A 270,796-nucleotide genomic window follows, 5' to 3' on the forward strand; every position below is an offset into this window, starting at 1 on the left:
TCTGACAGGCTTTTGAATGCCTCCCTCCTTGCTCCTAATGTAACCTACCAGGCAGCAAGGGTTTATGCCCCAAATAACCAGTGATACTGCAAGCAGCAGGAGCATGCTGTGTAGTCACTCCCACATTTTTGGGTCCTGAGGAGCTGCTTTTCAATTTTGTTTTGTTCGTATTTACCTTGTAGGAACAGCATTGTTGCAGAGAGCCATTCTGTTGAAGCAGAAGGTAGTCTGGTAGGAAAACTGAAGCAGGAAGCATTAGCTCCCTTCTTCTGGACTGAAAGGTGGGAGACTACAGGGTAGGGCTTGTGAAAGTCATATACTAAGTATAATGTGTATATATATATATATATATATATATATAAAATATATATATATGTAATAGATAATATAATATCCTCAGTGCAGTATGAGGCTTTGGGAGATGCCTGTACTGCTACTCATTCTCTGCCCCAGCCAGCAAATCTGAACTAGCTCCTGAAACAATTTAGCCCTGGATATTGCCTCCTGCAAGCACTGAATCAGTCTGGTTACTGAACCAGCCTAGTTATCCGGAGCCTGTGGTACATTAGCCATGCCACTTTGTTTCCAAGTTCTCTGCCATGTCTGATATAAGAGACTGTCCTCTGTGATAAAATCATTGAGGCTATAGATAGAGCTCTATCAGTAGGGCAGCAAGAAAATATCTCTGCTATAACCCCTGAGCACAGGGTCTTATATATAGGCTCTATCAGCAAAATCAAGAGCTCCTCAGATATTGATTTCAACCTAGTCCAGCTGAATAGGACTGACTATGGAAGTAGCCACATGAAAATGCCCCATGCTGGCATGGCTAAGCTAAGATGCCCATCCAAAAGGTGGTGCCTGGTCCAGACTGCAGCAGCACAGAGTAAAGTTATAGAGCTGGCTATCAAAACCAGTGAATTCCCTGGCTGCTTTGTCCTGAGAGGCAATTAATGAGTGGCAAGATCAAGATGGAGCTTCATTGTGTGTGGATTATTTATTTTCCTGTTCTCCCCAACTGAAATCTTTAATTTCCTCATTCCAGCCCTAACAATATACCTATTATAACACTCATGTGACTCCCCAGGCCTGTGTCCCCACCCCTTTCATGATCTCTTCTGCGCTTTCCTGGAAATTTGAAGCAGATGTAGCCACCTCAGACTAGTTTCTCTTCTGACACCTGCTGCTCCTCAGCCAGTAAAGATCACACAGTTGTGCCTAGTCACCTTCTAAGCACACCACCACACCCAGCACAATGCAGTAGACTCTTTTGCTTGCTGCACACAGATGCAAGCTGCTGCCCGTTTGGAGCTTTACTAGAACTAACATTAAGATAGCCTAGTTTATGTTTACCTACGGTTTTGATGCTGCCCCACTTAAATCTCCAGGTGCCCTCCTCACTCACTCCCATCTCAGTGATTTCATGTTGCTTCTGGTTTTGGTTCTGCTGTGATAATGATCCTCTCCTCTGGAAAATAAACTAGCAATTATATTCTCAAAAATGGAACCCATAGGGAATTAAGACTTTAAAAAAAGCGGTTCATCTATAAATCCTCTATGTCCTTTGCCTCACACACCTGTAAGGCCAGATCTCATAGCCAGATGCCTTGAAGGAACTATCCCTTCACAAAAAGCAGAGCAAAAGACATTGTCACTCTTTTTATTCAGTTGGGTTCCTTTCTCTGCTTGAAAGGATTTAAACCTTTCCAGGCAATATGAACTATCAGAAGATCTCAATTTAGCACAAATGAAGCTCTGGAATGGATGATGAAGCCTCTGTTTCAAGATGTAGCTTGATAAATTCAAGTTAAAGAGTTGGGTAATAAGATACCCTTGGCTTTACATTGGTAATTGTAATGAAGTATTCCAGGGCTTATCATCTGTAGGGCCTACAAAGAAGAATGTCTGGATTTATACTTTTTTTTCCTGCTTTTCATTCTTCCTTTTAAATAGAAAAGATTGCAAGCTAGAGGTGGATCCCTCTAGTGAAGCCCTGTAATCACTTCTAGTGATACTGAGAAGGGTGAGGTTTCTTCACTGTAGTCACTATCCCATTCTGCTACCTCTTTTTGTAATTCAGCATCAAGACAGCAACCATTTCTGTTGAGCAGATATGTGTCTCTTATCAAGAAGTTTACACTCCTCAGCAAATTTGGGGTCAGGAAAGAATTTCCTTCAAGTAAGACTCATGAGGAGGAGAGGGATTTTTGCTGTGTTTCTTTGAGAAAAAGAGAGGCTCTATCTTCCCCTGTAGCTTGAAAAATGATCCACTTCTTAGGATCTAGGGTATTTTTGCCTTACAAATCCCCTGTCAGTAAAGAATCCCAAAGTATTTGCAGCACATCTCCTGCTGTGGTACTCTGCATATTTATCAGTTGAAGTGATTGATCTTTCATGCTAAGGGACTTAATGTTGATGGTGTTTCATGGGAGGGAGGCCTGTGAGAACAACGTGGATATGTGTAAAAGTACCAAGCAAGATGAGAAAAAGAACAATACATGAAGAAATTGATACCAAGCAAACATATGACTTCAGAAATGTTTGAGAAAAGGGAAAAGAAAACAGCAAAAAATAGTGTTGGAAATAGGGGAAAGAAAGGGAGCTGAACGGAAAAGAGCAACAATAAATTAATTCAAAAGAAAACATAGAAAACTCTTTCATCCTTCCCAATAAACCGCACCTTGTTGTGATGAGAAGGCCTGTCTTGTCTAGTGGCACTGCAAGATGTGCTGACAAGTTGTATAACTCCTAGAAGATGAATCATGCCAGACAGTTTGAAGGATAGGAGGCAAACAGACTGAAGCTAGTCCATAAACTCTTAAAGCAATGACATCTTGCCTTTCCCTCCCTAGCAGTCATTTTCCCTTCCTTTCTTGCTCCTTGTTGTTCTTGTCCCATTCTATGTGGACCTCTCAACAGGCTCTTCAGCTGTCCTTCAGCATTGTCCAAGGCTGCTCTACTTCACTGACAGTCATTGTCTTGATCCACCACTTACCAGTGTTCTTCCATACAGTCCGGACCACTACTCTTCACCATCATCCCTATCCCCTTCTGCCACCTCTTGTTGTAATTCTGCACCACCACATCATTTCTGCTGAGCCAATGTTGCTATTTTTCTCTTACTTCTCACTCCCTCTCTCATATCATCCCATCACCGAGTGCCATAATACTGTTTTCCCGACTGCTATCTTCACCGCTGTTCACATCTTGCCCTCTGCCTCTTGTTCTCTTCCAGCCACTTCTTTTCTTCCTCCATTCTGCTCTACCAGTCTTTATCGTCTTGACCTGTTGCCCAGCATCGATGACCTGTACCAACATCTATCAAAACTATTTTCTTCCGTCTATCCAAAAGTGCCACACCTTTTGTTTTTTCATCTACATTGTCTGAATTTGCTCCTTAACACCTGCTGCCATCTTTACTAAATGGGCATGCTTAAGAAAAATGGGATGAACACCTTTCAAGTGGGATACAGAAAAGATTGTTCAGTGGTTCAGGGGAAGCCACTAAAAGCATCTTTTGAAAAAAATGAAAGTTGTCTACAAATAGAAAAAGTAGAGAATAATGTAAATGTTGGCAAGTTGCATGTAGACAGATAACACATCAGGTCAGAAAAGACTTCAAGGAACAGCTAGTAGAAAGAATCAAAAGTAACCATAAATCTTTCTTGAAACCTATCAGGAACCTGCTAGGTAGTATATAGGGCAAATCGATGATCAGGCTATAGAGGGAGCACATAGTGAAGATACGACAATTGCAGAAATCCTTGCCTTTCTGTTAAGAGTGGCAGAAGCCAGAGATCATCATGGTAGAACCCTTTCTTGTGCAGGATGAGATTCATCAATGAACATGTCTGACATTGAAGTGACTGTGGGAAAATCTGTTCAGCTCACTGACAAAATGAACAGTAACTAGTTGCTAGAAACAATGACTTTTGTCCAAGGGTTTTAAAGGAACTCAGGAATGAAATAGCTGAATTACTCTCGGTAGTGTGTTACTCATGCTTAAACCACCTTGGTACCTGAGGAGGGGAAGGTAGTGAATGAATTTTCAATGAGTTTACATGGGTTCAAAGGGAGAATGGACACCTTCATGGAAAAGAAATCTACTGAGGGTGACTAAACCACAGAAACCACATTCCGTCAGGAAGTCCCTGACCTGAAAATGTTTGAAGACTGAGAGAATATTAATGAAAAGTGTAACATGTTTGCCCTGTTCTTACTCTTCACCTTGACCTATCCCTGAGAGGAGGAGGCTAGAAGAAGAGAAATCAGGGAGAAGTCAGACGATTAGGGTGGCCAATGAGTTAGAAAGAGGAGAGGATGAAAGCCAAATGATTAAAAATATAAAAGCAGGAAATCAGGAAGGGTAACAGAACTTAGCATCTGCAACAGTACCCATGGCTTCCTGAAACGCTAGATGGCGAATGCTGCCAGTGACCCTCGGCACAGAGACATGACAGCACAGGGGAGGAGAAGTAGGCTATGAAATCACCAGAATCCACTTCCCCACAACCAGGCCTCATCCTCCTCCCGGAGCCGCAGGTGGCCAGTTTGACCTAGGATAGATGGAGGAGGAGGTCCTAGGACTTGCTGGGGCTTCATATGGTGAAGGTGAGGGGTAAGTCCAGCCAGAGCCCAAGCAGTTCTGGAGGATCTGGAGGAGGGCTTGCAGCCAGCACACCGCTCCTTGATGCTTATGTCCCCAGTGGGCTGTGAAAGCCATGCTCTCATATGCCAGTATAAGTGAAGTGTGTGCTGTAATCCATCTTCTGAAGGAGGAGGATGCATGCCTAGATAAATGTTGCCTGGTACTACTGGAGCCAGCTGTGACCTGCAGAGCTGTTAGCTCTTGGCATAAGACAGGGAGAGAGTTGTGGTCCAGGCATTTTGGCAGAGCTGCTGATGAAGGTGACAGCAGCAGTCACAGAGGAATGAGTATGTTAGCAGTGGAAGCATAGGTGCTGGTGGTGGCCCTCTCTTTTCTCCTGATTCAGAGGTTTTAGGGATGGAGTCTGAGAGAAGAAAGTCCTAATGTTGCAACCACTGCATCCTCCTGGGGACATGGGTAGGGCTGGTCCTGACTGCTCTGTTTGCTGCTAGAGAGCAAGAGCATCTTGTGTGCTCTGGTCTGTATGGCCCTGTGGGCCTTCACCCCTGTTTGATGTCACCTCTGACCACAGCTCTGACACACTCTCTAGGCTACCATGGACCTCACGAGAACTGCTAGCAACTACTGCTGGCCCCAGAGGCCAGCCTGAAGTCAGCTCTCCCCACTCCATGTGAGGTTTTTGAGCTTCTCAGTTAATCTTTCCTCTGGAAGGGACTTCTGTAATTTTTCAGTGTCTGCTCATCACTCATTGAAGGAGACACATATGAACCCACTGCTCTATGTGTTGGGAGAAGCTGTATTTTCAGCAGATGGAGAAGTATGTCTGGCAATAGGTAGGAACTGGGCTGACCTAACATGACACACCATACTGTGGCATGGAGGAGTGGAGTGGGAGTCTGCAGAAGAGTTTAATCTGGGATGCAAGTTAGGGAGTGGCTGTAAAAAAGATGAAGACTCTAGGAAAAAGCCCCAGTTTCTCTCCAGATAAAGAAGAAAGCACAATCCCTTTATTTATTTATTTAGGTTTGAACAGACTATTACGAGAGATTCATAAGCTGATATAGCTTAATATTGCTCCTGTCATTAATCTCTAGATAGAGTAGGCCAGAGGAAGTGAGTTTATCAAAAGACTGGGAAAAGGCTGGCAGTTACTGAGAAATGCAGCCCCACAGTGCTAGTGAATCTCTATCCTTGATTCGCATTTTACGCTCTTCACAAAAGTCTGGAGACAGTGTTCCTGCAGTCCAGTTCTTGGGAGGAAAAGTAGCCAACGCATAGCTGCTGCAAGATGATTTTCTCTAAGAAAAGAGCTCTCCAGCTATTGAAAAGCAATCCTTGATGTCTGTGGGCTTTCAAGATGATGCAGCCTTGTCTGTGTGGTTATTATTTCACTGTGTATGCATGTGAACTACCTGCTACTTACTGAGCAGGTCCAACAGTGGGCTGTAATGCCAAGCTCTTGAGATGGAGTTTGCTGCTTCAAATTTCTGATCTGGAAATAATGTATGGTAGGAGAGCATAAATGCTGTCCACCTCACCCCTAGAACACAGGTTGCAGTGATTTCTGGCAGTTCATTGATAACTGTTGGGGGGGGGAACGAGGGGGATATTTTGTATTGTTTCTATAGTCAGTGTGGAAAACTTTCTTGCTACACACTAGGCTTAAATGGCTTACTTTCCATCATTGTCTGGGGAAATATGAGAGAGGGTTTTAGCTTTGGATGACTCCTGTACATTAGGCCCTCTGTTAGGCCCACTAAAGGCCAAGGATGACTGGTGGAATTTGAAGCTTCTCAGCCTGAGCATGTGGTATCGAGGTGGCAACAAGTTTCATAAAGGTCAGCCTTCCTCTCTGTCAGGACATGTAATCTGGACTTTATTTGAAGACTTTGAGAGCTAGCCTACCATTTTCATTAAAAGGTAGCTAGAACAATCATCTTTGCTGTTGAATATATCACAATTTATTCTGAACATGCCTAAATTTAACCTGCAGCTGTTGAGTCTTGCTATGCTTTTCTTTAAAGGTTATGATGCCATTAGTATTCTGTATTTTCTGTGGTGTAATTAAGAGATACTAGATCAGTAAGGTCAGAGTAGTGTCTAACTCTTCCCCCATAGGGCATTTTCCTAGCTTCCTAATTGGTCCTGTCATTTAGCTCTGGACCACCTCCAAATTTTCAATGTCCATTCAGCTAGTCCATGAGTGCCTTCATTGATTCCTGCTCCAGGATAGCAAGCTCTGGGAGCAAGGCAGCAAGTATTCACTTTAAGAGCTGGAATTTAATCTGCCTGTCAACGCTGAGTTCCTTTGTGAGCTCCCTTTCCTGAGTCCCAGGTCTTAGGTTCCATTTCTCTTGAATGAAGGTCCTACGATCTCCCTTTCTTCACAGCGTTCTGCTCGCCTGTTCACCAGCCCCAGAGCCTTGCAACAGGCTTGCTTCCACGGAGTTGTGTGGGAAGTGCACAGACAGAAAACAACCATTCAAAACTAAAAATATTTATTTATTGGTAGCGCATCAAAAATGAAGAGGAAATGGTACAAGCAAAAAATGCTTCTGCTGGCAGTTACGCTCTGCCATTAGTCACTGTTAAATATTCTTTCAGGTCGGGCAACAAATAGCGATTTATGGCATTGAGCTAGCATGGTAGATCTCGCACCCTAGGAGATTCCATGGACATTACTGAGCATTCTTACTTTGTCTTAATATGCTCAGCTAAACATTTGACCCATGCTGATCTGAACGAGTCTCTCAACTTTAGCTACTGATCTTCTTGCCATTTGCAAATTGTGTCAACAATAATTTTTATAGTTATATTTCCTGATGCAAACATTGAATAGCACTGAGCTCCCTGTGAAAGAAGCACACACTTTCAGCAGTGACTGATGTTTCTTTCTGGACAATTATTTTTTGAGATTTGTGAGTTAGCCAATAATTATTCCATATAACACAAATCATGATGTTTATATACATTACTATTTTTTCCTGGAGAATGTCATGTTTACCTACAAATGTCTTGGTTTGTTAAATCTGCAATCAGTACTTTTATCAACCAAATTATTATTTTGTAAAAGAACGAGTTAGGTATCTTTCTCATATCCTTTAAAAAATAAAACCACATACTAAATTATTAATTTCATTTTCATTTTTGAAGTCTTTGTTAGCTGTCTTGCGGTAGACACTCTCTTGCCTATGAATATTATTATGGAACCATCTAAGTCACCTCTGTCATCTTGCTTATTCTCTGTGAACACTGGCACAATTTTAACACTTTTCCAGTATCTTGGGATTCCTCTCCTGGTCCAGGGTTTGTAAATATCTGATTCTAATGGACTCAATACCTCCTCAACCAAAACTTCTATGATGCTGAGGTGCTAATTTTCTTGGCCTATTGATCTGAAAATACTTAAGCTTAATAGATACTATTAGAAACCCTCCTAAGTTTATAAATAGACTAGAAAGCTGTTCACCACCCTCATGTAATCTGAATAAATAATTCTGCTTCTTTCTGTATACAAACAAATATCCTCTCTGTATCAAAAAATCTCTATCAGAAATCTCCTCTGTCAACAGTTTTACCTATATCCGGTAAGGGTCTAGGCCATCACTAGAATTGCTTGGTTCCCAATATACGTTGTAAAACTCCTTCCAAATGCCTTTAGTGCTAGCAGCAATCCAGTTTTTCCAGATATTTTGAACACTCCTTATCAGCTTGTACGCTTCATTACTTCTTATGTATGTTGTGTGCCATATAGCTTCTTTCCATCTATACCTTCCTTTTCTTTTTTTTTTTCTGTCGGTTATATACAAGATTTCTAAGTGCTACCTTCAAATTCCTGTCAGACAGATGAAGGTTAGATTTCTGCCTATTTCAGAACTGTAGAACCACAGATGTTCTTGTAAACTTCTATTAGCGAAATTTCTGTTAAATTTTGTTTTAACTTTCTGTTACAGTATTTTCATCATATTTTTGATTGCTTTGCTTGCAGTCAGTTTAACTTGTAATTTCCTCACTTTGGGGATTTACTCTTTTGAAGCATCAATTCTGCATACATATTTACGCATCCCTACAGACAGTTAAGACTCATACATACATACAAGAATATCTTCCTTAAAAACTTGCCTTCTAGACATTAATCAAACCTATATATAGCTATAGACATACACCTATATGCAACATGTGCATATATGTATGTTGAATTCCTATTTATAAAATGTGCATGTACTCATGTACAGTCATACAAATGCTCAACTATACACAGTGTGCTTTTTTCTGAAACTGGAATAGAAACATTTCTAGAAATGTATGCACGTTGCATCTAATGTGGCATCCGAGCAATGAGCTGAGGCTATCAGTGTTTGCTCTACCACGACGAAGACATGCTTTTCTGTGACTCCACGTCTCTGAAGCTGCTCAGCTCCTCCATGAAGGAGAGCCCTGCCCATACTGACCAATAACTCTGTTAATATTTGGGCAGAGCTGGCTCTCCTGAGTAGGATATATCAGGAAAAGGGAGACAAATGAGTGTAGGAAAGGGCTTCTTTTACTCTGAACCTCTTAGAAGTTCCTCAGCCTTTGGTTTAACTGAAAAGGGAGAAAAAAAGAGTAAAATTTAGGTAGTGGTATAAAACATTACCTGCATTTCACCAGAAATGATTGGGGAAAAGCACTCCAGCCCTGCAAAGAGGCACTCTAAGGAAATAAAGACTACTAGCTATGGGACGATCTGCTGCTTATTACCTTTCCAGCTGCGTCTTGCACAAGGGGAATAAAATCAGAGGACGAACTAGTGCTCTGAGATGCCCCAGTCCTTAGCTGAGCACTACTATGTAACTATCAGGAGGCAGAGGCAGGAGCTTACCCTGCACACCCTTTTCCCTTTCTCCTCCCCATCTTCTGCTCCCATGCCAGCCCTAGCAGTCACTGGCCTGTTCCCTCAGCCTCTTTAACCCACTGAAACACCCAAGAACTAACCAGTGTTTTGATGGCTTTAATTTCTGCCATTTTTGGTGAGCTGAAGTGGTTCATGGCACCTGCCAAGTGTTTGAGCCAGGAAAAGTAAGCAAGGGGAGCACACTGATGGGGATGAGGGGAGGGGAAGAAGAAGGGAGCTAGACCCCCTTGCTGTCACCAGTGCTGAGCTGATAATTCAGCTCACTGCATCTTGTGAGGAATGAAAGTCTCTTGTGAGCAGGTTTCCAGCCTATGCTCTCCCCGTTTCCCTCCAGGGCATCCTGAGATATTCTGACCTCCTCCACAGAAGAGGAAGACACCCCGTGTTCCCTCTCTCATACTAGAGAAGTGGCTCCATGTAACAGATTCCTACCTGTCCTTTTCATCCTGAGCACAATGAAGAGGACAACGACAAAAATTACAGTAGCAAGGATGCCTCCCACCAGCCCTTCCAATCTTGTTTTTTCTGTTGAGGAAAAGATCGCTGATGTTATGTTGATGCTTGAGCAGCTGGACAGCAAGCAAATTATCACAGTTAAACATGTTCCCCCAGGGACTAACCATGCACATGCTCTTGTCAGGTATACAAATGGGACATGAAACCTGAGCTAAGGCCATCAAGACACAGGGCCAGTTATACTGGCTAGACTGACGTGTTGTAACTCGTTAAACTGCAGTTAACTTGATTGCTTGTTCCTGTGGGGTCAGGAGGAGACAAGAGCAATCTCCCATCAGGAAAAAGAGTGAGAACCCCAAGAGCATAGCAGGTTCCATAGGGAAAAGCAGTTTTTTATGCTGCTGGGACTATAGTTTCCAAGTAGACCCATCCTCTAGTTGAACATCAGGTTCAGCTGGGTGCCTGAGCCCTTGAGGAGGTCCAGATGTTTTGATTCCCATCAGGGGTAGATGAGGTAGCAGGAGGTCAGGGCTTACCTGATGCCTTCAGATAGGCCCTAACAGAGATGGGCTCCTCCAGGGCCACATGTGAAACATGGCAGCTGTAGGTGGCTGGTGCCTGCACTGTAGCTGAACTGATGCTCAGGTAGGAGGTGATGCCGTAAGTGCCATCTTGGCTTCGCTGGTGGCTGGAGAAACGTGCGCTTGAGAGAGTGATTTCTGCTTCATCCTCAGCAGTCTTCTGAGTCCAGCTCACGGAGACATCCAGGGGGTAATAGCCAGCAATGTTGCAGGTCAGAGTAGTAGTGACATCTCTCTCAAATGACACATGTGCTGGAATCACACGAACTCTTGGGGGCTCTAGCGGAGATAAACAGGAAATTAGCTTGGTCAGAAACTATCAATAGGATACAAAAGTTCCTGTCCACAAGGGAAGGAAGATGAGTTGTCCCCAATGAATGTTGGGGGCAATGGGATAAGGGTGCAGTGTAATGTCAGCCCCTGGGGACCTAGATTCCTGTTGCCCCCAGGTTGCCTTCCTCACCAACCACCTGCAGCTGGATGATGTGCTGGATCTGGTGCAGTGGGGTGGACACCAAACAGATGTATGTGCCCTCATCTCCCACGCTCACTCCTTGCAGATGAAGTGATGCATTTCCATTCCCCAGCAACTGTGCCAAATCCACATGGACTTTTGGCTCTGCTATTGGTCCTGTGCTCCCTGCCTGGTACCGAAACAGGCTTCGCCCACTGCCTCGATGCTGCCTCTTCCACTCCAGAGAGGACAGCAGGGAGCTGGGAGCCAAGGCAAACTGGCAGTCAAGGATGACTAAGCCGCCAAGGCGGGTGCGCAGGGAAGTGTTGCATGACGACGATTGAAATTCAACTAGAAACAGAACGAAAGACATAGGCAAATAGAGTGTTAAACAGATATGGTTTTAAAGAGAGCACTCTCTGGCGGGAACTACTCACACTGAACTTCCTACTCAGAGAAGGCATGCTGCACAGTCCCCCAAGGCCATATGGCCTGAAGAGCAGGAGGAAACTATCCTAGTGGGGTTACCAGGGCAGAGAAACAGGTGGACACCAAGTACAGGGCATGGTCTTGAAGGACAAAATGCTTGCCACTCTCAGGAAATGGCCAGAGCACATGAACCTCTGAGAAGAGGGATGAGAGGGGCAAGATTATCCGTGAGGAAGGGCCTTTACAAAGGAACCTGCACAACAGAGCCCTTCCTTCCCTACGTGACTCCTCTCAGCAGCTCTAAGGTACTCGCAGGAGGGTAGGGAATGGGGCTCTTGGGGAGGTAGGCTCTCTTCCCCTTGTGTCCATCAGGGCATCTGGTCACCTGTGGTTAGCACTGTTCCCTTTTTGCTCACAGGAATCCTCAGCTTTGGGTGCAGTATTGCATCAGGCTTCTCCTGCGCGCTGCTGCAGTGGGGACCTCTGAGCAACAGGGCAATACTGATCCCGCTGGAGAGCCGCAGAGTTCCTATGAACCAGGAGGCAGGGCAGAGCCCCTTGCCATGCTGCTGGGAGTTGTATGGGGAGATCTCACAGTTCACCTCCTCCCTGTTACAGTCGGTGTGCAGCAGGGACTCCGCGTGTGGGATGGATACCAACAGGGCTGTGAAGATAGGAGAGAGAGATTTAACCATTTGAGTCCAAATGAGGAAAGCAGATGAAAGCTGATGAGACATACTTTGGAGACGCACCATGTGCTGCCACAGTCAGTCAGAGCCCTGCAATGTAATGTTAGGCTTACCAAATGAAGGCTTCGAAAGAACATCAGATGTTTGTCATGATTGTCTTACGACCCTCTGTCTGTTCATTGTGTTTTATCCTACCAGATTGTACAGAGTTCACTCTAGGCAAAGGAAGCTGCTAGGAAAAGAGAATATACAGAACAGATTTCTTTTAGCTAACTCAACAGAGTAACCTGTGCATATGAAATATCCACCAAAGACTAGCAATATTTATTCTTGTTAGAGATGAGTCCAGAAGCAAAGGAGATAATGAAGCTTCACTGTTAAGCAAAAGGAAAGGGTGGCAAGAAGGCAGGAGCAGCTGGATGGAGAGATCGTCTATACCTATGCCATTTGTCAAAACGTAAGCGTAGGCATAAGCATCCTGGTGACCTACATGTTTTCTATCCCTACTGCTGGAAACTAACTCAGTGTGGAGAGGACAAGCTGTATTTATGATGCCTGATAGCAGATTTGCTGCAGTGTGCTTGAACTCATCCATATCTCATCCATCCATACTGTGTGAAGGAGAGCTTGGACTCACGTTAATGCAGGAGGGAGGTGCCTCAACACAGTTTCCTAATGTCTTCCAAGAATTCCTTCCTTAAAATCTCAATTGCTGAGTTTAAGAAATTGTGTGTAAACTTTAGCTGCCACTCAAAAATTATTTTTCTGAACTCAGTTAAAGGAAAATCTTGAAGGTAGAACCCCGGTGATTGTAAATGGTCAAAACCCAGGAGGCAGGTCTCTTACCTCAGCTATCCAACTCACCTGAAGCTTCAAAAACAATGCGAGGAGAGGAGCCAGCATTTTCCTGTGGCACTACGTAATCAGTCGCCTCACCCAAGCTCCCATCATCTCTGACACTGACATTCCTCAGCACAAGGAGAGCAAGGTCCTTGGAGAGCGAGCCACCAAAGGCACCTGGCGAGCCCTTTGGATCGTCTCCCACGTAGAGGCAGTCCAGGACTATATCCACTGTTTGAAATGGAGGTGCTGCAGTGGGATCTTTTGTTGACACTTGAGGGAGGGGAATGAACCACTTTCAAGGTCTGCATGTGCACATATGCACAAATCCCACTACATCCTTGTAAGAAAGAAATTAATCCTACCCTTTCTCTAGGATGGAGAACAAGGATAAATAAGCACGAGGCCGTGGGCTGGCTGCTTCTTTAGGGTTCCTCTTTTGATCCTGACCAAAGCAGCCCCTCTGTTTCTCTAGTATTGTACCTCTGACAACAGAGGGAAGCAGCTGTTCAGGAGTTTTTACTTGGAGACCTCCATTTAAGGACTAGGGTTAGGGGATGTAAGCATGGGATCAGCCCTTTGCCACTGCTGTTGGAGCCTGCTCCAGTTTCCCAGAAGGTCCATCTTGCCACACTCCCTTAACTCACCTGCATCCAGACCAAGCAGGCCACAGAAGAAGAGGAGCTTCTGAATCATCCTGTCCTTGGGGGAAAGGGGTTTCCAGATGGTCTCCAAGCCCAGAAGACCATACAGGAATCAAACCTTGCCCTAGACTGCTGACAGGCTCCTGCTTTTGATTTCACTTTCACTCTGGCGACACAGCAGCAGGAAAAAAAAAAAAGTTAACTCTTCCTTTACCAAACATCTGAGTCTGAGGGCTTAATGAAGTCTTGAGACAGCAGAAGAGTGGAGTGCTATCGACTGGCATCGAGGGGCATCCCCAGACCTGCAGGTGTTTTTTTTCACTGAGTCCTTCTTTAAAAGTCTGTGTCATGGCAGCCTCTTCCCAGTGTCCTCCTACATGCTGCCTCTTTCCTTCTGCACTCACTGAGCCCCTTGCAAAGCCAGTGACTTCTCTGTGCGTGAGCCTTTCTGCAGACTTGTGCTTCCTGAGAGACTTTGGGGTAGAAGTTGGTTTGTCGGAATTTTTTTGGTTGATCCCTCTCTAACCGAAGGAAACACTTGAAAAGTGGTTTGATCTGAGGCACTATGACACAGCACTGAGAGCCTGGCAGGATGCTGTCCTGGTGCCAGAAACAAGGCAAGCTTGCGCTTAGTGGGAAAAAACATCATGGAAAGAAATCAAGCTGCTGCACAGGCATAACGGGAATGGATGAGTTCTGATGGTATTTTAAATACTGCCTTTTTCTGCCTCTCTGCGTTACAGTGAGAGAAAATGGTTGCTTGTCTTCCTCTGTGTTCTGTTCCTCTCTGCACAGTCTTTCTAGCCCTGGCAGTGACGCAGCTTACTCTTGCCATGGGCTGCTATCATCACGTACACATTCAAGCAAGTCTCGATGCAGATTTACTCCTTGCATCTCAGTCCCATCCTCACTCACCACTTCAGTCCCACCACTTCAGTCCCACTTGGAACAGAGTCATGAGGAACATTAATTCTTCCTACTCCTCGAGGATTCCTGAATTTAGTCTCGGCTTTTCTGCTCTTGGCAGCTGCACACCTCTTCCAGACTGGCTTGCTGTAGATAGACAGGCATATACAGACAATACCGACAACAGGCAGGCGAGCCCACAGCGAAGCTCAGACAAAGTACGCTTGTCATTTTTCCCGTGTTGCGAGTCAAGTTACTGTGACAGTCTGCTGGAAGTGACGCCCCCTCCTGCCTCTTCTGCGTTGTATTTCTGCTTTAGGAATCAAAGGAGCCTCTTTGTTTTATGACCCATGGGGTTTCTGCGCTCTGCCTGTCTGGCTCTGGGAGCGGACGGCCTCCTCGAGTACAGCTAAGATGGGCTGAGAGAAGAGCCCATCCTGTGCCATTGCCCCACAAGCTGGGGCTGCTCTGGAGAGTTCCTGGAAAGCCATCGGGGCAGAGCGCAGGCATTGCCGCTGCACCTGCGCTCGGGGCGAAGGCTGCAGCTCTCCCTGCTGGGGCAAGGCTCCTTTCCCTAACGTGTTTCTCTAGCTGCTCCCGTGGGACCAGGACTGCACTCGGAGCCTACGGGAGCAGATTGGGCCATTAGCTTTTTAAGCACAGAAGTTGAGGGAAGTCTGCAGCTGGTGCTGCAGCTGTGAAATGAATTGTGGCTTACTGCTTTCAGGGAGGTTCAAACATAATAGTAATGCTAGAATTTGCCTTTCAGAGCAATAAACTGCTCTAGACTGTTCTCTGTAATCAAATCCTTCCAGATGTTTGGTAAAGCTGAGACTCCCTTCTGTTCTCTGGAGCTGCAGTCCTACGCCTGCTGGATCAGCCTGGCTAAAGGAAACAGAACTGGTAACAAGTTTTGCAATACATTAAACTGGCTCATAAATACAATTTTACTGTATAGGTATCCTGTCAATGTTGCTGCTGCAGCTGCTGGAAGAGAGTTGTGTTATAGGTGTGCCTGGTTTTGTATGCAGGGAGCTGAAAGCCCGTAAAATATGTACCTGGCAGAAGATAAAGAGGGCAGGAGCCTGGACAGCTAGCAGAGAGAGGTACTGATGGAGAAGCATCAGGCAGCCAATACTAACAGCTAAAGGGCTATCTAGTTCAGCTAAGAAAAGCAGAGGAGGTCAGGGAGTACTAACAGAGATGTCTCTATCCTATAGGGTATCTCAGGCGATATTGTGGAATCAGAGAAGTGGTGGTGGGAAGGGAGCTCTGGAGGTCTCCAGGCCAATATCCTGCTAGATCAGGTCGGCATAAGTTTGTCCAGCCAAGTCTGGAAACTCTCCAGGGATGGAGACTCTACCATCTTTCTGAGTATACCTGTTCCAGTGCTGCACTACTATCCTGCTGATAAAAAAAAGTTTTTCCTAAAGTCCAGCCTGACCTTTCCAAGCTGCAACTTGTTGTCATTGCCCCCTTTTTATTGTCTGGCACTACTGAGAAGAGTTTGGCTCCACTATCTTTGTTGTATCTACAACCCTTCAGATAGTTGTAGGATAGAACTAGAAACAACTACTATGGGGTGTAAATTAGTTATCATACAAGTGGCAGAAATATGGTGGCATACCAGTCATGCTTGGTACTAAAATATTCTTCAGTTCAGGACTGGTAGAAATGAAGCTAAAGACAGTGAGTTAGCATCAGATTAATGATGTAACAGGTTATTTACATAAAACTCGGGAAGAAAGTTCGGGAGATAAATCCCACAAGAAACTATGCTACCATGCGAAACTAATTTCAGATTTATGAACTGAAGACTAAACTCTGATAATCATAATTGTCTACATTTTTCAGTGTAACAAATGACAAATTCCTTTACAAGACAGTCATTGAACCAACAAAAGATTACTTAGTTGTAAATAGCAATTAAGTCATAGAGCAGCTGGTCATCAAAAATAAATCAGGACTGTGTGATCATAGTTTGCTTATATATAAATTAAGCAGGAACCTTAATAAAAGTAGGTCTGTACATGAAAGGTTTTTTCAAAAGGAAAAGGCATCAAGGATTTAGGAGAACTCATTAACTTAGACTACAGAGGTTGAGGGTCTGAATGTGAAAGAAGCCCAGAACTTCTGTCAGAGCTACACAGCAGTTTTGGAATTTGCATCCCAAGTAAAGAAGCAAAAATCACTCTGTAACTACCTGGATAAACAGCCAGACTCACTGTGTTATTAAAAATAAGTGAAGAATAAGAAAGGAGACAGATTGGCAAAGAAAACTCTTTTCTTTACATATTTGCAGATATTATGTGACATGTCAATCTGGAGAAGAAACTTTCAAAAGTAGAGAAAGTTTTTCAGCAATATAAGCAAATAACTGAACCAGGAAGGAGAAGATGACTATGCAGAGAGAAAAAATAATTATAACTGATACACAGCCTTATTCTACACCCAGGAAAATCAAACTGAAGAGTGGAGCAGAGGAAAGGAGAGTAATGAATATGAGGGTACAAGCATTACTTGATTTGAAAGTAAAGCAAATATTGTGATGAAATAAAGAAAATAAGCTAAGACAAGTATTTTATTGGATTTTTTAACTATAATAATTTTTATTCCTAAGAAAGCAACAAAGAGTTACAAACCTTTACAAAATAGCATTGTTCGGATAAACTTTATTTATGCTCACTCAGTTTTGGGAGTTGAGAGGCCTGGCAAATAATTTCTTCCTTCAGTCTAGACTTATGGTATGTTTTGCTGTGTGGCCTACCCTTTTGCCCCTGAAGAAATACAACCTCTCCCATGTTACTGTGTAACACTGAATGGGAATTCCTCAAAGAGAAGCATTTTCCTAGAATATCAGTTGTTGGCAGTGAATGATGAGTATGCAGGAACATCAAAATTGGTGACTTTTCATGGTTTTACAGTGGACTCTCAGCTCTGGTCTTTCAACAACACACTAGCTGAACAGCCTACTTCAGAGCAGAGGTCACACTACATGACGAGTCATGATAAAGATTATAATACAGAACAGAATCTGCAATTCAGTGAGTTCACAAGGCTCGTGCAAATATCTTACTATGTCAGTAAAAGTCAAAATAAATAAACTCTCCATTCTCCTTCTTATGCTCTTCATATGTCTCTGCTCCACTAAGTATGTTTCTGCTCTGCTATCCCATCCTTCTAGTTTCTGTTGAATTGAATTATTTCCTCTGGACACATTTCCAGTCCCATCCTCTTTCACATCCCACTTCCCTTCATGCATTCGCACTTTTACCTTTTTCCACTTGCCTCTCACCATGTTATCTTTACTCTGTCAGGTCACCTCTATCCAAACCATTTACCTTTCCTGTTTCCAGTCTTACCACTCTCTTGTCCTCGGTCTTTTCTGTCCTGCTCTGACCTCTTTGATTTCCATGAGGCCATCATTCCAGTTCCCATTCTTCCAGCAAGAAGAAAAACTGCAAAATTTGTCAGTCCTTAGAGTGTGCAGAATATTGTTCTTGTCCTTCACAAGATGTGGGCAGCACTAATGGGATCCAAGCCATGAAGGTCTGAAGTGTGAGATGTGGACAGAGAACAACCTCTGTGCTCTGGTGGATTGGATCCACTTTCCCATTTCAGGTTCCTTCCCAGCAAAACAGCTGTTTTAAAAAGTAACAATTGCAATGTTTCTTCTGATTCAGTCCCTCAAGCTGACATTCAGGAAATATTTTGGGTCCTAATGCCTATTTAGATGGCTAACATTCTAATGGGAAAGTTTCCTTATTTTCTTTGATTTTCCATTGGTCAAGTTACAAGCCTAAACAAAGAGGCTGAAGATTTGCTAAATCCAAGCCCACACCTCCCTAGCCTCTTTAGCTCCTGCTAATGAGTAGCACCATCAACATTGGGCTAGCCTGGCATACCTACACTGATTAGTTAAACCGTGTCTGATACCATCCACAATTCTCCTCTAGTGTTAAATGAGAGATAAAGTAAGAAACTTCTACTAGCTGGTAGGTACTCACTATTCTGAGTGGGACCTCCACTTTGCTGTACCATCTTCCCTCCTCCAGGGTGGGATTAACCAGACTAATCTAAAGGTCACTGTGGATTATTAGCTTCTACTGCATAAAACTGTAGCATAGGCTGTAAATAAATCTTGTTGACTCAACCAAATTTATAATTTATAGAAGTATGCATATATATTTACCTGGGTGAATTTGCTTCTTTCTCTCTCAGTGAATTGGGAGCCTGTATATCTCCAGTGTATTTTATAGTAGTATCCAAGAGGAAAGCATTGAAGTCTACTCCCCTAGATGTTGCATCTTAACCCAAATTGGTCCCTAGATGTAGTGGCTGAGACATTCCTCTCTCTAACCTACACTTATAATGGTAATACTTGCCAAAGCTGCAGCCTCTCTGCAGTCTGACTTTGGCACCTCACTCCCAGGGAAGAAGCAAGTTCACAGGTTATAAGGCTGCTACATAAGTCAGAAGATCTCTAGAGAAAGGAAGATACAAGAAGAAAATCCCCTGAAGCTGATAGAAGTAGGCCTGAACCAGGACAGCAACAATGTCAGTGACACTGATACTAAAGGTAAAACGAGCCCAATTCACCCCTAAAATAAACCAGTTTCAGTGGACCTATGCCAGTTTACAGCAGTTAACTGATTGATCAAGAGACAGTTCATAGACTGAATTTACTTTCTAATGGTCTCTTATACCTGCCTTGAATACTGACTCACTCTATGTATAAGGCTCTTTTTTTTTTCTCCTAAAATTGTCCATAATTTTAAGTGCCTCCATTTTTAAGTACCCAGCTGAGATACTGGCACCTTATTTTTGCACACGCGTTTGCAGCCGATCAGGCTCTTTCATGAAAGACATAATCATGTAAAGGCCAATCTAGAAAATTTATGTTGTCTCACAGATGTCAACTTTCCTATATAAATCACAGAGTGGTAGTATTGGACAACCTACTTCATAGTGGATTTTCTGAGTACAGCTGAGTTGTTGTAAGCATCTTTATAGGATAGTAAGTTTGTTTTTGCACAGTAATTAAACCACAGGACGAAGGAAAGAACACCGAGCTTTAACTGCAGCCTCAGCCAGCTCAGATTCCTTGTGTCATTTTGCCTTATTTTTCTACACGTAAAACTATGTTGCTACTTGTCTTGTTTTCCACAAGATTCACAGTTTTACTCTCATGTGTACAGAATTATGAGACTTCCCAGGAAGAATCTCTAGAGAAAGGCAACAGGATGCCATGAATAAAAAAACCCCAGTAATTGCTAGTAGTTCTGGTCATAATCCTGGGACTAATTTGTACCCCAACAAATCAAAGGATATTTTCCTGAGGGCATGTATCTGGAGAAGAAAAATATTCTTACACGGTAGAATCTCACAGGGACCATTTAAGCTGCAAGTATAGATGAGGACAAACAGTACTCAGGATTGTTTCTGGCACCATGCAATTCATGCCATGGTTACCATGGGCTTGATTCAGGTTCATCAGCGACCATGAGTGATGGCCCTTATCAGTAAGAGGTAGTTTTCCCTTTTGTAACCTGCTCATCCTAGATCTACATCAAAACGGAGAGCTGCAAGTGCAGCATGTCTCAGTATACCTGAGTCAGGTTTAATCCAGCTGGCCCATGTATCGAGAGCAGCAGCACCGGCACCTACTCTGCCATGTGAGCACCTGGCTCAGGCCACCACAGATCCATGAGTGCTTGCACCTCATGCCTGTGAAGTGAAAGCCAGGTCACAGGTATTGAGCTCATGCTTATGAGCTTACAAAAGAAAGTGATTGTATACAAAGTCTGCAAGCTGTTGAATCACTCTAAAGCCATTTCGGAGGAATCCCACCTACAATGAGAACTATGGTATTTCTAACTAGTATGTCTGAAATCAGTCTAAATACTGGAATGAGCCATCCACTGTTCATAGCATTCCTGATTTCTCTCAAATTAACATATTTCAACTTAATTTACTTATTAAAAAATCAACCAAATCTTAAGTACTTTTCTGCTTTGTTAGAAAGATCTTTATACTCTATTTGATATCTTCCATGTTTCATGATTTTTTCAATTTTTCCCCTTTTTAATTGTAGTAAACATTATCCATACTATTACTGAATGGGTTGCTGAATGTTTTTTTCTTTTACGGAAAAAAAATCTTGCTGTGATAAATTGTTCATTGCAAAACTGATTAGGCAAAACATTCTGAAAGTGACTTGAGATAATTTTTGATGGCTTTAGTGGATATTTAAATGAAACATTTAGAGACAACTATTGATTGAAAAATATAAAAAAATCAACAGACTCTCTAAAACTGTTTGCAGCATTGCTATTTCTAAGAATGAGTGAGTTTGCTTTGGTTGGGTTTTAATGTTCCCATGAGCTCAACTTCAGGCATGCACTCAAATCCTGTCCCAAATAGGCATGTCTGCCTGAATCAGGGCCCTAAAGGATGGTTTGTGGTTGTGCAGTGCATTCCTGGCTCCTCACTGGAATTCTAATTTATTCACTTTATTTTTTGGGTCTCCTTTCCCTTTATCCACATCTCAGAGTACCTTAGTAATTCCTACGCCTGTCAGGCTGGAGAGCACCTGTCTGTGTGCCCAGAACTAGTCAAGCTGTACCTACATTAACATACCTACATTAACTGTTCTTTTTTCTCTCAGGGACATGGTGTAGGAGCAATGACCTACCTTCAAGGTTGCTACTTTCAGACAATATCCTTATTACTTTCTCCAGGTTTCTCAATTAAGCAAAGAACAGAAAAAGAAATAGAAAGCACATGACATCCGTGAGCAGTGTGCCAGAACTCTATGGATGACGTTTTAACAATTAAATTAATGCAAGAAAAAGATGCAGGATGTTCCAGATATAGCTGGAGGGAAGCCAATTTTGTATTTCCGAATGAGAGTTAGAAACAACAATCTTTACAACCAGATTTCCAAATCTTCTTTCAAACGACCTTGAAAGGACCATGGCGAAAGGGATGCAGGTTGTTTAGAATCTGTGCTTGAAAGTAGAGACCAAGGTCTTTTGAATCTTATCTCGACGTTCACACATGCTCGTCAGCAACACAGGGTCCTTCTTGTGCTCCACGTCGTAGAAAGGACAGTTCTTCAGGTGTTCAGACATGCTCATGGCATCATTGAACTGCCATTTGTTAACTGTGGAGAACAGGCTGCTGAACTGCCAGATCTAGTATGTGGGGAAGGGAGGGAGAACACTGGAATGTTAGCAAAGTGTAACCGGGTTTTAAAATACTCGCTCGGCTTATAGTGAATGTACGCGATGTGTACTGGATAGACTAGTGAAATTCTGATCATGCAGGGCTAGTATAACATATAAAAATGTGGTCTGTATTGGTATATACCTCATGCTTGCTGTTTTTTTCTGCTTTTGTTATCAACTGCTATTTTTAATAGGAAAGCATCCTTCTACAGTTTTTGGTGCTAATCCAGTGCTGTACATTAGGAAATCCAGGACACCTGACCACTACATCACACATGTACTGTGTGAAAAAAATGGAGATTAGATGCATCCAAGGCAGTTATAAAGCAAAGTAAATAGAGCATGGTTGTATAATCTTGCTCTCTCTCTCTTTCTCTCTCTCAAAAAAAAAAAAAAAAAAGGAAAAAAAAAGACTGAATAAAGAATAAAGATCTCCTTATAGTTGAAAACATATATTAGTAACTTGAAAGTACCCACCCCATAACAAGCCTAGAAAATTCAAAGGCTAAGATTTTTCCTAGAAGAAATCCAATCTTGCAAAAAAAAGGAATGGTGCAGTTAAAATATGCAATCTTTGTTTGCAGTGATAATATGTATTTGTGATAAGACTGTGCTTAAATCACTTTAATATTTGCCGTATCCCACTAGATCAATTTATTTTTTAAAGTCATATTGGATTTCTTTTCCCTACAAATGTACTTTCTTGTAGAAGAAGGACAGTAGGTGGGTGTGTTACAGGTCAGAATTACCTGCACCTGTCCTAGTTCTAGGTAATCGTAGCTGTTATACACAAGAATCAAGAAGTTCAGTTTAATTACAAATGGAATTTTCAAGAAGAGTCTGTGCATCGGAAACCGATTCATGTGGGGTCAAAACAGACAGCTAACATGAAAGGGTTGGATATTCTTTAAAGGGAAGACTGCTGGTTTGAAATTATGCTACTAACTGGAGGTAACTGCTATTTGATTGCTCAACTGGAATTTCTTCCTTCTATTGAAGGAAGCCACATCCTGCAGTAAATGATTTCAATGTATATTTTCTGTTTTGGATTTGGCAATTCAACTTGCAGCCATTGGTTCTTGTTACACTAGATTTAGAACTTGCCACACTTTGTATTTTCTCTTAATAGTGAATACTTTTCATGAATTGCTAGGTTTCCATTTGGAAATATCAGTAAGTGGAGATCTTTAGCTGTCTGTTTGAAAGCCAGATCATTAGATCATTTTTGCAAGTCTTCTTTGGACCTCTTTAAATTATTTGTCCCTAGGTCTGTTTCTCGTGGGCTTGATCATGCAAAAGTCTCTGATATTCCCTCTCCTGTTTTATGTAAGAGCAACTGCAAGGCTATCAGCCAGCAAAAAACTGCAGCAACTGTTGTTTCAACTAGGATTTAAACTAAGTTGTGTTCACATACTTCATTCAGACTACCCAGACAGCCAATAGGGAAAATAATTTTCCATTACAAACAGCGGGAGGCAAATTTCAGATCACCAGCTTAGCAAGAAAGGGCTTCTTATCTCGATGCTTCTCTTTAAGGTGCTCATATCCCAAGAAACCAGACTTTTATGACAACCTTGTGAACTACTAATCATGAAGCTACTAACCATGAAAACGCTAGGAGGCTGTTGTGAATACTGAGCTCCTTTCACATTTACATCTCCTTGTTCTTTACACTTTTAAGTGTTCTGAAGCATGCTTTAGTTTCAAGATGCCCTAGACCCACTTGTAAAGAGGAAAAAAGAAAAGGACAAACCCCAAGTTCTTTAAGAACCTGTGTGTAACCTTTAAGGATCAGGAATTCTCAATTCATAGTGCCTATGCGAACTAGTTACCCAAAGCAAACCTGAGTGGCAACTTTCAGCTGATCAGTAGGTGCTCATTTACACCTTCCTACCTTTGCTAGATTTACTGTGCTTTACATCCTTGCAACCTCCCCATTCTCTGCTGCAGTTTACAACCTCCTGATCCTTCCCTATGTCTGTGTGCTTACATGCAGCGTCACTTGCTATGCATGTGTTTTTCCTGGAGAGAACCCATGGCTATCCTTTTCCCAATATCAATCACTTGCCTCTCTGCGAGCTTTCCATGAAGTACCTCCGTGGGAATATCTTTTTTTCTCCCAGACCAGTAGGACCATTCCTCTCTCTTGAAGAAGAGTGGCACAGACGTTCCTCATCAGCACTGACACCTGCGATAGCTGAGATAAGCTGAAGCTGTCCAGGAATCCAGCAATGTACTTGAGCACTTCTACTGGCAGGCTACTCAGCGAGTCTTTATTTCTCCCTCGATTAGTGACCGTGGAGTTGCACTTTCCTGATTCAACAAGGAGGGTGTCAACCTCTGGTTTAATAGCAAATGTCTTGAGAGGCTGGCTGTATATAACCTTGGCCTTATATCCAGCGGGGCGGAAGTGGTTTTGAACGTAAGTGCATCCCAAGTAGGCCAGCGGACAGCGATGCTGGAACCATCCATCCAGACATGATTGGATATCAGCATGCACATTCTTGAAATGTGATGGGAACTCATCCCTTCTGAAGAAGTGACTGCACATGAATGTGAAAGCTGAACTGCTTTTGTTGTGTCTCCTTGTAACACATTCTGTGTAGAGCTCCACATGGAGTTCTGGTGGGCTTTTTTCATCTACAATATCTGCTAGAACAGCATTGGAGGAGAAGGGTTCCACCTCGAAGTTGTATGTCTGAGTTGCAAAATCCACAAAAAGTCCATCAATACCCCTTGTTTCAGAGATCTCATGTCCTTTCAGTTCTTTTTCCAGTGCACACAACAAAGTAGTTTTAATTATATTTGCTTTAGGTAGTTCTTCTAGGCTTATTCCCAATTCTGAGGTATCCACCAACTTGTCTGCGGTTGGCATCTTGTGTCCCAGGGCATCTCCCAGTCGTGCTCTTTTGCCACAATAGCTAACTGGCACTTTGAAGGTGTAAACTGTCTTTACCTCCTGAGCTTCTAAGTTCCCATACACAAAGTCTTTTTCTTTGGGAGTGCAAGCAGCTAGCTGGCCAAAGCGAATGAGCATTCCCCCATGATGTACCAGATACATATTGTAATCAGCTACACCAACTTCTTTCTTCAATCTCTCCAGGACTCCTTCTTGCCAGGGAGCCAGTCCTGTCATTTCTGTATTTGGTGCTACCTGTTCAGTCTTTTGGTGTTTCGCTTCTTCTGCATCAGGTATTTTCTTTGCCTTCTCTGTGGAGGTATCAGTGCAAGTGGCTGATGCTATTTTCTTGGAAGCCTCCTCTGTCTTTTTCCCTGCACTGACTGCTGAGCCTGTTACCTTGCAAGCCAAGAGCTCTTTGCTGAAAATGTTCTCCCAGGTTTTGTAACCCCCTAGATCCATTCCTTCTTTGTCCTTTGCCAGTTCTTCCCGCTCACGTTGGCTGAGGTCAGATGATTGGTGATCACCTTCTAGAGAACCACTGGTTAATCCTCCCACAGCACCTTCTTCCTCCCCTGTGGCTTCATCCATTAGTTCTTCCACTTCATACTTTTCTCTCCATTCTGGAAACAATTCAGCCATTTTCAAAGTCCTGAAAAGTATTTTCTGGTCTCTGAGGGCCAAGGCCGTGTCAAGACAGTCTTCATTCAAGGTTTCCTTCATAATATTCTGATGGAGGGTTGTGTCTGAATCCACATTTGGCCAGCGATTCCACTCCATTGAGCAGCAGACAACACTGGCTGGACAGACTTGAAGGTGCTTTGCCAGCTTAAAGCGGGCCATGGAGAAAGGACAGCCATATGCTGAGTTGAGGCAAGAGACCTGCTCTAAAGGACAGAGCAATTGGTGCTCCTCCTCCTTGCACATGTGAAAGGTTGCCCCGCAGCGAAGGTGGCAGCTGATCACCATGCAGGAGACGGAGGGCTCAATCGGTGCACGGCAGTGCCGGCTGAAACATCTCTCACAGTGTTTGTGCTGCCCTGGGGGAGGCTTCTGAGTCCGGTGCTGCATGTAGCAAAGACAAGAAGAAAAGCATTACTATCTGGAGGAGCAAGAATGGTGGTCAGATTGCCTGGGTTTGATTTCCACGTGGTGGGTTCACATAGAGGGAATAAGGCTGTCGGTAAAGGACTTCTGGTTACTTTTCAGCAGTGATCCCTATGCTACAAAATAGCCTGATAGCAGTGGGATTATAAGTAGGGTCTTAGAGGTCTTCAGTTGTTAGCACAGCAGAGGCAGCAAAGTGAGAGAATGAGCTGATTTCTGTCCCTGTATTTGCACTGATGCACTCTATTCCAAACTGCTGAAATCAAAGCTGCAAAAGAAATTATGTGAGGGCACAGAAAAGTTCCCCATTTCCTCAATATTATTTGAGTAGGAAAGATGACATTTTTTTCCTCCTCCCTTGAAAAATTAGCTGGTCATTTGACCTACAAGTGTCATCATGCCCCGACCCTCATATTAACATGAACGCTTCACAAATGAACCTTCCTTTCTTCTACAGTAGCAAAGACTGAGAGTGAGGGATGTTGTCAAGATCACATTTCCCAGTGTGCTAAACAGCCTGGGTTAAGGCTGATTTGCTTGTTCTTCTTTGCTCTACTTCCCTGATTTACCTGTATATTCCTAAATGATGCCTCATGCCATGGAACAGAGACTACCGGGGACTTTCCTTCTGGCTGGTTTCTCTGTTATATCCACTTGTAGGAGCCAAAATCCTGAATGAGGTAATGCCTTAGTTTACATTTTGGGGAGAAGCTCCAGAGTGCAGTGGAGGCCTATATCAAGGTTGTACTCACCCAGTTAAATCCATTTCCACTTTTTTTTTTTTTTTTTTTTTTTTTTTTTAACAAATTCCTATTTGGTGACCACCTTCCTCCCTCTTGCTGTCTCCACTGAATGTTAAGTAGGTATGAAAGAAGGGAAGAGGGCAAGTATGGCTTATGCCATGCTCTGTTCAGCACCAGTGTGCAGCAAGAACAGAACAGGAGCGACAAATATCTAACCTCAGCAGAGCTTTCCCCTTCCTGTGACAGTACAGGAGAGGTCAGCTCTGAGCATGCTTTTTACAGGATGCCTCTTTGAGAAAGAATCTTCCCCCGCCTTATTTTTTAACCTAGATCATTCCTTTTATGTATTTTAGAGTATGATTCCACAAACAGGTCATCACCACTCTGTTTTTTGATTCATTCTAGGTGCTTCTGAAAAGTCAGTGTGAAACACTATCTGAAACAGAGTAGGTGATTGTGACTTGATCATATTTTTAATCCAGTTTTTGAAGATGTTGTCTTCAAGTGATACCACAGAGGGTCAGAAAATAGGGAAACAGGTCCTAGGCAACAAGAATGGAAATAAACAATACCAGCCTAGTCTCTGTTTCCTAAATTCAGCTGCCATCAGGCAGCTCCATTAATTTAATGCTTTGCAACTGACAGACTGGATTAACAGAAGTTGAGGATGCCAAGAGGAATGTTTCAGAAATTTCAACTAGCTTTATCATGTAAACAGGCTACATGTTCTCTTAAGGAAGACTGCATTTCAGTTCTCACAATTCTGTATTTCTGTGGTTTCAAAATATATACAAATTTTTCCATTTTTCTCTTCAAAAAACTGTAATATAAAAAGGACATATGATGTTCCTAATGTCCAACAACAAAACTGCTGAAGTACAAGAGTGATGTATGAAGTTCCTCTTATAAAATGTTATCACTAGCAGATTACTAGCTTTGTGTGAGAATGAAACACTTACCTACTTTGGTTTCATTACTGTATTTTTACTTCGTTTCCAGGATGCCAATTACATGACTTAAATCAGCTAATTATAAAACTTGTTTTCAAAAGTTCTCAATGCCCCTTTGCTCATAATATCTCTACCCTTGCAATATTTTCAGGCAACAGATGTTACCCCTTCTTAAAAATGGGAAAACTGAAGCATGGAGATCAATGGCAAGTAAATGGAGATGGTGAGTAACATAGACACATCTTCCTTTGAAGTAAAAATGTAAGAACATAAGGAATGACATTCTGGGTCAAACCAATGGTCCACATACCCAAGCAACCTGTCTCCAACAATGAACCTAAGAGATGCTGGGGCATTTTGTAGTCCTTTCCCCTTGTACACTCCCAGCATGCACAAGAGATGGATTAGAGAATTAGAGGCTGCCCAGTCCTTCTGCTGCTTCCTTGGAGCACCAACTGACACCACTAACTTGGTCCCCAAAATAGCTGCTGCATATGGAAGACTCCATACTTTTGATTCTCTGCTCATTGCTATAAAGGCCAGGATGCTTTGCAGCCTGGTTCAGTTTGGTGCAAATCTTTGTGGGAGGGAGAACATTAATGATAAGCATGAACTGTAGTTGTGTTCCCCAAAAACAGGACCCAGGACTTTTTATTTGTTCTTTTTTTTCCCTGTCATTTCTTGTAAGAAACAGGACTGGGGGAACTTTTCCTCAGTCAAAATGTCAAGAGGATTCTTGACAAGTCTACCACCACACCTTCTGTGTGGTAGGACCTACCATAGCTGCACTGGACTCTTGTTTGGCTCTGGGAAAAAATACATGCTATTAGTAAAATAATTTAGATTTTGCTTTTTCCAAGGTCAAAGAAAATGCAGTGGCAGCATTTACCTAGATGTAAGTGCTTTTGAAACCCCAGGCATAAGTGACCTAACCCTGAGGAGAGCTATACTGCAGAGGAAGCAGGCTCAGGATCCAGGAGAAGAAATGCTATGTGATGGCCCTTCCCTTCTCTTTCTTGAAGGTACTATTTCAACAGCTCATCTTTCACACTTTCACATCCAGGCCATGGAAGTCAGGAACAATGCAGGAGAAGGAAAGATGCCTGGGAAAAGCACTGCATGTTGGTTCCTGCAGTCATGAAAGACTACCTTTATGTTTGAATTTGATGTGTATTGATTGCTCAACACATCTTCATTTCATCTGTTGCAACTGCCCATGCTGACCAATACCTATTCATACCTCTTACTTAATCAGCCACATCCTCGCCCCATCTTGCATAGTAAAGGAATAAGTCCTTTCCTTTGTGATCCCTTTACTCAGAGCTTGGGTACCTTGGCCTTTCTTTGCACACATGGGATAAGCTCAAGAGAGCAATGCAGAAAAGTAATATTTCATAACTATCTATTATAGTATTCCCTGCCTTTTTCTGGTTTCTGCACTGAGTTCTGCACAGAGGTGACACCATGATGCTGGCCAGGATGGCCCCAGCCAGATCCAACCCCTAAATACATACTCTTTAGGATGCTATCTGTCCCTCTTTAGACTGTTTAGTTACATCTACTTCTGTGCAGCTCAAAGAAGCAAGAGACACAGATGGATACATTTCTCTTTGGCAGCATCCCTGCTACTCTCATTCTTGTAGCATTCTTCTGCAAATATAATTTCTAAAAATAGTCCCAGCTATGACTTGCATAAGGTCAGAAGAAGGCTGAGTACATTACACTACAATAAAAACATGAATGTATGAACAATACTTTCCACTGCAAAACTAACTCATAGAGAGAAATAATTGATAAATAAAAATATATCCTAAGGCATAGGCCTTATGGTTCTCTGCAGCCACAGAAATGGTTGCTTGCAAAGTTTCAGAGCCTGCTTTCATATATACGCTGTTGTATGCTGGAACTAATCACATCGGAATCACTTGTATAAAAAGAAAATACGGGTTCTTTTCCTTATGAGAAGTGACCATACCAGAGCATTTAGAACCAGAATCAGTCTTCACAATTATTTGGATTTTCCATTTTTAGTTTAGTTTACCTCTTCTCTAAGTTGTAAATGCTGTTCTGTCAGACAAATGATTTCTATCCCTCTCTCCTTACTATTAAATCTCCTAAACTAGAGGACAACAAGAAAGGAGAAAGAATTTTTCTGGTATATATCATTCTCTACTAGGTATTTTGAATGCTTCTCATATTCTGACATGCTGGTAATCAGGAGCTCTGTATTTTAACTGATGATTTAGTTAGCTCTGTATTTTAGTTGATGATATTATTGTCAATGCACAAGTTACAATCAACTTTCAACACACTAACAGTTTACAAATTCTTGCCTCATTAAGTCTGATACATAAAATTCAGAGGCTGATGAGACACATAGGTCAGGTAATGAAACATTTTTACATACTCCTATTTCCCTGCAACTTAATATCTCCTAAGAGGTGGGTTAAAAAAAGGCAAAATAGAAATGCTTATTTGAATCATGTTCAAGCTACTATGGAATGAAAGGATGTACATTACAGTCCACATTCTGTCCACTTTGGTAAATCTTCATTTTTAGACTGCAATGACAGCAATTCAAGTAAGGTTTAAAAATACACAGCTGCTATTCTAACTGCAAATATGTCTGTGTTTGGAGCAGATGTGTTCAGTGACAATAATTTATGGTTTATGAATTAAATATATTTTACTTTTCAGTAAATATATATTTAATTCAGTTGTAGTCAATGAGCCAAAACAATACAAGTGTTTTCCTCTATGTTATTTGCTATATATAGAGGACTGATACATTATCTTTTTAAAGATAATATATCATATCTGAGTTCTTCTTACAGAATCAAGGGATCACTCCCATTTTAAGGAACCATCAAAAAGTATCAAAAGAAACCTCTGATAATTAGTTTACGGAGTGCCTCTGAGACGTGACTGCAAAAGAACATAAAACGATTTTTGAAGACTTACAATGACATAAGCAACTTGTAAAAATCTCAGTAAAGTTTGGAGCTAAGAATTTTAAAGTTATATATGATGTTACAACAGAAAAAATATCTTAAAGGAATGTGAGTATTTTGAGGTGTACAGGACATAGCAGGAATTCGCTATTTCTTTTAATCGTTATTACCCATTATGTGGCCTTAATCTTATTTTCAGCATAACACTTAAAACTTGAAGTGAATACACAGTTACTAATTTCCTTACAGGCTTTTTGAATATATTTACTATCTTAGAAACTGAGTGGTTCACAAGCCATAATAAATTCATCTTTGCTGTACTAGAGATATACTAGAGGTAAAAAGATATTATTACTCCTATCTGACAGCTGGAGCATTAAAGCATAGAAAGATTAAAATAAATATAATTAAATATAGTATTTTAGATAAAAAAATATCTGCCAAGCACAGAGATACTTAGGATCTGATATTTCACTTGAAGTTGTATGTCTTCAGCACAAAACCACTGGCAGAGACGGGATAGGAACACACTCACTAGAGTAGCATTGATATCTCTTTAAACTAGAAACCTTCTCTTTTTGTGCCATGCATCATACCGCATTTGGACATGATTCTGGAGACACGAAGTTTTCTGAAGTCCTGTTGTTTGTTACAATTAATTGAAAATAAAAAAGCAAATCCAAGGATGCCATCGTTTGGCATCATAGTGACCTCTAATTGAGCCCAAGCCCTGCAGCAGGGACAGCTATAGCTTGACTTTGCCTTAGGAGCAGCAGGTCACTGTCCTCTGTGTTACACCTGCTCTGCAATCACCACTCAGACTGATCTCATGTACGTGTTGCTAGCCTAGCTTTAAATGAGTCATGCAGTGAGAATGGTGCAACTCAGGGCAAGTAGAAAGGGAGTGTAAAAAGTATAGGTGAAATGTTCACCTGGAATGCCAGTGAACTGCTACTGAGTGCACGCAAGTCATGGTTTCTCAGGGATACAGAATTTGCACAAGTCAGTATGGGTTCTGCAGTGGCACTTCAACTGCAGGACAACCCTTCTGGTGAACTTCAAATACCTGGAATAAGATACGGAGAGTGTAAAGGTTTTCAGTGAGACAACTGTCCTGTCAGGTAAGCCCAAACATAGACAGAGATGAGGCTGGGAACAGTCAGGGAGCCATTCTCTGTATTTTCTAGCTGTGCATCAGCTGACTGAAGCTGGGCTGTTCTGTGGCAGTAACCATTGGTTCAGAATTACCAAAAGGGCTGGAATTGCTTTACATTGAAAAGATATGTTCTAAAATGGCAGAGATGGTGTGAGTCCATAGCACAGGGCATCAGTCAGGCAGAGGCTTCAGTCCCTGCTCCCTACTTTTTTTGCAGAGCATTGCTCAAGTTCTTACAACAGTACATCAGATCTTCAGTTCCCTAAATCTGGCAAGCAGGATTGTGGAGCTGAAGAGAAGCTAGGGCACACACAGCCTCCTGCCCCTACAAGCCTGTGTTGCACACAGGCATTTCAGCGGCATGGGAGCTTGCTTTTGCAATATCTATCCAGCGAGATGCACTAGTGCTCTTATGGGAGGAGGAGGGGAGAGTTGAGGATAACAAGGTAACGTGGGGCACTGCTGGAATATACTCCGGGCAGCATGCCGCAGGCATCAATGACGTTTCCTGCTCCTCCCTAGCTGGAACAATTTAGTCATAGGTCATCTTAGACAAAGGCAAAAAAAAAAAAAAAAAAAAAAAAAAAAAAAAATCCATGTGCTGAAGCGATCCCCTGGGCTTGCAGTACGCTGCTGGGCAGCACAGTACAGCCTCATAGCATAGCAGGAGGATCTTGTGCTGGGCATGCTGGGGAGTCATGTGGAAGCCAGGCAGCAAAGGGAGAAGGGAGGCTGTGACACACGGCTGCTCTGCAGCTCTCAGTGCATATGAAGGGTCCCTGTGCTGTCCTTGGTGGAGACATACATTATTAAGCAAACTCTTACCTTGCACCAATAACTGACAAATGGGCTTAGTGCTGGTTTGAGTTCAGTAAGCACTTTAAAATAACAGATTTGAGTTTAGTTGCAGTTGGAGAAAAAAAAAATAGTCCAAACTGTTTTTTTTCCTTTGGGCTCAGGTTCTATTTTACTCTCTGGTAGCAATATCATTAACATACTTCTTTGAAAACTTTTCGAGATAATCAAGTGACTGGTTTTAATTAAACCAAACCAAACCAAACAAACATACAAAAAATCAGCCCAAGGCAGATGCCCAGCACAGAGAATTTCAGAGCTAATGTTTAACTCATAAAAAGAAGAGAGAAAAGACTCCTAAATAAAAACTGCTCAGCAGCCATAACTCTAAATGGTACAGTAGTACCCATAACATTTCTAATTCTTACTCCATCATCTTTTTATTCAATATGGACAAAAAATGTGCAGTTTCCATATGAATATATTAAAACTCATTGGATTTTAAGTCTTAGCATTTTTGCCACAAGGTTGTTCCTGCTTCCTCTCTGACCCTTACTCTATCTTCTTGTGATACCTCCTTCTTTTACTTTTTTTCCCATTTCTTGGAAATTACAGGAACTGAATTATTGATTTATTGTCTGTCCTAACACTGAGGTTCCCATTTTAGTCAACATCTTAGGGTTGCAAACCAAGGCTAGTCCACTGAATAAATAATGGACTTTTTTTCTTTTTTTTTTTTTAGAGTAACATGTTGCAGAAGTTACCAGGTGCCTCTGTTTTAGGGTGCCACTTAAGACATCTTCTATTTGATTATTCTACCTCATCCTAACCACTAAGATTATTTTGAAGGCATGTCTTGATTTTCATAGCTTGACAGAATAACCATTGCATAAGCTTTGATCAATAAACACTGCATTACACTTACAAAACCTTACCTTAATCATAGAGTCCCTGTGTTTGCACCAAACACTTGTTCACTTGGTTTTGCTCAGCTGAGTTGAAGTGAGATGGATAAGGGATAACTGGAAGCAGAGAAAGAGGACAGAATGGGAGGGCACAGAGCAAGCCCAAGTACAAACATCAAGTAGTTTTGGATGTTAAAAATAAAACTAGTGCATGTGACCATGTAGGTCAACTTACAGAGCAGCCTCCTCCACTGTATTTATTAACACTGTAACTACTGGAGTGATACTTAGCAGAGAAAATGGAGAGAAAGAAGTAACCGTGTCCTCTGTCCTGGGTACTTAGAGGAGCAGATCACAACATATTCCAGAGCTCTACAGGTGTCCTGCCACTCTCCTAAGAAGATTCAGTTCCCAGTCCTTTACAGCTTGACCTTTTTTTTGTGCCCATATCAGTTTATGATTTCTGCTATTCCAATTGTCACTATGTCCCATAGCCCTGTTGTAATGAACTGCAGCAACAGATGCAAACGGTGATGAAGTGTGTCTGATCCACAGCAGACTGGGGGCTGGGAGATGGGTACTGTGGGGAGAAAGACAGACAAAATGACCCAGAATTGGCCTGGCAGTGTCCCAGCCCTCACTGAGGGGTCTCTGTAACTCAAGCCACTGCATGCACACCAGAAGGGTCCAGCCAGCAAATGGGAGAAACTCCTTAGAGGTGCAGTTCGCAGTGCCTCCCTCCCCAGCCAAACTTGGCAGTAACTGCAAAGATAAGTAACCTTATTTAAAGGTCAACATGAGTCTATCAAAGAATTTCAGATACATATATGGCAAATGCACATATACAGGTACTCTGTAATTATCAGTGACATTCAGGTAGTGCCTGAGATGGTCTCTGGCATCACACACAGTGCGTGTCCTTTGCCTTGGCAGCCTGATCTCTGTGAGGGCACACAGGAAAGGCCACTACTTCTAACTAGCCTGGGGCACTGCTCATGCCCCTTCCAGCATTGCTGCTTGTTCGAGACCTTCTTGGACAGCGCAGCAGTTAAGCACCCTTTGTTTTCTTCCTTCTGGGGTGTGGACATGTTGCTGCCTCTCCCTAGTGGTTGTCTAACCTGCGCTTGTCGGCAAAGACACCTCTGGCAACCCTGCTGTGGTATGTGACTGGCTTTCTTCAGTTTGGAAACACACAGCACCTTTTTGCTGCTGTGGTGGCAACTCAGAGATCCTAACTCACACCAAACTTTTTGTTTTGCTTTATCTTCTCCTTTCCCTATCTGCAAGTCCCCAGTGACTCTGACGGTTTCAAACAGTTCAGGCAACTGTGTTTTCATTTTTAGGTTGAACAAAATGTCAGCAGGTGACAACCAAGAGTTGCTGGTGCCAGCTGTAATTTAGTAGTGCTAAATATGGTAAACAGTCTGGTTCCATGGCCTTTTTAAGAAAGTGCTGTATTATTATGATACCATTTTCTATCACCTCATTGCACTGGGGAAAACAGGGGCAGCAGTAATATATCTAAACCTGTATTTCTCCCAATCACATTATCACTGATCTGTTCACCCTTTCACCTCGTCTTCTCAAACCCCAGTTCAGGTTTATTCTTCAACCTTGACTCCCTCTTTAATGTTGTCATTATATTTTTGGACTGTGTTTAAATACATATCATTTGCATGCTTTCTTGTATATGAACCACAAGTACTTCTCAAAAACACGTTCTCTTGGTTGAGGAGTAAACTCCCTCCAGCTGAATTAACTGGAATTACTACAAGTATTTAGTGCTTCAGAACCAGCTGTTGTCAGAAATGAAGCTACCTTCTATCTCAATTTTGCTGGCACCTGAGGTCAGCCTGCTTTTAGATCTTTATGTTCCCAGGAAGTTTGAACTCTGGGGGCACTTTTTACTGCTTCCGTGTATTGCTTGGTAATGACTCTGAGCTGGAGTGCCTGCCATGTATCTGGCTCATCTGCCTGCCCAACCTCATGCAACACAAGCCCTTGAGTTTTACAAGACTCCAGGTGAGGGCGGTACCGCCAAGAGACATCATTTGTGGTGGTGTTTTAAGACACTGTATCACAAGACCCGCAGAATTAACATAGCTCACCATACCTGAAAACGAACACGAGATGGAGAAAGAGGGAGCGGAAGAGCCAAGGTGACACGGAGCAGGAATTCATCCCTTTCCCTGCAATACATCCTTGTGTTGGCTCGGCTGCATCTGGAACTATGCTCTCAGCAAAAGCAGGAGGACTTGCAGATCTCTGCTGCCACTGTTACCTGTGCTGGCTTGATTTTCGCTAATGAATGCCAGTCAACACTGCCTGCTGCTGTACGGCCATATTTACTGGTAGGATGCAAGAAATGGGAAAACCTTGGAAGAAACATGTAACTGCTGTTAATTTTGTGATGTAGATGCTTTGAGAGAAAGCTGTTGCCAGTCTGCTTTATTCTCTTAACTCATGTCAGTCCTGTGGTTAGAATTACTGTACTATATAGAAGTCCTGTATTTTATATACACGTGTATATATATATATATAATATATACATACTCTCTGTATATATAGAACATATACTATGCTTGACTAGCAGTTACTGTGGCATTTTGCACTAGCTCTGAGACCATTAACCACTGCTATACTCATTACTGCCACTCTGTTGCATTACTACTGAACATTTTGTCCAGGAAGCTACGCAATGTCTTCACTTTTCACGTGTGAAAGCTAATGAGTTTGTGCGAGGCTGCAGAGAGCCCTGAAAACCTTTTCCCTTTTACACCCTCCTATGGCTGCCTTTTACGCAGTGCCCCTACACCAGCTCCGATTTGAAGCAGGTTAAACTCCGTTAACCCAGACAGGTCAGCGCCGCCCTTTCGTGTCACACTGCCGTGACAGTTAGGCGGGAGGGCTCCCCGCACCCGCCGGGCGACCGGCCCCAAACCGAGCGGCGGCGGCGCCGCCCCCCCCCCCCCCCCCCCCCCCCAATCGCCCCGTCGCAGTTCCCGGCATGCCCCGCTCGCACGCTGCGGGCATCTCGGCGGGAGTGGCGTGCCCTATCTGCGGCTGCGCCAGAGGCGTAAACGCGCGCTGCATGCCGGGAGCTGTAGTCTTCCCGGAGCGGCGCGGCCTGCCGGCCTCGGTCGCCGTGCTTGGCCTGAGGGGGGCGCCATTGCCGCGCTAGGGATTGCCCCCGTCTCCTAGGGGCGCCGGAAAGGCTCTCTGTCCCAGAGGGCGCTGCGGCAAGGCAGGAAGTGACGTGATTGCTGGCGCATGCGCACCGGCCTCCAGAGCCAGCTCGGGCAGGCAGGCAGGTAGGGAGGGAGCGGCGCTCGCGCGCCTTGGACCCGAGAGGAGACAGTGCGGGGCCGCGCCAGGCTGGGCCGCGCCGCCGGCAGGAGGTATGAGGGGAGCGGCCGCCGCCGCCTGGTGCGCCGAGGCGGGAGGGAGGGCGCCGGGCGCGGGCGGATAACGGATAGCGCCAGCCGGGCGGCGAACGGGGCCCGGCCAGGCGCGCGGCAGGAAGGATGGGGCCCGCGCGGGCGGCCGGGGGCGGGGCCGGCCGCGGCGTGGGCGCCCGGCGCGCGCCTGCAGCAGGCGGTGGCGGGAGCGGCACGGCGGGAAGGGGCTGCCCCGCGCCCGGCCGCCCCCCCGCCCCGGGCCGCTCGTCGGGTAGGCCGTGGGCGGGCCGCGGCCGGGGAGGGGCTGCTGCTGGCCCGGGAGCCGCGGCGGGGCGCGTGGGTCTGCGGGCTTGCCCCGGCGGCGCGCGGGGCAGCGCGGGAAGCTCGCTCCGCGGCTTTCGAGGTACTCGAGAGGGCTGTGAAAAGTTAGAACTCCATGTAGTGCGGATGGTCTTCCCCAGGCTTGATAATTGTTGCGAGGCATATGAAATTTTCCTTTTGCGGGCAAGGGTCATAAGGAGTGTATAGGAAAGAAATGAAACTTTCTCGTGTATTTCCTAAACTTGTCCGTTTTATTTTCACTTGTGATCTCAGTCCGTCTCATAAGAGCTATTGCTTCTTGCAAACATAATCTCACAAGTTATTCCAGGCTTATTACAATATTGTCTTTCTTTGTCTATCTGTGGTGAAAAGTTTGGGCCTTATCTAGAAATGTGGTGACTGTTTCCCATTGCTATGTCTCTAGAGATCTTATAACCTGCAAAAATCCACCCCATTCATAATCTTTCAAATTTGTATTCCTCATGCAAGAATACAAGCAATGATGATTTTAAACTTTGCCTCTTGAGGGCGTTTATTGAAAGCTGAAACTCAAAGCTGAAAAGGTAAGTAAGTCCTGAACTGTGAAAATCTTGGGCTGCTGTTTCTGCTGAATACCCAAATGATGCTGAGTGATTGTATTTCCTAGTCTTGTTACCCTTTTTTTATTCAAACTACCATTTCTTTGGAATTTTTTTTTGTTTCCTAGCATATCTTCAGCTCTGACTGTTTAATGTTAGTGAAAGACTTATGAAGTCTGTGTATATATGTGTGGGCTGTCTAGAGGTGAGATTGCAACTTCATCCCTAGAAGCTAGCTGTTTTAAAGCTATTATGTGTATACCTGAACAGTATAGTGAGTAATAGTTTGGATCAAACTTATCTTAGGTGTATCTTTACATATGGATTTATGTTGCCCTCCCTGCTACATTTTCACATATGAACTAGCGATTCAAAGCAAGTTTGTGACTGTGCAAACTAAAGTTGTGCCTGTTAATTGCACTTTTGACATATCCATAGGCACTGGGAAAAAATGAAGAGGAGATTAAGGTATGAGATGATATGTAAGTTAGAGGCCCTTCTCACAATGGGATCCCATCTCATAATTTTAACAGATGCAGTGGTGCTTCACTTCAAAGAGAACACAGTGGTTATTGGGGCCTAGGGAATATGATTTTTTTTTCCTTTGAGACTTTTGATTTATTGGACAGTGTTTTATTGCATCAGGTCTCTAATTGCAACACTATACGAGGATGTTTCCTTTTGCCGTCAGGGTACCACGCATCAGGTTTTTCCAATGTTGCGCTCTCTGTGTGCATATATTCAGACCTGACTTGCTTATGTGGTCATGTACATTTAGTTCAGTGCTAATTGCTTGAAGAAGTCCCAGTTCATTCTAGTTTGAAAGGTGGAAGGTGGCAGTGGTCCATTTCAGCAGCACTGCCCAAAGACACTGTTAAAACAAGAAATATAGTGATTTCTGATACTGTAGCAGTTTATGAAGGTTCTTTATCAGAACTTTTAAGCATAAATGTATATTTAACCAGATTGTTTAATAGTTGCATTACAACTTCAGTGTTCCAGTGCAGTGCTTTTTTATTTCTTCCTCATTGTTGAATTAACTAAAGTGAACAGAATCCTGTGTTTTATTTTAAACTGTCCTTCTGTATCTAGCAAGCTTTTCTGTTTTGATATCTTTTGTTTTGTTGGTTGCTTTCTTCATGAGAATCTGGCATTTTTCTGTAGTGTTTTACAAGTCTTAGAGGGGCAAAGGAGAGCTTAAATAATATCCTTAAGAACAGAGAAGGAAAGCATATCTCTAAAGGCAACACTGGTGAGTTGGAAAATACAACTTTGTGTTTAATGGAGCCAGAATGCGCCATCCAGAAAAATTGAGATAGTCTATGTGAAAAAGGATAGGATGTAGGAATTAAAAATAGGTGATATAAACTGGGAGTAGGAGTTCTAATTCAAGCTAGAAATGTGAGAAAATGAGTAGCAGCAAATTGGTAAATTTAAGGGTTTTGATTAAATACTTCAGAAAGCAAAAGAGTAGAGGAGTTGGGAAGCTAATAGGCTATGAGCAAGTGACTGTAACAATTAAGAAAAATAAGACATTAAAAGACATTCAACTGATGGAATGTGCGAGGTTGAAATGTCTAAACAGAGTTTTGGAATGAGGTAATGAGCTATGAGCTAGCAAGACCAGACCACTTTTGTTTTCAGCTTCCAAGCTTGTTTTCTGAACTGAAATGAAAAATGAAAAATGAAAGCATCTAACCTGATACTAAGGGATTAAAGGATATCAGAAGTCCTTGTTTAAAAAATAATAATGAAGAAAATCGATGTAAATTTCAGAGATAAGTGGCAGTGATATCATGGCAAGTCTTCAGTTTTTCTGCTCTGAAGAAAAAAAATAACTGTCTATTACTTTGTTGACAGACTTAAAAAGCTGTATTGTATTTACAAGAATGAATGTGGATTTTTCAGGATACAAAATGCTAGCAGTAGGATTGTAGGCCTATAGAAACATCAGTGTTAGAAGTTGTTTTAAGAGGGTAGAGAAACTCTGGAAAAACAGCAAAGGTAAGTTTAAACAGAACGTAGAGTGAAAACTTCTGCTGAATAAACAGCTGTCATCAATTTTCATAACAAGAGGACTGGGTACTGCTTAATATGCAGTCTCATTAATGTTCTGAACTTCATTGAACACTGTGTAGGTATAATAATTCATTATGAGAAAAATGCAGCAGAAGTGGAGGTAGTCTAAGGCAGGTGATGAACACTAAGTTTCCTTTTACCAGAATTGATTAAAAAAGCATGCTAGTAGTAGGAAGGTTTGTGAAAAAGTGGTGGAAAGCAATAGTGGATTGGATATAACATGTTCACTTCTGTTTGTTCAGTCATGTAATACAGGAATAAATGAAATTTATTGTGATTTTAAAGTGAATGCTTTTTAAAAACATAACCAATGCTCAGTGTTATGAGGTGGCAAAAGCTAAAAGCATTAGAACTGAAAGAAATAGGATTGCAATTCTGGGTGTGTATATATAGACAAAAATATACTGAGTTTTAAGGGTATGCTCTAAGAGTGAAGATTTAGCTAGTCACCAACTGCTGTAAGTTTCCTTATAGTCATGTCATTCTGCAACAATTGTTTTCCCTTTTCTTATTTTTGTTTGGTAGTTTAGGCCACTTGTCAGGTTCAGCAGGCATATTCATATATTGTCTGAGAACCTAACCAGAGTTTGACACACGAAACATCTTTTTTTTTCTCTGAATGAATGATTTGCTGATTTTAGAGTTAGAGCATCCTGTAATTAAACATCCTGATCTCCAAACAAGGCATTGTAAGCCTAGAAAATCCAGTGCTAAGATTACCCTTGAAAGGAAATGTGCCCGTTCATATATGAAGCTGTTATTTTGGCAGGCAAGTCACGTAAGCCATTTGATGATAATTCTGTGATGATGATTAAATTGTTGTGATTAAATTGCTGTGATTTCTGTTGGTCTAAGGCAGGATGAAACAGTCTTAAAAGATGTGAGAATCCTTTTGTAACTTCCACATGATCACCTGTTTAGCTGCCTAGCTGTGCTTGGCTTACCTTTCCTCTCTAATGTGAAAAAAGCAGAAAGGCAAAGTTGTCTTTGTGAATGCGCCGTTTGTTGGATTTGAGGGCTGTCAGAATAGCAGCAAGGTTAGGCTTAAATGGGACAAGGAAAGAAGAGAGAGAGAGTCATGCAGCTTTAGAACTCTCCTTATGGTTTTCGGTTTGATGCTTGGTGCAGCTGATACATCAATATTATGCAGTTTTCAGTTGTTGATGTCTTAAGGTAGTATGCATTCAGTAGAATTTTGACTTACTGTTATTTTGTGCTTTTATTATTGTTCCCCAGTTACCTGGAAGCGTTTTTGGCATACTCTGTATCTTCATGTTGACTTGTTCCAACAAGTAAATTCATTGAATGCAAATTTGTCATCGAGGAGGGTGAGAGATGCATTTGGTTTCGGTATCTACCGGCATTTACAATCCTGAATAAAAGCTGCTTGAAACTACAAAATTAACTTCATTATTAAATTAAATTAGTTTATTTTAACCTAATTTATGTTAAAAAGTGAAGGGTATCTTATTTTAATTACATGAAATGCCTGAAGATTCTCCATTGTTCTCTTGCAAAAAAAGTTTTAGGTCATGTTAGGATATTAGAAATGTTAGAATGACTCTCTCGTGACAGCTGAGGACTATCCAGTGATGCAGATGACCATTTTTCAAATGCTCCACTTCTTAAATATGACCTTACAGAAAATATGTTGTGGGTCAACTAGTTTTGTAAGTCTGTGGAGGACATACTGCAATCTTAATCAAAACCAAAATAAATCTCTGTTTTAAAATAAAAATAAATTACATTTTAGTTTGATGCACAGGAATAATCACTTCCGTTATTTCATGCAAATGAGCATGTTAATATGAAGGTACTTTTTGTGTGTTAATATAATAGTATGTAGTTCAAAATTTTAATTGCCCTATCACTAGCTACTTTGTTTTATAACTTGTGAGATCTTTTTTGCTTTCAGAGTGATTATGGAGTTATAGAACTCATTTTTTTTTTTCTGCATTTGAACAGACTGTTTTGACTATGAGCATGGTAAAGGAATTTTGTGTTTGTGACTCAAATCAGACAGGGTCAGTTAATAAGTTGTCTTTGAGGCTTGGTAATTTTCTGCCCTTTTGTTCAAACTAACTTTCTGGAGTTTTGAAAGCGGTATCTGCTGCCTCGTTCAGTGAAAAAGGTCCATTAAAAATGGAACTCAAAAGATCTCAGAGATAACTTGGTGATGGTAAATACAGTAGGATACTAGATATACTGTGCTTAATCTTTTATTGAATCTTTTTTCTTTATTAAAACTATTTTTTAAAGATTAACTTAGGTGACCAATTATGTGGCTGTTAGGGCACTTAAAGAATACTACAGGCAGACATGCCATAAATTTTAAGGCAATACCACATGTCAAGTAATTCCTTTTCTGTTGTTTGTTTTTTTTTTTTTGCTGCATGCATGATTATGCTTCTTTGATTATTTTTGTTTGTTTTTGTGTGTTTCTTGGTGTGTTGAGGGCAGTTCAAGGACCTGGCAAGATGGTTTTGGCCTGATTTTAGGCATGTCTCATAAGAAACTATACTTTGTGAGCAGAGCATCTTTCTGAATATTACCTGGAAATGTACTGAACTGATTCCTCAGGATTAATCAGATAACAATTTTGTGAAAATACTTTTTTTAATACCAAATTTTCTGCAATGTAATACTCTTCTCCCCCTTTCTGTGGAAGAACAGATCGCTGGTTGAGGAGCCATCCCTACAGAGCTGAATTGGTTAGAACTGACAGCAAGTTTCCTTAGCGTTGTTCAATTAATGTACTCGGCTTCCATTTTTCCTTTTCTTTGTTTGTGTCTGAGCATGTTTGTTATATTAGAAAAAATGATTGACAGTGAGCTTTCTAATTCATTTGTATTTTCAAGTCTCGTGCAAAAAATTGTATGTCTTTTAAGAGCTTGTTTTAGTTTTCTCCTGTTTTAAATTGCCCTCAATTTGGGCAAGCTGCAGTCCAACTTGCCAAATGCCCAAAGAAGCAGAGCGCACTGAATTTGAAGTATTTAACCTGCCTTGGTATTTCAAAGGTTCATAAATCTACCAGAACAGAAACAATTATGAACTAATACCTCCTTCTGGGCATGGAGAGGAGAATAAATAAAAAGTGCTTCTAGAGAAAAGTAGACTTGAAAGATAGGCAGATGAGCTTTTTTTTCTTTCTTTCCCCCTTTTTTTTTGAAAGACTGCTAAGAGGCTCAACACTCTTTCAAGGCTATATATTCTATACATTTAGCTAATAAGATTAGGTTAAGTTTGAAGTCCCATTAATCCTCTTGGATAACAGAAGGTGATTCTTCTGCTTCTTCTCCATCATTCTTCTGTTACACTCTCCTTATGGCAAACAATGTTATTGTTACTCTACGTAAACTGAAGTCTGTCATTTTTTTGTAGTGAATAGCACTAATGTCTGCCCCTGCAGCTTCCCAAAGCCACAGGAAATGGAATTAACATCATTATTCTTTTTCTTTTTTAGTGCTAGGTTTTGGAATAACATCAGGAAAACTTACTTTTGCAGGTATTTTATGAATACTGCTATTGTTAGAATTCTACAGTGCCTGTGAGACATGTTCCCCAATTCCATTTTAAAGGTAGAGAAAGTTGAGCTGAAGTGCTAGAAATTGGCCATATGCTACTTGAGCAATAGCTTTTGGTAACTTAGGTAAGCATTCTTTCCTCTAGATACCACAAGCTGTGCAAGAGTCTGAAGACTTTGGAAAAGAACAAATACCACCAGTGTCCCTCAAATAATGAGTGTTTCTACTGATGAGCACTCCTGATGAATTCTTATTGAACTCCCATTGACCTCAAGTATCCATTGTACTTTATCAAATATTTTGCAAAAGAAGCAGATTCAGTGTCACCAAAATGTTTATCTTTTGAGTCAGTTTTTCAGTCAACAGGAGGTGACAATGAAGAGATTGATCAGTCTGCTGATTTTATGCATTTTCTTTTTACTCAGATTACATTGTAAAAAGTGTAGAGACTTGTAGATGGTTTTTGGTCTCTCTGGGATGATGGAAGATACCCTTGGAAATTTTCCAGGGAACTAGTATTAATCCCTAGATGATACTTTTATCAGTGTACAACATGTATTATTCATGGTGTTATTATCAGGACCTTTAGTTGTTTGTCACTTCCAAGAAAGCTGAGAGTCTGTTGCCGCAAAGTCTAAATTCTTCTGTTAGCATCCTGAACCCATTGCTTTAGATGAGTTACAAATGACCAAGTGCTGCTTTCAGAGTACAATTTAAATTGGGATAGGTTTTTTAGTCTCTAGGAGCATCAGAAGATGACATATCCTGTTTCCAGAGGCCAGTGAATTGGTAGAACATCTGTCTAGGCTGTGCTGTAGGTTTTGACGTGATGTTAAAGACCATGATTGTAAGGAAACTTTAATTCTGCAAAGAGTCTAAAGGCCTAAGACAGAGCCAAGCTGTAAATAAAGATCTCTGGAGGTAAAGATTTTGTAGCAGTTAGGCAGCTTTGTAGCAAGGGTTCAAGCATTTCTTCGCTTGAATAATTCGTGCTTCTTTTCACACTTTTTTGAGTTCTATGCTAATAGTGTCATTTCCAATACAGATTGTTCTTTCAGGATTGACAGTGCCTGTTCTGGTTCTTCGTCCTCTGTTTAGTTTTTCGTCCTCTGTTTAGTGACTACCTGAAGGGGGGGGGGGGAGAGAGAGAGAGAGAGAGAGAGAGAGAGAGAGAGAGAGAGAGAGAGAGAGAGAGAGAGAGAGAGAGAGAGAGAGAGAGAGGTTTGACAGTAAAATAGAGCTCACAGCTGGGCCTCCTTTGAACAACTGTTATTTAGGAAATGTAGACTGGTAGTATCTTGGGACATGGATCTTCAAGATAACTTCTTTTGTTAAGCAACCTCTAATGTTTCTCTTCAACACTCTTGTCTGCCTTTTCTCTTCCAGTTTATTTGAATTGGAAGGAAGAATTACTTGTACAGCTTTTCTGAAATACATTTTTTTCTCTTATTTCCACTCTTAATGCCGTAGAAAAGTTCATCTCTAACTATTTTTGATATCAGCAGTATGTTTGGTAATCTTATCTTCAGTCATTCCTTAGGATTGTATATACTGTTTTGTAATTCTTGATTTGTGAGGCCTGTATTTTTACGTCTGAATGTGCAGAATAAGCAAGAGTATTAGTCACATGCTATTTCTTAAAAAAAGAAAAAAAAAAGTCCTTAAGGTTAGTAGTAGTGATATCTGATTTAAGAAGGCAAAGAGTTCATTTTTATCCTAATTTAGATGGTTGCTTGGACAAGATAGGTCATCACTGTAAGTGACTGTTTCACACTGTCTCTGAAATTTTTGACTTGATCAGCAGAAAAAATGCATGCTGACCACTTCAGATGTGCAGTACTTTTCTGTTTTTCCTAGAAATCTGAGCTTAGATCGTTTCCAGTTTTGGATAGGGGACCTGTTTTGAACACCTAAAAATCTTAAGATCATAATTTCTTTAGTGAATGTAGTCAGTCAAGAGTGGATGCTGGTTTTTAGTTTAATACTTTTTTTTTTTTTTTTTTCAGGACTACTAGATTGAGGGGGTGAAAATGTCATAAGAGATTTGAGTGGTGCTGCATTAAAATCCCAATAATACACTATGGAAACTCCTCATCAGTTTACCAGAGATTTTCAACTGTAGAAGGGAGTGTCCAAAAACATGGAAAATACTATACTATCTTTAGGAAAAAAAGAACGGTAGAGCATTTCCATGACAACCACCACAGACTTTCACCAGAAGTAGCTTTAATTTTGATAGTGTGGAAAAGATATAGGGCTTGGTATTTGCTTTGAAAAAATTACTATGGGTGAATTCAAAGCAATTGTTACCAATTAAGCTACAGTAAAACTGCTTATTGTAAGTGGATGGGGCAGTCTGAAGTTGTTATGCCCCTTTGATTTGGTCTAGGGGAAAGACTACACCCTGAAAAGTGGAAAGACAGACTTATAGAAAACAATTATGGATGAACAAATCAACTAACACAGGATTGTTTTAATCTCAATGATAAAGAAATAATTTGTTGTCACACTGAATAGCTGTAGTGATGTTGTCAGTAGATAGATAACAGATAGTAGAAAGATATAGTAGGTAGTTATCAGTGAGCTAGATAAAATCCTGGATGTGGTCATAAAATTCCTTATCAGTAGTCAGAGAAACAGTAAAAGGATGGTGCTATTTTAGATTTGATTTTAGGAGGCACGGAGGATATTATAAAAGCTCCTTTTAGAAAATAACTTTGGATTATGCAGTTCAGAAAGGAAGATATATAAAGTGGATATGTGTTGGAGTTGTGTTTATTTACTTCCTGTGAGAGACTATTTATGAATTAAGTTCTTGATGTCGTTATTAGTGGAATTCTTTAATTTCTTGAATATTGAAGGAAGCTTAAGTTTTCCAACTTTAATGAAGAAACCTCTCCAGTCATCTGGTGGTAGGAATTTGTAGGAAGGCTTTACTCCCACTATCTCAAGAGGTTTTTTTGTGTACAGACTGCTCAGCAAATAGAGAGGGTTAGTCAGCAGAGTGAGCTGTCTTGAAAGTCAGAAATAAGCATGGCAAAAGTTGCAACTAAAGCTTGTAAAGGATCTAACACCAAATAAAGATAATTTTTTAAGTTATAAAAATAGAGAATGAGAAAGTGTGGAACAATTATGGAGAGGGGTTGAGGTAATGTTACAGAATCCAAATAAAAATTAATAAATACTGTGCTTATATTTTCAATGGAGGTGGTGATATGAAACACAGCAGGAGGGGATTAATAGAGCTAGAAGGGGAAAATAAAAGTTATTACCTTAAAGACAAATAAATTGGAAAGAAACTAATACACTTTAGTTGTGAGATGGGGGAAGCTGGATAAATGAGTGCAGTAATGAAAAATATACTAGGGGAACTTGCTGCTGATGAAATTGCATGGTATCACTGACAATTGAAAATGTTGGAACACCATGCTGGAAGGGTCACAGAACAGAAATGAGATGAAATTCAATAATAAAGAATGTAGATGTTCACTGTCAAAAGTTTCCTTTAAGCTGAAAAATTTCAGGGATTGAAAACACAGATTTAAAATGATCATAGGAGCTGTCAAAGTTCTGAACTCCTAAACAAAGACAAAGGGTATCCTGTGAGTTTGAGAAGAGATGTTTCAGGTAAAAATGAAGAATTTTTAATAATGTCACCTAAGACCTTGAGATCTTATCTGAAGTATTTATTTCTGTGATTGTTTATGTTCGGGGTAGATTGAACAGAAGCAAAGAAGAGCTGCTAGTGCGATCAAAAGCAAGGAAAGCATATTTAGTAAGAAAAGACTAGAAAAACTTGACTAGGCAAAATGAAAGAAGAGAGAAGGAAAAAACTTCTGATGAGGATCTTGGAGGGAAATAACTCAGGAGTTGGGGAAGAGGGCTGTTTCAAGGACTTTTCTGGCAAAAGAGCAAATAGATAAATATTGCTACCAAATAAATTTAGACAAGAAGTTTTAAGTTCCTCAGCGAATGTCATATCACTTGTTAGTGTGGTTATGTGAGCTCATTGCTGAGGTGACATGACTGAGAAAAGCAAGAGTGTGAGCTGTAAAATTCATGTTTGCTTATAGTGCAGGAACATGGATGATGGCAGATACCAAGAATTCCTTAAAAATATTAAGCTAATATCTTATATTTGAACAGTTGACAAAGTGACTGCCATTTAATAGCAGTTGTATAAAAGTGTCAAGCAACCTGATATACTTCATTTGCCTGATTTAAAGAAAGCTTATGAAAAAACATTTTCCTGTTAGACATACACTTTTAACTCATAGTTATCCATGTGGTGTTTGAGTTCATTTTTGTAATGCTTAAATATACTCAGTATTTATTTCAGAATATTTTAGTGATAAAAGAAATTCTAAAAGCAGTCTGAGTGTTTATTTTCTGGAGCTGCTTTTTTACAGATAAAATCCAGAGCTTCTCCAAACATTTATTCCTTTTAGTATACAGGTAATAATCATTTATAAAACTAAAACGGGAAGAAAGTGTAATTTCCAAGTGTGTTGCAAGAAACGTGAAAATTTAAAGCTCAGACACCTAAATACATGAAGAAAGTAGTTTTTAGGTTGTTAAGAATTTATGTTGGAAACTTCCAGAGTTTCCAGAGGATCTTCCTGTATAACTTGTATTTGAAAAATAAGCTGTTTAGGAAGAGCATTTTGAGCATAATTAGGTTGCTAAATTAGTTATCTGTGTTCACATTTTTGTGCTGCATTCAGTGCAATGTGTGACTGATTGGCCTTGAATATAGTAGTTTTGTAACCCTTAACAGTTTTAAATCATGGCCAAGTTTTAACTTAGTGAAGCCTGAAATGTGTCTTCTGTGAAAGCAGAGTCTAATCATCAGAATTTTTATATGTGGCTGTCAGGTATCAGCAACTTAAAAAGAGACTCTCAGGAGAAGCACATTTCAGTATCCTATTTTTTTAATCTCTTAAAACTCTTTGTGCTAATTCAAAGAAGAGCTCAGAGTAGACTTGATTACATTTGATATGATTTGAGATGAAAATCTTAGCTGCTTAGAGTCTGTATACATTTGTGTTGCTCCATTTTTAAAGTATGAAGGTGCACAGGGGATCATTTATCACCTGGTGTTTCTATGCTTACGGAGTTTGTAGGTCGCATATTTGATACAAGAAGATGTTTGAAAGAAGCTTTTGAAAACTATATAGGGTAGTTTTATATGTAGTGTAGTCTCCTAAATTTCGTGTTATAGAGCTGCAGACCTTAGCAGTATATTAAAAAATCTCCATCTATATGAAGAAGCGTGGCAATAGTGAGCCATTATAGAATTCTATTCTCAACCTTTTTTTGGAATTGAAGGGAGATGTAAGGACAGAAGCAGTGGTGGAGGGAGCACTAAAGGTAGAGACCTGATCTGCAGCTCATTATAGGGAGTAAGCTAAAATGAACTAAAGACTAAAAGTGAACTAAAATGAGCTAAGACTACTTCACTTCTGAGTTAACACAGGAGAGTTTCATTAGTTTGTTTTATTTCCCATGTGGAAAAGTATTAAGATTTATTAGTGTAGCTTTCTTATTAGCCGAGGCTGTATCCTCTATCATATACATCTCAGTTCTTTCTTAAAAAGTTTATCGCCTATTTGTGCCTTGCAGTCTCAAAGAATGTAATACAAGTTTGGAGTTCTGACATGAAAAACTGGCTCTCTGAAGTGCCAGTTCAACTCTGAAGTTCTGCTATACCTTCTAAGTTGCTAGAACATGATAGGATATAGAGGGCCAGTGACTGGAGGTGCGTGTCTGCCAGGGACTAAAGGATGCAAACAGAACATAAAATGATGTGTTGCTTAGTAATTGTATTTTGACATGCTCTTTTTAATTGCCTTGTAAAGGAATCATGACGACCTCAGGAAAAGAGAACTTTCGCCTGAAGAGCTACAAGAACAAATCTCTAAACCCTGACGAAATGCGTCGCAGGCGAGAGGAAGAGGGTCTTCAGCTGCGGAAGCAAAAGAGAGAGGAACAGGTACTGTACTACAGCAGTGGTAACTGTAACTAGTCCTGAAATGGTTTTCATTTTGCAAAAATATGTCCCTAGCTATTTTTTCTCTCTCCAAAGCCCTTCTTTCTTGTTGCTGCCCTGCCAAATTCATGCACAGTCAAAAACAGAAGTTACTTGCAGTATTTACTGCCTCTTCTGCATGTGGTACAGAACTTACGTGAGTACTTCTTACTCACTCAAGTGTAAGATCAGCTGGAGCAGCTTGGCAGTGAAGGCAATTTGAACTAAATTGGGTAACCTTACAGTGAAGGTGACTGAGGAATTCCTGTTGCATTTTGCTAGCTGAGTTGTGGTGGCACTAATCTCTTTTTAGAGAGTAGTAAGCTAAGGTGAAATGGCAGGAAACATTGCAGCTAGAATAGGAGGAGGAGAAGGTTTGACCATGTTGTTACAGGTTGTAGGAAAGATTTCCTTGAGGGAAGAAATAGATTGTTGTCCTGATGATTACCAGTTTTCTTTCTTGGACTTCTAGTTCATTTATGAATTTATAGTTCATGCTCTGTCCGTACCTATAAGGCTGATACCTTGAGCAGTGGATTTAGTATGTGTTGTACAGCATGATGATTGAGAAAAACACTTGGAAACAAAAGCTTGCCTTGCTGTTCATGTCTTGCTAGTAGTTAATACTTCAGATTGCGAAGTGACAAGTGCCAGAATTAAATGAAGAAACAGCATCAGTGACAAGAGGTGATGAAAACCATCTTCTGATTAAAAAGAAGTAGCTCTGAGGAGTATTTGTTCTTGTGTTCATTGGAAAGTTTAAGGGTTTGTTCAAATCCTGGTAAAGTTATAATGAGGCCTTTTTCACCCATGCTCTAGTTTCTGGATTTTGAACAAAGATAGAGTTTTGGGTTTAGAATGGTAGGTTAAATCTTCAATCTGTTCTGATATCCATTTTACAGTGTCAATACTAGATGCTGTCAAGGAAAGGTTGTAATCTGTGAGAGTTCTGAAAGTGGATTACAGTATTTCTTGTTGATTTTGATCAGGAACAGCAGGCAGCATTTTCAGGTTACTGATACTGCAGAACAACATCACTGATGTTATCTGTAAAGCTGCTATTAAATTATTTAAAACGATGGGTCTTTTTTAAAAAAATTTGTCTTGTCTTTGTCTCTGACCTCCCCAGGACCTGATTACTGCGAGCTGACTAAACAAAGTAGGTAATAGTACTTCCTTTTCTTAAGGAAAATTGTTAATCCTATACAGACTGACAGTGGAATAGAAATGAAGCTGTAAGCAAAGTGTTTCCTCTTACTCTTTTACCACTGCAGCTGTTTCAGACTGAACGTGCTTGCAGGTAGTTCTCTTTTATATATTTGACACACAGGTCATGGGGGTAGCCAATGATTGTCTCAGTGGTTGACTCAGAGTGGTTTACTGCCATCAAGAATGCCAGGTTTGTCATTACAGCTGCTAGTTAGAGCCTTGTTTTAGATAATCATGTAAAGAAATTTTACTCTTTGACTGACTTGTTTTTATTTGCATTTGCAGTTTCATGTTCTGTTTCTTTAACTTTCATATATGCTTCATTTTGTTGTCTTAATTTGTTTATGCAGTTTGAGCCTCTGCAAGGGAAGGCTTTCAGCCTTTTATTGAAGTGTGCTTAAACTTCCCCATTAAAAAAAAAAAAAAAGAAAAACACACCAAAAAAACCAGAAAGCAACCTCAAGCCTTCATATTTTCACGAAAGCCAAGATTTATAGGTTTTCAGGTTAGGATTATGACCAAGTACAATGTTTATGCAATTTGAGTGGGTACATCAAAAAGGGGCCTCCTAGTAACAGGAGGTCTGTCTCCATCTTGTCCGTCCCCTGTAGTGGTGCAAATATGACAAGACTCAGTGCTGGAGCTTTGTTCTCTGAACTTGTCAGAGAACAGTTTGAGCAGTGCCCTTAAACCCACCTTATCATTTTTAATGTCTCTTCCAGTGAGAGAGCTGGTTTAAAGGGGGAGAGTAGTAGCTGTGGCTTTTCTAGGTCTCCCTGTGACATATCAAACTGGCCACCTTCATTGCTTGGTCAGCAACCAAATTCCCATCATCCCAATATCATTTCCACAGCCCAGTCCCAAGAGATCACCCTCTAAAGCCCTCTATTCCCTACAGTAGCTCAGTTACTGCAGTCACAGCAACTATTCCATGGAAATCTATTATACACAGCAATTGTTCAGGTCTTTGAATTGCAGCATCCTCTCCTAGTATTTGGGAGAAGGACAAAAAAAGCAATCCTCTAGAAGGTGGAAGTAGCACGTAGATGGAGGAGGACAGCAAAGAAAAGGGAATATCAATGACGATTTTCCGGAAATGTTGGGAACCAGTATTCTATTGTTTTGTTCATTGACTTGATTTATGAGTCCAAAGGAGACCCAGTGCCAGCATACTTGTTTTCCTATATGTCATTTTTATTGCAGTCTAATATGACATGATTGTGTACATATTAGCTGTCAGTTTGGCACTGCTTTTAATAAATATTTTTTCTCTCTCTAGTTGTTTAAACGCCGGAATGTTGCAACAGCGGAGGAAGAAGCAGAGGAGGAAGTGATGTCAGATGGTGGCTTCCATGAGGCACAGATGAACAATATGGAGATGACCTCTGTAAGTGTTGAGAAAGTAATATAGGGTTTGTTGAAACTGAACACACCTATCATGCAGTGGCTTAAGAAGAATGACATTCCAGAAGGATGTGGAAAATAGATGACGTTCAGAGAGCTTATGGACAGCTCTTAAATGTCTGTATCAGCAATAGTGACCTGAAATGGATTACATGAGAGAAATGTTAGGAACAGAGTTAGTGGTTGTTCAGTGTGCATACTTTAAAGAAAATTAAGTTAAAATATCATTGTAACAATCACCCTGATTACTGCTTGCTTCTGATGTTGACTGTCCTAGGTAATTTTATCAACTGTTGCCCAGAGCTGGTTGCCTTTTTTTTTTTTTTTTTTTTATCTGAAACTCAAAGCGCTTGAAACATAAAAATGCAGTGTATGCAAAGTGTTTTTGCGATTTACAAAGTGAAAAGGGAAACTTCTCTTAGGAAACTTTCAAATGGAACTAGGGTATTAGAAACATTACAGCATAGCTAGATCTGCATAGCTGTCTGCATGTGTCCTTGAACTCCATTCCAGCCTGGAATTTCACCCTACAGAAAAGCTTTATCTTAGTAGAAATCAGGCTTTTCTGCTTTTTCCCATTTCTTTACCACAGTCTTCTCCCTGGAAAGAAGAATAGCAGAGAGTTAAGCTGCAAGAGAGGACCCGGTCCTCACCAAGTCCTAAAGACTGTCTGTTAATTTTCACTCTTGCATCTATATTCAGAATATCCAAATGATGTTTTAACAGAAATGAGACTGGTTTTAGTTTTATCTGTTGATGGTTAGAACAGCCTTGAAAATTACTGAGAGATAGAAATGCTTATAAGCAATATGGCAGATCCCTAATGGAACATACTGTTTTACTCTTCAGACTAGGCTTTGACCATCACACAAGCTGGTATTTATGACTTGTCTGAAAGAGACGATGGTAAAAAGCAAGGAAGGGAGCCTATGTAATTGGCATAGGTACTACCATTATGCAAACTACTGTTTTAAATACTATTAGGGTCCTAACAGTTAGAACTGAAAGATTTAAGAAGTATTACATTTTTTGGTTCCCTACTAGCTGCAAACTGCCTCCTGTGACAAAATCTAGACTCTTTTTGTTCTATCATTGGGATCTCAAATACGGACTAAGATTAAGTGTTTTCACTGCTGCCATCTAACACTCTTGGATTTGAATCAGAAAATCATGTAATGAAATAAAAATATCCAACTATCCCTGTGCTTCTCTCTCCATGGAATTACATGTGTGATGAACAAAATATCATGTTTTAGCTGGTATGAGAAAGGTCACTGATTTATCTTAGCCATATTGGTGGAAGTGCCATCAATATTCTGCAATAATTTAATACTCTGATATTTTTGATTGTGATATCTGTCGTGAGGTTTATCAACCTTCTAAAAATGAGAGAGAGTTCATGTACATTTTGGTTTAAGAGAATAACTCAAAATGTATATATTGCAAAAATGTAAATAATAGCATAATCAGAAATGTTCCTGCATAACAACAAGAATTGCTATTTCAATTAACCTTTTGCTAAAACTGATGTTTATATAGTTTTGGGGGAGGGGAGAGGGAAAAAGAGGTTTTTTTATACATATATATACCTGTGAGATTCTGAAGAGCAATTGTTAATTTTTGTGGCTAGCTTAAATAAAACTTGAATTTTGACTTCTAGAGAAGGAAGGCACCACTTAATAATGCATTCTGCTTATATGCATTCTCTTTATGATAACTGTTTTATGGTGATCATTATTGTCCAGACTGATTCTTATTTAGGTTTTTATTCAACAAGAGGTAAACTTCTCCATTAATCCAAGATTTTCTTGTCCCCCTCCCCTTCTCTCTGTTTTTCTGTCTTGCCAACACAAATCCTAGAGTGCTGTCATCACCTCTGATATGATTGAGATGATTTTCTCCAATAGTCCAGAACAGCAGCTTTCAGCCACCCAGAAATTTCGCAAGCTACTCTCTAAAGGTAAGTGCTGAAACTACTTGGAGAAAAATGTAGAAGGGACCCTGGCTTATTCTTTGACTTTAATGGAAATAAAGATCAAATCTCATGCAGAAATTGCTGGATGAAGTTCTCTTTCTCAGTTCTGTAAAATATTGGCTAAGTGTATGTTAATAGCCTCTTCTGGTCTGGAAAACTATGAAATTAAACGATGTGGATGTGATCTCTACTTTGGAATGCAAGTTTGAGTGTTGTAGGAAATGTTTCTATGGCTCAAATATACTGCTTTCAGCTCTGCACTTGTGTGCCAGAGTGACTCTGCAGAAGCAATGCTTTGAAATTGGTTTCCTCGATTACTGAGTGTGTTAGTGTTTTGAATCATGTCATCTTGTTAACCCAAAATTCAAGATGGAGTATTCTTTTGATGATGGATATGTATCCATTGCCTTTTAGTATAGCTAAAGCAGTATTGCAGTAAAAGAACATATTTTCAAAACAGAGAAATCAGCACATTCTTGGATATTTTTGTGGTACAGTAATTTGGAAATTCCCTGCAAAGAAATTAACGCATCTAACTTTGTGTTTTATTTTAAATAGAACCAAATCCTCCAATAGATGAAGTCATAAGTACACCAGGGGTTGTGGCCAGATTTGTGGAGTTCCTCAAACGAAAAGAAAACTGTACACTACAGGTATACAAATATAAATCTGTATATCTTTTTGTATTATGAAGAAATTTGGTGATGCAAATTAGGTAGAAAATATTAGTAGTTTGGTAAACTAGTTGTCCTCCTTCTGTTTTTTTCTAGGAATAACAAAGCTATTTTATTTTCAGGCTTTCTAGAAATTCCATTTCTAGGTCTCTGATGGGAGCTATAGAGAGCGAATGCTGAGGTTTTTTTGTGCGATGGCTAGGATGGAGTCTCTAAACTGACTTTCTCATTTAACAAACAGTTTGAAATGTGGGCCTCAAAAGATGAAAGATGTTAAACTGCACTATTTGTCTTTTTTTTTTTTTTTTTTTTTTACTAGTTGAAGACCGTTTTAAGTCTAGAATTCTGACAGATTAAAAATTTAAAGTCTAAAAAGTTTAGGACTGCAACTTAGATAGCATCTATAATGATAAAGGTAGAAACCATGAAGCTTTTTTGCTTTCATCTGAAAAGTTTCATTGTGTATGCTACAACAATGGTTAATTTGTTTTGGTTTTGACTTACTTCATGGAACTTTTTCTAACTATTGTTTTTTCTGGTCAGTATTCTTTTTTTCTCTGCTAGTAGAAAATACTGATTTGAAATAAAACTGATCTTGCAATAAAAAAAAGAACAACAGCTGGATAACTATTTTAGTACAATATGTAGGTCAGAATTAATGCTCTGTGAAAATGCATAAGGCAAAGAGTTTGTTAGTGACTTGTGAATTCCAGACTTTGGTGGTTGGAGGCAATTTTTTTTTTTTTTTTTTTTTGGTATAGTAGAGAAAAATATCATTTATAGGAATTAGTTTTCAATTTGACACCGTCGGAATTCCAAAGATCTGTAAGCTATTACTGAGGAACCAGCAGAGTGTAACTAGGAAGAACATGTATCAGATTTAAGTGTCTTTTTTTTTCATTTGCAATTCCACTGGAAAGTTAAGCAATCTGTTTATCAGAAAAGTTGAATTCCTTTATTATTCATAGAGCCTCCAGCATGGAAGCCTTAAGACAGAAAGACAAAGGGCAACAATGAAACTGATAATGTTTGAAGGATATAATGACATCTTCAGTTTTAAAAAAAAGAACTTTATATACAGTCATAAGTTGAATCAAATTATCATGGCTCTACTGGTATTTGCTATATTGATTTTTATGTGAAAAGAGCAAATAGTCTAAGATGAAATTTATAAGCTTGTCCTAAATAGTTTGTAAGGAAGCAGTGGAGATTTTTTTTTCCTTTTTTTTAAAAACAAGGGGGTACATTGTTCTTGATAGTCCATTCCAGCTTGTTAATTTTCTTTACAAGGGTATCTTGTGCTTGTTAGTACATTAAAACTGGTTGACTTTCATCTTGCTAAATATGTGTCCCTGATTGGCAGTTCAGGGTCTGCAGGTAAAATTTTTTGCTATGATCAGAGCCGGGAAGCTTCTCTTAGCCTCACCTAAACATTTTTGGGGGTAGGGAGGTCCTTGTTTCCAAGAGTGTTCGTTAGCACGAGCACACAGACTTTGGGCCTTCCATTCTAGGAATTCCTGTCTCTACTTTGGTTGCAGAAGGAAGGGATTTTCAACAAATACTGGAGACGCCAAAGACTTTTCTCTCTGCATGCTGCAACTATTTGTATGATGAATTGAATGTGGAAACTCTTCTGTGTTAGTGACGATGAAACTTTGTGTGACTTTATGCTCCAGATTTCTTTTGTATTGTCAGTGGAAGATGTAGTAGAAACTGGACTTTTATCTAACCAACTTTTCTGTAACTTTTTCCTTCTGAAATGTTAAATGGTGCTCACATAAGAGCATCGTCTGATTTTTTTTTTTTTTTTCCTGTAAATCTAGTTAGACTTACTAGTTAGACATTGGAAAGAGCTCAGTTTAATGGAAATTCTTAAGCAAAAAGGTAGAGAAGTCTCACGATTAGCTCATACCAGAACTGATTTCATAAAGATTGAAATAAAGTGCGGATTTGAACAAGGAGTAAGTAACCGGGCTACTTGGTCTTAATTTTGATTAATCTATGTATCTATGGTGTTTTTTTCCTCCAGTACGGGGATATGACAGGAGAGAGTTTCTGTGTTCTGAATAGTTCACTGTGCTGGCGCCCATTAGGAAACTAAAAGGTTTCTAGAACTAAAGGGCAAGTTCTAAAATACAAGAAAGACACCTCTGTGGTTGGAGGATGGCTAGTAAACCTATTACAGTGTATCAGAATACTAAATTCAGAAAAAGTAAAATTACAGGAAAGTATCATAGAATCATAGAATTGATAAGGTTGGAAGGGACCTCTGGAGATCATCTAGTCCAGCCTCCCTGCTCAAGCAGGGTCACCTAGAGCATGTTAGACAGCATCGTGTCCAGGTGGGCTTTGAATATCTCCAGAGAAGGAGACCCCACAACCTCTCTGGGCAGCCTGTTCCAGTGCTCTGTCACTCTCACAGTGAAGAAATTCCCCCTCATGTTCAGGCGGAACTTCCTGTGGTTCAGTTTTTGCCCATTGCCTCTTGTTGTGTCACTTGGGACAACTGAAAAGAGTCCGACCCATCCTCTCGACACCCTCCCTTCAGGTACTTATACACATTGATAAGATCCCCTCTCAATCTTCTCCAGGCTAAAGAGGCCCAGGTCTCGCAGCCGTTCCTCATAGGGCAGATGCTCCAGCCCTCTGATCATACTCACAGCCCTATGCTGGACTCTCTCCAGTAGCTCCATGTCTCTCGTGTACTGGGGAGCCCAGAACTGGACACAGTACTTGAGATGAGGCCTCACCAGGGCTGAGTAGAGGGGCAGGATCACCTCCATTGACCTGCTGGCAACACTCTTCCGAATGCAGCCCAGGATACTGTTGGTCTTCGTGGCCACAAGGGCACATTGCTGGCTTATGGTCAACTTATCATCCACCAGCACTCCCAGGTCCTTCTCTGCAGAGCTGCTCTCCAGCAGGTCAGCCCCCAGCCTGTACTGGTGCACAGGGTTATTTTTCCCTAGGTGCAGGACTCCGCACTTGTTGAACCTCATGAGGTTTCTCTCCACCCAGCTCTCCAGCCTGTCCAGATCTCTCTGAATGGCAGCACAGCCCTCAGCTGTATCAGCCATTCCTCCCAGCTTGGTATCATCAGCAGACCTGCTGAGAAGGCACTCTGTCTCTTCATCCAGGTCATTGATAAAGAAATTGAACAGGATGGGACCCAGCACTGACTCCTGGAGGATTCCACGGCACTGCTGACAACCCTCTGAGCTCTGCCTTTCAGTCAGTTCTCAGTCCACCTCCCTGTCCACTCACCTAACCCACACTTTCTGAGCTTATGTAGGAGGCTGTTACAGTGTTGAAAGCCTTGCTGAAGTCAAGGTACACAGTGTCCACTGCTCTCCCCTTATCTAACCAGCCCGTCATTCCATCACAGAAGGCTATCAGATTGGTTAAGCATGATTTCCCCTTTGTAAATCCTTGCTGACTACTCCTGATCACCTTCTTTTCCTCCCTATGTCTGGAGATGACATCCAGAATGAGCTGTTCCGTCACCTTTCCAGGGATGGAGGTGAGGCTGAGAGGCCTCTAGTTGCCTGGGTCCTCCTTCTTGCCCTTCTTGAAGACTGGAGTGACACTGGCTTTCTTCCAGTCCTCAGGCACCTCTCCAGTTCTCCATGACCTTTCAAAGATGATGGAGAGCGACCTGGCAACAACATCTGCCAGCTCCCTCAGTACTTGTTGGTGTATCCCATCAGGGCCCATGGATTTGTGGATGTCAGGTTTGTCCAGAAGATCTCTAACCTGATCCTGCTCGACCAAGGGAAAGTCATCTTTTCTGCAGACTTTCTCCTTTGTCTCCAGGCTCTGGTATTTCTGAGGGCTGCCCTTTAGTAGTGAAGACTGAAGCAAAGAAGGCATTCAGTAATTCTATGTTGCCTTTGAATTTTTTGCTTCTAGTTCATTAAAGATAAGTTTTGCGATTTGATATTGTGTGTTTTTGCTTAATTGCAGCCTGTGCTTTGTTCTGTATTAAAACAATGCATTTGGAATCCTTTATTCCAATCACATCCTGCTACAAGATTTTTTTAGTTGTATCATGTGGGCAGAATTAGTTTCATTTAAAATTGAAGTCTTAATCATTAATAGTACTTAAATACATGCATTGCAAGCCTACCCTTAATTGTTCAGCTTTTCTTTTAGGCCTGTAGGATTCTGTGCATCTTCTTAATGGGGGTTGTTTTTATCATCAAGTCCTAAATATAATCCCTTGCTGCTCCTCAGATTAGCAGCTAGTCTTGGAAAGTATGTCAGTTTTTCACTGGAATGCTGCTGGCTTGATATTACTTTATTAAAAACCATTAGTAATGTCAAAAGCTAATCAGCTTAAGCAGTTGCCTGTTTTTATTGCTTGTTGATTTTCATTTACCTTTAGCAGTCTCTTCTTGTTCTCTAGCTTCTGGATGTTTGCTTCTTATATTTGTTAGTGTAAGGTAACAATTTTTGGACTGAGAAGCAGGCAGAAATCTACCAAGATGGGGAATTCTGTATCAGATAGTGTTAATTTGTAGTTCAGCGTAAGTTGTTAATACTTACATCTCAAATTGTTTAAAAAAAAAACAAAACAAAACATAAAAGCAGTTAAAAGATGAAAGTGTTAAGTCAGGATCTCAGTGTAGCTTAAACAGTCTTGAATAAAAACATGATACCTGAATAAATCGTGGCAGCAATTCTAATCAGCAGAGTTAGAGAGGAATACTTTGCTGCAGTTGCAGGGTTCTACCAGACTGGGATCATAAAGCTTTTGGGGGAAATCTTCATTTTCATTCTTTTTTTTTTCAAATGGCACGTATTTATTTATTTATTTATTTATTTTTATATCAGTCAGGTTTTATCAGGCAACCTTGATACTCTCGCTTGGTTCTCAATCCATCTTCAGGAGTATCATTGCTTACTTAGTGTATGCAGGTATCAAAAGTCTTGGGGAAGGACTTTTTTTTTTTTTTTTTGTGTGTGTGTGTGTAGCCAATGAAGAAAGGCAGTGGAATATATGAGAAGTAATAAAATTGCACATCAAAAAAAAAAAAAAAGATTTGGAAAAAAACATAGCACATCTGATTGTATTCCTATAGGATATTGTGCAGATTTTGATTTCGTATAATATTGATAATTGTATATTTCTCACTCAGTTTTCAAATTTGCCTGAGATTATTAGGTATATCATGCTTCCCCTCCACCAATTCTTTCTGATTTTAAGACATTTAGTTTTCCCTCAAGTTTAGTATGGCACAGAATGTTTCCAATAAACTTTCTTCTGTATTTTCTTTTCCAGTTTGAAGCTGCTTGGGTGCTGACAAACATTGCCTCGGGAAATTCCCTTCAGACTCGAATAGTGATCCAAGCAGGAGCTGTCCCCATCTTCATAGAGCTGCTCAGTTCAGAGTTTGAAGATGTACAGGAGCAGGTAAAGATTAAGAATAGTGTTGGTTTTGGTCCTTTACAGAAAGGCACAAGATCTTTCTATAAGATAGTCCTATGCCTTTAGAAGTAATGTAGTGTTTGACAGTTTTGCACAACAATTGTTTCCTACCTAGTGTGTGTTAAGATGTCTGAGCAAGTATTGCAATGTTGATTTTATTTTTTCTGGAAATGATCTATTTAACTGTTGCTAGTGGAGTAATGTATTCCAGTCTGTAAAGAGTTAATATTGTTTTGCTTAATGAGGAATTCAAAAAGGCTTGTTGAAAATAAGACTTTAGAAAATGAAAATTCTTATGTGTTTCTCCTGAAGATGAAGTATGAATGTGTTATACTTTGCTGTCTAAAATTAGAGGAAAGGAGGCAGAAGTGTAATCAAGTTTTCTAGTTTTCTATATGTCTGCAGGATGTTGCACGAAGAAACATTTTGAAACGTGATGGCTAAAATGAATAAAGATCTGATCTTTGCCTGTAAATGCCGCTTCGGTACCTTCCTTACGAATTAGATTAAGACGTGAAGAGAGAATAATGCAAATCACAAACCAAGCATTTGACTCAGTAGTTTCTGCGTGAGGTACCTAAGTTGTGTTTGTTCTAGATAGAAAGGTGTCTAATCTTGCTTTGAGGACTTCAGGTGATGAAATACTGATCACACAGATTTTCAGTAATTCGTAATCGTAACTTGAAAATAATGTACCTTCACTGTTCAAATCTGAGTAGTTAGTTTTAGGTTTTGGGCATTGGTTGTATCTACTCAGTTAGGAAACTCTGTCTTTTCCTATAGGTATTTATAGTTTGTGTTCTAAGTTTCTCCAGCTCCAGTGAAATTAAGCTCTAAATTCTCATTATAAAGGTATTTCTTATCTTCTTTTTTGGTGAGTGTTTTCATAGCATTGCTCTGTTTTTTGTTATTTTTTATGGTGTTGAAGTCATAAGCACTGGATATTCCAGTAACATCTCTTAGACATGCTGTTTGCAGAGGTAATACCTCATTTTCGTTTCTACTTGATACTTCCCTACATAAATATCCAAGATGTGTATGAGGACTCTTTGCCACAGAAGCAAGCTGTGAGCTCAGGTTAAGCTGGTTGTCCAATATGATCCATTGTTCTTTTCAGACGCACAATCTTCCAGGATTCAGTTCTTCATCCTGTAAGTGTGACCTCTATTCTCTTTTCTTAGATGCATTCTTTGCATTTGGCTGTATTGAAATGCATGAACAGAAGCGTCCAGCTCTTAAGCAGTTTGGATCGCTTTGTATAATTTGCCTTTCTCTCTTATAGCTGGCTCAAGAAGTGCCACCTGTACTTAAGATTGCCTGACATTTTCCACAGGAAAGACACTTTTTTTTTCCAGTTGCTTATAGCTTTCTAGTTGCTCAGTTTTTTGAATCATTCAATTTTCAGAGGCCTGTCTCAGGCTGAATTATTTTGGAAAGGGCTTTTTAAGAGAAACTGAATTCAGATGCTTCAGAAAATTATGTAAAAGGAAATAAGTATTTTTCTCTGTACTTCAGAAGATGATATTGAAGGGAAAGTATTTTATCTTCTTCTAGCCTTGTTTGAGGAAACTATTCTTTTGTTGTAGAAACTAGAAATTTGATATGGAGCTTGCCAGAATGGTAGGCAGATGCCATCTTCTGCCTGTGTGAAAATCCATCCAAACTTAGCTATATCATATAAAAAAACGCTTTTTGGTGTTTATGCTTTTGGAGGTTTGAAATTGGTGGCATTACTTTACAAAATTCAATCATTGCTTGCAAAATGTTGTTCTGTAGAATTATTGGGGCATTGAGTGTGGTAAGAGATACTTCTTTTTTTGCTCTCAATGATCTGTGCAAGGGCTAACTTGTTTTTCTCTTAGGCTGTTAATATTCCTGCTGATGTTCAGACAGCGTGTGGGAAGAGCCAGCCTGATTTAGAATGATTTGTGCAGCTTAAGATGTGTATGAATTAACAGAAGAGCTTAGGGGCCACAGTTAAGTAGTTTATCTCTGTCCCTCCTCCTCTGTCTCCTAATAAACTGCTGACATGTTAAAGTTTAGATTGTAGGCAGGCTGAGTGGGTTGTAAACACCGGAAGATATTTTCCTACGCAGTTCAGGTGCTGAATCAGTGATCTCTGTTATTAATAAGTCTGTAACAGCAACAAATTCTTGAAGTGGTGCTTAAGAAGTAAGATGTACAATTGCAAAGTATTATACACACCTTTACATGCATGGTTTCTGTGCTGCAGGTTACAGCCTTGCTTACAGCTGCAGGTCAACTTGAAGGAAGTTCTGTTTTTTCTTATTTTCTTCTTCCTGACAGCTTTAAAAAACTCAAACCCTTCACCTTAAGATCTACTGCAAGAAAATGAAAAATGCAAAAGGTTTTGGCTCTCATGTTTCTGCACTACAAGGTAGAATTGAGTACACAATGATACAATATTTTTGCAGAAGAGCCTTGTCTCATTCAATACTTGTACAGATTGTTGCTGTAGTAACAAATCAGTGGGTAGTAAAAGAGGCTTTCATTTGTGGTGCTGTGACCTTGTTTGTTGAAGTTGGAAGGTGGTATAGTGAGTGAAGGAGAAAAAGGAAGAGATTCTTACAATTAAGATAATTGCAGGTTTCTGAGATAACCAAATCTACCACTTAGTGTCTGATGCTGAGCATTTTGCTTATACCAGGTTTCGGTAAGTGGATGCTACTCTGTGGGTTTTTTTGAATGCTCGGTGTGAAATATTTGTGTTTCATTTTGTAGTTGTGAGCAACTCAGCACTTCTGCAAGTGACTTCAGCAGTTAATCTATGTTTTGAGAAGATCAGCTTCTGGGCATCTCAAGCTGTAGTGCCTAAACTGGATGATATTTGGCCATATTAGCCATAATTTTCTTCACTTGGTTTTCCCTCTCTAAAATGATGGGTCTTCATTTTCTCTCAGAATAGTACTGTGAAGATTATTACTTGCAAGTAACTCTTGCTACATTTATGACATAGGAAGTTAGGAAAAATACAGGGAAGAAACCCTATTTGTTAAGGGTAAATAGGCTTTAAGCTTTTCCTAGAACAGTATAGTGAAGGATGAAGAGAAAAAGAAATACTGAAGGCTGTATTTAATAAACCATTCTGTGTGCTAAGTGAGATAGTAATTTTTTGGAACTGTTAATATCATTTTGAATATGCATCATAGAATAAATTGAAGAATTTTCATGATTTTTATTTTGGTTATTTTTATTTTGATTATCATGTTGACTCATCACTATTCGCTATTTTTGTCTTCTACGGATCTTTACCACCATCGAGTTTCTTTCATTTCAGACTTTTCATAGCAGTAGCTCTGGAACAGAAACTAGTTTATCTTATCTGATCATGATTCTCTACTGAACAGTCCTTTTCTTGTTTGTTTTGTTTTCCAAATTCATAAGTGAGTTCTAATCTAATGTATTGCACTGTTTTTTTCTGTATATGCTAATTTGAATGTTGTGTGATATTAAGTAAGCTGTTTGATAAAAGTCAGAGAGATGGAATCTTTATAACTACCTTTATTAAACCACACATGTTAATGAAATTATATCTTGTTTCTTTTTACAAGAGCTGCTTTCCATTAAGCTATGCAAGCTGACATCCAATTGCTCTACCATCCTTTAATTCTTCTATTTCATTCTTTGCATTGTGTATCACTCTTTCTGTGACAAAGAAACTGAGTTAGGACAGTCCCTCACCTGTTTTTTTTACTTTTTGGAAGAAAAGACTATATCTGGAGATCTAGAAATGCTAAACTTAAATGATTTCTATTAAAGGAACCCATCAAAACCCTTTGAAAAATGTTTACAATTGATGTAGCTTCAGCAATGTCTCCTGCAGTTCTACCCTGAGTGCCCTTTAAAACCCACATGTCAGCTCAGGTTCCCTTAACAGAGATGGTATTTCCTTCAAAAGCCAGGTAAGGTTTTTGCCTCCAAACCAAGGACAGCCATTTGTCAATGCACTCTGCAGCTGAAGGACAGCCGGTGGCAGGAAGATCCTCAGCTGCCCTGTCCTCCTTTGTGGAGGTTTGCATTTCCACTTGCCTATTAGTTTTCCTTCAGTATGTTTCCACTTGATGCTAGCTGTATTGGTGTGCCTTTTGGTAACTGTTCTTTGTCTGTCACAGAGGTGGCTTCTGAATCTGGTATCTTAGGTTCTCTTTGATGGTCTGTGCTGACTAGGCCTTAGTCATTAAAATCAGGAAAAAACAGTTGAGGCACAAGTTGAGGATGCTTTATCAGAGTGAATGAAATGCAGGTAAAGAGAAAGTCTCATCACTCCATCCACTGAAAGAAAAGTTATTTTCTGTTTTGGGGCATAGTTGAAATAATCTCCTAAGAATCTGAATGTCTGTTTTCCCCATTATGCAAGCTAATTTTCATAGTCTTCACTGCAACATTAGATCCATTTCCCAGGTTAACAACCAGAGGTGAAAAAAAAATTGATTTGCATTTCATAATGTTTCTTCTCCACTGAGAGGCACAGACGTTTTGTACTATTAGTGGTTGGTTTAGCACTTGGTTTAAATATCACAAGACCTGTCGAAATATATATGGCATATATGTGTATTTTCTCACAATAATATGAAAAACAATTTGGAAAGCTTCAACAATCCCTAATCCTGCATTTGGCAATAAATGCACATCTATAGAGATGTACAGAAAAGTATGATGTCAATTGACAAGGCAGCATTTGCATTTTCGGCTTACGTGCAACTTTGCTACCTAAGATCTTTGATTAAAAATGCAGAGTACAATTCTTAAAATCTTATGCTCTTTTCATCTTAAGGTATGAATGTGGATATTGGAAATCCAGCAGAAGTAGTGATGTTGAATTCTTTATTAATTTCATAAAATACCTTTTGAAACTTACTGAAATTAAATATCCCTTTACTTCTAAAAACTGTTAGAAAAGAAGATAAAAATATTTGGGATGTTTAAAATTGTGTCAAAATGTCTGTTATGGCAAGTGAACCACTGGCATCTTGAAGATTGACCAGAAGAAAACAGTGGAAATTTTTGAACATTTTTCAGACAAGAAAACTAAAAACACATGTCACTGTTTACATGTCCTCTGTGGGAAGGATGAGGAAGCATTATGTTTGCAGCAGTGTCTAATGAGAAGAATTTAAATCAGTTGTGTTCTGTGTTTATTGAAAGAACTGAGATAATTCTTCAAGGAAAAATATTTTCCTCGTTGAACTAAAGTCTGTGTATTTTTACTAAAGATATTTTAGTTTCTTTGCAGCTTGTAAAGAATTTCTTGCAAGGTTCTCTGTTATCAGACCCTGTGATGTCAAACAGTTCAGCCAGACTGCTGCTTTTTTTTTGCCCTTTATTTTGTAGGTCACGGAAGAGATGCTATTTGATTTCTCTGGTCAGACTTTCTGATGTGAGGTGTGCTGTTGCAAAACCACTTTGCCTTTCAGAGTCAGAAAAGATGCTTGGATTAAGTGATTATCGGTGTTGTCAACCCTAACAATAGGAATTACTATAAAGGCAGAAAGAAATGAAGTCCGCAGTTCAGTGAAACAGAGACTCCAGGAGTGCCCTAATATGCCCAAGGGTGTCCAAATAGCAAGACTGTATCTTTGTACAAAGTTACCAGCACATCCAAAAAAAAGGAAATTATTGCAAATTGACTCCTCTTGCCCTCTAAACATTTATGCTTAGATCCACAAGTTGATACAGAACCAACTGAGGTCTTGCATTTGTGGTCAGGAGTCTGTGAAGCTGACAGACCCAGCATAATACTTTTATTTCAGACAAACTGTTGTCAACTATTTTAAAATGTAAAACTTGAAATAAAAAAAGTTGTATTATTCGAGATCAGTTTATGCGGGGACACTCCAGAAGAATATATGCCTGGAGAAGAATAGGAGTATGAAGCAAACTTCTACACCTCCAGAATAGTCTTCTAGTATCTAACAACTTGCCATTTGAGGACTTCCAATATTTGTGTGTGTGTGTGTGTATGGAGAGAGAGAGCATGAAAGCAAGCGCTAGCACTCTCGCACACACTAGCTCTAGCTGACATCTGTTCACATTTTGTTGTCTGATCTTGCAGCTATATTAGTTTTACAGAGGAATTTTTTTAATAATATTTTGAAGAAATACTTATGCAGTTATGCATTTTGTTGAAAATACAGTCCTCACAATGAATAGCTGAAAAATACAGGAGATGATAATTCTGGCTATTGGAATTGTTTTAACTGAAGAGAAATTTGGGGAAGGCATTCTGCTTTTGTCCATGATAAACAGGATTGCTTTTATCCTGAAGCCACATGCAATATTGCAAGTATTTCCAGTGGTTGTGTAGACTGATATAAGAAGTGTGTGTGTATGTACATATACATACATATGTGAGTGTGTGTATGTGTGTATATATATATATATATATATATATATATATATATAGTCTATACAGATATAGTTTTTGTTTGGTATGACACACTGACCTTTGCAAATGTAGAATAAATAGCATGTGTGAGTTCCATACACTTCTTTATGTGAAAAAAAAATCTGTAAATCACATGAAGTTCATAAAACTGACTTTTATACTTACTATAGATGAATTCTTTTTCAGTTATAGCTCTGATGCTAGTGAACAACAATATTAAAAAGACCATTTGACACATGCATAAATCAAAACCAATGAATTCTTTTGTTCTTATTTTACAAGAGATGGATTTCATGCTTCTTTAACTGTCTTCTGGTATTTTAGATCTTATTTCTCAAAGTGAGGAGTTACTGTAACACGAGTGCCTGAGGGAGGAAATATGTGTCCTTGTATTTTGTCATGCGCAGGTCTCATAGTCAACACTGGTTCTGTCTTGCATTGTGTTCTCTTAAAGCATATATGCCGGTGCCTACTTGAGCTCTTCAAGTTTGAATGTTGATTTACCTTACATTTAGATTTAATTTTCAACTTTCTTGATGAAACTACTGTCAGCATTCCTAATATGACTGAATTATAAACAATGCATGTTTCTATGTTTTCTTAGGAAATACTAATATGGAGTGTTATACACAAATTTTTGGGGGTGAATATGAGCTTGCTTGACCTGTGCTCTGAACCATCTGGACTTGAACCAGCTCTGAACCCGATGGTGTGTAGCCGGAGGAGATAAGCTGGTCTCTCATACTGCAGGCAAAGCAAGGTTTTGTCTTCCTGCAGGAATCTTTACAAACACCTCCATTTTTGGTACTCATTTTAGTTCTGTGTAAATATTCCTGAACAGTGTAGTGAGCTTGACTGTGTATATATAACTCTCAACCAGAATATGTTCCCCTTTTGTACGTTGCCCAGGACCTAACGGGGAGAGTAGAGTGTATCCTACTCTAATACATGTATTAAACTGGATGCATTGTAAGAATAAAAGCAATCACTCTTGTGTTTTTCATTGCAGGCAGTATGGGCTCTTGGCAACATTGCTGGAGACAGCACTATGTGCAGAGACTATGTATTGGACTGTAATATCCTGCCCCCTTTATTGCAGTAAGTCTGTTTTAGTAGGTTCTTCAACATTTTGCTCAAATGTCTGTTAAGACTGAATATAAAAAGCTACAGCTAACATAAGACTATTGAAAACTCAGTGTATACAATATGCAGTGAGATTAGGTATATAATTTTGGCTGCAATTTGTAAACTGATGAAAGTTGGTGCTTGTAAGTTAATTTGACTTGTGCAGTTTGTTTCCCTTGAAAGACGATGACTATTTTTACTGTGGTCCAAGCAGACTTTATATGGGGCCCTCTGAGCTACTTTTTGGAGCTAAAATGTAGAAATAGCTAAATCAGACCCATTTTAGTCTACGTGATGGGTGAATGTCTGAGCCTTTCATAGAATTGTGGAATATTTGAGATTGGGAGGGGCCTCTGGAGGTCATCTAATCCAACCCTCTATTTAAAGCACATGAGATCAGATTAGGTTGCTGAAGTACTTATCCAGTCAAATTTGAAATGTTCAAGGGCAGAGATTTCATAACTGTTCTGGGCAAGCTATTCCAATATTTGACTATTGCACAGTGAAAAAGAAAATTCTGATACCTGATCAGAATTTCTTGTGTTTTAACTTGTGTCAGTGGCCTCTTATCCTGTAACTGCACACCTTTGAGAAGTGTCTGGGTTCATTTTTTTCTGTATCTTCCTGTTAAAGTGTTGTTGACAACTATTAAATCTCTCATCTTACGTAGCCTATTTTTAAGGCTGAAGAAATCTAGGTTTAACCTCTCCTTGTTTGTCACTTGCTCCAGCCCCCTAACTGTCTTTATGGTCTTCTGCTGGACCTACTCATTATTACTGCTGAAACGGTGACACCACCTCACATAATCGTGTCCAAGCTAGTATTATTATTCAGTCACTGTCCTTTGCAAACTCCTTTTGCAGTGGTGAAGTTCTCCACTGCTCACCTAACACCATTGCTACAGTGAGGGAGGGGTCCGAGAAAAATAAACTTCGGACTTGTTACAGTTGTGGAAAAAAGAGATCCTGCCTTACTGCATTCCTCTTTGGCCAAAGAATGCTGCAGCTTGTCATTTCTAAGCTTTCAGGAACATGCGTCATTTAGAGGCTTCAGCCTGTGTTTGACTTAATTAACTAGAATAGAAATCTTTGCATAGATATCTTTGTCAGTGCTAGCATTGATTTTTGGATACAGTGGTATCTAGACTATAATTGTAGTGAGATAAGTGATAGTCTTTATTTGAAAGCCCTAGTCCTGGTTATATGTGTTCTTTGTTTTGTAAAGGAAAAGTTTTGTTCTCTTTCCCTAATAAATTTGTATACAAAAGTATAAGGTTGAGTGATGCTGACAGACTGAGACTTTGATACAAAAGATGACTGTTCAGTGAAAAGAGTATTCTCCAAAACTGCTTGCATCATTTCAAGAACATCCTTTCATTTATAGTGATTTTTGTCACAATTCCTGTGCCTTTGAACTGTTAATCTGCCATGTCAGTGTCTGAGCAATTAAATGCACACTCGTTTGGAGTATGACAATTACTGTTCTAATCAGAGTGCTAGTGTGTATCTAGCCTAAATGTTAGTATCCAGCCACTGAGGATGATTTTCCTTGGAATTTGTTTTTACCGAAAAACTTCTAGCGTATTTTCACCTGATGTCAATTAAAACATGAGCCTGAGTTTAGTTTGATGATTCATGCAGTTGATAAATGACCCCTCCAGAGAGCCTTGCTTTAAGTTATAAAGCAAAGGTCCTTTGTTTTGGTTTTAGACTGCTTTCAAAACAGAATCGTCTCACTATGACCCGAAATGCTGTATGGGCTCTATCCAACCTCTGCAGAGGGAAGAATCCTCCTCCAGATTTTGCCAAGGTAAGACATGTTTGAAAGGCAATGCACTGGGGTGATGGTGATATCCAAATAAGCAGTAAGAGGGGAGTAATGAAGCTCAAACTAAACAGTAGATATATTTCACTTTTCAGAATTTATCTCTGAGCCAATATAATGGCATTTTACAAATTAAGTTTGTGAATATATTTAGTCCTTTGGGCAGACATTTACAACCACTGCTTTGAGAGTCTGATATTGCCTCCTAGCTATTTGCTATTATTCCTGTACTGGAGATGCCCTTCCCATAGGAGAACAAAACTGTAATTTTGTTGCTTTAATGCAAAGTATGGCACATCTTAGCTGTTGCCAGATGTTGTACTGTAGAAGCTGAAGAATTCCTGTATGTGCTCTTCTGCTGACTTGCTCCTCTGTACCTGTGTAGCTACAGCCCTGCACATAAGTGCTACCTAAGTGAAATTTTCTGAGTATTCCAGCCTGAGTTGCCAGTGCATTGCCCTATATTGTCATATGCAGAATTAATTGATACATCAGTAGATCTTGTGACTCTTTTAATTGCACAGTGTATACATCTCTTTTTAATGTCTCGCAGGTTTCACCTTGTCTTAGTGTGCTTTCCTGGCTGCTCTTTGTCAATGATACAGATGTATTAGCTGATGCCTGCTGGGCTTTGTCCTATTTGTCTGATGGCCCCAATGATAAAATCCAGGCTGTGATTGATGCAGGAGTGTGCAGAAGACTTGTGGAATTGCTGATGTAAGAAACTCATACTAAGCAAATGTATTATTCACTCTTTTCCTTAAAGTCAAGGTTCCTACAACAGAAAGCTTAGGTAAATTTAACCTGAAATTTAATAATTTCTAAAAAGCAAGATTTGAGTTTTTTAATTTTACCCATCTCTAAGCTTCTCTTTGTCATGAGTAAGAGAAACAACGTAACTTCTCTTGTACTAATTTTGTTCTTTAAGAGGTTTTCCCCGCTATGTCTAATAGCTATATTTTTGTAAAAATGGAAAAAAAAAATATACTGAAATTTTCCCTGCCCTATTAAGGCCCGTGTCATAATTATTACGTTATAATTACCTACTAATGAAATTTCCAAATTATATCAAAGATACAAATTTAACAAATAGTAAAATTTATTAGAATTGACATCAGGGACATTGAATACAAATAATTTCCTAAACCTCTATTGTAGAGGACTATTTCAGTGCAAACCTGCATTGGTCAATAAAATCTGATATTAGATTAACAAATAGAATGTATTAACTAAGGTATCTTTTTATGAAGAATTATTTTCATTTCATTAAAAAAATATCTTTTTTCACCCTTCTTAAAGGTATGTTTATTCCAATGCTGGTGTTCATGATGATGATGGGGGGATGCATATGATGACAGATGATGATTAAACTGTTATATGGGGACATGGTTAAGGTAAACACAGCACTGATGTCTGTGTTCCTCTCGCTCACTGCCCGTGTATTTGCATTTTACGCAGTTTTGTCTGTTTCATACTTAAAGCTGATTATTTTTTTTCTCCCAAAGATGCTTCTACTGTCTTATCAGTAATAGATGCTAAGTAAATTTGAAAAATTGGATTATAAGTTAATATTTGTAGTATTGTAGTTGTGTATGTTGAAGCATTTTTAAGTGCAAACTTATATTTCTAAGAGGTAAATGTTCAGCTGAAACTTTAGTTTTAGTGAAGCTTACTGAAGGGTTTTTTTTTTTTTTTTTTTTGTTATGCTCTCCCAGAAACATTCTTTCTGAAATGAGGTATTTAATGACAGATTGACAGTTTGTTTTAACTGTCATATTAGCCTTATATATATAAAATCTATACCAAGGAACATATGTTAGCCACCTTGCGTTTAAATACCCTGCATTGTGGAAGGAATTCTTCAAGCTTAGAGTGCTGAGAAGTAGAAACTCATTTGAAATTTAGGAGAATCTTGATGGATTTGATATTTTCTATTGGAAAAAGCTCTTAATGTCAAACAATATACCCTAAGAATACAATGCAAGATTTTGGATTGCTGTTGAGGTCCCAAGTCAACAAAGTGGTTTTAAATACTTAATTCTTGTAGAAGAGGGCACTTTTTAAAGTACTTGTTGATTATTAAAATGAGGTACTCTAAATCTTTTCTAATCCCATATTTCAGTTTTTTCTTGCTGATGAACAATATCTAAGGTCCCAAATATTCAAAAGCCTTAGAAAGTTACCATTAGCATAAAATTAAAGGATGTTTTGTGTCTGATTGTCAGAGTTGAGTCAGATTTAGCAGGGAGATTTTTCCCTGGCTAATGTTCCCTCTCTGAGGAGGTAAAGATGGAGATGCTTTAGGATGGTTAACATTAAATTTTTGTTTGATAATTTTAGGCACAGCGACTACAAAGTTGTATCTCCTGCCTTACGAGCTGTCGGGAACATTGTAACAGGAGATGATATCCAGACCCAGGTATAGATTTGCTGGTATTGTACTACTGATTATCTTTCTCTTAATTGTGGTAACTTACAGACAAGCATCTCCATTTGTTCCTTTTGGAGCTTTAAAGATTGATGACACTCGTTGCCTCAAAAAATAGGGTGATTTTCTTAGTTTTCCTCTTCAGTCCTAAACTGCTGCAGCCCTGTCTGGGGTTCTTGCATAGCTATGCAGTACCCTTCAAGCGTTTTTTTTTTTTTTTTTTTTTTGTTTTCTTTTTTTTTGTTTTCTTTAATGCAAGTCTGCCTGTTAAGCTGAGTTTTATGTTGAATGATGTGTCATATTAGAGCCATTGAAGGCCTATCACCTTTCATGCTGTTGGCAGTCTATGATGAAAGTGCCAAAAAGAATATCTGGTCAGATTTGGATGTCATGTAGCAGAGTATGGGCATGTGCTTGGAGGAGCATCAGGAAGAAGCAATGGCTCCCACTTGTTTGGAATTCAACTGGGAAGTAGGAACCTGATGCCTCATTTTCCTAACATTAGATTGTCATCTGCTGCTTGGTAGGCTTGATAATGAAACTGGAGACAATGATGAGTTAGCAGCAGCAAGACACTGTTTAGCTATCTTACCACTAGTGTACTAGATTTTGCGTAATTTTGTGACTTATGTTTGTTTTATAGCTGACTTGTGTGAGCTTGCTTGTATTTTCTCACTGTTTTTTGTTTCACAAATCAGTCATAAGAATGATTTAGATGTGCATTTTGTGGTTTCATAGTTTCATTAAAGATAGAGCTGCGCAAGCTCACTAAATCATGTGTATTGCAGGTCATTAAATACTACATAAATCTTAGATTTCAGTTCAACAAATTATTTTGACTTTTCTGCTGCACGTAATTTTTAAAGCGTATTGTGCCATTAGCATTCCTAAAATTTTAGAGAACTTGCTAAATAAGATAGTTTGTCTGCAAGGCTATCAGGCTATGCCATATGCTAAAGAGGGATGAGGCAGAATGCATATTTAAAAATATCCTTAGATCTGGGAGGGAGCAGGAAGGACCCAACTTTAAGTCAGTCTGAGCATGGAAGCAAGATACAAGCCAAGTGCCTGAAAAGTGTTCTGCACAGCTTTAGAATGCAAACCTGCCTTTGCTTAATATCTCATATTCAACTATTGACAGCTAATGTTTGAAGATGGCCAGAAATGTAGACAGGATGTTTGAAGGGAAAAAGAAATCTATCCCCAATGCACAACTGATTAAAAAAGCCCGTATCACATATATATATATATATGTGTGTGTGTGTGTGTGTGTATATTTTTGTAATTCTAACTTGGAGCAAAAAGTTCTTAGAGCTATGTGGAGAGCCAAGGAGGAGGAGAGAGCTAAGCAAGGAGATTCAGTCTACAAATTCCAAAACTATTGGTTTTTAAGCGCTTCATATTTTTGATTTACTTGTAGGAATTTGCAACTTAATTTAAATTTTGTTATTTATTATTCAGTCATTGAATCTTGCTATTCCATTTCAGAGAGGTCAAAAAGCCCTTCATTGTCAAACATTACAGAATCAAGCATTCTGTTTGGTTACATATTTTGGGCTGTGTTCTTTTGTATTTTCAGGGCACTTAAAATTTGATTTTGCAAATGCAGGTTTTCCCACAACATTTCTGCTGTTCTGTTCTGTCATTGGGTGCAACACTGGCAGCAATCTGCCCTCCATGCCAGCTGATGTAGGAAGCAGAAGTATTTAGAGCTTCTAGGTATACCAAAATATGGAAGACAATACAGGAAAATCTTCCCAACTTATTTTTGTGTGATTGTAGTGGACCTAGCATCCTGTTCTGTTCAGGTGACACTTAAAATACAGTGAAGGCATAAGCCCTGACCTACTTGCTCAATTATTTTGCTCACTAACTTTCCTGTATAAAAAAGGCATGTATTTCTTAGTTCTTGCACTGTGGATCTCTTATTGTTTTTTGTTATTTATTGTTCATTTTTATTTGCTTATTTTTTAATTTTTAGGGTTCATCTGTTGGGAGATGCTTTAATTATTGGCAACACTGTTCCTTATTCCAGGTGATTTACTATTCTGAATTTAGTCTAAGATTGTTTTTCCTATGTACACAGGTAATTCTGAATTGTTCAGCCCTGCAGAGTTTACTGCACTTGCTAAGCAGCCCAAAAGAATCTATCAAAAAGGAAGCGTGCTGGACAATATCTAATATAACAGCTGGGAACAGAGCCCAGATCCAGGTAACCTTTTCAACTATGATCAATAATCTTTGTCTTGCAGGCTAGAAGAAACACACATCCGGTGACACACTGTTTTTTGTTTATGAAAGGCATGCTTGTGTGTATACACAATCACAAAAATACATACTTTTAAGCAGAAATATATTATAGGCCCTGTGCATGTTGAGGATGTTTCAATGGCCCAGTCATCTGTCAAATGCAAGTTAGATCTATTTAAGGTTATAAATATCTGCAGATTATGAGGAGGAAGAGACAGTCATGCCAGAGAATGACAAAATGAGGCTGATAAATATTCAAGATTCCCATCAAGACAGTTGAATTAAAGATTCTTCATCTAGATTAAATTTAAATTTTTCTAAAGATATATTTTTTAATGCTCTTCTCCCTCACTGGATATAGGGACTACTTTCAGAGCTTGAAGAACCAGGATGAAAGTCTAATGGGAGGCATCTATTTTTTGATGAATATGAATCAATAGTAGAAGTACTAGACATTAGAAATATTCTTCTCACTCATTAGTAACCAGGCAGAAACAATACATGCTCACACAGAAAGTAAGCTAAGTCCCTAATACATTGGCAAAGATGGCCAAGGAGTACTTCTTTCTTCTGTATCCTTTTCCTTTGAAGCCAGTCTGATATCTGCTAGTCCTCACCTGTTGGCTGTGGATTATTTGCTCTGTATGGTGAGAATTCACATGAAATGGTTAACTGTCTTCCACTAAGAGATAAGTGATAGGATTACATCTCTTCTTGCAGATAGCTTGTAGGAGATTGTATAAAAAAAAAAAGGAAAAAGAAAAAACACTTTTTCTGAGGAAAATGTTTATTACATGCTTTGCAGGTGGTATTTACAGTCTTTCAGTTATACTTTCTCCCTTATGAAGAACGTTTAGCTGCTGAAAGGACAGCATAATGTCTTAATACTTCTAGTGAGATCTCTGTCCACATCTCAAAGACTGGGAAATTAAATGAAATCTTTTGAGGAAGATAACTCAGTCTTTGATAAGCTTCCTGGAGTTAAACATGAATGTTCAACTGGTTTCAGAGATGAACATGTTAGAAAGTGAATAGACAAGAAGACAAAAACTTATAAAGGTGGAAAACTGTGTAGGTCTTTCTCATCTGATGTAAGGATGTGATTATGATGAAAGTGGAACTGAGGCCAAAGAAACCTTCGTTAGTACTCCTAACGAAGTTAGGAGTTATATTTGCTCCATCTTTCGCTAAAGATCTTAGTGAAGATCATACCGGCAGAAGTCATGTTTTTGTCAGACACAGAAGGATGTGATCACTTATCCTAACCTGAGTACAGGTCTGAGAATTTTGGTTCTGATTTTATTGTGATTTGTTAGATCTCTCGAATAGCTGAATGTACAAGAAAAAGTCCTATATAAAATCAGCCAGTGTTATCCCTGTTTTAACCTGTACCAGCAAGTGTGATTGCTGTACAATCAGCAGTGTAAGACAGTATGTAGAGTAGCCATGACCACTTGTAGTAAGGTAAAAATATTTGTCTTTACTTGTCTTGCAGTGAAAATCTTTTGGCTTCCTTATCCTTACAGTTACTACCTTAGAAACTGCTGCTCCCCCGAGCTTCTATTTAGAAGCCATTTGCTGCTTTTCTTGGGAAGCATAAGAGAGTAGTTTCTGGGGAACAGTCTGCTCCAATCCGTGTTTTAATTTTATGTTTCTCCAAGTCTGAGAGAGACTTTAGGAGATGCAATCATGTAGGAATGTTGCAGCCTCAGAAAAAGAAATGCTTGAGAAAATCAGGAGGATATTCCTAGAAATCATTCCATTAGGTGATAAATATCTGAAGAAGCAATAGAAAGTGAAATTCGTGATTAGTACAGCTTTTCAAAATGTCAGTTTCTCTGTTTTCATATTCTTGAATTACTGAAGATATAATTGTGAGGGATCCTAGAGATAATTTAGATTCTAATACACCTAGAAACTATTTCAACAGAATATTCCCTTTTGTGACTTGAACATAAGTATTCATTGTACCATGTCATCCTATTCATTGTACCATGCCATCATATTCAAGTGAAGGAATAAGTGCCTATCCTTGCTTACACAATATTTTTAGCCTTTAAAATTGAGGCTTTAAGTGGATCATCTAACTACAGCCTTGATAAGCCTATGTTTTCTAAATTATTGTCCCATTTTTATTTGAAAACGAGGGAATAAAGTAGCCTCTCCTTTGACAAATGTTAGCAAAACTTGTCTAATCTTGCTAAATAAAATTGTTAGGTATAAGTGGGCATATGATTTTTTAGCAGTTTTTAAAGGTTTCAGAGTGTCTTACCACCAGTTTTAGATCAACCTTTTTTTTGTACTGAGAACAGATTTGAACTGCTTTATGACTTGGAAAGGAGGAGGTACAAGGCAGAGAGATGAGCATGAATGCTGTGAGCCATTGATATCACACCTTAACTGTAGCAGGTGATCCTTTAGAGTTGTGGTGGCTGTCTGGGCAGAAGATTTCTTTTTCTGGGTTTGTGCATCAGGAAAAAAGATAGTGTCAACGAAATTGAAAAAATACATTTAGAATTAGAGTTGAGTGTAAACCAGCTGCCTTAGGATATGTCACAGACAAGGTTGGAAGCCTGTTGATGAATGTTTACATTCAAGTCTGGGAAAAAATGTGAGAAGAAGCTTTTTTTAAAGTGAAAACTGTAGAAGTTCCTCACCTGAGAACCACTGATACCTAATTCAGAGTAATGAGCTGTATTTGGACTCCTTGCTATGCGTGTGTAGTTATAGTGAAACATTAACTATCCTAAGTGTATACCCAGTTCAATTTAAACTGACAGCTATAAACCTGAGGGGATTTTTTGCTGCCCCCCCCCCCCACCCCCCTTTAAACACCTCTGATCCTGAGCAGGAGATAGATATCTTGGTAATTATGACATTTTGCAAATCATGTCCATCATGAAGCTTAGATTTTTGAACTACAGAGGGAGACCTGTTAGGGGAAAGTTGAGAAGTAAAGGACATTCAAGAGATTGGAAATCTTGAGGACACTGCTTCTTGGAAGTAGAAATCGACAATTACAGATGTAATTGCAATGATTATATGCTGAAGGGAAAGTTGCATCACAGATGTAAAATTCCAGAGAGGCTCTAAGTCTTTAGTCTCTAGTCACAGCCTGGAGATTTTTGTTATGTGAAGTACAAGGTGTGATGAATCCTCCTTTCAGCTCCAGAGCTGCTAGGTCTACTTTTCACATAAAATTGCTTCTCTGAGGTGTTCCTTCAGCTAGCTCCTAATTAATGTCAAAATCATTGCAAATATTTGAGCTGAAAACAGTTTAAAATTTTCTGAAGTTGGAAAATGCTTCTTGAAGATGATCATAAGCCAAAATGGAGAATAAAAGCTTGGTCTGTTTTCTGTAGCTGTGAGAGAGAATTCACATCTCTGAAGAATATCTGGCTTATTTGAGTTCATAGATGAACCCATCTCATTCATGGGTATTTTTTTTTCCTTTTCTCAATGAATTTCAAATAAATCCTTACATATTGTAATGAATTAAAATATTGTCTTGAGACTTGGTCTTTCTTACAGAAAGAATTCTAAAATACTAGATTCAGCTCTAAATTAAATCATTTTCCCCCGCTTTCTTCCCCAGTCCCTCCAAATTACTTGGTAGTAATTCTACCCTTCTAGAGGGTACAGACTGTAGCCAGATCCATTCCAGTAACAGTGTTAATCAGATTTTGAACATACACAATCCTTAGCCAGGAATCAGACTAGAATATTTTCAGCCCATGATATTTTTTTCCTGAAAGTTGAATAACTTCATTGCATAGTAAACCACATTATTGCAAGTTACCAGCAGATTTAACTGGTGAGCCATTACTGCAGAATAGTCAGCATTTTAGAAACCTATGGAAACTTTTGGTAGTGCTCAAGCTGTAATCTAGCTATCACTTCTGCATGCCAAGTTAAAAATTAAGTATTTTGGTAAATCTAATAGGTATTTTACCTGAGCTATATTAACAGACAGAACTATATTTAGTGTTGTTTAAGATTGCATTGGGTTATACTCTCTCCGCCCACCCACTATAAAGTATAGAAATACAAAGTTAGAGGGAAGGACTTCTATATTCATTTCCACTTTTTGCCGACGGTGCTGTTTGGTAGCACACTTCAAAGGCTTTCACTGCCATTTCTAAAAGATAAGACAGCAGCATATCACCATTAAAATTGCATTCAAACACAATCAAATGAACTCTTTCAAGTATTAAAGCAATATAAATTGACATGCATGAAATGTGTGAAAATAAGTGCTGAAATTTCTTTGAGATAATATTGAAGTACAGGAGATTATTAGTTCCCCCCACCCCCGACCAAAGGTGGAAGTGAAAGCCTTTTAGTGTGTGATCTCAACAGAACTAGGCAACAGAAAAGTGTGGTGGAATACGGCAGTCTTTCCCCTCTTTATTTCTGTGCTTTTAAGGGTTGGGTTGGATGTGTATCTCCTGATGCAGTCATGATTGTCACTAAGTATAGTTTTTGTTTGTTAATTTCCTAGTTTGTATACAGCTTTGCTGTACTTCAGTGGATAGCTTCCCCAGTCAGGGAGAAGGGGAACTCCATCTTCCTGGGAATCAGAAGGAGAACTGCACAACTGAAGCTAAATCCTGACTGCCGACCCTTCTGAAGGGTATGAAAGGCTATCACATGCCTCAGATAATGTTCTGTGTCTGACTTTGCAAACTGTTGAAAAGTTAAAAAAGGCAGTACACCAGGTACTGTCTTCCCTATCTGACAGTGAAGAAATCACAGGAGTTTGCTGCTTTCGATAGGTTAAGAAACCTACTGCTTATTTTTTTGGTATACCTTACATTTTCACAAACACATCTGGAAACCTGAGTACAGCCAGACACAGTAGCAACATGATCTGTGCCCTGTTTTTCCTCCTTTAATTTCTTATCCTTGCTGAAATAGGACATGGGCAAGTGTAGAAAATGCTATGCTGCTTATCACTGAAACCTCTCGAATGAAATGCTTTTTTAGTAGCTTGAGGTAAAGATACAAACTATGAATTTTCAGAGCCTCTTTTCAACAGGCCATGGTAAGGTTAGGAAGCTGGAAAAGGAGTGTCAAGATGCATGCACTGAGCTGTAGTATACGTAAGCAAACTGCATATCAAATCATTGAAATATAAAATGCATTTGGTTCGTGCCATAGTTTATATCAGTGATCTAAAATCTTCATGTGCTGTTTGTGGCAACAGAACTTTAAAATAAAAATCTAAAATTTAAGCATGTGTTTACATGCAAAATCTGTTTTCAGGTTTCTGCATTTGGTGGATCCCATACATCGTACCATATTGAGGGCAGCAGAGCTTTAATTCCTTTATCTTATATGAAAACCTTTACCAAGAATCTGTATGAACTGAAATTTCAGACCTGAAGGAGAAAAATGTAGTAGTAGGGCTATGCTAATAGCTGTCAGCTAGGATGATGACTGTAATCTTGACTTGCTAAAGGCAATGAGAAAGCTTGTGAGAGCAGAAAGACACAATGAGGCTGTAAATCTTCAGTAGTTTTCACATATATATGATGAATAGTATGTAGACACATGATGCTGAGACTTAATTTTTACATGTACAGTCACTGTGAGTGACTTTGTGGAAACACTAGTCAAGGAAATTGAAGGAGAAGCAGCAAATTAACTTAGTAGGGGACAGCACATAATACTGATTTAAGATGTCATTGCAAGGCCACTCTCAATCCTCTCTGAAAGGTCATGGTGATCAGGAGATTCCTCCCTGCACCTAGGGAGGAATAACCCCATGCATCACTACAGGTTGGGGGCTGACCTGCTGGAAAGCAGCTCTGCAGAGAAGGGCTTGGAGGTCCTGGTGGACAGCAAGTTGACCATGAACCAGTAATGTGCCCTTGTGGCCACGAAGGCCAACGGTATCTTGGGCTGCATTCGGAAGAGTGTTGCCAGCAGGTCAAGGGAGGTGATCCTGCTCCTCTACTCAGCCCTGGTGAGGCCTCATCTTGAGTACTGTGTCCAGTTCTGGGCTCCCCAGTACGAGAGAGACATGGAACTACTGGAGAGAGTCCAGCATAGGGCTGTGAGGATGATCAGAGGACTGGAGCACCTGCCCTCTGAGGAACAGCTGCGAGAGCTGGGCCTCTTCAGCCTGGGGAAGAGAAGTCTGAGAGGTGATCTTGTCAGTGTATATAAATATTTTAAGGGAGGGTGTCAAGAGGATGGGGCCAGACCTTCTTCAGTTGTGCCCAGCAAGAGGATGAGAAGCAGTGGGCACAAACTAAAGCGCAGGAAGTTCCACCTGAATATAATGAAGAACTTCACTGTGAGAGTGACAGAGCACTGGAAGAGGTTGTCCAGAGAAGTTGTGGAGTCTCTGTTCTTGGAGCCAGTCAGAAAACAACTAGACAGTGTCCTGGGCAATGTTGACCCTGCTGGGTGACCCTGCTTAAACAGGGGAATTGGACTAGATGATCTCCAGAGGTCCCTTCCAACCTCAGCCATTATGTAATAATTACTGAAGAGCTGTTCCCTAATATTGACTATAATCTATTTACATTTAGCATCATTGCAGATGTAATAAACTTCAGAAAATTCACTTTTATTTAGCTCCATTTTCAAAATCAAATACTGTAAAATGAAGACGCTTAATAAAAAAGATACAATGTTTCCAAGATGTAGACAACCCTCTTGCAGAGTCAAAGCAAACGAATGTTTTCTATTAAAAAAAAATAAAAAAAGAGAGAGAAGTCCACAAAAAAGCTTTCATTTGTAAACAGTAATGTTGGCTAGGTAAAATAGCCTCCAAAAACTTGGAGTTATGTCCAAATCAAAAAAACAGGTAGCAGCATAAAATGTGGCAAACAGTATAAAAATATAGTAAGAAGAATTCAGGGTTTTTGGGAAACAACCTATGGAAAATACAGAAATCTTTTCTCAAACTCATTTTAAGACTTTGGAACCCTTCTAAAGCATCTGAGGCTCACCTTGTAAAAAGAGGGTTCCAACAAGAAATGCTAAATAGTATTCCTTGTCCCAGTGCTCACAGGGTAGGAGACTGGAAAACTTCCATTCCACTACTCTTCTTACAAAAGATGGGTAGGATGATTTATCTTAACTTGAAGTGTCAGACAGAAGAAATTTTAGAACAAATGAACAGAACAGTAACAAACTTGAATGGTGTTCATCCAGGATTTCTAAAGGCTCTTACATCCAGAATAGCAGAACTCTGATACGCCCCCATTTTTTATATCGGAGAATAGAAGGTAGCAGTTGTGATGGTAACATTTCCAGAGGGTTTCGGGGGATGCAGAAAGTCGTTACTGATGTGATAAAATCTGATAGGAAAAAAGTTAGTAGAGACAGATTAATAGACAAGTTACGAAAGTCTGCACAGCTTTTCTGGAGGAAAATCATACTTCACAGATGTTCTTGAGTACTTTGAAAGGCTACTGAGCATCTTAGCAAAGGAAATCCTGTACATACAGGCTATATGAATTTCCAGGAAGTTTTCATCAAAAAAAGGAAGTGTGTTGTAGTGAGAAGTGGAATAGAAAGAGAAGTCCTCTTGCAAATAAATGATGAAGATATCTGAAACATATAGTGGGAATAAAAGATCAGTTTCCCAATTGTGGGGAGAACCACACAGGAGTCCTTCACATATTAATAATATAGGGGAGGAAAAGGGCTGAATCTTTTGTTGGGGGAGAGCAGGACAAAGTTTGCTGATGATTTTAAGGTATTCAGCATTGAAAAATGAGGGACAGATTTGCTGAAGGACTATGTGAGATTCCAAGCATTATAGTTCAAGGTGGAATTCAATTCAGACAAATGTGAAAGGATGGAGTTCGGGGAGAAATTTCAGGGAAGAAATAACTTCATGTATTAACAGACATGCTGTGGATTAGCTGTTACGTAGTAAAGAGATTTAGGTATTACAAGTATTTTGAATATGTTGGCTTAGCGCCTCCTAGCAGCCTAAAAACAACTTTAAGTATTAGAAATCAACAGGAATGTGATGAAAGACAAAAAAGAAATCCTCATTCTAGTTCTAGTATAAATCTCCCATTGGGTATGTAATGGAAATTACTGATGGGTATGCAGACTCATTGTAAGAGGATATAGTAGGAGCTGGTGGTAAGGAGAACCACAAAATACAGGCTAGAATCAAGAGTGGCATTGGGAAGGTGAGCAAGACATGACTATTCTTTGTTTTTGAGCAAGATTTCAAATGAAGAGGTATCAAAGAAGTGAATAGATGCTGTATTTAGAACGGCAAACAGGTGTCTTTTCATATGAGTGCAGTAAAACCAGATACTCAAAGAGGAAAAAAAAAGTTGAGCTGAAGAGAGTTTACACTCTGATGGGAGTTACACGTGAAGAGAATTTATGTTCTTTCCTATGTGTCTGTTATTGGTCACTGTTGTAAGCAGTGTGTATGTTTTGTTCTTACAAGGAAACACAACAGTAATTTAGATTGAAAAGTGCTACAAATGGTGTGCTTTTTAGAAATATTTCTTTAAATTTTTGTTACCCAATTGGACTACTGTTACCAGACACCATTAAGAATTTGAGTCACCTTCTGAAGACATTGATAAGTAAAAACATTGCCATACATCAGCTGCTCGGAGAGAATGTGTAAACATCTTTTACTTTATGGCAAGTATCAGGCAATTGACCACTTTTTTCAGGAAGGAACAGGAAAAGAGGAACATGTAGATAGTTAATACAGAATAGGAACAGAGGAACATGTAGATTGTTGACAAAGAGTAGGTGAGATTTGCAGTAGTTTGTACATCAATCCCTAGTTAACAACTTGAATTTAATTTTTGTCATTTCTGTTTTACTTTTATAGCATATTTTTAAAGCTGTTGAACTGAAATCCCTGTACTGTTTCCATTTTGTGTGAAAACTGTGCTAATTTTGAATGTTTTTTGTATTTACTTTCGTCTTCTACACACTTCCACAAGACAAGACACACAATGTAGTAATACTGACAAGCTCATTTGAGTTGTCAAATACTCACTTTCTAAATCCTCAGAAGTTCTAAGCCTCTATTCCTACCACAGTTTTTTAGGATTTCATTCTGCCTGAGGTTTGCTCTTCCATTAAAAAACAAAACAAACAAACAAAAAAAAAAAACCCAGAAGTACAAACTCTAGCTTAATAGCTTACTGTTTTGGTGCTTAGAAGAAAGTTAACTATGAAGGAAGATGTGTCCTGTACCTATGTTAACCGTTGTTTACAATTAAAATATCAGAGAGTTAGGAATCATTATGCATTCTAGTTTGCTTTCAAGAATAACTACTGTGAGTAAGGCTGTATCACAGGATATTTAAAATAATAGGTGATGCTAACACTTTTTCTATACTAACACTTTATTTCTGCCCTAGTGAAGCTTAATTGGACTTTTGAAATCTAGCGAAGCATATTTAGGGTCATTGCAAACTATTTTGTGATCCAGATAATGTTTATTCTATAAACCTAAGCTCTGTGAATTTCAGCTGTTAACAGACTGCCAGTTGAAAAACTTGCTGTGCTACAGAGGGACAGTTAAGTAGAATGGTAGAATCATAGAATCAGTAAGGTTGGAAGGGACCTCTGGAGATCATCTAGTCCAACCTCCCTGCTCAAGCAGGGTCACCTAGAGCATGTTAGACAGGGTTGCATCCTGGCGGGCCATGAATATCTCCAGAGAAGGAGACTCCACAACTTCTCTGGGCAACCTGGTCCAATGCTCTGTCACTATCACAGTGAAGAAATTCCCCCTCACGTTTAGGTGGAACTTCCTGTGGTTCAATTTCTGCCCATTGCCTCTTGTTGTGTCACTTGGGACAACTGAAAAGAGTTTGTCCCTGTCCCCTTGACACCCTCCCCTCAGGTACTTATAGGCCTTGACAGGATCCCTCCTCAGTCTTCTCTTCTCCAGGCTAAAGAGGCCCAGGTCTCCTAGCTGTTCCTCATAGGGCAGATGCTCCAGCCCTCTGGTAATCCTCATGGCCATACACTGGACTCTCTCCAGTAGCTCCATGTCTCTGTACTGGGGAGCCCAGAACTGGACACAGTACTTGAGATGAGGCCTCAGCAGAGCTGAGTAGAGGAGCAGGATCACCTCCCTTGACCTGCTGGCAACAGTCTTCTGAATGCAGCCCAGGATACCGTTGGCCTTCGTGGCCACAAGGGCACATTACTGGCTCATGGTCAACTTGTCATCCACCAGCACTCCCAAGTCCTTCTCTGCAGAGCTGCTCTCCAAAAGGCTTTTCAGCCCCCAGCTTGTACTGGTGCCGAGGGTTATTTTTCCCTAGGTGCAGGACTCCGCACTTGCACTTGTTGAACCTCATGAGGTTTCTCTCCACCCAGCTCTCCAGCCTGTCCAGATCTCTCTGAATGGCAGCACAGCCCTCAGCTGTATCAGCCATTCCTCCCAGCTTGGTATCATCAGCAGACCTGCTGAGGAGGCACTCTGTCCCCTCATCCAGGTCATTGATGAAGAAGTTGAACAGGATGGGACCCAGTCCTGAGCCCAGGGGGACACCACTAGCCACAGGTCTCCAACTAGACTTCATGCCACTGATGACAACCCTCTGAGCTCTGCCTTTCAGTCAGTTCTCAGTCCACCTCCCTGGCCACTCACCTAACCCACACTTCCTGAGCTTGTCTAGGAGGATGTTATAGGAGACAGTGTTGAAAGCCTTGCTGAAGTCAAGGTGTACAACGTCCATGCTGACTACTCCTGATCGCCTTCTTTTCCTTGATATGCTTGGAGATGACATCCAGAATGAGCTGTTCCATCACCTTTCCAGGGATGGAGGTGAGGCTGAGAGGCCTCTAGTTGCCTGGGTCCTCCTCCTTGCCTTTTCTGAAGACTGGAGTGATACTGGCTTTCTTCTAGTCCTCAGGCACCTCTTCAGTTCTCCATGACTTTACAGAGATGATGGAGAGCGACCTGGCAACAACATCTGCCAGCTCCCTCAGTACTTGTTGGTGTATCCCATCAGGGCCCATGGATTTGTGGATGTCAGATTTGCCTGAAAGATCTCTAACCTGGTCCTGCTCGACCAAGGGAAAGTCATCTTTTCTGCAGACTTTCTCCTTTGTCTCCAGGCTCTGGTATTTCTGAGGGCTGCCCTTAGCAGTGAAGACTGAAGCAAAGAAGGCATTCAGTAATTCTGCCTTCTCTGTATCCATTGTCACCGGGGCCCCTGCCCCCTTCAGCAGCAGGCCCACATTTTCCCTAGTTCTCCTCTTGCTACTGATGTATTTGAAGAAGCCCTTCGTCTTGTCCTTAACGTCTCTTGCCAGATTCAGTTCCAACTGGGCCTTAGCCTTCCCTGCTGCATCTCTACGTACTCTGACTGCATTCCTATAATTCTCCCAGGTGGTCTGTCCCCTCTTCCACATTCTGTGTACTTTCTTTTTCTGTCTGAGTTTGGCCAGGAGCTCATTGCTCATCCGTGCAGGTCTCCTGCTGCCTTTGCTGGACTTCTTACTCATAGGGATACACCACTCTTAAGCTTGGAGGAAGTGATGTTTGAATATTAGCTAGCTCTCCTGGACCCCCCTTCCTTCTATGGCCTTAACCCATGGGATTCCTCTGAGTAGGTCCTTGAAGAGGCCAAAGTCCGCTCTCCTGAAGTGCAGGGTTGCGATCCTACTTACTGCCCTGCTTCCTTCATGCAGGATCCTCAACTCCACCATCTCATGGTCACTGCAACCAAGGCTGCCCCCAACCTTCACATCTCTAACCAGTTCTTCTCTGTTGGTTAGGACAAGGTCCAGCAGGACACTCTTCCTCGTAGGCTCCTCCACCGCTTGTGACAAGAAGTTACCATCAATGCATTGCAGGAGCCTCCTGGACTGCTTGTGCCTTGCTGTGTAATCCTTCCAGCAAATATCAGGGTGGTTGAAGTCTCCCATGAGAACCAGGGCCTGTGATTGTGAGGCTACTTCCAGCTGTCTATAGAAGGCCTCATCAACTTCCTGGTCAGGTGGCCTGTAGTAGACACCCACAACAGTGTCCCCCGTGTTGGCCTGCCCTTTGATCTCGACCCATAAGCTCTCGACTGCCTCCTCCCGCACCCCTAGGCAGAGCTCGTCCAGTTGCTCTCTCACATAAAGAGCAACTCCACCACCTCCCCTTCCTGGCCTGTCTTTCCTAAAAAGCACATAGCCATCCATGACACCGTTCCAGTCATGCGAGCTGTCCCACCATGTCTCTGTAATTGCAATGAGATCATGGCCCTGTGACTGCAGACAGATCTCCAGCTCCTCCTGTTGTTCTCCATGCTGCGTGCATTGGTGTACAGGCGTTTCAGAGAGGCAGTCATGCCTGCAGGTTTCCCGGGAAGGGTGCAGGGAGGCCCCCATAGCCATGTCCCAAATGCACATCCCCAGCTGCATGCACCTGTTGGAGGCCCCCCAACCCAAGTTGTGTTTTATTGATTACCTTCTCTCTGTGACTCTCCCCTTCCCCATTCCTACCTAGTTTAAAGCCGTCTTTAGCAGGCTGGCCAACCTGTTGGCAAAGGCACGTGCCCCACTTAGTGAGGTGAATCCCATCTCTCCCCACCAGTTGCTGATCTTCAAACAATGTCCCATGGTCAGAGAAACCAAAACCTTGTAACTGGGACTCATGCTACAGTGAGATGGCGACAACACTTACATGCGTGTCTAGCAGTGAGAAACATTATAGTGATTGATAATCTGCTTCTCTCTTGAGCCTCGAGTGAAGTGCTTATGAGAGGCTGTAGCTCATCTTGGTGTTTTAACCTGTTCTGTTTGGGTAAAGATAGCTGACTTCATTGCAGAGCAGAAAGTGAGCAAGGTGCCTATTAACCTTTTATATAGTAGCTCAGAAATTAGAGTACTCATCTAAGAGATGGGGGACCTGGATTCATTTCCCTCTGAAAGGGTTCAAATGCATATTTCTGCACTGTCAGAAGAGTGCTTTTGCCCACTAGATTGTGCTTTGAAGCGAAGGATTCAAAATTGATTGAATCAGAAGAAAAATAAGAGCTTTTGTGATTCTCCCCTTCACTGCCCTCTTGTTGCTAGTTGCCTTTGTTCTGGGACTCTGCCAGTATTTAAAGGCTTAAATTTAAATGTTTAAGTAACTTTTTTTTTTCTTTTGACATTAAGAAAAGGCTCAAAGTGTGTAACTGCCTATCAGCTAAGATGTGCTCACTTAGTTGTGTGCTGTCATGTCACATAGCTTGACATTGGTAACTATGAAAATAGACATTTTTTAAATAAGGCACTTTCTAAGGAAAGAAGTCTCCTGTAAAATTTTCTTTTGTCAGGAGGGATTTAAGAAGCAATAAGGAGATCTTTGGTTTACTTTTTTTTTTTGGTAGAATAGTAAAATGCTAATGTCCTGACATATCCTGTCATCTTCACATTCTTTGAATCTCTAGCTCTCTCTGTAGATAATATTTCAGAATGTGTGCTGTATTTTTATATTTATAAAAATGAAGTTTTTTTCTGGTAAAATATAAATCAGGAGAAAAAAAATGCATTCTTTGTCCTGAAAAAATATGTATTTTTAAACTAAGTGGCTCCTATTTACAACCTACCATTTAAAGCATTCACATTCAAAAATTTTTTGCTAAATGTTCTTTACAAAGTGTGAATCTAATGTAACATAGGGTGATGGAGGTGTAATTGAAAGGACAAAGCTGCAAATCAGGATTTCTGTAACTGTCAATGATGCATCTTTTATAACCTGAAAAAAAAATAAATTAAAATTTCAAAATATCCAGCAAAGACAAAGGGTGGTCTCTGATACTTGCCTTCAAAACAGGCTACCCTACACTATAGAAGTGTTGGCATGATGGTTAACATAACCATGAGATATGTTCCTGAAAGAGCTGTGAAACCATAATGTAGTTCTTTCTTTTTTTTTTTTATTCCACCATTACTGTTTGTTTAAACTACTGTCCTTTGGGGACATGGAGAATGATGGCAGGATTGTACAGGCTACAGTTTCCAGAGCCTTGAACACTGTAGAGAATGGAAAAAAAATTCATGTAGAATCTTCTCACTCTAAATGGACTTCTTTTCTCCTCAGTCTAACACAAATATAAAACATTTTAATGTTAGAAAACAGCAAATGTATAAAAATATTTTTCTTAACCAATTCTAATTCCTTTTGGGTTGTGTTTTATGATAGTTGACAAGATGGAACAGTGTTTTTACTTCAGGGCCTCAGATGATTGCCATATCAGAAGTGCAGATCCTGTGGTAAAAGAGACAATGTTCCATGGGACTACTGACCTGAGTAGAGTAGATTGACTGTAGCTTTATGCTGTATTAAATCTGATTGATTGAAAGGGATTGTATCTCTTTGGCTTTCTTTGAATTTGTCTTTTCTAGTTCTGTAATGACATATATTTATAAAATGGTAGTTTAAAAATGAAATCCTAAGCTTTTGCTGCTTTGAATGAGGTTTATGCAGATGCTTCAGATCCTCATCATATACGCATAACTAAAATTGTTTCGTTAGTCTCTTACTGCAAAAGGTTCTTTTCCAGAGGAGGTTACTAGAAACTTTGAACTGCTGACTTAAATACTGATTTGATTGATACCAGATTGATAGGCTAAGCAGTTAACAGTGTTACTAAACTATCTTGCTTTGTCTTTTTCACCAGGAAAGAGTATATTCATCCTTGCTTGTTAGGAGGAGCTTTTTAGTTCTTACAATGTGTTCTTTCTTCGCTCTGTTGTCTTACCTAATGGAAGTAGAATGATGCAGAGCTTTATGGGGCTTTCTTCTCTGTTTAAGGGACGCTACTGACTTACTGGTTTAATGACCTAATAGTAGATTGATTTATGATCTGGAAGTCAAGGGAAGTATGGCGTTCTTTGTTATTAAGGTATAATTAAGTAACACATTAAGTATGGTAGTCACTTCAGCTTGATTTTGAGTTGCTTTTGGGATCAGCACAGACCTCAGTGATAATAAGGGTTTACAATGTAAAGCTGAAATTTGGTGGTTTTTTTTGACCCTTGAGAAGTAATGTTTCATTGTTTCATGTATTGCGATGAACATGGACATTAAGTAGCTCAGGACAAGGAAGTTATTTCTCATTTTTATTATAACCTGTGTCATTTCTTTTTGCAGACCGTCATAGACGCCCATATCTTCCCAGCTCTTATAAATATTTTGCAAACAGCTGAGTTTCGGACAAGGAAAGAAGCTGCATGGGCAATCACAAATGCAACATCTGGAGGCTCTGCTGAACAGATCAAGTATGAAATAGTGCAAATCTTTCTGTGCAATTGAGTGAATTAGTATTTGTGCAAGGTGTCATACTAATAACCTAGAAGCTGATAAAGAACAATAACCTGGAGGTTAGAATTGGTACAGTCTTGACAGGACCTATGCACAAATCTGTATGCTTCCAATATTTGTCTCTACAGAGATCCTGTCTTTGGACTGAGTTATGAATGAGCCATTCATTCCTGTATGGAGAAATCACCTAAAAATTTCAATTATGATGCTTTTTCTTTAATTGAACCCTTTCTTTTAAAGACCTACATGAAACTTTTTGACTCATTTCTTAGTGGTCATTGTAGAATATAACAAAGTTCATTTGCAACCTAGAGAGAAATATCTTGAAGACCTATTCCCAAGCCCCTGAGACAAGAGTATCATGTACTGTTTTTCCTATTTATTTTGTACCAGTATACATGCTCATATACAATTTCTTGTTATAGAACAAAATAATTATAACTCTCTCATATAGAGATAGATATGAAATATCTTTAAGATATATTATAGCAGAATTGACTAGATACAAACGGATGTTCGTAATTTTTCCCATCAGGTTTATATTTCATCTGATTGTTTTGGTTCTTAGTCCAACTGCTTAAATGGCTACACCAAATATGATATTACAGACTGGGTTCTTGTGGTGTTTTTCAGGTATTTAGTAGAACTGGGGTGCATCAAACCACTCTGTGACCTCCTTACAGTAATGGACTCAAAGATTGTGCAAGTAGCACTGAATGGCCTGGAAAATATCCTGAGGCTTGGAGAGCAGGAATCCAAACGCAGTGGCACTGGCATTAATCCTTACTGTGCTCTTATTGAAGAAGCATATGGTATGATCAAAACATCTGTGGAGTGTAGTAGTTAAAGCAATGATCATAAACCCATTAGCGGTTCAGAAACCAGATTCTATTAATTTTCTCATCACTAATGAACTGTTTTTAGACAAAAGTCCACTTACCAACGTGCTCCATCTTTTACATGATCCTTCTGTGCATGTCTATTGGACACAGTATATATAGATCTTTTCTCTCTGTCTTTTTGCCCTGATGGTGATTTGAAGTGTCATTCAACCTCAGTATCTTCCCTCTACAGCAGATAAAATTCAGGTGCTCTGCTCTGTCACTCAGGTTTCAAGCCTTTCCCTTCCCTCTCTGCGGACCAGTAGAATTTTGACAGCATACAGCAACTTCCTGGTTTGCTCATTTTATTTAGTCTTTGCTGTGCTGAGGTTGTAGGATGTGCTGGCGTCAATCCATCCTAATTCTGAAATATTGCTGCTCTTACGGTTTGTATCCTCATAAGTGGGCCTGAGGCCTTCTCAATTTACTCTGGCCATTTTCTGTTTTGTGTGGCTGGCTTCACCTCAGCTGTTTTTCTCAGCAGAACTAAGTATTACTGAGGAAAACATAATCTTGTTGTACCATGACAGAAACGATAGACTGTCCAGAAGTCTGAAGGTGGATAGCTTGTAAATTCCTAGTGTTAGAGATTTACTACAGCAGCTAAGACTTGAATTTCATTATAGCATCGTTGCTGGGTATCAAAGATAGTTCAGCTAATTGTAGTATTTTAATCTCTTTCTGACTACAAGGCTTGAGTTGACCACCTACTTAATGTCTGCACAAAAACAGTTTGCTGGAGCTTAGCTGTGCTTTATATATACATTATATATTAAGTAGCAGCACCTCCATCCTTGTAAGTTTTTGAGACTTGCTGGACAAAGTCACAGTTGGCCTAATCTAGTGTTGGTAGTAGTTCCATGCTGTGCTGGAGGTTGGACTAAATAATTACCAGAAGTCTCTTCCAGCTTGAATTTCTGTGATTCTGTGCTAATGGCCTTTTGCAAACAAAAGTACTGTGAAAATGCCTTCAGTAGACATGGTCCTAGAAGGGTGTTCAGAGAAGTCTCTGAGGCCTTGTTATCTACACCTCCAGGACTGTCCTTGATTTGATTTAACTGAGTAGGAGAGAAGAGGCATACAAAATACGAAATACATTGTACAGTTACAGGGCAACTATGTAGTGCAATCTGTTTTTTCTTGGGTATGGAGAGCATGAGTGGTGGAAGGGTCTCTACAGTGAGTTTTTTTTCTGAAAGTGGGAGAGAATTGTTATGAAACTTGATGTTCACAGCAAACTGAAAATGGATATGGTCATCTGCTTTCACTGAGCTGTAATTCTTATGTGCTTCTTTTCTCTGCAGGCCTGGACAAGATTGAATTCCTACAGAGCCATGAGAATCAAGAGATTTATCAGAAAGCCTTTGATCTGATTGAGCACTACTTTGGGACAGAAGATGAAGACAGCAGCATTGCCCCACAGGTGGATCTTAGCCAGCAGCAGTACATCTTCCAGCAGTGTGAGGCTCCCATGGAAGGCTTCCAGCTCTGAGGTGTCCTTATGCTGAGTGCTACTCTACTTAGCCAATCCTGTTGTCGAGCCACAAGCCACCCGTGGAGTGATTCTCTCGATGTTTTCCATAACCCTGTTTGCGCTCATTCGCTTGCCTTGTGCACATGCTCTTACATACATCTGGAAAACCTTTGGCTCTCCGTGGCAGGATGTCCTCTCCTTGGCAAGGGGTCACCAGAATCACCCTTCTTCTCTAGATTCTGAAACCTCTCCACTGTCGTCTTTGTGGAGCTGAGGCACCTTTCTATACTTTGAGATATTCCCCACTCCTATTGCAGGAAAATAATCTCTCTTCTGCTAGCCCCCACATTCCTGGTATCCAAGATGAGGCTACCTTTCTCATGCATTTGCTGCAGTGTGTGCCTGCAGTCCAGGAAGACATTCAGACTTTCTGAGAATCTAGCTTAATTCATTTCCCATACTCTTCCCTGGTTGCCTCTCTGGATGGCAGTGTGAGGTGTATTAAATCTTGAAATGCAATGTATCTACTTTGCTGTATGTGCCAGCCTGGGTTATTGGCATATAGAACATGTTACAAATAATGGAGTAAGTTCTCTATCCCCTGCAACAACGGGCTACAATGGACATGTTTTCCGGTTCTTAAGAATACTGAACACATCTGGCCCTATCCCTTCCTAAAACTGAGCTCCCAAGCTGGACTGCAGACCACTGTGGAGATTTGTATACCTTCACAGTTTCTCCTTTCCACCAACAAAAAAGAACCTGTGAATATGTCACTCTTACCACATCCCCAGAAATGACTTTCCAAACCAGCTTCTAGAATGGAGAAACTACCCCTGTTTCTGCTTTCCAACTCAGCGTGACCCAACGGGGCCTGCAGCCCTTTTTGACTTCATGCACCTGAGTCTGTCTTTGGTAATGTAGTTATGGCTGAAAATTTCCTGTCTGCCTCTTTACATTTTTATGCAGCTTGACTCGAACAGATTTCTCTTCTGAAAAAATACCTTCTGAATACAAAATCCTAATTTGCAAAACTTAGCACAAGGAGTGTTAGCCCTCCTTTTCATTTTCAAGGGATAGAGCTTCCTCTCCAGCTCACCTAATGAAATAGAATCCTCTTGATCAAATCCCATATTTAAACAACTACAATGACACTACATTCAAAGGATGATAATATTCCACCCAGATCTGCCTGGCCCTTTCATTTCATTTTCCTTTTGCTGTTTACGGGACTTCAGGTGAATTAGCATGGAACGCGTGGTTCCTACAGGTGACATCTGTATGGCATCGCTGACTGCATGACAGCTGTATGTGCAGCTGTAGACTGCCCTTCTGCTAGCAGCATGTTCTTGGCTCTGCAGCCTGCTTGGATCACAGATGTCTGATGCAAAGGCCAGCCACTCCTCACTGATTTCAGCTGATATTGGCAACATACTCTTCACACAACAAGGCAGATGCCACCTGATTGAAAGTGACGGTTTCGTTTCTGTAAATGCAATTGATTCTCCAGGCCGTCTGCTCCTCCCTGCATTGGGCTATGTTCTTTCAAGCCATTTTGGACGTTTGGACCACACATTTGTCCAGTATAAACATTTCAAAATTGCCACTGACTACTGCAGTGTCATGTACCTGTGGTAAGTGTTGTTGGCAGAACTGTCTGCAGGATCCTCCTTATGACTCCTTTTAGTGACAAGCCACTGCAAAAGCAAAACCAACTCATTGGATACAGAATAATAATAAAAAATAGATAAAACACCTGTGAAACTGCTGAAAAAAGCTAGGCAAAGGCCTGAACATCAGCTCTGTGTGATCATTATTTAAATATAGTCTTCAGTTCTGTCTGTGCTTCAGGATGGAGACTTTGAGCTGTGTGGCCACTGCAGAAGCCACCTGCTGCCTCCCTAGCTAATACTGTTGGCCTCCACCTTCCCTCCCCCGGTTATTTTCTCTAGTGCTGCTTTGTGCTGAAGGAACATTTAGTTTACTGCACTTGATCTGTAAATGGACTTCAATTCTTTGTAATTTTAGGGGGTTAAATTTGGTGGTTAATTTAAAAACAAAAAACCCTCAATGTTGCCTTTACATCACATATAAATAACTGTGTTTCTCTTTCTTGAAGGGTGATAGAAGCACTGATGAGTAGCAAAATCTTGTTTTAGCTTTTGGATTTTTTTGTGCTGGATTTTTTTACGTGTAAATTTCCAATAACATGTCATTTCTATAAGATTTGTTTAAAATCATGTACCTCTTATTGGATGGTATAAAAATGCTACATATTTTGTAAACAAATCTGAGCAAAGTGTGTGTGTATATATTCTGTATATTCATATATGTATATTCTGTGTATATATACACTTGTGTGTATATATACATATATATACACACACACGTATATATATACACACATGCACATGTGTGTATTTATATACATATCTATATATCTATATATCTATATATATATATATAAGTGTTTTCTCTTCCAGGCTAGTGAAAACAATGTGGTGCATTGGCGTTCCCCCTTTGCCCTCCCCCCAAGAAAATAATGACAATTGCCTCTAAATGAGTAAATTAAAAAAGAGTCCATTTAAGCTGAATGGTGTGCCTTCCTGTGTAAGGATCCTGGCCCGTTGTTTGTTACTTTTGCAGTGGATATGTGAATTCAGATCAGATAAGTATAAATCTTTAAACTTGGTATGTGTGTTTGAAGTGACAGGCTTGGTTGACACACGTAATAATGTTGTTGTCATATATACTTAGACTGTGTAAGGCATTTGACTGGTACTGCATAACATTTTGACTGAAAACTAAAACAATACAAAAATTAACATGGCACACATTAAATGGATTAAAAATGTGGCTAACTCATAGGTCTCAATTTAATTTTAAATGGTCTTCCTTGAGTGTATTTCTGGCAGGATCTTCTAGCAACCAGTTCTTCTCCTTGTTTTATTTAGAATTATTAAGGACTTGAAAAGAAGCACAATCCACTTCTAACAAGTTCCAGGTTAAATGAATATAGGAGGAAGATCAGACTTGTGAAGAGTCAAAGGAAAAGCTCATGGATACAGACTGTAATTATTTGATAAACCAAGAGCAAGCAAACTACTTGAATTTTAATAGAGCTAAATGTATAGTGCAAGGTTACCCATCTAATAAAAAACATTCAGGCCACAGATAAAGGTCTCTATTTTAGATGAAAAGTATCTCTGAAAAAGATTTGGAGTGGATATCAGCATGCTAAAAATTTGGAAATAGCAATGATTATTAAAAGTTCAGAAGATATATTCCATTTGGATGAGAAATAAGGCACTTTTTACCCTTAAGAGTAACTAATGGTTAGCCTGACATTAGAATAACAAGTGTTATTCTACCAGAAGTGTTATTCCACTGTGTTAGAAATACTAAACCCAGTATTCTCTGTTTTCTTAAAGGGCATACTGCTGTTCGAACAAGATTTAACTCAGGGAGTGCTTTCATGAAGGTCACACTGTGTTTTAAATGATCTTTTCTTGTTCTGTATGCAAGTAGGAAGTAGCATAGTCTAATGTTTAGAGGATAGCAGGGAGCTGTTGGAGTTCTTGGTTTTTCTTAGCTCTGCCATGCAGTGCGTAGTTCCAGAAAAGTGATCGTATGTATTTTCTGCTTCCCTTATTTTGGCAATTGAAGTTAATAATTAATTTGTTTTTATCTGCTTTTGGAAATCCTAGCTGAGCACCTTCCAAAAGGACCATGAACTTATAAGGTGAAAAGATTCATAAGAACAAAGAATTTCTGAGTTTTTTTGCAGCATCAGTAATGAGCTGGAACTACTGCATTCATCTTTTTAACAAAAGATGCAGGGCTGCTTGGTGGTGTTGTCTAGCAATGCTGTCCAGACCGATAGTGCCTTTCAGGTGTTGTATATTTGTTGGAGCAGCAACCAGGAGCTCCTTCCTTTTATTGGTAAAGCTCTCAGTGGAACATGGCAGGCAGGCGCGCTCCCTTCAGTTCAGGATGTTGCACGAGGTGGTGGGGCAGAAGATTATTGAAAGCTTAGTCACTCAGCCAGGATCAGTTTTCAGGGCACCTGGGAAGATACCACCCATACAAACAGAATCATTTGAGGCAACTGCTGCCTAGAAACCTCAGCCAGTGTTCAGCCTAAATTCCTGTGCTGGTTCCTTGATCCCAACCAAATACAGCTGTTTGATGTCTCTTCCCTAAGGGAGAGGAGAGAGTTATTGACCCAAGAAAATACCAAGTGCTTTTGAACCTGCTTTTCTGTATTGAGACAGTATTGAGACTGTTGAAGAACCAAATCCTATCTTCTAGTCCTAAATGTGATGGTGCTGGTGATGCAACTCTGTGCTTCCTCGATGATTTTCAGAATATCTTTCTTGAGTCTGGGAAGTGTGCAACTCTGCCAGCTTCAAGTAATATCCCATGTCTTCCACTGAGGTTTACTTCCTTCTCAAATAGGCACAACACATCATTCCCTTCCATGCCAGTTTTAGCCATGAGATACGAAGGTCTTCCTTCAAATACCTGAGACTTAGCAGGAAAATAAACAGGACCTCTCTGCATACTACTATGGCTATGTCCATAGGGCTCACACATGCTCTACTGAGGCAGTGTGATTAATGTTGTTGGTTTTGTCATTGCATTGGGAGGCATTGGTTGCCTTTTGAATAGATATAACAATAAGGCATATGATATAGGTTAATGATTTTACTTTTGAGAAAAAATATTACCCTGAATTGTGCTGCCGACCTCTCAAAGGGGAGAAGGTGAAATACTGTTCTAAGGACTTAGTATGTTCCTCTTAATTAGTCAGTTAAGATGGTGTAGGCTAAAGCCAGGAGCCAGTTAGGTTATACATAGTGTATTAAGAAGTTTTCCAGTCCACTAGAGTGGATGCTTAGGCCGGAAGTCTGTGCTCTGTTTTTTAAATATTGCCAAGTGTTTTCTTGGGAGCCATCAGGCTAGAAACGAAGTGACTTATTTCCTTGTCCCTCTGAGAAAGATTTACTTCATTTTTCTAGTACTTAAATACTTTCAAAGAAAATAGTGCAATGGTTGAGAGAGAGCTGGAGACTGCACACAGCCCAGGCTCAGGCTTTTGTATGAGACTCTGGCGCTAATGTGGAAGCAGAAAGAAAATGCAAGTATGTGCAGTGATGCACAGGTTTTATGGTAGATCCTGAAATGGTGGAGATATCAGACTGATAGAATGAAAGGATATATGGCTACACAGAGCTTGTAGAAAACCATTGGAGCCTTGAGTTCAATTTTTAGGTAAACAGGGCAGAGTGTTTAGGTTTGTAAGTAAAATGAAAAACTGGTGACTGATGCTGCTCTGAGCTGTTGCTTTCTAAGTGATAGACATTTTTATTTGAAGTGCTTTACTAGCTGGATGAGTGCAAACAGTTTTATGTTGATAACTAGATGAGATGCATGGCAATTCTGTTCAGAGTGCACTCAGGTGCTTATTGAAAGGGGAATGCTTTTGAGAGATGGATAGTTTTAAGCTTTGCCATCAGCAAGCCTAAATTTAATCCATACAAGTTTCTCTGAAATACTGTCTACAGTTCATGTTCTCCTTTTTAGTCTTGTTTCAAACATACACAAACACATGCATACACTCTGGGAAGATTTTTTTTGATTCCCACATCTGAGTTTACTAGTGTGGCATAGAAACAGAGCTGTCATGATAGATCCCTTTACTTATCTGCAGTGGAATTAAGCATGATTTGCCCTCAATGCTAACTGAGTGGACAAGTCTATGGGAGCCTATTTGGTTTCAGCGACAGCATACTTAGGATGATGACCTTAGGGAGAATCTGGTAACAGGTCTCGGAGACACCTGAAGGTTACTAACTTCTGTGGTGGAATGACTGCACAGGTTGGTTGATTGGTTACATCTCATCAATATGAGTGGTACTCAGAATTGTAATCAATAAAAAAGATGGACTGTAGCAGTTACATTCTGTCTCTAGAGGAAAGGACAAGGTAATACAGAAGTCCGTGCTGGATATCTCATTGCTTCTCTTTTCCAATTATAAAGATAAGCAAGATGTACCCTGCATTTTTGTAGCGCTTTTATTTTTTTAAGAAATATTGCTAACCTTTAGTGGTACTAATGGTTCAAACCGTATTTGTCTCCCAGTATCAGAAAGTTCACAAACTGCATCTGTTCAAACATATGTCTCCTCTATTTCTAGAGTCCCTAGTGACCTGTTAGCAGGCAGTCCTGGGAAATTACATGCTTTCGAACAGTCCTGATGATAGTCCCAATTTACATTTCCTTCCAAGGGAGCTGAAGGGAAGAGGAAAAACACTAGTCTCCAGTTGAAGGCTGTTCAGTATGAACAGTACACAACTATTCTGGGATGAATGCCAGAAATAGGACTGTTGGGAGTAGCTCTATACAGGTGTCTGTGGCTCTTGTGTTTCTAGATTTGAGGCACAAGGTAAAATAAATGATCCTTCTCTTAAGTGGGCTAATGTCATGAAATCAAAGATGGGGACTTGAACGGAATAAATGCAAATAAATTTTAGAAAAAAGCTCAGTAGCAGAAACTGGAAATGCTTGAATCACTTTCTCACACACTTGTGCTCTAGAGAGCTAGCCAGTCTGATGGCACAGTATATACTCTATTCCCTTAGCTTGAATTTTTTTCTCATCTCACTATAGACTCTGGTGTAAAAACTGATAGGCTGTCATTTGCAACACGTTGAGTCTCTGGAATACCACTTCACTGTCACGCTCCTCTTTTTATCAAAAAGCAGCAGTTCTTCCTAAAAAACAGTCTTTCACTTAAACATAGCCAGAACATATTGGACCCGAAAACAATCAAGCAGGCTTCCTAATGACTTCACATTCTGTTGATATTAATGGAGGCACACAATTATTCTTCACTCAAGGGTTACCTAACATTGTTCTCTTACCCAAAGAGGAACATATGGAATATTCTAAGCAGGCTGTAATAATACAGGGTGCATACAGCCCCTTTCTTCCTGAAGGGACCCAAAGAAGTCAATTACCTAAATCATAAGTCAGTGATAGTAGATGCCTGTCCAGTCAAAGTTTTTTTCACTTTTACATGTATGGATGTCTAAATGGAAACCAAATTCACTGTTTCTTTAGTGTCCTAGTTATCATAAGTGGTAAGTAAGACTTCATAAAGGAGACTGGTACCAAGAGCACAAGTATGGCTCTCAGTCTTTTAAGCTACTTCGTCTTGTGCATAGCACATGTGGGAAACAACTGTTTTGTCTGTCCAGTTTGTTCACTTGTCCTGTTCCTCTAACCTTGAGCAAGAGAATTTGGAGGAAATGGGAGGCTGTCAGGAAGAAAACAGATGTTTCTGTTTTAATGAATACATGATCTTGTAATCATTACTTTCTTGAACACAAGTACAGAACTAACGTACGGGAAAAATACAACTATATCCTCCTCCTAGTGCTGAAAAGGACATTGTTTCTTCCACAGTCCTTGGTGTCTTTCTTTCCTCCTCTAGGGTTTAGCAGATGTACTCTGAGCAGCCTCCTCTCTCCATTGAGCTTTCTTCTCCATGTTTATGCTTGTAAGAGATTCATGCCTTTTCACAGCCTACAACACAATGACAAAGAAAGAGCAGAAAGAGTTACCTAAAAGACCACAAGGATGAAACTTGAAACAATAGTTTACAAAATATCTGCCCTAACTTACTAAGACACAGTTCTGTTAACTTTAATGCTAGGAAGAGAAAGGGTTAAAATAAATAAATAAATAAACAAACCCCAGAAAGTATCTTGGCTCTATTCCCAGAGAAGTAGTGAGTTTGAGTAAGCCTTTCTGTTAATGGCACTAGCAGATGTATTCTGTGTTTCTGGTCAATATTTAATCTCTGGTCTTCAGAAGTCAGAGATACTGGAAACACATCAAAAATTATGTGTACTGGATTCCAGCTGCTGTGAAAACAAAGATCCCAAAGCAGCTGTGCCTCTAATCTCTCTTTCTACTGTTTGCTTTCATACCACTCAAACCTAAGAGGAAAATGTTCTGGGAATTGCCAGAGGTTGATCTCTCTGCTAAAACCAGGGAAAAAGCTGTCAACCATTTTGTTTCTGAATGCTGCATCCTTTTCACTTTGATAAGGGGAATGCTAACAAGCAGAAATTTCACACTTCAGTAGTTTACAATGCTGGGAATGAGACTCGGTAACAAATTTTAATATAATTTATCTAGCACATTTAGTCTATAAAAACAAGATCTGAACATTGTCATCAGAGGAGTAGCTTGACAGAGGCAGCATATGAATAAGGTTCTGCCCATGTAGATGCTTTAAGCTAGCGTTTTCTGCTTCCAGTTATCCTTAGAAGGATTGTGTTTCTGTTACCCTCATACATTTTTTTCAAAAGCAACATGACAGTAAGCTGCATAAATTATTTTCATGTTCCTTCACTTGGAGACTAAAGCTGATGAGAGCTTTTGGCTTGGCTTAAGTACACAAAAAAGCATCCCTAATTTCTGTACAAAAATACTAGGAAGTTAGTTTTTTAACAAAGTTGGTGAAAAACGTAAAATTAAAGCACGACTTACCTTTGCTGTGGTTCAACCTTAGACTTTATGTTTTCTTCATACAATGCAAATAAAACCACAGGCCTAGTCCTGCCACATGCAGAGCTTCTTGGATTTCTGTTCAAATTCTATGCAAGTGAAGGATGCTCACCACCAATAGGACTTGGAGTTTTTCCGTAAAGTAGATGGCTTTTTGATTTAATGAGGAACAACAGTTTGAGAAAAGTTGTTCCATCCAAACTACAGGAAGACAGTATTTTTTAATGCAATTGAAGGGCACAATTATTATGGACTGTTTCCCTATGATTTAAAAAGACAGAGGATTCTCAGTCTGTGTGTGGAGAAAAATGCCTATTTGCTATTTCCATTATATTAATTCTATGAATGTTGCAGTATGTGCATAAAAAGGCATTTGTAATAGGTCCATACAATTCATTGTATTGACCCTATTCACCTAAAGATCATTTACTGCCTACCAGATACACAGAACAGGAGGGTCTCTTTCCTTTCAAACTCTGGAAGCCTATCAACAAAATTAAGTAATTAAGTCTGTGCAGGATAAAACTAAGTATTATATGACAGAAAGGACTACTTTTCTTTTTTAAAGGAAGCATATGCAGTCTAAGAATGATACTACCCTTTTCTGACTTGAGAATTAATCAGTGAGACTCAGGATTGAAGTCTTCTGAGACTAGAAGGACTCACTTTAATTTTTGCTCAGTGATAATAATGAAAAAATTCACCAATATTAACTGCTAATCCAAAGGAGGAGCTGAGGAATTTGTGAAGATCCATTTCCACTTACAAGCCCAATTTCTGTACTTACCTGCTTCCCTCTAATCACCATGATTATGCAGCCCAGTATTGTCAAGGCAATCATTACATAGCTGAACTTCACACGCAGTGTAGTCTTTGCTGCTCTGATTGTTTCAATCCTCAAAGAAAAAAGGAAAGAAAAAATCATTATCAAAGACCCAAACGAACTGTTGGCTAGTCATTTGATTTCTCTGATGGCATGCCATCTGTAATCTTGTGTAATAACAGTCCTTGGCTCTTTTCACTAAAATTAAATTTACAAAAATGGGAAAGTCTGATCCTCAGCTTCCTTGGGAGATACTTAAAATCATAAAAAGTTCCTGTTGGAAACTTTAGTTGTCAGAGTATTACCTTTCTAGGTCATTTAAATACTGCAGCCTTCTTTATTTACCTTGCAGTCAAATTACTTTTATTATTTATTTTATGTTCACTGGGGAGGACTACAAAGAGAAGGATATTCTTACTAATACGGTATTTTTCTTACTACTAGCTCCCTTCTGTACTCACCTCCACCTTCTGACATCTGTGAAGACAATGAGTACCCCATCCACGTTTGGACCGCAGTATATTTTAACATATTCTAAAACATGTATAGTCTCTCAACAGCAGAAGCATAGTAAAAAGTATTTGTCACCAGGAATAAAATACATAACGTTGAACAGTTGGAGTGTCTTGGGCAAAAGGAGGCATTATCCTAGATTAGCTGTTTTTTCCCCCTAAAGTTCAAAATGGTATAATTTCTCATGCAATCTATTTTCTTTTTTTCAGCAAGAAGGCTTCCCCTCCTACCAGATTCAATAATGCTATTAATAGATTTAGTATTTAATTTAATATTGGCTGCCCAGTGTAACACTACTAGAAATCTCAGTAGGACTTGGAAAAAGATTAATGGTTACTACTTCCCTTCTGCTAAACAGAACAATAGCCTTAAGGTAATCTGTTTTTCTAACATACTGAAGAGGCCTGGAGCATTGTCAGCTTTCCAGTACTACCTCTAGACAAAATACTCCTTTAAATCTTTCTCATCTTTCAGTGCATTTATCTAGACACACCAGCAGTTATATCTGTCCTTACTATCAGTCATTAAAGCCTTCTAGCTAAATATGGAGATGAGCTAAAAGTATCAACAGGTCATTTAGGTTGGGCTAAACTCTGAAGATCATTCTACCCAAATTATTTTGCAAGTATAGCAAATTTATAGCCAGTGTTAGAGATAGCACTGCAAGAAAGGTCAATTAAGTATAACATTTTCAGATGCTTTTTGCAACAACTAGAGACCTGTATTTGGTATATCTAACTCTCCTTGAAGAATTTGGAGCAGTGATTCCCTTCTCAAGGAAATTTAATATTCTCCCTGGTTAAACTTTGCATATTATAAAATTACAGATGACTGGAAAAAGCAGCAGTATCATACGAAGAAAGGATAAATGCATTGAACTAGGTAATTAGATGGCAAAGCTAACATGGCTAGTAGATTTAATAGAACCGAGAAACTACCACTGTATGCAAACACCAGTGAATATGGAATCTTCAGTCACATTTTGACCCCTGAACTTGGGAAAAAAAAAAAAAAAAAAAAAAAAAAAAAAAAGAGGATACTGAAGGATTCATGGGAACATCTTGGGTGCAAACTGAAATTAAGCTGAAATGCACAGAGGTAGCATTTAAAAAACTTTATTAGTTTGAGTACCTTGGACATGTTTGAATATACACAACAAAACAGCAGTTATCTGATCATCATTTGCTTTTTAGTTTAATTCAATAGAGTGATTAAAATAAACATTTTCTTCAATAAATAAGTTACTTCTGACCACTAAAACTTACAAGATTACTGAGTTATATCGCATCCCCTTATACTCTGCTCATATTAAATTTAGAATAGGAAAACACATTCTCAATCAGCTTCTCAACTTGGATGAACTAATTGCTTAAAAAAAACAATAAAAATAGGAAGGAGGGGAGAAAAATTCTCTGCACTTGCAAAAATTTAGTTTTTATCAGAAGCTGGTTTATCCTTCCAATAAACCATGATTTTAGATGCACAGCTAATGACTTCCCTCAGTCTGATAAGTCTATTTTTAAAAAAAAACATTCATGACAAATACCTTGCACACAAAAATATGCAAACTGACATAATTTTAATAGGTTTTAATAATTTAGGCCTTTACGTATTTCAAATGCAATTAAGAAAAATGATTTAAAATAAAATGGGGTAATTCCTTTTTAACAGTTTTTAATCCATTACGATATATTTTAGAAAAATGTAAAATACACAGATGAATCTTCAATTCCTAACAATGCATCTAGACAAATAAAGTATTTTTAGAGGGCAGCTACACAATTTGTTTACCTTAATAGCACAAGGTAAACTGACTATACTTTGTTTGTTTAATTTAAAAAATATACTTTAAATGTATATATAATCTTTTAAAACATTGAAAATAATATTTTCAAATATAACTATTCTACCATTAGGATGTTTTTTAAACTAATACTTGCTTTTTTGTTAAGATTGATATTAATTTTAGAATATGTAGGCAGGTAGACTAGAACAGCCAGTTATATTTCCCACACCTCATACAGGGCACAGCATTGACATTGGGACTCCACTAGCAACAGAAAATTTTGAAAATGTTTTATTTTCATTAGGGAGCCTTTCAGCTACTTACTAGGAGCCCCTAGCCTGCCAGATATTCATTAATAAGTATTTTAAATGATACTGTTTCAGTTATTCTTTAATTACGTCATGAAAGTTCTGTAAAATAATAGATTTTAACATAGTAAGAAAAACACTAGAAGACATAATGTTTGCATAAAGCTTTTTTGATGGAAAGCAAAATAAAAAGTAATTGATTTGTGATGTTTCTGTACTGAAACAACTGACAAATGTCTTCTCTTCTGAAAAACTGAAAGGAATATATCTCCACAGTTGAGGAAATCTGGGCGATTCTTATCTACAAGATGCTACAGCAAGCACAATAGTATAAGATTTTAACTCTATCAGTCCTCAGTTCTGTGTATTTTTCAGCTGTGAAAACCCACTCCCTTAAAAAAAACTGTTCCAGAGTTGCATTCAAGTAACTCATTCCTGCGTAGACAATGTCTCCTTTATAGCTTCAAAACTGGCACTTACGAGACAGTCTCTGGTATATCCTCGGCTTTTTTGAAATGGCCTGCCCACAGCAAAAACCTTTTCTCCCAGTCTGTAGGCTTGTGTCCAGGTACCCTTAAAGTAGATCTGCCTATTTACAAACAAAAAGTTGGTTAGGGAACAAAAACAAAAAACAAACAAACAAAAAAGTATGGAATAATCAGTTTTGAGAATCTGCAAGTGGGTATTAAACTGAGGGCATGTAAGAGAAGACAAATCTTACCCAAGACCTGTATATCTGCAATATTAAATCTATAGAACCTAGCCCAGTAACTAAGCTTCCTAAACTGCTGTGATTTTGCTATTTTCCTATTCAATTTAAATTAGGTTAAAATACCAAATGGAACTGCTAGAAAAACAAAAATCCCATATGCTACACCAGAACATTGCAGAATTTAAATTTACTATATGCTGTAGGATTTTTTTTTCTTATCTGCAGGTAAAAGCAACCAGATGCCAGTAGACAAAAATTAAACCCTTAATTTTCACCTCAATCTTTCAACCTCCATATTCAAATTATAAAAATGGAAGATTTCTATACATAACATACTGTTAAAATATAGTAAACAGTGTGAGAATCATAAAGTTTTGGCTTTCCTTTTTTTTAAAAAAAAACCAACAATCAGACAAACAAACAAACAAACAAACAAACAAAAAAACAATGCAATGCATCCTGCATAGATCTGTGCAGGTTAGTAGATTAATACATGATCTGGAAAGTGGGATGGATATCTAATTTGCTGACAACAGTAAATTATTCAGAAACACAGAAGAGGGCTGAATGGGAAGAGCTGCAAAAGTGCATAACACTGAGTGAATAACAGAGCCAGTGAAATCCCACATATATAAATATAAAGCAACATACACAAGAAAAACAACTCTAATTTACATGCAAAAAGACAGTCTCTAACCATTATTGTTGGGGATTAGTCCTTGGGGATTTGCAGAGTGTTTCAACAAAACATTCAATGTCAAAAAGGCAAACAGTGTTCTAGCAATTATTAGGAAATGAGGATAGACCAACACAAAAGCATCGTTATGCCATTGTATAAAACCATGACACCAGCATTTTGAAGAGCCCGTGAAATACTGATGCCTCCTCTCAAAAACTGAGATTGTGGAACTAACACAGGTACAGAGAAAGTTGAAAGATGATCAGAGGTATGGAATGCCTTCTGTATAAGAAAATTCAGCAGACTAAGCCCCCTTCAGCCTGGAAAAGCAGTAATTGAAGCCCCCTTCAGCACAACAGAGGGCTGCTGAATCATAAGTGGCATGGGGAGGGTGGACTATAGTAATAAATTGCTCCTGTATTAGAAGGAATATTGAATAAAGGACTGAAGATAGCAAATACCAAGTTCAAAAATCAAACACAAGACTGTAGCAGTTTTCTCACAGCACAGTTCAGCTGAGAAACTCATTTTTACAGAGTATGTATGCTAGAAAACATACAGCTTCAGGAAACTGAGCAAATTTACGATAGAAAAACGCAGTGAGGGCCATTAAACACAAAGATGCCCCCTTGTTGAAGACTAGAACTTCACTAGTGGCTGGGACAGGAGTCTAAGAAAGAAACACTACACATTTGCCCTGTTTCTGTATTTTTCCTTAGATACTTTGCCATTGCCCACTGTTTCAATTGGCCTTTGCAAAAACATAAGGGCCTTCCTTTACTGGCCCCTGCTGGAGAACCAACACTGTTAAAGAGACCTTTAGTCTCACCCAGTACAGCTCTATCATGTTTTTTATACTGATATATATATATATATATAAATGCTTCACATCCATATGCTCCTTTTATCTACTATCGATGGGCCAAGAAGGTAACCTGTTATACAGGAAGTCTGATCAGAGCATTGTAGCTGTCCCATCTATAGTGGTGAAACGTTTCACAGCCTCAAGTATATCTGAGCTTTCCTTAAATATGAACTAAGCCAGTGATTCAGACTGTCTTCTGCAGGACATGATCAATTTTGCATATAGCTGGAGCTGCTTCTACTGTGAAAAACTGCAGAAATACTTTAGCAAGTACTATGTTCTTAAACATCAGTATTTTACATTAGTGCTAAAAAGCTGGTTCTACAGTGCAGCTGAAGAGCCCCAATGTAAGGCTGCACATTTGACAAGACTAATGACTTACTAGAAAGTGAAATCTATGTTATTGTTACAAGAAGAAAATTTTACTATAGGCTTTGTTGAAAAGTAAAATCTTATTGTTAATTTTAATGTTCAATTTTTCAGTCTAAATCAAAGATTAAAATTCCTTCTCACAAAATCAGAGACATTAACATACATCTCAGGCAAATTCCCAGCCCGATGATCAGAACCTGCATACCTAAATATTTCACAAAGTTTTCATCATTGGTCCACTTCTTTTAAAGCATTAGCACTTTTTTTGAGATATAACATACAACATTTCAGAAACACTGAAATGCTCAAGCACTCCTCGATAAACACAGCCCGATCTTTATCAAAAGCTCTTACTTCGTGGCTGAAGCTGACTCTCTTCCTGGGGCTTGCTGGAAAGCCTTCTCTGTATCTTCAGATCCCTTCCTCTAGCCATCTGCAGAATTGAGGGAACATTTCTTCCCAGCACTTTAACAGCCCGGTCTGGAAGGGAAAGCAGAGGTAGCAAAGGGGCCAACAACTCAAAATACAACAGCGAGAACACTTGCTTTGAAATTAAGGTTTATTTTTTTATCTTTTACAAGAGAAAAACAGTAGTAAAAACAGTACGCTCAAAACTAATACTATGCAAGAAACAACAGATTTAGCTTGTAACAGATTTCAACAGAGAAACTTGAGCTCGATTCTATAAGGCATCACTTGATCTTGCCTATTAACCTTACGCAGAAAAAAATGGCCATGCAAAATTACAGCCTGCAGGCGATTTCTAAAACACAGTACACACTACAGCTTCAAGGAACTTATCTGTTTACATGCTTCACATGTACTTCGGGCAGCGCTATTTCGAGGACCGTACCCCAGCATTTCACCAACGTCCTAACGCTCAGCCGCGGCTGTGGCAGAGCGCTAGCAAAAAAGAGAAAAAAAAAAAGAAAAAAAAAGAAAGAAAAAAAAAGGCAGCTCTGGGGAAAGGCACCCCCTAGGAGGGAAGCTCTAACGCATTCTTTAACCTAACGGAATAATGGAGAGGGGAAAAAAAATCCTGAAAAAATATCCCGACGGTCTCCTCGCCGAAACGCTACCGGCAAGCCCGGCGGAGGGCGGCAACCCGACCACCGCGGCAAGGCCCCGCGGCGCCCCCCGGGGACCGCCGCCCGCCCTCGCCTCGCGGGTCACTCACCGGCGCGGCCCCACATGGCGGCGCCGCCGCCGCCCACAGCCGCCGCCGCGACCGAGCCCGAGCGCCCCAATGTCACTGCTCGGCCCCTCCCCGCGGGGGGGAAGGGGGCGGTGGGGGGGGCGGAGCGCTGCACTCCCCCCCTCCCCAAACCACGTGCCGACCCCGGCCTCCCCGCCCCGCCCTTCCCCGTGGCGTCATCTCGCTCCCGCCCCCCCCTCGTTTTGATTGGCCGCCGCCGCGGTCCTCGGCCTTTCCAATATGGCGGCGCCCAGCAGAGCCGCGAGCTGTGAGGACTTCGCCGAGTTCCAGGTAACCCGCTCGTGGCGGGCGGAGGGAGCCGCCCCCGCCCCCCCCCCTCCCCACCCGCCTCCCTGCGTGGTGGTGGGGGGCGGCCCCGCGCGCGCGCGCGCGCCCGCGCATTCCTTCGCAGCCGGCCGCGGGGGCGCGCGCGCCCGGAGCGGGGGGCGAGGTCACCCTCCTGCCCAGCTGCGGGCGGGAAATGGCGGGGGCCGCTCGCGTCGCCCTAGTTCTAGCGGCGGGGGCGGCCCGGCGCGGCGGCGCCTCCGGAAGCAGCTGAAACGAGCTCGCGGCCGTTGGGGTGTGTAGGCTGCTCTGGGAGAAACGCGAGTCCAGCGTGTTCCGAAAATACTTCCCTCCCTCCCCCCCCATCTTGAAGCCCGCGAGGCGCTTGCTTCTCTCCAGACGCGCTCTTTGAGACCCTCGTCGTCTTCCGAGAGTTAAAAAGAGCACTTTTCTTTCCTTCTTTTTTTTCTTTTTTTCCCCCTCAGCTACAGGTATTTAGTAGGTATTTGTCAAGCCACGAATGAGCATGCCTGAGCTACCGTTTAGAAAGTACGTTATTTAAATGGAGACAGATGGACAGCAAGGCCTCATTTGTCCAGCACACATAATTATGTAGCACAAGGAACTCTGTCCATGAAAGTAGCAACTCGTGTGCATCTAGGCCACACCTCTCTTCATATTTTGTGTTGCTTAAAAAGTGTATCTTCAGCAGTATGAACAAGATGTACATAGACTGAGGCTGTGGTTGCTGTTTTGGGGTTTTTTTTTTTTTTTGGGGGGTGATAAAGTGTTTAAAATACATTGTTTTTATTATGAATTTGCTATTTTGTTGTGGTCTCTGGTTTCCTTCATTCCTTTCTGTAAGCATTAGTGCTGTTGGAGCTCTGGAAACAAACTGTGTGGAAAATTCTGCCCTGGCTGTCTTTTGAGAAGCCATTTGGTTGTATTTCTGAGGAAATAAATGAGACCATGGCCCCATTACTTGGGGCAGCAGGGAGAAGGGGAAGGTTTCAGGAAGGTTTTAGTTCTTCAAATGTACCTCATCTCTTTCTCTCTCTCTCTCTCTCTCGCTTTTGCTACTAAGGCAACTAATTAGATTGCAGCAAATACTCTCTGCATGTGGAGACTGTGGTTGGCCTGGGGGTTTTTGCTGTTTCCAAGTGATTACCTTTACTTTACTTTCTACTTTTTATTAAAAGACTTAATCATGCAATTTTTTTCCCAATAGCCAATTCTCAGAGATATAAGCAAGGATTTTTTTTAATACAGGAGTTGCTCAGGGTGATGAGGACGATCGATGACAGAATCGTCCATGAATTAAACACTACAATTCCAACAGCTTCCTTTGTAGGGAAAATTGATGCCAGCCAGACATGTAAAGAGCTCTACCAGTCTGTAAGTGTCTGTTCCTTTAACTTCCACTCATTCCCTTACATTTTGTTAAATGTGGTGTCCACTACAGCAAGGCATCTACTACTTCTTAAGAAGCAACTGGCTTGATATACCATGCTTTATGGATCCATAACTGGCATGCTTGGCTTTTCTATGTAGCTAAACCATGTGCATGTAAAAGCTACTTCACTGTAAAGCCATGTGGAGTATGCATTTGTTCTGCAATACTGATCCTTCGAGATGTACTTCAGTTTCAGTGGATGGTGTTAGCCCAGCCCATTGCTTTAAATTAAATAGCTAGCACACATCTGCATTGCTTTCAAAGCCTCCTGTTCATGCGTATCTCTGGCTTTTATTTCATACCAGCAGATCAACTTGGTAGCTATCACTCTAAGCAGCATTGCTTCTCAGCATATGGATTATAGGGAGTCAAATGGAGATCTGCAGACAAAGTGGTACCTTGATTTCAGGAAGTCTTGCCTCTTAAACTTGCAATGCGAAGGTTTTCATACTGTTGAATCATTGAACTAGGTGCTGTGATTTTTTTTCTCTCCCAATCAGCTGATGGAAGCTCACACCAGCAGAGAGAGAATCATCAAAAGCTGCATTGCTCAGACTTCCAGTGCAGTGAAAGCCCTTAGAGAAGAGAGGGAAAAGGCCCAGGATGATATAGCATTATTAAAGCAACTCAGGAAAGAGCAGACAAAGGTGAGTGGTAGAGTTTGACAAAGATCACTTGGGGAGGAAGAAGAGAGTATCTTTCCCAAAGGAAAGATCTACATTATGGAGAGAACTTGAAGTGGGTCCTACACAAATGCAGTAGAAAAGCATGCATGTTTCACTACAGTGGACTCTAGTCTTCACTGATTAACACCACTTAGCATACAATTTAACTGAGGCTTGTTTATTCCCTTCAAAACACCTGATGGTTGCTCTTGCCTTTTTATCTGTATGAAAGCTAGAGTCTTGGCAAACTGCAGATATGAGTGCCAAGATACAAACGCTAGAAAATAATGCAATATGTGCTTTATGTGCGTCTCTTGTGCCACACTGGTACCCAGCCTTAAAGTTGTGCCTTTTTGTTATCACCTTGAAAAGCATCTTTATCACTCAGTGTGTTGATCAGAATCCTTGTCATCTAGGATGCGCTGCTGGGCAACCTGAAATTCTGCTTAACCTTTATTTTTTTTGTTTTTGTTGCTCAGTATTTCTTGGATTTTTTGTTTTTGAGTGCATTGTGATGGTGTGAATGTTTCTTGGGTTGCATAAGGAACTTTAGCATGTGCACTCCTCTCAGTGTCTGGTCTCTAGAATTGAAGGCTGTAGAGTGAATGGAAAGTGTACTTTGTCAGAGGTGAACAGTATAGCTACAAGATGGGGGTATCAGAAATGGAGAAAGGAACCCCTCTGGAGTTTCTGGCTCCTTTCCTGAGCCAGTTTTTTAGGGGGAATGATACTGCACATATAGCTCTAACAGGAGGTTAGCAGGGATGTGAACTGTTGTATTGGTTTTGTTAGGCATTCTCTTTCAAACATGCTTCATCTGTGTGGCTTGTTTTCTCTTTGCATTTCTCAGTTTTTCCACCCCATGTGTTTGAAGCACACACTGAGTAAGATTATTTGCTTGTTGCTCTTTTGCATACACTGGCTAGGTTTGCCTGCTGTATTCAGCAGTTTAATGAGCCTTCCTCAGTTAAGGACCGTCTCAACCAGGACTTCTAAATTCATGTCTTTGAGTTTTCAATATAACAGCTGTTCTTGTAATAACTAGACATCGCACTATCATAGGTACAGCTTTCTCTGCTGTAGTATTGCAGTAGTTTAAAAGATAGGTGAATGGTCCTGAAACTTTTTTTTTTTGTGCTGCTGAACTTCCTCAAAACCCACCTGTACTTCCAAGAGTAGCCTGTTGTTGACTCTGTATCCAGGAGCAGTTGAGTGCTGATGCAGTTGTAGTTGAAGAGCTTCCTGAGGAGATGATCTGAGCTCAAGGGTTCACAAGGGTTCAAGGAACAACATCTGATTTTTTTCCAGGCCATTAAGGGAGGGAATTGGTCAACAAGTGTTCTTTAGAGACATGCTCTGTTGTGAACTCAGATTTAAAGAACCAGGCCACGCGTGAGTGGTTTTGTCCTTAGTGTCACTTACCAAACTTCTAACCAGCATCCATATCAGTCTGGAAAACCAGAATGGAAGCCTAGCATTTTCTACAATTTTTGTTTGTAGAGCTGATTCTTTGAATCTTTTGAGTTATGGAGCCCCAAACCTATCATTAAAACTTTTGGAGGGCCACAACCATAATGCTTAATAATGAGTGGCAATTTAAAATGCTAAAGCAATCCATGTTTTGGGAATACTCCAGAAATCCTTTGGGCAAATGATCTCTAACCTGCATTTGGACAGTTATGAGTTATGGGTTTTGTTGTTGGTGGGGTTTTTTTTGTTTTTTTTTTTTCCTTGCATGCAGTTAGGCTTTTCAAATGTGTATTTTTTGGTTGCAAAGCAGATCTGCTTTGTCTCGTTATTTATACTTCTTTTATCCTGCTGATGAATGGAATTGTAGGAATTTATCCAAAGCAATATCTTCTGGATCATTGATTAAACAATAGTTGAAGTTCTGTGGGGCTAGAAGCCAATTTTTGTAGTCTGCTTACTGGAAAATATCATTTAATGCCATTTTGTTTTTTAAAAATAAAATATCTAACCAAATAAATTCTGTAAATCCAAAACAGAACATAATCATTAATAATTTTATCAAGCAAATTAAGGCTTGTTAAAATGTCAATACATGGCTTTGTTTTTTAAAAGGCCTGTATATCAGGCATGCATGTTTAAGAAAAAGACTAAAATATTAGTTTTACTTAGGCCTGGTATCAAAGGCAGTTAATATGACAATCCAGACAACTGTAAACTAGTTTGTGTCTTCTAGACCTGTGAATCTTTCCTATGACTAAAACTTGGTATTAATTTCTAGAGAAGTCCTTGAGTGCTAGCTATACAAATCCTCTTTACTTGTGTTAATTATTTTGGGAAAGCATGAGAAGAATGATGGTGATTGTCTGTGTTTTGGATTTTTCTGTTTTTACATCCGTACGTAGTCAAACTAGAAAAATTAATATCTTTAAAAAGTCATTTGGTGAGGCAAAGAAAATTCCCATGCCTGTCATGGTGACCTTGTTGGAGCAGAATAGTTTATGAAGGCAGTGGTCTGCAGATGTGCCCTTACATTCTTTATTTTAGGCAGAAAGCCTTATGCTGCAAGTGAAGAAGCTGCCTGACCTACTACTGGAAATTGCAGTAGTTTTGCCTGCCTTTCTCCATCTAGTAACCAAGTCCCAAGGGAATTTTTCCATCAAGAGCTCCACTATCTTTTCAGCCTGTGAAAATCAAACAAATTCTTTTTTAAGTAAGCAGCTTTTAAAGCAAGAAAAAGCTTACTTTGAAATGCTAAGGATCTTCTGAGAGGTTATTTTGTTGAGACTAATCTTGGTCAACTGGCCACCTTGTTAATGCTGGGTTGTTATTTCATGGTTTGGAGTCTTATTGAGTAGGTGAAAGTTCATCCAACGACTCTTGGCTATGTGTGTCTGGATGTCCTGCTTGGAAGGGTTTTGATGGGATTGCTCAGTGGGTTTGCACCTGTTCACCAACTCCGTGATTGGAATGAAGTGTTCAAAATAGAGCTAATCTAATCTTTAATCTGTGGTATTAAAGATTCAACAAAAAAAAAAAAAGCCTAAACATAGGCATAAATACCAAATAGGTTCTCAAATCCTTTTCTGCTGCCTCAGAACCTCATGGCGGTGTCAAATTAGCTCAGATCTGAAAACATTGCATATGCCCCTTGGAGTTTGTAATACATGCTCAGCAAAAAGAGACTCCCCTGTCTCTCCTGGGGGTGCTCAGGAATTGCTTCTTTTGTCTTTTGCTAGAGCTCTTGCATCTATGTAAACCTGATTTGTGCTACTGTGATTGCATTCTGTCCTGACTGGTTCAGACAGCACTGCACAGGCGATCTGTTTATGCAGACCCTCTGTTAGCCAGTGCACAGATTAGACAGTGAAGAAAGTAGAGGGAATCTTTTAATGAGCCTAGTCCTAAATCCAGAATCTGAGCACTGTGTGTTCAATTCTGGATTTGCTACCAGCTTTCTACCTGACTTTGATAATGTATTTGTGGAAGAATGAGAACTTGAGGCTGCAGAGCTAGCCCTACGACTGTCATTCTCTGTGCTGAGTGTTTGAATGATGCAGTTATTTTTTTGTCTGCAAAGCCATTAGGGTTAATCAGTTCATTGTTAGCAAATCTAAATGGGCAATATTAATGAAGAACAAAGCATTAATAATCAGTAGCTGCTTCTGCTGGAAGACTTACATTGCAAGTCTCCCTTCCCCATACCGCTTCCAGACTTCTTCAGTCTGCCGTAAGTGTTGGCTGACTGGAAGGACCACACTTTCAGGTGATTACACGTTATGCCCTTCATTCTGCCCCATCTGGTACTGGGTACTGGGGTTATGGTCAAGAAAGTTGCAATGGTAGTGAATATTGGAGGCTGCAGGGAGGCTCCTCTGACTATAACAGATTTCTTTATTTGCTCTTTTCTCCAGTTGAAATTGATGCAGTCGGAACTGAATGTTGAAGAAGTGGTAAACGACAGAAGCTGGAAGGTACTCAGCAGTCATTTTAAAGTGATGATTGTTCTGTCCTATTGGTTTGAACAAGCAGCCCTGCGTTGAAGGTGTGAGACTGATGCCTTATGAGGCGAGTGAATTAGAAATAAGTGAGGGCAGTTTTGGGGGGGAAATGCTTCAGGTCTGTCATCTCTGCTCTGGTACAAAGATCAAAGTTTTCCAGTTGCACTGCACAAGAAGGAAAAATGACTGATTTAGGGAGGAGGAAGGACTCTGCCTTTCTCAGTGGCTAAGGAGGGATAGTGTAGTGGTTATCACATCTGCTTTACATGCTGATGGTCTTGAGTTCAAACCCCAGTGTAACCAGCACCAGGAAATCTTTGGGAGGTTGGACTAGATGATCTCTGGAGGTCCCTTCCAACCTTACCGATTCTATGTCTGTGACCTCAGATTTCTCCAAGGTGGTCTGTATGTTAAGCTTTCCTGAGCCTCTTTCATTGTCAGAGGGATGAGTCTTTTAAATACAGTTGTATTTGGTACTGATCACCCTTCTGAGCAGAGGCCAGAGTAGAGTGGGGCGATAGAGGTTGGACCTTTTTCTAACAGGGATTCTACAGACCCGGACTGGTGTTCCCTGGTGGGAAGTGGAGTTTTGCTGTTGCTCTCCTGTGTCAGTGGAGATGTCAGATCAATCTGTGAATTGATGGCTTCAGACAGTCCTGTTATAAAGTGGGTGTAATCCTGAAATTAGATTCTTAAGTGGCTATGTTGTGTCACTGCAACATTTCACTCCTATCATCCTCCTATCACCTGGTCTGGTGTAGCTGTTCAGAGCTTTTAATACTGGATAAATAACCTTTTTTCCCTCATTAAATGTGAAAGAGATTTTTGCAAATAGCTAATCCTGTCTGCAGTTCCTTTCTTGATCTCTACTTCAGGATTTTAGTCCCCTAGATCCCATCAGTGTAAATGTAATACAACTTTATATCTTGTATATTCTTGGAGGTCTGGTCACTACAATGCAGCTCAATGCTGCATGAATAAATGACGGTTTACACAGTTTCTCAGGTATGTTTTGCAGTCAATACTGGCTCTATATTGTATTAAAAAGCTAACCGTGCCATTAAGCTTAATTAATTCAAAGTCAACTTGGATGTGACTTTGCAACACTGCAACCTCAACAGCCTGCTGTAAGCCATCAGTAGTGAATATTTTGTGGTAAGTCTGGTATCAGGTTTATTTATTAAAAATCAAATAAACAAGAGAAGCACAACCCTTCCAGCGCTCAGTGCATGCATGAACACGCATGCACGAACACTCCCTACCACATATACCCCAAAATGCTATCTCCGTTCTAAAGGTACTGGCACAGAGCTCTTCTGGCAGCAAACTTAGCATTGATGCCAGTGGTTTCCTGTAGCTGCATTAAACTTTTGCTGGTGAAGAAGTGTTGGTTTCTTGGGTTCTTTTCCTTTCCTGAAGCTGGCAAACATTTGGTTTATAAATAGGGAGGTATGCACATGAACAGGAATGTTTTGGCCTGCTGCAAGCTGGTGTTTATAGACAAGGGCTTGAAGACCTAGTACTTCTGGGTTTTATTTCCATCTCTGCTATTGCCTTCCTCTGTATGTAAGCATATTATCTGTGAAAATGTTATTTCCCTTAAGGAATTAGACCCTGTCGTAGTTGTGCACTGCAGCAATGCAGATTATTACATGGAAATGCTTATTGGTTTGCATGTGAGGATCTTGACTGTCTTCTAGTGTTACAGGCTTTTGGTTGGCAAGTATGCTTGTATATTTAGATTAACCTTAACAAACCCAAAGCTATTTGGAAAAATCTGATTGGAAGAAAAAGAAATTATTTTAAAATATTTAACCTGGGTAGCTGTAAGCATGGTGGATGCTGCTTTATAGAAATGCATGTGGTTGAAGAAGTGACTTTCAAAACAAGATATTCAAAGTATTCTCTCTGTGCTGCCTCTACTCTGGAGTTTGTCACAAGAATGTTTTATATTAATACATAAAGTCAGCAAAATCAAACTTAGGCCTAGCAACATGATTTTTAAGGTGTTTCAGACACTGTTTTTCCTGTCCAAAAAACCCCAAGAATAACACTTCACAGGTAAGCTCGGAATTAATCAGCTTGAGTGACACATTCAGATCTGTCAGTGTTAGTATCATCCACTGATGATACTAAAAGGAGGAGGCAGTGTTAGTAAGATTGCGGTATTGATCTTCCTTCCAGAATCTGAAGAGTCTGTTAAAAGACTCTTTAAAACTTTGTGTGATAGCAAGCCCAAAGCTTCTTGGGAGACTGTTTTTGTATGTTCTTTGATCTGAGAGAGCCAGACTGTTTTAGAATATTTTCAGTATCCTTTTAAGACATAAATGCTTCTAAAATATCTTTGACAAGCCATGGACAAAAGTGATGCAATTGCTAAGTAATTTTGAATGGTTCTAAATGGGGACCCTTTATGGCCTCAAATTTCTAGACCTTCCTTTTATCACCTTTTTTTTTTTAATCTCAGGTCTTACACGCTCTTAACTCTTCCAGGGGTGTCTGTTTTATGTGTGTACATAACAGGGCAGTGTTGTGCAAACACTTACATCAGAACTACATTTTTTTGCAATATGGAGCAGTTGCAATATATGTCTGTCTCTTAAATTTAAAAATAAGTTGAAAATTATTATTAAAAAAGTTCTGAAGAATCAACTTTAAGAGTATTGTAGGCTGCAAACTTCACTTTTGTTGAAGCTGCTGTAGGTTTTGAGCTTTGAATAAGGAGATGAACTTTAGAAGTTTAGAATTCTAGGAAGATATCTTTTAAGATAATGTATTTATGTAAAGTGAAGCATAATATCCACAAAGTACAAGACCAGTCGCTTTGTGTGTTTAAATGTATGAGAGAGCTCCTGTAATTTGGTGTCTTGGAAAGCAAAGGCATTTGGATCTGAAAAGCGTCTGGATACCTTGGCAAAACATGCTCTTGCAGGAGTGCTAATGATGGAATTTGTAACACTGTCAGTGCTTCATCTTGGTGGTAGGTGGTGCTCGCGTCACTTGTTAGGACGTGTGCTGGGCACTCTTTGGAGCCAAAACAGTATCTTAAATCATTTGCAAAGAGCACCTGTAACTTTGGTGTGAGGCTATGCTTTGTACTTTTGATTCAGACTGCTTTACTTGAAATAAGGTAAACAATCTTCTTGTTGAGGCCTACAGATCAAGCTAAATGAAAATAGTTTTCAGTCGCTAGTTCTGTGTGCTAAATTTTACCCACAGAAGATGTGAAATGTGAGGCAAGAGCAGCATGCCCTTTGCATAGGAAAGCTGGCAACATCAGCATCAGCAGTCAAATAATTAATATGAACATGGCTTCCAAGAGCATTTGCACCTCCTCTTAGCTCTCATAACAATGTGAAATGAATTTCTCAGGCAGAGAAGAAAACTGTTCAGATTTGAATGCCTGAGTGAACTTAATGTAACTGTCAGGATCCTGCTGCTGATAATTTTCCTGCATCTTAAAAAATGCTTCAGTATCTTTGATAAAGACAAATCACCAGGTTTATAAGCCTGCCTTATCTGAGGGAGAACACTTTAGCACTATGCAGTCTCCTAGCACCAGGCAAGTTTGGATTCACTAAAGCCTGGAGAGGTGAATGGAGACAGAAACCTTGTTGTGTACCAAAGTATGTTGGTAGAGCAGGGGTGGACAGCCTGAGATGGGGGCTGTGTGAAGAGATAATAGCTAGTTCTATCTGTGAAGTTCTGGTCATCTGCCAGATAAGGACTGATTCACTTTTGTTCTTCTATTTTGGTGTCTCAGGTATTTAATGAACGTTGCCGAATTCACTACAAGCCTCCAAAGAGCCAATGATGTGAGGTGTTTTCTGGCAAAGTGGTCCATAATCATGAACACAAAACTGGAAAGAGACGTTGGGTGAGCTGTATTGGAACTCTCCAGAACCCAGTAGAACCCAGTCTTGTTTTGTTTTGGACCTACTTAGCTGAAATCACAAGGTTTAAATGATTCTCCTGTAATTAAGAGAAAACAACTCATCTTTTGTACAAAATATGTGAACAAATGAGTTTTATAGTATTAAAATAATTTTCAAATGGAATGTGAAACTGGCATCTTTCTTGACCTTCTCAAGCTTGGCAGTCCTAAAGGGGAAGAAACGATGGAAACTGTCCCCTCTTGCTCAGGGCTAACATTCTCCCTAAACTGTTGCTTGTTGGGATTTAAAGTAATCAGTGAACATGGTATGTTTTGGCTGGGGGTTTAAATGACTAAAATTTAGAAGGAAATAGAAGTTGCAGAATGATATGAAAGCATAAGCTCAGCACCGATGAAGGTAAGAAGTTACCACTATTATTTTGGACTAGTCAATGCCAGCAATATTGTTTCAAAGTTGTAAGCAGATACAAATTTGCTATTGTTCCCTCAAGGCTTACAGCAGCATTTGTTGAATACTGTCCTTTGGTGTATGCTACCAATTTCTAGATGTTCTCTATTTAAAGAACATGGTAAGGATTAAAGATGCTTTGGACGTGAAAATATATATTTGAACAGCATTCAGGAATGAGAGAGTTAACTGTCTGATGTCCACATTTTGTCTCTTCTGAATCTCTAAAATCAATTCTATGGGTGAATTGCATCTGAGCTGAGAAAGCAGCTGCACACCTGATATTGCTGAAGCTGGTAATACTGTTGAATTTAGAAAGTGTTAAATATAACACCCCTGCAGTAATACAGCAGAGGAAGTGTCATTTAGAACTGGATAAGTAAGAGGAAAGCCAAACTGCTGTAATTATCTTTTATTATTTACTAATTTTAACTTACTGACAATTGAATAACTAGTGAGGACAAGGTCTGCTTGGTTGGCAGTTGGTTTATTTTCTTAAGTCTTTAAGAACATTTGAACTTGAGCAAAGCCTTAAAAATACAGGCTCCATCTTGCTAACACTTTAGAATTCAGTTACAATTCAGTTACACCACTAAAATGGCTATGACTTTCACATCTTTAAATGCTTTGCATGTATGAGAGATGGGAAGTAACTGGAGGAATTTACCTGTCTCACTGTCAAGCTGGCAAAGATCTATGTAAGGTCATCTGTTTTATACCGGTTGTCCAGTAGAGGCTCTTGGGCTCCTTGGTGACTTTTATTTTTAGATGGCAGGGGTACCTGCAGTGTCATTTAGTCTCACTTTCCTTCTTCGAGAAGGAGACAGAAATATATTTAATTCTTTGAGGATGTAAATCCTAGTGTTCAAACTCCATTGGGCTTTTCAAGGTACTGCACTGCAATTACCCTCAGCAGAACTTTACTCCAGTTAGAGCTCTCTTGTATCATTCTTGAAGTACCTCATCTGTTTTTTTTTTCTGGTAAGACACAGCAGAAACAGCTGTTCCTCAGCTGTTAAATTCTTACTATTGTTTATCTGTAATTTTTAAAGCAAAGTAGAAGTCAATCACTGCTCAGAACTGTGGGCTTTTTGATTTGCCAAGAACTGAACTTCCACAATAAGTAGTCTGCTAAGCAGCTGTCAGAATAGTCAGTTTTGATTTCAAAGTTGATATTCTAGTACTGGCCTCTAAAATATATATATTATTTTTATTTTTTTTTTAATCTTTGTTCTTTCAGCAATCTAGATCTACAGTCTTGGAGAAGAATTCTCCTTTTGAGCAAGTTTGATGATATAAACTTGTAACAGCATGTATAGGGTTGGCATCAATACTCCTGACATAACTAAGCTGGTGCTGTATTTTTGTAGAAACTTGAGATTGTAATGAGAATTAATTACTGTCCTCCTTTATCTATCCAGATGTTTGCTCAGCTGTTGTGGGAAAACTTCTTCACATAAGCAGATGCTGTGAAGTGACCTGTGAAATGGACATGATGTCAGATTTTTTTTTTTATAGTAGCTCCAAAGTGTTGCTAGCTCAGCATTAGTTGGGAGAAATCAATGAAAAGATACTAGCAGTATTTTCCTGTTGAATGTAAAGCCGAACAAGTAGATCTATACAAGCCTTTATATGGAAAAACTTCTGACACCATAGGAAGACTTCTAAGGCCCAAACATCCCTTCTTCACGTTGTATACAGAGGGTTGTACTAAGAAGTTGAATTACTCTGTTTTGTTTGCTCTGAGCACAGAGGGATATCTCTTACAGTATATGGCAAATGACATGGATGAGCTGCTATTTGAATCTCTTGCCTTTGAACTTATTGGAACATTAAGGTGAGTAGCTGAAACTTCATACCATGCTTTGGGGAAAAGGGAGGGAGGAGAAGGCTTTACTCTTTCTTTTCTTCTTTTTCTTTTCTTTTTCTTTTTCTTTTTTTTTTTTTTTTTTTGAGTATTTAGGATTTGTTTGAGAAGTGGGATGCTTTGTGATGGTATGTAAGTGGCTGTGCGCTATACTAAATAAATGTAGATAAAATGTTCTCTTGTGTGCAGTGACCCCTGTCCATTCTAGGATCATGTCCAGTTAGGATTGAATCCTTCTTCAACTTTATTATTCCTATCATCATCAAAGTAGCCAGAAGATAACTGGACTGCTTAATGTCATGTGTATCAAATAATGGACCCTGCAAATAGCAAGATTTCATCTCTTTTTCTGGCTCTAACTTTACTACTTCAAATTAAGGCACTTTAACAGCTTGCACAGCTGATGTCCCTGCCCAGAGTCTAGATTCCCTGCAGCTGGCTTGTTCCTGTGCTGTGGTGGAAAGCTATCTCAAAACATATGCTCAGTTTTCTTTTGTGAAAAGGGAAGAGGCATTTTTTCTGTCACTCAGTGCTCTCTTCTGCAGTCTTTAGGCACTCAAGACTGATGAAATAGCTAGTCTTTTTACAGAAATCTTTTAAGGCTAGAATTTGGTTGTCTTGGAGCAGACTAAGGGCAAGAGGCTCTTGACTGGTACTGTAAACTTGGCATAAGCTAGAACTTACCATGATTTTTGCACTAAGTTAACACTAGGTTTTAATGCTAGGTGAAACACGTGGTGCTCTCTGCTGCTGAATTTCAGGTTTCTGTCTATCTCCCTAGCTGACATACAATGTCAGAAAGCTCTTGAAATCTGGGTAGATATTGGGATAGAAGCCCTTGTTTGCAGACCAGCATGTTGAAAGATGGGGTTAGTGTTACTGTGACGATGTTTAGATCTTCAGTTGTAGATGAGCGGGCTGCTCACCTTTAGTAGCTCTTAGAATTTGGTGCAGACCATGTGTTATTTTTCATCCAGTCATGATCACGTCTTGTCATTGCAAAAGCAGAAGACTGACTTGTTGCCTCAGGGTTTTGTTACATGTAGAGCTTTGGCTTGTGACTAGAAACTACATGCACACTTAGTGCAAAAATGACCCTGATTTGGGGAAATTGGTTCAAATGGTGCCAATGCTTTTGGAATCTCTAAGATTGGTAGTAAGCATGCACACTAAGGTCCAAATTCCCAATGAGACATGTATGTAGATCACGATACTCATAAATTCAGAGTCTTATTTCACAGAAATACAATACAGAAATGTACAAGCATATATATGTTGTTACAGGATTCCGTATAAATAGTTGCTGATAATACAGGATTTCTTAGGCAGTTTTCTAAATGCTGTTTTATTACAGCTGAAACTTAGTGGAGAGTAGTTTTAAGTTAGGATTTCATTTATACACTAAATATCTACATGTATCTGGCATCTTCTTGTTTACTAACTGTCATTGTGAGACTTCAACTAATTGACGTCTTCCCTATCCCATGCCACTGACCATCTTTGATAGCAGGTCTGTGAGATGTTAGCATTTCAGTGATTTCATGACTTGTGTGTGCAAGGGAGTACTACATTCCAATCTTAGAAGTGTCACTGGGTTTTGAGACAACCATTAGGACTCCTGTAGAAAGCAAACAATGATTTGCATGGGAAAACTTTAGTTTTCAAGTTACTAACACTTAATGTTGATCTGCATTTCCCTTCTGGACTATTTTGTGCATTCTGAAAACAGAGTTCTCAGACTCTGAAGCAAAAAACGACAAATCCAGAAATGCAGAGTAGATGTCTTCCAAACAACATTAGTATCTTCCCTCTTAGAGTCTTCTTGAGATTGTAATTTTTACCCCTCCTAACCTTTGTGCTCAGCAAACTTCTTAGTAATCAGCAGCAAGAATTCACCAAAGGCTAGTGCTACCCTGGACACCTTTTCAACATCTCTTCCCTGAGGAGTTAGTGTGATCTGCATCCCAGTAAGTTTATTTGTTTGCTTGCTTTTTAAAAAAAGGCCCGTTTCAGCACTGGTGCTGTCTTGTTGGGCATATTTTGTGGCTTTTGTCCCTTAGTAAGGTGAGCTGGCTCTTCCAGTTGGTTAGGTCTTCTGTCCTGCTGCGTGAAGATGCATGGTAGGAGCATGGGGGAAGATGATCAGCACTGGTGTGATTCAGCAGTGGTGTGTGCATAAGGAGGAGGTTGACCTCATCTGTGTGAGTTGTCATTTACTCCATGAGCTAGGCTATGAAGGAATACTCATCCATATTGGAAAATTCAGTGAAAATGGCAGACTTCCAGCTTTAACATGCTCCCCTCAGTTGCTAAAACTGGGGATATTTTTCACTTTGTTCAGCAAAAATGTTCTATCATGACAACTGATTTTCTTCAGATGCTTTTCATCCACTCACATGACACTTTTGCCCAAGTTTGGGGAAAATCTGCAGCATTCTTATCAGCAACATGCTACATATTATCTCGATCTATATCCTTTTAAATGCAGTGTCCCATCAGCCCTAATTTCCCAAGCCCTTTGTACCAAGAACAGACCTTGAGGTTAGTTATGAAATATTCTTTTTCAATCTGCTGCATCGCTCCTCTTGTATGAGGAGAGTCCCTCAGTTCGTTTGTGCTACTGATACACGGGTAAGTCTGTGCTGCACAATCACTGTTGCTGAGGGTGTGACCGCGCTTGCTTATGGCCAGTTCTCTAATGTTGATCACAGAAGTGCCCATTGCCAGTGCTCTGCACATGTTTTCATTTCACTCCTTCATGTGTGTCCACCCCCAAGGACCAAAAATTGTTTGGTCTATTGCTACTCCTCTGATCCTTGCTCTGAAACAATATTCAGCCCCTTTACTGGAGAGGGGAATGGCAGGACTACAAAAGGGAAAGAAGTTTTTCTTCTGTCCTGAAGCACCAGCTTTTCCTTATTAGCCAGGGCTGCTAACAGTTGCAAGCCTTTCTGCAGTAGGCAGCATATGTTTGAGCTGTGTATGTTCATATATGGTCATGCATATGACTGTCGTGTCTGTGACTGCTTATGCAGAATGCACACACGCTTCCTACATGTTACATATTTTAGCAGTGTGTAACTTTTAAGTACCTTGAAATTAGAACAGCTGCTTGGTGCCCTCAACTACTTCAGTGAGGGGGACAGGAAAACAGAACTTTCTCTTCTAGCAAATTTGCACTCACTTTTCACAAAGAATGGAAATAATATTCCATATCCAATCATTAACATGGTTATCTGAATGCAGCCATATGTTTGATAGGAAAGGAACAGAATAAACTTATCTGCAATACTTACCTGAACCTAGGATAGGAATTTTCTCCCTCCTGGTTCTGGGGTTTGCCTAAAACAGGCAATGGTAGCAGTGGAACTGATCAGTGCTTTGACACCTTTCAAGTTGGGTAGAGGGAAGTGAAGTAACTGAAAAAGTAAAAAGCAATGTTCTGCTGACTCCTGCTTTGAAGGATATTGAGCAAATACATTTTCAAATTGAATAGGAGATACACAAAAGAAATTACCACATACTTTTATCCAATCTCGAATGGTGTTGGGTAATGCTGGGTGTAGCTTTGATCCTGTTCCTAAGTACACAGACTAGTCATCTATGCATGGATAGTGAGTCAAGATGTTCTAGTTTCAGCCTGAACCAACTGTCTTAGATGTGAGTGGCTAGAGATTGTTGTCATTTGCTTTTCTTATTGACATGAAGCTTCTATACATACCATAAGATTTTAAAGTGTGGAGCTTTCTTCATTCACTGTTAATATCCATACTTTACATTGTTCTTTTTTCCTGTTTTCCCCATTTTCTATTCTTCTCCAGTAATGGTAGGCTCTGTAAGTTACAAGTCACGTGATTTCACGGCACATGCGTATGTATATATACTGGAGATGCCTGGTGACTCTGCTCAGACTACTCTGAACTTCCCTCCTCAGAACTGCCTGCCACTTTGGAGAGATTTTCTGCCACCATGATGACTGGGGGCTTATCTGACACTGAGCCTGCTACCCCAGAAGTCCAGGATATTGTTCACCAGGTGAGTTGCAACCTATCTGAAGATGAAGAACAGTTTCTGCGTGCAGGGGGACAAGTCTTGAACCTGTGCAAAGGTTGGGAGATTAGGTAATGACTCTGATTCAGTGTTTAAACTGAGAAGCTAGTGGTGAAAATGGGAGTCTCCTTGATTGCCAGTATTTCATTAGCATTTGAGGTAGGAACTGTGTCAGGAACACAGAGATAAACCATTTCTCTCTCTTGTCCTTGTCCATAACCAGCCATCGTACTGGCTACCTTCAGTACATTTGCATGTAGTTCAAACACCAGCTCCACCATGCCAGCAGTGGGGTCACTTGTTTGCAGTTAAGGACAATGCATTTGAAGGGAGGGGGTTATACATGATAAAATTAATTCTGCGCTGGAGGACCTGATTAGGGTAAAGCACATGGTAGAAACAGACGCTTGCAGGACGTGGCTGTGGATAACTGGCATGTTCCTTGGTGGCGTGTGGTATTTTTGAGCATCACAGCTGTGATGCAGGGGCTGCTGGTGCAGCAGGGAAGGGTGAGCTGAGCACAAGCAGGCAGGGTGAGTGCAGCTGTCATTGTGGTCAGTGGGGCTGTTGTGAAAGCAGCTTTGCAGACTGCGTGTGCAGATCCTATAACATCCTGCAATGCAGCACTTGTTAAATAGTACAAAATGCATCTTGAGGAGTGGGAGGGGCACAGTGTGACATGGGAAATCTCCTTTTGCCTCCCTTGCCTGTTGCTCCCTCCTCCCCACCCCACCCCTGCTGTTCCCTTCATCCTCCCGACTCTGAAAGATGAGTTCTTCCTTCTTTGTCAACCACACAAAGTGTAGCTAATCTTCCCCAGGAGGAAACAAAAATAGGAACTAGCAGGGCTGAAGGTGTTAGTCTATGTTGCTGCACATGCCTGCGTGTACAGGGCTCCCAGCTCCCTCCTTTGTGGAGGGACTCCCTACTGTTGTGGGCTAGATGTGCACCACTGCTGCTCCACATTTTCTATGGGCTTGCAGGCTAGGACCAGGCAATGATGAAGTTGGGCTAAGGTTGAGCTGGACTGGGTGTGTGAAGAGGCAGAACCACCAGGAGATTTTGTAAACAGGCTGCATGGGGATTTGGGCTGTGAAATGGAAGGTACTGGGTCTTTAGGAAGAGGGAGGGAGGTTTGATCAGACAGCAGGCAAGGCATTGGAGGGTGCTGATGTCTGTGCTAGGAAGTGGGATGTGAGGGGAAGGGAGAACAGGTAGTGTTACATGACAAGGATTTTTGGAGGTCATTGAAGGTTGCGAGGAGTCTGGGGTGGCCCGAGTAAGGTGTGCATACATGAGGCAGGGCTGGAGTATGCCTAAAGGGATGGTGGTGAAGAACTAGTCAGAGATGGGATAGCTTACTGCAGAACTGAAGGGGAAAGGATCATCTAAAAATGATTGGGGGACACCAATTGAATTGTTCAAGAGCAGCATCACTGTTCATCCTACACTGACATGTGACTGATGGAGCAGCACTTGCAGGGATCAGAAATTCCCTTTTACCTATGGGGAAGAAACCATGAAGTGACCAAATGAGGCAAGGGCTTGCCACACCTTTGTGCATTTACAATTCTGATTGTCCTTTCTCTTTCTTACATATGAGGAAATGTCTCCTGACAGCTAGAGGCGATGAAATTTTACTGAGTCCATAAAACACTTTCATAGCACCTTTCAAGGAGGTGTTTAAAATGTAGCTTGCCAGATAATGAACTGTGTTTTTCAATGCTGTGCTGTGTGTGATACTGACAAAAGATGCTACAGCAGTGAGGTGTATCGGAGATTAAACTCTGGTGCTTAGCTGTCAGTGAGCAAAGAGGCACTTAATGTTCATGTTGGGCTGTGCGTATGCTCACAAAATAGAGGGCAAAATACGGAATTTTAAGTGTGGAGTTGTGAATGTTGAGTCCAGAAGAGGACCGCGCTACTGAGAACAGAAGAGCATCATAAATAACTTCAGGAAGATGAAAACAAATTATTCTTTGCTCTTTATTTGAAGAACTCTGTGCTCCCTCCATCCCCCCCCCCCCTTTGCAGGTTCTTTTCTTTTGAAAGCTCAGACTCCACAGAGGCTTTGCTCATGCAGTTCTTTAAGGAAAACATTCCTGTGGAAAAAAAAACCTTATGGTGGGGCAATCCCTCTAGGCTTCTGGCCAGATAAGTGTTACACTTCAGGATTTAGCAATTCTGTAGGATTTTATGATCCACTAAGGGGGGGGGGGGGGGAGGGGGGCAATTCATGTGACTTGACAAAAGTTGTGAAGAGCATTTGCAAACCCTGGGATGCCCAAGGTCTATCTGCTCCTGGGATTATGGAATCATTTACTTGTACCTTTGCCTTATTTCTAGTTTAATCCTCAGTGAGCTGTGGAATATGTTATTTATTCAGTCCCCTTGTATTACAGCTGTTGTCTATAAGCTCAGGAATGTAAGGAGCTTTTGGATATGATCTGAGGAATGTTATATTTTCTATTTGATTAAGAAGCTTTCTGTATGCTTGATCTTTATTGACTTGGTCAATAAATAACAAGTGGTCAGAGGTTGGGAGAGAATGTAAGTCAGGAGAGAGATAGAAATGACTTTGTGTTCTGAGACAGGAATACTGAGCTTCCAAAGATGCCACAATTAACTTGCATGTGGTTCATTTACATTTCTAGAAACCTACAGACCTTGCCAGCTGGAAGACCGTTGAAAGTTGGAGCTTTCTTGTTTGCTAGAGTTAGTAGCTCTGAGCTGAAAGTATAGCTGGCTGTTCCTGGGATAGGAGCCATGTGGAACCTGCTTCATTAGTGTAGAAGAAGAGCAAAAGGCTCTTCGCAATTACTTTAGTAAATGAATAGAGTGAGATTATGAAAAGCCTCAAGATGCTGAGTTGAAGGTACTGGAAAATTACTGACTTCTGAGAAATTGTTGATCTGCATGTTGCTTTCTGGGACCTGGCTAGTATGAAGCAATGTCAGGGGAGTGATGGCAAATGGGAGGCAGATAGTCTGGGAAGAAGACCAATTACTTCTGTGTTCTCCTATGAAACCTCTTCATGACAGGAAGTGCTGATATGCTGCCGAACCCCTCCTAGGGCCTGCTGAGCAGGCTGCTGAATAGTAATGCCCTCATCTGCCCAATTTCTGGTATGCATCTGACCTGCATCAGGTCATTAGTGTGTGTGTGTGTCATGTAAAGGAGGGGCTGATACCCAGCTTGCAAGAGTTTGTTCATGCTTTCTGGGTGCTGCAGAGAAGTTTTCTGGTTATACTTGTTGTAGTCACATTTCTACTGGGAGTTTGGGTCATCAGATACAAGCTTCTGTAGTACAACATTCACTGGTGCATAAATCCTGATGCCTTAGACACCTGGCTAGACTTCCACCTGTGCTCACAGCTGTCCCACTCCCCCTTACCATTGCAGTCTCGTATTCGTAGGAATATTTGATCTCCAAGAAGCCAAGGCCACTGCTATTGCCGATGAACCTAAACTTCACCTACATTTGTGTGTTTCCGCAGAAATTTTTACGTTTTTTTGATAAGTGTGTAAAGAGTCTGTGAATATCTGAACTGTACATATTCTAACATTTACAGAGCTTAAGCTTGGTGCTGTGCATAAATAAATCTCCTGGAGTTGTCAGTGTAAGTACTGTCAGCACAGAATATTGTTTCTTCTTGAACTGCATTAGATGCAGCTGCTATGTAGTGAAGGACTGATGATGTTTATGCAGTTCTGGGGTTGACTTTGGCTCACACTTTAGAAGTCCAACATCTAGGAGATAGAAATACCTAATCCAATCCTGGACCACTGTAACTGTTACAGTTCATGTTATGCAATTCTAGATGTTTAATGGCATGTTTAGCTTAAATTACAGCTTTAGCTGCAAGGCTTCAACCAGGGCTAGAATAACTTTCAGGAACAACCGGATCAGTATGTTGCCTCAGTACTCTCAAAGAACCCAGTTTAATATTCTTTTTCTTACAGAACTTGCAATAACAAATCAAGTACAGCCTTGAGGCTGTGAAACACAGCAGGGGCCTGCAGCTGCCCGAACTGACTGGCATGGCTCAGGTGTTCCAGGCTTGGGGTGTCTTCCATTACTGCATAAGTGTGCTTGGCACAGGGCATACCTGCAGGTAGTGTAGTTTGGTACCTGGTGCCTTTGACAAAAAATTAAAAGGGCATTAGACAGTGGTTTCCGTATACTGAGCAGGAGAGAGATTTTTCTGAAAGTTGTCCAGCTAAACTATTAGGAAGCCTAATTCTGACAGGATTTTAAAAGGAGGCTGGAGGCAATGCTTGAAATGGGCTGGAGATTTTGGTGTAAATTGAATTGTTTTGATTCTGCTGGATTTATTTTATTAAGGGTATGTATTTATTTTAGGAAGCTGAAAATTAAGAGTGGCAGCTGTGAAAGGAAAGCCTTAAAACCAACCTTCTAACCCTTTTCCCCCTTTCTTTTCACAGGTGAAGCCACAATTTGAAAGCATGGTAAACGAAAAATATGGCATCTTTAAAGCCATAGAATATAGGAGTCAGGTGGTTGCTGGAGTAAACTACTTCATTAAGGTCTGTACACATTATAAGAGGGAGTTATTTCTAATTAAACAATGTATGTAACTTTTGTATTGGCTTATACCAAGAAATACAAGCAGGTGTACTAGCAAACCCTCTCATGTAACTAGAGTTAGGGACTATATCCAGATGGCTGTAAAACTTCTCTGTCGCTGCTATGGGGCGAGAATAGAAATACTTAAAAACCTGCTCTGAGCTTTTTGAGATGTGAATGATGACCTTTTCAGGATCATCTTTCTTGAAAGACTGTTGACTGCCTTATTGGCTTGAATCATCTGAACCAGCCTTAACTCTGCTCTCCACTGCAAAAGGGAGGCAGTGGAAGACCTACTACTTTGTCATGAAAGGAACCATCATGTTTTTTATGATTAATTAGAAGTCAGCCTGAGGATCTAATGGATGGAGAGTTAATCTTTTGAATCTCATTTAGGCATTCCACACATACTACTGACCAGTTTTGCATACAAATCTGTGTTTGACCTCTTCATTCTGTATCATCTGCCTTATAGGTGCAGTTTACCTACTAGTTATTCCTGTATTTGTAGAGCTGCTTTTCCATTATGTGGAGAAGTGGTTAATACTCATTTGAGGCCCTCTGATGGCACTGTGTGTCTTCTGCCTGAAAACTTTATCCATGGATTTGAGCAGTTTTCTGAGAGAAGCAACACCTAAGAGTTTGCTTGGGCATATTTTACAACCAGAATGTAAGATTAGGAGACACTGCTTGCTGGCAGGCTGCCTTTCCTTAAGTAGAGTAAATGTTGCGTGTGACTGCTGTATCACAACCGAAGAGTTTTACAGACATCCACCTGGTACAACGTGCTCCCTTGACAAGGGCCTCTATCTTGCTAATGCAGAAATTGGCAGGTAGGGTTTGGTGAGCGGTGATTCTGCAGAGTGCTGTTGTTCTGCACTGCTCATGCTTCCTTGATTGCAGGAAGTACAAACATTGCCAAACCTTCTTTCCTGGGCCCTTCCTTCAAATAACTTTCAACAGTTATTTCTGCCTTCTGTGAGCCTCAGGGAATTTTACTGACAGGCTACCTATTTTATGGCCAGTCTGGGTCTCAGTGGCATGAATGATTTTCATCCTTGCCCTGAACCTGTGACATGTGTCTTCATGTTGGAACTGAGTCACTAACAGTAACAATTTACCTAAAGGCTATGGCAGAGGCAGAAGTCACACCCAATGCCATTTGCTGCTGACCTAGGCAATTACATGTGCACAATACTCGTTCTCCTGCTATTCATGCTAAGCTGAACTACTCAGAAATGATGATTGACGTGATACCTAACTTAGAAGAAAACTATTTTCAGTCTTGATAACTGATCGTTCCTTTCTCAGTCACACAAGTGACAGGAAACAATTCCAGCACTAGTTTACCAGTATCACATTTCCTTTCTCCCACCACAAAACTTCATTTTTAGCATCAACTGTCACGAAATTCATTCTTTTATACTTTGGAATTTTCCAGATCAGTAGTATTTCACTAACAAACTTATACTTGTGATGCAGTCCAGACCAAGGCAAACGTAGTGCCATGCTGTAGCCATCAGAAAGCACGGTTCCCAAATTTTCTTTTAATACTACATACTACTTACCTCTCACAGGGGGAGTTTAGTGCCTATTAGCTTGGCTCTATATGTAGGAAATACTTGCTGCAATGTTGTACCCTGTGTAATAACTTTCTGGAGGGGAAGGTGAGTTTAATATTTAGAGTACTTCAGCTGCTCATGCTCATACCCCTCTACAGGCAACAAAAATTGTGTCAAGTTGTCCAGGCACCAACACGTTTTCAGTAATACTGAAGAATACTCATGCTAACTATCAAGTTGTCATTGCTTCTCTAGAGTTGTTCTTAGGACCATTTGCTTGTTTTGGATATGTCTTCTGTACCCTGTAGGAGTTGATACTGTCTCTGCATCTTGTCCCACTTCTGAGTCATCAGGATTTGCTCATTGTCTTTTGTCTCTTGCTGTGAATATCCTGAGAAGTTGCATGCTGATGTGCTGTGATCTTGATGACCTTAATCAGGATGCCAGCAACACCTTTCTCCTAGTGTGTGTGTTCTGGTGCTTCCACATCTAGGTAGTCCTATTCATTTTCCTTTCATGTTAGTCTTAAGGTTTCTACACAGTTTTCTACAGATATAGACAGTTTTTGTCACTAGACCTTGTTTAAGAGTTGATGAAGTAAAAATGGAGACATGCTTATGCCTAGGTGCCTGAGCTATATTTCTCCAAGTAAAAAGCATGCTTTTGTTTGAACATGCTTTACCCATGATCTTTGTTATCCCCGTTGTTTTGTTTTTTTAGGTCCAGGTTTCTGATTCCATGTATGTCCACCTGAGGGTGTTTGAGAGCCTTCCTCATGAGAACCAAGGTCCCAAACTTGTCAGTTATCAGACTGGCAAAACCAGAGATGATCCTCTGACCTACTTCTGAGAAACAGTGGGGTGTGCTTCCTCACTTCTGCGAGTCATGTGAGAATTTGGCTTCTGTCAGTAAATGCATGCAAATAAAGAGTTTTGAAAGCTATTTGTTCCGTGTATTGCATGTCACATGCTATCTGGCTAAGGTGTGGATGGGGTATAAGGTGCCAAATAAAAGAGTCAAAGCTACTTTTGCTACCTGAGGTGCTCCAGCTGTAAGGTGGAGTACCCCGTTTTCAGTTTCTCTTGCCAAAATGCTGCCATGCATGCTTTGCAGACCAAACTTGGGCCTACTGTGGAGTGTTTTAGGCCTAAGACAGTCTGTAGACCTTAGCACAGGACTGAGATGTCTTGGGGTTGCTGTAAGTGCACTAAACAAGCTACTGGCCACTCTTCATAAGCATGTGAGATGCCTTATTGCTGGAGAGGGGAACTAAGAAGCCAAAACTTAGGGGCACCCCAAATACGACTTCACTAGTGTAGCTACTTGAGGCAGCAGCAGGAGAAGAGCCTGCAGCTTCAGCAGAAAAAGCTGCATTCCAATGTTGAGCCCCTGGAGCGGGAAGCAAACATCCAGGCTAGAGAGTGTTTTATTGGAGCTTTTTTTTTTTTTTTTTTTTTTCCCTGTAGCATCATAGCATCAGCTGTCTGTTGAGAGCAGTCTTCAACTGAGCTCTGAGTTGAGGAAGGTAGAAGGCAAGCACAAATCACAACAAAAACATTTTCCTTTTACCTGAAAAGCTGCTAAGGACCTCTGAATTACTTACAGTACAGTCCAAACCAAGGAAATAGGGCTCAGGTTTAAGACACTAAACGTTGAAAGGATTTCACACCATGCCTTGCTTGTATTCGTTTTTTGCTGCTATACTGAATGGTGGGAATGGCTGTGTCACAGGCATATGATGCCAGAATGCTAGAATGATGCCACTTTGCATAAAGTCGTCAGGATGTGGAGGCGGCCTGTGGCCTCCCATGACTTTGGGAGTAGTCCACTCCTGAAGACTAATGGTTTCCACAAGAGCTGAAACCTGCAGCCCACTGTAAAGAAAAAAAAAAAAAAAAAAAAAAAAAAGCCAAAACACTCTTTGAGGTACTGCAGACTTTGCAACATCAGCACTAACTTAAATCCATTCATCACCAAACAGCAGCTAAAGCTAGTGTGCAGCCTTTGAACCATGAAATGACTTCAGTGTCAGGAATTCCTAGCATCAAGAAATACCTCCCTTGTCATTGTGATTTTTTTTTTTTAACTTAGCAAAACAAGACGTACATAAGCCTGACATCAATCTTTTTCTTTTGTTCTGTATTTGAGGAAGGGTGGTTTGTGCTGATGTGTGCAAAAGCACATACGCAGAGCAAATAGTTTGAGCTCCCCTACGCCCCTTAATAATCAGGTTGGAGGCAGAATATGCTCCTTCTAAGCTAGGCTGGTTACATATTCCCAGGGTGTAAATCTCCACCTCCTCCATGACCGTGACCATGACCACCACCACCCTCCTCCACCCCCCCCCTGCCAATCAATAACATATGCATAAATTTGCCCCACTTGCAGTAAGGTGCTTGTAGGCTGTTTCTCCTCAGTGTTCAGCATACGTGGAAAAAAAATACAAGGCAAAGGTCAAATTTTTTTTTTTTTTTTTTTTGAAAAAAAAATCTGATCAAGCATAAACAGTAATGCTTATACAGCAGCACAGACTAATGGTTGTGTGTGGAAGGGCCTGCTGGGGAGCATGTAGTCCAATTCCCCTCCTCCCCGCCCAGTGCAATGCAGGGGCAAACAGCGTGCGAGGCACCATGCCCAGATTTGACCGTTGCCATGGATGGAGCCTCCACACTGTCTCTGAGCAACCTGTCCCAGTGTTTGCTCATTATCAGCAGTGGTCTTGGTTATTTAATGCCCTGATGTGTAAGTGGACGTTATTATATTTCAATTTGTGTCTATCTCCTCCTTGTCTTTCACTGAACACCACTTGATTCTTCCTCCTCCCTCCCCCTCAATCAAGACTTTATGTACGATGCTAAAATTTCACCCTCCAACCCAGCCTTCCTCAAGGCTGAGCAATCACCATGCTTTCAGCCTCTCATGTCAGATGTGCCAATCCCTTCACCATTGCCATGGCCCTTGGCACGTGTGTCCACATCGCTCCTGTACTGCAGAGCCCGGAACTGGACGCAGCACTCCCGCTGCAGCCTCACCAGGGCTGAGTAGAGGGGAAGGCTCACTGTCCTTGACTTGCTGGCAATGCTCACCCTAACGCAGGAAGGATACTATTGGCCTTCTCTGCCACAAAGGTGCATTGCTTACCCGTGTGCAGATGGCTGCCCAGCAGGACTACTACATCCTTTTCTATAAACTCATGTATGTCCAGTTTGTCTACATGCTCCCTAACCTCATTCTACTCTGCCAAGTCTTCCTTTTTCCAGACCTTTCCACAGGACTTAGGGACCTTGGATTGCAGAAGGAGGTCTTACCACTAAATACTAAGGCAAAGAAAGCACTGAGTACCCTGGCCCATTCCACATCCTTTTGTCACCATGCCCCCCCACCCCACTTAGCAGAGGGCCCACATGTTCCGTAATCTTCCCTTTGCTGCTGATATACCTGTAGAAGCCCGTCTTGTTGCCCTTCATGTCCCTCACCACATTCAAAGGAAGAATTTCTAATTAGAACATAAATATAAATGTAAACATAAAGAGAAATATAAAGGTATCTGGAATGTGAAACAGGCTCATGGAAAAAGTAAGACAATAACCAGTACTGAAAAGCAGCACATGAAACTGTGACACACCAATCAAAACACAGTCTAAACTCAAGAGAACTGTTTATTAGTATTTAGGCAAATGCTTTGCCTAGTTTAAATCTTTTTCCAGGACTTTTCCTTAGGAATCAAAAAATAAACAAATTTTTTTCAACACATACACCCTCTATTGGACATCATATCCTACTCTTGCCACAAAATAAACATGATAACCAAGGGAATATTTGTTTCAAGACTACAATCCTTCTCTTTTTTATGCTTTCAAAATTTGCTTATGCTCAAGTCTGTCCTTAGGTCCTTGCCAATACAACACATGATACAATTTAAATCTACACACATATTCACTGTTCCAAAATACCACAGAGAAGCCAAGTTTTCCTCTTGCTCCTTGCTGTAGATACATGAATGACAATGAGATGCCTCTTGCAATGTACAGACCAGGGAAGTTTACAGACTTAACTCAAGCACAGTATTTTAGTCAAGTTGCACTGAAGTCAGTGCAGCTTCTTCAGGTTTGCATTAGTGTAAGTGAAAGGAGAGCTACGTTCCTCATTTAGATACTGCACACCAGGGAAAATGCATACAAGAAACAGCCTTTCCAGAACTAAGTTTACAAAGAGACGTATTATTGTTCCCACTTGCACAAGAGTCAACATTTTGCAGCCTACAGAAAATGCATATAAGTGGCCATTAGGAAAATGCACAAGATAAGCTTGCTAGAAATACGTCAGTTCATCATGCTTAGTCTTGCTGCTCTGGTAACTGTGAAGGCTCAGTGGCTTATTCTCATGAGGAAGGCTTTTGAATACCCGCAGGTGCACAAACTCATCATTGCCAACATGGACCTGAAAGGTAAGAAAATCAGTGAGCTCTGTGGAATCCTGGCAGCTTTCAGCAGGAGGTATGATTCAGATTGGTGTGTTTTGAGGATGGGGAAGCAGGAAGGCAGTAAGAAAAATCATCATCTCAGAAGATGTGGTCTTGATTTGAAGCAGATTATAAGTCATGGCTTTGCGGAAATATCACTTAATTCTTCTATGCTTGTTAATCCTCCCTATAGCTGAGATAGGGAATGTACAGCTAGGGAATCAGAGTTGCAAAGAGATGATTAATATAGTCAACACTTACAAAATGTCTAATCTTATCTGGCACAATAACCACTCAAGTGCTTTGATCACAGTTGCTTGTTCTTTTGTGTAGCATGACCACAGGCAGAGTCAGAGAGGGTTCGATGCATCACTACCTTTACACACCTGGATTTCACTTAATACAATTAGTGCTGAACATCATGGAATGATGTTCCCCCAAACCAAGTTTCACAAAATACTTAAGAGTAAAAATTATTATAGAAATAGAGGAGTATTCTTAACTACCTCCATTTAATGCAGGTAGGGAGACAGGTGATGGGGGATGTTGCACACATTTTTTCTTATTAAGATGAAATCACAAGCATTCTTGTGTAGGTAAGTAGTTAAAGAAAAAAAAACATAATATCATACTTGTAAAAAATAAGATCCCACCCCCCACCACCCTGTACCTTGATGAAGTAATTTGTTCCAGCAACCACCTGGGTTTTAAACTCCACTGCAGTGAAAACATCAAAGGTTTTCCCTTCTTTTTCTTCTAGCTGAGGCTTCACCTTAAGAAAACAAAAGGTTATTTAAGACTGGTGCAAGATTCAAGTATTTAAGACTTAAGGCTCACAATGCCAGTGCCATAGTACCATTGAGGTGACTGCTGCTGAGTTTCCAGAGACAGAGTTCCTGCTTTTCAAAGAGCAAAACGGATAATGTGAAGACTTATATTAAAGCAAGGCCAGAAATCTATACAAGCAGTGAAGCCAAGACAGCAGAGTGATTCAATCATCACAGACTGAAATTAAGCCTCTAACAGAGAACTATCTGGGTACTCCAGAAGATTTATTTTGACAAATGATTTCTTCTTTCCGTGTCTCAGCTTCCCTTTCTGTCCTGTGCATTTACCAGCAAATGTAAAGTGGTTTGACACCTATACAAACAAGACTTTAGTTTTTTTGAAGAGGAGTTTATAATGTATACACAATATTCATCCTGACAAAAAAATGGCTTTCTTCAGCATAGCCTTCTTTTTCAAATGCAGAACAAGTTATTACAGAAGTAGCATCGCAGAATAAGCACTCAAAATCAAGGTTTAAAAGCAAAGTGCACAGGTCTGAGCTTTTATAACACTGATTTGACAGTTCTTCCAGCACGTGATACTGTAATGTGTAGCGTTTTGAAACTGCAAATATTTTCCAAATAATAACTGAACTATAAAGCCTTCTGAGTTATCATTCCTAGTTCCAGAGTGTAACATCAGTGTTCACAAGTCAAAGTAACTTGCCCAATACTCCAGACAGAGACATGTAGTCTTAAGAGTTCTAGCTTTTCTTTCTTGTACTTGACTCTCTAGAACATCATGGCTCTACTGTAAAATTATTGGTCAGCAGAAGATTTCAGGTGTCGTTTACAAAGGCAGTAAGAATCAGTTTCAGGGTCCTTGCTGCAAGCTCAGTGCTACCCAGAAGGCCTTCCCTCCTGCAGTACAACCTAATGCAACTCCCAGTACAAGAGGAAGAACAATGAGCAGATTTTCTCTTTCCAGCTATATTGTGTTATTTTCCTTTCCTCATAAATTCAAGGGGAATTTATATGTTTCCCATCCTGCCTGAATGCTTCTTTGGGGGAAAACAAGTGCCAGTTAATCACTCCTCTGGCATCCCAGGAAAAACTGAAGTAGGAACAGAAACAATCATTTCAACAGGATCTGTTCTCATGCTTTTCCCTGCCCAGTACTGAGATGGTGCAGGCATTGGCCATCCATCCTGGCCCTGGTAGCCAGGACCATACCATACACCCTCTCTTAGAAGTCAGAACTCTATGCTTCTTCCAGATCAGGAGCAGTACTTCAGAAGTAAGAAAATGATGTTTTAATGCTTTCCTCCATAAGATTCATGCTATACAAAAATCCACATGAACCCAATACCTTTCCAAGGAAGGGTGCAGTCACACAAATCACAGCAATTCAGTCCTTCCTTCCTCCACTGGGACTCAGAGGAGGGAGAAGATGTGCTCCATGCCTATCACTAGAGCTACTATCACAAATTTTAAGAAGGGGGTAGGGGGAACAATAGGTATACCACTGGCCCTTTGCTGTCCCCCACTCTCTTAGCAATCCTAGATGCTGCACAAAGTTAGTTTTTTAGGCCTGAAGAGCAGCCTGGCTCAGCACATTTTCTATTTCCATCAGAAAGCTGACCACTGGGCCCCATGACTGTAGGCAGCTGAGAGTCACATGGCAATGACTTGTCACAGTGTGTGACAGAAGGGCATCCTTGGTCCGGGTGGAGAGGGAGAACGCAGAGAGAAACGCTCATGGAAAGAACTGCTATCAACCCACTTTGCTAGCCAACGATTTAGTGCTAGATCGGGGTGCTCGGGTTCAGCACACTGAACCTGAGCCAGCAGTGTGCCCTGGTAATAACAACATACCAGGCTACCTCAGCACAAGTGCAACCAGAAGACAGAGACAAGCAATTGCTGCCCTTTACTTGGCTCTTGTTAAGCATGTCAGGAATAATATGTCCAATTTCCCCTCCTCAGCCAGGAGAAGAGAAAGCTTGTGGGAAAGCCTCCCAGTAATGCCAGGTTACTGAGAAGACAGAATCAGGCTCTTTACAAAGAGCCATGGCAGAAGTATGAGACACAATGGTCATAAATTGAAATTGGATATAAGGAAAAGCTTTTTTTCCACAAGGACACGTTGTTCAGGAGGTTGTGCAGTCTCCATCATTGGAGGCTTTCAAGAGCCAGCTGCGTAAAGGCCCAAGCAGCCTGGTCTGCTCTCAGAGCTGATTCTGCTTTGAGCAGAAGGAAAGGTCTCTCTGTACCTGAAGAATTTGTGATTCAATTACAGGACTGAAAATTACCTGGTCCTGAAGGCTTTGTGGTGTCCTGCATGCTCACTCTCAGAGCAGTGACTAAAAGACAAGGGGTTAAAATTCATCCTGAGTAACTTCCAAATGCTGAACAGGCCTGGGCTGCAATCACTGCCTTGGAGAGACAGCTCCTAAGGGACTCTCACGCTAAAAACACTGTCGAAGAGAAACCTGTCTTGCTGTTTCCCATGTTTTACCTGCTCTTGGTAAGCAGCACTACCTGCCAGGGCTACAAGTCCGACCAATGTTTGGCATTACAAGAACCCTTGGAAACAATACAATGGAGGTAAGAACTGGAAAACAAGAGCAGGAAACGTATTTGTGGTGATCAAACTTCACAGGTTCTAACAAATGAAAAGATTTGATTTTAAGCAAACAAAATAATTTAAGAACTCTTATCCTGATTTAACAAAAAGAATGTTTTCGTCATAGTCTGTATTCAGCTGAGCATATTATTCCACGGGCTTTGAGTTTTTAGGTCTACGTATATTTCATCAAACAAAATAATTTAAACTAGCAGTCCAAATAAACTGGACAAACTTTGAAGTATCTAGCTTTAAATGAAAATGCCAGATTTTTGGTAAATTCCATCACTTCTGAATTGAACAGATATGGTTTAGCTTTTACTCTCATCTTGTGTTTGGATTACTGAAGCACTGCAGCCTGCCACAAAACAGAAATTCAAGTTTTTAAATAAATCTACTTTTCAGCCCATGTGCTATGTTAACTGCATATGAGTATCATCTTTAACATAACATTAAGGCCTTTTCAGAGTAGAACAATAATTGTAAATCCCTCAGCAAATCTTGATACTATACTCAATACTGCACTTAATACTGCAAGCTCAGCCCGGTGCCTAAGAGATACACATCTTTTATGCAACATCATCAGATTCTACAAACTAAACTTTAATTTCAGTGACTGTGCAGTCCCACTGCCCTTGGGTGTTTCGTATGTGCTTGTAGAAATTGCTGCTGTTTAGCAAACAAATCTGGACAATGATAAAGAGCAAGACGCTATGATTCGCCCTTAATCTTTCTTGATTGGTGTGACACATCCTAACTGATGCAAGCGAAAAGCAGGAGGCACTTTGGAGCTATTACATGTGACTGACCTGAGACTGTATGGTTTGAAAGAAGGACTTATTTGTACATAGTCACTATTAGAGGAAAAGCATGTGTTCCATTTGCATGGACAGTAATTTAAAATGCTATAACTAGCATCACTATTTGGAACTGCCAGTTGTTAGAGCTCAATTCTGCTTTGTGGCTCAACAGAGAGACTTTCTTGCTTGTTTCCCCTCCAAAAGTAGTTACAAAGTTTACACTTCATAAGAGGAAGCTCCTTTTTTCCAGCTCCTGTTTCCTTCTGGAAAACAAAACAGATCTTTTAGAGTTCAAACTTTTCACATTAGAAAGCGTACTGATCACCTTGTGCTAATATTACTGGTAGGTACTACATCATTTGCACAAACAGTAACAGAGCTGTAGAGTGCCTCAGTGACGCCTAAGCACTTAATAGGGCTCTCCAAATACCTCTTAAAATCTTCAACTTGCTTTCTCTGAAGTCGACAAAATTTCAACAAAGACCAAGCAAGCACAGGGATGGGTTCCAAGCTGTTAAGAATTGCTCAATACATTTCTGTAGTTTCTCAGCTTTCCTGCTCTTAAATGAAGGAGGCGGAGGGGAGCTTCTCTTGGAGCATTGGCTAAACATCTAGACCCCTGAACGTCCTTCCCACAGAGACGCAGCCCCAAAGCAGTGAATTTAAACCTACGACTACTGACTCTTTGTTTACATATAGGAACAAAGCCTGAAAGGCAAAGAAAATGTGTGCTTGGAAAATACTGTGTAGGACTGTGGGCACACCGTGTTTGGTGGGAAGTGCAAACTTAAAGCATTAATGGGAGACGGGCAAGTGGACTACAGCAGTGGAGGGGCGTCCCCACAGACGGGAGCTGAGGGGAGGAGAGCTCCCCTATTTGCCTTCGTGAACTTCAAGGCAGGCTCACTCTCTCATCAGCGTCCAGGCGCTGGCAAAGGATAATATCCACAGAGTTTAAGGTAACTGCAACACCCCTGGGGCAGATACTCCGCAACGTATCCTCACCGCAGGTCCTGGCTCTGCGTTGCTACGCCATTTTCGACCGAACGTGTAGGTGACACACAGAGCAGTGGCATCACCCTCCCCCCCCCCCCCAAAAAAAAAAAAAAAAAAAAAAGTCATGAGTTTGTGATCACCTCATGCAAAGTTCAGCACCTAGGAATAAAATAAAATAATAATAAAAAAAAACAACAACAACAAAAAAAACGCGGCTGGGCTTCCCCGGCGAGGACGGGCCAGCCGCTCCGCCTGCCGCGGTCCTGCTCCGCGACGCCGCGCTGCCAGCAGCGAGCCATCAGCCAGAAGCTCTCAGTAAGCTAAGCACTGATCAAACGTGTTGCCTGGCCGGCCAAAAGAGATCAGACCGAGCAGGAAAGAGCCGGCCGAGCCCCGGCACCCAGTCCGGAGCGCTGCATTCACGCTCAAAGAAAGGTCTTGCGAAACCAGACAGGCCTCGGGGAAGAGGGAAGAGCTACCGACGGCGCAGCCGGCACGAAAAACCCGCGAGAGCCGCTACGCTCGCTCGCTTCTATCTTTTCTAAGCGAAAAGGGCTGGGGGAGAGGGGCGCTGCCGCACGGAGGGCGACCCCCACCCCCGGCAGCGAGGCAGCCTCTGACCGAGCCCCGCCGCCATGGCGCCGCCGCCGCCCACCCCCGCCCGCCGCGGCGCAGGGCGGCTTCGCGCCCCGAGGTGCCCCCGGCGCCGGCCTTGCCCCCGCCGCGGCTCCCCCTCACCTCGTCCGCGATTTGCTGCGTCTCGCTGGTGGCCGCCCGCGTCGCCGAGGGGGCCCCGCACAACATGGCGGCCGCCGCTCTGCCCGGCCCCGTGGCGGCTCCGCGCGGAGCGGCCGCAGCCCCAGCCCTGGGGGACGGGCCGCGCTCGGCCCCTTCTCGGCTACGCGCCCAGGAAGAGGCGGTAACACGGGGAAAATGACAGGGCAGCAGGGTGGTCCTGTCTCTTTCTTTCTTTCTTTCTTTCTTTCTTTCTTTCTTTTTCTTTCTTTCTTTCAGTACTCCCTCATACAGGAGAGTGGGGCAGGTTTTCTCCAGGCTTTGCAGAAAACTTCCCCTCCCATGAAACGCTGCGGTCTGCTAGCCAAAGGAGGAGAAAAAGCCAAAACCAAAGAGTTACAGGTTAAAAAAAGCTGCCTGCGAGACGAGCTACATAAAAGCTACATTCAGTCCTCGGCAAATGCTGGTGACATATTCCTAGACAGTCCCAGGCAGGAGCAGCTACGGGCAACGCTGTTTGGAATTGCAGCTTCTTTCATCAGCACGTTACTTTTTCCAGCCTTCATCACCCGTAGCCCGTGTTTGCTCTAGCAGCATGGAAAGTTTCACTCGCTGAGACTCTCTCTGTGTCGTTTTATCGTTCCACCTTCCAGCTTGATTTTGCTGTTCCTCAGGCAACCAAAGACTAGGATGAATTAGGCAACACCTGCTCCTAATGAGAAGCTCCCCGGCAAGAGTTTATTCTGCGTGTCCAGCTCTCTAATTAAATGTTTACTTCTCCCTGATTTGAATACCTGGATCCTTTGAGAAAAAAAAAAAAAAAAGAAAGAAAAAAAAAGAAAAAAGGAAAAAAAAAAAAAAGAAGCCTTTCTCAACATCCTTTGGCTATTTTAGTAAATTTAACAGGAACGTTTTTCAGCAGTGGGTATTGCACAATGAATGGAGGAAGTTTGGTTGCAAATCACCTTTATAAAAAGAGCATCCTCTTTTTCTGAGCTTCCCTTGTATTTAGTTGTGCTCCACTAAAATTAGTTGCACGCAGTGGGTCACCATAATTTGTAGCTTGAAGCTTGCAGCGCTGGCTAAATGTGCTGTAGAAATGGATGGGGGTTCATCTGCAAACTGAGCGTGGGCTGATTTGTCACTAGAAAATTATGGGAGCTGTCAAAGCCTCATCATGCATGGAGACAATTTATATACATACGTATATATGTACATGCACACACACACACACAAAGAATTAAAAACACCCAAACATTAGTGAATCAATGCATAGGTGGTGAGTATTGTACTCCCGCCAGCCTGTGAACAGTGCTGAGCTTTGAAAATAAGGCAGCCACTGGTGACTTTCTGGTTTTCATGTTCTGTGTATTTGTGCATAGGCTTCAGTTTATAATCCTGTGCCTTCCTCATTTACTTAATTTGGAACATCTTTGCTTTCAGTGTTGTCAGCTTCAGAGATGACTCTGGTGTCGGGTTTGGCCTATAGCATTGATTCACAATTGATAAAGATAAAACTATTTGGCTACTGAATTTTTGAAGAGTCTTTGGGCCATAAACAACTATATATTTCCGCCACCTAGTGGCTATCTCCATGTACTCGTTTAAACTCAAGAAACTCTGAGTCTAAAACTATGTTTTCTAAATTAAGGATGTAGGCCACGCTGAGCAACCTGATTTTTCAGGAGCAGTGAGCAACTCTCATTGGGTTCAGTGGTGGAATTCGATTTTCACAAGTGTGGCCACAAGATTTGTGTTTTCAAGTTTTTTTTTTTTTTTTTTTTTTTTTTAACTTGCTGTGCAACAGTTTAAATCAAATACTGTAATTTGCAGGCCATACAGTTGAAGTTGAACTGGTTCATGCAGTTATATGCAGTAATTAAAATTTTAGCCCATTGCAAGGTGAATGTAACAAATGAACACAAGGGTTAAAGGAAATTGTGTTAATATCATGCTCCTAGAGGTTCTGAACTTCCATTGTACTCTCCTAAGCCACAGCTCCACTTCCTTATCAGCAACAATTGGACGTAGCAAAACAAAATTTTTATGCAGTAATGTCACCTGTAAGTTTTATTTGCCTGCCCTGGCAAAAGAAGAACCAAGCAAAAACCGAGAATTGTGGTAGTCTCCCCAAGGCATTCATCAGGTCATTTGGATTCTGCTCACACTAAGTTGCAGGCCTGTATACCTTTCTGCATTGGTCTAGGCTAAGTTCATCTTTGATGAGAGGTGGAACTGGAATCTTGCCAGCTGCTTGTTCTTCCACAAAGGATCTGGGAAGAGGGAAATAAATGCTGCAGCATAACCCACCCTCTTCTGCCAAGAATTCTTGGGGCACTCTTTGTGTCATCAAGCCACAAAAAAATCTGTTCTAATGACTTGCTTCCAACTTTTCCAGTGTGGATGAAGAAGAACCAGGCATACCTTGCAAAACTAGGAGCACTTATGTCTGATCTTGGGGGAGTAGGGCAAGTACCAAGAGGAATGAAGTTCTCCCATGCTGTCTTCTGAAGTCCTTACTCTTTAAGTATAGTGGACACTTCTTGCACTAGGTGCCCTCTCTTTGAGATGGGCCAGGAGGGAAATACTTACTATAGGCATCTCCAGTAAAACTCCTAGACATTTGCTGCCCTGTAGGAGCTAAAACATACGTAATTTACTCATTTATTAGGGTGCATGTTTCAGAGCCCAGGCCTGTATGTCTTCCTCATCCAGTCATCCACTCTTAAAATATTAATCTTTTCCTACAGTCATATTATCATTTTTGGGGGGATATTTCTGCATCTCTTAACTTGTCCATTTCCTCTGTTTCATTTGCTTTGTTTCAAGCCCATCAATATTGTCATGACTAGTGCAATACTATGTGTAGGTATGAGGCAGATTAATATGGCAAAGCACAACACTGACTATGGTGTGAAAGGTTTAGCCATGTATGCCACGTGGAATATTACAACAGTAACACGTCATTAAGCGTACAACTACTAGTGACATAATCAATCATGGATACATCTCATTGTGCTCTCACAACGTTCTCCTGAGGGATATGACAAACTGTTCTTCCCCTCCACCAAAGCAGTCAGGCTGGAGGTGAAGCTACCTCAGCTGGAAGAAACCAGTAGGAACCTAGTAACTTGGTCTAATATAACGGAGTCTATGAAGAGCATTGTCTAGTATTTCCTGCTGCTCCTGTTTGTGGGCAGAAAGGAGAGATTGAGACATTACTAAATATAAATAGCAGGGTGCTCTGTCACATTAAATACTCTACATGTTCACACCCTTGTCTGTACACAGCATGCAGGATGTTGGGGCTTTTTTATTTTCCCCATGACCATGTGTTCCCCAAGTGAAACTGTATCTTGCTTTTGCAGAACAGGGAGTCCTGATGAACATGGTTACAGATCACATATACTGGATAAAGAGGGACTATTATACATAGTGGGAAAAAGGAGTATTGTACATAAGTGTAAAAGCAGAGTATAATGGAATTGCCTAATTGCCTCCCACAGTCAGCTGAGTTGCAGTCTGGCCAGAAAAGATTACAGAGGCAAGGCAGCATGTAGAGTTCTGCTTAAACCCCACCAGAAGCCATCTTCACTTGTCCTTCCAAGATGTCCTGATTTCAATAAAGCAAATGCAATTTCAGTTCAAGGGTCCCCAGACACAGGCTTTGGACAGTCCTTCCTCTGGAGGCGTGTGTGGTACCCTACCCGTGCTAACAATAGACCATGGTGGGGCTGTGTCACAGATGTGTATCTTTGTTGTTTTTCCCAATCAGAAGCAAGAGGTGAGCAAGTTCCTCTTGGGGACTGGTGTGGTTTTTGTGGTCATCTTTCGTTAGGAATGTACTGTGTTCTCTGTGACAGAGCCACCTCCAGTGCCTATGAAGTTTCGAGAGTTAGCTGATGGCAAGGAAGGCTCCTCCTCAGGGCCTGGTACCTCTTCTTTTGTGTCTCCCACCATTGACTCCTGTGAGCTGGACTCTGGGCTGGAAGCTGCCTGAAAGCTGGGCTCTGCACTGAGGGACTCACTGTTCTGCAGGGGGAGCAGGGCCCGGTGTCGCATCAGGCTGTCATCGCTGTTTTGCGCCTCCAGGGAGTTCCTGTGCTTGGTGGTCCTGTTGGCCACGGCATTCTTCTGTGGCTCCTCAAAGCTCAGTGACAGGGTGACCGTGCCGCTCCCAAAGCTGACCTTTTGCTTACACCCACGCTGCTGCTGGCACTGCCGCTCTGCAGAGGCTGGTAAAGGGAAAGGGTCTTCATGGTTGCTCTTGCTGCTGATGGAAGAGGAAGGAGTGGAGCCGGTAGAGCCCCCGAGGCTGTTGGAGCGCTTGCGTGACACATTACTCCGTCTTAGTGTGGCTCTGGCAGCCACCTTGAAAGCATGGGCAGCTGTACTGCAGCGCACCTCCTCAATTGTGTTGCGTGAGGGCTTGAAGAGGATGATGTAGACTTTGTTGAAAAAGATGCAGGCCAGGAGCCCAAAGCTGGCAGCCAGTATCGCAATCACCTCCACAGCAGAGACAAACTTGCCGTATGTACTGGCATAAGCAGGGATGAAGGAGATCCAGACAATGAAGAAGATCAGCATGCTGAAGGTGATGAACTTGGCCTCATTGAAGTTCTCAGGCAGCTTTCGAGACTTGAAGGCAAAGAAAAAGCAGATGGCTGCCAGGAGGCAGGTGTAGCCAATGAGAAAGCCAAGCGCCATCAGGGAGCCTTCATGGCAGGTGATGAAGATAATCTCATCCTCCAGGTCATGGTTTCGGTAACTGGATGGGGGTGCTGTGTACAGCCAAATCACACAGATGACAATCTGCACAAATGTGCACAAGAAGACCAAGAGGAACTGGAGATTGAGCCCCCACCACTTACGGTGGAGGCTTGTGGGGATCTTTGCCTCAAAGACGAGCAGGACACGGTTGGTTTTCACCAGGATGCAGGAGATGCAGAGAACAAAGCTGATGCCAAAGGCTGGCTGCCGCAGACGGCAAGTCCAGTCCTGGGGTTCGCCAATGAAGAACAATGAGCTGGAGAAGCAGCACAGCAAGGAGAAGAGGAGGAGATAGGACAGCTCACGGTTTGTGGCCTTGACAATAGGAGTATTGCGAAATTTGGTGAAAACTCCCAGGACAAAAGAAGTCAGAAAAATTCCCAGCACAGCGAAGAGTGTCAGAGCAATTCCAAAAGGCTCTGTCCAGGAGAGGAACTCTATCTGCTTGGGGATGCAGGATGTATGGTTCTCATTGGACCAGTAATCCTCAGGGCATTTGTCACAAGCACTTGCATCTGAAAAGTAAGTGACAGGGAGAGAGAAGGTTTGTTACAATGAGAGTTTGAAATGGGTAATGAGACAAATGGGGGCTACACACTGGCCTTCATCTTAAATACAGAGAGTGTTTGCTTCTGGTGCTTGCAGGTTCCCAGTATCAGATTTAGGAGCGTTTCATAGAATCATAGAATCGAAAAGGTTGGAAGGGACCTCTGGAGATCATCTAGTCCAACCTCCCTGCTCAAGCAGGGTCACCTAGAGCATGTTAGACGGGGTTGCATCCAGGCAGGTCTTGAATATCTCCAGAGAAGGAGACTCTACAACCTCTCTGGGCAACCTCTTCCAGTGCTCTGTCACTATCACAGTGAAGAAATTCCCCCTCACGTTCAGGTGGAACTTCCTGTGGTTCAGTTTTTGCCCATTTCCTCTTGTCCTGTCACATGGGACAACTGAAAAGAGTTTGTCCCAGTCCCCTTGACACCCTCCCCTCAGGTACTTATACACATTGATAAGATCCCCTCTCAGTCTTCTCTTCCCCAGGCTATAAACAGGCCCAGGTCTCCTAGCTGTTCCTCATAGGGCAGATGCTCCAGCCCTCATCCTCACAGCCATATGCTGGCCTCTTTCCAGTAGCTCCATGTCTCTCTTGTACTGGGGAGCCCAGAACTGGACACAGTACTCAAGATGAGGCCTCACCAGGGCTGAGTAGAGCGGCAGGATCACCTCCATTGACCTGCTGGCAACAGTCTTCCTAATGCATCCCAGGATACCATTGGCCTTCCTGGCCACAAGGACACATTGCTGGCTCATGGTCAACTTGTCATCCACCAGCACTCCCAAGTCCTTCTCTGCAGAGCTGTTCTCCAGAAGGTCAGCCCCTAGCTGGTACTGCTGCCTAGGGTTATTCTTCCCTAGGTGCAGGACTCTGCACTTGCGCTTGTTAAACCTCATGAGGTTCCTCTCTGCCCAGCTCTCCCGCCTGTCCAGGTCCCTGCCCTCAGGTGTGTCAGCCACTCCTCCCAGCTTGGTATCATCCGCAAACTTGCTGAGGAGACACTCTGTCCCCTCATCCAGGTCATTGATGAAGAAGTTGAACAGGACAGGACCCAGTCCTGAGCCCTGGGGGATGCCATTAGCCACAGTTTCACTGTGAAACAACCACTTTCCCATGGGCTATATAGCAAAACACAAAAGACTTTTGATGCCAACTTAAAAAAAGGCCTTCCCCTGCACTCTGGCTTTTTGGATCAATTTCTTGGCAAAACTTGGCATGTTTGGTTACTATCAGCTGTTACACAAGCTGTGTCCCTTTCTGTTTCTTGTTCCTTCATTTTTATCATCTACTACTCTCTGTCTTCATGCCTCTTACACTTCATTATCATTTGAAACATTCTGCTTGTCTATTATAGGGAAAATTTAAAGTGTGCTTGCATCCTTAAGTGCTTTGGGAGCCTATTTCATACTCCAAAGACTTCTAAGATTCATATCTTACAAGTGTTTAAATTGTTCTTCCCTGGAAAGCAGGTGCACCTACCATACTCTCATTTCACTTAGGAACATCAGGGGAAGATGTGTCTTAACAATACTAGTCTTCCCACACCCAGCAAAGCCTACCACCTTGCAGAGGGAAATTTGATGCTTCCATCTCTTTCCCCTACAGGAAACTGGTTAGGGCCTATTGGGCTGGAAACATCTGTCTCCATTGCCTGCCATGATCAAAAGGTGAGAACCTGCATCTACTGCACTCCTTCTCCAGCCCAAATTGGCCTTGTGCTCCAGTGGTGAGGGTCATGGCTCTCCCTTGATGGTGGTGGAAAGAGGTTGAGAGCAGTGTTTATTGGAAGGTTTCTGGCTAATGAAGGCAGAGTATCACAAGCTCTCATTCTGGAGAGGTGTTTGGAAGGAGCAGCTACTATCAGATATGCTGCTGTTCTTCCAGTGACTGGTGGTCTCACTATTTATGTCAAAAACTCGCACTAGATGTCAAAATGCAGTCAGCAGCTCCTATCACCACTTGTCATTAATGCATTTAATTTACTTTCAGTCAGTCAGTCATTTTTATTTTTCTTGAGCCTTTCACCTAGAATGCTATTGCAAACTGCACGAAAGTTAGCAGAGCTAACTGCACATACCAGGAAATACAACCACCTTCATCACAGAAGAGGCCAGCTATTTAGCATTGCATCCTAAAAAAATGCTTTCACTGTTGTCTCAAGCTGACTAGAGACCATGCTGCCACTGAAGCAGGTAATCCAGATCTCCTTCCTCCTCTGAGGCTGCCCCACCTTTGTGTCAGCACTTCAGCACTAGTGCTCATGCAACTTCTTGTTTCAGCTGGAAGCTAACCTGCCAAAAAAAAGTTTGTTTTTCAGGGAGACCAGAGCCCTGATCCAACTCATTCTATGGTCAACAGGTACTAGCACTGGTACTGGACAAAAGATGGGAACAGCTGGGAGAGGGTAGGACAGACTGTCAGAGAGAGACAATCTGTCTCCTTTTATAGCATCGCAGTCACAGCTTGATGAAGACTGCAGAATGTAGTGCCCCAGACCCTCCCACCCCAACTTTCACCAGCACATCAGTCCCAGCTCCCCAAATCTTGTGAAAAACACCAAAAGACCCCTCTTACAAATGACCAGAATTGGTGCTAATTAAAAAAAATGCTACCCCCACGCATCCTGTAGTACTATATATTTATGTTAAAAAATTATAATTCCTATCTGATAGGATGAAAATCAGATCCTCCCAGAGAGGAACAACTGGGAAATCTTGCATCCAGCTTACTGAAGTTTTCACCTCAAGCAAGGTCTGCAGCATGTGCTGGGATCAGTACTGCTAGTGAGGGAGTGAGGCCTGCTTTCTGCAAGGATTTACTTGCCTTTCTTAACTTGGAGATGCCTGACACTAAGGAAGTGCTAATGGTGTTGGAAATTCAGAATTTTTATCTGTCTCTAAAACTGAGGTTACTTCTTCCCTCCACTGTAGAACCTGAGTGGCTCAATCCGAGTTCTCACTGATACCAACAAAAAAGATGTCTATGGGTATTTGATATGATCCAGAGATTCTGGTTGCTTCTAGTGTCTGTGTCCAACAGAAGCTGTGGTTGATAATCCTGTAAAGGGAAATACTCCTCTCTGCTTGTGAATCCAGGGATGGGATAGACTTTATTTTTTTAATAAAGTATGAAATAAAACCCTGACAACATGAGGAAAAGATAGAGGCAGACAGATAACTACAGAGTTTAGGATCAGGGTAGGGATCTCCTTCCTCCACATTTTTGAAGTGACAAAAGCTACAGTGCAATTGAATTTTCTTGTGGCTGCATGAGAGGCTTCCTACATGCACATCTTTTTTCAATTTCTTAACCTTTTCCTAATGCAGAGCAGGAGTGGCAAGCAGGCTTTGCAGATGACAAGACCTGAGGACGATGGGACCCAAATCTTACATGTTTTTCAGAGAAAGTCCTCCAGGCTGTGAAGCTCCGTATCAGAGCAGGGCACAACAAAAGGGGTCATTTATGCTGTCCCTGCCTCTCCTGTGCCTGATCTTTGGAGGAGTGGGGCACCTATTTGTTTGGACTGTGATTTTGGCAACCTTGGCCAAATTAGTAACTCCATTAATATGGAGTTTGTAAAAGACTCCCAAAGAAAGGATCTAGCCCACTTTCGTGCAGGTATCCCTGTGGGCTGTTCTGTGGGACTCCAACTCAGCACTGCAAGGAAGCAACCTTAGCACAATTGTGGGTGATGCCCGTGAGAGGCCTCACACACTCCTCTGCAAACGCCAGAGAGGGTCTATGGGTATTACCTGTTTCATCACTGTACTCCCCGTCCGGGCAGTCCACACACTCGAAGCAGCAGGTGGGCTCTCCCTCAATAATGCCCTTCCTGGTGCCTGGGAGACAGTCCCTGCTGCAGTTAGAGAAAGGCACCTGCAAGAAGAGAGCCCAAGGATGGTTAGTGGTGACAGTGGCTCATCCGGAGCCTTCCTACAGGAGAACTTTGTGCTTACTTCAGCAGTGTTATTGCTTGATTGACATGCTAGACTGACAACGTCAGAGATTCACCTCTTCTTTCTACAGAAAAGACATATCTTGCACTTTAGTCTTCCCCCACTACAGTGATATTCTCCATATATTTGTTGGAAGGATCGCATCAAGAGATGGTAGGGGAGATCAGCAGATCTCTGTAATCTCTACTGTATTATGGGCACTAGGAACTGACTTGTAACCCCTGATACACATGCTATAAAACAGTCGTCATCTGATTTAAAGAAAAGAGCAGTCTCTAATGGCAGGAATTCAAATCAGTCTTGGAGATGAAGGGCTGTGACTACTGACTCTCAGTTCATTCTCTCTCCTATATATTGCATATTAGCTGGTAATGATTTATGGAGATTAAAACAGGTCTTTAAAGCCCACTCCAAGCATGTTCTCCTGAAGACCCTCTCAAATCCAGAAGCAACAAGGTGAATTAACTAAACAAGAAGACCTTTTCCTGGTTTTAGAATTCTGAACATCTAAAAGTGCAAATCAGCACCTATATGCAGATACAGAAAAAGCAGTGTACATCCACATCAGGTATGCCTTAGGTTTTCCATGTTTAAATTCATAGAAGGAATCTGTAAAGCTCCCATCTAACTGCTTATGTTCCTAAGTTTTCATCAGAAATGTTACTTAGACTTCCAGATTTCTGCTACTGCAAATGACTGCATGTGTTGGCTACTGGTTGTGCATTTATGCTATGTGTTATCTCACCTGGGCATGCTCATGTCCTGGCAGTGAGTGGTCCAGCAGGCATGCTTAGTGCATGCCTACACACACTGACAAGAAATTCAGTGCAACAGGTGGAAGTCAGGGTCTCTTACACAAAAACACAACTTAAGCTTAAGCTCACCTTTTCCCAAATAAATTAAGACACTGATACAGAACATGAATTTCCCATCTCAGAGGAGTTAAACCCACACTTCTCAGTGCTAGCAAAGTACCCTGATCCATAAATGGCTAAGGGCTGCTCTAGTTGGAAGCCTCCATTCACCTTATTAAAGGTTTCCCACTATGCAGAAAGGAAACATACCCTCCTTCCATCTCCTCCTTCTCATCCTTCACAGAAGGGTCTGAACCCTTTTATTTCCTCACTTGTTCCGTCAGCTTTCCCAAGTGCTACTAATCTGCTAATTTCTAGGAAGCTCCTGTATGGATGCAGTGAGTCCAGGGTATGATTTGGAGGTTGTTTGTGTCTAGGCACTGACCTTAGACACAAGGTAAGCAAGCCCACAGTTAAAGCTAGTGGCAACACTTACATGGAGATGCCCATCTCATGACTCATGTATTTGCCTGCAGCTGAGTGCAGTCACTGTTGCCTATCACTCTGAAGTGTACCTGCAGCATAGTTTGTGAACACTAGTTCTAAGCTGTTAAACAGTACTGATTAATTAATTAGAGGCATATCCAGGGCAAATCCCTGTGAGCTCCCCACTTGAAGCACTCTTTGCAGTAAACCATTAATAACTACTCCTTGGGACAGCAAGTTGAACGTCCATAGAGGAGTTCATCAGTCTAGATCACCTTTCCCTACACTGCCACTGAAGGGGGCTGAATCAAAGGCCTCACCAAAGTAATGCACTGCTTTCCATTTATTGACTAAGGTGATTATTCTGCCAAGGAGAAAAATTAAGTTGGTTTGACGTGATTTGCTCTTAACAAATTCGTTTTGGCTCTTTCTTATCAGTTTATTAGCCTCTAAGTGATTATAAACTGCTTTATAATTTTTTATTGCATCTTTTTGGTAACTGAAGCTAGCCTCAATTGTTTGTAATTCCTTTGGCTCTCCAATGTCTCCTTTTACTCCTTTCAAAAATAGGTATTATGATTACCCTCTGTCATCCTTTGAGACATCACCCATTCTCCACAGTTGTTGAAGATAACTTGCTACTACTTTTGAGATTGCTTTGGCTGACTCCCTAAGTATTCCTTGGGAAATTTCATCAAGTTCTGCCAAAATGAATATATCTATCCTACCTACTCTTTAACTTGTTCTTTTGCAAGTCTGGCCAATGCTACAGTTCCCTTGTTAAAATTAACTACATTTAATCTGTTCTGATGAAGACTGAGGCACAGAAGGCTTCAGTGAGTAGAGTACTGGCTACTCGCTGCGAACAGGGTCTTTTATCTGGAAGAAATTCAAAGTTTGTAAACTGAGAAAAAGCTACAGTAGACATAGAGATCACAGTCCCTTTAAACATTTAAGCCATGTTTATAATAGTTAAGGACAGAGAACAAAGATAAATATTTGTTCTGTCAGAGGAATTTAGACCGAGAGAATGTAATTACTCTGTTAAAATGAAAAGAAGGAAGCTAACATCCTAACTCTTGGAAGAGGTGTCAAGAAAATTTGTAATGATCAGAAGGGTTTAGAGTATCACGTGCTTTTAAGTCTGCTTGTAGTTTAGGCTCACAGTTTTCAACTGGGGTTAGAAAGGCCTGAGCTCAGTATTCCTGCTGCAGTGTTCTCTGTCTGCCCCATGCCTCCTCCAGAGAGCTTTGAATTTAATACATAACTGAAGCTGGTAAATCTGGAGTCAAATGAGGGTTAACTGATGGTATAAACACGTTGGGCAAATGTAGCCACTGTAGCAACAGTTACCTGAGCTGTCAATGAAAGTGAATAATCACTTCAGGTAAATTGCTGTGTTTACTTATCAGGTACTAATTTAACATGTCTAAGCATTGCAGCAGAGCCTGGCAGTGACCCTGCTAAGCTAACACTCTGTGTCACCCTCTAAGCCGCAAGCCTGCTCAGTAGCCCATCTGGGAGCCGTGACTTTTATCTAGGATGGAGGGGGCTGCTACTGTCGATTACAACAGCTCACCTGGCTCCTGCCCAGAGCTCTCTGCACTGCATTCCCATCACATGGGGAAGACACAGCCTTGGACACCAGTGAAGATATGGTTATGCTGAAAAGACATCGGCAAGTAGGTGGAGCAAGACTTATGTCTAACTAAAGTCAGTGGCTACATCAGGTACTTTTGAGACTGAACAGGTCTCTTCCAGTAGATTAAAAAAAAGATACTGGTGCAACTCACAGTTTGAACAGGAGATCCAAGCTAACACAAGTAGATTAACAAGCTTTATTCTGTTCAGCTTGCCAGGCAAGGGTGTGCAGAAGGTTGTGGGACTCGGAGAGTAAAGCCTACACAAAACAGCTGTGAATTTAACTAGGAGAAGGAAGAAATGCTTCTTGATACAAAGGTATTGGGAGTGGAAGAGGTGGCCATTTTCAGCAATAAAACTACCACACTCAGGAAAACCTGACTGTCAGCAACCATCTTAAACAATGAAATTCTCATCCCTGTGGAAACAGCATTACAAAATTCTAAGTTAACTACTTGGGCCAGAAAAAAAAGCATTACTTAAAACATCAATATCCATAACAACTCCATGGCTGTCATACTAGAAGGGAGGAGAAGCAACCCATTATTTCCATAAGTGGGTAATGAGGATGTGAAGGAGTAGGGCAGAAAATGTTTACACGCCAATACGAATGGGCCTTCTAATGAGACATGGAACCAAAATGTGCGGAGTATGCAGAGTTATTTCAGCTTTCAGAAGGTTGGGAAACATTGTGGTAAGGAGATAAGAACTTACCTCCTTAGAGAATCCACTCCACAGGATTTTGTTTTCATTGATAAAGAGCCTTTCCCCTTTCTTGGCATAAACATTGTAGTGCCCAACCTCCTCAAAGACAACCGAGCCATCCTCCGGAGAGAGATGCCAATTGATTATTGAGTAATTTCCTACCAGGTCCCCAAACTCATCAAAATCCACTTGTTCCCCCATGTTATTGGTGAAATTTAAGTGACGCAGATGCTTCAGAACCTGCAAAGAGAAATAGAGACACTATGAATGCCTGCGTGTCACAGCCCTAACACAGCACAGATTGCCAAGTGGACGAAACCCAAACCAGTCACTTTACTGCAGTCCTTAATCTCTTAAAAATCACTTAATCACAGCAGTATCAGGCTTTCTCTCAAAGAGACCACAACGTTGGGGATAGCACAAGGCATTATGGCAACCAGGGTAGATGGCACCCATCTGTAACACTCTGCTTACCCGGTGCTGCCCATGTCAGCCTTTTAGCATTCCTCTCCAGGCCCTTCCAGCCACCTCTGTAAGCCTGTAGCTCTCTTTTCGTGGGCAGAGAAGTGGCAGTAGCCACTGAAATGTTTTAGTCATCCAGGCATTCCCCTCACCCTGCCCTTGCAAGCACTCTGGGTATGCTCTCAATTGCCACAGTTCATCTTTGAATGACCACTCAGAAACAGAAATGCTTGAGAAATAATTCAACCTTGACTTTTGATTTAAAAACCCCAAGGCCAGCGTGCTTGTGTAAGAAACAGCTAATCAAACTTGTTCACCATGTGGCAGGCCTGGAGAGTTCACAGCACTTTTGTTGTCTCCTGGCCCTGATCACAGAGTTTCAGATAATCATGTTCTGTCTGTCACCACACGTCAACTCCCGTAATTTTCACCTCATGTCTTAAACTATTGTACTCTGTGGACAAGAGCAATTAATTCCAGGAACGCTACAGTTGCAAAATTAATGATCCATCTGGCCTGATAGGTAGGTGAAAGAAACAGTGGCATGTAAAAAAGCCTATACTAGGAGTTGTGATACAATTCATCCATATTGCAGGTATTTTTCTAATCTTCATAAGTTAGTTGCTCATTTATGCAATTATCAGATTTTTTTTTTTCACATCTAGTGTTCTCAGACAGTTTTCTATGCAAGTTCATGCAAGAAAAGCAGAGGTGATGCTGAAGGCCCCTCAGCTGGCAGCCATCCCTATGGCACAGTGTCATAGTTGCTGCTGCAGTTCTAGTGCCTCTGGCAGCTTATAATTCTCTTCCTCTCTCCGTTACATGCAGGTTTCCAAACATACAATCCTAAATGACAAAATATGAGAAAAATAAAATGAAATCATTTTGTATGGGCAGGCAAAACCCTTCTCATCCCATAGACATGGAACAGACAAAATTATTTGGCTGAAGTCTTTTCACCTGAAAGTGCAGAGAGAGGAACAGAATCATTTCATTAATTCCTGTCAGTTTTGCTAAATTGTTCCATTTTCTCTGTTTACCTTTGAGACTCTCCTATCTCAAGCTGACATCCCCAGAGCTGCAGGGAGGCCCTCCTCTTGTCTCACTGCCTGTATTAATCCCAGCCTGTGAGAATCTGGAAAAATCAGTGTAGGACCAAACAGGACATGGCTGGTGATACCATTAATTTCTGTGTGATGCTGATAGAATACTTCCAAATATTACCATGCTATTCAGTGTTTGAAGAATAGGTCAGATAGTGAAGGCAGGATTTTTTTCTCTCATTCTCATCCTCATTAGCCCCCCTCTCTAGACCAGCTGCCCTGTAAGTTGTGCAGCTGAGATGATCTCAGTGAAGGCCTGACCCTGTCCCCAGAAGACCTCACTCTCTGATGGACACTGCAAAAAAAGGTGAGGCTGAGGGCTCTTGGGACTCTCCCTTCCTCTTCTTCTTCCTCCTCTCACTCTCCAGTGGCCAAGCACACTCTCTTCTTTACCATCCCTCAGTGACTAACCTCTGCTGATGCTGCAATTAGTGCTCTGATGTGGCACTTTGCTCTTCACTCCAGCTCAATATCTCACTCTCATACAGTACTGCAACACTCCACTAAACAGCTGCTGTGCTCTCTGCTAGGCCTGACTGGATTTCAGTGCAAGGTTGAATATTATTTGTATAGACAGGAGGTGGAGACCTTGCACTGTTTTTGATTAAAGTTATTCCACACTGGTGAGCTAATGTCTTTAATGGGCAGGTAAATATTCATAAGAAAGCACTGATCTGCACTGAATGTTGTCTCTTCCCAGGCATAGAGTAGCAACTTCAGCTACACAACCCTACTCAGGGAGCAGGAGAGCCCAGGTGTTTCAGTTCTTGCAAGAAAGATGCATGTCCTACCTAGAATCCCAGCCAGAGGGACAACAGGAATGACAGAAATAACAAAACCCTGTGTTCTCTTCCCAGCAAATACTAAACTTGGTCTTGAGATCGAAATTTGGGTGACAGCTTGTGAAACAGTAACTGAACTGCTAGGAGATGTTGCTATTTCAGACTGTCATAAAATCCCAGGATGATATCTATGTATCACATAAGGGTTACTTTCTACAGGATGAAAGTAAGGTTTAAGCGGCCAAGGCATATTTAAGTACTGAAATCTAAAAGAGCAAGTTGCAGACACTACACTTTCCTTGAATAACTCCAGCACTCTTTTATAGGCACCTATCAATGATTAACTAAAGCCTTTGCAGTTAAAAATGTGTCACTGTGTTTTGTAACTAAAGATAGAAACATAAACACCCAGGACTCAATCCACAAAGACTTAAAAGACCCTGCTTCAGCAAGGGCAAGGAGCGTGTGTCAGGGGTGTACATGGCATACCCTAAGCCAGGAGTTTAAGAAAGAAGTGGTGGCCACATGACTTGAATACATTAGGTCAATACATCATCAGAAGTTAGTAGAAGCCAATAGGGAGAGCATTCCATACACTACTATCTTCAGATTTTTTTTTCTATAATTATTCCTTCTTTTTTTCTGTCACAGACTACACATTAAATTAGAATGCTTTTAAATTAAAACTTATTAAAAATTGTTATCAGAAAGGACTTGTAAACTCCCCTTTAGTTCACCCTGCCATTATTCCTGTAAAGATCATTCCAAGCCACTTAGTATATCATACTTTATCCAGGGTAGATATTCTGGCTACTGTGGTCTCCACTCCTATGGAAGGAACATAAGATTATAATACAACACATCATATACACCTGTATCAGATCAGACCAGTGACCCATCTCCCCAGGACCCCATTTCTGACTGTGGCCAACAGCAAATGCCTAGGAAAGAGAAGTGGACGTGATACTTCCCCAGGAAACTCTCACTCATTTTGCAGCTCAGTGAATTCCTGTGCCAAAGGTCTTTGCACTCGATAACCCTCAGTATATTTTTCTTCCATGACGTTGCACATTTGTGTTCTGCACCTGTGCAAACCTTTCACAGCCACAGCTACCTAAAGGAAGGAGATCTGCATTTTATGAGAAAAGCACCTCCTCTTGCCTGTTAGAATAGGGCATCTGCTAATGTCTTTTAATGCCCTTCGTGTTTATGTTGGAGGAAGAAACAAAGAATTGTCATTTCCTAGTCACCTTTTCCATGCCTCTCAGGATTTTATAAACCTCTATCAGATCTCTCTTCAGTCATCTCTTTCCCAAGCTCATGAGTGCTATACTTCAAAAAAAGTTACGCTGACTCCTTCTCAATATATTCCATTTATCCTTGTGTCTCTTCATTTAGTTCTTTACTATGGTTTCTAATAATGGGCCCAGTCAGGCTTTTGTAGTACCCTTGATCTCCCCAGAGTGCTTTTTAAAAAATGATGGCATGTCTGCCACTTTCCAGGTCTCAGGGCCCAAGGCAGTTTTGAACAGGGGTTGAGCACCATAGTCAGCACTTCAGCTACTACATCCATAAATTTTGGCAGAGCTCTTGGTGAACTAGCACTCCTGCCAACCAGTAATAATAGTCATAAAAAAGTTCATTTTGCTTCTGTGTTCCCTAGTGTCTTCCACAGTTACTTCAGTTTCAGACAGATCCTCTGACAAGTCTCTCATAAGTAGTGTTTTAGCTCAGGACCCTTCTCAAGTTCTTCCACAGTGAGCACACTTTTTTTTCTGCTTTATCTCTTCTTTTATAGCGATTATCTATGGCTCATCAGACTGACAGGCATCATACTCCTGAAGTGTTTAAAAAAGAATTTATGAGCTTTCACCCCATTTACAACCTCTTCCTCAAACAATTTTTTGGCCTGCCTTATTTTACTTTCACATTTAGCTTGCCAGAGTTTATGATCCTTTCAATTTTACTCACTGACCAGGACATAGCCCAGCTTTTTGAAGAATGCTATCTTGCTTCTAATAGACACCCCTTACCCTGCTGTTTAGCATTGCCAGTTCCTTATGGCCTTTCTCCACTTTTTCTTAATATCCAGTATGTGCTTACTTTGTGCTTAGAGTATTGGGGCCTGTGGTAGTTAAAAAAACAATTTAAATTGTAAATGCTGACAGGCAGCAGATAAATTTGTGTGTATCTAAGTGTCCAAAATTGAACTTTTGTACTCTCCAGCACAAGCTCGCTAGCTTGCTGCAACCAATATTGGCTAGTTGTAAATTCTGATAACAGCTGAACTAAACAAAAGTAATATTTGGCAAGGGATGTTAAGGACAAGAGGAAGGGCTTCTTCAAATACATCAACAGCAAGAGGAGGACTAGGGAAAATGTGGGCCCACTACTGAATGGGGCGGGGGCCCCGGTGACAAGGGATGCGGAGAAGGCAGAATTACTGAATGCCTTCTTTGCTTCAGTATTCACTGCTAAGGGCAGCCCCCATGAATCCTGGAACTGGGACGTGAGGGAGAAAGTCTGGAGAAGGGAAGACTTTCCTTTGGTTGAGGAGGATTGAGTTAAAGACCTTCTGGGCAGGCTAGACATCCACAAATCCATGGGCCCAGATGGGTACTGAAGGAGCTGGCGGATGTTGTTGCCAGGCCGCTCTCCATGATCTTGGAAAAGTCATGGAGAAGTGGAGAGGTGCCTGAGGACTGGAAGAAAGCCAATGTCACTCCAGTCTTCAAAAAGGGCAAAAAGGAGGACTCAGGAAACTATAGACTGGTCAGCCTCACCTCCATCCCTGGAAAGGTGATGGGACAGCGCATTCTGGATGTCATCTCCAAGCATATCGAGGAAAAGAAGGTGATCAGGAGTAGCCAGCCTGGATTCACCAAGGGGAAATCCTGCTTAACCAACCTGATAGCCTTCTAGGATGGAACGACTGGCTGGGTAGATGGTGGGAGAACAGTGGACGTTGTGTACCTTGACTTCAGCAAGGCTTTCAACACTATATCTCCTATAACATCCTCCTAGATAAGCTCAGAAAGTGCAGAATAGAGGAGTGAACAGTGAGGTGGACTGAGAACTGGCTGAAAGGCAGAGCTCAGGGGGCTGTCATCAGTGGCATGGAGTCTAGTTGGAGGCCTGTGGCTAGTGGCATCCCCCAGGGGTCAGGACTGGATCCCATCCTGTTCAACCTCTTCATCAATGACCTGGATGAAGAGACAGAGTGCCTCCTCAGCAAGTTTGCGGATGATACCAAGCTGGAAGGAGTGGCTGACACACCTGAGGGCTGTGCTGCCATTCAGAGAGACCTGGACAGGCTGAAGAGCTGGGTGGAGAGGAACCTCATGAGGTTCAACAAGCGCAAGTGCGGAGTCCTGCACCTAGGGAGAAATAACCCTAGGCACCAGTACAATCTGGGGGCTGACCTTCTGGAGAACAACTCTGCAGAGAAGGACTTGGGAGTGCTGGTGGGTGACAAGTTGACCATGAGCCAGCAATGTGCCCTTGTGGCCACGAAGGCCAATAGTATCTTGGGATGCATTAGGAAGAGTGTTGCCAGCAGGTCAATGGAGGTGAAAAGAGTTCAGTTCAAGATTCAAGAATAGCTGTACAAAAGCTGAGACCAACTTGAGAACATTCACGGTTGTTGTGCTTAGATAATGCCTGAATGACACCCTTGTAAAGTTAGATAAATGAACAGCACTACTGAAGGCTAAATGTATATGACAAATGCAAATTACCAGATAATACAAGTAATAATTTAAGATATTCACATCTTTACTGGAAGCTAAATTAATAGCAATGACTCAAGAAAAAGGCCTGTTCATTATTCCAGGCAGCTTTTGAAAAAAACCTGCCTATTATACTGTCGAAAAAGCAACAAAATATTAGGATATTAAAGCGAGAAAGAAACTGACACTGAAAATATGATACCAATATATACATCACTAGTACATTTTCCCCAGGAAAAATGAGTTTAGTTCTAGTCATTTGATAAAAAAAAAAAAAAAAAAAAAATCAAAGGAAAAATAAGAGGGTCCAGAGGTGCTGGTGACAGCTTTTAGCCAGCCAGCTTGACTTTCATTTGAAGAGAAATGAAAAAATGTGGGATTATTTAGTTCAAGGAAGGAGATAGAAATAGTTTATGAAACACATAGTGATTTGTAGGAAATGGTGACTTACTTACATTCTCACAGAAGCAGGGAACCCGTGAAACTGACTGACTTCATTCAGAAGGAATGAAAGGCTTTTTTACAAGATCCACGTTTATGTGATGGGACTCACTGCTGCAAGACATCACCGACTCACAAAGATTAGTGAGGTCCAGAGACACACAGGACATCAAGCTGCCAGGCTTAGGTGTGTGGCTTAGCATGATTTGAACTGATAACTAGTTTGGCTTAGCTTTGCTTCCGTTACGGATACAAGATCCCTAAACAGCTGAGATGCATCCCTCCTCCCCTTCCACTGCCCAGTGCCCTCTGCCCAAGGGGGGGCAGCAGTGGTGCTGACACAGGCACATATGCACGTTTCATTTTTAATTTTTGTGAGAGAGAAGCAGGTCCTCTGACAGAAACCTGCAGAAATAGGGAGAGGAATGCAACACAGGTGGACTGTGTCATAAACACTTCACTTGCTGTTTGACGGAAGTTACTTGGTGTTTCCTTTGCTCATCCCATGTTGTGAATGCTCATTCTGCTTGGAAAAAAATGGAGCTAAGAGTCTCTTATGACAAAGACTGTTTTGGTTGCCTGTACCTGGGCTCAGTGGCTTGTCTTGCCTAGCTTTTGTAACCAGCAATCAAGGGACATTGCTCAGATGATTCAAAGCAGCAACAGCTTTGGCCCTTTCTTGACACTGAGGGGTAACAATAAGTAGCAAATTAGAAGCGGCTAAAGAGACAGGAGTGAGTCTCTAGACCAAAAATATCAAAGGCATGCATTTTCAAAATGAGACATCTGACATAAAACAAGGCCACTCTAATGTAGGGTCAAACTTACTGAGGTACTATATTTGCAAGGCTGGCCAGAAAGAACTCAAAAACACAAGCCTACAGGATTTCACAATACTGACTGCGTAAGTCAAGCAACTGAGATTTTTTAGAAAATCCCATTGCGTGTTTGCTAGTGTTTGCAGATGCCTGAATGCCATTGCAAAATTCACACTAAAATGCTTCAAAAAGACCTGTCTGCTGAGTCACAGAGGTTCCCAAAGGAATCAAGAAATGGTCTTACAGTAATTTGGCATTGCATGGCTGGATTTCCAAATTGTTTTAACTACCAGTTAGGAGGCCACAAGACACAGTGAGGATGGGACCAAGATGGGCCTCAAAAACTCATGCTGGCCATGCGCAGAACTTCTGCCCAGCTTGTTGCTCTCCACTATGCATTTGTGTGATTGATTTTTCCTTTCTAAGTGTATTTGTCCATTGGATGCTAGTCTTGAGTTCATACTACTTCATGCAAAGCTAATAGTTAACAGCACATCACTGAAGCATAAGATTTTGCTAATTTTGACATCACTGGAGAATATAACAAGAAAAATTTTCAGACTTGATTGGGTCCATATGGTACAAGAGGAAGCGAGTGGACTGGCAACACTTGGCATTATATTTCAATTCTAGAATGATTTTCTAGAATCAAAGGTTACATAGGAAAATGACATGTGAAATTCAGTTAATTGAAATTAAGTGCAAATGTGGTATTTGGAATGACAGCATACCTCCCACCCAGATCCCTGGATACTAATACAGAACGACTTCTTCAAATAAATCATTAGGAAGAGGAAGACTGGGGAAAACATGGACCTGCTGCCAAATTGGATGGGGACCTGGTGACAAAGGATCTAGAGAAGGCAGAGTTACTGAATGCCTTCTTTGCTTCAGTATTCACTGCTAAGACTGGCCCTCTGGAATCCCAGAGCCTGGAGACGAGAGGGAAAGTCTGCAGAAAGGAAGACTTTCCCTTGCTTGAGGAGGATTGAGTTAGAGATCTTTTAGGCAAACTTGACATCCACAAATTCATGGGCCCTGATGGGATGCACCAACAAGTACTGAGGGAGCTGGCAGATGTTATTACAGGCCCCTCTCCATCATCTTTGAAAGGTCATGGAGAACTGGAGAGGTGACTGAGGACTGGAAGAAAGCCAATGTCACTCCAGTCTTCAAAAGGGGCAAGAAGGAGGACTCAGGAAACCAGAGGCCTCTCAGCCTCACCTCCATCCCTGGAAAGGTGACGGAACAGCTCATTCTGGATGTCATCTCCAGACATACGGAGGAAAAGAAGATGATCAGGAGTAGCTAGCCTGGATTCACCAAGGGGAAATCCTGCTTAACCAACCTGATAGCCTTCTAGGATGGAACGACTGGCTGGGTAGATGGTGGGAGAACAGTGGACGTTGTGTACCTTGACTTCAGCAAGGCTTTCAACACTATATCTCCTATAACATCCTCCTAGATAAGCTCAGAAAATGCAGAATAGAGGAGTGAACAGTGAGGTGGACTGAGAACTGGCTGAAAGGCAGAACTCAGAGGGCTGTCATCAGTGGCGCAGAATGCAGTCGGAGGCCTGTGGCTAGTGGCATCCCCCAGGGGTCAGGACTGGATCCCATCCTGTTCAACCTCTTCATCAATGACCTGGATGAAGAGACAGAGTGCCTCCTCAGCAAGTTTGCGGATGATACCAAGCTGGAAGGAGTGGCTGACACACCTGAGGGCTGTGCTGCCATTCAGAGAGACCTGGACAGGCTGGAGAGCTGGGTGGAGAGGAACCTCATGAGGTTCAACAAGCGCAAGTGCGGAGTCCTGCACCTAGGGAGAAATAACCCTAGGCACCAGTACAATCTGGGGGCTGACCTTCTGGAGAACAGCTCTGCAGAGAAGGACTTGGGAGTGCTGGTAGATGACAAGTTGACCATGAGCCCGTAATGTGCCCTTGTGGCCAAGAAGGCCAATGGTATCCTGGGATGCATTAGGAAGACTGTTGCCAGCAGGTCAATGGAGGTGATCCTGCCGCTCTACTCAGCCCTGGTGAGGCCTCATCTTGAGTACTGTGTCCAGTTCTGGGCTCCCCAGTACAAGAGAGACATAGAACTACTGGAGAGTCCAGCATAGGGCTACAAAGATGATTAGAGGATAAGAGGACTGGAGCATCTGCCCTATGAGGAACGGCTGTGAGAGCTGGGCCTCTTTAGCCTGGGGAAGAGAAGACTGAGGGGGGATTTTATCAATGTGTATAAATATCTTAATGGAAGATGTCAAGAGGATGGAGCCAGACTCTTTGCAGTGATGCCAAACAACAGGACAAGAGGCAATGGGCACCAACTGAAACACAGGCAAAGTGACTTCACTGTGAGAGTGACTGAACACTGGAACAGGTTGTACTGAGAGGTTGTGGAGTCTCCTTCTCTGGAGATATTCAAAACTTGCCTGGATGTAACCCTGTCTAACATGCTCTAGGTGACCCTGCTTGAGCAGGGAGATTGGACTAGATGGTCTCCAGAAGACCCTTCCAACCTCAACCATTCTGTGATTCTGTGATTCCTAATAATCAGGAAAAAAATCCTGGTTGGTAAGAGAATGCCTAGACCTAGAATATAATGCTACACAAAATCAGGCAAGCTTCCTACTAGTCTCTGCCCCAGCAATGTACAAATGTAGCCCAGTGATGATGGAGGTCTTGATGCCCGACAGAACAGAGCCAATTCACTGAGAAGGTAGAGGAAAGGACTGAACAACTGTACCTAATCTGCATGCATGATAAGCCCAGGGTAATTTCAGACATTGTGGCTGTGCTCATTAAAATTAAAGATCATTAATAAAGGAGTAAGGAAATATTGCTATCCTTATCATGCAGATAAAGCTCAAGAGCACTATATTAACTATGTCACTCTCTAAAAGCACAAATCCAACACACATCATTCAAACAAGGCTGCAGAACACAGGTATTATATTAACCGAAAATAGGATCTAAAAAAAACCAGGCTGTATTTTGAGAAATTCCTTAAACATTAGAATGAGAAAGTGTCACGTGAAGTTATGTCAGACCCTCATGACTTACATAAGGCTCTAAGAGGCAGCTAAAGGAGATGGTGTAGGAGCCAGAATGCTAAATGTATTATATATATTTGCTCTTACTACCAGAAGAAAATGGGACATTCTTATCCCAGGGGTATTTTTTTTGGAAGCCATTGTATCACATAAATGGAGGTAGAAGGTTCTTAAAAGGGGATCAGAGAACAGCTTGAGCAATTTAAATTGGCTCTAAAGGACTGACAGAACCAGATAGTTCATCACAGTGCTCTGCTAGCAATAAAAGGAGCGCTAATGCAGCTGGTTTACAACATATGCATGAAAATGCCACTGGTCTCAAATGACTGAGTCAATACATTAGCTAATATTATTCCACAGCAATCACAATCCACCTCTCTGCTACACATCTAAATGTAGTGGACAACCAACATCACATTTAAAGCTTTCCTCTGTACCAATCCATACGGAGCATTAAATGCAGCCCATTTGCAGGTGCCTTTATTTCTGCTCCGTGTGCCCTTCTGGAGGTCACCAATTCAGCCTCTGATAGGCTGGCCACAACGGCTGCCAAGGGAAGATGCCATCATAAATGGCAGAGGGATGTCCTCTGTAATGAAAGGCTGGTTAGCCTGACATCAAAAAACAATGGGAAAAGAAGAGTTTTGAGTTGAGGATCAATTAGAATAAAATTATAGGACAGAAACATAATTATGGACAGTGTGGCTTTGAGGAATATAGATCTTTGTTAAACATGAGTTTGGTTGCCAAGCAAATCCCTTTAGAAGTGAAATACCTAAGCTTTACATCTAATGCAAAGCTTTAGATGGATCAAGAATTGCCTGTCAGATGTCCAAAAGCAGATATCGACAGAGACAAATAATCAGTTATGAGTAGTTAATAAGGAATTCCTCCAGTCTCGGGAAACAACTCAGCATTATCTAATATGTTCATCAATACTCTGGCAGCAAAAATAAAGTGCTGCTGGGAAAATCTGCAGAAAAAGCATAGATTAATGTAATGGTAAATAATAAGAAAGACAAAGCATTCCCCCAGGTTCTCTCTCACATCTGTGTTTAACATAGTGAAATTCAAAGTTATTTATCAAGGAATAGGAAACTCCATCCACAGCTACAGAATGAGTACCACATCCTGCAAAGTATTGCTGAAAACATAATATGATCTTTCCATTACATGTTGTGGCAAGAAAGGCTAATGTAACTTGTGCATATATAAACAGGATAGTAATAAGTATATGTAAAGGAGGGATTTTTTTTCAATGTCTGGCTGTGCTGAGGCTGTCAAAGCAATATTGAATATATGCCAAAAAGAAGGATGAGTAGACAGACAAGATGCAGAAATAAAGCAAAAAAATATACCTTATGATTAAAACCACTGTTTTGAAATTATCAAGATAAGACCCAGAAATAATTTGACCAATATGTATAAATACTTTCTTAAGAAAAATGATGAATACTTAATCTAGACTTCTAAATCTAATAGAGCAAGGACAGATAACGACCAATGGAACTTAAAGACAAGTAAGTTCACATTAGACACAACCTGTGACAGGAAGTATGGCTAACCATGGACCATATTAATAAAGAAAAAAGTCTACTAGTCCGTATGTCTTTGGGGAAAACAAATCTTGTTAAATTCAAGTTTGATCAGCAGACACATCCCATTGGAAGCGAAGTAACTAGGCTTTACATCTAACATAAAGCATCTATTAGATGGATCAAGGTTACTTTTCTGAATGTGGTGTAAATCTACATGGTTTGTTACACAAAGGAGATTAAACTGCACGATCACTTGGAAAGTGAGCCTTTTTAACATTTTTGAGGTTATTGTTAAGGTTTTGTGGAGAGAGATGGTCTCTGGACAAAAGAAGGCAGCCATATGGACACAGGGAGAGCATGTTGTCAGTGCTATCACACTCTATTTTGTACTGTATTATGTTTACTCCCATCTTTACCTAGAGGCATGAGATGAAAGAACCATCACGGCCACCTAGGCTAAACTTTATGTCACAGTTGCTTTGTTTTGCATTTTTAACAAATACAATTTGAAGAAATCCATCGAGTATAATGGCCCAGGGAACTGTGCTTACTAATGGTGAAGAATCTATTAGCAGAAATCCTGACTGGGTGAATGATGTTTTATTGCTTTTAGGATATCATTATACTGCACAATGATTGTTATGTCAAAGTATCTAAAGGCCTAGAGTAGGCTTATTTTTATTAATTTGTCTAAATTTAATATTGAATAGTATATATTGAATTGTCCATTTATTAAAACTAATAGTAGAGCCTATTGTTACCCTACAAGCTCAATGTTTTCAAGTAGCATAATTCTCATAGAATATCTTGCATAATCAGAATTTGATTCAAATGTCTTTTCCACGGTGTAGGGGGCAATATTTTCCCATGTGCATTTTCTACTGGTGATGTTACAGGCTTGACTCACTCTCTACCAAGTCCAGTTAAGCGTTTCCTCTTTTGGTAGGAGATGCAGCCAAATAATACTCTACTAATTGTCTGCTTAATTGAAGAGCAACACAAAAACTGTTCTCAGCTGACAACAAATCATTATTTCTAGACTGATGAATCAGAAAACATCTGGTTTTGCTCTTGCGAGGAAATAGCTGCATTTGCTGTACTTACCCCAAAATTTGTGTGTGGCACAAATTGCCTACCTCTCATTTTAGTCTCAAATTAATTACTGTTTGCCCTAACCAGCCATTTCCCCCACAAAAGCACACTGATGAAATGGCTTGCTTTTTGTTCATAACAAATATATCTCCAGTTTATTTGTAATGCAGATTTGGTGAGGTTTTGCAATTACTTGATATTCAGCAGCTGATTGTATATCATGGCAGTTCTTCCTGAATGACTGAGTCTCATACAAGTCTCAGTTAATACCTGTTCTCTATTGCTTCATTTTCCATATCACAAAGCAGCTGTATTCAATACACTATTTTAATTGTCCAGACAGCCTATATAGTTCAACTGATACAAAACTGATTAGATAAGCCCTCAGGCTCAAAGGTCTGAGGAGATACATGTTACCTAAGGAATTGTTCACTTCTTGAAAGCCTTGCAGAATCCATTTCCAGCCATACAGACATACCTAAATGCAAAGCTGGAGAAGGCCCCAATCCATTTTCAGAATATTTACTTCTTCATAGTGGGTATCACCAGCACAGAGGAAGGAACTGTTGGCTGGATGGTGCACACCCCTGTAATAAAAGACTTTAGCTGTTGCTAGGTGCCGCCGATTTGTGCTTTATTTTTATTTTTTTTTCCTTGTGGAAGAGCATACAGTAATTTTTTACTAAGTCTACAGTCAATCAGATTTATAGGCATAGAAGAATTTACACGACTGCCTCCTTAACTTGCTAATCATTTGGACAATGAATATTTTAGCATGCATAGCATGTTTTGCCTTGGTACCTAGAAGAGAACTGCCTAAGGTTTGCAGCCTGCAGCATAACCAAGATTGAAGATCACTTGGGAGTCTAAACTAAGGATATTTTACACCACAACCTTCTGATGGCACATCTTTGCCTCCTCATATACACAGGAAACAATCTTCTCCCTTTAATTGCAGTGCTTTTACTGTGAGACAGAAGGAGAGGCTCATAAGCTGCTTGTTGGCAATCAGCAAGAAGACAAATGAATGGTCTCAAATGCAGAGTGGGCTATGTCTAAGGTAAAAAGTGTTTTCCTGTTCTCACACAGAAAGAATATGAAGTAATAAATATCTTCTTTGAAGGACTGACTAGGATCCCTTGCTTGTTTTCCTTCTGTGTTTTTTTTTCTTTTTCTTTTTTAAGTGTGTGAGAGGAGAGAGAAGCATCATGGAGGCTCCTGTTAATGCCCCAAAGGGTTATAAATCTTTGCTCAGAGAAGAATTTAAAAAAGAGCAGATGGATGGAGAGCTTGCTGTTAAAAGCAGTGGTGGGAATAGCTGTGTGAATCGAGACCAAGAAAATCAAGGAACTTGAAGGCCAAGGGAAAGAAGACATGGGAAATCTTATCAATGAAGATGTTAAGAAAACAATGCTACAGCAGCATACTATTTGAGCTGTTTCTGAGAGAGATAAAGGGGTAGGGAATTCTAACAAGACATGTTTGAAGATCTATGCACTATGATTTCTCAAAGAAACATCTGTTCAGGAGTCCAGAGCCACGTTCCACCTCTTGCCATATTGTTCCTCTGCTCAATTCTACAGCTTATGGGACAGCCTGCACTTGGGGGAAGCCAATCCATGAACAAGAGCAACACACAGCATTAGCTCCACTCAGTACAATCTCCTGAGAAAATCACAGCTGACTAAGGAAAGAGAAAGAGTATCTGGTAATTAGAAGTGATGGAGCTCTTTATAAGGACTCTTTCTGTTGTACCATTTGTAGCCTTGCACTTTAATGCTTAGTGTTTAGTGCCTTTTCCAAATACGATGGAAATTGCTTATACATTTTGGTTTGAATTGCCTTGCACCTCTTTACCAGAACGAAATACTACAGAAAGAAGTATTTCATCTGATCTTGATGAATGCTGTGCAGGATTCAACATACCTAATGACACATGTAGAGAATACTATCTGGCCTTTACAGACATCCTGCACAGCTCAGTGTGCACCTGGACTATCTTCTGCCTTGCAGTAGGGTAATTTCATAAAACATTACTGCAGCTAGCATATACATTCTTCAGAATATGTACAGCACAGACATCTTACTTAAACAAGTAGCTAAAAATAATTAGAGAAGAAAGACTATCTGACATTTTAGCTTAGGAGGCATGTAAAAATCCTACCCGCCCTATGGTGAAACACAGAGCTTTCTCAAACTGTAGATGGTAAATTCATAATAGCTGTATTGCACCCAATTTAACAAACTCACAGTAATTCTATGCTAGGCTTCGTACTATCCAGGTCAGATGAAATGATCACTGTGATTTGTATAAACAAACCTGTAAATACACCCCCCAACAAATTATACAAAATAATTCTCCCCAAAAGGTTTATATTCTGAGTAAAAAATAATAACAGCTATCAGACAATGAATAAATAACTACTCATAAGAGTTAATGGGCTAATGCCATTGAAAGGCAACAAAATTAAATGATACATAATTAAATTGTAGAATACATCATTTACCCTCACAAGCTACCGATCTCAGTGGCACAGGCTGCCCTGGACAGGAGTTTAGGCTAATGGAGCCATGAGTTCATAGGGAATGCCTTATCTGTCCAACACACCACCTGGTTCTTGATTTCAGACACTGTTAGCAGCTGCTGCCTTCACCCTCCAGTGTAGAGGCTTCCTAAAACCTTCCTCATGCTCTCAGATCACTTTATAATAAGAAAGCCTTGAAATGACTTTGTTAAACAGGAGCAGGTGCTGACCACTGGCAGAAGTACCACTGGCAATGAGTCTGATTTGAATAGAAAGATTTTCTTTAAACTTAGATTCTGGTTGTTCAGAAAACCACTCTCTAGAGAAGCTAGAGGATGCATGTTTGCAAGATGAACTCATTACCCTAGCGGCTGATGAAAGCTGCCTGAGGGTAATGAGGTGCAATGCCTGATTTGAAGTAGATGTGCACACAAATCTGACATTTACCTGTTATTCATGTGTGTGATTTTGAAATGAAGTGAAAAACTGCACAAATATCAAATAAGCTTGATCGCCGCCACCACCACATAATAGTGGTCATTTCAAGTATACCCTGCTACCTTTATAACACCCACTGTTCCTATGCACTCATGTTATCCCCTACATACTCTTTCTTGATGTCACTACCCTACTTTAGGGCAAGTATGCATACCTAAACACCTGGATCAATGTTCTTAAGATTTTGATATAGTCATCCTTCAGCACCAGGCAAGCAGCACAGAAATAAAAGGACCTTCTTCCCTATTACAGAATCCTCAAAAAATACCGTGCTTTTTTACTGTGCTATGGTATGAATATCCTGCTCTTTTTACTTTCCAAGTCGACAAGGCATGAGGGAATGAATCAAAAATATATTTACTCTGGAACAATTTTATTGACACAGTCAAAGCTAAAGCTGTCTATGACTTTTCCACTTCTGCCAGTATACTCCTCAAAAGCAGAATAGGATTGAAAAACAGAAACCTCAGAGAGAGAAAGCAGTTGCAGAATTCCTCTAAACCAGAGTCAAATTCTGCACCCATCAACTCAGAGTAAAGTGATTTCAGTGATCTTGAATGAGGTACCTAGAGATAAAGGATACACGTTTCCCATAAACGCAAAGATGAAACCTCTTAGTTTGAACTCATTGATGTTTATTCATTGACTGAGACTAGACGAGAACCAAACTGCAGTTCCCACATATGAGTGTTGACCTAACATTCATAAATTTTGTGACATAGATAGCCTTTATTTTGGTTTGACTAGCCAGAATAGAGGACATTACATATTCAGATAGTGATGTGATCCTCATTATTTTCAAGAGTGTTGTTCTGATTTCAGGTGTGTTTGGAGCCAAGTTTTCACTGATGGACAGAGCTGAGAAAATATAATTTGATACATATTTGGCAAAAAAATTATTTATTAGCAGTACAACAAAATTATGGGTTATAGAGTACACCTAAAGAATCAGAAAACAGAATGCCAGGAATACTATCCATATGGTAGTGAGCAGAATACATCTACTGAATTGGTAAATGTGACTGAGTCATTACTACTGTTTTACAAGTTCACAAGTATCATTATTTGCCGAGGAATCACAAATTATTTTTCTTCATTATTCAACCTGCTTTAGTTCAAAACCCTATATAAGCTTAAAACTGTGGAAAAGAATATGGCCTGTAAGGAAAATTGGTGTGGGACTGCAAAATCTGTAGACATTGCCAAAGAAAATGAACTCTAAAAACTGTTTTCCTTGTTTATGTGCTCTCTCCAGGCCCTCTTGTTTATGAAAAGGCTCAATACATGATCAAGTTACCATGCGTCAGCCAGGCTGAGGTAATTGTCTGTGTGCGCACTTTTGCTCTGTAGCAAATACAAGGAAATTTAACATAGTTTAAACCCCTTTCACCACAGGCAAACCTAACACATATTACCTTACATTCACTGCACATTGGAGCGTGCACCTAGCTCACATGCAGCTAAGTCACAGGAGCTTGACTGTGTGTCTGAGACCCAAGAGTACCAAAGGCGCTCCTTTCCCAGAAGAGCTCCTGGAGAGCTTGCCATTTCTCTATAGACATATTGCACAGACACACCATAATACTAATGAAAGACTTACCTGCCATGCTTCGACCTTCTTAATATCTGCACATGATCCATTTGTGAAGAGTCCTTTCCCAGGGGTACAGGTGTATATATCCTGCAACGCATGGGCAATAGAGTATACTGCCAAGTACACATTATAGGATATCCGCAAGTGCGTGTAGTCCATGTATGGGGTCTCCACACTGGTGATATTCTCATCCCCTGTGCATGGAGGACGGAAGGCAGCTGTACCGTTTCCAGCTCCCAGGCTTTCTTCATGGCCCTTGTGGAAGGAAGCTGAGGCTGGGGAATTTTTAGACCCATCGGGGAGATAGCAGTTAAATGTCTCCTCCCAAAACTCCTTGGCAAATCCATTGTTGGTAGACTTCTTGGGATGCACCTTCTGCAGAAACTCACGAAAGCCGGGGATCTGTCCGGCCTTCAGTGCAAACCCAATGGTGCTACCGATGACATGGAAGAATTCTGGCATGGCTATCAGGGATGAACTGGCCCAAGCCTCGCTCGCTAGCCAGATCTTGCCAGTGATGTTTCGCCTGACTATCTCTTTGATGAGGGGTTCCAAGTCTGGGCCACTGGAGAAGACAACAATCACTCTTGCAGTGGAGTTCTGGATGACCTCCACTACCTGCTGGATCTCCTCTTCATCCGAGTACTGCGAGATGAGCTCACTGAAATCAATGCAGATGTCTCTCTCCTCTGCCTCCTCACGAAACTTTTCAATCCCTGGCCGGCCGTAGTCATCATCAGCTGCAATCGTTCCCACCCAGTTCCAGCGAAAGTACTCAATGATGTCTGCCATTGCAGTGGCCTGATGCTCGTCATTTGGGATTGTGCGGAGGAAGGATTTGAACTGGTTCTTGTTGCTCAAAAGACGACTAGATGAGGCATAGCTGACCTGTGAGTGCACAGGGTAAAAGCAACACAGACCATGAAGTGGACTGATTGGGAATAAATTGCCTACATCTATCTAGCATCACTGTCAACCTGTGTAACCGCAGATATGGTGAAGGGAGAGCTGGGCACCACACTCTGTCAGCAGCATCCTGTTAGCCTTTGATTACATGTGATCTACTCTGAGAGTCTGTATGTTCTCGTAGCTGTGAATATCTTACAGAGGTGCAGATAACTGAGCAGCTGCTCAGACCCGAGAGGCTGGAGCAAGCACATGTGCACCTCTTCAGTCAAGGATATGAGGAAGTGACACAGATAATAACTTGGAGGATTGGCAAAGAGGTGTGTCACAGGTTACCTAAGCATGTGAATCTCTGTGCTTCCTGTCAAATCCAGAAACAAGAACATATCTTTCAGATAAATTAAGATTGTGCATATAATTCAGGAAAAATGCAAACTTCTGTCCTGAGCTGGACACAAGACAGAAGCCTTGAACTGTCCGTCCAGGACTACTGTGGAGAGTATTATCTGTCTCTTCTTGCCTGTCATCTCCCTCCCCATCCTTAAGCAAGATCCATCAGGAACCATATGCTATACCCCTGCTGGCCTCAGTAAGAGGAATGTGATCTACATCAGTGGCCTTGACCCTGGGAAGTGTTAAGGTAATAGTGGACAGTATTACCTTAGCACTATTTCCTGATTCCTGACCAGAATCAGCAAAGAAGTCAGTAGGCATTCCACATGCCATGAACTACTCTCTTACAGTTAAAGTGTTTTTTTTCTCCTTTTCTAAAGCTACCAAGAAATGTATTATTTTTCCTAATCAGAACAAGTGCCATATGCTCTCAGGATATTCCAGAAGTAAGAAGAAAACAGTAAAATCCATAACAGAATACTTGAGATCTGAAGAAGTTCTAAAACTCAGGTATCTTTGCCTTTTGAGACTGGTATCTGAAGTCTTTGAACTTTCTCTCTCACTTTGAAAAGATTTCTAAGCAGTTCATTTTGCACAGAGTGCAAATCTACACAAAACGTTATCTCTTCCTTAAACTCTGCAATTTAACGCTTAAGACTTGAGCTTTTCTGCTAGAGGGATGAAAAAAGGAGCTCTTCTAATGCAGTTCCAAGTACCACAGGAGCAAGTCTCTCCTTCGCACAGCTACAGCCTCCCCTAGACAGGCTCCTGGCCAGTGCTGCCCTCATCCCCTACCACCTACACTCCTGCACATGGTATAAGGGACCTGACACCCAAATTTCCTTTTTGTGTATCTTAGGCATACAAGAGCCAGGCCTGCATACACCAAGGGAGCGTCACTTTAGTGCAGGTTACAGCAGCTTCCCCATTTTGATCTTAGCAGTATCCATTCCTTTTGGAGCTTCAGAAGCTGTCCTAGCATACTTTTTAATGGTGCAAAAGCCTATTTTTAATGATTTTCCTCCTTCTTAACTACTTGGAATTTTATATGATACACTGAGATAAGATATTGAAAAATAGAAATAGAACAGAAGTCATAACGTTTTCATTTTCTATGTCAATGAAATGAGAAATGAGCCTTACATTAATTATAAAATATATCTCCAACTTATACTGAAATGTAGGGTCTATTAAGCATGGATTTTTGCTAATGGCCTTGCTATAAGCAAGAGATAATGCATATTCTAATGCTACCCAACAACTGCCATTTTAAAAGCCTGCTCTCAGCTGTCAAACTTTAACCATCTGGCTAAAAATTTGTTCCATGTTGAGAACTGAACCTCCTGACATTTATCTGTTTCTGTAGCCACCAAATAAAAAAAAATTCCTTGTAACATAAACATCACTCCCTTTTCAAAGGAAAATTTTGAGAGCTGCAACAGTCTACTATTTTCCATTCAACTCGCCAGCCTTTCTGAGCAGCCCCTGTTCACCTGATAGTGTGATGTGCAGACTAACAGGATGCCTTAAAATGCCATCACAGGGCTTATTACATCTCCACCTTCCAAAGCTACCATGGGCAATGCTTAGATAGTATATATTTGTCACAGCTCAAGCCATTCTTCCCTTGAACTGAGACTGAATGTTCACCTCTTCAGATTTCTTATATGAGCAAGAGAGTCAGATTGCATTAAATAGATGAGAAATATTATTCCTTATCAGGCAAGAATCATTCCCTCTTCATTTATGGAACTGGAGCTGTAGTTGAAATAAAGACATATACTCTCAGGATAGACAGTGTGATAGAATATCGTCACAAGGCCTCTTATAAGCTCTGGCAATTGTATTCATTTTAGAAGAGGAACTGGAAATATTAGACTATATGAGACAATGTGTAAGTGGATAAGGCCAAGCACTTTCCCAATATGTAAACCTGAAGGCAAGAGCAGTAACATTAAGCTGTAAAGTGCCAGCCTCATACTCAGTTTAGGGCCTCAGCAGAGCAAGTCTATCAAATGAAAGGATGGGACTGTGGATGTCTGCACCAGCCTCAGTGGAGTCAGCAGGCAGCAAGAAGGATATTGAGACACAGGAGCTGGCACAAATGCCCTGCCACACAAATAACAACAGGACAGGGAGAGGCATATCCACGTTCTCTCATAAACATTATTTTGGAGGCCCCAGGGCAAAAGGAAGGCAAGTCAGCTTGAAGCACCTGATCAGCAGAAGCGATAACTTCACAGATCACCTACTTGAATAAATCAAAGATACTGAAGGGTGTAAGAGTGGCTGGCAAAGGCTGAGCTCTGCTGTACTGAGCTCTGTGGGAGGGAGGCATGACTAAACAGTAACCCACAGTGAAGGCACATCAGCACTAACCTGTCATTACTGATAACGGCCAATGACTTACCTAAATTACCAGCATATCCAAACTAAACCACTCCAGAGATTACCTTCCCCCTAGACTAGATTGTTGTTGGCTGGATGTTGCTACTTGGCTGCCTGGTAACCTTTGTGTTTGGGGATTAAAAATTTCTAGCAAGACAGATATTTATACCGTAAGAACCACCCCAGCTCCCACCTCCCCACACATACGCACAATTTTTATTGTTCCTCTCCTTGAGAGTCTCCTTGAGAGTCTATTTTAAGTCGCAAAGACTAAACAAGTCCTGGAGGCTGAACTCCCCTCAAGCCCTTCTGTTGCGCAGACAGGACACATTGGCAGAGAGTATAGAGAACTTGGAACTGCCACTGCATTTGCCAAATACATATCTGGCGAATGTGAGACTTAAGTCTTGTATTTCCCACCAGCAAGTATTCAGTTTGATTTGACTCACTAAGTCTAGAGGGAAATAAACTGTATTCTGTCATGTAAACTGTCATTTCACTTTAAAAGGCAGTGCTCCACATTGCTGTGTTGCACCTAAATCCATTAGTATAGTTAGGGCCTCTGCATATCTAAACTTCCTTTTGTTTGAAACAGAGATGGATCATGTAAGGCAGCAGCCCATCTCCCTATCACAGGTCTGTAAATGTACTTAAAGATCCCCTCCGAAGAGCAATATTCTCCCCTGTACTGCATGCCTGGCTAGTGCTGCAGAGCAGAGAGGCAAGCCTCTTTGTAAGCTAAACAAGACAAGCAAATGCATACCTGAGGTATGTAGAAGAGTCCGAGCAGATTGGCCACAGCAGTAGAGATCCCGGAGCCAGTTGCACCCACGACTGCTATGGTGGAAGGGATATGCTCAGAGCAGTTGCAGAACTCATCCAGGTTCAAGGAGTCTATCTTGTTCTGGGCCACAAAACTCAGGGTCGCCTCTAGGGCTTTAGAGACTGTATTGCAAGTGTCAAATATCCTGTATCCCAAGGTCATGTTGGGAAGGAGAGTTGGACTGCTGTTTATTTCTTCTATGGCAAAGATCATAGCCTGTAGCCAGCGGAAGCCTCGGAAATTATACCTGGACGTGAGAAACAAATAATAGGGAGTGAGAAGATGCCAAGCAGAGGAGAGGAGACCAGAACTGTGACAAAGAGAAAACAAAAGATTCCAGATACAAAAGGCAAAGTCAACTTATATTACTCAGATCAGTCTTGTATCCTAGTGAATTCAGAAAGGTTTCTTTTTTCTTCAGTGGTTACAGAAGAGTCATGCATATGCTGCAGGGTTTTGTTCTGGTTTTCAACTCTTCAGGTTTGGGAGCTCAGTTCAGTGGTTGTGGGAATGAGGTGAATTTTTCTAAGCAAGTCCCCTAAAGTCTGGGAAAGTTGAGAGAGATCACACCTGGAGAGGTGGTTTTGGCCTGTCCCTTCTAGTCAGGACGTTAAATCTGAATCTTTCTGAGCAAAGGCTTTAACACAAAACTATCCCTACCGGATTTCCATCTATGCTCCTCTGACATGTTTCTGAATGCAGATGGCAGTGTCTGCTAAGCCCTGTGCTCATCTGGATGCTGTCATGGACTTGGTTCAGGGATATGCATGTGTAGATTGCTAGAAGCGTTAGGCAGGTGATGTGAGTTGAGACACTCCGCACTGGCTGCCTCTGGATATGCAGGTGGCTGCTAGCCCCGTTCAGGAAAATTTGAGCATCTGTAACACCTCACATATCTCATACTGGGGAAAAGGGCACAGTCAACCTGGTTATTCCACAGAATAGATAAATACTGTAAAGTCAAATCCTAGTATAACTTGTTAACTGGATACTTTGGTACTTCAGTGTTTTCATCAAATAATAACTCCACTCTTTATTATAGTGCTGTCATTCATTTGTTTTAGACAAGAGCTCAGAAGCTGTGGCTAGAGCTAACCCAGGGTTAGGGAGCAGTGTCAGGAATGGGCTACAGCACCTGGGGATCTGTGTTTAGAGCATCACATACTCTAAAAGAACTGTTGATCAAAGTTGTTGAGGTGATCAAAGAAGCTGATATAGAGGTGAGTGACTATTAATCCAAGGGAGAGAGAAGTTTTTTTATGGAAAGCAGCAGAAAGTAGCTTTGCCATGTGGCATTCCTAAGTTTTACTTACTGTGTTTTCTCCTGTAAAGCTGCAAAAGCAACAAGCTGTGCGCCTGTGAAGCTGCCACGTTCTGGGATAATTCAGCCGGAATAGCAGAATCTTTCACTGCCCTTCCTTATGATGCATTACTTGTCAGGAGAGCAGTGAGTCTGCAGAGTTTTGAGTTGAGCCATGAAAACAGGAAGCTGCCAAAGCTGTTATGCTCAAGATTTGTTGGAAAAACTGATGGGACCCAGAACTGTGGAACAGCAGGTAATCTAAGAATAGATTCATTATAAAATGGTAAATTTTAAGTTTCAGATGAGTGCCATTTTGAAATGTTTTGAGACACATTTCAATTAACAAGGTGAAGGTTTTTTAAGATAAGCTATATTCAGTCATGAACTTTCAATCTCTGAGATATATGACCCAAACATTTTTTAATTACTCGATAAAATGAACTGTTTCCAAAATTGATATTAGCTACATCTGTCTTATTCAACATTGAATGAACATAACCACATTACTTCCATTCTAGGAATTTTATCTGGCTTATCAGGGATCAGAAGTTCTAAAAGTATCACATGTAAGGTTTACCTTTAACTGTTAAAAGCATCATTTATTCAACTTCAGTTCACCTCTTCCAGAGATCTTTGGCCAGCTTCCAAAAGAGGTTCTGCTCTGAGGTTGCACCTCAAAGAACAGACAACATGGTTTTGTTACAAAGCTCTTCAGCAGCTTTAAGTCACAAGTTTGGGCCAATATAAAACCTTATTTATAATTTATGACCAAACGGACAGCGAGTCTCTTTAAGGTCACTCTCTAGAACATGGATATCCTCTAGAATATGAGATTGTGCATTACATTGAGAAGTAATTTGGTCATTAACATATATTTTTTTTTTTAGTTCCAAACCATTGAGGAGTGAGATGCAATGGAAGAGCTCTGAAATAAAAATGCAAGTCTTAGAGGGAATGAGGCAGTGAATGTTCTGTACAGAAAAAAAAATGTATTGGGTCAACTAGGCTGCCTCACACGGTCAGTAATGCACTCCAGGAAGATCAGAAGGGCAACAAGGAAGGGTTTTCTGATAATTCTTTTTAAAGCTAAATGTATTCACAGATATTTTGAGTTAAAATGAAAACAGAATTTGAAGCAAGGAGCTATGTTCAGGCTCCCAGTGTAAAGGAGAAAAACATTAACAGATTTTATATATTTCAAGGGGAGATTGCTGAAAAGCTAGGAGGTTCAAAGGTACCATTATTCAACTGTGAAAAGCCTCATACATTCCAGTCTATATAAACAAAGAATTACGCCAGCTCACATTAAATTACACATATGGCATATGACACAGAAGTTAGATTGCGTTTTATGGCTGTTTGACAGCAGTTTAATTTAGATTTTAAAAATTCAGCAAGATTTCATGTGGTATCTTCAGAATCAGTCAAACTGGACTATCTTCCCCTTGCTTTCAAAGAACTGCGTTTGCCACTTAATTCAGCAGGTGCAGGGTAAGGCCTATGATACATAACTGCTTTTATTTTCCTTTATGGCGTATGTTATTCATGAACTTTTATTTACAGCATTTGGTCTACCTGCTGAAGTTCGGATTGTTTTTATTTTGGAAGGGAAAGGAGGGCAGAAGATGTTGTTTGGGAGCTAGACTCCAAAATGTCTTTGAAATGCTTTTGACAATTTACCTCCAGCTCAACAAGTATGGACCAGGGATATGCAATTTTCCTCAATCACACCTCTGCTGGTATCAGCACCAGCAGTTCACCAGAAGACAATCAGGTGGGTTAGAGACAAATGCACCTGGCTCTACCTTCTCTAATATTGTGATCCTTGACAGAAGTTCAAACAGATCTTGTTTTGATTAACTGATGCAGTGTTATATCTGATACCATATCAGTGTTAACACTGACATAGTCAGGTAAAGGGAGTTCTGCTAAGCTGGTTTAATTGAGGGAAGATTAATAATTCCTTCGAACCTTGTGAGTGGGACTTGTGTGGGTATGACTCCAGCAAAGGGCTGCAGATAGATTTCTCTTGGCTTGGTGTTTGAAACTGACAGCATGTTGACCTCGTGCTGCTGCTGTCGCTGATGGGACTGTAATGTTCTATCAGCCATGCACAAGTTTCACTGGGAATTTCTATGAAGAAACAGCAACATCCAAAGGATTTAGTAATGGAAGAAAACTTGTCGTTAGACTTCCAGTGTCCAGTGTCTTTAAATAGTCACTGAAAATACGCGAAAAAAGCAGCTTCCAAAAGTTATTTTCTGACAGATTATTTTTACAGCTTCATTGGTAGGATCTTGTATTTTAAAATTTCTAAGATGTGCTGCTATGAAAAGTGTCCTGTAAGCTCTAAATGAGAGTTTAATGTAAATAAATCAGTGCCCAAAGGTGTAGGTAGGAATTTCAATTCACACTTGTTCTTTAACTGCTTCCCCTCTATCACATCCATTCTCCCACCTCTCCCTCAGGCCTGGAAAATGCAATTCATTCCACTTGAGCTTCTTTCTAGTCCCAGGCAGGAGCAAAAATAGGGAATGAGAAATTAGAAATGACTCTTCCACAAGTTCTCATCTGAATCGTCCAATCCCCAGGGGATGGATGATCTTTGCAGCCCAGTTTGCTGCCTAGTAAACTCACAAGATCTCACTGATTCAAAGAGGTTTCTTTCCAGTTGGTCTAATTGTGTCCATCTGAGGATGTTCAGGAAGGCTAAAATGTCTCAATTAAATGGGATAAAGTAAGGATTTATAAATTAAGGAACATAAAGTCACTTATCCAGTTTGAGGTCCCCAGAGCTCCATGACCTGTGAAAAATGGCACTAGCAATGAGACTGCTGGGCTGATGCTTGAGTACAACCACACACGGGCTGCATGGCCCATGGGATTATGAAATCTGAGATGTGTGTGTGTTTGGAAACTTGTTTCACCCCCAGTCCCTTTTCCTTTCCCTGTGAGGCCAGCACCAGCACCTCCAGCCTCCCTCGCCACATCACCACCGCACAGCTTTGGCCAGACTGTCACTTACAGCATGGGCTGGGTTAGGAAACATGCTGCTCCTGACCCTACTCAGGCTGGTTCTCTAAGTTTTTCCATCTGAAAGATGCAGCCAAAGCCACTAGCTGTGTGAGGGACTGTCAGAAAGCCCCAAGGGCTGCAGAGCCTACTCATTCTGCAAGAAACCCTGAAGAGAAACCTGAAATTCTGAAATATTATTTGCTTGCTTGTTTATTTGGTCTGCTTTGAATAGCTCATACCATCCAGCAGGGAAATGCGAATCTGTTAGTCTTCATAGAGGAACAATTCAGAGCTTTGTGTTGCATACTGACCTTCATTTATCAAAACTTGCAAGCCACCAAACTAAAACCAATAGAATTTGAGGGAAAATAAGGACAAGGTAATGTAAAAGCTCTAAACACATCTTTCACTTACTGTCCTATGGCTGATACATACTTTAGCTCAAAAATGGTGACAAAGACTGCTTACATCCCAGATCACACCAGTATTCTTTTCTTTCTCTTGTGGCTGTATTTACATCCCAATTTCTTTGTCTTCTCTAAATTTCCAATACATTAATAATGTATAATTACTACGAGCACTTACTAGCGCTGCTATTATTAAGACATGCAAAGGTGAGAACTTGGGTCAGTTGTAGGATTCCCTCAGTCAGAAGGGTACAGAGAGCTGCTTATCATTCTCAAAAGTTTAGGAGTAGAATTAGAATTCTTTCATCTCTCAGATAGACATACTGACTCGGTGAGCTAAAATGTCCTGGAGCTGTGCTCTGTGAAACTGTGCACTGTCATGTGAAGATGATGTTTTACCACATAATTTGAAAGCTCTGTGCCACAATGTAGAATCTTGACTGGACTGCTAAGCAGAATTCAGGGAATATGCATACAAATTATGATATAGTGACATTATATTGGCAACACTGTATCTCAACACACTAGGAATACATTCTCATTGCAAACATTATTCATTAGAGTAAGAAAGAGCCACGGGTATTGCCCATCTGTGCTATACTACTACTACTACTACTACTACTACTACTACTACTACTACTAAAATAATGAATCTACCTGGAATTGAAAAAGGACAGAGAAATTAAGTTATGAATAAGCCTCTACGGGTGCTGGCAGAGAAAAGGGGGTCATGGATATTGTGCTGTGCTTAGTCTCTGTCTCCATCATATATATCAGATTTGTGACAGCAAATGTTATTCGGAAAGTTGCTGTCACAGTACCTCAGGAATACAAACACAGAAGATGTGTTTGTATCAAATATAAGACACTTGGTTGCTTAGGAAATAAACTGTATAAATATTTCTAAAACATAGGAAACAAAATTTCTGTCACTTTCTATATTCCTATCTTACATTTGAGATGGCAAAATCAGGACCAAGTTTTCACTTTGGACTCTTCAATTCAGTGTTTAAAGTGTGAAGACACATTTCCAGTAGAACCAGTACAAAAAGAACTCTAAAGAAATTGCTAATGTTCTTTTTTCCTTTCCCTGCTGAGTATAAAGTTTTCCAATAACCATGTATGAGATACACACAATAGATTTAGGTCAGTATGCATGCTGAATGGAGGAGAAAGATTAAGTACCACAAGAATGTAAAGAGTGTGCAAATTGAAAGAGCGGAGGGACAACTATCCTTTGCATTTTGAGAAGCCCTGTTTAAAAGCATAGGGATGGAACTGGCAACAGCTAAATGTCTAGAAAATGCCCTAACAGCACACTGAAGTCAACAACATTGAGTTGAACAGTCCTCAACAGAAAGGGAAGCCATACTTCTTATATTACTTGACACTGAGCTGCAGAAGTGACAAGGGCATTCCATCCCTAGAGTTTCAGTGGGACCCACAGGTCTTTGTTTGGGCTCAAATCCAGGAGCCTTTCATACCATTTGATTACTTGTTGCTATTCCTGCCCAATGGAGGAGAGGATGAGGAAAGAGAGAGGTGCTCACATACTCCCAAACAACCCTGGATCTAATTTTTCTGTATGATACAAGACAACTCTAATATAGAGTTAAAAACTGTACTCAGCCGTCTAAGAAGTGGGCAGATACACAACTGATTAGCCACAGCCTTAGAAAGATACAGCAACACTGGAGAAAGCTCAGAGTAGGGCAACAAGGTATAGAACAGATTTTGCCCCAGGACCAAGCAAGTAGGTTAGGACTCATCAAGCAGGAGGAAGGAATAACTGAAAGGGATACAGCAGAGACTGGTCACATCTCGAACAGCAAGGACAATATGAACAGTGAAGGCTTGTTTGCTTTCATAGGAGCAAGAGAAGCTCCAAGTGAAGTTAGTCACAGTGGGTTCAAAGCAAACAAGATGTGTGTGACCAAAAGGGGAACTGTGTTCTGCTGAAGGCTGTGGATGCCAAAAGCTTACAAGGGTTCAACAAGGGATCAGATTAATTCATAGAGGAGAAATCTGTTGCAGAATAAATAATACTAAAGATGTCATCCCTCATTTAGCAATCCCTGAGCTGCAAACTGGTAGGCACTAGCAGCTTTTGTGAAAGTATTGCCACATGCTTTCCCTGCTTTACTGTTAGCCAGGCATTTGCTTTTGGACTCTTGGAAATAGGATATTAAGCTAGAGAACTTTTGGCTTGACCAGGTATGGCTATTCTTATGTTCCCTTAGTGGATTTCTCATCCTACAAAAGTTTTTGACACTACAAGATTGGAAGGTCTCTTCTTTGGAAAGAAACTGAAACTATATTTTTTTTTGCAGAAAATATGATTAGACAATTCCAGGCTAGACAACTGCCAAGAAATGAGGAAACTCAATTAACACTGGCTAAAGTGTCTTAGCTTATGACTTGGTGAACATTTCGGGCTCTTATAGTCAGCATGCTTAACCTGCTGACTACTGAGAATTCAAAACCTGCCCAGAGAATTCAAAACTAAAGGGATCACCCTTGTCTAATGAGACCTCTGAGTAAGTCAGACAACAGAACTTTTCTGAATTACATCCTGCTTGAAATAGAGAATCTCTGTCAAGAAAAATGCCTGCTCTCAATTTAAAATGTTCCAATAACAAGGAATTCACCACAGCTCATAAACTGTCCCATAGATAAACTATCTTCATTATTAAAATCTGATGACCAGATTCAAGAAGTCTTTCTAACCCAACCTCTTCTGAATTGAATCTTTCCTGGAATTGACATTTTCTGGTGAATACATATGCAAAGAAACTGCTTCCAGCTACCTCTGGTCAAATCATCCCCTTGTTCCTGTTGTAATTACAACTAGCTCTGCAGCTAGATTTCTCCCTTTTATTAAATAGTCTCTCTATATTTGCACAGTGCTATCAACTCATGATTCATCCATTTCTTTGAGGGAGTCAGGTAAAGTGGCCCAAGTACCTGTTCAGTCAAGTCCTTTCCATCTGCCACCCCTTGGTGCAAGGATGAGGACAATACAGATCCTACTCCAGAAAACTTAAGGTGGAAGATGTCTTTTTGCAGATCAATGTCACCCACAAGGAGCTCCCAATAGCTTCACACGACAGCCTGTCTGGTTGCTCAGGGTTTTCCCAGTGTTGGCAGTGCTACCTCATTATAACAAAGCTTTGAGGCAATCATGCATTAGCAGTACTCCTGAGGGAACAGACTGCTCCATTCTTTTCTGATCCATTCTAATGTGTCCCGGTCAAAATAGTTACTGAGTCTGACACAGCGTTGACAGAAATGAATGCTACTTTCAGTTTATAAATATCGGCCAGTGTCCTGTCTACCTCATGGAGCAAATGAAGAAGGCAATGAGAGTTGAAAATACCCATTGCTTTTCACCTTCCACTTTTAAAATACTGCTTCCAAGAGAGAGAAAATACCTAGATGGACATGTCCTGTCCAATATCTCAGTGAGAAACCACACCTGGAATCTGTAAGTGCAGTAGGAATAATGTCAGCAGTTCTTCATCACCATCTCCAACAAAACTGAACTAGATCTCTGCTCTAGGACCAGAAGTCAAAATAATTCTAGACATATTATTCTTTCCTATATGATTCCAGAAGAGGTCTCATGACAGTGAAATGCTTTCCAATGGATGGTGATGACAACATTCCACACCAATTGCATATATTTTGTCCATGTGACATTTCAATTGCAATCAACTTCTGTCACACCTCTCATTCCTAAATTATTGTGTCTTTTACAGAGTAGGACTGTAAGGTTAAAAATCCCTCATGTTTCATCATAAAAATGGCTACATTTCAGTAAAAAGAGAAGCTATTTTCATATGCATTACCCCCTCTCCCTCCAAGCCTAAGTGCCAAACATGTAGACAAAATCTATCTGCACTATTTACACCGAAGAAGAGGAAAAGAGGTTGCTCAGAGAGGTTGTGGAGTCTCCTTCTCTGGAGATATTCAAAACCTGCCTGGATGCAACCCTGTCTAACATGCTCTAGGTGACCCTGCTTGAGCAGGGAGGTTGGACTAGATGATCTCCAGAGGTCCCTTCCAACCTTACCGATTCTGTGATTCTGTGAAAAGGGTGAGGAAAGTCTAAGTAGGGAGTTCAAACCTTCATAAAGGTCCTAAAGAGAGAGCTGTTTGTTTAGCAAGATTTTTCAAAAGCAATGAGCTGTCCAGCTCTCACTTCCTCACTTGTTTAGGCAACTAAACAGTTTGCAAAGTGCTTAGAATAAGAGGCAGAATTGGAAAAGAACCTAATATCTGATTTCCAAGGTATTTTTCTATGCACTGACTGTAGTCAAATGAACTTAAAGACACTACTTGTTAATTTACTTCCTTCTTTTAGGAAAGTTTATTTTAGGGTACTATTCAAACATCCACCATGGAGGACAAGATAGATCAGTGTATTTGTGTTTTGGCAGCTTTGGGGAATATATAGATTGCCATCTTTCACTGAACAAATATTACTTACCATAATCTTTAACATATATACCTTCTGTCTTTATACACCTATTTTTTCTATTATTTACATCATGCTTTCCCATTACCTTGCAGAACTCAATTCTCTACAAGCATCAGATCACAGACCATTATTTACTAGTATAACCTGTCACCACTAGTTGAAAAAGCTTGAGACTCCTCCATCAAGCCTTTTTCTTTTCTTTTTCTTTTTTCTTTTTTTTATGGCTTACCTTATACACTCCACTGATTCTGGTCTTGATTTTAGATCCTGGTCTTTAGCAGCCACTCCAAAATGAATGGGGAATAATCCTCCAAGAATAATGTCTCCCTTTTTCTGTGCCCGCTGGTTTGGTCCATAGGCAGCAGTGTTCCAGGCAAATACCAAAAGAATCAAGCAGCAGCTATATAAAGTCATTGTTCCTCTTTTCACCAGGAGGTTATAGGATGCAAAAAGATGATGTAAGAAAGCAAGTGGAACTAGTAATGTCAAGTAAGCTTTTTCTTTCCCTAATACAGCACAGGGAAGATTTGTGACACATGTCTGCAGGGAGCTAAACAACAGGGTGAGAGCCACAGTGCTGGTATTTCTCTCTCTATCTTCTCCATTGCAAACCAACAATTCAGTTGTCCTTGGTTCTTCATAACCAAAGCACTATGGAGAGCTCATCTCTGAGAACTGCAAAAGAAAGATATGAAAAGTGATCTCAGCTACACATCAGAACCCACAGTAGTTCTGCTTTGTCAAATCAACCTCTCTGTATGCACACAAGGCCACCCCCACTCAACAACCTGCCCAGGGCATATCCTAACTTTGAAAGAACAAGTCAGGCAGCAGTGTGATCTCAGCTACACCTTCCCTCTATTGAACACATGTGACTATCCTCAGCCTTTTTCAAACAAATGTCATGGATTCTTTCAGATGCCTAGTTCTATCACACATGGGAGGTGGGTTACTAAAACTGCCTATGGCTCTGCATGACTTTAGTCTCAGGAGATCCTGTAAAACTTACAATCAAGCTTCAGTGAGCAGAACACACTGTGGAGGAGACTGGAATAGGCAAGTGGCAAATGAGGAAGCACGAACTACACTAAGAAACAAATCTTTCTCTTAAGCAAAGAACTAAAATAAACTTTTGGTGTGAGTCCCTCCCCTCCTTTTCATTGACTGCTTTTTACTTTTTGGTTGAACTTATCCTTGCTAAAAATGAAAAAAGGCCACAAGAAAGACTTTGTTCATATCACGAATGAAGATGACTTCCAGGGAAGCATCTGAAATCAAGATACTTCTCCATAACAAATTTTGGAGGCTTAAAAGGTTCAGTGGTCCTGTCATTTCAGGCTTAACTATTCTATGGCTTTGAAGCCCTACATCCTGTTGGGATGAGAAATATTGTAGCTTCTCGTGCTCAGTGCATTTCCCCTGCAGCACATCCACATGCCTGCCAAATTAAAGGCTAACTTAATTATAGCATGTGAAAATGGCTATGGGGGGGCAAAAGAAATGATAATAAATGTCTCCACAGTCCAGTGGGAATAGGTATAAAAGCTATAGTAAAAAGCTGAAGTTAGTCAAATTCAGACTAGAAGCTAGGCATACAATGCTAATACTAAGGACTTACGGAGCAAGTCATCAAGAGTTTTCAAGTGCTGAGAATCTTTTCTACGATGTTTAATTGTTATGTACTAAAAATGCTTTGACAGCTTTAACCTCTACCTAGGCCAATGAGGAACTATTATAGGGAAACACTATGACTTCTGCCACACAGGTCAGACATGATGATCACAGGGGTTCTTCTAGCACACAGGCTTAATAGTTACACATGCTGTATGTCCCCCAGGCATTTGGAAATATCTCGTGTGTTGTTGTTCAAATAAAAGTCCAGAAGCAGCAGTCAGTAGGAGAAGAAAACCAAAGCTCAGATCATTCTTCTGCCTCAGCAGTCAACACACTCAGAATAGCTGAGTATATGGTGCACTTCTCTGTGGTGGGTTCATTCTAAACTATTTTTTGGTCTTGGCTTGGAAAAAGTGCATTTTTATCGGCAAGCGCATCTTCTTGCTAGGGATCTTTGGCTAGAGATCAAAACATTTCTAAGTGAATAGTTTTCTACCATGAAAAGTGGAATCATATGTAGGAAAATATGAACTTTGATATGAAAAATTGTGTATTCCATATTCACAAGGTCAAAGTGATGCAATCCAAAGTCAGAACCTCCCATTTGGACAAAATTGGTTGCTATATCTCTATGGTTGAGTGGGGTTTTCAACACCTTCCTCAAGATCTGACAACATGAAATGTCCAACTGCTGCTAACACTGTTAGTCAGAAAACAATTTGGGACATTCCTCTGGAAAGCAACTGGGTTTATATCAAACTGCTGTAGTTAGTGTATTTAGTATTTGGTTAGTGTATTTAATGTAGTTAGTGTATAATGTATTCTACCACTTGTGAGTGCATTGTTTTAACATTTGACTGGTGTCTTTTATTGACAAGCCTTTTGACACCAAAACAATCAGAACTTTAATCAGAACCAGGACTAGAGGGTGACAGAGCAGTGCTAAAAGTCAAAGCGTGGAAAACTTCTCAAGCTTTCTTCTTCCTTTCCATGGCAGATGGACTGTGGCTTTTGCTTTTTCAGTGCCCAACAGAAAAAGGAAATACCTTGCCTCTGTCCAGCTGGGATGTCGTCTTCATCCCATCACTTACAGATTCAAAAAAGGTATGAAAAAGCATACCAGACATTTTGTAAGCTGATGTTCTTTCTCTCCACCTGGCTGAGGCTAAGTCTGTCAGGTCTTAGGGAATGAATTGCTGCAAGTCAAACAATCATTGCAGTCAGCTGCAGATCATTTTCATTCTGTCCTGACTGAGAAAGCCCTCCTGCTATCACATGCCCCAAGCAAATATTTGCAGTCATCACAAAATGGATGTCTGATCTTGTGGCAGGAAACAAGGCATATTGTCTGCCTCCTGCTGCAGAGGGCCGTACGCTGGGGCCTGCTGCCCTGACAAACTGCTAGGCTTCCTCCACACACCGTCAGGTAGCTGATGAATGTGCAGCAAGCCCAGCGCTTCAGGAGCACATTGAGTTTACTGCAGATGGAGAGGTCCAGTACACCATGAATGCTCTCCATCTCTGCTCACAGCCCACTCCCTGACTGGGTTTGGAGTACAGTGGCCAGAGCAATCCCTGCTGCCTGCTCTGCCTGTACTGTCTCCCAAGCACTCCTCAGATCAGGCAGCAACACGGGATGCAGTCAAGCAAACTGTTCTGGTATAGTCAGCCTGCTCCTTGCTGACATCTTTCCAAGGGCACCCTCCCAACACTGGATGAGCTGATAGCATGGGGTCCCAGAGAAAAAGAGTGAGCAGGGAATGGCTCATTTCCCTGCTGAATCACTTCAGCTGACTTGCAGTCTGCTCTTCAACCATTGCCCAAGAGGGAGCAGGGGCCACAAGAATTGCTCTGGAGAATGCAAATGGTCTGTGGAAGACCATGGCTGTCAAGTGAGCTCTGTTGCATGATGTGGGCATCTCTGGTCCAGCTGGTCCCAATGTGTGTGACATATCCCAGGGGAGCAAAATGCTCTCTACCCTTCATACTGCTGATTGCACTTGCCTGTTTCATTGATCTGACACATCTGGGTGGGTATATCTCCCACCTAACCTCCATTTCTGTTTGGCATAAAAGGCTATTTTAGGAGTTGTTGTTCTTAGAAGTTTTTTCAAGTTGAACAAAATATTTTTATACTGGTTTTGGTTAGCTTCTGTGCATGTTCCAGAACTAGCAGCCACAGGAAAATCAGTTACAACAGATCAAAATTGGGTGCCCTTCTAGGTAGTTCTGTAGAGACCCACGTTGTGTAAGAAACTGCAGCCAAAAAATAAGTAAAAATGCTCTGCTGGGTAACAAAGTATTATTAAAAAACAAAAAAATAATACAACTCTTATTATACTCAGTTTAAACTTGCTTAAAAAGTGTACTAGCTTAGATACCTCTGCCCCATTGTAGAATATAGGACACATCAAAGCAGCTAAGAAAGCCAGGGAAAATTGGTGTGTCCAGGAAAGAATTCAGGGTTAGAAAGCTGTTGTTGTTGTTGTTTAGATTAACATGAATTAAAGAGAAGATCTGAAATGATAAACAGTACATGGCAGCAACAGGCAAGAGCTCAGGGCTGACACTTTTGGATAAAGGGAGAGAAGAGCAATCTGGAGCTCCAAGAGGGCAGAGTCCCCTTTCTGTAGGGAGTGCTCTGCCAGCATCTGTTAAGAGAGCAAATGGGATGAGAGGAGTGGGGCATCAGTGGCATGTCAGCCATGCTACTATGGAGCATTCTTGTTAAAATATTGCTAGGTATGAGACTATGAGACTGGCATGAATAAAATATTACAAATCACATGGTAGGCAATGGACAAAACATTCTGTCCCCAGACTATGGGCAGGCTGAGGAGTTGCCCCAGCCAGCAATGCAGCCTTTCAGGAGAAGAGACAGGAATCCTAGACAAAGGGCAACAGGGGAAAGAGTGCCTGATTTTTTGCTTCTTCTGTAATGGAAAGAAAAAAGAGAAGCCAATATAGTACAATAAGATGAGGGCCAGCATAGGCAAGGCCTTGCAGAACAGTACTTAGAGGCAAGATGTTTGAAACAGAGAAGAGTGGTTTCTGGAGAAAAGTTGCAAGGAGATGGGATGGTCTGAATAATGCTGTTTAGCCTAAGGCACACTTTTGCTTCACCCCTTCCAGCTGGCAAAGAGACCTGGGAAGCTGCATGCTCCTTCAGGGCCAGAAATGGAGGTGCCCAAGAAAGGGCTTTTCTGAGCCTGGACAAGGAATAGTGCATAGGACATTGACTTCACCAGCTCCTGTGAGAAGAGAATGAGTTCAAGATCATAGTCTGCTGATATATCACTCAAGTTTCCCAGGTTTCTGCTTTTGGTTTAATATGGCTTTCATTTACTTTCGTGGTTCTTTGCTTACAAAAAAAGGGAAAGTTTTCATCATGAAGAGACAGACAATGGTAATTTAGTTTTTATTTTAGTTTTGGTAATTTACTAGAGAGTAGTTGAAGTGTTATATGTAGAAAAAGTAAATCTGTGTTCTTATTTCTGCTTTCTCATAGTAGACAAAGTTGAAATGCAACAGATCTTAACTAATAAAGCACAGTTCATTTTAAAACACTATTTGTGTAAATCAGTGCGACAAGGTTTAATTCAAGAGCACTAAAAGGGATTGGAGAACAAAAATTATTCATTCATGGTATAGGGTAATATTTGGTAACCCTTTGAATAATTTGGAACTAGTTGTTTTCAAGGAGGAGACTCAGAATCGAACTAATGTCACAGATGCTGTCTATGAACAGGATGGGCTGTGCATATATATCCCACATCCTTGAGGAAGAAAGCGAGGGATAGATTCACAAAGATACACTGGCAAAAAAAGATGCAGATGCCTGGTAAGATATCCAGAAAAAGCAAAACTAGATGCATGTTCAGCTCCTTGTAAATCTCACTGTGTCAAAATTTTCAGCTCTGCATATTTAAATGCCTTCTATAGCTGGGACGCCAGGTATCTCCAACTCATTTAATATAAGACACAATTCCCCCAGGTATTTTCCAGTGCTCTCCATGCGTGAGACTGAAAATATCTGAAGATACCAATTTCGTGATGAACAGTCATTTGCTTGCTGCCTTTTCTTCCAGCAAATCTTCCTTCAGTCCTCTTTTCTTTAATTGGATTAAGATTATGGGCCTCTTCCTTATTAAAGGAAAGCTTTATGCAGCCAAAGATTGAATTATCTGCTAATGCGTGCCTGAGGACATCGACAAACTTAGCAAAATACAGGTGGAAATTGTATTGCTAATAGAACAAATTACTGTGCTCCTGCAGTTTTCAGCTAATAAATTAAAAAGATTAAATTAACAAGCAACTGAATTAACAAGGAAGCTTATTATCTATTACTATTTTCTTTCCTTTGCAATATTTTTACCTTTGAAACATTATTTACAGCTTGTCACTGTTTTGACAAGCTCTTCAAATGCAGAACATCTTTTTCTATTCATTTATTTGGTAAATATAATTTCATGAGACTTCTGTCAGAGAAATCTCAGAAAATCAGTATTTAAATTTTTGGACGCTGCTCTATTTTTTAATTTCCCTCCCATTTTTTAGTATTCTTTTAACTAGGCTTCCTTTTTCCCTTTTCCTTTTTTCCTTTTTCCTTTTTTGTTTTGTAATTGCCAGACCTTTAAACTTTGAGCTCTCTTGGAAATGGAAGCGAAGTATCAGCCATCTCACCTAAACTCCAGTGGAGGAATTTAAAATTCCTCCAAGAAAACGGGGAGACAAATGCCACTGTTGTCATGGCAGACAGTACCTGAAGGAGGAGAGAAAATGCCCTAGAGCAGCACAGGCATTGAAGCGATTGCAGCAATCCTTGCAACAGCTGCAGATTTGCTAGTTGAATGACTCTTTCAGTTGTCAGGAACCATGCAGAAAAGTCAGAAATGTTCAATCAAACTTTATCTTTTCTAGCTGAATGTCATGTTCATGACAGATTACTTAAGAAGTACTTCTTACTCAAATAGTAACTAACCACAGTTTCAAAGGGCAGCTCCTCATACAGTAACTAGGTTGGAGAGGATCTTGAGGGGTTATGCAATCTGTTGAGAGGCTCAACAATACCTGTACTTTTCCCAACATATGTTGTTTAAAGCCTTCCAGTAAAGGAGACCTGCCAGATTCCCAGGGCAATCTATTCCAGTGCTTCTCTGCTCTTAAAGATGCAGCTGTTCCCTCACATCTAACTTGAATGTTCTCTGTTGCAACTTAAGCCTATTTCTTCTTATTTTATCCATCATAGATTATTTTCTTCTTCTTCATAATGGTCTTACCTGGAATTTGAATTTTGTTATCACTTCCCCCTTCTCCTCTTTTTTTAGACCAAGCAATCTAAATTCATTTAATCTTTTTTCACAAACAATGCTTTTTTGAATTCAGATTATTCTTATTTCTTTCCTCTGGACTCTCTCTAACATGTCTCTATATTTAATGTAGAATAGTGCCCAGAAATGAACACAGTGTTCTTGAATCCTTACCAGCACTGGGCAGAGTGGTATGATTACTTCATGTGTCTTGCAGGCTACAGCCCTGTTTATACATCTCAGCATGGCATTGTCTTTTTTGGAACAATGTGATGCTGTTGACTTGTGTTCAGCTGATGATCTACCACAAGTCAAAGTTGAACATGTTCATATCCACAGGACCATGAAACTTCACAAGAAATTTTCATCTTTCAAAAGCTTTTCACTCCTGTTCAGATCAAAACTGGAACTTGATAAACTTCTTGTGATCAGCTTGGATACCACAAGACAGCCAACAAGAACCCACTTGCTCAAGCTCAGCTTTCAGTATCTTTTTACAGAAGGGAGCCCAGAAAGATTCTTGGCCTCAGCCACGTCACGTGGCAACAGAGCTGTTCCAGTCCAAGAGACGCTGAAGGAACCCAGTCTCACACACAGCTGGCTCAGGAGGGCTATCCTGCCCTGGGAGGCCTGGATGATCCACAGCCAGCACAGCCTATAGGTGAGGCTACCCCGGAGCTATGGTGTCAGGCAGTGTGAAGGAGACAAGCCACCCGCCTGGCCACTAGGGCCGGCTGGACACAAAGCAAGAGCCCATGAAAACTCCAGTTGTGTTTCAGCAAAGCATTGCGCCCACCAGGAGGCTTCCATAGAGCTTCTTGCTTTTTATAAATTACTATTTTCTGATGAAATACTGTTTTGTCAGAAAATCTTCAAGCACTTCCTGTTCAGTTTTTGCTTGTTGAAGTCTTCAAGTTTCTGTATCTTTCTAAAAAGTCTAGTGTAGCTCAGCCAAGAGTCATGCAGCAGATACAATAACTACTGCCTCAAGAGCTATGTGATGTGTTATGTTGGTGTCAGACTAGATATTCATTAAGGGTTTTGTAGCATTAAGTCTGGGTCTCGTTAACCTTTACTCAATGGATAGCTTTAAGTCATTACAATGACAGAAAAAGCTTAGCAGATATCCTGCTATATCTTGAAATTCCCTGTTAATGCAAGGCATACAATTAAATCACAGTAAAGTTAAAGCTATAAGCAGCACACCTGCCCCCAACAAACAAGCAAGAGATTCAGAGAGAAGAGAAATCACGGAGAAGGTGCATGTGGCGAAGTCTGTGCCTGATCTTATTGCTCAAGACAACTTAAAGAGGGCATTTCTGTGTAGAAATGGACAATGAACATAGGGCACAAGCCTTCACAGACAGTTTTAGACACTGAGGTGCTAAACAGATTCTAATTCTGAAGTTCCATGACAGTGTGAAGAAAAAGTGAATTGTTCATGTGCATCACTAAAGCCTTCTTGCACCTGTTCGGTCAAAATGAGAAATCAGCACATCAAAGATGCAATCAAAATCAGGCTTCTAGTGTGCTCAAAGAGAAGAGTCTCACAAGGGGTGTTCTCTGCACTAGGTGGAATTCTGCTGGCAGGAATCAGGATGCTAATATCCTATTATGTTACAGAAAACAAATGTTAAAAAAGATACTTCACACTCACATTTGGTATCAAAAAAGTTAAGAGGAGGCTAAAAATATTTCATACAAATCAGCCATGACACTGAAGAAGCTGCTGAAGCTTCTAAATACAAGATCTGGCCAGGCCAAATGAAAAAAAGTCATTCGGAGGAATAGCCCCTAGAAGGAAAGTAGACCTAGAATGTGTTTAAGTTAGCTATAAAAAACTTAAGTAGTTGTCCTAGAGTAACATTCTCAGTTCTCCAAGATATATATCTCCAAGATATATAGTAAACCAGACATTTGTTTCACACTTAGTTTTGCAAGATCTGATATGCCCAACATTGTAAAGTTTTTCAATGGGTCTGCATCTGCTGGGCAGATTAACGCAGTTTTCATAGTTATAACATTCTTTTCAGGTAATGGCCATATAACTAGTTCTGCTTTAACCCTAAGCTAATGAACTGGTGTCAAAATAGTAAAGTACCTACTAAGAAAGAGTGTGGAGTCATACTCCTCTGTATTTAGGACTACTAAATTGCAGACTGGCCAAATCTGCCACATGCCTAGGCAATTGTTGTTGATATTCTGTTTAACAGAACAACTTGAGAACAAGAAAGCTTGAACTGTTCAAGATTCAAATCAGTGGGGACTGGGGAACTGCAGATATAGAAAAAGACAGCTAGGACAAAATGAAACACTTTGTTCCATGAAGTCCCAAACAAACTTGGTGGCAGCAACAACATTCAAAAAAAGCATCAGTCTCTGACTTTTGCATAAAGGGCAAAAAATCTAGACTTATTCAACTCTTTAGGCAGCGTTTACCAGGTATGGGTTTAGTGGGAGATTACAAGGCCTCTGATCTCCCTAGTACTTCAGCACTGGCTCATAAAATGGACACGGTCCCCATGCCAAGCAACTTAGCTGGGATTGCTTGGCTTTATAGCAACTGCCTTTCAATCAGGACTGCATCTGACTTTGGGGTTCACATAACACTTTTGAAATAACTTGTGTTCAACCAGTAGCATGTATATCACAGTTCAAAATCCCTAATTAGTGTAATTTGGTCCCAGGAATTGACATCACTTTGTGGAAAAAATTCTGTGTTTGGCAATGCTAGGAAGCAAAACAGAAATGGTGTAAGAAATACCATAGAGATTAATCGAATGCTCTCTGCTAACATCATTAACTGTTAGCAGATGCTGGGCTACATGTGGTTTCTGAAAAGTGAATACTTGATGGAAATGTATGCAGAGGGCGACCTATGACTTTGGAGTCATTTCTACACAGGCATGGCTGAAAACCTATTGGCCACGCTGCTGTAAAATAGCCAGATAAGCAACTCCAGGGTCCTCATGGGCATAACTGATTTCTTCCCTCTGAAAGATAAAGAGTTTTCTACAGTAAGAGCTAAAGCTCATTTCTCCAAGAAAAAACACAAGACTGTGGAACAACCTCCAAAGAGATTCATACCATGCCACAAATTCTCACCTTCCCATTCATGTGCTTTCTCCAGAATAAATGTAGCAAAAGTGCACGCGTATGTATAAAAGGGATTACTGAAATGTGTCAGGATGTTAAAGCATCCTACCAACTAAAGCATTCTGCTGTGCCCACAGTGGTCACCAGAAAAATGGCTAGAGAAGAAACATGTGACAAATTCATTATATTGCTTAATAAACTGCTAAGAAATGCTTAGGAGCTACAACACCATGCATGCACCACAGCAGAATGGGAGGGCTTCAAGGGCTATCCAGGTTCCAGGGAGTTCCAGTTGCAAAGCAGCCCATCTGTATCTTTCTGAAAAGTTGCCATAAGCCAACCAGTGACTGTCTACCCTAATTTATGCTGGGAGCTGCATTATACCTGCAAGCGATCTCAGATTTAGAGAATTTAGGAATCCATCTGGTCTTCCTTGTAAAGCTGTTCTGTTTTGCCCCTCTGTGTTCCTGGCTCTGATCTCCTTCTCGTGCCATGTCATGGTTTACTAACTTTGTTGTTTCCTGTCTCTGGGTTCTGCTGAAACCTACCACGTTGTCAGTTATTTCAAGTGGATGAAAAGTTGTCTTAGATATAATACCAGTCTAAGGCTCCATCAATTAATTTTCTCTTCATTTTGGGGGAGATTGGGACCCTTAAGAGTTGCTATAAAATAGAAGGTGAAATATTTTACTAAGGTATCATTTTTTAATGATACAGTATCTCTAACTTCTCTGTCTTCTAAAGATAGTCCCTCAAACTATGCTAAACAGGATGTATTCCAGTGACAGTTCATTTACTGCACCCCATATTTTTGGAAAGTAACTAGACCCTCCTGGATAGATGGAGGAAGAAAGCCTGGGGAGTGCTCTGCAGGATGAGCACAGCATACATCCTTTTGGGAATGTGTATTCTCCATTGGGATGTTCTTTGCAAAGTTCGATTAGTTCAGACTTTGCCTGCAAGTGAAACAGTGAGGCATTCAACCTGTGTGCTTTCCAGGGTACCTTACATTCCTGCATATTAAGCAAGTCTTTTCTCTTACATCCATTCCGGAAGCTTTGCCAGCAAGTGACATCCAACTGAATTGCTCTTAATTTCTAATTTTCAGGATTAATATTTTTTCCAGAGATGGCCCTAGAGAGAGTGGGGATTGGTGAGGGAGACACCAAAGTAGTCTGTTGTCTGTAAGAAGTTGACATTATATACCTTAGCTCCACATTACTCAAAAGAGTTCTCTTGCACCTTCTGAGTGGCCAGCGTAAGCTATTCTTGTTAGCAGGTTGAAGATGATAGGACATGAAATAATAGAGTAAGAACACTCATTGGAGAAAAAGCAGAAGTATCTGGCTGTATTTTTCTGAGTGAAGCAACCAGCTTTTGATCATTCTTTTATGAAATAATAGGAGCAAATAAGCTGAGATCCTATAAATAAAAATAAGAAGAATCTGGGTTGTGTCAGCAAAATTTTTCTTTCTAAAACTTTCTATGATATAACAGTATTAGTTATGGGCCAGTAGAAAAGTCAATTTGTCTGTGAAGTGCAGCTTTGCTATTAAGTAGGATAACAGTTCTGATAGCAGCTTGGTATGGTGTTGTGGAAAGTGATGTTCTCCCAGTGCTGGCAAGTGGAAGGGTCTTTGACATGACAAATGCTTCTTTCTCCTGGCTAGACAGCCTTATACAAATCACTTCATTTGTCTGGGGCTTGGTTTCCTAGCTTGCAATAGCAGCCAGTAATCATCTCAGAAATTTGTTGTGATTATACTTCACCTATGTCAACAGAACTGAATATCACTTGAATCAAAGTTGGTTAAAACTTTTCTCTAGTAAAAAAATACAGATTGGAGAGTTGAATATTTCCCCCAATTTGACTTTGTCACTGCTTGCCAGGGAAAAAATGTATTTTGCTTAGTAATTTCCTTTAATTTTACTTGATGTAAAAAAAATCCTGAGTCTGAAACAAAATACTTTATTTGATCCTTTTTTTTCTACAGAATCCTCAGTGAACCAAACAATGAGGACAACTCTTATTCTGAGCCAATTTCAACATAAATCCAATTCAGAAAAACACTTAAGTATGTGCCCAACATTATTGAGACTTGATTTTAATGAAATTTAGTAGAGTCTAAAAGCTTAGCATGTACTTCAGTGGTTTGCTGAATCAGAGGCTAGACCAACTCATGGCTGGCTGCTCCATTCTAGTTTATACTCTTACTGAAAACAAATATACACTTTCTTTGTATCAGACAGTTTATTTTTACATTAAGTCCAGTATGACTTATTAATAAGTCCCTTCAGATTTTTTGTGGTCTTTTTTCTACCTTTTCTTTTACATTTCTAGTACTATACTGTCCCAGGATGTCTTTTTTCCCCTATTTTCCTATTGCCTATTTTCTCTTGTCTACAGTTTTCTAAACTGAATAATTACTGTTCCTTCTCCAGCTTTCTTCTCTCTTTTCCTTCAATTCTAATACAAAAAAGCTCTTCCCTATTTTTCTATTTCTCTTTTCTGTATGCTACATGTAAACCCCCCCCTTAGCTCCTGAAAAAGTCAACGTGAATGGGGAGCTGAGAGTCCCCCAGAAAAAGAAAATATGTTCAATGTGAAGGGAGTCTCAGTAAAATCATGAGAAATGGCAGACTCTAGCAAGGATAGAAGTTTTGTTGAGTGCATAAAATTCACTAAATACACACCAGTGGAAGGCAGAGAAGAAAATCAAGAGTAGTAGCAATGCAGGCATGGGGGGAGGTGAGTGACTAGCACAGAACAGGGTTCTTCCCACTCTCACCCTATGGGAAGAAAACAGCAAGTTTTGCTGACTCTTCCTTGCAGAGTTGGCTTGTGTGAGCATGTCCCATGGGGGCAGAAGCACGAAGCGGAACACAACACTATAGGCTATATACTGAGCTCTTAACAGGTCCGATGACCTTTATCTGCCTATGCCATGAACTGGAAGATAAACATGATGTGGAAGGACATGTTTACCAGTTATGATTATTTATATTATTCACCTACGAAAAGCTGGCCAGCTGCATTTCCCGACAGAAATTGTCAGTAAGATGGTATCACAGACCCATGACACACTTTAAGTCATGTTAAAGGAGCAGGTATGCCAATACCCAGTGCAGCTCTCCCTTATTACTCTAGCTGCCTTTTTCAGTGATGCACTACACTATTTAAAACTCTGGCATTAAGCAATCTTTCCATGATGTTTTATAAAAGATGAGGAGGACAAGTTCAAATGTTTTTTTTTTTTTTTTTTTTTTTGAATAATTCCACTCAGATTCTTCATCACACTCCTTGTAAATCCTACAGACACTTGTTTTCTGCTCTGTAAGGTATGAGGACAACAGGAATTGCCATCTAGATTCAAATCAGCAGTTCATTTGGCATGAGAACCTGCCTCCAGCAGTACCCAGTAACATCTGCTTCAAAAACATTCTGCTAGACAATTATAAAGTAAGTATCTCATGGAGAACATTCCCAGCTCCATTAGTTAGCAGTTAGTTAATGTCTTAAGCAAACAGTTTTGTGAAAATTGGCCCTAGTTTAATAACGACCAGTCCTTGCATGAAATAATGAACACATTAACTTTATTTGAGCTCACTTCTTTCCACAGCTAGAGGAAATAATGCATGCAGCATTGAAGTATCTACACACATTCCTGCAAATAAAAGTATAGCCCTGAATGATATTCTCCTATTGGCAGTCCCCCATCACTCTCCCTACATGACAATAAGACGTCACACTATATGCTGTGATATCTTTTTTATTTTACCACTGTTGGAGGGTACCAGTAGCTCTGAAGGGTCATCAAAATAGATCATGAGCCTTCACCTCAGCTTTTTCCTGCAAATTCCAGCAGTTTAGCTCAAAATGCTATGAAGACGGGATTAAACTAAATGGGCTAGATTTGGCACTGAAACAGAATGGGAGCATGGTTCTTGCTGTGGAGATTGCAGAGTGAAGTATATGCTTATGCAGGAGTAACATCTCAAACCACTCTGCTAGATCCAGAAGAACTTGTCCAATCATGTTTAAGTGTGCATTTCCTTTGACAACACTTATCTCAACAGATCTGCTATGATGATTTTAAACGAAAAAGATTAGGAATTGTACCTTTCTCACTTCCAGATTTGTTCAGGTAGAGAATTCAGTATTACATCTGATTCTACTTTCATATTCTGCAAGAAGTTCCATACAGTTTAGCTGGTAGCTGAAGTATTGCTCAGTGTAAGTAGAAATAGCAGAACTAGGTGAAGGCAGGCACAAGGAAAGGACGAGGACAAAGAGCTATTCACCTTCAAAAATAATGTTTAACGCATTCTGAGCAAAAGACTTTATCCATTCTTTTCATCATACAAAAATGCAATGCAGAAAAGTGCATATGTTACATGCTTAAAACAGTATGTGACAGAAAATTACTATCCTGTCAGAGCTCCTCTCTGAAATAAAGCAGGAGATCCCAGGTTTGCCTTTTAAGAGTTTAGTTGCTAGGCTTCCTCTTCTTTCTCTTTCTAAATGTAGCCTTTTTTCTCCCTTGTGTGAGACACTTACAAGATAAGTTTTCCAGTTCAGAATTTAAGAAAGGTTAGTGAAAGTTATCAGAGCTTCAGAGCAGGATAGGTGACTATCTTCTGTATCATTTCTATAACCAGCACAAAGATTTCACAGCAGCTTGGGAATAGGAGCAAGTGTGGGGTTTGTGTCATGGAAACAGCTGAGGAAAACTTGGCTTTATTGCAAAAGCTGGCACAGTAAGAATAACCTGAAGGTCCTCAACTGGAAAGGAAGCTTGGCTGCTGGAGTACAATTGTCCCGCAACAGAGTGGAATCAACCAGGAGTGCTACAGACCTGGGGGCAGGCTGGAGTAGGGAGTGAGACCTTGACCAGCAAGGAAGAAGTGAATGCAAGAACCCATGGAAGATGCATGAAAGCTCTCAAATTTTTGCCCTTTTTGCTAAGTCGTTCGGAAATCAGAAGAGATTATGGACTGTGAGCTGCTACTCTGGCCAAGAGACTGGTCCTAGACCAAAGCAGCTACATAGGTCTAAAATAATTAGGATTACCAGAGAGAGGAGAATGGAGACCCCTAAGCACAGCGACTGACAGAAGAGACCTTATGTCTGAACTTCAGTGCATTCTGCTAACCCTTAGTTGCTTTGTGCACAGCCACATTATTTGACCACAGTGTGGCAACCCTAGTTAACACATGGTGCTTTTTCAAATAATATCTTTTTCATAGACTTTTTTTCTCCTCATTCTGAAGGTGATCTTTCTGGAACACAAAAACACCCAGGGTCACACTCCAATGAGCCCCAGCCACCTCACCTGCCTGCCAGCTCTGCAGCTATATGCGCTTCATCTCCGGGACGACGGTGTGACTTTTGGAGGCTCCATGCCTCATTTAGCCTTGGTAATGGCCTAATTGGGTTGGAAAAATGCAGGAGCAGGAGCGTGATAAAAAACAGCTTTGCTATGCTTATTTAAGCAAGTGGAAAAAAGAAGAAAAATGAAAAGAAAAGGAAACCATTTCCTACCTTGACTAGATACTTATGTGTCTATCTTTGTTTATAATGGGGAATTATGCTGACTAGCTGGGTTGCTGTCAGGACTATGGCAAATGAATGAAATGACAGCCCAGGAACCAACTTTGATGGGTTTCACTTCCTGTAATGGTTTCCACAGGAATAAGACCCCTCACCCACAGTATATGACTCCACTCCTGAATAGTTCTCAGTAGTGGTAGAGTTAATGGGTGATTTCATTAGATATGCAGGAGGGGAACTAAGGAAATTCTAGTAGAAAGAGTCACTATTCAAGATACAGGCCCACTTGCCAGCTCATGTCATAAACCAAATTTCACCTTTCTTAGCCCTAACTTTCTCCTCACCTGGAAGGATTTTTGCTCCTTACAAAAGGAAAAGCATTCTGCCCGCTCTCGACCTCCTCCTATAATTTTGCCTGAAAGTCTATAAACTTCCAAAAGAAGGAACTAATATCTCTGCCCTCCATAAATTTCAGGAAAAGAACTGGAGGGAGACAAGAAGCAGTCCATTTTTATACTTCAAAATTTGAGAATCCTTTCTTTTAGGGATCTATTTGTCCAGCAAGGACGCAAGTGCAAGACCAGGGGTGAATCAAATTCCCTTTCACTGAAACACAAATCTAAAGTGTATTTTACTGTCAAAATGGCAGCCTTCTCTTCTGATGGGCTTTTTATTGTGGGCTTCCATGATCCCCAACAAGACTCCAGATATCTAACTGATTTTTGTTCCTCCATTTTTTCTCTCCAAGGGGATTAAATTTAGTATCTCAAATTGAGACCTCCTTAAGCTGAAACCAAGATGGCTCATATAGCACTGAAATAACAGAAGTGAGTAGGAAAACTATACTAGCTATTGTGTATAGGCCAACCTATATTCTTTTTACCACTCTGCCTTGGGGACTGGTGCAAAATACATTGTTCTATACTTTGGTTGTATGAATAATAAGGCTTCCAGAGAGGGAAATTTTGCTGACTCAATTGCCAGTAGACCCTATTATAAATGAGAATGCATCTTTGTTGGAGACTTTTTTTAAAAATCTAGTTGATTTCTGGTTCTCTTATTTACAGCAGAGCTCTATAAACAGTTTCACTGGCATGAAAGTGGGCAGAATTAACACAACATGGACCAAGAATGAGTAGCCAGTGTGAAGAAACAAAAATCCAAGGATTCTCAAGCAATCCCTCCTGCTTCCTTTGGGAATCTCTGTGGAATTGTTCCTAATCACTTTTTGCTCACGTTTTCTGTCTGCTTCTTACTACAATTTCCTTGCTAATTGGAAATAATTTATGTCAGCAGGGATGCGCTCTTGCTAAGACACATTTGCTGTACCTTGCATGTAGCCAGTACTAGAAGTTTTGCGGAGTTTTCCAGAGCACTAGGGATAAAACAGAAGTTTCCCTATGGAAGCTAGAATAGCTCAGCTAAAAACACATTTCTGATGGATGAGAAGATTTAACTGCTTGCCTTGAACTAGCAATTGCCTAAGTACCAATAACTCTGATATGGTTACATTTACCATATGCATGCAGAATGTGGCATCAACCAGTAATAGAGAATTGGTTGCAAAATGTATACTGGCACTTTAAACAGGATTTAAAACAACTGATAGCACAAAGTTAAACGGGAAATGTAGAATTAACTGTTCAGCCTACCTTATCACAGGCCAAAAATGCACTTTAAGCATGAGAATATTTGTACCAAGTCAGAAACTGTCTGGGCTTAAAGACAGTCATAAAGCATATTAAAAATCTCTTATCTGTAGCATGGAGGAAAGAGGAAGTAAGTGGTTAAGGCATGTAATTCATAAGTTACAGTTTGCAGGGAACTTATGAGGATGTTAACAAAATCAAGGAAATACTAGTAGTTAACAGACATAGGGAGACAAAAAGATATTTTTAAACATATTAGAAAAAGCTTGAGATTGGCCTTAAGCCCATTCCTACATGTGGGTGATAAAATCGTAAATGATAATATAGAAAAGATGGAAGTATCCAATAAATATTTTGTCCTTTGTACAACGTTTTGTCCTTGGAATGAAGCAGGAGAATGTATCATCCCATATTACGTCAGCATAACAAAATTCACTGTAGGTAATAAAGGGAGATGTGAGACAAGATCTGCTAAAATTAAATGTTTTCAAATCAACAGGCCTGGAGTCTTACATAAACTCAATGAGGAGTTCTCCGAACCATTAGTGTTGATACTGAACAACTAACTCATGGAAAACTGGGAAAATTCCAAAGGGTCAGAGAACTGCAAATGTATTGTGGTATGAAATATCTATTAAAGAATATTAAAGAAAGAAGGATGGTCCAGGAAATTACAGGCAGATTACTCCAATATCAATTTGAGTACAATAACGAAATGAGTTAAGTCAGTCAGCATTCTTTCAAAAAATAACTAAAGCTAAAGTATAATTAATGTGAATCATGTTTTCAAATAAATTCACTGTTCTTTTTTGAGAGCGGATTTAATAAAGGGAATGGTGAAGATACAGTACTCCAAGGACTTCTCCAGGATATATGATGTAACATATTTAAAAATTGCAATTAATAGAGAGATTCAAAACTGATTTACTGACAAACCTCAAAGATTGTTTTAAAAGGGATAATATCAATGGGTGGGATTATTTCTAGAGAGATCACTGGGAGATCATTCTTACTGTGAAGCTGTTCAATATTTTTCAGTTGGTTATCTACATAGCAGTATGAAATTTGTTTGAAAACAAATACTGGGTTTTGGTAAAAGTGGAAGAGATCACAAAGACTAGCAGTGAAGAAAACAGGTTTCCTGTATAAATGATCACTAATGATGAAGTATATGAAGCTGCAAGTCTCCCATGGAGACTACTGGTTGCCTGGATTGTCCTCAACATACTCATGTTCCTGGTAGCTCTGTACTGAGATGAATTCTATAATCAGATCTCATATTTCTAGGCTTCTGTTGATAGTCAACAGGAGGTAGAGAACAGTTCTTTCTTATGCCCAATTTACCTGTGCATTGTAGGATGTTTGAAGGAAGACAAAATTCATTGATTGGCAGCAGCTAGAATTGGACCTTGGAAAAGTTGCACCAATGTTCTTCTAGGACACAAAGAATCTTTTTTCTTAAGTATGTGTGTTGGTCTATCTTGCTCACATGCTGAGGGTCAAATTTAAAGTCAGATATGGAATTGGGAAGGAATTTTCCATCCTATGAAGACTGGCGAGAATCCCGAGTGCAGCTAACTCACTGTTTTCTCTTCTTATCTCTCTAGTCTAGCACAGAGAGATGCAAGCAACAGAAACTTAAATGCACAGATCTGATAGATTTTTAAAATCTTCAAAAATAAGGCACATTTCTTTAGGGGATACAATGACAGCATGACTCAAAGAGATATTAGTATTTAGGTAAAGCATAAAGAGTAGCAAGTATTTGAGTAAAGGAAGGGTATATATGATGTTATATGTCTCATGCTAACTTCACTGCAAGTTTCTTGGGGCATTATACAAGCTTCATGCTTCACTTTTGAAAGCCAATAGGTGTATAAAGTGTGCACAAGTATGTCACTGTCATAACATGAGAACACTATGACATTGGACTTAATTGCAGATTCTAGAGTCTGATTGTTGAGGAATTAATTCACTTCACAGCAGAGCTGTCATGTTTCAGCTGCTTAGACACTTCTCTTAGACTGTACCAAAAATTACCAGAAAAATATCTGTAAAAGTTGCTCCTAGTTTTAACAATTGCAACTACTTCTGATGTTGACATATTAACTTACTGACAAAGGAAGCGTTTCCTATAGTGTCAGCATTGTAAAAGTTGAAGTCTAGGTCACATGTATGCTTGTCTCAAGAATAATCAAAAAACCCTGATAAGTACCAGATCCAGAGTCCTTGTGCTGTGGGTGCTACTGTAGCAAAGCAGAACAAGCTCAGCTTGATTTTCAGATAGCGGGCTAAACCTGCAGTGTTAGCAGTGGTGCGATACTTTGTTTTGACTTACAAACTGAATAGAGCAAAGACAAAGCCTCCAAAGAAGAATAAATATAGACTAGCAAGAGGTCATTTCACTGACAGTTCGCTTTTATGACAGCTACCCATGCTTATAATGGGAAGTGCGAACGCTGCACCTAAAAACTGATTCTGTAACCCTCCTGTGGCTTCTGACTAAAGTGATGTAGTATTTTCTCCTCTTTTTTTACTGTATAGATTCAATACTTGGAACATGTCCTTGTTAAACCCAAGTCTGCCAGATCTGAAGCCAGCAAAAGAAGCAAATATGTGATATAAAGAGAAGGGGAATAGCCTTAAAATTAATCTACCTCCAATCTATTAATCTAATGTATTATCTAGAGAAAATGGTCATATTATCTCCCTTCCCATTATAGACAAGGGAACCTGAGATGTATCATAGAAATGCACTTGAGCAAGTTTGGATTTTTGTAATCTATAAAACTCCACAAAAATACCAGATAGGTCGTAAAAACATACCATCACAAAGGTAAAGGCAAAAAACATTTAGAAATTGACTGGGAGCAAGAAATTTTAGTCTAATTGTTCAACCTGTTCTTTGTTTTTTATTGATTATGTCTGGCAACATTGACAAAAAGCCTTGCTCAAAGACACAGCACAATCATCTCTTCAAATAGTAAACTGTCAAGGTAGATTGCTCCTAAATCTTCAGAAGATGCTGTATTTGTCTCTCCTGATATTTGCAAAGTTAAGGGAAACAATTTCAAACAAAATAAAATGACCCCCATTGGTTCTTCTGTAAAGAAGGAAGGACAACACAAAGCTAACATTAGCATTTATAATCTTTTTCTGACCTCAACCCTTTAGGAGGGAAAACATTACTAAAAAATGTAGTAAGAAGTACTACAGTGAACAATCACATCAGTAAGATTTCTAGTGCTCGCTGTTTATGTTTTATTTCTCGCCTGCTTTATTTCTTATTCAGTCATTTATTTTCTGTGTAATGTTGAATGCATCAATAGCAATCTCTGCTTCATAAGCCAGTAAATGGAGAGAGTAAGAATTAGCTCTGACCACTCCTATGGAGGATACTGAGATTGAGTCATTTTTCCTCAGTAAAATAAAGGGACAGAAGAGTATTATATATAAAATTATGATAATGATACTGCACACTCCTCTCATAGCTTCTCTCCAAATATTCAAGAGTTCTAAACGAACATTATTAAATTAAGTCTCACCACCACACTCCTGGAAGACAAACACTTCTTCCCTACTATTTGCAAGGGGGAGGATATAAAACAGCTGATGCTTATGCATCTAATTAAAAAAATACATTCATTATTTTATTTGTAAATGTTTATTTAATTTCCCAAAAGTGAAATCATGAAAATTATACTGTTTCATTCCAGACTTTATCCACCTCTTCAGCTCTTTGAAGCCTTAAAACAGCAAGCCTACAAATTCAGTGTCTGTATCCGGAGACTCAGCACTAATAGCTCTGTCTGGAACATCAATATCAAGAGACAGTAAGTGTCTCCAGAGTTTGGAGGAAGTCAGCAAAGGGCTTTTCTGGAGAGATAGAAAAGATTTCTATTATTTATTTTATAGAGATTAATAGGAGAGGAATATTATGAAAGCATAGTGTTTTGATTATCAGCATCCTCTCTCCAGCAGAAATCATTGCTGGTCATTTCAGAGCAAGACAATCTGTGCTGGGACAATTAACCTCCCAGAGAAGGTCTCACCCTCATCTTCAACAATTGTAAGTTGTTTAAGCACTGAAGCAAAAGGATTTCATATTTCTTCCAAGAAGTGTCATCATTAGCTATGATTATACTTACTGTTATGACTATTCATCATCACTTTAAAAAAATCACTTTTGTAAGCCTGCTATATTAGTGGGCAGGCAAATTTATCTAGTGCTTGAGTTTTCCACCAATTGACATAGATACTAACACTATGCAGGATCTTTCTTAAAACGCCTACTGATTTTCTATTTTGGCTAAAGGACACAGTCGGGCAAGCGTCCCAAAACACATTACTGTGCACAAAAGACCATCAGGAAGAGACAATGCCCTAACTGTACTTTTGAAATTAGCAATGAGGAACACACTGCTGAGATGCAGCTACCCAAGTTCAATTGCCTTTTCTTTTTCCTATTTCAAGGTGATCCATTTTTAACCCAATTATCCATATAATATTTGGTGGTTATTACATCTTCTGTCAAGAACTATGAATTAACCACCATTGCTGTTCTCATTTATAGATTTGTGATTAATATTTCTGAATTTATAGTTTATAAGCATGTATTTCTACTTATATATTTTCTGTATTCAGAATCATGTAAGCCTAGAAGTGAAGCAGCATCTGTCTGTTAGTCTTCTCTCTCTGGATTTGCCCCTGCTAGTAAAACTATCACCAATGCTGTGTCTTCTGGGATCTGGCCATATTATGCTGGATCGAGTCTGCGTCATGAAAGCGTAGTAAAAGTAAAACAAGCATGCTTTTCCTATGGCTTTAAAATAATACAATTTGGGAGGCAAATTCTGATGTCTCGTTTGCAAGAACACAGGTTCCAAACTAGTATAGATGCACAAGTCCATCCCTTTAAGAGGTTCAGGCCACTAGACAGGCATCTATTTAAGCACTGTTTACTGTTTGTATATTTGACACATATTGAAATGGATTATTCATTGTAGTCACTACAACTTTCCCTAAACCAGAATATCTTTTTTAAAACGTAGACCCATTTCTGATACAACTTCAGCACAACAAATTGCTGGAAAAATGCAGGTACAAAGTTTAATAATAATATGAAAGGCATAAATTAACAGCTGAAACCAGGAATGGGAGACTCAGTGAGAGAGAGAGCATACTGCACTGCAATTTAATCAAAGGAATATTAATAGTTCACAGCGCAGTTTTTTGCCTTCCCAGTGGGCACTCCAGACTCAGAGAACTGAAGCTACTAAGGTATAGCTGATTATGCACATTTGAAAGCAACAATAGGCTCTTAATAACAAGTTCAGGTATTTAATTGAGTCTATTAATTTGACCCTTGAGAATCTAAGTCTTGCTGAAGAACAGCAGGAGTTTGGCTCACCCCAACATCAAGAAGTATTTATTCACTATGTAGGTGTCATTCACAGATTCAAAGCCAAAAGTCAGCCACCCCTATACTGAAGCTATGTCAAAGTTTCTCCACGCAGTGAATGCTATGGGGATTTAAGATATTCTTCCCATTCCATACTAGAAGAAATGTAAGACATTTCCCATCATTTTAAGCCAAAAATGTCAGAAAGATTATTCAGCACAGCTAATGCCATTGACAAGCTGAGCATTTGTCTACCATACACTACTTTTGGAGTCCTGTCAGCTCTACTTGGCCCTAACTTGTGTGAAAGACTTGAACTGGGCTATCCTACATACCAAGTCAACCTGTCAAACGTTAGGATATGATCATTGTCTTCTTCTTTTCGACCAAAAACTGTACTATGTATTTGAAAAAAGCTTGCTTAATACAACTTTTGCATGTTTCTATGATTGATTTAAATAATTTCACTTCCTCTGTCAAATCCTACCCTCATTTCTCCTTCATAGCAGTAGCATCCAAAACATTCTTCTCTCTTTTCCCCAATCATGCAGAACCGCAAGTACCTTCCCTTTTGTCCATGAATTCACCCATGCAAGCCAGCACACTGATCAAGTATGCTCACATATACTCCCTTATTATCTGAAGTATGCCCCCAGCTCAGGTCTCAAAAGTAGAGCTTTTAAATTAGGCAGAAGAACACATCTCTCACCTGCAGAGCCTGAACCTACAAACATGCTTTGGTCCTTGTCAAACTGCACAACAAGAGGACTCAACCACATTTATCAACATGAAAAAAAACAATGGAGTCTGTGTGATAACGGAAAGTTTAGAGGAAATGTGAGAAAAACGCACAGTACCAGAAGCCAAGCAGTAGATTAAAAGGGGACACAACCTGAATATCAAGAAAGAGGAAAAGCGTTACAGGCCCTTTTCTTACCATCTTATTACACGGTAATTTACTTGGCTCCTCATGTATCTGTTTTCTGCAAGTCTTCAGTTAGGTCTTTAATATGCTGTGTAGGGAATCTATAAATTCAAGATTGAAAATTTGACAGGCAGTAAACTACCAAAAGTCAAGTGTTGCTCTGCACATTGAAGACCATAAATTCTTCAATGACTTTAAAAACTTGACCCCAATTCACTTTTGAAAATAGGACCGATCTTTGTGTCGCTGAAGTCTTACAGTCCCTAAAGCATCTTCCTAAGCTAGGTTAAGTGTAAGGCATTCATTAGATTAATATACGTACAAATATTTTAAATGTTTTGTTTCGTTTTCATACCCAGTTAGTACAACTTTTATGTCATCTGAAATGCCCAAAAAGCAGGTATGCGCAAGGTTGAAATAGTCTGATTCAAAATCTATTCCATATTGTTTGTGCAGGAGAGTTGTTCAGACAAATAACATCTGAGAATGTTTCTTTCTCTTCATATCATTTGACCTTAAAAGGATCCGTATATTGTGTACCTTCTTTCTAATTAATTATAACTTGAAACTATAGAATGCCAAACAATACATGAAGAACAGCAAAGGAAATTCATTCATGATACAAATTTCCAAACAAATATTAATTCTGAGTAAAGTTAATTAAAATTTCAGAATCTGCCATCAATTTTACCCATGTTCAGTTGTAATAATCTGATTAATTATGCATGACTAAATCATCTTATAGCCATGGAGCAGGAGCAAATCCAAGTTGCAAGCCAGCTGAAATCATATTTCTTTTCCTCAAATCAGAGCTGAACCTGAATGATTATTTTGACATTTTGTTGAAATGAACTGAAACAGCTTCAGTCATGGCTACACCTGAACTAGAACTGAGATGAAGAATTAACTAGCTCAGTTCTGTAATATGAGCTAAATTTGGTTCTTCTCTCTTTGTCCATTTTTAAGTTTTTCATCTCAATATAGAATGAATAAGAATGAACTTTTGATTTTTCAGCTAGTTGAGATGTGCATTATCATATAATCTTCATTTACACTGCTATACAATATTTCCAGAGTGTCATGTTATGTAGCTTTTACGGTAATTTTATATGTACTGATGTAGTATCTTGAAGCATGCAAAAATTTTCTAAAGAAATGGTCCAGGACACTACATCTAAAATTCTGCAGAGGAGTTGCTAGATCTTTCTGTTTCTTTGTGCATTTAGGAAAAAATGTAGATATAAATAGTCAGAGTTGGGATGAGATTTGCTATTTGACATAGTTATGGATTTTGTTAAGAGTGAGGCTTTCTGAAATCTGTATATTTTTAGTTTCATTATTCTGACCATTTGTGTTGTACTGTAAACATACAGTGTTATACATGTTATACAGATGCCAGGACTCCAAAGGTTTTACAAGCTAAATAAGCAGTGGAAGAGGCATTTAGTTTTAGCCTCTAAGATTTACACAATCCATGCAGATAAGTACTTTTTAAGGTACTTTATTAATAAAAAAAAAAAGAAAAGATAGTGGAAAGCAAAGAATTTAGGCATCTGTTACATCTCATAGCTTAAATGTTTAACTGTAAAGAAACTTTGTCCTGCAATAAAGTTAGACATAAATAAACTTTGCTATACAAGTCATGCCCAAATTCTCTAGAATGGCAAGTTGTTCTTGGCATAGGGCCATAGAAGGTGATATAAAAATAGCTTTATGCCATTTTGCATTTTTGCATTTCCCCAAATCCTGTAACCAACAGGGAGACCAGCCCTCACCCCAGCCCTGAATGTCACCATATGTCACTCAGTTCATTGTGGTTCTATAAGGTTTCTGACTTTATTTCCTATAGGTATTTTCCTCAGGTACAGCAAATGTTAAAATGCCTGCAGGTGCTGAGGAAATAGGTCTCTGGATTTTAGAAACATCTTCAGAATCATAGTCTACAGCCTCTTTTGGATGAAAGGTGGCATAAAATTAACAGATGGCTTGAATTTAAACTCGAGAAAGTACATGAGCAAAGTGGAGAGATTCTGAAGGTCATTGTGTTTGTCTTTGATTTCAAAAGGAAAGGATTATAACCATGGGTTATCTAACTCTATCACCAACTGTATTAGTGAAACTGTGTTCCCTTAATTAAGAGGCACATATCTCATAATCCCTTTCTTCAACAGGAACATAAACTCTTGCTCATCTAAAAGACTTCATTTAGAAGGAAATGTGCATTGTTAGGGACGCATTGGCACTTCTATGTTACATGCTTAACAAAGAATTAAGATTTTTTTCTTTCCTAGTCATTATTCCTATAATGTCCCTGATTCACTTTTGTGATGGCATGTATAGATGCGTAAATGGCATAATATTAGTTTAAGTGTCACAGGCATATGTTAGCTGGCAACTAGACACCAAAGTCAGAGGCATTATCAAAAGCACAAAAGAAGAGCACAAGTCTCAGTGAAAAAAATAAAGTAATCTGGGCTTTTAAATGCTTCATATACTCATGGAAAATCCCCCCCTTCCACCTTCAGGCCTGCAAACCAGATCATTTTCAAACTTGAATGCAAGTTGCCATCTAAACCCACATTTAGATCAATAACAAAGTATAATATGAATCTGAGTACCCACCAACAGAAATCTGAATCTGAAAATGATGATTTTATCTTTTTTCTACTTTGATAATCCTTGATACAAAAAAGCCATTATGCTGGGTTCCATTATGATCTAAAAGAGCACTTTTAGATCTTTGGATGAAAGAGAATATCTCAATGCCAACCACTGTCATTGTCAATTGTTTTTATTGTCTGGCATTGTATGCTCAAATCCTGGCTCAGTCAAGTCAGCCTTTCTTCTTTCTGAGACACTTATTTGAGTGCACTACAAGTAGAGCTTTCAAACAAGGCCATATAATATAGGGCTGTTTTTAAAAGTGCCTATAAAAACAAATTCTTAATACTCCACGCGTTGGATGTAAGTATATTCATTTTATAATTTAGAATATGTTATTACTTTCAATGGCCAGTCCTCCAAACTTGCCTTCCAGTTTGCAAATTGCTAACAACAACAAAAATTCTGCAGAACAAATTCTGCTTTTAGTGGCACCTACACTGTTCTATAACATTTGGCTTGTTGCACAACTGTCACAATTTAGTAATTCCCTAGGCAATGCACATGAAAAGAGGGGACACAAATAACTGACTCAGCTCATCTGGTTTTGCAGTGTTAATAGAAACCACAGAGCCCAAGATTTGTTTTAGACTTTAATAACTGCACCTATCACCTTGATAAATATAGCAACAGACCTATTGCGTAAGACAACAGGACTTCTACAAGTCACCTCATAGAATAAGATTTCACTTTTAAAATTACATATATTAACAATATCATGACATTATAGGAAAGATAGTTTGCCAAAACTATCATACTTCCAGAAAAAGCTAGTCATTTCAGAATAAATGTATTAAATTATTTCGATACGGTGGCAGCAAGATAATCTGCACCACAATAATAATTATTGTCAATATTCTCTTCTCACAGGACATCAGTCAGAGAACAATGTGTTAACTATTGCCTTGGGATCTTTAGTGTCATTTGCCAGGTACTGCCACCAATGTAAAGGTACTTCTTAACAAATATCACCAAATGCAACTGTCACAGTTCAAATGCCCACCTAAAGCCATGGTAACTAAGTATTGTTCCTCAATGTCATTAACAGGCAATAAATCCATTCCTAGAGATAATAAACTGATGTACAAGGCAAATAATAGTTTCTTATGGGAGAGAAGAACAAAGCATTAACTAGAAGCATGACATCCTTATACAAATAACAAATGACCACATAGCCTCACAGTCTCTTGAATAGCAGTTTTGCTTCAGTGACTCTGCTTACTCCCATAACCATGCAATGGATAAAGTTACTTTCATATTTCACTTAGGCAGGTCTGCAAGTGAATGGACAGTCCCAACATTGTGCCTACTTCAACTCCCACCCTACCACTGCTATTTGTCAGGGTTCCGCATCTGCTCCAGATGTCTCAGTGCTGTTGGTTCTAGTGCTATGACAGCATTTCTCATCTCACTGCTGTGCCCAGCTACCTCTTTCAGTGCTGCTGATATAGCATCAGATATGTCCTAATTCTACTAGAGCAATTCTAGTTCCACAAGTTCTGGAAAAGGGCTACATCCTGGTGCTCACCTCAGTTCATTCAGCCTTATCTTTGCATTATGGAAGTAGTCCAACAACAAAGAACTTCTACAACATCACCTTCCCAACTGGTTTTCCTAAGACACTGACCAGTAAGAACTCTTGGATGAAGTGAATCCTTTCTTAATAAGGAATACCTTATGTCCACTTTTTTGTCATAAAATGCTTATCAAAGCAATAAGAATAATCAAAGCAAAACAACCCCAAAAGCTTAATCTGGCTCTTTCCATTACTTGGTGACAGATCCTACCCATATGAGATCCCTACCACAGAGTTACAGATTCATCTGGGGTCAGGGCTTAAATTCAGCATGAATTACCTATGACTTCAGTCTTCAGGAACAATGTAGTTCCCCCTGAATCTCAGCTTTCAATTATAACTAAACACTTCTAGCTGTCATGGTTATGGATCAAAACTTCAGTTCCTAAGTAGAGTGAAGCAAATACAGCAAGCATTGCAGGCATACTCAAGATCAGGAGGGAACTGCAGTTATTAACACACAGGAGCTAAAGCTGAGGTCCACAAAGGTTCTTGAGATTTTCATCTCCTCCTTCAAGCACAGAGATTTTTCCACCCTCAAAAGCATCATCCAGCTGCCGTCTAAGCCTGAAAGTCCAAGATCTCACTGAACTTCAGCTCTGCAAGCCACATTGACACTACATCTTCTGTACTGTCTCACAAACAGACAGCTCAAAGCTCTCAGCAGAAAGCCCTAAGGCAACATTTTCAAAATACAATCCCTTATTTAACTGTGCAGGAGGGGTGATAAAGTCTTCTCCTTAAGGTTAAGCAGAGCTTCCTGCTTGATGGCTGTTTTCAAAGGCTTAGGTATGCAAATGTCCACAAAAATGGTCATGACACTTCAGGGGCCATTAATAGTGCACACTCCTCTTCAGGAGAAAGGGAAGCAGCAGTTTTCTTCAGTTAGTTGTTACAATTACTGAACGTAACGCTACCCAGGAGAAAGAAGCAGAATCTGCAACTGTTATGTTTACTGAAGAGATAAGCCAAAATCATATCAAGAATTGATGCCTGTACATTCACACACCATGGTTTCTACTAATAGAAAAAAATATGTTTATGTCCTCATTTATAGTGCTTTAGACAAGTGTATCATATGAGTTAATCTGTTAAAACATCACTATGATGCAATGGGTGGAACTGATTTCTGTCATTTGTAAACCAGAGTTTTATACCTAGGTTTTATTCACTAGCTGATTCCAGTCCCTTCAGTCTCTAACACAGAAAATGAGAGAATTACAGTTGCTTCCCTAAGGTACTTGATAAGGTTCCCTGTAGGCACTGTAGGCGGGTTCCCTGAAATAATTAATACAGGTAGCAGAAGATATAGCACTACAGCTCAATTTATAAATCTGTGCTTTTTCCCTACAGTGAAGGCAATTGTATAGAAAAAACTTATCAGCAAGGCTTGACACTGTACCAGTTGTGCAGGAATGCCTTTCAAAATATATGACTATGCACAAGACACACAACATTTGTGGGACTGAAATGAGATGTAGATTAGCTGTCGTTTGAACAGACTGTAGTCTTCCCTATATAAAGTCTCCTGGAAAGGACCAATTTCACTTATCAAAATTCTTCCAAAACTTCATGTGAAAGAATGTTATCTGAACAACTGCAACACTGTAGGGCCTAGGGTGCACTGTTTGTTTTAGACTGGGTGCAGCTCAGTTAAATATCTTCTCAAAGAAAGAGATGGATCTGAAAACTGGTCTGCTATTTCAGGGCTTGCACGGTTGGCTTTTCCAGAGTTAGTTTTGTTAGAAATTTCTAACAAATACAAAGTCTAGTATTTTCAAAATACTTAAAAAAGAGACTGGCTGAACAACTCCTCTGCTACTTCAGTTCCTAAACTGTAAATCCACCAATGAACATCACCACCAGAGCCCAAGCTCTCTTTCTGCCTTTCCTCTGTGGACAGTTTTGGCACAGTATGGTCAATGGGCGATATGAACATAGCCTGAAATTAAGCCTGAAACTAAGGATTACTTCCATGAGTGGATGCTCCTGGAGAACTCCTCAGACTGTTGAGCACTAAGAGCCATTATAAGAGACACAGACCTGTTGGACATTCACTGAGACAGACAGTTTGCCCCCATCCTCATCTCCTCCTGATGGTTCCAGTTGGTATTATAGAAGCCATGAGTAACAGGGCTGAAGGAAATCTTCCCATAGTATCGCATGCCTCCAACAGCTTGTCTTCAGACCTGCTCAGAGGCAGCTCTTAAGCAAAGAAACTTCATAAGCAAATGGTTAAATAATGGTGCCAGGCTATTGGAGAACCAGAGGATGGAAAACAAGGAATGAGAGAATGCATGTCCCCCTTTCAAGATTAATGTTACAAGATAAAGCACTAAGAACAGAAAGCAAAATATACAGGTTAGGTGGCATTTCTTGGAAAAGGACTACTTCTGTATAACTCTGCTTGAGGAGATGGTGAGAAGAACGGAAAAGATGAAATCTCCTTAACCTAACCTGTCTTGGATGACTTCAGCACTTTGTTAGGGACTGGCTCTCTTCTGTTTGCAGAGCATGTAGGAGACTGGTATTCTGGTCCCTAACATGTACTCCTTAGTGGAGAGAAATAACGGTAACAGCAACACATCAGTAGCCCGTCCAAAACCCAGTAGACTGCTCTGAGCAGCACTGTGGTACTGGAAGGACTTGCTGATGGAAGGCAGGAAGCAGGGAGAACTTCCTACGGCAGGGATGATTTCTGGTACTAAAATTTAATGTGAGACCTTGTTCTGGGTTGCTCTCGAACATTGTTTCCCATAAGATTTACGTAAAGGAATCTGAAGCCCCTACTTTCCCAGTGTTTGAATTCAAGATATCAAGTGTTCAAATATAGAAGTGGCATAAAGAACAAACAGAAATACAGGTGCCAAACTCCTTCAAGTTAAAGAAAACTTTCTGTAGGTGAACAGACCTATTTTTTGAGTATGAATGATAAAAACCTGGAAAAAACCTGATACTGACTGCTTTAAGTTCTAGGAATTCTGGTGTACTTGGTTTGCTTGGACTGGCTGCTGCAGCCATCACCTAAAAAAAAATGGTGTGTGTTTTTTTTTAAATACAAATGAGGCAAGACTTGGAAATGGCATATTTTGCAAATTCTAGTTTCTCTCAATCCAATATCTAAAAATGTATCTCATTTGTATGGTTTACGTCACATGGCCTCATATTGTCTTAATGCTCACATATTGCTATTTTCAAGTAATGTATAATTAGAATCACTAAACTGATCCCATAATTTAAGAAAATTATGTGGGTAGAGAATTTATTGTTACTCATTAGAACTCACTATGTTTCTAAATTACTAGGTAAAAGTAAGCTGAAGTAACTGTATTTCTAGAGGCTGATTACAGGTAAAAGTGTCAAAAATAGTGTCTTTGTGTACACTATTACACAGTCAAGTGTATTAAGGAATTCCTGTCAACAGAAAGCACTGATACTGAGTTAATTTCAAAGCTCAATAGATGCCAAGAGTTTTCAACATTATCCTTTACTACTTTTAAAACTGACAAAACAATTTGCAACAAACTGTGTTCACAGGACTTACCTACTATTTTGGTTGAGTTTAGTGTTTATTTCAGGACCATCAGTGTGAAAAAATGTATCATTCTGTTTGAATCATAGCTATGTATTCATTTTTAGAAATAGCTGAATTTCACTTCATGACTGTCCACAGGCTGCATCATAAATTTAAGACTACACACTCCCCTCTTTCCACTGATCTCCCACAGATGCCAAAGGGAAGCTTGTACAGAGATCAAAGGAAGAATTTGGGCTCTATGTAGTAAAATAAAACTTTCAGTTGTTATTTTTTACATCACATTCAGAATCGCTGACTGGAAAATGTTCCCTTTGCTAGGATTGCTGCCACCCTTACTCTAGCCTCTTTTTCCTTCTGCATCCGTCTTTCTTTTCTCGGGCTTCTTTTTCTTCTCTCTGCACCTCTCTCGCAAATTCCAATTCCCTCTGCCACACAGTGCAATGGTGGGTGTTGGAATGGCCATTGTAGGCATATAAAGTGCCACCATTAACCATGAGTACTTACACTTCAACCATTCAAAACTATTCCCAGACTTAGGACACTGCACTAGTGGCCCTCACTTTCCACATAAGAGATGCAATATCTGAGTCATGCTTAGAACTCGTCCACCCCCAAAACCCCAACCTCCCCAAAGCACAAGTTCTTCAGAAAGCAAAAATCAGAACCAGGACACTTACTGACTACCCTGCCCAGATCAGACTGTAAACCAGGAATTCAGTATCTTGTCCACCAAAGTATTCAGCACCAGGTAGTTTCTGTCCCAGTGCCAGACACTGTAGGCAGAGATAGTTAATATGCCAACCCCAAGTGCCCCAAGCAAACTATTAGTGGTTAGAAATTATCTGAAGTTCAATAGCATGAAGTTCTACCTCCAATCCAAAATGGATTTAGATCTGTAAAGCCAGACAGAGGAGAGCAGGAGTTTTGGGTACAAGGGATGGAGTTATAATAAGGACCTCCTGAAGACTGCAGAATGGAGGAGGGGTCATCTGTCCCTATGCACCACAGCAGTCAGTTGAACTGTCCTGAAAAGTGGTGGGAAGAAGGATTTGAAAGCTCGGAACCCCTCTGCTTTGCTTGTCCCCTTATAGTAACAACAGTTTACAATTGCACAGACTATTTTGCATGAAAATTCCACTGTGCTTTAGTAACCCCTGTTTCTAAACAAAACACTTCTAAAAAGACCCTGTGAAATACTGTCCCTATCCTCGCTTTTGAAACAGAAAAACTGGAAAGAAATGGTCTGCCCAACATCAATGTCCAAGCCCAGAGCATGTTCTGGAAATGCTGTCTTTTGAAATAAGCTGCCAGATCATGCATTCACTTACATTTCATGTATGTCTGAAGAGATTACAGTCTTTCATATTTTATGAGTTGAACAGTTCAATTTTCCTAACTTTCTCAGCTGACCAAGAATTAGCCCTGCTACATCAGGAGCAAAGATTTCAGTACCAAAGCTACTACTCTGTCAATGCCCTCCTCAATCTAGAGTGTCAACAATGTTCTTACAATCCTTGGCACAAATTAGTGCAGGTAAAGCATTCCTCACTCTTGCAGTTAATAAGTGACTGAGAAAGACTATCAACTTATGCAGAAGGGATTGTTTGCAACTAACAGGACACATGTAGATGGAAGGGGAGCTTACTCAAAAGCACACTACTCCATCATTTTTTCTGAAAACCTCTACTCTCTCACTTGACATTTTTGCCAGTATTTCAGAAGATAATTCTAACAAATTAATCAAATGTCAAGAAAGTACTCAGGTTTGAGAATGGGGCAAGGGGTGTCAAACTGATAGGCCCAGGTTCTGAATTCTTCCGCTGATCCGTAAGTTTTAGCATGGAAGGTAACTGTGCACCCTGCTCCAACAATATCGCTCTCTTGCTACTTTGAGAATGATATCAGAATTTTGCCTGGATGCCCACATTTATTCACTACCCTTTCTGATTCTATGCACACCTGAGCACTAAGTTGGGACCACTCTAATAATTTTATAGATGACATCAAACATCAGCCATGTCATGTCATAGAATGAAAGAGAGGACTTTGGGATGCTCTGTATGTCTTCTTGCCACCAACCTGTCATAATGAATTTGCTTTAAAACAATCTGCTTTTCAACAAGTTTAATTATATTACTTAATATAAGCTAGTTATTGAACCAGTGTTTCGTCTGAACAGCCATCAGCTCCTTTCATCACCGCTCAGTGAACCTCAGCAAAATCTCAGCAAAAACACCATTAATAATCACCCTAATCGTATTTTTTCCACTTTACAATTAGAAGAGATATATGGACCCAGACTTCACAATGTAGGGGTCAATGATCAAATCCCAGTGAATTCACTAGGAACAGGCCTAGATACTGTCCTCAGGGCTGTTACTTGCGTTTCTCATTCAGAAAAGGAACTAATTCTACAACTTGGTTAGGTGAGAGAATCATAGAATCATAAACTTGGTAAGGTTGGAAGGGACCTCTGGAGATCATCTAGTCCAACTCTCAAGCAAGTAGCCCATATGGGGATCAAACCTATGACCTTGGCATCATTAGTACCATGCTCTAAGCAACTGAGCTAAACCTAACCCCCAAGACAGAAAGGGAAAAGAGCCCATGGTTACCCAGTCCCAGCCTAAGTCAAGAACAGGAGTTAAGGGCTCTGATTTCCACTGTTAGCACAAACACTTGAAGGGACAGTACACTGCTTAGGAATCAGTCTTAGAAACACCTCACTGATGCTTCTCTGACCTTGCCCCTCCCAGCTCATCCTCTTTACACCAGGTAGTGAAACTCAAGTAGGAGGCAACAAAGTCCTGACTGTCAAAGAGACACTACCCAAAAAGAGGAAATCAGGAAAGACACAGCTGCAAAACCACCCTCTCCCCATTTATGACTGAGCAGTAGCACCACGCTGAGCATGCCTGGAAGATGCAGGGCTACTGGCTTATCATGATTCCTGCCCCACTGAATCCATTCCGGGGTGTCCAGTAGGGTTAAATCTAGCTGCACAGTAAGGCACACAGAGCAGGTTGAGAGGGGCAAAGCCTGACAGCAGGTCTGTGTATAATGGACCATCTATTTCAAGTACAAAAAATATCAGAAAAGGGGGGAACATTTCAAAAAATTAAATGTATCAAAGTAATTCTAAAGATCATATCCTGTATCCGAAACGAAAGTGAAGATCTTAAGGAAAGATTTGTTAATTTTTACACTGTCTCTTCAGACTTTTAGTGACATTTGTTTTGAGTAGTGTCAGGAGCTCCCAAAGTAACACTGTCACCCTTTATAAATGGGCATGCAGGATATTGTTATTAACTGTTTTCTATCAGGCCATTTGAGGAGATTTTTTTTTCAGCACGTGTGATTTCAGTTAAACAACCTGTTGCTCTTTAAGGTTTTGTTATGATTAGCTGTTCTTCGCCTCAATATTGTTTCTAGATAACTTCAGCCAGAGAAAATACCTCTGAGCTATACAGAAATTTCTCCGTTTGGTCTGATCCTACATATATCAGAAGCCAGCCTGCCCCCTATTTGGGGAGGGGAGGCGGAGGGGTCCCTCCGTGCAATTACGTCTGCATTTGGCATGGCCGGCCGGGCTCAGCCTGCAATGCCCCTGGCTCACTCTCGCCTTGCCCCCTACCCCGCCCCGCTTCGCTACTCCTCCAGGTTTCTGAGCCCCTCAAGCCTAGCCCGGCGCTGCCCTGCGGGCTCCCCGCTGCCGCCGCGGGCACGGAAGCTGTTTGCCCCCGCACCCCCAGCTCGGGCGGGCTGGCCCCGGGGCCAGCGCTGCCCGCCCCGGCCCCCTCCCGGGCGCGTACTCACCTGCCCGCGGGCCCGCGCCCCGTTCACCTCGTCCCGCCGCCGGGGCTGCTCCTGCTGCCGCCAGCTCCTGCCCTCACTCCTGCTCTGGGCAGGGCGGCGGCAGCATCCCCCGCCGGCCCCCCAGCTGCCGCCGCCGCACTTGCAGCCTCACGGGAACCGGCGGCGAGGGGAGGAGGGGGTGTGGGGGAGAGCGAAACCCCTGGCCAGGGCCCCGGCCCAGCCCTGTCCGCCGCCTCCGGCACCCAGGCCCGCTCCCACGGGTCGCGCAGGCGGGGCGGGGGCGGTGGCGGCGGCGCCCGCGGGGACTCGCCCGGGCGCGCCCCGCGCAGCTCCGCGGCGCCGGCGGCAGCCCCGCGCTGCGGGCGCGGGGAGCGGCTCGCGCCGCCCGCGCCTCGGAGGCTCCCGGACACCGCGTCCCGCTCAGGGCATTGCGCGCGCCGCCGGGGAAGGGCGCGCAAATCGGATGCCTCCGCGCCTCTACGTGCACGTTTGGCAGCTGCGCTACGCCGCGCGTACCAAAATGTCAGTGTCCTACGGACCGCGCTGGTGCGCGCGCGCTGCCGTGCGTGTGCTGCACGGTCGCCGCAGTTCTCTTGCAGCGGCGCCTGTCAAGCGGGCAGCTGAGCTCCTAACCCTGCAGGAGAAAGACATCCCTGCCGAGAAGGAAAGTATCATTAGCTCCATTTTCCAGAAAGGAAAAATGGGGTCTTGTTTCAGTTCACACTGAAACCCCCCAGCTCCCTGCTTCATATTGCTCGCTGTTACCTGGACCCAACCTCTGAAGCAGAAAACCCTCAGCTCTGTCGGCACATTTGAACCATTGCATCGTTGTGTGCATACATGCAGCTCCAGACTTGCTGTATTCACCCAAACTGGCAGTGTATTTGGACCATAAGAACTGAAATGCAGAGAAAGAAATGTTTCCATTGTTATTTCCTAGTGCTAACATTCATTGAGAGCATCACTATCATTTGGGATCTTTGTACAGTTTTTGTTTGAAATCTCTTAATCTTATAATACATGTTTCTTTTTCTTTCTTTCCTTCTTTCTCTCTCTCTCTCTCTCTCTCTCTCTTTTTTTTTTTTTTTTTTTTTTTTTTTTTTTTTTTAGGAAAAATGTTAGACATAGCTCTAGACTCAGATTCTGGCCATGGTCATTCTACATTCTACAGCCCAGACCTAGTGGTATGGATCTGTCCTGAGCATTTAGTTTTTGTTTTCCCAAAACAATAGCAAAACCACAATGTTGTTATTTTTTACCCTGGAGAGATGACAGAGACTGTTTATTCTGAAAGAGATTCACAAGCCCTTACTTTCAGAATAAACAGTCCATGTACTGCAGAATTACCAGTGGGCTCAGCATCACCTAGGACCTCAGATAGCCTTTGATGAATTGGGATGCTGTCAATTTTCATAAATAATTGTGTTATTTTTTTCACTTCTACCTCAGTAGAAGTGCATTTTTAAAGAACTAAATCATTATGTTTATTACAGTATAATTGCATAATCATAATGAATACTTTCCAGACAGAGAGAATAACTGACTGCAAAGCTGAATGAACATCTTTCTTAGATCTTAATCATCCTTAATTGAAGATGGTTCCAGAAAAGAAAGGGTTTACAAATTTAGAGAATTCACTACTAGGGCCCAAGCAGACCAGCATTTCCCTGCAGCACTCAATAGTGTAGAATTAATGTTTAGAATCTCAAACCAAAATAAACTCTTATTTTAAGAAATTGTAGCAGTTTCTTTGGAAGGTGGAGTCAAGTTTTTCAGGACCATGCCGTAGCATGACAAGAGGACTAAATTCTTTTAAGGATTTTGTCTGGTTTGTAGAACTGAGAAAGAAGAAGATGATTGTTTTAAGAAAATATCTCACTATACTTATGGCCAATACTTGAGCTCACATCTAAACCTCCCCATCAGCCTTACTGCCTGACACCTTTCTTTGTTCCCTGATGCTCTCCAAGGGTGAAGTCATGCCTGGGGTAGGGCCTGACCTGTGTAAAGTATGCACACAAATGAAACAGGTCTTGTTCAAGGTAGTTTGTTCCTACTTATGGACAGTCTGGTTGCGGGCTCTGATGCTAAACTGTGAAGAGTTTCCACAGCAAACTGCACAGTCCTGAAGACTGAGAGTTTAAGGAGCTCGTGGAGGACAGACAGCCTCAGACCAAATTTTTCTGGAAATCCCACTGTGAGTTCCTGCAACACAACACGAGGGAAGGAGATAAAGACAGACAGCTCTTGAGGAAGCTTTGACTTATGATCTCAGTCAGTACAAGAGCTGCCACCTGAAGCTGCCAAGAGTTCTCTTGAGCCCGTCATGCCAGGTACAAGGTAGAGGTCTCTTAAATGTCCAATCAATCTCCTGTGGATGTTCAAGGGGAGGCAAAGCAGGCCCTCACAGGGCCTCTCAGGGGTGAGGTTAAAGAACAGCCGAGGGCACCTTTACTGCACCTGAGTCATTCTGAAGTCGTTGAGGATGTGTGGTACCTGGGAGGGGACTGGGAGAGGGATGTATGCAGTTAGAGATTCCAGGCTTAAAAGTTGTATGGGAAGGAGGAGGGGGGACCAGTTCTCCCAGAGCCAACATGTGCTGCTCCCCTATCATGGTATGAAGCATCACTCTCCTTACACCCAGAGAAAGGTCTCATGACATTGGGCCAGGGGAAGGTGGGGTCTCAGAGGAGAAAAGAGACTTTCACCCACAAAATGTCCCAGAAAATCAAGCAATTCCTTCTCTGAACACTGATGGCTTTAGAACAGCTGCCAGAATACTTAAACTGTGACACATCTTTCAGCATCAGTATCACAGGACATTCAAATGGTATTGTCTAGCATGTCCTCGATCTCCATTTGTATGGCTTGAGACACAAGCAGCAGCTCTCTTGTTGATCAAAGGGAATGACCAGCCTGTCTACATTTCTATATTGGTGCTGCATTTACAGGCCGAGAGGTCTCACTCATTTAGGTTCTCTGTTGATACGTTCTGGTACAGGACAGCACTCACTAGCTGATCTGGCACTGCCATCATATTGTCACTGCTCAGTGCTCACAGGGATCAGCCTGTTGCTTTATGTGTCATACTTGGCTTGCCTGGTTTTGGGCCATGATCATGATCATTTTTTACCTGGCTGAGATTTTTTTTTTTTCTGTTAGACTTGGTGATGTTTATGGCATGCTTTCCTCCAGGCTCTGTTGTTCTATGTCCTTGGTCAGCAATTCTGTCAAGTCACAGCAGTTCCCTTGCAGTGGAAAGACATCTTTTGTGTCAGTAGGGAGGTTCCTCAAGAAGCAACAAGGGGTGTCTCACAGAAGAAGGAAGGAACTCAGAAAGACAGAGGGACCCCCCAGAAACAGCTACTTTTCTCTTATACAGATTTTGTTTGACTGCAGGGGTAGTCTGCTTCCCACGTGTATCACTGGTTGCCCAGGCATGTTAGCAACTCAAAGGCGGTCAGAAGAGAAATGGACATCCGTGGAGGAGGACTACTGGAGGTGACTTTGGAATAGAATGGCATCTGTAGTGAGCTGAACCTAGATGTTGATTTATTCATATAGTGCATCTTATTGCCCAGCATTGAGGCAAATAGGGTCTCAGGGATCGTCTTTTTGGGCACAGCTGGACAAGTTAAACTCAGCTGCTGATTCTTTTGATGATGCCTCTGATGGCCCCCGGTCAGGGGCAACAGCTGTGTCAGGTGGCATTGCACATCTATATTACATGGGCTGTGAGGATGACTTTCTCCACTACAAGTTGATTTCCTATTGAGTAGCCAGAGCAGAGGATGTGCACATGCTATGAGCTGATGAAGTCTCCCATAGGCATCGGGAGTGGTGAGGTCATGTGTTGATGTGAACAGAACAAGTGTCAGCTTTTAAGGCAAAGCATTAACAGTTGCTCTTTTCACATGGAACTTTTTGTTCCTCCACTGTTGGTTACACTAGATGTGGAGGGCAAAATAATCCCACAAATGGAGCCACAGAAGCATTTTTTTTGAGAAACTCTGCAGAGGGTTAAGAGGACAGAGACAACTGTATCTCTGTCTGGCAAGTTCTGAACAAATATGTCGGTGACCTCCCAACCGGAATTCTTGTAGCTCCCGAATGCAGCAAACGAGCAGCTCCCGAATAAGGTTTGTTCGCCTTGTTGAACTGACACCAGAGTAGGCTTGGTGCTCCTGAATGTTGGCCTCTTCCAGCTTATCCATATCTGTCATGGAGGGTGTGTACGTGTTTGATGAAGAAGAACAAAAGGATAGGAACAAGATGTGAAGGCTAGATGGCAAAGTGTAAAGACAAATGTGAGAGCTGGACAGCTTGAAGTTCATTCTGACAAAGGTTGCTGAGGATGCAGTTCAGAGGCATGCTTAAGCCAAAGGGTATAGATGTAACTAACTTGAGCCTGTTGTCTGGGAAGCTGCATCCCAGATTTGAGCCTGGTTACCAAAGGCTGAGTCTTGATACCAGAGTCTGGTGTGCTGAATAGAATTCTGTGGATGAAACCTGGAAATGGGCTCTATGTTCTTATATTCTATTGCACGAGTTCAGGGGAGTATGATAGGAAGAACGCCTGCCTCAACTTCTTACACTATTCTTTAGCACTAATCAAAGAAGATAGACTGATAGTTTGAAGATAGCACACTGAAGACTGACAACCTGGAAGACTGAATCTTTTTTCTACAGGACAAGCTGAGTACCAAAGACAAAGGCATGTTCCCTGCTCCCTCTACCCCAGAATGTTTCTCATCTTTGGCCTGTGTAGGAGAAAAGGCTTTATTCAGACTTCCCTCTCTGCTGAGACTGAATGAAGAGTTCTAAGAAGGAACATACACAAAAAAAGCTTTAATTGGGATTCAGAGAAAGTCTGAGCTGTTAGACTGTGAAGGAAATGTTACAGAGAGGGGTTGGGGCTATTACTGGGGTATGAAGCTGACATACTTGGCTGTGTAAATGTGGCTATATCTCTGACTAGGGGCTGTCCCATAGAACATGAGCCTCCTTGCTGCAGCTACATTTTATGGATAGATCATGTGCTCAAATAATAATAGTTCTATGTTTTCTGAGCCAAAAATTCTTCTTCTCTTGCAGAGGACCATGAAGTCTGCAAATCTGCAACACATGGATCCCTTACAGAGAAGCAGTTTTGCTGCTGGAGGGCAGTTGATGTTGTTTTGGTCTGTGCAGGAATGAAGAAAGGAATCAATTCTTGCTGTAGTTTCCTCTGGATGACTACATACTTAAATGACTAGAGTGGTATTACACTACCCAAAATGTAATCTACTGGTCCAGCTAGGAGTGAAACATAAACAAGGCAAAATCTGAATTAAAGGCTGCTAGAGAGAAACAGCACCCAGTGTGCATTTGATAAAATCAGCAGCCCTGTGGACTGAGGACAATCCAACAACAACTCCAGCCCAGCTCCATAAATGTTATTGAACAAGTCTCATGAAGGTGTGTCCTATGTGAATTAGCCTTAAACAAAGAGGACTAAAAATCTCAAGCCTGTTCCTTCTTCCTCCCTGCTGTCTTGGTTTAAAAAGTTGAAAAGTCATGATTAAGTTGGCTGAACTTGTTATTTAATATGTTTTATTTAGTTTGTATCTATGATTTTTTTAAAATATTTATCATATTGCTAAAGAATGGTGACTGTTTTCCTTGAAACTGGAGATGGAAGAGACCCAGTAAGTTCACATCCAGTCCATCCCCCCTGCTGCCATTGCAGAATTGCTCTGCATGTACATTTTCCAGGACCTCCTCCAAACTAATTTTGAAATGTTATACTTCCCGGGGGGGTCTGTGTTCCTCATGTACAGATCTCATTGCTTGGAAATAGCTGGTGATGTATATTCTCATCTTTTCTTTACTCCTTTTCCTCTTCATTTTCTTTGTTCTCATATTCGTTTTCCAGGCAAAAACACTTCTTATTTTGTTATCCTTAAAAGTTTCTTCTCCCTCTTTAGCTTTTTTCATAAAGTATCTACACAGTTGGGCAGGGCTACTCTGGCAGATAAAAGCTGCCTAAGCACTATCATTTGAGCAGCTATTTGTTGAGCAAATCTGGAATATCTTGCCCTGGGGAGTATGAAAAACCAAAATAAAAGCTCCAAGGTATTTGCTGAATACCAAGGCAGAAGCACACAGAGATCATTACCCCTCTATTAATCACAGTCAGTCTCACTCTTCTCAAAATCCTGTTCCTGCGGATCTTGCTATAACCTTTCAGCAACAAAAATTCTATTAAAAATGTGATTTATAATTATTGTAGGTCCTTTGTTTATCATTCAGTCCCTGTAGCTGTTTGATTTGGGGGTCATATTTGGCCTTTTTGGGGCAGCTCAGTGATCTGGCTGATTTCCCTCATGACAGAGTCATCTTGTGCTTCAGGAGCTAGCCATGGATAAAACAACAATTTCATGTTTTATGACTGCAAAGAAAACTTTCCTAATGGGAACCTGACAAAATGAATGTTGTGATATTTACCTCAGAGGGCTGCCAGCCTCAGACAACCATTCTGAGTTAGGACCTGCATTCTGCATTTCTGTTCCAGAGCCTGTTAACAACAATTTCAAAATCAGTGTAGTTAATAGTATCTCTTTTTGCCCACAAAGGAAAAGAGACAGCTGGCATGAGAAGAGAGGCCATTGAAGACAAAGCTCTCTTGTGTTTGCACTATAACTAATCTGAAGGCAAAATTTAATAGTTTGTGTAACAGCGTTTTCCAGTCAGGTTTCTCCCTTATCCTTTGATGTTTTTCTCTCAGTTGTTTTTTTATTCTGATTTATTTTTTTATTTTTCTCAATGTCTTCTCTCATTTCCACATCTTTATTTCTTTATTTCTTTCCAAAGTTTGGCTCAGAATAGCTACCAAAAAAAAAAAAAAAAAAAAAAAAAAAAAAAAAAAAAGCTTCTTAGCCTCAGAGCTGAAGCACAAGGATGTTATTTCTCCATGAGGAAGCAGTGATTGGTAAGTCTGCAGGTCTGTAGGGCTATAAATGTCATGATCTCTGTGTTATGTCTACAGTTAGTGCAGATGTAGTGTAGAATGGAGAACCAACAAATCTAACCTCAAAGGAGGCCCCCAAATATCCCTTCAGCGCTGACAACCTAAGCAAAAGCTATACTATATGCCTACAACCAAATATGGAACTGCATTAAAATCACATGACTTTGAAGTTACAGCTGGAAAGCTTTAAAATGTCCCCATTCCCTTCTCATAAGTGTTTTTGTAGGAGCCCTATGTGTGCATTCAAAATTTCAAGACCAAATCTGAGCCTGAATGCTCATTGACTTTTTGGAAGCTTTTTGTTCTTCCCTCATCTTCCCTGCACCTCCTTAGCTTATGTCCTTCTTGACCTCTTGCTGCACTTCTACTAAAAGAATGTTTCATAGAGGTGCTGTAATTTTAGCCAGCTTTCTAACCATATAAACTTGTTTTTCTGGATTCTTCTCCTAAATCCTTCCTCTTGTAATTTCTGTTCCATTTTTGAGTTGCACATATGATCTATCTCAAAATTGTAGCACTCATAGAGAATTTACACTTTGAATAATAAACAGGCTTCTAAGAATACAGAAGGATCTTAATTATCTCACAAGCTAAAAATAATTCTAGAATGGGATTTAAAGAGTTTTAATATTGTTTCATGCAGTTGCAGGCACTCTTGCAGCCTTGCATTCGCAAGCAAATTTTGACAGATTGACTTGGGTGTGGTGCAGTTTTTCTGTTTGTTTTTGGTCAGTTCAGGTATTATCTGTCTGGATAAACATTGACTGAGAGATGAATCTTAAGTACAGCTGCCATCATGGTTAATTATTCATGATGATGAAGGTTAATGGCTACTTTTCCCAACAATCTTCCTAAGTGAAAGTTTTTACAGCAGTAAAGGCTGAATGCTAATGTACTCCTCCGTGTAAATCTGCCTTCCTACAAAATAGTTGCTGTCCCTCATTGCTCTTTAAGAACAATAGTCAGATGAATAACTGGAGGTGCAACTTGTGACCTCTAACCTCTATCCTTTAGTATATAATATCATATAACAGAAGGCGACTGAATGAGTATGAGGCCTTCTTGCAAGACTCAAACAGCCTCCTTGAGGCACCTGTCTCTACTGAGTAGATAGGGAGCATGGGTTATGTTCCTAATCAACTTACTTCAGTCAGGACCTTAACAACTGGACGAAAAAAATTAAAAAACAGGATGAATCTAATTCTCAATATTCTTTTAGCTTCACACAAAATATCACCTCTCTTAGCTCATTCTTTCATTCATAATGATCCAATCTCCTCTGCTGTCTTTGGGTTACTCATGATAAAGAACTAACACACATTGATACCTGAGCATGTATTCACTATGTTTAGGTCAGAACTGGTGTGAAAGCACCTGGAGATCTCAATGGACACTTAGATGCTGCACAGAAAAATGTTAATGTATAAACTGGGGACTTTTTGCCTTTGTAATTGTGCTACTGTGACAACAGATGGAATAGTGTATCAAGTTCAAGTGTTCCAACTTTAAGACAGATGGCATTAAACTGGAGATGAGTCAGAAAAATACAAGAATTATTAAAGATCTGGAAAATATACCTCAGGGAGAAAATTGAAAGACTCAGATTTGTTTAGTTTATGAAAAGGAAAGTAAAGGTTATCACAATTGTGAGTTTATCACAATTTTCAAACAGCAACATAGGGAAAAAAGTGTTAATAGAAAGCTTTTCAGTTTTATAGCCAAAGACAGTTTTATGGTAGTAAAGCAAAAAGTGGCTAAACTCACCTGTTTCTTGTTCCAGGTTAGGCAATGGGAGATGGATAAAGTCTCTGCTGTTCAGAAATAGCACTCATTTGCTCACTCATTTGCATGTGCTTATTCTCAGATACCCAGCTCTGAAAAAGTGTGACAAGAGACATTTATTGGAATTTGAATTTAAGTAGATTCAGGCTTGAAATCAAGTAAATTTTCTAATTTGGTTAGCAAGTAGTTGTCAGAAGAATTAACAACAATTTTTGGTAGATTTTACTTCTAATGGAATTGTTTTTAATTCAAAACTGGATTTTTTTTTAATGTAGTTCAGTCAGGACATTAATTCCAAAACCAATAGTCTATTACAGAAGAAGAGGTCAGACTACACATTCACAATGCTTTCTCCTGTCTCTATAATCTTCTTGTCTCTGAATTGATACTTTTATTACAGTATTGTTTAATCATCATTCTTAATGAAGCTCTCATTAAGTACCTCTGCTTTCCTGAGAAAGGGTCACATGTACTTGTTCAGCCATTACTGAAGAGAATCTCATCATTAAAGAAAGGAAATAATTAGTTGCTTCTTGTCTTCTGTGTCACAGCTGCAAGTAGGATGATGGATGATATGATATCTATAATGTACATGAGAAAGTACATTCTATTTCTTTTTAAAAACATAAAAAATAAATTAAAATGCCATTATGATGCTGCACCTACTTTTCGTCCTATACTTCCCCACCCTTATCATGCTTTAGAATACATTTCTAGGCCAGACTGAGTCTTCAGACTTTTATAGAAAACAGTTGATATTTTCTGAGTTGTTTTTAAATGCTCAGTTACTGGTCAATATATGCATCATGTTTCAAAGCCTAAGGAAGAAGATGTGTTACCATGTTTAGCTATATTCTACTACATATTTTTGTAAATCAATTTTATTAGTTTCTATGGCAAAATGTTTCAGTTAGGAAGTATTTCGCTTTTTGGAAAGCCTTTTGCTCCCAAGCCACACTTGATGGAGTTGCTTGCAAGAATACTGCATCGTCTTTGCAAACAGGAATCAACTCAGTTGAAATAATGCCCAACTTTCAGCAGTCCAAAGATTAGTTTCAGATAGTTACAAGAATGAGTAACTCCACATTAAAAAAAAAAAAAAAAAAAAAAAGGCCCTCTCCTGTTGGGCAATGATTTATTCCAAAGGCCTTTTGTGCTGGGAATATGAAAATCATCCCAGCTGTGACTTAGTCTAATAGTCTGTAACAAATCTCTGCAGGATCCTGTTTACCTCATTATCTGTCAGTGACTGGCCAGTTTAACTAAATGGTTCTCTGGCCATAGCCACTCCTCTGCCTGGTAGCTGATTTAATAACTAGGTCATTACTGAAATAAAATAAATGGACCTATAATCAAAGAACCAATATTTCTAGACTTCTAACAGAGAGAAAGAGCCTGAAAAGATAAATGGTTGAATAACATATATTAGCAACTTTGGGGTCAAGTTCTGCTTTTGGCTGAAAGGCATAGTATGCCAGACTTACTTCAGCATCTTTTTATGGGGCTATGGTTCCATGCAAATTGTCCTAGCAGTGCCACAAGCTTAAAAAATTCATATGTGCCTCCCTTGACCTGATTCACATCCCTGTCCTCCACTCCTATTGCGCAAGTATAGTTGGCTGTGGAGATGGAGAGGGAATTGGGATATTGATCTAACTAAAGAAGCACAACTAAAAAAAGCCACGAATTTTTAACTTTATCTTCTTGATCCTGTTCCCTGTGCAGCCCTATAATCAGTGGTATCATCACAACTGAGGAAGCTAAATGGGAACAGAGGAGAGACTTGCTTGAATCAAGAAAAATATTCATGAAACAGTGGCCTGAATGAGTGCCTCTGTTTCTTGAAGGATCCTGAAACAACCCAGAAAACAGGAATAAGTAGATTCTTCCAAATGGCTAGCCCTTGCTTAAGTGTTCTCAAAATGCTTTTGTAAGCCAAGGTCACTCCCCAGATTGAAAGGCCCTCATACTTAATATAATCAAATTTCAGCCAGACATGAATTAGTTTCTGCCTCTCAGTGCCCACGTCCAATTCTAGGAGTTTTGGTTAGAAAGATTGATATAAATGCAATTATAATCTATTTACTGAATTCATTACACATTTCCAACTCTGAAACTACAGCAGGCACTTTACACATAATGTATTTTTTATAACATGAGTTCAGCAATCAATAGCACTTCATAGTTTTCCAGTCTGGGATGTGAATGACAATTCTCAGAAACAGTATTTCATTTAATATTCCAGAGTCTTAACACCAGTATTTCACCTTTTCTTTTGTATTGATCATTTTATAGTGCCCCATCACCAGCTGTCATACTCACTGATTTCACCATTTCCTTCTCTTTTAGTCTTTATCATTGCATTTGCTTTGCATTGTTTGCAGTTCTAAGCAGCACTTGCCACCCTAAAAAAGTATTGCAGCTATTAATTATTTAACTTCTCAAGTATCCCATTTATTTTGCTTGGAGGTGTAAACAGAATCATCATCCATCATATTGTAAGGCAGAAGGTAGCATTTGGCACTCTAGCTTGGTGTTAATAACATTTTCTAAATTTATTTTTCTGTTGCCTCTTTTTTTTGAGTGATGGCCAAGATTTTGCTGTTTTGTAATGATTGAGATTTTTGTTCTTTTTTGTAGTTGCTCAGTTTGCTTATTTCATCTTTTTTTAAGTATGGGTATATAGCACAAGAGGATTTAGACTGATTACTTGCTATTCAGCTAGCGGTTGTTTTCCTTTTGGCTTCTGTCTGAATCCAATAAACCTGGGAATACCATTGGAAGACTAAAACCTTGATGTGTTCATATATGAATGTTGTCAGCAGCTCTGGTCTTTCCTACTGAATAGAGTACATAGTGTATATAGTATACAGTATATAGTACATAGAAGAGCTATAACGTGAAGAAACTAGAATATTCAGTGAATGGGAATGGTTTCTATACAGGAAGAGTCTAAACAGACAGTTCAGATTGGAAAAGAGACAGTTCAGGGATTTTATGGTAGAGATCTGCAAAATGAAGAAGGGTCTGGAAAAGCAAATAAGGAATTTGCCAGTCTCATAACACAAGAAGTGGAGTGTGAAGCAAGTGAAATGGTATGGAGAACTGCCGAACATACAAGAAGGATAGGGCAGTGTCTTTTCCACATACATTGTAGAGCTCAGTGGCATGGGATATTGCAGAGGCCAAAATTATGAATGGGATCCAAAAAGATTTGACAATTTCATGTAAGAAAATTTTGCCAGGACTGTCTGTTTTGGATTGGGGGTGACCTGAAGTGCTGGAATTCTAGAACCTCAGAGAGAACGAAACCCCATTTGCGCTGTTCTCATCCTCTTTCCCTAAGCATTTGCTACTTGCCTTCTGAGGCAGTACACTACCTTCTTAAGTGGACCTTTGGTACAAGGAACATGGCTTTTCCTGTGTGCTTAGGAAAGTTGGGGTTGAGGAGGAATGAGGAGCTGGAGATGGAGAGGATAGTTGAATGCATGAGGAAATGGGATCAATTCATCAGTGAGAAAGTGCAGAGTAATATGATTGTCAGGAGGTCTAGGCTGCTAGATGGGAGAGATGGGAATAGGAGGCACAGAATCGGTCTCATTCTCTCATACTAGACTTTCAAGTGGCTCAGTTCTCAGTTTTCAAAGGTGAGGCCTCTCTTTTGTCTCCTACCTTCTTCATGTTTTCATTCTCCTTGTGTCCCTGTGGCTTGGGTAATCAGACTCTTTTTTTCCTTTTTACCTTTAAAAACATGATCACCATACATGTGCACATGTAAGGTGTTTATGGCCATGTCTGTTCCTATTTCTGCCCCTTTCATAGCCCCACACCATTCCCTAAACCAAAAATCAGATATTAGAAGCAAGATACTGGTTTTAAAATATGTGGCCCGGAATAAACCTTTGACATTCCCTACCACCTCCTTTGTCACCAGAAGCCCTAAAAGACTTGACTTTCTTCTGTAGGCTCCTGTTCTTCTGTTCTAGCCATCATTTTTCTTCTTTCAGACCAAATACTTTAATGTTGCTAAGTTTCCCATCGTTGTGCATCAATGTGTAAACAGAGGTCTTTTTGCACAAAACAAAGTTGAGTTACTTATCATCTTTGATCAGATTATTTGGATCAGGTTCAGCTGACGACAACATAGTTGTTTTTCCACCCCTATACATTTTCAACATGCTGCAAATCCCTTATGCTTGTGGGATTTCTTGTTTGTTTGCTTGGGTTTCTTCAGAGGTTAACTTCCCCAAAGAGCAGTGTGGAAAAGAGAGGAATGCAGCAAATTTCCCAGATCCTGAGAAGCAAAGAATGTGTGTTGCTGGCAGAATATGATTGCTAAGAAACATCCTGGATGCCTTCAAGTTAAAAACATGAGGGTGGTGAAGTCAAGGAGTGTATCTACAGAAAAAAAGGTGAGGCTGAAGCTGTTAGGCCTTTGAGCATATGGTGTACAGGTGAAATAGATCTTCGAGATCAAAGGTTAAAAGTTATTTTTTAACTCATGTAAACAGTTCTTTTGTACTTCCACAGTGCTTTTTGTCTAGGGATGCTAAAGCGTTTTTGCAGCTAGGGGGACCGTTACCTTATCTAACAATCAGGGACACTAATGCGGAGAGTTGAGGTGCAGAGCCAAGTCACGAAAAGAGACAGTACGAGCTGGCAACAGTGGCGACCGTTCCTTTGTCTGTGGGCTGCCATCTTCTTCTTCTAGCATCTAGGATTTCATTTTTAAAAAGGCCAAGTTCTTTATTAGTGGTGTATTAATTAAACAGCCTTCCTATGGCCTAAAAGACCACCAAAATTTGACTTTGTAGTCAAATGCCTGTGATTTCCCAAATGGGAGACTGATGCCTATCCAGACAAAGGAGTATTATTATTCCCATTTTAGAGATGTGATACTGAACACTCAACCCTGTATTCTAATGAACAAACAACTTTCGCAACAATTTTTATATGTATACAGCTCTGCTCTGGCCACCATTGCTCTTAAGAGCACACACACTGAAATAAATGAAATTAGATAGTGCATTGAAGCTTCTGTTTATAACTTAGCCTTTCTGCAGGCTCTGAAAGGCTCCCTCAGCTGTAAGTATCAAATCTCCACTTGAGACCCTGCACACTGAGATATTGATGCAGTATGCCAGAAGTTATTTACTGGATAGAGCTTGACAAGAGTGATGCCAGGTATGTTTTGTCTAGTGTATTAAACATCAGTGCTCAAGGTTCAAATTCAGTTAACGCTTTTAAGTGCTAACATATCTCTTCACTTACCTTCATCAGCCAAGAATGAAACTAGAAATAGCACAGTGCTGTACAGATGGATCAGACTGTTCTTGCAGTATTGCAGACTCTGGATCTGAAATATGAAGTGGCTGTTTCTTTAATGTAGAACGTCTGAATAACACCTAGAGTACCAAAGTGATCTACTGGAAAGGGCATGATGGAATGTATCAGTTTTGCCAATGTCTGTGCTTTTTAAATGCAGCATACTAAACACAAGCAGATGTTTGGAAAATAGGCAAAGTTATTGGCAAAGGCCCTAATGAGAACTGCTTTAGAAGAATGTCTGATCTGTGACATCTGGATAGGCAACAGTGATATGAAAAAAATGGAGAAAGTTTACAGAAGAGTGTCAAGTAGTTTTTTGGTTTTGTGAAGTTGTGATTTAGAAGTATTTCCCTCAAATGGTGCAGAGACCCTAGCTGATAAAACATTGTGAATGGATAATATGTGGGGAAAAAATTGGGAAGATTTAAAATATTGTTATGCTGGTTTTGAAAACCACTTTTTCCATCTGAGCTTACGAACATTTTAAACCTTTTGAAACATAAATACTGGAAATGAAAAGATTTTCCAATTGAAAAAGACGACTTCATTTTGAAAACATTAAGTTCAGATATCATAACCACATAATTTTTTTTCCAAGACTCTTACTGAGTCAATTTATAAAATCTGCCCTTTCTCACTAGCAGTGCTGGTTTCAAAGAATTATCTTTCTTCAAAGAAAAAGGCTATTTTAGAAAATTCATAAGCAGTTTTAGGGAGGACTGTGTTTAAAAGCAGTGCAAAACTCTTCTAATGGCAGCCTGGCAGTAAGTGCCACTGGTCAGTAAGGCCTATATTCATCATGTGGTGCTGGCTAGCTTTTCGTCAATAGCTGTTAAAAAGTACAGGCTAGTAAGGCCAGCAAGGAAAAAATGGGTACTGACGCAGGTATTCTGAATAGGAGACCTGACCATACAGGATGAGGAGAAGATAACAAAGGGTTTTTTTTATTTATTTTTTTATTATTTTTTTAATAACAGTGGAGTGGAGATATCAATTAGCAGTGTGGATATGTGAGGAGGCAGGGAAATGTCGATGGCTGCTTTGAGAACTGTTGTTATTAATAAAAGGTTGAGTGTTCTCATTAGGATAGATGATAAGCAGGGTTATTTGCTGTAGACAGTACAAAAGCATATTCTGACAAGAATATAAGATATTTAAACAGATAAATCAATATTTTCTTTAATCTGGTTTTCCAAACTGCTGCTTTCAAGTCTCTGACTTGACTTGTTTCTCCACTGTGCTGTTTTCCCTTGCAGATCAAAGTCAGCCCAGATTTTAAACCTCCTTTGTGTCCATCTTCCATTCAGAAACATCTACAACCTTTTTTAAACTGGTACAAGGACAACCCAGCAAATGGATTTCCTGTCAGAAAAGTGGTCTGCAGTAGTTGAGATAAAAAGTTGAGCAACTGACAAATACATGGAAGAATGATCTTGTGGATTGGACAGTGGAGTGATTCTTAGGAGACTTGGATTCTGTACCTTGCTCTTTCAAAACTTTCCTGTGTGACTGCAGGCAAATTGCTTAACTCTGTGTTTTAATTCTCCCATGGCAAAGGGTGACAGAACTTGTCTGCTTCACCTGGGAGACGCTCACATATTAAAATTGATGCTGACTAAGTGAGCATCTAAACATCTAGACAGCCCTAATCAGAGTTTCCATCTGTCTGCTCTGATACATATCTCAGTGCTACAAAGGCAGCAGGATCTTCAGATGCCTTCCCTTAACATTAGTTTCCTAAGTGTTTCCTCAGCTCCTCTTTGGAGCTGTTTATTCCAGCCTTTTTCTAATGCCTGTTGGTTTTATTTATGTCAGCTTGCTGCAGCTAACAGTAACAACCACTTTAATTTTTTCCTATCTATTTCCAACTGCAGGAAATAAGCTCCCTGGAAGTTTCAGCTGGAATCAGCAGTCCTAATTTTCTTCTCAAATATTTGTCTATATGCACTGTTAAATATTTGCTGTGGTCCATCTCAGATATTTCAGTAGTGAGATGTTCCTATATAGAATGAATATAGGATATACAGAATTAGGGAGGCCTTTACACTGCTTCATCACTGAAGGTCACTTAATCTCTCAGAAGCATTTCCTAGTGTCTGAGACCCCTTTTCAGGGTCATTCACAGAATATCTTTTCCATAACAAGTATCCTGGGAAACCAGCAGGAAATAACTCTAGGCCAGATCTCAGTTCAAAACTTCTAATTATTTATTTTCATGTGAGGTTTTGGCTGCAGGAGAGGTGTCCTAAGGATAAGGGTCCATGACACCAGTGACTCAGGCTTCAATTTTGCCAGGGATATTGCAGAGGACCTTGTAATTCTTTTTCTATGACTTGAGGGTGGCATATTTCTCCCTTGGTTTGTAAGCCAAGAAATTATACTTGCAGTTTCTAAAAAAAATCAAAACAAAATGCATCTTAATAATTTTTGCCTTATAAGATACTGTATGAGTTATTTAATAATATATTAGGCTGGAGCTTGTAACAGGGCAACAACATTTCTCTTTTGCTGAAAATAAATTCTACCTAGCACTTTGCTGCAGAGGTTTCTAAACAGAATAGAGCTTCAGTCAAATGTCTTTACTCTTTCCTGTGCAAAGAAGCAGGAAACACCCATATCTTCACACAGGCAAACCCATATAGACTAGTTCTGTTGATGTTCTACGTGTATTTGTCTGATGTTTCTGTTAGTTTCTGAGCATGGTTCATGCAGGACTTGTTCCAGTGCCTGTTATATTTCCCGGTACAAAGTTCTCACAGAGGAGCTTAAGATCAGTTAGAGATTTGAGAATTCAGTTAAAATTAAGAGATCTTAAGATCAGTTTGGAGTAGCTTTGTCACTCAAACATCAGCTACATCCATCTCCAAGAATGGGACTAGGCTAAGCTTGTTCTTCTTCAGTAACAGACATTTTCATTAACAGTTGGAAGAAGACCACTGGACAAACTTATCTGCATTCTCCTTTTTGTGCAAAGCTAACTCACCTTTTCTTGACATTGGAATTTTACCAGCTCTGTTGGGTTACTGGCTTGAAATAAAAGCAGGGGATCTTTCCCGTGCAACACCAAGGATTTGGTGGAAGTGTTGCCATACTATATCATGGAATGGATTGCTTTTTTGATTTTCTCTCACTGAGTTACTGTGAATGTCTTGATGCATCAAGATACAGTTACTTGCCTAATTCTCAGAAACTTTCCCTTAGAAGCTACAGAGGATGTCAATTTTTTTTCTGGTCACCATCTACAGGAACAAACCACTTAAGTATGTGGTGATCTGCTGTCTTCATCTTTCCATATAAACAGCATCTTGGTTGTGCTTGCATCACTGGGAAGAGCTGGGAATGCAAATGTTGCAATTATCTACCACCCAATATTGTATATTTCTCAACATTTTTACTAGACGTTATTTAAGAATTTCACTTGAATCAAAAAATTCACATTCTTTTTTTTTTTTTTTTTTTTTTTTTTCCTGTATGTGTGTTTGAAGCCTCTTATATAATTTGGCTTTCAGGCAACTTCTTTTTTCTTATAGTAAAGGGGCTAAACAGTGACTTTTATTTCTAAGCCAAAGAGACCTAAGGGTTGGTGAGATCAACACAAAGACTGTTATTTTACTAGAAGTTGTTCAGCTGTGCACAGTAAAAAAAATTTTTTTTAAGGATGGTCCTACTATAATCAACACATGATCTACAACAGCTTAAGTGATATTGATAGCTTTCTTCCAGAATATTTTGTATTCTTGGAATACACAGAGCTGCCACAGGGACTGGGAGGTGCAGCATTCCCTATCCTTTTCTTTACTGCACGTGTGCAATGGAGAAGGAGGAAAAGCGAATGGGGTTTTAAAGTACCCTGTAGATATTGCCTAAGGAAAAACTCCAGTTACCATTGCTGCTGTAGCCACAGTATGAGTGTACATAAAGACAGTACATCTCAAAGAATATTATTAAAAAGTAATATTTCTATGTATAGCCAAAAAATAGTTATAGTGATGTCTCCAAAATTCTAAGTCCAGTGTGCCCTTCAGTTTGCCTCCTAAAATAGTCAGAAAAAGCAAAACTTGGCTGTTGAAAATTCAAAATCACAGGAATACTTGTTTCATTCTGAAAAAGCCTTACATCTGCTCCTTTGCTTGCTACTTTAAATAGTACCTCAAGGGTATGGCAATGCTCTCTTTTCTCAATCATAGAATCATAGAATCAGTAAGGTTGGAAGGGACCTCTGGAGTTCATCCAGTCCAACCTCCCTGCTCAAGCAGGGTCACCCAGAGCATGTTAGACAGGGTTGCATCCAGGCAGGCCTTGAATATCTCCAGAGAAGGAGACTCCACAACCTCTCAAGATGTGAAGGTCTCCAGGGAATATGCAGGGTGACCTCTAGGGAATTTTGCAGCTTTTTGTCCTGCAGTTGCAAAGGAGTGCTTCATGAGCTGTCACTGTGACACCTCTACTGAGCTTCACACTCTCTATCAGTACTGCTGTACATGGTATAGCATAGTAATGTGTGATTAAAATGGTGTTGGAAACCCCCTACAGATGCCTATTTGACCTGCCTGGATGCCTGGAAATTGTCATAGAGGTGTATAAGAGGATGGATGTTTGTGTCTCAGGTTGCGGCTCTTCTACTGGATTCCCAACACCTATATCCAGAGAGACAAATGGGATGATGGACTAGAGTGTAGACCGAAAGGATTTAGCGCAGTTATTTTTTCACAGGTATGCCTCATGAAAACTCTTAGAGGGTGTTTTTCTTGTCTGACTTCCTGCTCTTAGCAGTATTGTTTAAGTAAGTCCATTCTTTTCATATTGTTATTTACTTTCAAACTTATACTTCTTCACACTAATAAAAGATTCAGGGAATACAGTTGACAGAGAAGAGTGTACACAATTAAGTTGCACTGTATTATGTAGCATAACAAACACTATTTCTACCAATACATATCTAACTGTCATAGTATTGTTCTCTAATAAAAACTACTAGACCTTTTCATTCTCTGAGAGATCAGTCTCCCAGTGTTTGTCTTTATGTCTGTTGAAATTAACCTATGTATCAAATTTTGTGTGGAGAAGCATTTAGCTTTTAATCAGAACATTTCAACTCATTTTTTTTCAATTCCTCTTGAAAAAGATGATTTTTTTTTTTCAAAACTGGTTTTAGAAGCCTTGGGGGATTTTCCAAACAGTTAAAACTCAAAAGAGATCATTGTGATACTTTATATGATTTCATTGTGACCCTTAGATTGTTTGGAATGTATAGTACAGATGCTACTGAAATTAAATGTTTTGACTATTTTTTTTCAGTTATTACAGATAGCTTTTTTTCATTTTCCCTTTTGATAGTAAGAGAATACTTTTGGTGGGAGAAAAACTGCTTACTATCAACTGCAATTTTGACCTGTAGAGTTTATCATCTTCATGAAAAGGAAATTCTCTCCTTCAGAAGAGGATAGTGCTTGTCCGTGATGCATTATGATCCAGTTGTTTGTGTGAATTCTACTTTTCTTATTGCATTCCTTATAATCCACTTCTTCTTTCTATACCTCAGTCTTCTTGTACCATAGCTTTTTTTTTTTTTTTTTTTTTTTTTTTTTTTTTTTTTTTTTTTGCCTCGACTGCCTTACAGTTCTGTTTATGTCAGGAAATCTATTCTGTACAGCTTCTGAGTACCTTCTAGTTTACATGAATAGTCCTCAAAATGCGAGCAGGATAACTTATGAAGTACTTGCTGAAAATTGGTTAGACTTATGGGGTTGGTCATGAACCAGGCTTCAAAACATCTGAGAAGAGAAATGACAAGAAAACATGCGCTATTAAAGACTGGAAGAATGTATACATAGGGTCTCAGTATCTCATCTCCAAAAGTGTCAGCTACTACAGAGAAAAAGGTGGAAAAAATCTTGTTAGTAGAGATGAAGATGTTGGTGAGATGATTTCTAGTAATACAGCTCATGCTAGAAGAGTGCCCTGGCAGCAACGAAGGTCAATGGGTTGTATCAATGGAAGAATTGCCAGCGGATTGAGGGAAGTGATATCCCCGTTCACTCAGCACTTCTTAGACCGTATCTAGAACACTGCATCCAGTTTTGGGCTCCTCTAATACAAGAAGGACAGATGTGCTTCGGGGGCCTGAAGCACTTGTCCTGTGAGAGGAGGCTGAGGGAACTCAGTTTGTTCAGCCTGGAGAAGAGCTGGTGTGACAGGGACCTAATTGTACCCTTCCGATACCTACTTTATTGAGACAATGTAGCCAGGCCCTTCGCAGTGATGTATGGTGGGAGAAGAGGAGAGATAGACAGAGAAGAAGAGAGGTTCTGGCTGCATATGAGGAAAAGCTTCTTCTCCACAAGGACTTGGAGGCTTTCAAGACCTGACTGCGCGAAGCCCTGAGCAGCTTGGTCTGACCTCAGAGCTGGCCCTATTTTGAGCAGGAGGCTGGACCAGAGGACTCCTGATGCCCCCTCCAACCTAAATTATCTTATGATGTTGTGGTTGCATGTTTCTCCTTAAGCGCACATTAGTCACTCTGCCAGCAGCACCGCCTAGGCACAGCAAATCAGTTCCGTTTTATCGGGGCAGCCAAATTTCCTAGGCCCTAGGGACGACACTGAAATCCGAGCTAGTGTCAGGAGGAGAGGAGCCACCGGCTTCCCGCAGCGCGGCAGGAGCCTCTGGCAACCGGTTACCTCAAGCAGGAGGCGCCGCAGCCGTTGCGGCGGGCGCGCGGAGAGCCGCTAGGGGGCGCGAGCGGCGCGCGCAAAGCCGCCAACGGCCGCGGGGCGGGAGCTCCGCCGCCTGAGTGTGTGTGTTGGGGGGGTGGGGCTGCAGCTGCTGGCAAGCGACTTCTGGGGTTTTCTGCGCCCAGAGAGCGTGCTGTGATGATCTACTCGGATCTCCTGATCGCCCCTAAATTTTTTGGAGGTTAAAAAATTATTATGAAATCAAAGGCACCCTCATTCAAAAAGGTACCGGGAGCGCAGTGTAGCCAGTGACAACAGGTCGCCTCTGAACAAAGAGTAGATTAGACCACCTGGATAAATAGTATAAAAGCGTTTCTTGACTCAGACTTGTCTGGGAGGAGAAGACAATCATGTTTTGTTCGGAGGGAGTGCATTAGCCCTCTCAACTGCAAAAGTTCATTTTGGTGCATGCAGACTGTAGTGCTGGCAAGCTGAAGGGCAGCTAAAAACTGTTTTCATGGTGCACCTTGACTCCCCTCAGAAAAGTCCCTTTCAGATTGTGTATTCTGTAAAATTTGCAAGACAAAGGAAGAGCAGGAGTGGAAAAGGAAGGGGATGAAAGTTTCTGAAGTGGTATAGAGATGTTTTCATTTTTTGAACAGTGTGAAAAGGGAACAGTTTCTCCTGCTAACAGCAATGGAACTGGGCTGAGGAAAACTTTGGGAAATGATTCGGAGAAAAACTAGTTATGCTTTTGTTTAACGTGTATGTTGGAAGAGGGTGAGCAATACACGGGGGTTCATCAACTTTGTATGTATGTAATGTAAGTGTAACTGCAATTTGAACTACTCTCACTTGATATTTGCATCTTTTCCTAATTCTGTGTGCTTCTGATAGCACTGCTTTTTAAGAATGGCTAGCTAGGCATAATTTCTTGTAATCTTCATAAGTTTTGTTTTAAGAGCTATTTTAATAAAAGCAGTGGACAGATCTACAGGTCTCAGTACCAAGTGCTCACCAAGTGCAATAACATTCGATCATGCAGAGCTGCCATGAACTTTGTAAGTATGTAAGGAGATGTGAGCCGTCAAGGTCTGTGAGAATATTCCAAACTGCTGAACTCTATGGCAGACGTTTTCCTTGTCACTGGTACCGCTGCAGGTTGGAGAGGAACCCTCCACAGAGGGGAAGGGCTGGGCAGTTGCCAATACCTTGTATTTCCCAGGGGCTGTGAAGCAGGCCACAGTGCCTGGGGTCTGCGCATGATGCCTATGCATTACAAACCAGCCCAATATGTCACTCTTCATTTCTCAGCTCTCTTCCATTTCTGCCTTCTTTCTTTTCTTTTACATCTTTTCTTGCCTGATGGTATCTTTCCTACTGAGAAGCATCATGTACTGTGCCCTCAGATTGGAAAATTCTTCCTTAGTCCTTTCCATTCCTCAGCCTTGTGGCACTCCTAGTGCAGAAGATGAGAGAGCAAAGAGAGACTATTGAAGAGTTAGAGCAGCCCTGTAGCCAGTGTGGATAAGCATTTCTGACCCCCAATTTTTTGCTTTTCTCCTGATTTTGAGAAGGAGAATTTGGGAATACACATAAGAACTACATTTTTAATAGAACTGCTGTATTTCTGCAACCGCAAGGTTGAATCTAACCTCCAGTAACAAAGAGCCCAAGGGAAGAAGGATAAAGGCCACTAAGGGACATTTGCCAAGAAATAGTTTGTCATGATGATCCTCTCAGAAGCGACTGTGGAATACTCTGGAAATGCAACACGTCACTGTCCCCTCATTTGAGAACCAGATGAAAGTATTGGTTGTTGGAGCAGCACTGGCTGACATTAAGAAAGTCCACACAAAAATCAACAAGCTTTCAGTCCAGTTAATCAGTGAACTTGAAACAATCTGTCACAAGCACTGCTGTTCATTGTAAATGTGAAAACACCTTAGGGCATTGGGTACAGGTTTATCACACTGCTTTCCATTTCTTGGCTGGTCTTTTTTATTTTAGTAGTTCCATAATATTGTGCCTAGAACAAGTGAATGGTGTTTTTAAGCGAAGCTGTTACATATTGTGGTAGCTAATGACTGTCTGCTCGTTTGTTTGCTTGCCATGTTTATAGAGCCTCTAAATAACTTACTGCATGCTGTCAGAGAAAAAACTGCTGTGTGAGTGAGGAGGAAATCCAAATGTACTGCTAAGAAAGAGAGAAATGTCTGCGTATCAGCTGTACTTTTCTGCAGTCCTTACCATGCTAGCACAGAGGATTAATGCATTTGAGTAAATACAATCAAACTTGTTTTGTCCCTGAAGCTTTTTTTTTCTTTTTTTTTTCCCTTAGCATTCTTCAGGTACAGGAGGAAATTAGGGTTGATTTTAGGAGCTAGAAAATAAGAGGTAGAGAAACAGATAAAGTAATAGAAGAAGGTTGGAAGCCTAAAGTAGAGGAATGGCAAGTGATTTAGAGGAAAGAAGAAACAAGCAATTCCACTAATTAGAAACAAATGAAGGATGAAAGGTAGCTGTGAAAATATGAACCTCACCAGTGCTGTGACTTCTGGCTGGTTACAGTTGCTGAAGGTGAGTACTTGGTGAGTCTGGGTCAAAAGCCCCTCTGATGTACCAAGTTTTGTTGGAAAAACTAACTTTTGGATTTCCAAGTGCTAGAACTCTTTTTATTGAGTGAATATCAGAGAAGGGCTCTTAGTTCTAACATAGATTTCCAGACACCTTCTCAGATGTGGAGGAGCTGATTATTGTGTGTTATTGTGGACAAACATGATTTTTTCTTCAATGCATAAAGCTGACCAGCTCTTCTTCCTTTGCTTCAAAAAAACTAAAAATGGGTATGTTTCCTCCCTGAGAACACAAATTTGGCTACTCCCCAATACACTGCTTTAATGATAGGAGAATAAAACACTAACACAAAAAAGATGTATACTTTAATAAGTCATTAAATAATTCTGCCAGCAAATAATAAATGTCTACATAAAAATAAAACCTTCGATATTTAATAAATTTGAATGATATTAACCTGAATGAAAATATTTGGAATGTTAGTTTAATAGCTTAATAAGCTGACTCCCATATAGTTTTACTCACTCCAAAGGACATGCTAATTTTCTCAACCACCATGGAAGTGGAGTAAAGTTTGACATAGCATCTAGCAACTCACATCATCATTTAAGAGAAAATAATACTTATACCCAGTAGAAATTAAAGAGAATTTATCTCCCCTGAATTAAACTCTGAGCTGAAACTTGTCGTGAGAATCATGTCATGAGAATGACGTGCTGTGTCATGAGAATGTCCCTTGTCATGAGAATGAGTCCCCACTCTTGTTGCAAATGTAAGGCCTAAAAAGGCTAACAAGGTCTCAGAAGATTTTTGTCTCATTTTTGCTGCATTCTTCCTTCTGAAAGATGTCAGTGGTGTTGAAGATAGACAGTGCAGAGATTGTTTAAGATCGCAGAGCTGGCACGTTTTGAGTGAAACAGAATCTATTCTGAAAAGTATTACTACATCCTGTATTTGACATTACTATAGTGCATGGATTGCTTTATCTTCAAACATGAACAAAAATTAAGAAGGGTAGAATGTAGTCAACCAAACTGGAATGTGGCCTACTTCTATTTTTTTTCAATACCTGCCTAACTTCATTTTGTTTATTTAGATTTACATACATAAAAGTGATCCCTCCTGCTTTAATTTCCTGTTTCTGCATCCACCTGAACAACCTGGTCAGAATATAGAGGGAAAAAGTGTGGGGGTACTCACTGGCTGGGTATATTGAGTTGGATGGTTAAAAAAAAAAAGCTAAGTAGAAATCATATTCAAAGAAAGTCTATAAATCAGCTGATGTCTCATATAAAATGTCTCATAGGAATCATATGACTTTTCTCAGAAGGTGGGGAAGGAGTTTGATGTTCCTCTTTCTACCGTGGAGCTGTGCAAGAAAGTGTCACAAAGCCACTCTCACTTTGCCAAAAGTGCTTATAGCTCATGATTAAGAGCTTGCTCCTGATCATATTTCCAATGAAGATTATGATGCAGAAGACTGTGGCCTAATTCCTTCTATTTCTGAGACATTCTCTTCTGTATCCCACAAAGCTCTGCTTTCTTCATCAGGTCTTACAGTCAGGATTTTACAATATCACAGTGCATAATTAAAGATACAGCAAAAAGTCACAGGGATCGAACTAGGTCATCCAACTGAAGAACTGCACTGGCTTGGAGAATGTTTTGATTTTTAAATGGCTTATCCTTGTGCTGTCTCTGGATTTTCCAAAGTCAACTCCTGCCCTTAAAATACTGACACCAAGCTGGTGAAATGCACTGCTGGTTTCCTTTAGGTGAAGAGGGAGACTGTAATATGTGATCACAATGCTGAATAGGGCTGGCTAATATAGTAAAGTCTTCTTGGTCCTGTTAAGTCTGTGAAGAAGTCCCAGCAAAAAGAAGATTTTTGTCTACATGCCAGTTGGAGCAGCTGCCTGCTGTGCTTCCCTAGGTATTGGTTACTCTTGACAAAGTGGGAAGAATTTTACTCTTCAGACATCACCATCTTCCTTCCTGTCTAGTTGCTAAATATATTGTGCCTTTCTACTTTTTTGTGTCTGAACAAAGACACTTTTGTGTCTGTCTTCATCCTTTTCTTGTGGGATGTGGATGGCAAGGTTTTACTGGACTTCAGCTCTTCTCTCTAGATTTAATGGGTTCACTAAGTTCAGTTCTTCATTTCTGAGTGGAATCATAGGAGAAGGCAAAAACACATTAATCCTCATGGCAATGAAACAAACCACTGAGTGCAAATCTCAAAGGTGGTCTACTCAATAGCTGTCAGGAGTGCAGACAAAATAATTGCACCAGGAGCCAGGAAAGTTCATGTGCTAGTCAATGAATAACGCAGAAGACTGAGGTGGGCACTCGCAATTTTTTGGCCAAAGCCCATTAAATCCATTGTGCAAGGGCATTGCCAGCCAAACCAAGTGGTTGCTTTGGCATATTGCCACTTGTTATCTTTTGTGTTGGTCAGCAGTATGTTGCTGAAGGATAAAAGAATATTGTATTTGCTACCATTCTGTAGCAAAATAAAAGCAGGGGACACTGTAGAGTGAATTTTAGCCATCAGACAAAAATGTTGCATGTTCTAAAACCTGAAGAGGAGTCTTGTTCTGGCACTGGACAGAGTATCTGAAAATATGAGAGCTAAGTGCAGAGACACTTCCCAGTTAGCGGTCTCGTGGTTGGCCTCAGATCACAGCTGGAAAGCTTCTAGACTGGTAGGCTGACACCTAAAATAGATAAGTATGTGATTTACAGAAACATGAGAAATAGGAGCTGAAAAAGGGTTGATAGTAAATGTCCCATTGTCTTAGGATTTGGAGAAAGAATGAGGTGTGGCTCAAGACACTTGGCTGCCTAAAGAAACAAGACTGACTGTAAGGAGTGCATTTCCCTCTTGCTGCAAAGAAGGATAGATTTTGATGCCAACATGAGGATCCTTTCACCACAGAATAAACCCTAGATGTCTGGAACCTAGTGTTGGAACAAAATAGAGAAATTCAATGCAAAAATCAGATTCTCGGTCAGAAGATTATTCTTGTAGTCCAGTGTTAGGAATTTCTGGTGGAGCAATGCCTGGGATTCTTCAGCTCAGTGATGACTGAGACACTAGCAGTTTATGGAAGCCTTATCCCTCCCTCAGCTCCACCTTTTTTACAACTACTGATGGACAGGAGAGGTTTATACAGTTCAAGGACGGTAGGAACCAAATGCTTCAATAAACCAAACAAAAGCATGGAAATGCAGGAAAGAGGGGTAAGCCTCAGTCTCCCAGAGGACAAAAAAGAAGGGCAGGTAGGATATAGGATCCCAAGAGGAGTCAGGAGAATGATGGCTGGACTTACTGCTGGATGGACTCAGTTGTGCAAGAAATAAATTGTCTATGTAAGTTTAGCGTAAGTCCCACATGAAACCTAACTTTCTGTCAGCAGCTTAATATAGGTAAAGAGGTGATTACAAAGAGCAAAGCCTGTGATTTGGGGGACAGCAGAGATGAATGAGAATTAGTAACTTACTCTGTTGAGTAGATGAGGTATTTCTCTTCTTCTTCAATATCACAAAACCCAGAAGAAGTATGATCACTATAATCACAGCTATAAGTGGGCCAAAGAAATTTATCTTCTCTTGTTCCGTTTCTTCTCCCTGTATCTCTGAGTAAGAGAACAGAGGAGATGCACACAGCAAAGATTTAATTTAGTAATAGCTTAACCAACCTATCCCAAAATTATATGAATCAGAAGCTAGCAGAAAGGTCTCCAGTATCCTTTGCTTTTACAGGGCTTCAGTCATATCTCTATCCATATGGCTTTATTTCCATTTCCAACAACTAGCAGAAACATCAGGTCTTAGTGGCCACTTCAACAATGGTAAGTTCTCTTCCTAAGGTTTGGGTAAGACCTATGAGATCAGCAGTCTGATTAATGCAAGAGCTTATGACACTTCCACTAGTTCTGTGCTCCTCTGCAAGTTTGAAGTACCTAGGATATGTTACTACTTGGTATCGGTTGGAAATGAAGGTCAAAGCCTAATGAAATGCTGTAAGGGATATGAAAATAGCTGGGAATGTAAGGGAGTTTCCCTCTGTTTCTGACTACTGTGCTTTTGAGTTTTGATTGCTAGAGTACATCTGATACAACTTCAGTTACTGCCAAACAAGGGGTTTGTTTATGTGGAATTCATATTTGTGGAAATTCCTTTGGGTAACACCATCATACTTTATCATACTTTCATAATGCCTGGAAGGAGACAGGAAGAATTGAATAAGAAAGAGTAGGATGCAGCAATATAGCTAATACTAGTGGTGTTAATACTCATGAGCAATATGAAGAGCTATGTATGCCTCAGAAAGCTTCTGTACTGCATTTTAGTATTATTTACAAATCCTGGAATCTAAGGGTATCAGAGGCAATCTTCTAGCTTTACTATTGATGACTTAACTCATTAGCTAAAATCACATGAAGAAATCTGCACTGTGGGACTTTTGGGGGAATGAGTGGCAAGCTGCTTTCACATCTGCAATAGTAAGATGCATGCTTGTACTTCCCTACCAGGCTTTCCTACAGCACTACCATTCCCTCTAAGCTTCCTGTTCCCACCACTTAAAACATCTCTCCATCTTTAATATTGTCTAAATGGGACACCTGCACTCAAACACATATATATGACCGAAGTGGGAAGCATCTTTATTTTGATGCATTTGTGCCATGGTTTACAGATAAAAATATGTCAAAGGATGTTTTCCTGTCGCAGGAGATAAATAAAAAAGAGTTTTAATTTAAAGAAAGGATCAGTCATGTGGAACCCTGATGTAATCCTGCAGTAGTCTGACTCGTATGCAGGTCCCCAGTTCAAAACTGTGGTTGGAGTTGCAGGTGAAGCCTTCCTTCAGTTCAACCAGCAGAAGTGGCTGTGGCACTCATTGGTAGCTCGTGCAGTACTTTTGCTAGGTAACAGAATTGTGGGGGCCTGTCTACATGGGTTTGTTCAGCACTTAAGATGATAAAGTACCTGGAAACATAAACAGGAGGCATTGAGAGATTTAAATTTGCTTTCTTGCCTCTCCTCTCTAGACAATTGGCCTGTTTGTGACAGAGCCCGAAATCCAGGAGAACATTATGGCATCACTAGGATATCCATAAAAGTTCATTTTGGAATGTATCTTTTCATTTAGAGGGGGAAAAGTAACAATCTGCAGGCAAAGATTACCTACACACAATTGACACTGTAATCATTAATATTACAGTGGAATATTAATGAAATAGAGAGGGAATACTCTGCATGGCATAGAGCCTAAATTTCTTGCAAGAAGTGTATATAAAAAAAGACACAATCCAGAGGAAAAGAGTACCCAAAATATCATTTTGAAATGCAGGTTTTGCTGCCAAATCTTATTAAAACCACTAGGAACATTTCCAAGACTATTCAAAGTTTCATGGCCTTTACACTTAAAACAGCACAATAACTGGCAGCCTGTGAGCCCAATCTGGCCTTAGGGACTCTTCTGTTCAGACTTCTGCCTCGCTCTAGGGAGAAATAAGGAATAGCAGCTCCAGCATTTAAACATTAGTTTTTTTTTTGTTTGTTTGATTGTTTTTTTTTTACTGTGAGATTAGTCAAACGCTGGAACAGGTTGCCCATATGTATTGTAGAGTATCCATCCTGGGAGATATTTAAAATTCAACTGGATAAGATCCTGATCAACCTCTTCCAATTGACCCTGCTTTGAGAAGGGAGGCTGGGCTAGATGATCTTCAGAGGTGCTTTTCAACCTCAGTGCTCCTCTGATTCTGTGAAGCAGAAACCTCTATCCTAAGAGCTGAGAGTTACTTCCTGAAACTGGTTCCAGCTTAATCCAGATATCTGGGTTGCTTTGTTGCTGCAGCAGCATCTGGGAAGGGAGTGAGTAGGGGCTGAACTGTATTCTGGATTGTGTAGCAGTAGTCTCCTTTTATTTGCCCTCTCCTAGCAGTATTAAGGCTTCCCATGGAAAAAAACAAGAGGCTGTGGCTATCAATAAAGGGGATGGAAAATATACAACACTTGTAACCAGCCCCTACTGCTAATTAGGTTTTACCACCATGCCTTGAATGTGCAGCCATCTGTGATCAGCTCTACAGTGATGTTCTCTGCTCCTACCTATGCAAGAATCAGAATGGGCAAATAGTGACTCACCTATGACTAGTGGCACTGAGACAAGGCTCCCCAGGTGCTCTCCAAGGTGAAGCAAGCAGCTAATATTAATGAGGGTGTTTGTAGGAACTGTGATATTCAGCTTACTAGTGACATTGTACAGCTTTGTTACAGCATCCTGTGACACATCCATATGCTGTACATGCCTGTATGTTGTATTTTCTTGTGATATTAGCCAAATCATCTGCCTGGGCTCTGGATAGCCTCCACTGGAAGAGCAGGAAAGATTCAAGTATTTGCTGGGCTTTAGTTTCCCAGTATGTAGCTGTGCTATCTCAGGTTGACTATAGTTGGCTGAAACAGACCAAAGAAAAAGTATTGTGAGTCAGACACATCACATCTTGTGACAACTGCTACCAGTCATTTGAGATTTTCAGGCAAAAGCAAGTCTAAACAGTCATCTCATGCAAACATGGGTCCTAAGAAGGATTTGTTTTGTTTTTGGTGCACACAGAGACCTGCTGTTTCTTATCTTCAGGATGTTTCAAGGGTACCTTCTAACAAAACAACAAGTCTGATGAGCCAGACAGTAGGCCTTTGTCTCTCCCACCTCCTTTAAACTCATTCACAGCTCAGAAGACTCAGATCTTGCCTGCTTGCAAGTCAATGCTTAAGCAGAGAATGGGGATGGGATACAGTGCTGTCTACTCTGAACCTCCTCATTACATAAGGGGAAAAACATAAACCTTTAACTATGGAATGTAGAGGCAGAAATCATCTCAGGGATTTCAGCCTGGAAGAGGATAGTTGTAGATCCAGTGCTGTCATGGTTAGAAAATCCTTTGTATCTGTCAATATTATGGATAAACATTTCGCAGCACAAAAAAAAAAAAAAAAAAAAAAAAAAAAAAATCACTCATCTGAACTTGATATCTTGATAACTTGACACCCTCAGCCCAGCTTTTATGTGTAAGTGACCACAGTGCAGTTTCTTTTGCTTTGTGTTATTGGATACTCATCCCAGTCAATGAAAAACATACTTTTTTTAAAAAAAGCCAGGTTCTTCTTGCTCAGAAAAATAATAAGCAGAATAGGACTGGGAAGAATTATTTAAACATAAAACATGAATAATAAACAAAAATTTTAGCTAATGCTCTATTAAATGGCTCAAATTCTTCTCAAACAGGGTTAATTTTGTTAAAATGTCATAGTGGAAATAGTAGACTATAATGGGAAAGGAAAAGGAAAAAATGCAGACATGATACCGACTACATGTTAGCATATAGCAAGTGTAAAAAAAAAAAAAGGTTCAAGACACCGTTGAAAGTATTTTAGTGCCAGTAGGACTAAGAACAATATGAAGAAATATTGGAGAAGGGAAAAGAATTTCTTAGGGAAATAAGTTGCATGCAGAGTGTGGGCGACCAGTGAGCTTGGTATGCGGATTGTCAAAGTTCATAGAAAAGCATGTTTAAGGACATAATTTGTATCTAAAGATAGCATGTCTTCCAAAAAGGCTGGGAAGTTAGATTTAAATACCTCAAGAGACCATTAGGCCCATGGTATTTTTAACAGTGTCATAATCACCCTAGTTGGTTTTGTTCTGTTTGTTTCTAAAGTGGTTTTATGATTTACTTCTCACTTGCTTCCAGTCATTGTTTGCTGTTACATATTTCTTCACTGAATTAACCAGTGTTTTATTAATATCCAGTATTTTATGGATATTTCAGGTTCCTATACACTGAAAAAAGTCTCTTCTCAATCTGCTTTGCAATAAGGTAAGCAGACTGATCCTTTAACATCTCCAGCTGAAGTATGGATTTCAGATAGCTGTTGTAGATGTTTTCTTCACACTTCTAATGTTTTTAAACACCTTTTCACACTTTTTAAAATGGAGACTCTGAAACAATAGTCTGTATTCTGTCATCAGTTTCACCCTTACCACACTGAATTGCACATATTTTGAAATAGCTGCCCTAATCTCACTTACTTCACTTCTTGATCCATCTAAAGGAAGCACTAGAGTCATGCTATAGCAGAAAGTACAGAATTTCTAGTTAAGCTGTTTGTCATCATGATCCTTACCTTATTTGCTTGTTTGAGAGCCAAAATTTTCTATTGTGAAGCCTGCCCCTCTTTCCGGAGAACCATCTTTGTTCTTTGTTCTTAAATATGTATTATCTCGTCTTAATATAATACATACACTGAATATGTAAGTATATATTGTCTTTATGTAATACATATAAATAATACATGTAAACTGTATTAGGAGCTACTTCAGTATTTTTGAACAGGACTTGGTCATCAGATAATCTAGATAGCTTTATATGACTGCGCTATTATACTTGCACAGTACTCAATCACTTGATCTTTCTCATGTCCATTTTAAGTATGAAACCCATACTACAACAAACCCTTCCATGTGTGATATGACATTCTAATACCAATTAAGGAACTAAATAGATAAGCACAAAACAACAGCTTTTAACAGCAAATACATTTCAACATTACTGTTTTATCTTCTTTGTTATACATTTATTTTTAAACATGATTGTATATTGTGCCTTCCTTTGGGAGCTTACTGAACAGAAAGTCATTTGGAAGAAACACAGCAGCAGGTAGGTTAAACTAGGTGTCCTAAGTTAAACCCTAAAGATTTTGGGCAGTTTTTGTACCTAAATATGTGACTTCCATAACATGTTTCTCAGAGGCTGGTTAAGCTGATGTAACCACTTGAATTAATTGAACAGTTGATGCTAAGCATCTCTTATATTGGATACCTTGATAATTAGTGCAAGTTGTGAGTCTCTGAGACCTAAAACTGCTGAAGATGCTTGTCAGGTATCTTCTGGCAGAATCAGAATTAACAGTCAGGATTTTCTGTCTGTGGATCCAGGGTAGCACAAGGCTGAATAGCCTCATGCAACCTGGTTCTCTCTTTCTGGCTGCTCTTCCAGCTTGCCTGCTCTCTTTGACATAGTATCTTGAAGCCTGAAAACACAGGTGGAAGCCTAAAGCTGTTCTTATTAGTGACTTATTCCATCACAGTGGAAGAGAAAACACAGGCATATTGACAAGGTTACCAGCAGAACATTTTAATAGAAGCCATTATGAAAAATATGTTAGGAACTACTATAAAATTTAGAAAATACTAGGAAAAGATTGCTTCCTCACTGAACCCCATTCTGCTGTTAGAGGATTTTCTAACTTTTCCTCTGATAACATGCAACAAATCAGTCTGTATCTCACTAATGCCTGCATTTTTTCCTGAGAGATTTTTCAGTCTTCCTTTAACAGAGCACGTGAATTTCTACTCCTCCACATATAAGCTGCTCTTTTCTTTATTTTCTCTGTGATTTATATCATAATAAAATAGCTAGTGTTTGCAGAAATCTTGTTATGTTTCAGTGGAAATTTACCACCAATGAAGCTAACTTCTATTGCTTTTAATAAAAGGCGGTGGATAAGATGCAAATAAAAAAAGTTATTTTCCAGGGCCCTAGAAGCCATAAAACTTTTACAGGAGGCAAGAGGAAGAAGGCAGAATGGTTTTCGGTATAAAGTGTGGCAAGGTAGGAGCTAGGAATGGTATGATGTTGAGTGAATTATTGCCTTATTTCCTACTTTGTCTGATTGCTTCCAGCTACTGTTATTTCAGATCTGATGATCTTCCACTGAGAATGCTCATTTATCCATCTTTAGAAATGCTCTTCCAGTGCAGGTACATCTCCAGTGGCTTGGGGAGAGCAGCACACGTTTCTGGACTGAACAAAGTGACAGACTACCAAAAGAGATGACCAAGTGCTAATTAGCAATGATTACTTACCAATGATGTACAGTGAACACTCAGATGTGTGTATGACCTTTGGTAATCCTTTCTCTCTGTGCTGTATAATACATGTATACTGTCCCTCATCCACAATCTCCGCATTTAGCAATTGCAAGGTCCATCTGTCCATATCCATCTTGGTGCGGTTAACATATTTAGGACTGAGGTTCTCATGTTTTTCTCTGCCATAGTATATTTCGTGCACCACTTCAGCAGCACCTTTTTGCCAAAAAACTCTTAAGTCTTTAACGTCAGTTTTCTGTGAGTTTGTAAAATAGCAGGATAGGTATGCAGTGTGATTGAGAAATGACTTCACCTGATGCACATTGGCAGCAATACCTCACAAAAAGAGAGAAAAATTACGATTTACATCAGCTACAAAAGAAGACCAAACATTTGAGCTCATAGAGACAATACTTAAGACTGTAGCAATAAAATTATCAGCATTCAGACAGAAGTTCTCCCACTAGATGTGACAAGATACATGATTTTTCAGACTGACTCACATAGGCTTGTGGAGTTCATGTCATAAAACTGTTTTTTTATTTTCCTTCCTGTATTTTACTTTCCAAGGAAGTCATAGAGGTGGTGTAAGCACAAGCTAATTGTATTTATAGAAGACTATTTTCTGAAGGCAAAAAGGCCACGTGCTCACACCATTCTTACTTGTAGTATCCTGTGTAATGAGATTGTCCCACAAAAGAGATAGCCGCATATTTTTTTTCAATTGAGTTTATTCTTTTAATAAAATAACACAGCACTGCAGTTTTGAAGAAAACGTAAAATACAAACTGTCTGAAATATGTTAGTGTCTAGGGAATATATGACCAGAAGGTCTGAAAGAGGTGAACACTTTCTGTCTCACTGAAAAATTAATCTGAAGTTTAATGACAAATTCAATGTCAGATTTAGCTGTTCTGCAATTAATCTAGAGTTTAATGACAGATGTCAGATTTAGCTGTTCTGTTGCTGATTTTGTTAACAGAAATAGTCAATAAACACAATTATGCTTTAATGCAAAGCATTATATCTTTTTGAACTGAACTACACTGGGGCTGATTTTTCTCCCACTTTCATCAATGCATGTATCCACTGTCATTATGGGTGGTAATGGGTAGTGAAGACAAAAGTTTTTTGAATGAGAAATGCAGTCCTCTGTCCCAGAAGATACCACTGCTTTGTTCAAAATGAGAAGGAGAAGATTTATAATCTCTCTCAGGAAGCAAAGTTTTGATTGCCACTCTGGATCACCAAACTGCAGAATGCATTTCTCCTCAGCTGCCTAGAACTCCACTTGTCCCATAACAAACTGTCATTATTTTCAATTTAATGCTGCTCTCTTCTATAATATACAGAGGTCATACACACTCATTTTTAATGGATTTTAAAAGCCCCGAAAATTTAGGAGCAACGTAAAATAAGTGCAATATATAAAGTTGAAGAGAGAAAATACTTACTGTATATTATTATGAAGTTCTCCCACAAAATGTGTGTGTATCACATATCAAGACACAAATAGTCAAAACAACCTTTAAAATTAAAAATGTGTCTCTTACCTGGGAGAAATAGCATTGACTGAAGGAAGAATATACACACCTCCATGATGCTACAAGAGAGCAAAATAAATGAAATATGGTTAAAGGTTGAAGTATCTTCTCTAATATTGCCAAAGAAGTAGTAAAAGTTTGAGCAAGAAAGAAACTATTAAGAAAGTTCATCTCGCCTCTTCTTGTTGACCAGTGTAAATATTACTGTGGGCTTCATAGCTTTAAGCATGCCATGGCAGATCTCTATTTTACAAAGAAGGCAATGAAGTGCAAAATCACTGTGGACAGGATATGCCATGAGAGGACTTCGGAGCCCCTGGTGTGCCAAGGGCAGGATGAGTACCCACAACTGCTAGTGCCAGGAAAAGAAGAAAGGGGAGCGTGCTTGCCCATGGTGGTGTGGGAAGGAGGATGGGGGAATTGAAAGTGGAGGGGGAGGAGAGGGTGACACAGAAGGAGGAGGCGAGGAGGAGGCAGCGCAATGATGTCAGCTACCAGAAGCAATGAAGTGTGTGACCTTCAGTTTTGTAATAGGAACCTGCTCTTCACTATAGTAAAATATAACTGAGAGAAATCCTATGTGGTTTGAAGAGGTGAGGCTAAATATCACACATTTTGTGGTAAAGAAAAACTAGTTTCTATTTAGAAAAGAAGGAAAAGAAACTATGACTCATCTCATAAGCAAAACACCTCTATGACTGGATTCATGTGGTATACGTGCCTACAATCCTGATTAACCGTCAAGGCCCTTTTTCCATGTCATTCTCATTCTCTGGTGAGAGAACAGCACCCGCATCTGACTAGCCCGTGATTCCTGGTTAACATTTCAAAGCAGCACCTTTGTGCTCTTCCTGTGCCATTTCTATATATTTGGGAGGATGTTCCACACAACACTTGCCAAGGTCTCTCTTTCTCCTTCTTTAAACTCCTCCAGTGAATTCTCTTTCACTGGGGCAGATGTAGAAACTCTTCAGCTCATCCACTACTTAAAAGCAGTAAGACTGCTGCCCACCATCCTGACTGGTAGTAGTTTCCTGATGCGTTCCCATTTTTGGGGCATGTCTTATATTAAAGTTACAGGCTTTGGTCTTTAACTTTACCCCTCTTCTCCTGTTAGAAAGTCTAATGCAGAATTTCCCCCAGTCAGCTGTCATGTTTTTTGTGCATTGTGTGTGAGAAAGAAGCCTAAATTTATCACAGGATATAGGTAATTCTCCTCGTTATCAGTGAGACTCACCTGAGTTGTAGCAGAAGAGGAGAGAAGGCTTGCACAGACTTCACTGTAATCCGAGTTCACTCTCTTTCTGCTCCAGCCTACCACAATATAAACCATTCTCCTACATAGTGTAGTTTTATCAAAGGAGTTTCCTTCAAGGCTGGGCCCCACTGAATTAAACCACACCACTGATTGCCTAAATAAAATTGCTTGTGCCAAGCCACAGAAAACTAGAGACACTCTTTTTCAGCAGCCATATTTCCCTCTGCAAATAAGAATTTCAGCTTCAGTCAAATACAAAAATGGATAGCCCTTTTCTTTGGACCTAGTACAGTCCATAAGAGGAAAAATTAAAACAAGTTAGCAACTGGAAATAAACAAAAGAGATACAGTGTACTGCTTTAGCTAGGCATGTTTTGCAATGACTGTCTCACAGCAGCAAAGACCAAAACCGGAACTGAAAACATAAGCGAGAGAGAGAGAAATAAAACCCAGGCAAAAATATCAGATACAGTACTCTCTCCCTGCCTTTCTTTATGAGCTGGATTTGGAGGTGTGAGGACAGAAGTCTCTAAGATTGTACTAGAGTTTCCTTGCTGTTGTCTTCTAGGAGAAAATGTGGTGCTGGGGTTGACTACATGAGGAAGGATCCTGGGAATCTGCAGAGAAGTGTATCCAACATACCCTACAGAGGAAGGTCACTGAGTGTGACAAACTGTTCATTTCCCTACATGAACTGCATTAGAGAGAGTTGCTGAATCATGAAATCGGCCAATAAAACTTCAGTTCTATGAACAGCTTCTCTTCCCTTTTTTACAAGGTGCCTTTCACCAGCAAATGCAACACTTTGGAGCCTATGCCCAGAACTCTAAGGGGAAGAAAGGGAATTACAGTCCCTTGTTGACTACTTACACCATTTCTTTGGCTTTGTCTGTAAAAAAAATCTGTGCTCAGTTCTCTTTTATTTTATATCTGTGGGCCATAACATTGGAAGACTAGTTCTATCCTAGAGTTGTTTACTGGTTAAGAAAGGACTAGGTAAGAAGGGAAATGGACACCTTGGTTCCGGTACACTGCTGGCAGATGATAGAGATTGAACTGCCCCTTTCATGGCCATAATCCAGTGCATGAGCACTCTGCTCATCTCAGAGCATTGTGGCTGTGTATCCGTGGAGCTTTTCCATTCACATGCTGGCTGCATCTGGCCATGGAAGTGACTCTTGATTCAGGATCCCAGTGATAACTAAATAGATGGGAGTTCTTTGAAGACCCACGGCTTAAGAATTATTTCTATCATTCATAATCATGCAATGCAGGTCCTCAGGGAGGTAACCATTTTCTCTTGCTAAATAAGGCTAGCATTGCATGGCAAATGCTTTCCTTGCCTCATGAGGCCCTATCAGCCATCCCTGGAGACATCCCCCTAATTCAGGATTGGTGAAATCATGTGTGGTTTTCAGAGGTGAAAAACAGAGGGGAAGTATCTTAATTGAAATCATGTCCGTATGCTCTTAGTGGTCATGCTCAACCCTCTATTTACCATCTCAGCAATCCAATCTCTGAAAGGATGAGAAACCACATGAATACAAGTACTTTATTGGCCCTATTCATGACTGCTTTTGGTCTGAACCTGTCTGAGAGAAGCTGTGAGGCAATCCCCATTCAGCTGGGCACATGGGGATTCCCTCTCTAAAGAGCTCTGGGATAGATTTTTGGGAGAGAGGTGACTTCACTGCTTTTGCTTGTGAGGGTAATTGCCAGGAAACCCTGTGAGACTCATTTTCAGATTGGCCCGTGCTTTCTGTATCTTCTCTCTCCAAATTCAGCATATAATAAATGCAAAATGAAGAGTAAAGTTCACGGGGAACACAAGAGCTTTGTATCTGGAATTTTTGAACTGGGTTTGATTAGCTCTCTTTTACTTGTTGTCACTTCTGGATATAGTCACTGACCCTTGAGAAACTGTCAGATCTGTACTCTTAGACTCCTAAGTTCTTTCAGTGTCCTTATTTAAAAATAAACCCTTTAAGGGTATCTAGAAACATGTACTTGGTTTATTTTTGTACATTAGATACATGTTTTCTATGCCCTATCTTTCACCATGAACTCAAACTAAAACTGGCCACTAAACTAGTAACTCACTCATCTGAATTTTCTAGAGTAGGGTATTTTTCTAAAATTTCCACACTAGGTATCAGTGACTGCCCTCACTAGTTGTGCTGTGAGCTTCTTGTAGAGAGGATAGCTGTGGCTAAGACCCTGCTACCACTGCATCCTGAAAGCTATCCTAGAGTTTTATAAACAGTGTTGTACTAAAAATGCGTTCCTCAGCCTTCAAACACTCAGAAGCACCCATGTTGTAAGCATAAATTGAGTTCAGCAGGTGTTATCAAAGGAGAAAACATCTTAAGGAAATTTTCTTAACATAGCATGGCCAGAGAGTTTTAGGATACTCTCCACCCAAATGCTTAGCCATATACTCACATAAATATCCAACAAGGGACATATTTTAAAACATACCATTATCCAAGAAACTGCCGTTTTCCCATGTGTTTCTCCAGTTAGAAAGTGCCATTGTCTTGATCAATTGCTAAACTTTTTCTAACGCTCATTCTCTTTCAGAAAAAAACTTTAAATTCAGGTTACATTTTAAAATTCTGTGTTTGCTGATTAATTATGTTGTTGTTTTTCCAGTATAAAAAAGTCTGTCTCCCTAATTCTCTATTTCTGAATGTATTTTGTATTCCTTCTCACTATCCCTTCTTTCAGTACCATCCTTTGATCATATCCAAGATCTTTCAGACATCCAATCTTAAGAGGAATTATCACTTTCTTTATGATTTTGGGAACGCTTTCCTCTAACATCTAGAATCTGCTCTCTTAATAACAACTAAGCAACACCAATTATTTAAATAATACCTTTGTTCCAAAGATCATGTATCATCCCACTGCCTCTGCAAACTGAATTCTTCATCCACAACTAACAGGCGAGTATCTCTGAAAGAGAACACAGCAACTGCCTAGTAACACATAGTCCCACAACACAAATCATAGGACAAGAACAAGTACTACACGTAACTGAAACTGAGGGGGGAAATCTGGAGGGGAAGAACATCACCAACCAAAGTGAGACATTTGTTGGAATTAGCTGTAGTGTTCTGAGTCCTGAGTTCTACCTACAGGACAGGTCAGGTTGAGGTATTTTTTCACATCCTAAGCTATACCCTAGGCTACCCCCAGCCACAGAATTGACAGGTTGGTTGAACCACTTTTTCTGCATCATAGAAACCACCTCAGGCACTGTCTTACTACACTTATTGCACTTGCCTTGCGGTTAGGCAGTCAAGCGCACTTCTTGGCTGGGAAGTAGCAAGTGCCAGGTTCATTCATCACTGGTTCATGCTAACCTGTTTGACTTTGCAACAGAACAGAGAAGGAGCACACCTGTGTGCTCACACAAGTCACAATTTAGAGAAGGCAGGTGATGAACAGAACAGTCAGCTGGTGGAGTTTCCTCAAGAGGCACTGCACAGAGGAGGGAATTCAAACACACATTCCCAGACCATCTTTCTTCTGAGCCTTCCATTTCTGCAGGGGACAGCAGGTTAACTGGCTGGTGTTAGACCCAAAGTTTTCAGCTCAAAACAGGGCTACGCAGAGCAGCGCAAGCACAGCCTCAAACAGCTGTTTGCAAAGGGTCCTCTAATAACAGACATTTACTGTATACAAAAGGAAGAATTAATAATTAATTCCCAATATGTGCCCAAATACATGTAACAAGAATGGTCCTCAGGTACTACATTCTTAATTTTCAAGAAGCATCTTTCATAATCAGCTGGGTATCTGATATCAACCTCATAGGGCTTCTTAAACACTACTGATCAGGAGCCACTTCTTTCTTCTTGCAGAAAATTAATCTCAATCATTAAATGAAGATGTGAGAATTCAGAAATGCAGTTAAATGAACCAAGCCCTGCTGCTCTCAATTCTAGTGCAGAAATCACTCTGGGGACATATACTTATTTTCTCACAGTGCTGCTTCTGGCATATTAGCTAATTTACAAAGCCAAAGGAAGAGATTTCACCTTTTGGTCTTGCATTTCTGCCCCTAGCCCCAACTACCAGTATTAGAGTAGCTGAGAAGAAAGAACCTGATTATCTTGCATACTGGTGTAGATTAAGATTTCCATCTTTATGATGCGTATAGTCAGAATATGCCCTGCAGGTCCACCTAGGTATTCCTGCCCTCTTTCTGACTGGAATTCAGCAGGTAATTCATCCTGCTGATGCCACTGTAGAACGGACTTGGTCTCATTTTTTTATAGATTTGTCAGCTCACTACAGGAGTCACTTTACTAATAGCAATTACATTTTTACAAATGTATTTCCTATTTGTTTATAGGAACCTTACAAAAGCTTGCCTGATTAACAGCACAGATCATTATCATAGAATCAGTAAGGTTGGAAGGGACCTCTGGAGATCATCTAGTCAAACCTCCCCGCTCAGCAGGGTCACCTAGAGCATGTTAGACAGGGTTGCATAAAGATTTCAGTATCTTTCAGAATTCAATTCAAAGATTTCAAAATATTTAATTGAAAGCATTATTACAATATAGGCAGTACCTTATTTCTTTCTCCAGATTTCTTGTTTCAGAGGGCAGCAAAATACTCCATGGCAGATCTTGGCAACAGACATGTTCATTCTTGCCTCTGTCCTATACTCAGTGTGTGTGCTCTGCTACACACAGACAGCCCAGGTCACAGAAAACCAACGCTTTCCTAGCACCAATATACATGTGCTTCTTACAGCAAGCACTCTCTGTCTGAAAGAAACTTCCTCTTTTTAAGTTGAAATTCCCCTTGTTTCAAAGCACATCTAATTCCCTCACAAACGTCATAGCAATTCACCATATCCCTGATCTGCTACATAGCCTTGATCTTCAGGAAAACATTTGCTTAGATTTTGCCTCAAGGACGTATATGTTTCTGAGGAAGCATAGTTTTCATGGCTGGCAAGTTCCACTCACTTGTGTTTGCTTAAGCAGATTTTATATTAATAGAAATAGTTTTGTTGGCACAGATTGAAATTTCTCCCATAAGATTAAACAAAACTATCTGTCCTTCCCCAAATCTCTGCTGCTGAAAGTTACCAAGTTAATTTAAGACCTGATGACACAATAAAAATATAGTTGAATGGATAGTTACATAAGTTATAAGAATGGTGATACCAGGACTGATTCTGTAACAGCTATAGAAAATTACAGTAATTAAAGACCATACTTTACCAGAGCTGCTATTCTTGCCATGTTGTGATTGATTTTTCTATATCACTGAGTAAAGATGTGCTTATATGTTTGACTATTTGTATGTACAATTATTTGATAACTTAGTTTTCCTGTACTGACAATTTATTTGCATTGACTTTTATTTCTCTTGTAATCTCATTTTGATTTCACCAGTTTAGTAAGACTTGCAGCTTTAGCATATATTGTTTTGTTTAAATTTACTTATGAACATGCGGAGACCCTCATAAAAGCCCAGCTTAATAAATGGATTTGTGCTTGCCAACCCTAGATCAAACATTATTCGCTCTTGAGTGTCTTTTCTCTGAATCACAGTTTACACATGGCATTCATAAAGGAGCTGGTTGGGGAGAAAAATCCAGCCAGTATCTATAGTCTGTTCAATGTTATTAGACATGAATTCCAAATCAGCTTCTATACACACATCTTTCTTAGGCCAGGATAAACTACTCAGCAACTCTGACTAAAAATAGAGAAGTAGGCTGCTATGAGTGAAAAAGGGGAAGTTTTTTTCTCCAGCCTGTAGCAATCAGAGCACTATAATTTGCTTTTAACTCAAGCTTCCTATGAAAGCAGCCAAAAGAATAATTCCTTCAACTAGATTGATTAAAAACTAATTGGATGTAATTTACATGTTTTCCAAACAAGTTCATCAAAATCTAAAACCTAAAAGCTTTTACGCTCTTGGATTTTTTTTACTCGCTTGCAACTTGGTCTTGTAGTTAACAAGAGAAGCAGGAGACCTGCATAAGCTTTTCCAAGATGCTGAAGCATCTTCCCTCCTGTCTAAAACCCCCAAAGCCCCACCAAAAATAGTGATGGAGGAGACTTAGACATTGTACTGGAAGTAATCAAATTGCAACTGCTAAATATTGTTTGTTTTTCCACCTACAGATTCTCACCATTTACACTGAATGTCACACAAATTTACAGAGTTAAGTCTTCAGTTGACTCAAATCATCAGCTAGCCAGCCTGGTTGCAGCTGGATGAAGTGGCAGTGTCCCTTATATGAGCCTAAGTAACTTTTGATGTGGTGGAATTTGATCTTGTGCTTATGGTGAAAGCTTTGCTATGCATTTATAGAATACTCTTTTATCTTGATTCTTACCGATATAATAGGTGTTTGATATTCAGAACTCAGTTTGCAATGTATTGCTTGTGATTCTCTATCTTACATGGAAAACGTGTTGAAAAGCAATTGAAATAGAAAACCAGCACAGCTAAACTAGAAGACAACCTAAAAGGTTTGATGCAGGACAAAGACAGTGTGTGGGCAAGGAAAGAGAAACTAGATCAAGCTTTAAATGAAACTCATAAAAATTACATAAAATCACAGAGTGGTAAGGATTTCATAGAACAGAATTAGGAATTAGTGGATAAGAGAACTTTTCAGAAAAGGTTAGTGGGAACTCCAAAAGTGTAATGGAAAAAAACTTTGATTGGAGATCATGAAAAAAAAGGTAAATAATTATTCAGGAAGATAGACTGAACTTAAAAGCTCAAGTTTAAGACAGTTCACAAGTAAATTTTCAGCAATCTCCAGCCACTTTTGTGTCTGTTGCAGATAAAGACCCCTTGTAATCACAGAAAGAATACAAAGATCTAACATAAGGCTTGAAAATGAACCTCCTAGTTAGCAGAACTAGCAAGAGGAAATGCCCTCCTTATTGAAACAGATTACACGAAACACTGTATTTCTAATGTTGCACTACATTACAAGCTGACAGATACCTGGAAAGATGTTTCACTGCAGCCTTGATTGCAGTTCTCCTGGAGTTTCCCAGACAGAGCTTCCCAGAACATCATAGACTGCACAGGGCCTGGCTGCAATTCATACCCATGCTGCAGAGATGTCGGTTAAAGAGTTTTGCCAACCTGACGCTGCTCATGATACTGCGTGATACTTACATTACAATAAGATGATGTGCAAGCAATTCAATGAGGCATATGTGAAGCTGTGTGCCTGCACCCATGGCAAGCTCATGGTGAGGGCAGAGCAGCTGTGAGCAGTTCAGCCTGCAATGCCCACCTGCAGCCAGGGCCAGACTGACAGAGGACCCACACATGAAGCACTGAAACCTCAACTGCATTACGTTCAGGTGCTATTTAACCAGCTTACTGAGATAAGGATTTTACTTATGTTGGGCAGATGTCTTGATGGTTTTTAGATAGTTGCCAGAGTGGAAAAAGCACAGGATGAAAGAGTTAAAGATAGGGAAAGTGGGCGAGGCTGTTGAGAATCATGTGAGGTTGTGGAGAGGCTTCCTCAGGGGGCTGTTCTTGGGAAGAAGGTGAAGGACTTTCTGCAGGGAAGTGCATTAGGAAATGGCGTGGCTGGCAGGTAATGCTCTGTGGCTTTAAGCTGACGTAGCCACTAGGAGGCAGGCAAGAAATGTCGAGCAGTCCTAATCCAACCTGATGGCAATTTTAGCAAAGGCAACAGGCCCGTTTAGAGCGAGATAACCAACCCTTCCCCCCACCGCCATCCTCCCCGAAGCTCTCAGTAGTATCTCAGATTTCTGTTAAAGGCCTGAAGGATGCTAAGACATTCCTCATTAGCCCCCCTCCCTCCCCCCCCCCCAAAAAAAGATAAATGCTAATGCAGAAATTATGCTTGACTTATTAAAAGGCAAGGCGATCTCCAAACAAAGATATGCTGCTGTAAACAACAGGACAATACCTAAGGTATCATTAGATAGCACCTAGAGTCTCTGAAAGTAGCATCATGGTATCATTTCAGCAAAGAGTCTTGTCACTAAGACTGAATTCTCCACTACATGGCCTGATGGCACAAAGTGCAAAAAGACTGAGAAACCAAGCTGTTTTGCCTGTATTGCCCCAGTCACAGCTCACTCTGAGAAACTCTGACATGGAGTGTTCTCCCAGTGGATGGGACGGGACAAAATTTAACATTAGGAAAGGTAATTAAAAATCTTCTTTACTATAGCTTTTTACAGCAAGTTTTGTAGACAGAGGAAATGTTTTTATTAGATCCAAGTACTGGCGGAAAAAACATGCAGGGCTTTTGAACATAGGAGTTGAAGAAGGCCTGAAAGCCCACTTAATTTTCCTTGTTATATCATTTGCTTCAATAGAAAACATTCTCTTGCTACAAACCTTGCTCCACTTGGACTGTCACAGCTACAACACCACTGCTCTTACAACTGAGGCTTGTATCCCCACATTCGGAACATGAGAGACATACAGTTTGTACTGTTCACGGACAGAATACAATGCTCCAGAATGGAAATTTTGACAATTGGCACACTGAGGAGGGAGCAGCTTACATAAACCTGTAGGAAAAGCTAAAGGAACAAACGTCTTAAATCTAACCACTTTTTAGGATGTAGTTTTCTAATTCTATGCTAATAGGTACCTCCTTTCCCTCAGAATTCACAGTCCAGAAGCTTCCCGTGCTAACAGGAGCCTGCATCACTGCCTTTTAAAAACAAGGATGTATCACTGTGCTAGAATAGTGCAAGCATACCCCCCTTCTGTTCTTTAGGAGTCACAGCACTCATCCAGGACTCCAAGGATACAGCAATATGGTCCTCAAGGGGATTCTAAATTACCTTTCCACACTACAGGACTTATCCAGATACCAGGCTACAGGCAAACCTGGGGTAGGACAGAAATATGTATCAGTACCCCTTTGCAAAGACGAATCACAAAGTCCCTATGTCAGAGAAGGAGCAGGAGCAGAAATACCTCCTGCAGTAAGAGTTTTACACTAAATATTATTGTGCCAGGTGCACTGGCAGTGGCTTGGGACAGATACAAAAGACAGGAATGACCTAGTGACTGCCCTCATCATACTGTTAAAGTAATACTCTTGCTCCCTCTTTCTAGCCCCCAGTTTCAGGAGAAGTGGTTGAGAAATCCCATCTACCAGAGAACAGCTGGTTACAAGCACTAGTCCAGAAAGTGAGAGATGGAAGTATACATACTCCCAGGCAGGACTGGGAAATGGCCTATGGGCTCTTCACCTCTGAACAAGGACTGTCACCACTGAGCAGCTGTAAAAATAATCCCTACCTAATTGGAAGAGAGAGCCATCATCCTTCTTCTAACTGTATTTTAAAAGGAGTAAGTACCTGCAATCCAGTTTTGTGTGGAAACTTAGTCAATAGGTGTGTTCTGAGACAACTAGGTACAAGTAGGTCAAGTGTATGTCATGTAGGAAAGTGCTCCTGCTTAAGTGCCCTATAGAATCCTATCACCCTTTTTCTATGTTATGCTAATTAAAAGAATTATGACATTTGAGACCAGAGCCTAGACCATTTCCTTTTTGACTCAAATCCTGTCAGAGCATAACAGAATCTGACAATTTCCATAACAAGAAATAAAAAATGAAACTTGCTCAAAATGGAAGAACATGAGTGCAATATGTTCTGCAATGCAGGTCCACTGTTTGGAAATGTTATCAAAAGAGAACTGACGTGTGAAACAGAGCATATTGCTCTTAAATGCTTTACTTTTTAAACTAGATTAAATTAAATTAATTGCTGAAAAATATAAATAAACATGTAAGATATTAAGTTGACACAATCATTTTTGTGTTTTCCATATAACTAGTAAGTTGTTTCTCTTTGAAGCTTAGATTATCACTTGGAAATAGATATCACTATCACTTGGAAAAAGAAGAGAAAATGTGAAAGAATTATGCCCCTTTGAACAAGGCTTGGGTATTTAAATCACTTTATGTACTCTCCCTGCTAACACTGTTTTTCTTTGCTTAACTAAAGTGCATATTAATAGAACTACAGACAGTTCTGTTGCCAGATGTGACCTTCCCCTAGCCAGGGTAAGCAAAATTACTTTTATTTTGGTCACTCTTTGCTGTTATTAGAACTGAGAATGATTTAAGAATGGTTGAGAGAATAAAAAATATTGACAAGTGTAGTGGGAGTAAGACTGAAGTCAGAGAAAATATTGATGAATTAGGTCATCAGTTAAACTAAACAGGCAGAAGAAATGACAGAAGCTGACATCATCTACAACTCATCTCTTACCCTATGTGTGAGTTTGACAAAAGAGCTGTGCAGTAGTCTCTTCCTTGTCCCAAGATCTTCACATTGAGACCTTCTACCGTTGCTCTAAGAGAGGGTGACAATGTGTGAAGTGACAGCAAAAAAGGTCAGTTTTCAGAGTTCTCCACAGGTAGCTAAGGTAAAGACAATCCCCTTTAGTGGGCAGCAAGAGGGGAGGGAACAGCACACTTATGAGATTTCTGAGATGTGACTTTGGTCAACATATTTGGAAGACCTTTGTGGAGCTGCAGTGTAATGAGAATTCTATCTGTCAAGGTAAGCAGCACAGGCAGGTTTTTCTTGGGCCATCCAGTAGCAAGATGCAGGCTACAGGCTAATTCAAAGCAGAAGCCAACTCAGAAGTGTACAGGCTAACCTATGCATGCTTGCCTACTGGGGACTAATTTTTATAATCTTCAGAAACTGTAAATAATTGTGTGTGTGATGGCTTGTATGCATCCAAACATGTAGAAACTGCTATCTTAAATCATCTTGTATTGTGCTGCGTTTGAAAACTGTGTGTGTGCAACATTAGATCGCAACATGGGAAACAGGGTTTTAAGCCATTTTGAATCAAATCCGAGCAATTAGGTTGAATAACGGAGAATTGCATACGTTGTTCAATAAACAGTAATCTTGATAAGCCTAGCAGCTGCCTCAGAGAGCTTGAAGAAGGTTATGTTTGTTGTATTACTATTATTACCCATTTTTAAGGCTCAGACATGTAATTTCACAATTTGAATCCCACGTGTTCATCTGAAGTGCACTTGTTGACTTCATTTCATATTGTATTTATCAAATGTTAATTCTTTTTATTACCATTTTAAAGTTGATTTGATCATTCAATTGTTTGATCTTAGTTAGCTTAGTGAAAAATATTCCTTTATTAGGATGTGAATGCATTTTAAGTTTACTTGTTTATTAACATGTAAACATCCTTGTAAAAGGCTCACAGGGATTTTTTTTTCTTTCAGAATTGCACTAAGGTTATAAAATCTAGAGCCACTCTGCTGGTAAATATTTGTCTCTATCTCCTGATGTGTACCTGTATTCTTCACAGTACTCTATACACTTCTGCGTAAGACACTTGCCAACCTTATCTTTTACAGCCATTTCATTAGATGCCTGTATAAGTGTGTGTGTGTGTGTGTGTGTGTGTGTGTGTGTGTGTGTACTATATTAGCAGTGCAAGAACCAGAAGAAATACAGCTATTTCTAATTATATGTATCTTCAGGTGGTTTGATGGAGTGTCAGTGTACTTATGGACTAGCAGAAATCCATTTGGTCCACACTGCAGATCCCGCTGTATTTGTCATCCCTCATCAGGAGTCTGTCCTCTTTGAACTACTTATAGTAGTTCAATATAATTCAAAAGTACTTCACCTTGAAATTGCATTGCTTATAACAGTCAATGGATCTTAAAATATTCTTCAAGGTTATTTAAAGTACTTCTGTTATCTCACTTTAGTTCTGGCAAAGTCAAGTGAAAAACTCTGGAGTTTATTACCGATGCTCTGAAGTATCTAGTCCTTCAGTAGGTGCCAAAGGATGATATAATCCACAAGCATATATTTTATACATTTTAGATTTCCATTTATATTGCACAGACAAGCTCTTGAAAGTTCAGAAATACAAGCACACCTTATAGTGACCCCCTTCTCCCTGCCACGCTTTTATTTATTTATATATAATTATATAGGCCTGTAGGAACAATGGAGCAGTGCACCAAAGTTAATATTGTGTAAGAATGGTATAGTCATAACTTCTTTAGTTGAGACAGATATATCTGCCTATGTTTAGTAGCATTCAAACACCCACTTCAATGCAAGATTGTTTCTGCTACAGGCCTTTTTATCCTAAAATATTCATGAGCAGCATTAGAGTACTTTAGAATCATACTATGGCATTCTGCAACTTGAAATAAGATATGTTTTGGAAGACTTTGTTTTATGAAGCATTGGGTTGCAGTCTGGAGACAAAAAGACCTGAAGAAACAGAGCATCTCATAGTCTTAACAAAAAGATATTTTAAACTCACTGACATGCTGAGATATTATGACCAGAATGTTAACACCTCTGGTGTTAATTTGATTCAGAAGGAAAGAGAGAGAAAAAGGGTTTCAGTGGTACAACTATACAGGGAAGATATGATTACCTGTTTTTAGACCTGTAGATCATAAAATCATGAAAAATTTATGTTGGAAGTGACCTCTGGAAGTCATCTAGTAGAACTTGCCTCCTGCTCTAAGCAAGTCTAATTAGATAAGATCTCATAAGCTCCCTGGGCAACCTGTCCCGATATTTGATCACTTTCACGTTTTTTTTCTTACATATATATAATATAAAATATAATATATAAAATATAATTTATTTATAGATATATAAAAATATATTAAAAAGCTAATATAATTGGAATTTCTCAGGTTACAACTTGTATCTGTTTCCTTTCATCCTATTGTTATGCAGCTCCAAGAAGAGAGAAATCAGAAATAAAGATTCCTCAGTGCTTGTAGCACAGTGTGCCAGTTAATAATATCTAGGAAAATACAAATGTGGTAGCACGGTGGAAGGAGAGAATGAAAATAACATCGATGAGTTATGCCTAAGCAGGTCTCTATAATAGATAGAAGAAAAGCCTGCACTGTTACAGGGAAATTCAAAACTGGCAGATTTGCAATTAAACATCAGGAGAGTTTCTCTTTTGTTCAGAGGCTCTTAGACTTTACGGCCAGAAAAGACCTCTATTTTCACTTAGGCTGACCTCCTTGTGAAGAGGCTGGATAACTTTTTTTTAGAACTGGATCAAAGAATGTCTTTTTAAAAAAGATCTAATCTTGTCTTAAGGATTCAAAATGATGGTGACATAACCTCTTCCCTTGAAAAGCTTGTAAAATGCCAGTTCTATAACATAAAAGCCAGCCAACATGAGGTAAATATTTTGGATTTTATTACAAGGAATAAAGATGAAAGTCACTGTACTGGAAATTGGTGGTTTCCTAGAGACCAGTGTTCATGGCCTAATTATATTTAGCATGGGCAAGCACAGGAGAGTCCCAAACATGGAAGGCTTCAAAAGCATTAGTTTATCGAATCTCAAGAAAGTGATAAGCAGGATAAACTGGGGAAATATATCTGGGCAGAAAAATGTAAATGAAAATTGGTAGCTCTTTAAGAGAGTTGATCAGTTGGCCAAAAGCCACCATCAAGGAAAAGAACATTGGCCCATGTTGGTTTCAGTAGCTAGGGAAAAACCACAAATAGAAAAAGAATATAAATAAATAAACAATTTATAAAAAATGGAAGACTTGGAAACAGATCATTAAAAGGAGGTCTCTCACTGGAAGGTCTGAGGACAATACCAAGTGTTTTGAGATCATTAAGAACAGTAGCATTAAAAAAAGGTAAGCCCAGAAATGTTGGGCCATAGTTAGATGCAGCTGATAAAATTGCTTATAACGATGTGGAAAAGACAAAATAATTATTTCCTTACTATATTTGAAAGAACGTCACGTGACACACGGATGTCAAATGAGACTGATGAACTGAATTCTGACCTAATAATTACTGAGATGTTCTACAACAGCTGAAAACATTTTGCAATCTGCAAGTCCAAATTACTTGCATGTAAGTGTTATAAAAAGAATTGGCTGGGGTGACTTCTGCATCTCTGTAAATTTTTAACAAATCTTGGGATTATGGAAAAGCACCAGAAAATCAAGTGAGTGATAATATTGTGTCAATATTCAAACAGAATGAGGAGAATGACACAGATAATTGTAAGTTTGTTACAGGAAAAAGCTGTTACAGGATTTAGATGAAAAAGACTTGAAGGGTAAGATTATAATTAATGTCAGTCAGCATATTTTTAGGGAAATTAGTCAGACCAAAGACTTCTATGGGGAAGACTGCAAGTTGCACTGACGAAGACAACAATATTTATATAATACACCTGGACTTTTTTAAGGCAGTTGATTTAGTACCACATAACACTAATAAAAAAACTAGCATAGTACAATAAGTGTAGCAGTCATTAAATGGATTAAGAACTAGGTAAATGACAGTTCTCAGTATCTGTTTGCAGAGCAGAAGCTGTCACTGACTGGTGGTACTTCTTGACTCAGAAAAGTATCAGCTGGTAATAGGATTTTCTGTGGCATATGACGTGGGCTCCTTTGAATCCACTTTGTGGGCAGCAAGTGGGTTTGCATTCGAAAGGAATCATGTTCTGCTGCTGCTCTGTGTGTGATGTGAGGAACCATAGAGCACTCAGGGATTATATATCTGATAACTCTAGGCCAAAATTGCAGGTAGAATGGACCACAACTTCAGCTAGACAATTTTTAAAGAAAATACCAGCTTTCTTAGCAAAAGAGTGGAAGCCTTTGGCTGATGGTCTATGCTCACCTACCAGCAGTCCTATGGAGCTCAGAAGGGTGGAGAAATACAGGCTGGCGTGTCATGGATCTGAAAGCCATGT

The 270,796-nt window shown here is 40.4% G+C and overlaps 9 protein-coding genes across 14 annotated transcripts; 3 read left to right on the plus strand and 6 right to left on the minus strand.

Annotated features, from left to right (window-relative positions):
* Positions 1-7,090: 7,090 nt before the first annotated feature.
* On the minus strand, positions 7,091-15,058 carry TAPBPL (TAP binding protein like). 2 transcript variants are annotated; one of them, XM_062594480.1, is made up of 7 exons: positions 13,600-15,058; positions 12,977-13,183; positions 11,809-12,087; positions 11,004-11,345; positions 10,496-10,819; positions 9,936-10,028; positions 7,091-9,193 (listed from the first exon to the last, which is right to left on the minus strand). In XM_062594480.1, exons 1-7 carry the CDS (start codon positions 13,646-13,648, stop codon positions 9,153-9,155), a joined length of 1,335 nt encoding a protein of 444 aa, XP_062450464.1. In that variant the 5' UTR covers positions 13,649-15,058; the 3' UTR covers positions 7,091-9,152. The 2 variants fall into 2 exon arrangements, with proteins under 2 accessions (XP_062450464.1, XP_062450455.1); XM_062594471.1 differs by having other exon boundaries at positions 12,977-13,225.
* A 2,023-nt stretch (positions 15,059-17,081) lies between these two features.
* Positions 17,082-33,369, minus strand: FBXO40 (F-box protein 40). The gene is made up of 3 exons (XM_062594537.1): positions 33,268-33,369; positions 23,800-25,695; positions 17,082-21,698 (listed from the first exon to the last, which is right to left on the minus strand). The coding sequence occupies exons 1-3, from the start codon at positions 33,274-33,276 to the stop codon at positions 21,501-21,503; spliced, it is 2,103 nt and encodes a 700-aa protein (XP_062450521.1). The 5' UTR covers positions 33,277-33,369; the 3' UTR covers positions 17,082-21,500.
* A 3,162-nt stretch (positions 33,370-36,531) lies between these two features.
* On the plus strand, positions 36,532-97,985 carry KPNA1 (karyopherin subunit alpha 1). The gene is made up of 14 exons (XM_062594675.1): positions 36,532-36,635; positions 48,996-49,129; positions 51,654-51,761; positions 53,639-53,738; positions 54,312-54,406; positions 59,709-59,840; positions 67,271-67,359; positions 69,096-69,195; positions 69,764-69,927; positions 71,551-71,629; positions 73,725-73,850; positions 88,986-89,113; positions 89,790-89,968; positions 91,342-97,985. The coding sequence occupies exons 2-14, from the start codon at positions 49,001-49,003 to the stop codon at positions 91,527-91,529; spliced, it is 1,617 nt and encodes a 538-aa protein (XP_062450659.1). The 5' UTR covers positions 36,532-36,635; positions 48,996-49,000; the 3' UTR covers positions 91,530-97,985.
* Positions 97,986-98,834: 849 nt separating this feature from the next.
* On the minus strand, positions 98,835-107,440 carry FAM162A (family with sequence similarity 162 member A). The gene is made up of 5 exons (XM_062594777.1): positions 107,328-107,440; positions 106,505-106,630; positions 104,003-104,111; positions 100,880-100,988; positions 98,835-99,102 (listed from the first exon to the last, which is right to left on the minus strand). The coding sequence occupies exons 1-5, from the start codon at positions 107,341-107,343 to the stop codon at positions 99,007-99,009; spliced, it is 456 nt and encodes a 151-aa protein (XP_062450761.1). The 5' UTR covers positions 107,344-107,440; the 3' UTR covers positions 98,835-99,006.
* Positions 107,441-107,570: 130 nt separating this feature from the next.
* Positions 107,571-117,774, plus strand: MIX23 (mitochondrial matrix import factor 23). Of its 2 annotated transcripts, none has more exons than XM_062594789.1 (5): positions 107,571-107,636; positions 108,900-109,025; positions 109,584-109,730; positions 113,630-113,689; positions 117,480-117,774. In XM_062594789.1, exons 1-5 carry the CDS (start codon positions 107,586-107,588, stop codon positions 117,528-117,530), a joined length of 435 nt encoding a protein of 144 aa, XP_062450773.1. In that variant the 5' UTR covers positions 107,571-107,585; the 3' UTR covers positions 117,531-117,774. The 2 variants fall into 2 exon arrangements, with proteins under 2 accessions (XP_062450773.1, XP_062450780.1); XM_062594796.1 differs by lacking the exon at positions 107,571-107,636 and adding an exon at positions 107,850-107,925.
* Positions 117,775-117,962: 188 nt separating this feature from the next.
* Positions 117,963-131,068, plus strand: LOC134150780 (cystatin-A-like). Of its 2 annotated transcripts, XM_062594851.1 has the most exons (5): positions 117,963-118,008; positions 119,481-119,896; positions 123,861-123,961; positions 128,423-128,524; positions 130,847-131,068. In XM_062594851.1, exons 3-5 carry the CDS (start codon positions 123,896-123,898, stop codon positions 130,973-130,975), a joined length of 297 nt encoding a protein of 98 aa, XP_062450835.1. In that variant the 5' UTR covers positions 117,963-118,008; positions 119,481-119,896; positions 123,861-123,895; the 3' UTR covers positions 130,976-131,068. The 2 variants fall into 2 exon arrangements, with proteins under 2 accessions (XP_062450835.1, XP_062450843.1); XM_062594859.1 differs by lacking the exon at positions 117,963-118,008 and having other exon boundaries at positions 119,242-119,896.
* Positions 123,223-140,668, minus strand: LOC134150772 (cystatin-B-like). 2 transcript variants are annotated; one of them, XM_062594839.1, is made up of 3 exons: positions 140,516-140,668; positions 135,259-135,360; positions 123,223-123,345 (listed from the first exon to the last, which is right to left on the minus strand). In XM_062594839.1, exons 1-3 carry the CDS (start codon positions 140,579-140,581, stop codon positions 123,229-123,231), a joined length of 285 nt encoding a protein of 94 aa, XP_062450823.1. In that variant the 5' UTR covers positions 140,582-140,668; the 3' UTR covers positions 123,223-123,228. The 2 variants fall into 2 exon arrangements, with proteins under 2 accessions (XP_062450823.1, XP_062450814.1); XM_062594830.1 differs by lacking the exon at positions 123,223-123,345 and adding an exon at positions 133,768-134,566 and having other exon boundaries at positions 140,516-140,659.
* A 3,678-nt stretch (positions 140,669-144,346) lies between these two features.
* CASR (calcium sensing receptor) lies at positions 144,347-185,184 on the minus strand. 2 transcript variants are annotated; one of them, XM_062594524.1, is made up of 6 exons: positions 185,000-185,184; positions 175,506-175,812; positions 171,062-171,943; positions 153,427-153,657; positions 149,588-149,711; positions 144,347-145,797 (listed from the first exon to the last, which is right to left on the minus strand). In XM_062594524.1, the coding sequence occupies exons 1-6, from the start codon at positions 185,182-185,184 to the stop codon at positions 144,347-144,349; spliced, it is 3,180 nt and encodes a 1,059-aa protein (XP_062450508.1). The 2 variants fall into 2 exon arrangements, with proteins under 2 accessions (XP_062450508.1, XP_062450500.1); XM_062594516.1 differs by having other exon boundaries at positions 149,588-149,719; positions 153,405-153,657.
* A 61,533-nt stretch (positions 185,185-246,717) lies between these two features.
* Positions 246,718-254,824, minus strand: CD86 (CD86 molecule). The gene is made up of 4 exons (XM_062572737.1): positions 254,779-254,824; positions 253,220-253,561; positions 249,436-249,747; positions 246,718-246,914 (listed from the first exon to the last, which is right to left on the minus strand). Exons 1-4 carry the CDS (start codon positions 254,822-254,824, stop codon positions 246,718-246,720), a joined length of 897 nt encoding a protein of 298 aa, XP_062428721.1.
* Between the last annotated feature and the right edge of the window lie 15,972 nt (positions 254,825-270,796).

Source organism: Rhea pennata, chromosome 1, assembly GCF_028389875.1.
Source record: "Rhea pennata isolate bPtePen1 chromosome 1, bPtePen1.pri, whole genome shotgun sequence".
NCBI lineage: Eukaryota > Metazoa > Chordata > Aves > Rheiformes > Rheidae > Rhea > Rhea pennata.

Excerpts from the sequence above, each read along its gene's own strand:
- TAPBPL (XM_062594471.1), bottom strand. The coding sequence starts at position 13,648 with ATGATTCAGAAGCTCCTCTTCTTCTGTGGCCTGCTTGGTCTGGATGCA. Across the intron at positions 13,226-13,599 it reads CCTGCTTGGTCTGGATGCAG|TGTCAACAAAAGATCCCACT; the intron begins GTGAGTTAAGGG and ends CCCTCCCTCAAG. Across the intron at positions 12,088-12,976 it reads CATTGTTTTTGAAGCTTCAG|CCCTGTTGGTATCCATCCCA; the intron begins GTGAGTTGGATA and ends CTATCTTCACAG.
- FBXO40 (XM_062594537.1), bottom strand. Across the intron at positions 21,699-23,799 it reads CATGGAAAGCTCGCAGAGAG|ATCTGGCAGTTCAGCAGCCT; the intron begins GCAAGTGATTGA and ends CCCACATACTAG.
- KPNA1 (XM_062594675.1), top strand. The coding sequence starts at position 49,001 with ATGACGACCTCAGGAAAAGAGAACTTTCGCCTGAAGAGCTACAAGAAC. Across the intron at positions 49,130-51,653 it reads AGCAAAAGAGAGAGGAACAG|TTGTTTAAACGCCGGAATGT; the intron begins GTACTGTACTAC and ends TTCTCTCTCTAG. Across the intron at positions 89,969-91,341 it reads TCTTATTGAAGAAGCATATG|GCCTGGACAAGATTGAATTC; the intron begins GTATGATCAAAA and ends TTTTCTCTGCAG.
- FAM162A (XM_062594777.1), bottom strand. Across the intron at positions 104,112-106,504 it reads GAGTCAGCTTCAGCCACGAA|GCAGATCTACTTTAAGGGTA; the intron begins GTAAGAGCTTTT and ends GTTTGTAAATAG. Across the intron at positions 99,103-100,879 it reads TGGTGATTAGAGGGAAGCAG|GCTGTGAAAAGGCATGAATC; the intron begins GTAAGTACAGAA and ends ATTGTGTTGTAG.
- MIX23 (XM_062594789.1), top strand. The coding sequence starts at position 107,586 with ATGGCGGCGCCCAGCAGAGCCGCGAGCTGTGAGGACTTCGCCGAGTTC. Across the intron at positions 107,637-108,899 it reads AGGACTTCGCCGAGTTCCAG|GAGTTGCTCAGGGTGATGAG; the intron begins GTAACCCGCTCG and ends TTTTTAATACAG. Across the intron at positions 109,731-113,629 it reads TCAGGAAAGAGCAGACAAAG|TTGAAATTGATGCAGTCGGA; the intron begins GTGAGTGGTAGA and ends TCTTTTCTCCAG.
- LOC134150780 (XM_062594851.1), top strand. The coding sequence starts at position 123,896 with ATGATGACTGGGGGCTTATCTGACACTGAGCCTGCTACCCCAGAAGTC. Across the intron at positions 123,962-128,422 it reads TCCAGGATATTGTTCACCAG|GTGAAGCCACAATTTGAAAG; the intron begins GTGAGTTGCAAC and ends TTCTTTTCACAG. Across the intron at positions 128,525-130,846 it reads GAGTAAACTACTTCATTAAG|GTCCAGGTTTCTGATTCCAT; the intron begins GTCTGTACACAT and ends TTGTTTTTTTAG.
- LOC134150772 (XM_062594830.1), bottom strand. The coding sequence starts at position 140,581 with ATGTTGTGCGGGGCCCCCTCGGCGACGCGGGCGGCCACCAGCGAGACG. Across the intron at positions 135,361-140,515 it reads CGCAGCAAATCGCGGACGAG|GTGAAGCCTCAGCTAGAAGA; the intron begins GTGAGGGGGAGC and ends TGTTTTCTTAAG. Across the intron at positions 134,567-135,258 it reads GAACAAATTACTTCATCAAG|GTCCATGTTGGCAATGATGA; the intron begins GTACAGGGTGGT and ends CTTACCTTTCAG.
- CASR (XM_062594516.1), bottom strand. The coding sequence starts at position 185,184 with ATGACTTTATATAGCTGCTGCTTGATTCTTTTGGTATTTGCCTGGAAC. Across the intron at positions 175,813-184,999 it reads GAATCAGTGGAGTGTATAAG|GTATAATTTCCGAGGCTTCC; the intron begins GTAAGCCATAAA and ends TCTCACGTCCAG. Across the intron at positions 171,944-175,505 it reads GACTCTTCTACATACCTCAG|GTCAGCTATGCCTCATCTAG; the intron begins GTATGCATTTGC and ends GTGCACTCACAG.
- CD86 (XM_062572737.1), bottom strand. The coding sequence starts at position 254,824 with ATGGAGGTGTGTATATTCTTCCTTCAGTCAATGCTATTTCTCCCAG. Across the intron at positions 253,562-254,778 it reads GTCAATGCTATTTCTCCCAG|GTATTGCTGCCAATGTGCAT; the intron begins GTAAGAGACACA and ends TCTTTTTGTGAG. Across the intron at positions 246,915-249,435 it reads CTCAGTGCCACTAGTCATAG|AGATACAGGGAGAAGAAACG; the intron begins GTGAGTCACTAT and ends TCTCTTACTCAG.